This window comes from Felis catus, chromosome C2 (genome assembly GCF_018350175.1).
Source record: "Felis catus isolate Fca126 chromosome C2, F.catus_Fca126_mat1.0, whole genome shotgun sequence".
NCBI classification, from domain to species: Eukaryota; Metazoa; Chordata; class Mammalia; order Carnivora; family Felidae; genus Felis; species Felis catus.
In genome coordinates, this window is record NC_058376.1 from 1,471,236 (window position 1) to 1,754,163 (window position 282,928).

At 56.0% G+C, this 282,928-nt stretch overlaps 2 protein-coding genes across 22 annotated transcripts; both read right to left on the reverse strand.

Annotated features, from left to right (window-relative positions):
* Nucleotides 1–7,202: 7,202 nt before the first annotated feature.
* Nucleotides 7,203–141,018, reverse strand: ADARB1 (adenosine deaminase RNA specific B1). Of its 17 annotated transcripts, none has more exons than XM_045036499.1 (12): nucleotides 140,871–140,969; nucleotides 129,933–131,489; nucleotides 88,140–88,284; nucleotides 51,175–51,249; nucleotides 46,745–47,679; nucleotides 43,020–43,134; nucleotides 40,812–40,980; nucleotides 40,034–40,182; nucleotides 38,761–38,992; nucleotides 26,651–26,832; nucleotides 12,095–12,273; nucleotides 7,203–11,208 (listed from the first exon to the last, which is right to left on the reverse strand). In XM_045036499.1, the coding sequence occupies exons 4-12, from the start codon at nucleotides 51,200–51,202 to the stop codon at nucleotides 11,029–11,031; spliced, it is 2,169 nt and encodes a 722-aa protein (XP_044892434.1). In that variant the 5' UTR covers nucleotides 51,203–51,249; nucleotides 88,140–88,284; nucleotides 129,933–131,489; nucleotides 140,871–140,969; the 3' UTR covers nucleotides 7,203–11,028. The 17 variants fall into 17 exon arrangements, 14 of the variants coding, with proteins under 14 accessions (XP_044892434.1, XP_044892433.1, XP_023094400.1 ...); XM_045036498.1 differs by lacking the exon at nucleotides 140,871–140,969 and having other exon boundaries at nucleotides 129,933–130,801; nucleotides 131,350–131,742; XM_023238632.2 differs by lacking the exon at nucleotides 140,871–140,969 and having other exon boundaries at nucleotides 129,933–130,066; nucleotides 130,170–131,742.
* Nucleotides 141,019–231,856: 90,838 nt separating this feature from the next.
* Nucleotides 231,857–266,322, reverse strand: SLX9 (SLX9 ribosome biogenesis factor). 5 transcript variants are annotated; one of them, XM_006935857.5, is made up of 6 exons: nucleotides 265,843–266,035; nucleotides 259,955–260,063; nucleotides 243,340–243,408; nucleotides 237,242–237,392; nucleotides 234,301–234,372; nucleotides 231,857–233,152 (listed from the first exon to the last, which is right to left on the reverse strand). In XM_006935857.5, exons 1-6 carry the CDS (start codon nucleotides 265,978–265,980, stop codon nucleotides 233,029–233,031), a joined length of 663 nt encoding a protein of 220 aa, XP_006935919.4. In that variant the 5' UTR covers nucleotides 265,981–266,035; the 3' UTR covers nucleotides 231,857–233,028. The 5 variants fall into 5 exon arrangements, with proteins under 5 accessions (XP_006935919.4, XP_044892442.1, XP_044892441.1 ...); XM_045036507.1 differs by lacking the exon at nucleotides 265,843–266,035 and adding an exon at nucleotides 262,175–262,843; XM_045036506.1 differs by lacking the exon at nucleotides 265,843–266,035 and adding an exon at nucleotides 260,824–261,578.
* Between the last annotated feature and the right edge of the window lie 16,606 nt (nucleotides 266,323–282,928).

A 282,928-nucleotide genomic window follows, 5' to 3' on the forward strand; every position in this document is an offset into this window, starting at 1 on the left:
AGGACGTGGTAGCCAAAGCGGCTGCTGAGAGGCTGGGTTGCAGTGCAAGGCGGCTGACCTCCACGGGCAACCCTGGCCGCCAGAAACGGGGCACGGGAGGGGCCGTGCAGATGCATAAGCCCCCCTGTGGGCCCCCCCCCCCCCCCCGGGGCCACCATCTCCAGGAAGCCTGTCCCGGGAAGTCCTACGTGCTGAGGGAATGAGCTGGGTCATTGCTGGCTGGGCAAGGCTCCCTGTGTGTGGAGCACATCCCTCCATCCCCGCGTCCCCGTCCCTCACTCTCACTCTCACTGCCCTGAATTCGTACTTCCCAGTTAGCGCATCCTTGCTTCAGCCCATTTTTCAGGAAACACTGGCCAAGACAGATCCATAGCAAAGGGCCACAGGAGCCAAGAGCAGCCGCGGGAACTTCTGTTTCTCACGTGTGGCAGATCTGATGCTCTTAAGAACCCTTCTGGAGAAGATAATTAGGTGGACAAATTAAAGGAAAACTTACACATCACACATCTTTCAAGAAAACAAAGAAATTGCAAGACACCAAATGGGGGGAAATCAGGAACCCCAGCAGGCAAGCTGGGTCAAGACCAGCCTCTCCCCTGGGGTTTTTGCAGTGACCCGCAGGTCTGCAGCACCTCAGAGCACCAGGCAGGCGGGGGCGAGGGCCGAAGGCTCAGGGTCTTCCCAGGGCGGGATACGCAGACGAGAACCCTCTGTGAAGCCAGGACTTCACAGGGTGAATAAAAACCCGCAAGGGGAAGGAAACACACCAGAAATGCTCCCACCTCAGCCCTGACACTGAGGAGGGAGAAGTACTTCCCTGAGAAATCGTAAGTCGAGTCAGACCTCTGTGACGTTGATGCTCTAACCTCATGCTGGCTCTGCTCCAAATTCCAAGCTGATTGTTCACAAAAATGGTCCCATGTTGGTGGCATTTCCCAGGTGAAAGAAGCATAAATCTTTTTTGGGGAAAATTAAGTCAAGCACTCAAAAGATTTCAACCAAATACACTTCCAAATCAGACAAGAAGTTGATGATCAAAAAGCCTAAGAACGAAGGAAACAAATCACCATAAAATTCAATGTCTAAACGTCAGATTAGATGCAGCTGAAGAGAGAAACGGTGAACTGGAAAACAGACCCAACGAAGTTATCCCAGACGTCAATCCAGAGAAACAGACACAGAAAACTGTGGAGGATGGAAACAGAGGGTCAGCCCTACATCCAATAGGGTTTTCTGAAGAAATTGATGGAAAAAGAGGAGATGCAATTTCAAGAGGTAATGGCTGAGAATGTTTCAGATACATTAAAGATACCTGAAAGACCCGGTGAGCCCAATAAATCCAAAGGAGGATAAGTTAAAACAAATTTGTATCTAAATATGTAATAATAAAGCCTCAGAAACCAGGGGAAAAAGAGAAGATATTTTAAAGTACCCGAACACATAGATTATCTACAAAGGGAGGACAGGTAGATCGCTGACTTCTCGTCAGTGTGAATGGAAGCCATAAGATGCCACGATAATGTCTTCGGTGAACCTAGAGAAAATAACAACCCAGGATTCTAGAAACTACCTTGCGAGAATCAGGGGAAATTGTGTTCACACCAAAAAGAAATGCGATTAAAAGTGAAAGTACACGTTCCGCATTGTGCAATATTGTAGCATGAGCTGCACGTGGCTCTTTACACTTGAATTAAATAAAAGCTTAGAAGTTTAGTCCCGCCCCGAGGGGTGTGGTTTCAGCAGAGCTCCGGGGGCTTTGCCACAGATGAACGGGCCAGCCGCACCGTGTGTCCCACCGGGGGCTGCTGTCCTGTCCCCAACTGGGAGCCCTGGGCCGGCCGTGGCTCTGCACCCCCGTGCTCACAGTCTCTCCATCCGAGCTCCCCCCATGGTGTGGGCCGTACCTGGTGCCCCGTCCCCCAGGGACACCTGTCTCTTCTGGATCCCAGGCTGCTGGTTGCCCCATGACCACTGCCTTCTGGGGGCCCAGGAAGCCTCGGAAGTTTGGGCCATTATTTCAGGGGTGCAGTGACATTCTTTCTAGCTGTCTCTGTCCCAGGGCGCGAGTTGTCACCTCGCTGCGTTTCCCCAGCATCTGGGGGTTCAGGGCAGGGTGGTCCCCAGCTTGTCCTTGTCCACTGTCACTGGAAGTGAAACAGTAGAGTTTTGTATTCATGTGACTTGGGTTTGGACGTCACTGGTCCTGCTTCTGTGGCACCACGATCACCCGGCATTGCTGAGACGCATACTGAGCCTCCATCCTCTCCCGGTGTCGGGAGGGGTCTGGGCCACAGGGAAGCCCCACCGCCCCCACCCCACCAGCCACGCCTGGATCTGTGACTCTGGACAGCCGAGCGCGTCTGTCGTCGGCAGTGGTCTGGGCGTCACTGTAGCTCTTTCTGGCTTCTTTGCCCACCACTGTCCCCTGACCCTACATTCCCCACTTCCTGGGCTCATTCATCTCGCTCCAACACTCTTGGAAACTCCAGAGATCTATGCGGCTAACTTTCCACGTCCTTACGTTCCTGAACATGGGTTTAGGTATTTGTCCACTTTTTCCTTATTCTGTCCCATCATTAAAAACAAAACCAAAGAACTCTGTCCCCTCCACGTGCTGCTTTATTTTTCGGAGAATCTGTGAAAGGATCTCCTGCAAGGTACTCCTTTTTGAGTGGGGTCACTCCTGTTTGAGTGGGGTCGGTTCCCCTTCCGGTGTCCCCGAGAACAGTGTGAGCTGCAGGGGCCCCTGTGTGCTGGCACCGGGCTGCTGGCTGGCCTCCTCTGCCTGGGCCTCCCCGCCAGCCGGCCCTTCCCCGTCTCAGCACTCCCATCCAGGGCGGGGACCCTAAGCCAAGCGAGTGCCCGCAGGGCCCTGTGCTCCCATCTGCTGTGCTCCACAGCCCCACCTGGACGTCTGCATCCCTGCTCCTTCCCTCCCGGCCGGCGGGTCCCTCCCCTGTTTGCCCAAGAGCAGACCTAGGGGCTCCTGGGACCAGAGGTTTAAGCCTGAGTCCTCTGATCTCCACACTAGGTCCCTCCAGGTCACCTGTTTCCCCTGGAGAAATAGAGCTTGTGCCGGGTCCCTTCCCACCCCATTGTCCCATCGCTAGGGCTGAGTCACTTCTCCAGAGGCCTGAGTCCTGGTGATGTCTCCCCCCACCCACCCCCACCCCAGCTTGTCTGGGCAGAGGCTTGCCCTACAGGATGCAGGGGGTCACCTGGACCTCCAAGGGGTGGGGTGGGGGATGGTGATGAGGCAGGGAGAACGGGGCGGCCCCTGCTGGCTACAGACACATCACCCATCTCCAGACATGTGACTGCTCTGTGACCAAATCACCCTGAGTATTTTGATCTTCTGGATACAAAGAATCCCTCTGTTTTCTGAACCAAGAGAAGCCTGGCCCGGCCGGCAGCGTCTTCAGGAGGCCCCCACCTACGTTTCCTAGTTTTATTGTGGGGAGGGGTGTGCAGGCAGGGACGGCACACGGGTGACAGTAATGGATTTGGAAAGGCAGCCTCGTTCTTTTGTTGTTGGGAGCTGGGTCACCTCTCCGTCCCCAGGAGTCAGCTTTGCCCGAGTGATGTCTCCGGTTTAAGCAGACAGGTAATCCCATGGAGATGACTGTCCCCTGACGCCCCCCGCCCAGGTGCCGGCCACCGATAGGAGGCCCCCAGATGGCTCCCTGACCCCAGACGGCCAACGGGGGAGGGATGGGTGGGCGGCTCTTTGCCTGGCAGGCGACAACATTCAGCCTGCAGTCAGTGTTTCCGTCTGATGATTGTTACGAATAAAGCCATTTGACAAACTCGAGGAAAGAGACCGTGTCGGCTTTGCCCCTTTAATGACCAAGCACGAGCGGTCCACGAGAGAAGCCCCATAAACTTTAGGCTCTGGTGAGAAATGGTGTTTTTCTTTCATAAAGAGTAAACCCTGAAAGCAGCGGGTCCCTGTGTCACCGGGCACTCAGGCATCCGAGCTAAGCCGATTAGTTCTGGGCAAAAGGAGAAAGTCAAACACCACTTGGAAGGTCACCCTCCTCTTTGCTTCAAAACATTTCAGCTCCAGATAAGCCCTTCTCCTTCCTGCTCTGTTCATACGCTGTTTGCTTGCTGAGAAGAAACAGGTTCTCTCTCCCCAAAATGAGGCTCGGGACACACAGCAGGACACCCGGCTGACCCCAACCCCAGACCCAGCCCCCGCCCCTGCCCCAGGGCAGCCCAGGGAAACACCCGGGGCCTGCACATGGCTGGGGACAGAGGCCCAAGGAGTGTCAGGTGCCCTGGAATCGACCCTCGACCAACCTCCCCGCACACACAGCCTGGGCAAAGGGCGCCCGGACCAGAAGCTGGACTGGGGAGGGGCGGGCAGAGAATCCCCAAAGCTTTGGATTGGCTCCCAATCTCTGGAAACCTGCACCACGTCAAACACTTTCAGATTACAGCTAAATCTTTTCATCACATACAGGTTTTTGCAAAAACGTGGCTTCTGGACAACTGTAAGTATTAAAGTTCAAAAGTAAACCCTTCAATTCCTCCTTTACACGTAGGCACTTACAACCCAGCGACCTTGGCTCTAGAGGCAGGGACCCAGGTCACCCACCCCCTGCGCTCACCTACCTACATCCGTGCGTCCTTGCTGCACCCGAACTGCAGAGTCTCAAGAGTCCTGCTTCGGCACGTGGTTGCATCAGGCCATCGGCCGCCTGGGTCCTCCGCTCGCCTGTGGCCTTTACTGTCTGAAAACCCCAGAAAAAACAAGACCCCCAAAGGTGAAGGCCCCGCCCCAGGACCCACCTTTAATATCATCCACCCACCACATTCACCCTTCCGTCCACCTACTTTTCACATACACCTCCATCATCTACACCCGCCATCGACCTTGCACCTTCCACCGTCCACTCTTACATAATATTCCCCAAATCAGAAGATTGGGAAAAAGAAAACATTGTATGAATCTTGTAATGCTTTATCAACTGTTCACTCGGGCTTTTGTTGAACTGTTTTGAAACCACTTGGGCTGTGACTGTATTTGTTATCTCGTCATTGCGAAGTTTGGGACATTTACTGAGGAGGCTTTTCATACACGTATCAAGAAACTATCATTTAGGGGCGCCTGGGTGGCGCAGTCGGTTAAGCGTCCGACTTTAGCCAGGTCATGATCTTGCGGTCCGTGAGTTCGAGCCCCGCATCAGGCTCTGGGCTGATGGCTCGGAGCCTGTAGCCTGTTTCAGATTCTGTGTCTCCCTCTCTCTCTGCCCCTCCCCCGTTCATGCTCTGTCTCTCTCTGTCCCAAAAATAAATAAAAAACATTGAAAAAAAAATTAAAAAAAAAAAAAAAAAAGAAACTATCATTTATCCATGATTCTCTGTCACCTAAGTGGTATCTTTTTTCATCTGATATATGCTAAGGGAGGGGGGTGGGGGTTGGGGACGTTGAAGTGTTAATTTCATTGCTTTTTATCCGACTGAACATTTAAAAATAAAAGTCTTTTATCATACCATTATCTGAAATGTATTTTCAGCACAACTTGGAGCTACAGATTCAGTTCATCCTATTTATGGCCAACGTCCTCCATGCAATCTCACATTCTTGTCAAGCTGTTGAACCAAATTAGACTTGTTTTCTGTCAAGAAAGGTTTGACCCACTTTTGCAATTGAAATAAAAGTATTAGCATACTTTTCCAGGGATATTCCGAAAGAAAAACGCTGGGAAATAAAATTGCAGCACACACCCTATGAGATAAACTGCCGAAGTCAGCCAACATTTCAAACATGTACACTTAATATGGTTGGCCCACTTACTAATAGGCCGTGAAAAGAAAATGAGTTCCATATGCTGTTTTTCTTATTTGCAAAAAACTTACAAACTTAATGAAATACGTAGGTAAGTGTTCAGGTTATTTCCTAAGTGAGGGGAATGATAAAATCTTTGTGTACACGTGTATATTGAATATTACCCCCAGGAGCTAAAGATTAAATAAGAATTAAGTACGAAAATCATTTTAAAAATTCCTCCATTTTATTAAGTATCACGATCTAACTTTATGTTTAATGGGAAAAAAAGGCATATATTGCTAAAAATTAATTAGTCTGGTAGCTGGCACATTGCAGTGTGTGTTTGCAGCGAAACCCGGGGGGATTTCTCTCTAGTCCTTTCCCAGGAGGAGCTCCTTGCGGGCGGCGGTCTCTGCTGTGCCCAGGGATCTGTCCCCAACACTCGGGACGCCCCGTGACGTCTCTGCCTCACCACCAGCCTCCAGCGAGGGCCTTGAGGCTCCCTCAACATGGCATCCTCGGGGAAATGCTCTTCCGGGGATGAACCTGTGAAGGGCGCGCTGCCCCCGTCTTTTCGTGTTACGTATCTTCATCTTAACATTGCTTTTATCGTGGGAAAAGAACAGACTCAAAATTGATGCAAAAGAGAGCAAGTTTTTCATAACAGTGCTTTTTATTTGCATGGGGATTTTGACGCTTAAAAACATTTTCCTCTTTACTTTTCATGTAATTGTAGAAACATCAGACAAATGGGTAAGCTTAAAAAGGCAGAATTAAATTAAAATCACCCCAAATCCCCACTCACATAGACCAGACTCAGCCCCTTCCAGGCTGTTCCATATGTGCTGTACGTAATGCACCCGCGTTTCTTTGCAACCGTGAAATGCACGAATACCGCTCTCTGCAGCCAGCTTTCCACTTGGTTTATTATGAGCGTCTTTCAGAAAAGTCAGCCCTGGATAACAAAGTCCCGCCTTCTTAGCTGTGCTGCTTCCCTGCACCTGAGACCCCAGTCCACCTGGCCAGTGGCCTGTTGGCCAGCCCAGGTTCTTCCCATGTGTTTTCCTGTCCGTGTCGCCCTCACACAGCCCGACAGGTCACAGGGGCCACGTTGTCGTCCCTTCTCATAGGCGGGGACACGAGCAGGGGCAGCCGCCTGACTGTCCTCTACACACCTTGCATGTGGGGGTGGGCGACGCATGCTCAGGAGGACCGTGAGGGACCCGCGGGTCCAAGGGCTCGGAGGAACCGTCCCGAGCTGGGTATGAATGCGCCGAGCGCTGGGTCAGCGCACGGCTACGAGACCAGTCAGCGGGCAGCCCTCGGCAGGTGCTTATGCACCCCTGCAAATTATGCTCTTTAGGGCTGCCCTCAGGCCTGTCAGCGGACCACGGGGACAACGAGAGAAAACCCAGCCACACTGCAGTGGTATAACACTGTCTTTTATTGAGAACATGTCAAATCCTTTGTGTGTAGGACCGCGTCTCATGCTTGGTTCCGGCTGGTCTCGCTGCGAGAAGGAAGCTCATGCAGGTTGTAACGTGTGGTATATACATCAATATACATACAGAGAACACCGGGGAGTGGATCTTAGCGACAGGGTTCTTGGCTGAACTACATTCATATAAAGTGTCCAAATTCCAAAATAAAATAAAGTAAAATAAAAGCATATGACCCAATATCTGGAGAAGCAAACTGCTTCCGGGCTCACTCCACAAACGTTCCGCAGACTGACTTTAACCATTCGTGGTCGTGTCCAGAAGGACAGGCGTCGGCTCGCGATGTACCATCAGCCCACGGCGTGGCCAAGCTAAGTGTTCTCGGGGCCGGGGGCTCGTCGCCGCAAACAGTGAACAGGTGCACACAGCAGTGCCAGAGGTCAGCTAAATGCCGGGACCGAGTCAGACCCTCCCCTCCCAGCCCCGAGGCACGTGACTGGCCAGGAGGATGGAGAGGGTCACAGGACACTCCAGGGGACAAGGACACACAACACTGGACACACAAGGTCGCAAATACTCTGCCCTTTCCACTTAGGTAGTTTGGGGTTGACAAAAAGGAACCTTCTGAGAGATTCTCTGACTTCACACAGATGGGAAACCCAGCTGCTTTTATTCCTCTTGCTCGATCAAACTTACGGTCGGGGCAGACCGTATTTTTTTGGTGTGAAATATTTTAGAAGTGAAGAGCCATCCGATTTCTGCTTTTTGATAAAAGGGGACGCGGCGTGTGGCCCCGCCCCCAGCATCACTAATCCCCCTCAGCTCTGCCTGCCTTGAGGAGCCAGAGAGCCGCCCCCTCTTCGGCGTCCCTATTTGGGATGACAAGGAACGATGTCTTTACGAAGAAAGCAGTGAGTCTAGAGTGTGGGTGCCAAGGAAATCATCTGAACGAAAATACATTCCAGAGAAATCAATGCCTTGTGAGATGTCAGTCTGCACGTTTTAAGATACAGCAACTGTTTTTGATTAAATAAATCAATAAAACTCTCCAAAACAGAAAAACATGATGAAAAGTGCAATTAAGATTCAGGATCAGAACGGAGCTCTGTGGCGTGCCTGGCCCCCCACCCCCACCCCAGGCGCGAAGGGCCTTCCGCCAGAGGGACAGCTGTCCCCGAGCCTGGGGACCACATGAGGGTCCCTGTCTTCCTGGAGTTAATACTTCAGGTTTAGCAAACAAAACAGAACAGAACCCTCCCAACCCCCACTGGGCAAAACGTCTTCACAACTGATTTTTCTCAATCAGGTTCTTGGTGGTGTCAGACTTCCCAAGTCTCTGAAATCCAGGGTTAGGGCACAGTGTGCAAAATAATACCTCGGAAAACAGTCACGGGGCAGAATGCACGCTGAGCCTCAAACAGGGCAGTTTGTTTAAAGTGCAGTTTCCTGACTGGCCTCCCGCCTCCCTGAGGAGTTAACGTTTCCTTCCTCTGGTTCCCGCTCACGGGGGAGCTAATCCGGCTGCTGTCCCGTCCCGGGCACGGCTCCCTCCCTCCCGACCCCGGGCGCTGTCCTCCACAGCCCACGAGGCCCACGCGTGCCGGGGAGAGTCCCGGTGGCCGCGGAGCTGGGGTCCTTGGGGCCAGCACACAGTAGGGCCGTCCTTCTTCACTTGGGGCGGGGAGAGGACCACACTCCCCTCAGCCTTTACCCGACGGGAGGGCAGAAGCCAGACATACTGGGCAGCGTTTGTATGTACATGCAATATATTTCCCCTGGGCTTTTAGTCAAAATCCAGGTATTCTGTAAAAACTAAGTCCGTCTCCCGATCCCTGTTAGAAAAAATACCATTTGTAGAGAGAATAAAAACGCAGGGGCTACAGATGTCGTCTGAGTTGGGAGCGCCTGCTCGGGGAGGGGAGCGACACCGGCCGGCAGCTTTCCTGCTGCGGGTGGAAGGCGCAGCCCGGCCGTGGCCCCCCCCCCCCCCCGTACCCCTGCACCCGGGCTGCAGGAGAGCAGGCTGGTGTGGGCGGGGCTCGCTCCTCTGCCCCTGGTCAGTCCCTGGTCCGGACCCACAGCTGCGACCGGCCACCCGGGGACCCACAGAGGCGCCGGGAGTCTCTGCACTTCTGGTCCGAATCTCCTGCTCTGAGCACGTGGGGTCGGGACCGAGGGGACAGTAGCTGCTCTGCTCCAGTCCTAGGTCTTCTGAGTCCAGAAAGGCGGGGCGGGGTCTCCCGTCTCTGCTTGCTGCACCCACAAGGCCCACCCCCCCACTTCTGACCCAGCACCTCCTCGGGCTCCTGTCTGATCCTGAGTGGAAGAAACAAGGCAATTGGTGCAAATCTCTGAGCTCAGGTCGAGGCGCCACCCAGGACCCTAGCCCGCGCTCCTGACCATCTGCCGGCTCGGCCCGGGGCCACCCCGGGTGCTGCGGGGTGTGGAGCAGCGTCCCCGGGTCACCCCGACGCCAGCAGCACCCCTTCCCTGCCGTGACAATCAATGTGCAGACCCTGGTGGGGATGGCGTCTGTGGCCTCACCAGCTTCTGGCCTGAATACTGACTTCAAACACACCTTTGATAAAGCTTAATTTAAAAATATGCCTTAAGTGGCATTTTCTAAGAATGAGTATCTCTACTTAATTAATTCTATTTCCATTCTGTGAAGATGTCTGGAGAGTCATCCACACTCATTAGATTCAGAGGAAGGAATAAAATTGTGCAGTAGCCTCTGTGGATTCCTCCTAGTCCCTAAAAGTTAAATACTGCTGAAAAATCTCCAATGAATGGCCAGGATTACCACCCACGTTGTACCTTTGATCACTTAGAAGTGAACCAACACGTTTTCCACGATGCAACCCTAGGAGGGGCACAGAAGCTTCCGGGGGGGCTAAAGGTTAGAGGGATCCAGGCTGCACCCTCACGGACGCACGCCGACACCACACCAGGGGCCGCGTGTGTGCGCTGGGCTGGGCCTGTCGTGCGGGGTCCTCTCCCGGGCAGGCTGGGACAGTCACTGAGGGCAGCCGGGTCACGGCGGGCGGGCAGGAGACCCACCAGTAACACAGCCCTGACGCTCTCTTCAGGCTACCGCCTCCAACCTCTCCCTACGCTCTCCCCTTCTCCACACATAAAGTAATGTGGCGTAAGAGTGACCTGATATAATTACTTATTTTATAAACCACGTTCCTAACTCTGAATAAATTATTTATTCAAAAATTTCACACAAAGTAGTTTCTATTTTCCTAAACTTAAGGAAGCCCTACTCAGTAGAACTCAATTTCTAAACGTAAACGGAGATTGAAAGCAGTCACTGGATAATTCAAAGGGGTAATGCCGCTGCACAGGGGTGCCAGGTGGGGACACTGAACCCCAACACCCTCCCCACCCTCCCCGAAATGCGCGCCCGCCCCCAGTCCAGACACGTGTTCTGGAGACGGTGCTGGACGCCCAGCACCCCGCGTCCCCACACCTGCCCCCAGTCCAGACGGGACGTTCCAGAGAAAGCGCTGGATGCCCAGCACCCCGCGTCCCCACACCTGCCCCCAATCCAGACGGGACGTTCCGGAGAAAGTGCTGGACGCCCAGCACCCCGCGTCCCCACACCTGCCCCCAGTCCAGACGGGACGTTCCAGAGAAAGTGCTGGACGCCCAGCACCCCGCGTCCCCACACCTGCCCCCGGTCCAGACCGGACCTTCTGGAGACAGCGCTGGACGCCCAGCACCCCGCGTCCCCACACCTGCCCCCGGTCCAGACGGGACGTTCCGGAGACAGCGCTGGACGCAGCAGCCCCGGCCCCAGGCCCCAGGTCAGGGTGTGAGAGAGAACTGGTCCTGTTCTGTGGGCTTCTCCACCCAGGCGCCCAGCCCCGCCTTGATGAACGCTTTGAACAGACACGCCTTGGCGGCCTGGTACTCCTTTGCTACCAGTTTGGATTCATGGTACATGTTGGGCTTAGTAATCTTGGACCGTAACAAGTTGGAGGGAACCTGTAAGAAGTTAAAAAAAAAGCACGACTATTTAAGCAGAAACAGTAGAAAACAAAACTCAGTAAGACATTCAAAATCTGGTATTTCGTCCTACGCTGGCTCGTGGGGGACAGCCCCGAGGCAGCAGTGCCTTCCTCCAAGGGGCCGTGTCACACAGGGCGCAAGGGCCCACGACCGTCGCGCCCCCCGCCCCCACGCGGAGCCGGCGCCCCGTCAGACAGGCAGTTTCAGACCCCAGGTTCTAAAGAGGGGCTTCTGAGCCCACGGGCACCTGATTCCAATTTCGATTTTAATCTTTTCAGCTATTGAAACACACAGCCCGTCTGATGCTATGTGTGTTTCATTCACACCGAAGGACTGGGAGGCGCTGCCCCCCGCTGTGGCTGGCTGACTCATGCTGGTGCAGGTCTCGGGGATAAACAGGGTGGGGACCTCCAGCACAGGTGCCCCTGCTGCGGGAACAGGGACGGGAGCGCGAGCCGGCTTCGGTCCAAACCGCCACGCCAAGCCTTCTAACAAACACCCGCCACGCCCCCGACCGATAAAGGAAAACCAGCAAGACGCGCACGGACCGGAGAAGGTCTCATCTGGGGAAAGGGACCCTGCTGCTACTGCAGGAACAGGCCTAAGGCCTCCTGAGGGCCGCGAGGGGGCCTTCCCTCCTCTGGTGGAATCACCTGGCAGCACGTGCAGGTGAGAGGGCCCCCCCCCCCCACCCCAGGAAGCCAGCGGGAAGGGAAGAGCTGCCTGAGGCTGCTTTAGATGAGAGGAGCCGGGGCCACGCTTCGAGGTGAGGGGTCCCAAGGAACAAAGAGGTCTGGGAAAGGCCGTGGGGATGGTGGCGCGGGGCTTTGTGGAACAAGCTGCGGGGAGGCGGGGCCGGTACCTTGCCGTGCACACGCATCCAGCGACAGTACAAGGCGTGCTTACACAGGCGGGATGCACGGCCCAGCTCGTCCTTCCCCGTCGTGGCGTTGATGACCTCGATGGCCGAGTCACCCACCGTCCAGTTGACGCTGAAGTTGGGTGCCTTCCCTGGCTGCCGCGCTTCTGCGTTGCTGATGCCTGGAACGGAGAGACACGGGCGAGGTGACGCGGGGCTGGAGGACGCGGCCCACGGGTGCACGGGCCCGGGTGTGCTCACGCCGTCCAGGGCCACCTTGCGCTGCCCAGAACCGCGCTCGGCTGTGCCCGGGGGGTGGGCATCAGTTCCACAGAAGCCCAAAACCTTGAGGCCTCCCTCGGGGTCCAGAGCTAGATGTCCGAGCGTGAGAACCACTGCTGGGGCTAATTCAGGTCACGTGAGGTTGTGCCCTGAGGGCGGACCCTTGCACACCACACCCGGGTCTGGTGCTCACACCCTGCACACCAGGGGCCGGGCCGGCCAGGCTCCCCCGCCCTGCACGCACTACACCCCAGAGACAAGGAACCTGACTTGATGAGTGCAGGTACGTTTTCTTTCCACGCTGAAATGGTCCTAACGAACCGAGTCTCACTTGCTGGGCCCGAGAGATTCTCACAGGACACTCGGAAGGCTGGAGCTGGGTGCGCACCTCCCCCATCGGTGCCCTGAGCTCCAGCCTCCATTCCTCGGGGGGACACGGGCCACCCTGACTCGGGGTGTGTCTTCAGAACACGCCCACAACGGGAGCCCCCCGCCAGGTGCGCCGACCCGGCTCCGTGGGGCTCCCCCGCTTGGGCCACGCTCTGCTTCTGCTCCAGGGACCATGGCCGCCCTTGAACAGAATGCTATAGCCGAGGCCACAGGCTGGCCCCCAGGCTGGCTCAGAGTGTGGAAGATGCGACTTGAAGCCACATGATGGAAGAGACCCCAGTCCATGGGGCAAAGCGGCCACCGGTCTCGACGCGGGGTGAAAACCCACACACACGTGTCACCCAGGTCTGGGATATTCACTGAAAGGGACTGGAAGGTGTCTCCTGGGAAGTCCATGCCCTCGTGAGCAGGGCAGAGGCCACCGGGGGCCAGAGGCTGGGCACCTGCCGTGCCCACACTCAGGATGGGGGAGCCCCAGCCCTGTCCGTGAAGCTCCTCACCAGCAGGGCCGGCCGCGGGCGCCGGCTCATGCTCTCCGTGCTCCCCGACAGCTCCTCCTGCACGCAGTACCTGCCAACCCCCCGGTGCACGGGACAGGCGACCTGCCCCGACCCTGCTGGTCCCTGAGAGCCCCAGCGAGGGACCTCACTGTGAGGAAGAATTCAGGATTCGCCTTCTCTGTTAACCTGGTGATCACTCTTTGATTCCAAGACGTGTGCCGTGAGTCCTACTTTAGGCAAACGTTTTCACTGAGGCGTGACAAATCACAAGGATGCAGCCTTGTGAGTTTTCACAAAGCGAGCACACCCACAGCCGGCGTCCTGGCCCCGGAGCCCTCCCGCCTCCACAGCCGCCCCCTCCCCCGAGCGGGCAGCCACCGCACTGACCCCAGCACGCTGACTGGCGTTGCCCGCTGCGAGCTTTACACTCGTGGGGCCACTTACACAAACAGATTCCCCTGTGCCTGGTGCCTTACACCCGAGGTCACACCCCTTCCACGTGGCCGTGGCCCGCCCAACCTCACTGCCGCACAGGACCCTGCTGGCAACACATCACCGTGGACTCTCACTTCGTTGTTTTTCCTAGTTCTTGGCTATTCTGAAGAGTGTGTGCGTGAACGTTTCTGACCACACGCTTTGGTGAAACATGCACATATTTCTGACAGATGGACACTCGGCGCGTGATGGCTGGGCACTGCATGAGGTATTGCACGAGACCACTGGAAACGTCAGACAGACCAGATCGAGTTGGCTACAACACTTTTCTACATTAATCAATCACATGTAAATGTTACAATGAACCGCAAAACAAACACACCAGTACACATCTGCTAATAAGCAGGGAGTAATTAACCAATGAGCAAACTCACCACATAGTTCAAGAAACCACCTGAAACACAGGAAAATCAAACTAAAGTTCCAAATCAATTCAACAAAGCCGCCTTCCTAAAAAGAAGTCCCACTGGCTGGGACTGGCGCAGGAGTCTAGCACCTCGATAAACTCACAGAGAGGAATGTGCTCATGAACCAAGCGGCCCCGCAGGGAACTGGACCGTCACACAGCCCCTGATACGAATGGCTCGTGTTTCTTCCCCACCTTGTCAGGAGAAGTTTTTAAAAATGTTTTATTTTCTTGAGAGAGAGAGAGAGAGACAGAGCGGGAGCGGGGGAGGGGCAGAGAGAGAGGGAGACCCACAATCCCAAGCAGGCTCCAGGCTTCAGCTGTCAGCACAGAGCCCAACGCGGGGTTCGAACTCACGGACCGTGAGATCACGCCCTGAGCCGAAGTCAGACGCTCAACCGACGAAGCCCCCAGGTGCCTGAGATTAAACACAATTTTAAAGCATCTGGGTGAGATATCACTTAGTTTTGGTTAAAATGTGATAAAACTGTGTGTTGTCAGTAAGCAAACAGCAACAAGGAAGATCAGTTAAGCACATCAGAGACGCCACGGCTGACCAGGTTAAGGGGACCCGCAGCTTGTGGGCCACTAGGAGTGACCGCCTGTCCACAGCTCCATTTTCCAAAACAAAAAGGACAGGAAGAGAGGGCCATCATATTTTTTTTAAAGGCTTTAGATCTTCATTAATTGCTGACCTTGCTGAGACAATGATGTGTGTGTGAAGGGCTGTCTGGAGGGGGGCTGACGAGCGAGCCTGAGTGGATGTGGTGCACGAGTCCGCAGGCCGATCCCCCCGGGACCAGACGCTCAGGCCACACTCCCTCCGTCACATGGCTGAGAGTCCACACACACAAGCCCTCCGCCGGCCATCCTGGAGACACCACAGTTACGGTGTGTCACATGCCCCACAGGTGCCACGGCCAGGCCACCCACACACAGCTGAGCACAGCGACCCCCACAGCATAGGCGGGGAACCTAGAGGCTCTCGGGACAGAGCAGCCCCCTGGGACAGTTTCTCCTGCTGCTAAAGCCACCTTTCCTCTCTTCACCACCCCCCCCCACCACCACCAATCTACCCCGCTACTCTGAGTTCACACTTGCCAAGTATGCACCTTAAATTCTCCCCTTGGTCTCTGCTGTCCAGGGAACCCAGACCAAAACATGAACAAGGCAGTCGAGCTTCCAACTCAAGCCAGTCCCAAACACCCAGCTGGCTTGGCTGAGCAGGTGCACAATCAGGTCTAGATTGCAAAAGCATCTCTCTCTGAGGGTGACACAGAGAAGGGACCAGTGTTCAAGAGTGGGCTTTCTGTTTTACTGTGATTTAAAAATAAATTCAGGCTTTCACTTCTGTGTGGGCTGGAGTACAGCTGCTGGACTTACCCCCACTCCTGAAATCATAAACCAGACAAAATACATCAAACACCAGCCTCCAAGAGCCAGGACATCAAGCAAGGAAGGACAGTGGTTTCTGAGAGGCGGGAGACACATGAGGTGAGCCCATCTGTGCCCCCGGGGTCTGCCCAGGCATCCAGGCCACGGTGAGGGAAGAAGGAACCCAGGCGGAGCCTGCAGACTCCCTGAACGGAGAGCACAGGAAACAGGGCAGCCAGGGTCCGTGCGATGGCACGCAGAGGGTCCCCTGAACATCAGTGGCACACACACTGCTCAAGACTGGGTGAGAACTGCCTGGAAGGGTCAGGGAACATGCCTAATGCTCACACAAAGGCATGAAGTGTTTAGGTATACCCTTCTAGAGACTAAGGGTGCATCTGGTAGATGAACTACACTGGATGGTACCAACCGCAGAATAGAAAGATCTAGAATAGAAGAAAGATCAGTGAACTTAAAGACACAATAACAGGAACTATGCAAAATGAAACACAGAGAATGGGGGGCCTAGGTGGCTCAGTCAGTTGATTGAGTGTCTAACTCTTGATTTTAGCTCAGGTCATGAGCTCATGGTTGTGAGTTAGAGCCCCGTGTCAGGCTCCACACTCAGCGTGGAGCCCGCTTGGGATTCTTTCTCTCCTTTTCTGCCCCTCACCCCCCACCCCCTCCCCCCAAAAAGACAAAATGAAACACACACAGAGATTGGAAAAAAAGAAAACCCAGCAAATCATTGAGCTGTCAGACAAATCTGTCAGTCCGACACACATATAACTGGGTTCATGAAGGATAAGAGAGAAGGTGGTACAGAAAACGGATAAAAATGTGACAAATTTTATAAAATCTATAAACACACAGATCTAAGAATCCTGATGAAGGCCAAGCACAAGAAATGTACGGAAAACCACACCAAAGCATGGCAGTATGAAGAGAAAATGCCCACCACGGCCAGTGGAAAAGGCCTCACACATGGAGGGACAAAGATGAGACAGCAGATTACTTTTTTTTTTTAAGTTTATTTGTTCATTTTGAGAGAGAGAGAGAGAGAGCAGGCACGAGCAGGGAAGGGGCAGAGGGGGGCAGGGAGAACGAGAATCCCAAGCAGTCTCTATGCTGCCAGCATGCAGCCTGATGTGGGGCTCAATCTCCTGAACTGTCACCTGAGCTGGAACCAAGAGTCAGATACTTAACCGACTGTGCCTCCCAGGCACCCCAAGACAGCAGACTTCTTACTGGAAATAATGCAAACAGCACGACAGGGGAGCAACTCTTCAAAGTGCTAAAAAGAAAAGAAAGAAAAGAAAAGAAAAGAGAAGAGAAGAGAAGAGAAGAGAAGAGAAGAGAAGAGAAGAGAAGAGAAGAGAAGAGAAGAGAAGAGAGAAGAAAAGAAAATCCTGCCATTCCAGCAAAAATATACTTTCCCAGAAATATATATTTTAAAAAGGAATGCAAAATAAAGACTCTTCCAGACATACCAAAGCTGAAAGAATTCGTCGTCAGACTTGCACCCCAAAGAATGTGAAAGGAAGCCCTCCAGGCAGAAGGAAATGACACCAGCTGTAAAGGGGGATCTACTTCAAGGGATAAAGAACACTGGAAGTAGCAACTCTCATCTCTTTAAAAGTTAATTGGCTGTTGGGGCGCCTGGGTGGCGCAGTCGGTTAAGCGTCCGACTTCAGCCAGGTCACGATCTCACGGTCCAGGAGTTCGAGCCCCGCGTCGGGCTCTGGGCTGATGGCTCGGAGCCTGGAGCCTGTTTCCGATTCTGTGTCTCCCTCTCTCTCTGCCCCTCCCCCGTTCATGCTCTGTCTCTCTCTGTCCCAAAAATAAATAAAAAACATTGAAAAAAAAATTTTTAAAAAAAAGAAGTTTTGCATCTCTTGTCGTAGGTGATGCTGTCTGTGGGTTTCTTTTTACTTGTGCCTCTTTGTCCAGTTTTGGAATTAGGATTAGGTCAGCTGCTCTTTTCTATGACGCAGAAGGTTTATATAGAAGTGGGACGGTATGTTATTTGACAGACTGATTAAACTCTGCGATCTTGCTGGAAGGTAATTTGTTGATGATATTTTCAGTGTCTTTACTGGAAGTTTCCTTTGCCAGATTTTTCTATTTCTTTGGGGGTTAATTTTGGCAATTTACATCTTGCTTGTCCTATGTTGTTATGATTGTTGTTGGTTTAAATTTTGACGTCCGCCTCCGTATCTGCAGATACACTCCAATTCCTACTGTTAATTTTGTCTTATCTGCCATTACATTGTTAAGTAAAATACTACTCACGGCATAGGGATCTTTTGTTCTTTCAAATCAACACCTTTTAGTTTTTTAAATTTTTTTAGACTTTTTTTATTTTCGAGAGAGACAGAGACAGAGCACGACCAGGGGAGGGCGGAGAGAGAGGAAGACACAGAATCGGAAGCAGGCTCCAGACATGGAGCGTGTCTGCACAGAGCCCGACGCGGGGCTTGAACCCACAAACCGTGGGATCATGACCTGAGCCGAAGCTGGACGCTCAGCCGACTGGGCCCCCCGGGCTCCCCTCAACACCTTTTAGTTTCACTGATGGATCATGATCTTGTTCCTTGCTCCCTCCTTCCCTCCCACTTTCTCTCTGATTTTCTTCCCTCCCCCTGCACTTAGCTTCTTCTGTAGCTCGGCTGTGGCTTTCCCTCTCGATTCTGGACCAAATGCTGAGGACGCTGGTTTCCATTCATGCACTCGAGGCCAAATGTGATTCTGTCAAGTGAAACTGTGGCCCCGTTTCATCATGTTTAACATGTGAATTCTGAGAATCCAGTTCAAGGTCTGGTTTCTTCGCCAATCTAAGATTCACTGTAGAGTCTAACCTTCGAGAGGCCAAGGCTTTTGGGTTTTAACTCTTTCTAGCTAACTTTAAGGTTTGGGGCCCATGGTAAGAGGAAGTCGCCTGTACACTCAAGGAGTCTGGATTTAATCACCCGCGACAGCGACCCTGTGATACACTGCGGGGCTGAGTACTGTGACAGACCTGAGGGGACTGTCCTTAAGTCCGAACTACTTAAGGGAGACGATTTTGAGCACCGACTTCAAGTGGATTCTCTGTCTCAAACTGATTCCTCAAAATCATACCAGTATTAGGCCAAAAGCCAGCAGTCCTGTTCAGTCTGAGTCCAGAGGCCTGAGAATGAGAGGTTGTAACTCTGAGTCCAATAGCAGGAGAAGGTGGAGATAGGACGTCCCGGCTCAGGCAGTGAGGCAGGAAAAGGGGGCAAATTCCTTGTTTGTCCACTTTTTGTTCTAAGTAGACCCTCGGTAGGTTAAAAGATGCCCATCCACACGGGGAGGGCAGTTTGCTTTCCTGAGTCTCTCCTGATTCAAACGCTAATCTCATTCTGCAAAGGGCCTCGCAGACAGAAAGGTCTAAGCTCATGCCTTTAGCCACTCAAATTGACACAGAAAAGCAGCCATCATAGTACCTCAGTTTACCAATCCTTTCCTAAATGACTTCTGGGGTTTCCTGGACTTTCCTTTTTCTCTTTTCTTTTCTTTGTTATTGCTCCCAAAGAAACATTTGCTTTCACATTATCATAAAGACCATTCAGTTTCTCACGTTATTTGTTAAAATACATTCACTTTCTTCTGAAAAACTTTCTTTTTAGAGCTCTCTAATAGGATTCTCTGTTCTAACTTGCAATGGTTACTTTTTAGGCTCGTTGATAAGTTATCTTTTTCATTGTCTTCTTGGATTTACAAAGTATTATTTCTTGGATCCCATATTTTCCTCTTTCCTAGATATCTTTTTCATTTCACTAAAATATTCTCACTTTTTTTTCCCTCAAAAATATACATTAGAAAGAAATCCTCTGAATCCTGGAATATCTGCAAATTATCATTTTGTCCTAATGCTTAACATTTGGTTAAATAAGAAATCCTACAAAAAATATTTTCCCAGGGCACCCGGGGTAGCTCAGTTGGTTAAGTATCTGACTTCGGCTCAGGTCATGATCTCATGGTTCATGAATTCAAGCCCCGTGTCGGACTCTGTGCTGACAGCTCGAGCCTGGAGCCTGCTTCGGATTCTGTGTCTCCCTCTCTCTCTGCTGCTCCCCCACTCGCACTCTGTCTCTCTCTCTCTCTCTCTCTCTCTCTCTCAAAATTAAACAGACATTAAAATTTTTTTTTCTCCTCAGCACTGGCTTCCAGTGTTCCTGATAAGTGTTACATAAGTCCGATACTTACTGTAGTTAATTTAGAAGATTTTAGCATCTTGTCTCTACTGCTGGTGTCCTAAAATTCATAAGGACGTGCTGGGATGGGTTTTCAAAAATTAATTCTGCTCGGTACTCAGTGCATTCCTTCCATTGCAATACTCACGGCTTGCTTCAGTGCCCCAAATTTTCCTCTCTCTCCCTCTCTGTTTTCTATTTCTGAAATGGTGCCAGATAGACATTGGATTAACTTTCTACATCCCCAGGTCTTCCCATTTCAGACTTTTCTGCTCTGAGTTATCAGACGTGTCTTTGACACACCTGCCCCCCTTCCCAAGGATCACGCTCTACGGGGAGACGTTTCTTGTGCGCAGCACGCATCCCAACGTCCAGAACAGCCTACCATACACAGCTGAGTGGTGCTTGTTGAATGTTTTCTAGACATTCAAACTGACGTTTGCTTTCCACACTCACAAAATACATATACTAATAAGGTCTGTTATTTATATTCTTTTCTGTTTCCTGAATTATGTTTACTTTCCCTCAGTTGTTCTGTTTTTTCACGTAGATCATTCTCTTTTGACCTGTTTATTTTCTTCGAATGATAATGGTTGTTCACTCACACTTGTGAATAAAAACCTTGGTTGATTAATTCGGGTAGCTGGTTTCTTCTGTTTCCTGGCTGTGTCTTCCAGGGAGGGCCTCGAGGGAAAGCCACATCCAGCCAGGACCCACATTCCCTTCTAGACCAAGAGGCCAGAGGTCCAGCCCCATCCTTGCTTGGCTGTTGGAAAGGCCGGAGGACCCTAACCACTTATAGAGTAGCCGCACGGGGGAGACTCCCACAGAGGAAACAGCTGGCCTCTCCCTAGATGTCGAAGGCCATGGGACACCAAGGTACCATCAGGAGATACGGGGTCCTGATGTCACAATTTTCTCATCTTGCTGATTCTCTGCTGCCCGGACTTTTATCAGGGTCTTTGGGTCTCCGGTGGTGTTACCAGCACATCTGTTCTGTGTCTGCCACCTGTCTGGCATGCAGGTTCCTTCAGGTCATGGACCTGTCGCCAAGCTCATTCAAGGCCATGGCGTTCCAAGTAGACAGGTGAGGGAGGGTTTTGTGGAGGTTGGGGGGGGGGAGGTGGTGGAGGTGGGGGCCTGTTTCGGATCAATTGGTGGGCAAATCTCTGACCGTAAAGGAATTGAAACTTTCGCGAATGAATGGCTAATGCTTGGGTCATTTTCCTTTGTAGTTCCATCACTTTCGTACAACAGTCAAAATAAAGGGTTACTTTTGAATGATGCTTAAACCTTACAACATTTTGCATTAAAACTACAAATGGTTGGTTAACTGAGAAAATGAGACCCTAAAGTACAAATAGTTTTTGTACTCCATCTTTAGCAAGAATGGAGGAAATTAGGTAAAAAAGAAATAGCCTAAAGTTTCGGTGCCAGCCACATGCTCCTTTGGGGGCAGAAAGCCCCCCAAGGGTCACAAAAGCAGTAGGTCTGGGAGTCCCTGGGACCAACACTACCCTGGGGATGGACGCCAATGGGAGCTCATCTTTCTGGGGCTACAAAGTGAGAACTAGGGTAATGAGTCAGTCACAGGCCGCGGCGCAGAAACCAGTAAAAGCAGGCACAGTTGGCTGGTAATGAGACTCCCTCAGCTGCCGTAAACTAAGTGTGCTGAATCAGAACTTTTAGAGCAAAAACGCAAAGAAACTGGGTTGGCCCAGTAACTGACACAAGCAAAAAACTTACGACACTTAGCTGGTGCTGGTGGTTTTTCTTCCTTCCTTCTTAAAAGTATTTTCTGTGGTTTCTCACATATTAATGGGTAATCAAAAATTAACTATAAATGTTTATCTATTTTTAATTTGAGGGGGACAGAGAGAGGGAGAGAGGGGGGGGGAGGGGGATGGAGATGGAGGGAGAGGGAGGGAGGGAGCGGGGGAGAGGGAGAGGGAAAGGGAGGGGGAGGGAGAGGGAGGGGGAGGGAGGGAGGGAGCAGGGGAGGGAGAGGGAGAGGGAAGGGGAGGAGGGAGGAGGAGGAGGGGGGAGGGGGAGGGGGAGAGGGAGGGAGGGAGAGGGAGGGAGAGGGAGGGAGAGGGAGGGAGAGGGAGGGAGAGAGAAGGAGAGAGACGGAGAGAGATATTAAGCAGGGGAGGGGCAGAGGGACAGAGAGACAAAATCCCAAGCAGGCTCCAGGCTTATCGTGGAGCCTGACGCGGGGCTCGATCCCATGACCGTGAGACCGTGATCCGAGCGAAATCAAGAGTCGGACGTTCAACCCACTGAGCCAACCATGTACCCCAAAAAGAATTATGTACATAATGATTAATAACAGGTATCCAGGGTCGCCACGGGCTCCCATGACGGAAACTGTTAGCCATTCGATACCTGCCCAGGAAAACGTGTGCAGTTTACAACCTCGACGCAAGCGGCCTCTGTTCAGCAAACAGCCCGGGACCTGGGTAGGAGTAGGCGCCCGCAGTGTGGACGCCCGGGCCTCAGCCTCTCTGTCCGCAGACCCCTGGGGTCGAGAGAGCTGCGAAACAACTTGCCTCTGGAGCCAGGAGCAGAGAGAGCGCCCTTGCGACTTTGGTCCTGGTCTTCAGTGAAGACGCCTCCTGAGCTAAAAGGGAAGTGAATGAAGCCATCAGGGCGGCTCAGGCTCCTCCCGGCCTGGTCACTAATCCCTGATGGGCCGCCTCACACCAGGGCCTCTGGCCAAACAAGACTTCCTTCTTGGAACCCGACCTTGGGGTTTCGTGACACCGACTCTGGGGAAGGGCCTGAGTGCTCCGTGCCGGACAGGGACGTGCGTGCTGGCGGTGGCCTGGCCCCGAGGCACGCCCGTCACCCGGGCGCAGGGCTGCAGGCGGGATCCTCGCCCAGACTCCGCGTTCCTGAGGCAGCACGGGCCGAGCGCACGGAGTCCTAACGTTCCCACCCCGCCAACGGGGCAAGGGCGACAGGAGAAGGGCCTCTGAGTTGGATGGAGGAGGGAGGAGGCCGGGTGGGGTGGGGACCAAGCCCAGGCCAGCAGTCCCAGGAGGGTGCGCAGCCCCGTGTCTCTGTTTTGCGTGGGCTGGGAGCAGGGCGGTGATCTTCTGGAGCCCTGCAGGGACCGCAGCCCGTTCCACCCGTGAGGGGTGACGGGAAGTACGGACACACGCAGGACAGGGTTCGAAAACACCACCAGATCAAGTATAACAACCGTTGCTTTTGAAAAATCTTCCAATATGTCAATTAAATAAGTAACTGCTTTACCGTTAAAGACACCCACAGAGAGAATTTTTAAAAAACAAGCAAACCACATCCATAGGAACTTATGAGTTTAGAGGACGCTTTCGGGTCACCTGGGTGGCCTCCCAACAGAACCTGCCATCACCGTCACCGTGTCCACAGCCGGCAGTGGCCGGCACTCCAACGCGAGCGCTTCCTGACATCAGGGGCACGGAGCTCCCGTCAGGAAACTCTTTTCTAGGCCTTTCCAGCCCCTGGTGCCGGCTCTTGCCTGGAAAACACGGCCTCCCCCGCTGTGCCTCACACCTGCTCTCTCTCCTGCGCTTAGGGCAAGACGCGGACATGAGCCCCTCTGCCCACGGTAAGCGCGTACGCGGCTTTCCACCGGGCACGCCAACGGCACCCCTGCTTTCTCTCTGCCACGTGCTCAGCCCCTGCCTCCCTCCTGCCTTTCCAGAGGTCCCCACGCAGGCTGAACCCACAAGAATGCACTCGCTCCCTCAGCACCGCCCTGGCCCTGGCTGTCGTCATGTTCTGTGTCAACGCTGGTGACACGGCCGGCCATGAGTGACCCCAGGGCCCTGGGACCGTCCAGACCGCTGGCCTTTCTTCCCCAGTTCTCCAGGCACCTGGACAGCAGCCCCGGACGGGCCGGGCGGCTCCCTCAGGGGCCGACAGATGCGAATCAGAAGCTTGCAGGTGCTGGATGTGCAACTGATCTGGAAAGAAGATACGACAGTTCAAGAGGCTCCCGCGTCCAAAACGCCAGGGAAGGGAATCACGTGAGTGCTCGCGGCCCCGCGGTCACAGCTCGCCACCGAGAAGTTCCACGCTGACGTAGAAATGACATTCTTCCCGTCTGTCCTTGGTGGCATTAAGGAAGTCGGCCCACCACCACATCGGTGGAAGAGCCCCTGGATCCGCTGTGGTTGCCGGCAACAGTCTCGTTTAACGGGCCGCTCCCCGCGCTGCGCCGATGGCCGTCCTTGTTCCTCTCCGAGGACACCGCGGCCTAGGTCCTGCTACACCGTCATTCTCCTTCAACACGGGACGATGTGCGATACAACGTGAGGTGAAAAGGGCAGGACAGACGTCGGTGAACTGTAATAAATACACGCACACGCGCGCACACGCACACACGTACGGACAGGGCCGGAAGGAAACCCACAGTGTCCTGGCTGTTCCACTGTCCAGGCCACTTGTTAAATGTAGGACTTTCCTAGAAGGGCTTTGCTGTGGGGCCCATTTTAAAGGAGTGCGACCCTACCCCACTTCAGACCTCAGTGCTCACTGCCCTAGACCCCCCTGCCCGAGTCCTTGCGTCGTGACAATATCATCTGCTCAGATTTCCACCCAGGAGGCCGATGTGCGCTGGTCCGCTGACGGGAGTGGCGTCTGCACCTCCTCCCTGCTCGCCCCTCTGGCTTCCGCCCTGCAGACCTCACGGGAGTGCCACAGACTGAAAGCATCTTCCCCAAAGCTACTCACTGCACAGACTTCAACTCTATTCAAGGAAAACCAACCAAACATCACTGTTTCTAAAATAAAGCATTTATCCAAAGTAAAATATCTCAAATAGTTCGCATTTTTTATTTATTTTTTTTTTTAATTTCTTTTTTCAACATTTATTTATTTTTGGGACAGAGAGAGACACAGCATGAACGGGGGAGGGGCAGAGAGAGAGGGAGACACAAAATCGGAGACAGGCTCCAGGCTCTGAGCCATCAGCCCAGAGCCCGACGCGGGGCTCGAACTCACAGACCGCGAGATCGTGACCTGGCTGAAGTCGGACGCTTAACCGACTGCGCCACCCAGGCGCCCCTGCATTTTTTAAAAAATATAATTTATTGTCAAGTTAGTTAAATACGGCGCGTACAGGGTACTCTTGGTTTTGGGGGTGGATTCCCATGATTCATCGCTTACATACGACACCCAGTGCTCATCCCAACAAGTGGCCTCCTCGGTGCCCGTCACCCGTTCCCCTCCCCCGGCCCCCCTATCAACGCTCAGCTTGTTCTCTGCATTTAAGAGTCTCTTATGGTTTGCCTCCCTCTCTGTTTGAAACTATCAAATAGTTTGCATTTTGAAGCGGACTTCGATGCCAAAGTGATGCTGTCCAGTGGCCCAGCATTTGAGAAATATTCTGCTTCCTGAGACCTCAGCGCTGCCCCTGGATTTCACAGAACTCCCACACGCTTGTCCAGAAGGATCGCGTAGGGCCCCAGCCCATCCCCATCCTGGGGAGGGAAGACCAGGAAACCGGGCCATGCAAGCTGCCAGCGTGACAGAGCGACAGCAAGGTGGCCCGGCTCCGCGGGAGGCCCTCTGTGCCCGCAGGCGCTCTGCCACAACCTTGCGGCTGCGTGCTTTAGGGTCTGGGAGTGGAGGGGATGCGGGGGAGGGGAGAAAGGAGAGCAGGCCCGTCTTCGTCGCAAATACACACAGGACGACCTCAGGGTCTCTATCTTGCAAACACGATTTTCATATCTTATCACAGGTACGTACGCACTTCATATACACGTGACTCAGTTTCAGTCAACAGGGCGCAGGTTCCCAACTACCGCTGAGCGACAACTCTGTGCCACGCGTCTCCCAGTGCGGTCAGTGTCCGTGAATCCAGAGGTCAGGTGACCGCTGAACTTACAGACCACGGAGGCTACACGGAGAGAGCAGTCTCCCGAGTCCGGGAACCCGTGTGCCGACCCACAAGGAAATACTCACGCTCACCTCCTGTGTCCCAGCAGACGCTCCGTGCACGTGGACGCCACGGCTGCAATTTCCCACCAAGCGTTAGCAGAGTCAGTATTTTGTCTTTAAAGGTCGGGGTTAAAGTCAGGGGGGCTGCAGAATTTGATCAGACACAACCCCCGGTTTCCTCCATTGTGCGTTAATTCACGCGCTCTAAGAGACGTGCCTTCAAACGAAATGCCACACCGCTTTTCCCCAGGGAAAGGTGAGCTAGTGGCCAGCACCACAAACAAGGCAGCACACGCGCACACACCGGGAGAAACACATTTTAGTTTGGGGTTACGGTTTTAGTTCAGAGCTTTAAAAAAGTAAGCAGAACGATATTTTCAAAAGGGAAAAAAATACCTTAACTGCATCCTTTAAACGGGCTGAACTGAGAGATTAGGACCCTTGCATTCAAGAGCTGCTGTTCCCTCACCGGTCACCACTGAGATGCTACAGGGGACACAGCAGACAAACCGGTGACAAAGGGCACTCGGGCATGTCATCACTGACACATCCCGGACCCGTCCCGGGTACGCCCAGCTCCGTCGCCAGCCTCCCGAGAGCGAGCCGGGCTCGTCACGGAGACGACCAATCCCGGGAGGCCCAGCCCAGCTTCGTCTCGGACGCTGACGCCTGCGTCATTTCCGTGGCATCTGCGAGCCTCTCCCGCCGACACAGAAAAACACGCAGGCGCCAAGTGTGGGCTCTGCAAAATGCCAAGGCTTCCAATCGACGAGAAGATGAAGCGTATGAGGCCCCACTTACGATGGCCCAGAGGCCCCGACACACCGCCTTCCACCCTCACAGAGCGGCCCGGCCTTTCTGACCGCCAGAGCAGCGTCCCTACGGCGTCCGCACTGGCGAGACGCGGGCCCGGAGAGACGCGGTTATCTGAACAAGGAAACGACCCCACCGGAGAGGTACTTGCCGCTGAGCAGAGGCTTGTTGAGGGCGTACAGCGGGGGCAGGTCTTCTATGTTTGCGATCCGCTGGTACATGGCCCTGGAGAGGTGGTCCCCGTGGTAGAGGCTGCCCAGGATGATGCTCGAGAAGTAAATCGGCTCCACGAAGATGCTGAGCAGTGAGCCCTGGACGCCCACCACGTTCCACCTGGGGGCAGAGGGAACACACGCTTGAGTGCAAGGGGGGGGGTCCGTGTCGCACGCGCACCGAGCCAGCGCCACGCACGGCTGCCTGGTCGCACTCACGCGCCCCGATGCGTACAAACAGGAGAAGACAGCACTTAAAAATTTAAGTGACGTAGAGAAAATCCTACTTAACAATTATTCGGAGCTGTGGAAACATCTCTTGCCTTTGTGCCTCCCGTGGCACACCCTCTGAGGCTCAGTTCTAAAAGAAGGTTCAGTGAGCCAAGTTTCTTGGGAGAAAAGTCAGAAGAGAAAGTAAATCTTTATGTTATTACTTCCAATAAAAACAACTGCAAAGGAGACGCTGAAAACATCAAACCGGTTGCCTGCTCCTTGGTGACAACCCCGGGCGGGGCCTGGTCTGACACATGCAGGGAGGCTCGGCCGGGGGTGGGGGGTGAGGTCCCTGCGGCGGCCGGCCCTCCCCGGCCCGCAGCGGGGACCGACCCGAGCAGGACGGCGCAGGACGGGCGACCGTGTGCTCGGCTGACGCTGGTCAAGCTGCGTTCCCGTCACTGACAACCTAGGCTCCTGCTTGAGCCTCTGCCCTCGCACCGGCACGGCCCTGCCCCCTTCCCACGTCCTACAGACAGCAGCAGGTGCTGGGCACCAAGTCCGTGGGGCTGGGAAGGCGCGGCCCACGTGTTCTGGGGCCAGGGGGGCCGTCTGGACTGGGAGCGAGTGGAGCCAAGGCAGACACACGATCAAGAACATTAGTGGAGGGAAATCAATCCAAGGGAAGGCAAGGTCCCCAGAAAAGGAAAACCTCGGGGAAGGTCCTGAGGGCAACCCTGGGTTGCAACCTGGGTCCTGGGGGCCCAGCCAGACCTGGGAGGGGGTGCGGTGGCTGCCCCGAGAGGAAGGAGAGGAAGGTCGGGGGAAGGCAGGGCCAGGACCTACCCGGGCAGCCTGAGGCCGATGGGGAGCCACCACTCCATCTAATTTAGTGGAAGTGTTTTTAGGAGACGACTCACCTCCACGTTCCTCTGTGTGTCAGGAAGGAGCCACAGGCAGAGGCCGTGGGAAGGCCGTCTGCAGGTCACAAGCGGGTGGGGACAGGGAAGTGAGGCCCCTCTTAGAAACATCCTGGGCTTGGGTCTGGGGGGCTGCGGGGTCTGGACAGGACGTGGGGGCGGGGCTGGGGTGTCGTGCAGTGGGGCCCAGGCCACTCCGTCTAGAGCCCTCCCTCCCCCGCTCCCACTGCTCTCACCTCACGGCCACTGGACTTCAGGCCGAAGTCCAGTGCCCCCCCTCCGCCCTCATGGAAGGAGACAGAGGGCAGTGCCAGTGGGTCAATGCTGGCAACCAGTGGTGGCACAGGGTTCTCTGCCCGAACTCCTGACCCACCCAGCTCTGCGCTCTGTTTTCGGGCTCTCCTGCTGGCTCCTGTCACCGGCTGGCAGCCAGCAGTGCTGGGGACCTCCTTTCAGAACAGACCCCGGAGCCGACTCCTTGCATTGCTCCCGCAGGTCAAGTCACAGGTCCCCACCTGCTGCATCGCTGTCGCCTACCCCCCCCCCCCACCCCTGCCGTGGCCCATCCCTGGAGAGCGGCCATGTGACCCTGTGACAACAGGCCAGGCCTGGTCACTCCCGTGCACAAAACCCTCCAAGGCCCCCATCTTCTCCCTAGAAAACACCATCGTTCCAAAGGTCTGTGCAACCGGTTGCTGCCCCCCCCACCCCCCTCCCATGCTCGGGCCACCAGGGGCGAGGGGGCTCCCGGCCACTCCTCCCAGGTCCTCCAGCCTCCTGGGTACGGGGCCCCCGCCTGTTAGTCTCTGCAGCAAGTCCCTCTCAGGGGGCCCTCCCGTGTGTCCTCCTGGGCTACCTACATAATCTACGGTCTACCGGTCATAGCTGTCCCCTCCCCCCACCCCCCAACCAGCCTGCAAGCTCCACGGAGGAGAGGCTTCGGCTGTATTCGCTGAGCTCTCCCGGAGCTCAAACTACACACCCGCCACGTACAGATCAATAACGCACGCTGAAGGGGGAGCCCCCAGCCCTGCGTGTGCCTCCCACCCCCTAAAAAGGAAGGTCAAACGCAGGTCTTCCTATCCTGCAAGAAAAAGCATGAAGTGCTTACAAAAATCGCAGGGCAGCCCTCCTTATGTACATTCAAGCCTGCGTAGGGGTTTAGACCATTTTAGGGGGAACTCGGCCTCCCAGGACAACCTTTAAAACAGTGACTTTGCAGAACCCTGTACCTGGCAACGAGTCATTGATTCTGAGCACGTGCTTCGAGGCAGGACTCTAGGAGCCGTGACGGACCCGTGGAGGCCCTGGCGGGAACGCGGGGCGTGCCCCCCGCTTTGGCAGATGGGCTCCTGCCGATGCACCTTACAGAGCCCTGGGAGGGCGAGGAGAGCAGACGCCGCCGGGCTCCAGGCAAACAACGCCCCCCAGCTGCCCTCTGCCAAGACTGCAAACTGGCTCAGCCCCGCGTGAGGGTGCAGGGGTCCACGGCGTTGTGCCGGGCGATGCTAGAAAGAACCAGGCAGGTGCCCACACGCTCCGGCCTCTCTCGCTCTCCTCCCCCCGTGACTTCTTGGAGGCCAGGGCTCAGAGCACTGTCGCCCGGCCAGGTCCCTGATGAAGCTTCTCCACAGCCGCCCACGGCCTCCACGGGAGCGCGGGGGCCCTTCTCCCCACCGCACGGCTCTCCCCACTGGGCTGTCTCGGAGTGTGCCCACACAGGAAGCCCCGGCTTCCTCCCTCAGCTCCACGCAGCTGGGCGCACAGAGGCTGTGGTCATCAGAACCAAGGTCACCCCACCTGCTTCTCCACGGGACTCGCCGCGAGGCTGCCCCCACGCAGCCTTCTCGGCCAAACCGCCCACCAGACAGACGCATGGTACCTGGTGACCCTTGGCGTCAGTGCCGTGCCTCCCTCCCCGCCCCCAGCCCACGGTGGCCTCGCCCCTAAGCCTGCCCCCTGCCCCTGTCCCGTGCTCTTCCGACGGAGTGACCCTGCCTCTCTGGGAGGGACACAGGTCAGCCCTGCCTTCCAGAAGGGACTCCCAGATGCTCTCGTTCCCTTGGGGCGGAGACTGCAGCCAGCTGGTAGCCTGCAGGCCACCAGAGCATTTCCGAGGACTTTTCTAACCCTCCAGCCCCCTGGCCAGGTGTTGGTGTGACGCGGAATAACGAGCCCCTTTCAAGCCCCTTTCAAGCACTCTGGAGCTTATGCTAATGAGGTGACCCGGGAGGGTGGGGGCCGGTCCATAGGGACAAGTGGGCCGGAACCCCTCCACCCCGAGGGCGCAGGGAGCTATGGCATTGGGGGGCGGGGAGCGGTGAACAAGCAAGGAGCTGGAAGGGAGGTGCCATATGCCCGGAGACGCGGATGCTCCATACGCCCCCGAACCTTCTCCTCTTCCACCTGGCTGTTCCCAGTTGTATTCTTCATAACCAACCGGTAGGTGTTAAGTAAACTGTTTTCCCTGACTTCCGTGAGCTATATTAGCAAATTGTTCAACCCGAGGACTGAGTCCAATAGCCGAGTGGGACAGGGCGCGGGAGCCCCGGGCCCAGTTCTAGCAGATGCAACTGTCGTCTGCAGGGGGGGCACTCCCGTGAGGCCCGGCCCTTAATCTGCGGGGTCTGCATGAGCCCCAGGAGGCATCCCAGGGACCTGGAGAACTGTGCGTGTGGGCGCCCACACACCACACCCGTGGGGGGTGAGGGAGGCAGCAGGGGTGGTGGCTGTCTCCATGTTGTCCCTTCTAGAAGCATCCTGCCCCCTTTCCTCCAGGCCTGTGTGTCTGCCTTGTCTGCCGTTTGCACGGATGACGCGTAACCAGTTTACAGGCACAGGTCGTGAGGGTTCCCGTCCGTGAGTTTTGACTTTCATGCTCACGAGTGTCACCCCATCTCAACAAGACCTGGAACGTTTCCTTCTCGCCTGCAGGGACGCTTCTTCAGGCAGCGCCTCCGAATTACCGAGCTGCAGGAATTGGCTGTATCGGCTGGGTTCTCACCTCTTGCCGGTTATAGAAGTCAGAGTCTCCTTCCCCAGTGTGTGGCTTTTCTCTTCACTGTATCTAAAGGGGTTTTGGTAAATAAGTTTTAAATTTCCAAGTTAGTCAAATTTATTCATGTTTTTCTTTCTAATTTGGGCTTTCTGCGCCTTGATTGAGAAATCTGCTTAAGTGGAAGCCACAAGGATTGCCAGGACCCACTCTTCGCGTTCAGCTCCGTAATTTGCCTGGAACGTGCTTCTGTGTGCCGTGTGAAGGGGCCTGCTTTTCTCGGAGCGTAAACACGCTCCGGGACTGTTTGCCGACCGCAGATCCCACACGCAGCAGCGCCTGCACCTGCAGTCCCGTTCCCTCCCCCTCTAAGCAGCACAGCCGCCATCCCGGCTGGTGGGGGGGGGGGGGCGACGCGCGAGCCCGCTGGCCCCGGCTGCCTGCACGCGCCTGGGCCGGGTTCCAGGTGATGGGACACAGCTGCCACGTGACTGTGCCTGCGGCGGCCGGGCCGCCCCGGGCCGCCCCTCCTTCCTGCCACCGTGGCAGCTCGGACGAGGCGCCGGAGGATTCGGGGCGGGGGGGTGCCGTGGCACCCCGAGGACAGAAGATGCGTCCTGGATGCAGCAGGAAAACGGAACCCGGACGACCCACCTACTTCTGGACCTGACTTTCTGTAAGACAGAAATAAACTTCCATCTGGTTTACATTCCCCTCAAATGCGGGCAAAGCTGCCACCAGTGGTTACCAGTCTCACACTGCTGATTTCCATTTGAGTGCTGGGATTAGATTCCCGAGGGCTGGGAAAAAATTAGGGCATTTGATTAAAATTGCATTGAAGTTGTAGAAAATTCAATAGTTGATCCAACTGTTGAAAATGCACTATTGGCTCTGGTGTGGGTGGGCGGGTTTTTATGACTGAGGATGGCTTGCCACTTTTTCCTTTAACGGCCTTAATGCCATGGTAACAGAGGTGACAATAATCCCAAAAAGTGAGCTGGGGATCCTTCCCTGTCTTCTAATCTCTAGAAAAGATGACCTAAAATAGGGATCCTCGGCTCTGCAGGAATGTAGGGAGTTCACGCCAAAGCCGTCCAGGCGAGCGGGTCTGCCTTCTCTACAGCCGTCTCCTCTCTTTGGTTTTCTTCAGTTTGTTTCCTTGCTGGGATTGGCTGTGACGTGTGTATTTTTAATGGTTACATATTCCCCTCTCCACCTATGCTTGAGTCAGTTTCAGGAATGCACATTTTTCTGGAAGGCTGTTTTCATTTCATTTCAGTGTCAACACCTATTTCTGTTGAAGTCGCCTATAACCCTGCACGTAACTACCTACAGCCTGTTCTTTGTAACTGATTAGCTGTGCGACTCTTTGTGACTGACGATCGTTTTCTAATCTCCACTGTGATTTCCTCTTCTGGGTATTACTGAGGTACAGCTGACACTCACTACAGGGCACATATTAAGGCCCACGCGGTAGTGAGAGGCGACTTCTGCCCGTGCCCTTGAGACCCATCATCCCCGGAGTCCTCCTTGTCCTATGTCCCCCCGGCTGCCCCTCCCTGGGCGGCCACTGACCTGCTTTCTGCCACTGGAGGTTAGTTTGCATTCTCTAAGATTTAAATTCATGGAATCACCCGCCAAGCACTCCTGTTTGTCTGGTTTCTCTTCCTCTGCATGGTTATTTTGAGGTTTACCCACAGTGCACCGGGTGGCACTGTTCATCCCCACCCCCCCAAGTACCCGCCGCATGGACACCCACCGTGTGCCTATCCACTTCCGTACAGGTGGCGGCTGGCCTGCCTCTGCTTGCCGACTACCACAAAGGGGCTCTGAGCACTCACGTGTGACTCTGCGGACGTGCACTTCCACTTCCACCTCGCACCCACGAGCACGATGGCTGGGGCGTGCGACGGGCACATCCTTAGTCTTTTAAGAAACCGCCAACCCGTCTTCAAAAGAACACGCCCGCCCACAGAAGACAAGGGCACCAGTCTCCCTGTATCCCTGTCAACCCTTTACGTGGCCGGTCGTTTTCATCTTAGCTCACAGTAGGACTTTGCACCTCGCCTGCATTTCCTAGTGATGGTGAACGATGCTGAGCATTTTATCGTGTGCTGATCTGACACCTTTTTTGGTAAAGTGTCCATTCAGATTATTTTGCCCATTTTAAAAACTGCTTTTCCCCCTGGTTGAGTTTTGAGGGTCTAAATTTATACGTTGTATACAGGCCCTTTATCAGATACATGATTTGCGAATACTTCCTCCCAGTCGGTGATTACTTCTCATTCTCTAATGGTGTCTTTAAAGAGAAGCAATTTTAATTTGATGAAGTCCAATTTATCAGTTTTTCCTTTTATGAAGAGTGCTTTTAGTGTTATATCTAAGAAAATATCTACTACAACTGCCAAGATTTTCCTGTTTTCTTCTACAACTTTACTGGATACATTACTATCCATGATCCTTTTTAAAAAATTTTTATCTTAATTTAGAGAGAGCACACGAGCAGGGGAGACGGACAGAGGGAGAGTGACTCTTAAGCAGGCTCCACACTTATCATGGAGCCCGATGCAGGGCTCGATCCCATGACCCTGGGATCATGACCTAAGCCAAAATCAAGAGTCAGTCACTCAACCAACTAAGCTACCCAGGCGCCCCCATCTGTGGCCCATTTTAATCTCTGTATGTGGTGAAAATATGAAGTTCCCTTGTCTGTTTTCACATAGAGAGGTCCACTTGTCCAGTCACCATTTGTTAAAAAGACTTTTCCTCCATGAATCACCACTGCACCTTGGTCAAAGGTCAGTGTGACCAACAAGGAACAAGCGGAATTTGAAATTAAAAAAATAATACCATTTACATTATTAATACCTTCAAAAATTAAATATTTAGGTATAAATCTAACAGGATATGTATGAGATCTCTATGAGGAAAACTACCAAACTCCAAGAAAAGAATCAAAGAAGAACTACATAAATGCAGAGATATTCCATGTTCATGGACAGGAACACTGGGTATTGTTAAGATGTCGGCTCTTCTCGGCTTGGTCAGTCCCAGTCATGATCTCAGCAAGGTATGTTGCAGGTGTTGACAAAATGATTCTCAAGTTCACCAAAGGCTCAAGACCCAGCACCACCAACGCAGCACAGGAGGAGAACACAGTCGGAGGACTGGCACTGGGGGGCTTTTAGACTTACGATAAAACTGCAGTAACTGGGATACTGGGATTTGTAAGAAACATATCTTGGTCTTATACATATTTGGTCTTTGTTCATGTTCATGGTTCCTGGCTCAGGCTCCTATAAAACCTTAGGAATTTCCTAGGTGAGGAGAGCCTTACAGATGTCTTTTGCTATGTTAATGAGGTGGCTTTTAGAAAACACCTAAGGAGGAGGGCTGGTTTAGAGGGTTGGGAATTTCAGTCCCATCCCCCTGACCCCCAGGGAGGGGGGGAGGGGCTAGAGGTTGAGTTAATCACCAATAGCCAATGATTTGGGGCACCTGGCTGGCTCAGTTGGTAGAGCGTGCGACTCTTGATCTTTGGGTCATGAGTTTGAACTCCATGTTGGATATAGAGATTACTTAAAAAAAAAAAAAAAAAAATCAATGGCCAATGATTTAATCAAACGTGCCTATGTAATGAAGCATCCATAAAAACTGCAAAGGACAGGATTTGAAGCTTCCGGGTTGGTGGGTGTGTGGATGTGAGGAGAGCAGCACGGCTGGAGATGGCGTGGGTGCTCCCTGACCCTCCTCTCCCCATGCCTCGCCCTCCGCGTCTCTTCATCTGGCTGTTCCTGAGTTATATCCTTTTATAATAAGCCAGTGATCTAGCGGGGGAGATGTTTCTCTGAGATCTGTGAGTCACCCTAACAAGTTAACCGAATCCAAGGAGGAGGTCCTCGAGACCTCCAATTTACAGCCGGTTGGTTAGAAGCACAGGCCAACTGGAGGCCGCCCGGCTCCTGTCCTCGTTAGAATGTGAGGAACCCATCCCTCCCCGACACGTACGACAGAACTGGATTCAAAATCCAAACGGCAATCAAGACACTGTAGCACTGGCAAAACAAGAGACGAGTAGATCAAGGGGACAGAACAGAAAGCCCAGAAACAGACTCACATAGACACGGTTAACCGATCCTAGACAAAAACCAAAGGCAACGCAGGGAGCAAAGAGAGTCTCTTCAACAAGTGGTGCTGAAACAACCGAGGACCCATGTGCAAAAAAGTGAATCTGGACACAGACCCTACACCCTTCACGACAACGAACTCACAAGGATCACAGACCTAAATGCAGAAGGCAAAACCATAACCCCCTAGAAACAACACGGGAGAAAACCTAGGTGACCTCGATATGGTGATGAGTGCACATACAGCACCGAGGGGGCAATCCACGAGAGACAACGTTGATGAGTTGGCCTGCATTAAAATTTAGAACTTCGGCTTGGGCAAGACCAACGTCCACAGGACGAACAGACAAGTCACAGGCTGGGAGAAAAATCTGATAAGTGACTGTTATCTAAAACATGTGAAAAACTCTTAAAACTCAACAAGAAAACAAACTACCATGTTTTTAAAAATGGGCCAAAGATCTTAACAGACAGACACGCCATCACGTTTGGGCTCCTGTGAAGAACGCTGCAGTGAACGCGAGTGAGCGAGAATCTGCTGGAGACCCCGCTTTCAGTTGTTGGGGCGAATGGCCAGAAGTGGGATGGCTGGGTCACATGGCAGTTCTAGCTAGCACTCTGACGAGTCGCCACACTGTTCCCGTAGCGGCTGCCCCATCTACATTCCCACCAGCCGCGCTCAGGGTTCCAAGCTCTCCATGTCCTCACCAACACTTGTCATCTTCTGTCTTGTCCTGTTTTGTTGGCGGGGGCATCCCCATGGGTGTGAGGGGGTGTCTCGCTGTGGTTTTGGTCCGCGTGTCCCGGCCGATCGGGGACATCTTCCTGCACTTGTTGGCCGTCGGTGCATCTTCCCGGAGATGGGGCTTTTCAAGTCCTTCATCCATTTTTGAATCAGGTTTTCTGTTGTCGATTTTTAGTAGTTCTCTACATGTTTTCACAGTTTCTTACAAAACTGAACATATTCTTACCACATGACCCAGCGATCACACTCGTTGGTATTTACTCAAAGGAGCTCAAAATGTAGGTCCGCACCAAACCTGCACACAGATGGTTTACAGAACTGCCAGCGCTGGGAACCAGTAAGGTGTCCTTTGGGAGGTGACGGGCAAACACACGGGTGCGTCCAGGCAACGGGATGGTATTCGGCGCTAAGAAGGAGCAGGCCGTCACGCCATGAAGACACCACGAAGACGCCATGAAGACGGAGGGTCCACAAGTGCATCTCACTAAGTGACAGCAGCCAATCTGAAAAGGCTACATCCTGTATGATTCTATCTGTGTGACGTTCTGAAAAAGGCGGGACCATGGAGACAACAGAAAGCTCAGGGGTTGTCAGGGGCTGGGGAGAGGAAGGGGTGACAGGGTGGAGCACAGAGGATTTTCAAGGCAGTGAAAATACTCTTTATGACACCCTAATGACAAATACACGTGATTAAGTAACTGCCCAAACCCAGAGAACGTGCCACACGCAGAGTAAAGCCTCATGTAAACTACGGACTCTGGGTGACTATGATGTATCTGGGCAGGTTCATCATTGGAACAGATGCACATTCTGGGGGGTGTGCATGTGCGGGGACACAGAGTATATGGGAAATCTCTGTACACTCCTCTTAATTTTGTTGTGAACCCAAAACTGCTTTTTAAAGATATAAACTCTTGGGGCGCCGGGGTGGCTCAGTCGGTTAAGCGTCTGACTTCAGCTCAGGTCATGATCTCACAGTCTGTGAGTTCGGGCCCCGCACTGAGCTTTGCGCTGACAGTACAGAGCCTGCTTCAGATTCTGTCTCCCTCTCTGCCCCTCCCCTGCTCATGCTCTGTCTCTCTCAAAAACAAACATTTAAAAAAAATTTTTAAAAATTAAAAAGTATATATATAAACTCTTAAAAAATGGTTAATGTGATAGATTTTACATCACGTGTTTTTTGCCACAATAAAAATAAATCGTGTTTGTGTACATCAGCAACAATTATCCAGAATACACAATAGATAATAAGATAATTCTCACATGAATATAGGAAGTATGAAGTTCTAGGAATTAATCCGTCAAAACTGCCTGGCATATAACTGACCCAGATGACAGTTCATGTATGGAAAAATACACGAGACTCATGGAGGGACTGATTTAACTTTATGTTCATTCTTTCCCTTTCAATCCATGATTCCACAATTCCATATAAAACCTAAGCAAGACATGTATGCACCTGAGAAGCCGATTCTATAATATGTACAGAAGAACAGAGGCTCGTAAAAAGCTCCAAGTGTGACCCTTCTGGGCGCGGCAGAGACCCGTGAAGTTCTACACGTGTGCAGCAGAGACCCTGGGCGGCAAAGGTCTATGACGAGCCACGCTCACGAAAACTCCAGGCTGTGCTGTGGTGGAGAGAGCAGACCCAAGTCTCTATGGCGAGGGCACGGACACAGCACGGCCATGACTATGGCAGGGTCTCTGCAGAAACCAGCTGTTTGTCACCGCATCAGGGACAGTGTCCAAACACTGGGTTGAATGAAACTACGAGACACAGAATAGCACCTAAAGCACAATTCCGTTTCTATGAATTAACAACATACACATAAATACCCTAAAATGACACCACCATGTATTTTCCCAAGGCCACACACACACACACACAAGTGAATGGATGGTGGACAGGAAGGACACATAAAAAGCAAATTCATCAAGGTGGGCTCAGTGTGCACCTGTACTTAAGGGCAACGGACCACAGCATATGCTGATTCAAGTGCTGTGCACCTGAGGCTCTCTGACAAGGTCCTTGCAAGAAAATCAGTACAAAGACCTTACAGACAACCGAACAGGTACATGCGTGCACATACATGGACGTCAACTGTGACGGTTTTGGAAGAGTAGTCAAGAACCCGATCACGACGAGCCGCACAGCAGAGCTCTGAACAAGGAGGCGATCTTTCTCTTAATATGCTTTTGTGCATATTTTGTCCAACTTCTCGCACCTACCTACGTTACTTGCCCTTTTTTTTTCAAGTGAACGTTTGTTAAAAAAATAAACAAAAAGCTACTGGACCTAACACCAGCGTCTGACGAAATGAGGCCTTCTAAAATCTGGCCCGGACACATCTTTGTCTGAAAGAGCCTTTGTCAAGCAAATGCAAACTGGTGCGTCTCAGCCACCTCCACCTCACTGGAAGCCACCCCCCCAACACCGGATGCTAGGGACACTCTGCACTCACAGAAACCCCAAATGGTAACTGTGGGGAACAGGACCACTAAGCTGGCATCTACCAAGAATGAGAACACCCTTAGTTTTAGTTTACTCTGGGAGCAAACCGTTTTACAACTTTTTTTTCAGAGAGAGAGAGAGAGAGAAGGAGGGAGAGGGAGGGAGGGAGGGACAGGGAGCATGAGCAGGGGAGAGAGGTAGAGGGAGAGAGAAAGAGAATCCCAAGCAGGCGCAATGCTCAGTGCAGAGCCCGATGCGGGACTCGATCCCATGACCCTGGGATCATGACCTGAGCCAAAATCAAGAGTCACGCTGAACTGACTGAGCCCCCCAGGCGCCCCTGGGAGCAAACTATCTGCAGCACACAGATGCCCCAATGCCCCGGAAGTGCACGCGCAAACGCAAGGGCGAGGCAGAGACGCAGCCCGAAGGACGGCAGCCCGAGGCCCAGCTCGATCCCCTCAAGGTGGCCCCCGACACCCTGGGTGGGGCCCCGGTCCCACAGAGGGCGCAGGAGCCCGGGGCAGGACACGCAGACGACACGAGGCCCAGAGCGGTGGACGGCGCCTGCGGGAGCCCGCGGGCGGGAAGCCTTACCGGGCCATCTTGTCGCTGCAGGACATGGTGAGCAGCCTCTCGCCCTGCAGCACCCCGTCCCACGTCTGCAGGCTGGCGTTGGACCGCACCGGAATCGTGCCTTCGCCAGACTCTATTTTCGTCCGCAGCTGTCCTCTGGCTTTGCGGTTTGGATGCCTGTCCGCTGGTTCTAGGAGAGGAAGGCCAGGTGAAAGTCCTCTCCTCTCCTCACGGCAAACAAGTGCAGCAGCCCCTACACATTTAAAGTCGAGTTTATGCCTGTGTGCACGCGCTCACTACACAGTAAGTGACAACCGCACGGGGCCCTGGGGCCTGTGTGGCACGTGCTCTCTCTACCCGGTAAGTGACAACCGCACGGGGCCCTGGGCAGGAAAGGCACAATGCAAACCAAAGTCGTGGAAGTAGGTCCTAAAGAGCGCTTCCATTTTAACCAAAATGTTTACTTTCTATCATTAAAAATGAGCTGAAGCAAACAGGACAAAATGCTGACATTCGCTAATTCTAGCGGATGGATATTTGAGTGTTTGTTACGTTTTTTCCCTGCATTTTTAAATTTTCAAAAATATATTATGGGGATGCATAAATAATGCAGAGGGAAGCACATGCACAAACATCTAAAGTGACTGTCTCTGGGTTACAGGAATATGGGGGATTGACATTTTTTCTTAATATTTTAAAAATACGTAGCCACCATCCAGAGCGAGAATGTGTTACTTTTATAACCAGAGAAACTCATGCACTCAAATGTTGTCTTTGCATTAAATAATGCTTAAGCTGGGGAAAAGACATGAGGACACAAGTTACTATCAAATACAAGCACCAACCTCATGTGCAAACATGGGTGGAGGCAAATATGATGCGACAGGGCCCCCTTTGCACTGGTCTGTGCTGCTTCTGAAATTTCAGCCAAATACCCCAGGTACACACGCATCGAGTCACAGTTCATCACAAACACAGATGATGCGCACCTCCGATGTACAGATACAGACTGTCCAAATTTAAATACTAAAAGCAATGTTGTTTGATATCCTCACTCTATTCTAATTCCTCAGTATATCAGAATCAACATATTTCATTAAGATTTTCTAATTAAATTACTAGTGGAAAAGAAAAATCTCCTGCTTTTATCTATTCCTATCAGATCCCTTTCAAGGTGAAACTCTTCAAAAAAAGGGAGAAAAGGACATTCACGCAAGTTTACTCTTCCATCTGTTACTACGTAATCACCAATCTCCTCGAGACGTTGCTACTTGCTGAGCACTGGGTCTCGTACCTTCCAGAATCGGCTCGTGCGGCGAGAAAATTCTGGCGTCCCCACAGGGAGACGTGCTGATGTACAGATGGAACTGAACGCTCTCCTTCAGCCTGAACCCGCCGCGCTCTGACTTCTGAAAGATGGACCTTTTTTGATCGTCTTTGCTACTGGAAGGAAAAAAGTTGCAAAAAGGAACTTTAAAGCTGTAGACAAAGTTTAGTCTACCATAGTTGACGATGACTTTCAGAGGCCAGTGTTTTCACCAGGGTACAGATAAGATGCAACGAGAATATCTGCACGTTATGATAACGAACACAGTTCCTGTCCACTCAATAATGAACAAGTTATCGGAATGCGAGTGACCTCCCCTCCTCCTCATTTAGGACTTCAAACCAGACGACACACAGAGACAGGTGCATAAAGGTAGCTTAGACAGTTGGCCTGCTGTCTCTGTGTACGGTGACCACGATGGGTGGCCATGGTCCCAGGTGGCTTAGTTCTGCTCACACGCATGCTGCACAAGACACAAGCACACGGTCTCGAACAGACTTCAGATCTACGACTGCGTCAGCGGTCAGTGCACGTGCGTGTGTGTGGCACCTGGCCAGCTCTCGTCTGTACCTTGAGCCTCATGGGAAATTGGGACCCAACCGCACTGCTGCCAATAAAGTTACTGTTTTAATTAAAGAGTTTTTCAGAGATTATAGAAACAACGGAAGGTTTTGCAGTACATTCTGATGGGAGGGGAATATTTTTTGAAAACTGCTCCCTTTAGTGATTTACTTAGTGAACTTACTTTAAGTAAAGCTCAAGCTGTGTATAAAGAAATCTGAGCAGGGACCTCCGAGCTACTATCTCCGCGTGGCAGTCATTTAACGCAAGGCCACGATCACTCATGTACTCGCCATTAATGCACTTTGTTCCCGTAGAGACACTTATCACCTTGGCATCTTTCACATCTGTGCCTGAAAAACAAACGAGAGAGACATTATTCCTCCGAAGGCACAGGCACGCGTGCCTACCTGTGCTCCCGGGGTCTGCGTGCCTTCTCAGCGACTTCCCTTCCGGGCTGTGAGCCGACCACTCAGCCCATCTTCACGCGCACGGCCGCCCCTACTTCTTACCAGGGCAGCCCCGGGCTCCGCAAAGCACTTCCCGCTGAGGACTCGCTGTGCAACGTTTCTGGGAAGCCAACCTCCCTGCCCCTCTAGTGCACACACTCTGAACCTAAGGGACTCATTTCCTCTGGACGCGGCCCCGCTGGGTACAGGTAGGGAGCACCGGGTAAGGGTCGGCTAACCGGTCTGGCAGTTAGTTTTGAAATTAATAGCAAAGCCCTAAGGAGGGTACGAGGAATGGCTCACGGAGGGATGAGGAGGAAAAGAGAAGTAACTCACAGTGTCCTGCCTAGGAATGCCTGTCACCATCTGACTGTACCGGGAGTGAAGCCTGCTGGGGACTTCGGGCACGGGAAACGCGTCCACCCTGACAGGCGCGGGGCAAGGCCTGGAAAGCCTGACGGTAAACCGCACTTGCTATCAGCTGAGTGCAGGGCGTGCGCCCCAAGCGGTAGTTAGGTGAGGGTTTCGCTTCAGTCCTGTGGGGTCCTCTGAGGGGCACGCGACCACTGTCTCCGTCTCAAAGATGAGGGCCCTGAGGCCCAGAGGGGTCAGAGCCTGCCCAGGGTCATTCAACCACGGGGAGCCCGAGCTGAAGCAGGCCAGGTGACGTCAGGGCCACGGGCCAAGGGCTGTGTGGTGCTGCCTGCAGGCGTAAACTGTGGTGCTGAGCAAAGGCCCCGAGTGAGATGCACACACCACGATGCAAAACGCCCCGGGGGCCGGTCCGCGGCCCCTGAGCCCAGGAGGAGAGCCGCACGGAAGGGCCGCCCGCTGCTCACGCCTGCCGCTGGCGGAGGCCCAGAGCCTCGCCCCGGGAACGCTGCATGTGAGTAGCTGAAGCATTCACCCCTCGGGCATGTCGAGAGCAGCAGCAGAGAGAGAGGGAGAAACGGAGACAACACAGGCTTCAAACCCCAAATTAAACTGGGACCCCAGGTCACGTCCAGAGCCCTTCATGCTACCGCAGACACACTCTCAGCTGTGCCACGGCAAACACATCGTGCACGAAAAGCCATCATCATTAAAGCAGCAGTCACGTGTCCTAGGGCATCGAGGGCTGGATCGATGCCAAAGGTCATGGAATCACATCCTGTCCACAATCAGATAGAGGAGAGCGACCTCGGGAGAAAAGGACGGAGCAGGGACCCCACAGAGGACTGAGGCGTTCTCCCTGGCCGGCAGGTGTAGACAGGTAAACCACTGGCTTGCTCTCTGGCCCTAGGGCCGGATGTCTGCACACGGCCAGCGGGGCTGGGTGGACGACCCAGTGTAGAGGGCCCCACAAGGAGCCTCAGACTCAGCCCCAGCCTGGCGGGCTGCAGGGACCCAGCAGGGGGCACGGCTGTGGCCTCCTGCTCTTGGGGTGGTCCAGGAGCAGGAGCTGCTGAGCGTTCTCACCCCCGGGTGAGGGAAAGAACTCAGAGAGGGCGCCTTGTCCTGCTGGGACTTCCGGGTTCATTTAATAGGGTTTCATGTGTCATCCCAAAGAGTGCTTTTTACCCAAGCAATTTCTGCCCTTGCTAGAGCTGCTCGTCTGCCCGATAAAAGTCACACACAAACTATCTGGAGGCATCACCATTAGTTGGGAAGTCAGATACGTCCCACTTTCAAATGACAGAAGTGCATTTTGCTGCCCTTTTCCAGAGTAGATCAAAACCACTCATTTATGGTTACAGGAACCAGACATTAATACAGTGTGCCGTCTCCAAATAAAAAACTGAGGTTAAGAAACTGAACATTTGTAGGTGCAATTCCTACGTCTGCATATGACAAGGACTCTGAAGAATTAGGAAGATAGTTCCCGTCAGGGTCCCAAAGATGGTCACAGTCTGACCATCTTCCCCTCTTTTTTAGGCGTGAAGAAAGGCACCCCAATGTTTTACCTGTTGTCATGACGATGCCGGCAAGAACTTTCCTACGTGCGTGAGGAGAGGAGAAGTTATCCGTCAGGTCACCGAACTTATCCAGCACCAGGCGAGCCACGGCGTCCGCTAACACCTGAGGACCACAGCAGGGAGTCAGGGGCGCGGCCCGCACCCGCCCTGTGCACACCAACACAGCGGTCCCTTCAGAGTGGCCTCATAGACGGCTTCTCTTTTGGAAAACCACACAGGGAAATCTGGCAAACAAGCGCGTGTGAGTGAGCGTGTGTGTGCGTCTGTGTGCTTTCCCTTCAGAACGCTCCCCGGAAACAGAGGTCCAAGGAATTCGAGGCTCTGGATGGACTCCTTCAACGGATCTCACAGACAAGGACGGTCCAGAACCGGTGCCACCCGTCTGGTCCACCGGGATCCCCTCGGACGAGGGAAGCGAGGCCACCCCGGGCCACCTGCCCCGCACGCCCTCGGCTCTGCACCAGGCTCTCCCAGCCTCCGGGGCCACACTCCCGGGAGCATCAGGGCTTGTGAAGGAAACGAAAGTGCTTCTTTCCCTCAACACGGAAGGGCTGCCATCGGCTGGAGGGCCGGCGGGGCCAGGGAACATCAGGGCAAGGACAGGGGCGGTGTGTGGAAGCCCGGGCCCCACGGCAGTTCCCACAAGGCGCCTGGGGCCAGGCCGGGGAGCAGGGTGCGAGTGCCCACAGGGACCCCTGTCTTCCTCCCTGCCGTGGGGCGGCCAGCCAGCCAGCCTCTCGTGCCTCGGTTTCTCCAACGTGCAAACCAGCCGCCCTGCCCTGCCCAGAAACCAGCGCTCACGAGCGTCCGGCAGGGCTTTTCTCACTCGGCCCAACCGGCCGCGGGCAGCACCAGCGCTCTCCGAGGGAAGGGGTGAGGGCGCCTGGCACGTTTCCATGCCCACAGCCTGCACCGGAGGACGCTGCTCAGGAGCAGACACACCCGGCAGAGCGTGGCCACAGTCCCACTTTCACGGCTCGCAACTCATCTCGGGGATCAGGGTTTGGGGAGATGCCGCCTGACGGGGGCGTGTGTGAAGAGCCGTGTCCCCACCGAACCCACACCTGTCTCGGCAACCAAACGGCCAGATCCAGTGTCCCGGCTTGGCCCCTAGGAAAACACTCCCCAGATGAACAGACACGTCCCGCATCCCGAATGACGACTTATTCTGAAGAACAGAAGTTGCCATGAAAGCTCTCCTGCTGCTGCACCGGAAAATACCAGGGAGCCCAGGAAGACTGCGCTCCAGCCAGAGGCGTGGGCGTGGACACAAGACGCAGGGCGGGGCAGCAGGCCCCCCCCCCCCCCCCCCCCCCGCCGTCTCCTGTCCCACGCGGAGGGTCCACACCACACACGTGGCTGCAGGCCACACAGTGGTGAGGCTATCAGAGTAAGGATCAGGTGTTCCAACTTATACAAAAGAACAAATCCTAAGAGAGGCTGAGGATAAGCCAGAGAAAAGAAAAGCTTCTGATGGAAGGTTTGGCAAAGTTCTAAACCACGGAGCTCAGAGATGTGCAGGTCGGGCCCTTACGGTGACACGGACTCGTGGGAGGCAGGCACTTGGGGCACCCGGACAGTTTTTCTTCCCCTTAAAGAGACTGTGATCTCATTCCTACAAGTAAGGAAGAGACTCTCCCTCTGCACGTCGGGCGCCACACGAATCACACCCGTGTCCCCACGGCCCCAGGCAGCGCCCAGGAGCTGCGAGGCCCCGGTTCAAGGCTGGCTGTGGCGCTGGCCGCTTGGTTGTGCCGCGTTAACAAAATCCACTACCGACAGGGGCTGCGGCCGCATCTCTGGGTTTAAACCCTGGGCCACCACCAGGAACACGATGAAGGTGAAAAGTCCTACGAGCAGGGAGGGGCGGCCCAACGCCCTCAAGGGTTACTCCAGGAAAGCAGTGAGGATGCTCACCATTCCAGGATGTACGTCTGGAAACCTCCGGGCCAAAGGCAACACGGTCCAGAAATAAAAGCTGTAAGGGCTGATTCTGCGAAGGCCACCCCAGGCCCTCCCAGGAAAGCATGAGCATGTCCTGAGCTCCCGAGGGGCCTCCAGAGACACCACGGTGGGGGCGCTGTGAGCAGAGACAGGACACCTAGCTCCACGCCTGCAGGCCTCCTGGGCCCCGACCAGAGGTTCAGAGACGACCACTGGGTGCCTGCAAGAACTCCAGGCAAGTGGCATCAGGCAGGGCTGAGAGCACCCCACCCTGTCCCTCACACGGGATTCCCATAGACGCCCCTCCCCAGTGAGGCCCCCGGGGCCCCCGGTGGAGCAGAAGCATGGGGCCAGGCCGGGGAGCAGGGGTAAGTGCGCTCAGGGGCCCCCGTCTTCCTCCCTGCCGTGGGGCAGCCAGCCAGCCTGCAGCCAACCCAGGCATGTGGGGCTCACGGGGTTCGCCTCAAACACGACAGCAGGCGCCACAGGAGTCAGGTGGCCTCAGACGCTAATCTGCACCCAAGCTGGAGCGCACCGAGCCACGGAAGCCCAAAATACATCCTCTCTAGGGGGCCGGCTTGTGGAATCTTCTGAAAAATGTCAGCAAGGGGTCAAGAGGGGAAGTGATTCTTTGGTTCATAAAAGACCAGTGGAATATTCTGAATGGGTCACTTTATACTGATGTCGCATCTGGTTGCTTTAGGCAAAATAAAGTTTCTTTTTCCAAAACCTGGCACTACTGGCCATTTCGGGAGGTTACCCTGACTGTGTCCAAAGACAACTGGGGAGCTGTTGCATCCTGGATTCTTCTGAGACAGATGCAAGTTGTCCCATGTGGCAATCGGAGCCCTTCATTTTTTCCCCATCAAACCAGTTCAGATTTTATCTTTAATAGTAATACTTTGACAAAAAGGAATAGAGAAAGTCATCAGGTTTTCTCTCTGAAAGAGTAATTTTTACACTAGGCCAGAAAAAAACCTGGGTTTCCAAGAAGAGAAGCAACACGTAATCAGAGTCGTAGGATTTAGAGATGGCAGCTACAGCTGTTTCCCCCTCCTCTCTTCCCTTTTGGAGTCAGCCAGGAGCCCGCCCTGAAATCCTGTCTCCACCCTGGTCTTACGCGGGAGGGCCGTCCTAGGCCAAGCAAGTGTGGCCACCTACCTCCAGCCCAGCAGGAGGGAAGCCCGCACGGATCCCAGGTACGGACTCCCGGGCCCCTGGAGTGCCACCAAAGGGCCCCCTTCCTTCTCCCGGCTCTGAGAGGCTCACAGACCTGCTACGGTTTGCCCTCTGCCTGGCTGGCCCTTGGCCTTGGGGACCGTCAGAGTTGCGGGACACCTGCCCTGACCCGGACGTGGGCAGCCTCACTTCTGTGCTCGGGACTCTCCGGTGAGACTTTGCAGGGAGCACCGCTGAGCCGGGATGTGGTCCCCGTGCTCTGGTCACAGGCTGCTGGGGGACGCGGGTCCCCACAGAGGCGGACGGTGTGGGAAGGGAGCCACGGGCTGCCGTGCGGAGTGGGGCAGGGCTCAGCCTGGAGGGCGCGAACGGCACTGCTCCGGGGGACAGGGTTTTGTGGGTCCTGCCCGCGTGTGATGGCCCTGGACGGGCTGCCCGGCACAACCGGTGCGGGCAGGGCAGGGACACCTGGAGCCAGACTTACCGGTGACGCGCGGACGGGGCGCCAACAGCGACAAGGAGGAGCGAAGCCCTGTCTGAAAGCACTGCCAAGACACGGCCACCGTTCCGGCAGCACCACAGTTCCTCACCTGCGGTAAATGCAACTGAAGGCCCTCGCTGGGGATGGGCTGGCGAGACGGGGTTTGATCCAAGTGCAAATTAAAAATGGTCGCCAGGGCAGACTGCGCAGCCCGGGCCTTGGCGAGCTTTTTGTTCCGGCCCGAGCCCTCGAAGAACTGGCCGTCCACCACCACAGACATGACAAAGCTCTTGGCGTGGCTCTCCCCGCTCTCCGACAGGAAGTCGTACTTGAGCCCCGGCCGCAGCTCGTTCAGGATCATCACGGGGTTCTTCCCGCTCGGCGGCGGGAACGGCGGAGGGCCGGGCAGGGGAGGCTGCGCGAGGCCGGCGGGTGCCGGGGACGCGGCCAAGCTGAGGTCCCCGCTGGAACTAAAGGAGTCGTCCCCGTTGGAGCCCAGGTAGAAGGGCGCATCCGACCTGTCCGGGGTCTCGAAGCCGTTGAAGAGCGTGTCGGGGAAGTCAGCCTGGTCGGACGTGAAGTCCGTGTTGGCGGACAGGGTCCTCCCCATGGCCAGGTGGGCCTCGGAGGCGTTGGGGAACTGAACGAAAGAGCGCAGGGCCTTCTCCGCGGCGTGCAGCTTGGCCTTCTTCTTGGTGGGGCCGGAGCCCTCGAACACCTGCCCGTTCACTTCGACGGACATGACGAACAGAGGCGCGTGCACCGGCCCCGTCTGCGACAGCAGCGCGTACTGCAGGCCGGGCTTGATCTCGTTCAGCTGCATCAGGGCGTTCTTGGGCAGCGCGGGCCCCGGCGGCCGCCTCCTCTTCTTCAGGCGGAACTTGGCGTGGCCATTGCTGCCCTCCTCCAGGGGCCGCTTCCGGCCGGTGCCGCCACCGCCCCCGTTGGAGAGCGGGGCGCCCTCGCCAGGCCCGGGGGCGCTGCCGTCCGTGGGGGGCGCGCTGTCCAGACCGCAGCTTTCCTTAACATCTGTGCTGCTCGAACCTGCGGTGCCCAGAAAGAGTAACTTACAACGCCTTCGTTGCAGGATCTTGTAAATGCAAAATTTATAGATTCCTTTATCTCTCTTTGTAACTGGTTAAGTGATGTGTGCTTATTCACTCTGCCTCTGGCCGTACGTGCAAGGGCTGCACCTTCAACCCAAGAACTGCCACCTGCACCAAGATGGGCAACTGTACGTTTCGCTAACTCACGGCCAACGCCATTTGCGACTACCGTCCCCAATTGCTTTTGCATTCAAGGGTGGATTTTTAAAACAGTTGTTTTCTACAAGAATATTCTGAAGCACCTAGAGATGCTCTACTCAAGCTTATCGGGGTGTGGGGTGATAAATTAATCCTGAAAAAGCTTCCCTCAGTAAGTCCAATGTCAGTATCGACACACATCCTCCTCCTTTTCAATGTCACTTGCTCTGACTGCGCCCACACCGGGCTCCGGACCGCAGTACCTCCTGGAGCAGGGCCAGGATTTACAAGATGCACTCACAAGGAATTAGTGTTTCAGGGTTAGAATATTCGATCACTATGTGCGGTCGTTGGATTTAGTCCGTGAATCAATCTGGGAAAACTCCTCGTGTCATCACTGAGGGATACAGCCTCACTTCTAGTATTAACTTACATTTTTTCATGACATACAGGGATCGATTTATCTCTGAATCCTTAATATATTCCACGATAGGAAAAAGTACATAACAAGACATAAAACTCAAGCTGCAAACAGGCTACCACTTCCTAACTTTCCAAGTAAAGGCAGCGATTTGTCTTTTTTTAAGAAACAAATATTTGACGGATTGACAGGATAAGCTATCCCACCTTTTAAAGGTAGTTTCTATTTGCAGTTAATGAAGATAATTTTAAAACTCTCTAAGTTTGGAGAAATAAATAGGATTTTAATTTCAAAACGGGGAATTAAAAGGCATTTACTCTTCTCTGTAAGTTTATTAAGCTTTTTTTAAAAAGAGAGAAAGAAACAATTCCCTGTTTTCCCGGCTCATCTTCATAGGCCGTCTGCCGCGTGAAGCGTAGGAGTAACGACCGGGGGCCCTGTCAGTGGGACGCATTGGAAGACCTTTCATTAGCGCTCAAAGATGTAGCTAGCAACCGAAATAATTTTTACACGTGTAAGCAACTTACAAGTGCCCTGACAAGGCGGCCCTCGGGTCACGGTACATAATCCAGAAGTAGATGCTCGTGACGCTAAGCAAACAGCACTGTGGACACGGGAGGATAAATGGGACAGAAAGTCCGACTGACGGCCACCAATCCCCAAAGTGAAAGTTCTCAAACTTCCGGGGCGGCCGGCCCTCAGCTGGGATGTAAAGAATAACCCTGGCTTAAACCCAGACCCTGGGAAACGGACTCTGCACGGAGGCGGAGGTTGGGAGGCTGCTGACCTCTCTCTGCAGACGTCAAATACTCCCCAGTACTCCCGACACACACACCACTTCTCCCAGTTGACAAAGCTGACGGAATGGACACTAAATTTTCATTTATAACATCCTCCAGCAAAAGCTCGATAGGTTACTCCTTTCGGTGCTCGAAGGAAACAAAGGTTAAAAAGGGCAGAGCAAGACAGAATTTAGGTGAACGAATAGGCAAGAACGTCACACGTCAGGCGACTGCATACATCCTGACGCTGTTGCCAAACAGGATTATCGACATGGAAAATCAGGCCGTGTAGACACACGTGCAAGTGTGTTCCATCACAGACTCACTGTCTCTGAAACAAAGGCTGTCCTTTAGGAGATAAAAATGATCAGTATTGGATTGACAAACAATCTTGAGATGTAAAAGAAAAAAAAAATACGCTTCCTATAATAGAGTTCACGTAAATTCCAAGTTGTTACTTGCTTCAGAAGCACTCAGACACTGCTCGTATCCCGTCTTATCAGAGGTGCTGCTGTGTAAAGGAAACACACACTGAATTAGACAGACAGACCCTGCTATCACAGCTCTTCCTAAGCAGACGTGGGCGCGACGTTAATTCACGGACGTGAACGCCACCCAATAAAATCTTTGCTGCTTTTCAAACGGTAGGAAATGTGGGACCTCACCACAGACCTCCAGACCGGAACCCGCATTCACCCTTCAGGAAAATCACCCAGAAGAATCCTTCATCTTGGTGAGTTACCACAGGATCTGCGTGCCGTGAAGTCTCCACCCACGCCAGGCGGACAACAGCCCGCGGCCCCGAGAAAAGGAGGCTTGGGGGACACGTGCTCACACGGTCCTCACGGGGGGCTAGTGCCCGGGCAACAGTGGCCGTGGTGAGTGGAGCTGACGAGCAAAGACAGGCTGCGCCCCAAACAGGCCTTAAGAGTAGGCTCTGATGGGGACACCAGCCGGAAGACAGCACCCTGCAGGCAGCGGGGGAGGGCAGCGCCACGGTCGCGCTTTCCCACACTCGCAACCGCCAAAGAGCACGTTCTCCGTGAGGTTCGTGCAACCAAGGCCCAGAGCACTGCAGAGCTCGGCGGCCCAGGAGGCGGGAGCGCCCTGCCCGCTGAGCTTCCGGGTCCTAAGTGGCCGCAAGCCCAAGCCCAAGGCCTCAGCTGGTCGGCCCTGGGAGAAGTCACAGGGAGACGTACTGAGCGGTGTTCTGGTCACGGTGACCAGTCTCGGTACGAAGTCACCCGGCGTGCATGCCCGCCTGCTCCTCCCTGGGCACGACCAGACGCTGCAAGTAAGGATGCAGATCAGAAAATGGTGTCCTCGCTGTCACTGCCCCAACTTCTGTGGGAGCCTTTAAACCTTATCCAAATGCACTGCTCTCAGGGATTAAATGTAAAACAGAAGAGACAAGTGCATTCCGCAAACTTCTTTCGGTAGAGAGCACCCCTGTGGGGGGCCGGGGGTGGGGGGAGCTGTGTGCCCCTGAGGCTCGCCGCCCTGCTCCACAGACGGGACAGTGTGGCAGACAGAGCAGGCCCCACGGTGAGCTCCGGTCCACAGCAGCCCAAAGGCTCGCCGAAGTCTTGGAAACTTAAAATCAGCAGGCTTGCGGGAGCCCCCTTCCCTCAAAGCACAGGGAGAATTCGCTGTCTTTGCAGGGGAAAATTTAGCCACTATTCTCCCAAATGACCAAGTATTTCAATCAATCCCAAAGGGTATCTTAGATTTGCACACATGAAAATCCAGCCACTGGTAGGAGACCCACGCCGCGACATGGCACGAACCCGTGCAGCTGTGAGGCACGTGCATCTAGAGACACGTGTTCTCCCTCCTAGTACACACGTGTCGGTCCCAGAACGGTGGCAGTGGAAGGTCCAGACAGACGGCTGCGAGGAAAGTGCCCACACAAGTACCAACACCTACTGCAGGGAACACATCAGAAAGTTAAAACATGCCACCGTTAGCAGCCCATTTCGCAGGAAAGGAAATCACTTTTCCCAAATTCGTCTCATTACAACTATTTACAAGAACACTACGATGGTAACGGAGAATTAGCTACTTGACGCTACATGATGGGCCCAGGTCTTACTCATGTTTTCTTCTTCTTCTACATCCATGGCAAAGTGCTTGTGAGGGTCTCTTGACTGGCGGAGACGGTTTCTGTCTGAAAGACAGCAAGAAAATGACTTTGAGCGTGCCCGTCGCATGAGTACAGGGGGTAAGTCCGCTGTGCGGGAACCACCGCGACACAAGTGCAAGTGAGAGGAGAAGCCTTCACACGAGGAGGGCTACTCTGTCGTCCAGCACCGAACGCGGGGATGCGCCCTCCGCTCTGGCACGGTCCAGGACACCGAAGGACCGCCAGCCGGGGCCGCGCTGCCAGGAGGGACGGCGGAGGTGCAAGGAGACACGGCCAGGGAGGCGCCGTCCGAGCGGGGCGGACCGTGCCGGGGACGGGGCCCTGGAGGGCAGGGAGGACGAGGACGGCTCGGAGAGAGCCTTCCCATGGGACGCAGTGAAGACGCTCCATGTCACAACGGAAGACAACAGAGCCACACACACGCCAGCCCATGCCATTGGCCGTTGGCCATTGGCCATGCCAACGGTCACCACCACCCAGAGCACTCTGGGCTGGCCGGAGCAAGGCCACTGCAGGATTCCCCCCCACTTCTTTTCTTCGTCCTGAACAGCACCTCGTGTGGGTGCCACTAAAGGGCACACACTGCTGTTCAAGTCGGACCTCGCCCCTTAGCCACCTGTGACTTCCTTTGTTGGCAGGAGAAACCACAGGCACCCTCAAGGAACAATTACTCCGATTCTCCGACTACGAGCAAGTTCAAAGCCCCGTCTTCCTGAATACTGTGGCTGTGCTCTGCAAGGCTGTATGAACGCATTATCCATAATAAAGGACCCCATCAGACGGCGAGCGAGGAAAAGACTGCAAATGTTCTGGCCACAATCTCTTTGTATGGAATAAAACCGAAATGAAACTTACACTGTAAGTCACTAAAAGGCAAATCCAGTGCTTTCAGGATAACGGTAACGAAAATGTGCTGAAATAGGCACATGTGTCGTAAATGTCCCTCAGGTATCTAAAACGTGTGTTTTCATGACAATCGCGTGTTAATAATGGCGAATCCCAACATATAACTGGCAAATTTGTTGCCAAAAGTTACATGGGTTTCTATTTAGAACCCTTTATTTATTTTATCTATTTAAGTAATCTCTGCCCCCACGTGGGACTCGAACCCGCGACCCCAAAGTGAAGACCTGCTTGTCCCCCTGACTGAGCCGCCGGGGGCCCTCTATTTAGAGTCCTTTATTCAAGAAAGTGTTCTGCGTAGTTTCAAAAGCATTGCTATTTTGTATTGATTAATTACTTCATGATGTATTTGCTGAAAATGTATTTGGTGCAAAGCACAGGGTAGATACTATAAAACCTAAACGGATCAAATAGATTGTGCAATTGAGAAATTTAAATATAAACATCACCTGAGTAGCTGATCATATTAAGGGATTATTAATTGTTTCAGGGGTGGAAATGGTGCTTCAATTTTAGGGATATATTCTGAAGTACTTACGCACAAAATGGTAATATCTGGGGTTTATTACTATAAACTAGCACACAGTGCGAGTGCAGGGAACAGCAGACGGTGTCCGGGTGGCACAGAGGGGTCATGCTGGTATGCTGATGCCCGCTGATGGGCAGGAAGGCTTCCATTTGCAATTCTGAATTTGCATGTGCTTTAACATTCCCTTACGGAAAGTTTTAATAGAGAGGAACTTCCTCGAGGTCCAAAGTGGGAGGGAAGAGGTCGTCACGGGGTAAACCACAATTCGCCCTCGGTGGAACGCAGGTGCTCTGAGGGGTCACTCACTGGGAAGACGGGTATGTGACGGCTAACCCGAGCGAGAGGGCAGGCCGGGGGCACACCCTGAAGACGGCCGGCAGGTGGCCTGCAGGAGAGCACACAGTCACAGGGCACGTCAGAGGAACCCCAACTATTAACTCTGGACACACACTCACACCCGCGCAGGGCACTCTGTTCTTACTGGCTGAACACCGGTTTCAAAACAGCAGAAGGGATGTGCACAGTGGCCAGTGGAGCAGGGGTCATCTTTCCTTTCCTCCAGCTCAGTACAAGCAACTCTCCTGGACATGACGTCTAAAGCGAACATCGGAAAGGCTCTGGGGGGAGGGAAGAAGGCAGGCCAGGTCACAGACCAGGTCGCAGACGAGCTGGGGACCAAGGAACCGTGCAGCAGGGAGCCCCCCGGGCCTGCTTTTTGCATCGTTATCCGAGACCGGGAGCCGAAGACGCTGGCAACCTGGAAACACCGAGAGACAGACAGAGACAACACACACGAACCAAACAAGAACTGACTGTGGCCAAAGGTCCAAGACAGGCACCCGCCAGCTCGACAGGCAACTGACGGAGGAAACGCCCTCCCCGGCCGGACCCCACCCTCCCACCTGCACCGCACAGTCAGGGCTGACACTCGGGGAGCCTGCCAAGGTGCCCATCTCATCCCCACTGGCAACGTCAGTGGAGGCCACGGAAGAGCGGCAACCTGGGAACTGTCAGCGGTGGCCTGCGGGGAACCTGGACCCGCACGGCAGTGATGAGGGGGGGCCCCCCTCCCCTGACAGAGAGAGCGGCGTGAGAGAAAGTCAGCGGAAACAGGAAGCTCCAGTAGGACTCTTGGAACATAATCCGTCCAGGTTTCAAAGCAAAAATCATTCATCCTACGGAGAGCCACAAAGATCTCTAACTGAATGAAAAAACACAATCAACAGAATGCCAACCCAGAGATGTTCCAATTACTGGAAAAAGATTTTAAAGTGGCCGTCACCAAAAAGAAGGAAGCGAGGAGTAAGTCTAACTGATTTTAGCGGCTGATTGAGCAGCACCGGTCAGCAGGCCGGCGTGGAGTCGGTGAGGGACAGACGCGCAGAACAAGGGACCTAGTGAGAGGCCTGACCAACAGGTCACGCTGTGGACGACGGTGCAACCGAAGGGCCGTGGAGGAGGAACGGTGCTGTCCACAGAGGGTGCCGGAGCCCTGGGGCACCCAAGTCTGCACCCTGCATGGGACCCACTCAAAATGGACCAGGGGCTTCAATGGGAAACAACGAATTCACAGGAGAAAACCCTCAGGGTCTCGGATGAGGCAAAGAGCCTGCAGACTGGCACCCAATACACGACCCGTGACAGGAAACGCTGACAAACTGGGCTCCTCCAAAGGAAACACTCCCGCTTGAGACCCTATTGAGGAGACACAAAGACAGGCCACAGATGGGGAGAAAAGGGTTTGAAAGCCACGTATCCAAATAGAACACACATGAGTTCTCAAAACTAAACGATAAAACAAGCCGGTCAGAAAACGGACAGGAGACATGAACAGCCAGTATCATCATAGATGATATACGTGGAGAGAGAGATGGCAAGAAAGCACACGACACGGGGTCCGCGACCGTCAGCCCCGGGGAAGTGCAGCTTCAACCACGTGAGGCATCCCCACACACCCCTGAGAGCAGCTCACGTACAAAACGGTGACCACCGCACACGCGGGCACGGGCACAGACAAACCAGATCCCTCGCACGTGGCCGGCGGGACCGGAACACGGGGCGGCCGCTCTGGAGAGCGGTTGGGCAGCTTCTTAAAAACTGAACATGGGCATTTTATCCCAGAGAGATGAAGACACGGTTCACGTACAAACTGTGTCCGGGGGCACCTGGCTGGCTTGGTTGTTAAAGCGTGCAACTTTGAACTCACGAGTTCAAGCCCCACGTCAGGTGAAGAGATTACTAAAAAAAAATTTTTGTAATAAACATGACTGTTTATAGCAACTTGATTCCTAAGAGTCCCAAACTGGGGACAACCCAGACGCCCTTCAACAGGCGAATGATTAAATAAAATGTGGCCCATCCAAACCATGGAATACTATGTGGCAATGAAAAGGAGCAAACTATTGATATACACAACAGTCCGGAGGGATCGCCAGAGAATAGGGCTTACTGGAAAAAACCAATCTCGTGGCCACTGCACGGACCCATGTATATTCCATTGATACGTAACATTCTTGAAATGAGAACACTGTACAAATGGGGAACAGGTTAGCAGTCATCAAGGTTTGGGGAGGCTGTGGGTGTGGCCTCCCCAAACGGCAACAGGAGGGATCCGTGTGGTAAAAGAACGTCCTGGATCTTGACTGTATGGAGGTCAACATCCGCATCTCAGGGTGCACTGTGTAAAGCAAATATGGGCCCTCTCTCGTGTCACTTCCTTACGGCTATGTGTGGATCTACGTGATCTCAAGATAAGAAGTTAAATTAAGAGTAAGCAGAAGGCACACTACACAATGAAGCAACCCCCGGTCCATGGAGGGCTCCCCTGGAGGTCTGGGACGATGAGAGTCCCCCTTGCAACAGTAATGACGGTGAGTCCGAGCGCAATGGTGCCGGGCTCTAACGGGGCTCAGCTGACCTGTAGAACTCACCTTGCTCACCTGCTCTTACATATTAAAACCCTAAAAAAAGGACATGGGAAATGCCTCACAGTAGAAAATGATCAGGCTGTGCCCGGGGGCGTGTGGTACATGCACATTAAGAATGGCAGCCAAAAATCTCCTGCAGAGCAGAAGTCAACATTTTCAGCTTCTACAAATGCCAACTCTTACACCAAAGGTTATAAAACAAAGCAACATAATAAATGCAGGCACTTTAGGGCATTTCACATAACCATTTTTCTTTCATTCTGCAAAGCACTTCTTCTGGCCTGGACTACAAACACATTAAGAATTAAAGCTCCACAAAAATCCCATACGGAACACAATTCCAGGAACGGCCAATTAGAGAAAAGCTTTATTTGACAGCAGTGTTTAAATAATTTCCTCCTTTTTCGGAATGCCCCTGCAGCAGTAGGAACTAAGCTAGGCTTAGGGGCACCAAGGTGTGAAAAGACCACTCAAGTTGCCATCAAAGGACCTGGATTTAAGTGTAGCCGCATTCCAGTTAGAATTGCAACAGAACTAGGCCAGTTGGTTCTAAAGCTTATGTGGAGAAATGAACAAGTCCGAACAGCCACAAACACTAACTAGAGAAGCGATGAGGCAGGGCCAGACCTCCCAGACTGGACACAGTGTGGTGTCAACTCCCAAAACAGCATGCATGGTTCGCAGACGACCCATCGGTGTGATGGCGGCCAAGTCCAGGGTCACAACAAGCACACCCCAGAACTCACTGCGCAGACAACGTGGTGCCCCGAGTCAGTAACGAGTACTTCCTAACAAACGGGACTGGACATGGGGTGACCGCATGCAAGAACTGACTTCAAATGGCACGATTCAACCCGCTATGTTTTATTTCTCAGGTGGCAGGTGGCGGACAGTTATCTGCTGTATTATTGTACCTTTGTAGATGCACATGTTGTAACACGAAGTACACAACATGTGTGTAAAAAGAACGTTCCTCTTGTCTTCTGACAGTACCCTTATCTCTCCACCAGGGAGAGGGAAGCTGGGCATGTTCCTACCTCTTCATGCTCTCCCCTCCCTTTGGGAAAAAACATATTCTGGAATAAATATAAAGAACATGACTTACTTATACTAAAGATGTGCCGGAACAGGAATATTCTCTATTGTACTGCTATACTATCTTTAGGAATTCACTAAAAATGTATAGATTTAAAAAAAAATGTTTAAGACAAGCAGTAAACTTGGTTAAAATTACTAGCAATTATTACTGGATTTTACCCATTTTTATTCTCAAAACAGAATGGTTTTAAGAAAAGTTTTACATATTACTTGTGGTTGTTACGGGTTTTATTTTTAACAGCCATACACTGCAAGTTTTTAAAAAGAGAAGTGTTAAAATGGAGGTTATTGGTGTTGATTCTTTACTATAAATCAAGCAACGTGCTAAAGTCTAGATTAATTTTATAACTGTAGCAAAAATATTAAATGATGATTTGATTATGTACCAAAGGTAACCGAAATATAAAATTCTTAAATCATTTGAAGGAAAGTAACCTGAAATTCAACAACTTAATCATGTATGTTTAGAGAATAAATTTCATGATTTGTATTTTGCTTTCACTACTATACAAACAAAATACTATCACTGAAGTATCTGAAACATTCAATTGATAACATTTACAATAAAATATTTTTTTTTCTAGGCAACCATCCAAGTAATGGATGTTCAATTACCCTTCAGAGATTCTGCATGCATTGAACAAGATATGGCAGGCTGTGCATAGGAAATAAAGTTCATGCATTACTGCTACAAACGTTTTTTCTAATGAAATGCAACTTGGAATAATTATAATAAGCACAGCAATCAACAACAACAACAAAAACCCTCCTCGAACTAATAAGTAATTATAGCTAGGTTGCAGTATAACAGGTTAACATACCAAAGTCAATTGCTTTCCCAGATACCAGCAATAAATATATGGAATTTGAAATAAAAAATAAAATACTGTTTACATTAGCACCCCCCCAAAAATAAAACATTTAGGTATAAACCTAACAATATGTACAAGACCTATATGAGGAAAACTATAAAACTCTAACAAAATCAAAGACCTAAATTAACACAGAGATATTCCATGTTCATGGATAGGAAGACTCAATACTGTGAAGATGTCAGTTCTTCCCAACTTGGTCTGTCTGTAGATTGAATGTGATCCCCATCAAAACCCCAGCAAGTCATTTTGTGGCTATTGACAAACCGATTCTAAAGTTTATAGAGAGACAAAACACCCAGAATAGCCAACACAATGTTGAAAAAGAACAAAGTTGGAGGACCGACACTACTGACTTCAGGACTTGCTGTAAAGCTACAGTGATCAAGACAGTGTGGTGGTGGAGAAAGGACACACAAATCGATCCATGGGACAGAACGGAGAACCCAGAAGGAGAGCCACACGGAGACAGCCGACGGATCCCTGACAAAGGAGCAAAGGCAATCAAGAGGGCAGAGTCTCTTCCACGAGGGGTGCTCGAAGGGGAATCTGGACGCAGACCTTACACTCTTCACAACAGTTCACTCACAATGGATCGCAGACCCAAACGTAGAATGCAAAACTATCGAACGCCTAGAAGATGATACAGGAGAAATCCTTGGGGACCTTGGACAGGGGGACGACTTTTTAGATACAACACCAAAGGTACAACCTAACTGATAAGCTGGACTGCGTCAAAATGTAAAATCTCTGTTCTGCGAAAGACACTGGTAAGAGATGAGCAGACAAGCCAGAGGCTGGGAGAAATATTTGCAACACGTATATCTGATAAAAGAAGATATATCCAAAATACACAAACACTTAAAACTCAGCAATAAGAAAACGGACAACCCGATTAAAAAGTAGGCCAAAGACCCGAAGAGACACCTCACCAGAGAAGACATACAGACGTCACACGTCATCAGGGAAATGAAAATGAGGAGGGCACCTGTTGGGATGAGCACTGGGTGTTGTATGGAAACCAATTTGACAATAAATTTCATATTAAAAAAAAAAAGAAAATGAAAACGACAACGACGTCACCGTGTACCCGTGAGAACGGCCACAACCCGGAACACCGACAACACGGATCGCTGGCGGGGACGCGGAGCAGAAGGAACGCTCCCTCACTGCTGGCGGGAAAGCAGAGAGGGGCAGCCGCCGCGGAGGAAGGTTGGCCGGTTTCTTACAAAACCGAACACGCTCTGACCATACGACCCAGCGGTCGTGCTCCTTGAGGTCTACCCAGAGGAGGTGAACGTTCACGTCCACACGACAACCCGCAGGCGGATGTTTCCGGCAGCTTTATTCATAACTGCCAGACCTTGGAAGCCACCAAGGTGCCCTTCGGGAGGCGATGGGCAAACACACGGGTGCGTCCAGACGACGGGATGGTATTCGGCGCTAAGAAGGAGCGGGCCGTCACGCCACGAAGACACGGAGGGTCCGCGGGTGCATCTCACTAAGTGACAGCAGCCAATCTGAAAAGGCTGCATCCTGTACGATTCTATCTGGGCGACGTTCTGGAAAAGGCGGGACCATGGAGACAACAGCAAGGTCTGGGGTTGCCAGGGGTGGTGGGGGTGGTGTGGATAAATGGGTAGAATGCGGGGATTTTTAGGGCAGTGAAAAAAAGCTCTGTGATACTATGATGGTGGACACGTGTTATCACACATTCGTGCAAACCCACGGATAGTAGCCAACATCGTAAGATCAGGTGTGGATGTGCCAGTGCAGGCTGTCCACCGTAAAGAGGCACACCATTGAGGTGGTGGGTGTTGGTTATGCAGGAGGTGGTGTTTGGCGGGGGGGGGGGGGGGGGGCGGTAAATCTGCGCTTCTCCTCAATTCTGCTGTGAATCAAAATCTGCTCTAAAAACGCGAAGTCTTAATTTTTTTTAAAAAAGGCGCAGCGATGCATAACAGCACTCATCATGTCAGCAGGGGAACACCGAAGAGAAGGGGACTCTACCGAATCAGAAGAGCACACACGTCAGGAGGACAAACACGACAGTGACCCCCTTTGCCATCGGACAAATGACAGGAGCTGCAGCCCTGTCGCTGCGGGCAAAGTCCCCCGTCCCGTTAGTGCTGAGGGCACGGGTGGCACCTGGGGGCAGAGGGTGCAGGGGCGGTGCTGCGGGGGAGGCGGGAGGGCCCCGCGAGGCCCGGCGCACAGGAGACCTTGGCGTCTTCTGGATCGGCTGCAGGCTTGGTAGTGACTGCACCAATGCAAACGTGGGTGAATGTGTCCCCTCTGCAGTCTTACCTGCCCTGCGCACATGCAGCCGGTGTTCGAGCCTGGCACCTCCAGCCACCCGGGTTCTCTCTCCTCCCCCCCCACCCCCCGCCAGCTCTTCTCCCGAAGTAAGCACCACACATCCCAGCCTCCCCACCTCTGCCCCGTCCCGTGCACCGGGCACCTCGAGCCGGGGCCCCGCGCATCCTCCCTGTGACGCGGCCGCTGTCTGCCCCTGGAATCGGACATCGCCCCCACACCGCAGCAGGGTGTCTCATAAAGGTCACCAGGAAGTCCTGCAGCACTCGGACCCACACCCACAGGCTCCCCCACCGCCTGCTGGAGCCAGGGGGCCACCTCTCCCCGTACAGGGGGACGCCCTGGTCCCTCCTCACCACGCCCATCCCAGGGGCATCCTCAGCACCCTGCCAGCTGCTTTGCCACACGGAGCCGCATGATCTCGGGTCACCAGACCTGCCCTGCTTTTCCCCCAGATCACGGCAGGCCGCACCTCCTCACAGGCCGCCACCCGGGAGAGGATCTGCCACCGTCCTAAGCCAGAGTGTCACTCTTCACCTCCCTCCCCTCACCGAGGCCTGTGATGTGCGGCCTGCCTCCCCGCTTGCCGCCGGCCTCCCCCACTAGGCTGTGAGGCCAGGCACCTCGGCCTCCGGGCCTCTACATGCCCAGCACCCGCCTGTGAGGATGGGCCCGACGAGCGACCCCGAGCTCTCCCACGTCCAGCTCCTTCTCCAGAGCCCTGCCTTTGTGTCAGATACACGGGGCTCACCGCAGCTCAGACGACCTAGCCGAGCCCCGCAGCTGGTCAGGAGTCCCCACCTCCGGCGCCTGCCCCGTCCCAGGGGCTTAACCTGCTGCTACAGCTGTTTCCCCTAAATAGGCCGCACTTTGCTCTGAGACCACAAACACCCCAGATGGCCGGCGGCCTACTGGACGGGAGCACGATGTGCTGGCTCCTCTCGGGTTCCATCCGCTCCGTGTCTGCTGCTCTAATGAGGGCCATGTGTTGGTCTTTGCCAGAAGGAAAGACACAGGATTTTATCAATTTTTCCTAATTTATAACTTTTACTAAAACGTGCCAACTAGATGTCAACTTGTCCAAAAACAGACGAGCTACTGTTAACAACCAGGACCTTATTAGAGAACACAAAGCCCCCAGCCGCTGAGCCGGGCCGCATTCAGCACGGCGGCATGGGGAGACAGCGACCAGAGAAGTTCCCACACTGGGCACCCCGCCGAGGAGCCGGCCAGCGGCAAGCACACGGGCCCAAAGCAGAGGGCGAGCACGGAGACTGCCTTGGCAAAGACGAGAGCCCCAGATTTCCAACATGCTTCTAGTCACTTGCTTCCACCCAAGGATGCAAACCTGCTCTCTAGGGTTTTCCTGACATGGCCAACAGAGCACCCCAAACACGTGTGACTTCTCCCCCAGCACACGCTTGCACGTGAGCCCCACCATGGCAGGCTCCCAGGCTTGTGACCACTGGAGCCACAGACGCTACGTGCCCAGAAGGCCCTGGGCCACCGCTGAGGCCACCACACTGCTCCCAGAAGGCCCCAGGCCATTGCTGCAGCCTCCCCACTGCTCCCAGAAGGCCCCGGACCACCGCTGCGGCCGCCCCACTGCTCCCAGAAGGCCCTGGGCCAAGGCTGCGGCTGCCCCACTGCTCCAGAAGGCCCACGGCTCCCCCAGAACCAGTCCCAGCGCCCATTCCCCTGAGCGTTCCTCTCTGGCCGGGCCCCCCTGCCCTTCCCAGCAGGCCTCAGAGATGATCCTCTGTGCCTCCTGGTGTGCAAGATGAGGGCGTCCTGTCTGCGGTGACCCCAACTAATCACATCTTGACTCCTGCTTGTATCTCTATTAGCAGCTTTCTCGAAAACGCGTCTAAAGTTAAGTACTAACTTTCCTCTTGAGTCCTTAAATCAGAAATAGTTGTAAACAAAGCAGCTGTGATCTGGTTCCTACCAATGTGAAAGGTTATCTTCTGAGTACAACGCATGATTGAGAAATGTTTTCCCAGTATCTATGATTATTACTCTCCTCTTACATGGGTCATAAGGGCCTTGTTCAAGGTCACGCTCCACTGGAAGCCTGACGCACTTATGTGTGGCCTGCAGGACGGCTATTAGCAGGTGGAGGGGGGTGCTGGTGTGATGGTCCCAGCGAGCCCGGTTCAATTTCTAGCCAGGAGGCCTCCTGCAAGGCTCTCGGGGCTCCGGGTCTCTCTGGTCAGTAACGCTCACAGCATGTGGCCCGGTCCCCTGCACGCGGGTGTTGGCCATTCGCCACCACTGCTCCGAGCAGGCCAGCACAGATGCTTCCCCACGTCCCATCGCCTGAGGCTGTTTTTGGTAAATCGGATCTCCAGGCTCGCTTCACACAACAAGAGACAGACAGTAATTGAAGCAGAGATACTGAGACAACAGCAGACAAGTGCAGGGGATTGACTGTGTCCACACTATAAATTCCACAGCACACAGTAGAAAGGCTGCTTATTCATACTTTCCAGGGACTTAGAGTCATTCTTTTTTTTACGATTTTCTTTTTTTATTTAACTAATTTTTTTTTCAACGTTTATTTATTTTTGGGACAGAGAGAGACAGAGCATGAACGGGGGAGGGGCAGAGAGAGAGAGGGAGACACAGAATCGGAAACAGGCTCCAGGCTCTGAGCCATCAGCCCAGAGCCTGACACGGGGCTCGAACTCACGGACCGCGAGATCGTGACCTGGATGAAGTCGGACGCTTAACCGACTGTGCCACCCAGGCGCCCCTTTTAAGATTTTCAAAAAAAATTTTTTTTGGGTTTATATATTTATTTTGAGAGAGAGGGGAGAGTATGAGCAGAGGAGAGGCAGAGAGAGAGAGACGGAGAGAGAGAATCCCAAGCAGGCTCTGCACTGGCAGTGCAGAGCCCAACGTGGGGCTTGAACTCACAAACTGTGAGATCAGGACCTGAGCTGAAATCAAGAGTCAAATGCTTAACCGACTGAGCCACCCAGGAGCCCCAGCATTAAAGTAATTCTTAAAGAAATATATTTTCAAAGTCAAGTCTCAAGTTCGCCTCTAAGCAGTACCCTTGCATGTGCGATCTGTGAACTCTGCACTCGACAGCACAATGACTACATTAGAGGATAAGAAACCAGAGTCAGGTGGGGCATCGCGTGCAAACAATCAGCCAACAAAAGTGCATCTTACTTATATAAAAGCCAGTTATATTATGAGTTAAAATCCTATCCGGGAAGATTTTCAGTACACCAGTGTTCTAGACACGTGAGCCCTGGAACCGCCCTCTTACACGTAACCAGCTCACTCAGCTGAGCACTGGGCTGGCTGCACAGAACAGAGCAGCCAGGACTGAGTCACTCGCAGTCAGCACCTTGCACAGCCGGGCATGGTCACGGTCACGAAGAAATGAAGCCCAGAACCGCACGGGGCCACATGCAGCACCAAGTGGGAGCAGGAGAATGGGCCGACTGGTGTGCCCACAAACACAAAACACAAAGACAACTTGCTTTGGGGCTCACACAGCCTGAGGCCCAGTCCTCACCCAGCCCCTGATCCACACCTGGTGGGCCACGGGTGTGATGGCAGGAGCCAGAGGGAGAGCACCTCCAGGAAAGGCTGACTTCGTCCATCAGCTCTGCCGAGTCCCCTGGATAAATGGCCGTGCATCTCCCTGCACATCCAGGGGCCCTGGAGCGCCCCTGTCAGAAGGCAGCACCTTCTAGATGACCCTGAGGGAGGGAGGGGTGGGAGTAGGGGGTGGGACGGACTCAGTGACCTCCCTGTGCCAGCCCACCTGGACATAAGAGCCACGTCTCCTCAGGCGATCTTTCAATAGCCTTTATAGTCAATAATACAAACACAAACACCCAGTTTAAAAAATGGTACACAAACAGGAACAAAACTTATAAAAGAATAAATGTAAATGGGCTTTGATAAGCTTCTTAGTTGTACCTCTTTGTAAGTAAGCAAAGAAAGATGTCAGTTGTCAAACTGTCAGAGAGCATTAAAGTCACAGGTTGGCTGAGTACAGGGAAGGGTCCCTGTACGGTGAACAGAAATGAGTGGCCTCCACGAAGGCCAAAGCCATGCCTCCTGCAGGAACACCTGGCCTGACTGGCCTTCTCCATTCTGGTGTCTGGGAGGGGGTAAAACCATCCCAAGGTTCAGCAGGACCGGGTGGGAGAGAGCAGGGGGCTGTAGGAGGTGCTCCAGGCAAACCCCACCGAGCAGGAGGGCTCTGAGCAGCTAGCACCGCGGTGGGGTGGGGGTCTTGGAGTGTGCGCTCACCTCCCAGGGGGACGCTGGGAAGGCCCGAAGCATGAGTCAGCACTACTGGGCTCCCACCATAATAACACAACACGAAGACTGAACTGCCACTAACCTTCGAACTCTGATTCCAGTTCTAACAACTGGACGAAACTCTGAAGACTGCTTAGATTCAAAGGTTTTGCTAAAAGAATTATGACCTTTGCAGGGCACCTGGGTGGCTCAGTCGGTTAAGCGTCAGACTTCGGCTCAGGTCTGTGAGTTCGAGCCCCGCGTCAGGCTCTGTGCTGACAGCTCAGAGCCTGGAGCCTGCTCAGGATTCTGTGCCTCCCTCTCTCTTTGCCCCTCCCCCTGCTTGCTCTCTGTCTCTCTCAAAAATAAATAAAACGTTTTTAAAAACTAAAAAAAAAGAATGATCACTTTTCCTTTTTCATGAAGTTAATTTTGCGCCTGTATCTCCGATTTCTTACAATAAGCATTGCTTCCATAATGACAAAAATGGAGTTTTCATTCTGAGCCACCGTCCTACACATGCCTTACTTTGCAGACTCTGAAAGCGGGCTGGGAAGTCACAGACCCCCGTCTGAAGCCGGTGGGCTCGGTCTCCACAGTCCCCTGTGCTGCAGCCCCTGACAGAGCTGCACACGTCCCGCAGGTGTAACAGCGAATACCGGATGCCTTGCAGACCCGCACGACGTCGGAGCTCAGAGAGACGTTGCAAGTGGCCGAACCACACGCAGACTAAAACCTGCCAGGCAGACAACAAGCCAGCGGGATGTGACTACCCGGGGGCACAGTGAGGGAGGGCCACACGGTGACCTTGGGGCAGGCCCCCCAACTCGCCAGGAGCCTCCGTAGACGGACATCACTGGTACCAGGGGACCAAAGGAGTCTGAGCACTGAGGCGATCTGCAAATCTGAGGCATCATTCCACTCGATCGGCACCATTACACATACTATTCTAAACGTGTCTGTTTTATACCTAGCAAACACACAGAAACGAGTCTGCCTGAGATGAAATTCTGTGGTTTACGAGGTCCCCACAAACCCCTCGGATGTCCGCCGGCTCTCTCCCGCACTGTCCCACGGCCACCGTAGAAGGGGCTCCAGAGGACGAGCGAGAACCCCCGGGATGGAGCCAGCGATCCCCCCAGACTTGGGGTGTAAGAGGCCCCACACGAGGGCAGGGTGCATCCTCCGGCTGGGGGTATCCGTCACGAGGCTCCCAGGCCGCCCGCCCAGGGTGTGCCACATGACGTGGTGGGCAAAGACGCAGGGCTCTCTCCCTGGGGAGGCTCTGCGTTCTTCGTCACGCACGCTGTGCCTCCAGGCCTGGCCACGCAGCCGCCCGTGCGCCACTCTGTGTTCTCGCCCACCCTCCTCTGCTGGACCGGCACGGGGGCGACCCCCTGCGTGACTCCCGAACCTTCTGGCAAAGAACAAAAAGAAGCCTGAAGCCACGGGTGACGGACGGCAGGGGCCGGCTCTGTCTCAGAGCACTGGGGTTGCGCCTCACGCGGTCACGCCCTCTGGCCCTCTCCCCTCGCACTGCCCGCCTGTGCTCGCACGTGCACGTGCACGGACCGCCGTGCTCACTCTCCTTTGCGGCCTCCCCTGCTCCCCAGCATGGCATGCCTGAGCAAATGCACACGCGTTGTTGAAGCCTGATTCCAGAACAACAAAACGTTACCAGCTCAGAATCGACTATGGTGGAAGAAAAGCCTTCACAGAGCATTGTTGTTATAACCACACTTTGTCCTTCAAAATGGATGCACGCTAGCAACGCAGTCTCTATTTGCTCTGCTTAACACAACCTAATTAAAATCTCGCTTATCTGAAAAACACACTGTATTTTCTGGAATCAGGAAAAGAAGCCGACGTGAACGATATTTTCAATGTGAACACTAATAATTACACTAAGAACAGGCAGTGTTCAGATTTGAGCCCATTTTCATACTATTTCCAGAACAACCTCACAAACCTTACTCTACAGGTTTGCCTTACGATTTCAACTGTCGACCTGGAGCGTCTCTGACTTTCTCTAAAGCGTCCCCTCTGGCGGAAGGAGCTCTTCCCAAGCAAGCAGGGTCCCCACCTGTGCCGGGAAGCCCCTCAGCATGAAAGCCATGAAATGCACATACATCTGTCACAACAGGTTCTAGAAAACCGAGGCCTTCTATCTTCTGCTGTTGTTCACTGTTGGGGTGCAGGGCTCAGCAACTGTCTGCGTGTGGGCCCTTCTCCTGGAAGACAGGCGACGTCGATTCCTGCCAGAGACTGGGGAAGAGCCATCCCTTCCTCCCCAACACACAGAGCAGAGCAGAGTGCATCACACAAATCCACCCTCCTCGTCCGCCGAATGGTACTTGAGGTGGCTCATTCCAGAGCAAATCCCAAGCCTGAGAGTTGGGGCAGTCCTTCTGCCACTGCCACCCTATCACCTACACCTGCCTGTCCTGTGCATGCCCAAACCCCTGGTGCCAGCACACCAAAGGCTCTAATGGGTACTGTTGGATGGATGGACGGATGGATGGATGGATGGATGGATGGATGGACGGATGGGTAGATGGGTGGATGATGGACAGGCAGATGAACGATGTATAGGTAGATGGGTGGAAGGATAGATGGATTAGTAGATGGATGATGGACGGGTACATGAATGAGTGAATGGGTAGAGCTGTAGATGGGTGGGTGGTGGACAGGATGGGTGGATGGATGGATAAATAGGCAGGTGGATGGATGATGGATGGGTAGATAAGTAAGGAATGGGTAGACGGGTGGATGGAAAAGTAGATGGGTTGATGGATGGATGAGAGACGGATGGGTGGATGAATGAATGGGTAGATGGGTGGATAGACGGGTAATTTCCATCCAACCCTGTGTCTCGAGTTGTCATAGTGCTTGGCACCTCACGAGGAGGCACTCTCTTAGCAAGGTGAGACCAGGGAGAAGCCTGGTGTGACAGCCACCTGCTCTCTCGGGTGCTGCCTGCTTCACCCACAACCGGCTGCATCTCCTCACTCTACACGGAATAGATGGCCTGTTCTGCAGCAGGACTCAGAGGAAGCACACCTCTATGGGTCTGGGTCTGCATTTCTACAAACGGTCCCCACATCCTGTTCTCTTTTTGATCCTGGAAACATGGGGGATCCCAGCCTCAGACCTCAGCACAGTTCAGAGCTGCTGCCCATGTGACAGCAGTCATCACACGGGGTGCGGGAGGGCTAGGCACAGATAAGGGCGTTATCACAATTAAGACAGGTAAGTATTCAACGAGAAAGCCTTTAATGTGGAAGACAGAGGCTCTGTCACACAATGAGGGGCGGGGGGGGGCAAGAGAATGCTGCGTCACCCCCCTGCCACAATGTTTTACTCAGCAGCTGTGCCCCAAGTGGAAAGAAGGCAACAGCGGCAGCCACCTGGACTGGCTGGGGCCCCGGGAAGGCTGGTGTGCGGGGCCTGACTGTCCCAGCAGCCTCCGCTTTGTGGAGGTCCCGGGTGATGTTGAAATTGCACAGTATTCCTTTTAAACCGTAATTTTCTGATGACTCAGCCAATCTACGTGAGCCTCACACAGTCAACAGCCAGTGACCCGCGTCAGAGAAGGGAGTGACTGTGGGTCATTCGGAAGCCATGAAAGATCCCTGAGACCGTATCACTCTTGAGGCCAACACATAACCCGCTGCTACGCTGTTATAACACATAATTAAGTTTGGAAAAGCTCACATTATACCAGTCTTAGGAAAAATTCAACACACATGATTTGGAGCACCTTAAGATTGTATAATACTAAGAGACTATGTTTCATATCTTGTAAAACTTTGCCCATTTGATATAAGTGGAACACTGATCATTTTTAAAGGCCGAAGGGAAACTAACACACAACATTCTGCTGCTCGGGAACCCTCACCGTGGGCTTCCACACACGGGACCGCACAGTGAACACCACTCGCTCGATCCGGAGGCTTGACTGCTCCATCTCGCAGCACTCTGTCTCTCACGCTGTTGCCCCAAAATTACAGCCTGTTTGAAAATGGTTTTCCTAGAGAAGAAAAAGATTCTAGAATGCACGAAGAGGACATTTGGACATTCATCCCCATCGAGTGGGACTAGCACCAACCATCCGAATCACAGCAAGTTCCAAAAAAAAAAAAAAAAAAAAAAAAAACTGACCATTATTCTTGTACTTTTCAATATTTTCTTCAAATGCTTAGTGATGAGGGGCCATGGAAAAGAATAGTGGCCATCCTAAATTCAGGGTGTTTAATCAACATTTCTTAGTTTTTGCTTTTACCTGTGTCTTAAGGACACCCTTCTTTTCAATGCTTAACTGAGGGAACAAAGGGCAGCACAGCAGCCTGAGGCAGGGGTGTGCCACAGCTGCAGGCCCCAGCACCGGGTCCCCTGGGCATGCGTCCCCTGGGCACGGCGCTTTCCTCCCGGATGCACGCACCGGCATGATGTCCGCCCCTGAAGTCTACAGATGACGACGCCCTCACTGCTCCCAGACACAGCTCTGCTGGGCGAAGCATCTTTGTGGACTCAGCACGACTGCTCCTCTCAGGTGGCTCTCTTCTTCTTTTCTCTGGGAAGTCACACCGAACACGGTGGCTCGCCTTATTCCCCGCAGGGGTGACACTCTCCGGCCACAGATCATCCCAAGCATTCTGGGGTAGTGCAACGGCGTCCCGGTCCTACCAGTTGGTGGGCAAGAAGGGGACGCCCACCAAGGGAGGCTCACTGGACGGCAGGCCAGTCCCCTCGCCAGAAGCATCTTTTCACCTGACACACGTTCGATTAGTTAACTGTCGGCGGACGAGGACGGCGAACCCTCAACACCCTTCGAGCAACAACTCGCCCCACGGCCAGTGGTTTGTGACTTTTACCGCCATGGAGAGCTTTTAAACCCGGTGTTAGAAAAAGGTACGCAGAGTTTCAATGCCCTAAAACATCAAGTTGAACTAGAGACTAAAATGACCTGGTGCTGGATGCAAGGAACCTGTTCTCCGTGTTCTTAAAAGGAAACTATTCTCACAAGGGCTGCCGCAGCCTTACTTCCCACAGCGTGAAGAGGGGTTTTAAGGCTACAAAAGTTACCAACAAAGAGTGGCAGCGAAGGAGAAGTCATTATGAAGCGTCTGTCTCAGGAGGAAAAATCTTTTAGTACCCAACACTACAAACTCCTAAGCCTTCATAAATCTCTTCCTAAAAATATACCTTAAACACTGAGGCTAAAATGCCTTCTATACATGCGCTTTTTAAACCTACCTTCTAAAACAAGCCCCCTCTCAAACTGTATAGACGCCAACGTAAGGAACGAGGCACCTGGAAAGGGGAGGCGGGAGGTCCCCGGCATCGGCAGGACCCCGAAGCAGTCCGCCCCAGAAAGCATGGGATCACAGGCAAGCCCAGCGTTTACGTTTTAGGATCAGAGCCAAACAGGTTACCTCTCCTCTCGGAGCGTTTCCTGCGCCTCCTTTTCCATCGACGCCCCGCGATGCCGAAGAAGGCCCCCGTGCTCACGGGGCCGGCAAGGAGCGAGGCCATGCGGACGAGCGAGGCCAGCGCCGCCCGGCCCCGGCCACCACCACCACCGCCAGCGGGCACCCCCTGCCGCCTCGGGGAAGCGGCCCCCCTCTGCCCCCGGCTCATCCCTCAAACTGCAGAACCAGGGCTTCGCCAGCACCACAGCGCCTTCGAAGCACACCGCCCAGCAGTGACGTGTGACAGTTAACCCTTCCGTGCGGGTCCGGACACAGCAGCGCGAGCGGGAGCGAAAGGCGCCCGGGGACCCGTTCCAGGGCAGCGGGAATCTCCACTGGGACCCAAACAGTCCTGCCTGGAAAAGGCTGCTGTCGCCTTTAAAGTGGACAGAGCTCCTCAAAGGAGGAGGTGGAAGTGTCGCTACAGGAGTGCGGTTTACAAAACAAAGCTGAGAAAAGCACAGGGCAGGGGCGCCCCGCTGAGCCCCAGCAGGCGGCTGCCACACGGTGCGGGGAGGGGACCACAGCCCTGGACCCTGGATGTGGGGCACGCCCCACCTATGTTCCCACCCCCCTCCCTGCCCCCTCCCAGCCCCATTCCAGGGATCGTGTCCCCCTCCCCTCCGGAGCCACACGCAGACCTGCCGGCTCCTCTGCGGGGGGGTACAGCGGGGGGGGGGGGGCGCCTGGGCGGGCCGACACCGAGCCTTTTCACCGGCCACCAAGCCCAGGGGGCTGTCTCTGGGATCCAGCATCAAGGGCTGACGCGGGACAAGCCGCAGCCCTCAACACCCTCCTGTCCAGACGACCCTCCTGTCCAGACGAACGCCGTTCAGGCCCCAGGGAGACACGATCCCAGATCTCGGCTCTGCATCCTTGGAACAAAAGGCACCTGCACCCAAAAGCCCTGAAGACCCGGGGTGTCCTGGGAGGAGTCAGGAGGGGGAGGATGCCGTGGCAGAGCACTGGGGTAGAAGAGGAGACCGATGAACTCACCCAGCTCTCCTCTCAATGCAGAGCAATCGTATCTTGTACAACAAAGTTCCTTCCCAGTAACGCCCAGCATCCATTTCCAGCTCACTATTCTACAGGCACACAAGCTGACACGGGACTCCGCACGACTGCGCACGGTGCCTGAGGAGTGTGCCCCCATACGAAGCAGTTCCTATTACTCTCACATTGTGTGTGTGCATGCCCAGACACCCTCCAGGTAACTCATGCCCTGTGCTGGCAGCCAGATCGACGGGGGACACCACCATCGCCGAGAGTTCCACTTTTTATAAAATTATTAATGTGATGTAACTAAATTTTCAAAGTGTTAAATTAAAAATCAGCTTTCGGGGCACCTGGGTGGCTCAGTCCGTTAAGCATCGACTTCAGCTCAGGTCATGATCTCACTGTTCGTGAGTTCGAGCCCCGCGTCGGGCTCTGTGCTGACAGCTCGGAGCCTGCAGCCTGCTTCGGATTCTGTGTCTCCCTCTCTCTCTGCCCCTCCCCTGCTTGGGCTCTCTCTCTCTCTGTCTCTCAAAAATAAATAAATGTTAAAATTTTTTTTTAAATTCAGTTGTCTTTAAATAATTTGACTTAAACATTTGATATTAACTGTAATTTATATTTTGTAACTTACATTTAATAGATAATTTTTTAAAAAGTATTTTCTGGGGGCGCCTGGGTGGCGCAGTCGGTTAAGCGTCCGACTTCAGCCAGGTCACGATCTCGCGGTCCGTGAGTTCGAGCCCCGCGTCAGGCTCTGGGCTGATGGCTCGGAGCCTGGAGCCTGTTTCCGATTCTGTGTCTCCCTCTCTCTCTGCCCCTCCCCCATTCATGCTCTGTCTCTCTCTGTCCCAAAAAAAATAAATAAACGTTGAAAAAAAAAATTAAAAAAAAAAAAGTATTTTCTGAAAACATGAACAAATCACCGAATTTTGCTTAACTGAAATTCACATTTTCGACAGGCATATAGTCAAATTTTGTACTATTTTAAACTCAATTATGTATTTTATTTTTAATCGTTTGGACTAAGGACCAGGTAATAAGTATTTTAGACTTTGTGGTCCCATGTCTCTGTTGCTTACAAACTCATGGAGGATGTCATGGCCTTGGGGGTGGGACTGAGAGAGAAGCTTCTGGCAAAGGCTCTTCCCCAGGTCTGGACAGATTCCTTCGGGAAGCAGAGAGATCCTTCTTTCTTACAGCCTTCTCGGCCTGTGAGATGGGTGTGGGGCTGGGGGTGGGGGAATTATTGTGACAGTGACAGCCCACAGTGCCAGGCCAGCCCTGCAGACCATCCCTACGAAGCCTCCAGGCACCGGCGGGACAGAACCCACGGCCCATCCTCAGGGAGGAAGAGGAAAGTGCAGCGGCAGGTGGAACCACAGAACCCGGCTCTTAGGAAACACCGGAAGGAACCCAGCCTGAAAGTGGGGGCGGGGAGCAGGCTGGGGGCCGGGAACATCAGATCTGGGCACCGTCCACGTGCATAGCCAGATGGTTCCCACGGGGACCACGCAGGACCAACGCACAGGCAGGCGGAGTTCTTACGGCTCTGTGGCCACCAAGCTGGAGGTGCCCTGCTGCTGTGCCCACCAAGGCCTGGCCTAACATACCCAAGATGCCCTAGTTTGGCAGAAGCAGCACTTGGACACCAAACAACCTCCCTCTCTCCAGACAGAGATCACAGCCTTCACAACTTCACGTGACAAGTGGCCTTGGAAAAAATCGTCGCCGGCACCACACACCTGCACTGGCATTCCTGCCAGCGGCCACTCGGGACCTTGGGAGCTTGGAATCCCTGTCAAGTTCAGAAGCACACTCTATCCCCAATGAGGGAATTTAAAAGGAACCCACAGGAATGAGAACCAAGAAACCACAAAGGAAACCATGAAGGAAAACATATGCAGTCTTCAATTACTTTAAATAAGAAACGAGAACATTTCTTTGGACTTATTTTATAATACCAAGTTACTTATTGTATTTAAAGCCTGGGTACTCCCATGTTTGTTTGTTTGTTTTTTACTAATTGTTCCCTTGCTACGCATCAAAACAAGTTAGGTACCTAACCGCGAAAATGGCCGCACACTCTGACTAACCAGGCTGGAGATGCTGAGGACAAGCCAGAAGCTCAAAACCCAGAGCACAGCAAGGGACTCCTGTGAGAAGAGCACGGAGAACAGCATGGCCTCCAACCCCTCTGAGGACACAAGGGCCCAGGCGGGGAGCACACGGCCACCGGGCCTGGAGCACAGAGAACAACAGGGGCTCCAACCCCTCCGAGGACACACGGGCTCGGGAGGGGAGCACACAGCCATTGGGACTGGGCCCAAGGGTATCTTAATGGGGACTGAACCAAGGAAGCAGCAATTTGAGAAATAGAGCCAGAACTTCTGGAACTCTCTTATGCAGAAGAAAGAGCTTAATACTGTCAGAATCTTGGGCAATCCAGATATAATGCAACATAGCTTTTTTTTTTTTTTTTTTTTTTTTTTTTTTTAAAGGTAAATGGTAAAAAGCTGTCTGGGGTCTAGATTTTTTATGAGACTATTCTGAGAAAATAATGGTCAAAGAAGTTCGGTAAAAACAAGGAACATCCCCGTGCTATGAGAAGACACTCACATTTTTTATGTTTTCTCTTTCTCCATTAGGGTTTTGGTCTCTCCAGAAAGCTGAGCTCAGTGGTGGCCCCAGGCTCTAGCTCATCCCCCACTTGGAAAGGGGGGGCTAGCCACGTCAGCCCCACCCTGCCTCACCCGCAGGCACAGCACAGGCAAGGCCACCTGGAGGTCAGAACAAGCTGCTGGGTGACCCCGGGGCACCTGTTTCCTCTCTGTGCCCTCAAGATGAGAAAATTACGATTTCTCCATCTCTGTCACAACCCTGACCTGAAAGAGACAAAACGTGTTACATCAAGACATATCGCAATTTATAAAAAGTGTATTCATAAAAGAAAAACTTGCGAAGTGAAAAATTCGCATATGCGCTTACGCGTAAAATTCTTACGGCACGAATCAGATAAACCCAGAAGCAGAAAACTGCTAAATCAAGGGCTGGTACAGAGGCTGTGTGGACTGACTCAAAGGCTCCTGGCTGGTGCCTGCCACAGCTTACCCACCACACCAGCGCACACACTGACCGACGAAAACCCACTCCACGCACTGTTCCATGGGAATCTGTCAACTAAGACGCTGCCTGAAGTGGAAACACACTAAGACCACACTCCAAGAGATATGCTATCATTAAAAGTTAATTTGGAAATTATGGTTAATGCTGTGAAAGACACAGCGGTAAGTTTGTTAGCAGACCCCCGCTGGCGTCATCCTGACGTCTGCGTGTCTGCCTTGGGTTACGCGCGCCACGTTGTCAATGGAGACATTGTTCCAACTGCTTTCTTACATGCTGCATTTGTCTACCTGGCATACATTTATTGCAGGGAAAAGTCATACTAACTCCATTTTCTTTTTCCTGATGCTCTGGCATTTAGGCACCTTATAGACGCAGGGAGAGACTGCCCCTCCCAGGGCTAGCCAATTCTTTTTTTTTTTTTTAATGTTTTTATTTATTTTTGAGAGACAGAGAAACAGAGTATGAGCATGGGAGGGGCAGAGAGAGAGGGAGACACAGAATCAGAAGCAGGCTCCAGGCTCTGAGCTTTCAGCACAGAGCCCGCTGCGGGCTCAAACTTACGAACCGAACCGTGGGATCATGACCTGAGCCAAAGTCAGATGCTCAACCGACTGAGCCCCCCAGGCGTCCCCAGGGTGAGCCATCTCTTAAAGACAGCAAAGGGGTCAGCCAGGAGTGTACCTTCTTATGCAAACAACCTCCTCACTTCTCTATGCAACTCTCGCATCAAGCCAGTGTTGCCTTTGTTCTAAAGCATTCCAGGGCCCGGGACCAGGCAACTAGAAACCAAATACAGCCCAAAGCCTGCCGTGATCATTCAAACGGCCAATCTGCAACTGCTCCCCCTGCCCCCTCTTGCCCTTCCTGTGGAAACCCTAAGAAAGGCTCTGGCCTAGTCCTTCCCCTCACCCTGGACCAAGCCTGGCTCACTGTGTGGTCCGTGTGGCACGGCCCCTCCTCTAGGGAAATGGAAGTCATAAAGTCTTCTTTCGGTGGCACTGGCCTCCCCGCGATGTCATCAAGTAGAGCCCCGGGGGGACAGTGGGACAGCAGTACCATTCTCGAGACCGGCCTGGTCTACTTAGTGTTACGTAGACTTAGGTAGACTGGTCTCCCAAGTCTACTTAGTGTTGCCTCTTAACCAAAGGGCAGGTAACAGTCTATGAAACAAAAAACAAGCCGTCATATTGTGCAATCCTAGCTGACATCTGCCCTGCATTCACATAAAACACGGGGTAAAAATGGCAGTCACGTATATTTTGCCACCATCTCACGAACTGATCGTTTTTTCCTCATCGCAGGACACAACCCAGTGCACGGTCGATCTTCCGAACATAAAAAATGCCATATTTTCTGCTTCCTTCAAAGTCAGAGAAGCTGAGGGACCACGGGCGTGGCAAGGCACACGGTGCCCCGACGTGGCGGGTGGGTGCCGCGGACCCAGAACGAGCCCTCCCGGGGCGTCCGTGCTTCGGAGCCACACACACGACGCTACGGGGGCCCAAGTAAGGTCCTAACGCAGAAGTCATCTGTTTCTTTCTTCTTCCCAATTCTTCCTTCTACCTTTAGGATTATTTAATAGCAGCACAAAAGGAGAATGCCTGCATTCGTGAGCTTCAAGAGATTCACAGCAGAATGGCAGCGATTTCGTGCACCAGACGAGGTTTCTGTAATGATTAAACTGATAGTTTATGCTTTAAAGAAGTACTTTGAAGACCTCTTCTCCAACTTTGACGGTGCATCCGTTTCCGACTCCAGCTGCCACATCTTTGCAAGTTAACAGCCTACTGGAATTCCAGGACAGCGTCATAAACAGCCGTGCGCCATTCAGCACCTGACGTTCCTGCTGCCCCATTAATTTCACTTTTATCAGCGTCCTCAGAGGAAAGACTCCAAAACTTAATGTTCTTAGAATATTAATTTATGAAAAGACTCTTAAAAGTTATTTCCTCTTTTAAGAAGGAAAAAAGGAGTTTATTCCATTAGAATTCTAAACTCTGCACAACGAGTCAGTTATTACGCAGAATCAATACGTGAGAAACTGAAGCACGACTTATCAGGACAGTGCCTCAAAACTATGTGTTAATAAGAAAAACAGCAAATATGCATGCATTCACTCACTGAACTAATGGTGAGCACCTACTGGGGAAGGGCCCGGAGCCGGACACGGTCAGAGGACAAACGGACCGCAGCAGCTGCCCCCCGGAGCCTCTGTTCCGCCAAGGGCAGGGAAGACCACCGACGGGGAGCACCATAAACAATGGAACGAACGGCCTTGTACGTTGGAGGAGGCGGCCATCGGCCCAGAAGGGGACAGGGGCAGGAGGGCGGCGGCCGTGCTCCCCAGGCCTGAGGGAGGCTGCAGGGCAGCAAACACGAGGAACGGGCAGGCGGCGCCGGGGAAGAGTGTTCTGAGAATGAGGGACGAGACTCTGCGGCAGCACCTGGCGTGGCCCGGGAACAGCCAGGAGGCCGGACCGGCAGAGGTGGAGGCCGGACCGACAGAGGTGGAGATCGGGAGGCCAAGAGGGCAGCTCGAGGGGCCTCTGGGCCAGTGCACGGACCTGGCAGTCCCTCTGCCCAGGATTACCCTAGTCCTGGCCTCTGGCCTCTGGTGAAGACCAGGTATGGGGTGAGGGTTGATGCAGGGAGACCAGTCAGGAGACTGGTACAGACAGACCCAATGGCTCAGAGCACGTGACGGTAGAGAGGAGAAATAACCAACGTGGACACGTGCTAAGGAACGGCAGACGGGCTCTCCCGGTGGCCTAGAGGCAGAGCAGAAATGAGGGGACGGCCATGGCTTGTGGCCCGAGAGCCTGGAGAGATGGGCAGACTGTGGGTGGGGTCAGGAACCAGGGGTCCGGTTTGCTGTCTGTGGTCAGAGACGTCTGCAGATCCCCAGGATCCGAGGCTGACAGAGGTGCGAGGGGGTGGGACCCCAAGTCACGAGAACGGACAGAGCCCAGGATAGACTGGGACTGAGCCAGGAAGGGCACCGCTGCTGGCAGGTCATGGGATGGGAAGGATGGGCAGGGAGCTTGCAAGGGATCAGCCCCTACGGCAGAGTGTGGACTATGTTCACCAAGAGAATGTCAGCTGACAGTCACCACACGTGTGCCAGCGTGCTCACACTTCACCAAATCTCAGTAAAGGAGACTGAAATGACTGCACAAGGGCAGCTGGACACGGCCACCCTTTGTTTTACAACCATCAGAGATGTCACTCAAGTCTTTGTGAGCAGAGCTGTGCAGTGTACAACCCACACAGCTGTACAGCGTGGCCACGATTATAGCACCACGGTAACCAGCACGGAGCCCAAGCCTTCTCTGGTTGAAGGCCCACTTGACCTCCGGCTAGCCAGAGAACCTTGGGCAAGTTCTCACCGTCGTGGCTCCTCAGATTCCTCGCGTACACCCCAGGAGGCGGGATGGCCCATGCGCAGTCTCGCGCTCACCGGGGGGGCCAAGGGAAGGCAGGGTGCATGCAGGGCATGGTGCCCAGCTGGGCTCTGGCCGCTGTCACATCACGGGCGCCACCACGTTATGAAGAGGAGCCCGCCAGCTACAGGGGCTCGAGTGGCGCATCCAAGGTCACAAGCTGAGTGAGCGGCAGAATGTTGTTCAGAATCCAGGACACTTCGACCTTGGGACCCAAGCTCTTCGCTCGTTTACAGAGTTGCCCGGTTAAAGCAAAAACAAGATCGCTCAAATTTCTTTTTTTATATGTTATAATTCCTTATGGTTTTAGGTCAAAATAATACATACGCATTTCTTTAAATGAACGTCTCCGCTTCCTAAATTACAATGGGTTTAAACAGACAGAGATAAGTATAGTTTCAGTCTATTTGCAAAATTCCCCCACTCGATTAAAATCATAAATTCAATTAAGCTTTTGCCATTTTCTTTTAAGGTAACTCTACCAAGGAATTTTACATTAAAATCAAAACCTACATTTCTCAAATAAGTATAGCAGGTATTGGATTTGACAGGAAAAAAAAAAATAAGGAAAAAAAGGCACTTGAATTGAAGGCCCTATAATTAGCTCCAAAAGCCTAAAGGAACCTAAAGCTAAGGATAGTAGCCTAAAGATGCCTCAGGTGGCCCACGGATGGTGGCCCAGGTGGTCTGCAGATGGCCGAGGGGCCCTGGAGACGTCCCAGGTGGCCCACAGATGGCTCAGGTGATCTGCACATGGCCAAGGGGGGCCCAGAGATGGCTCAGGTGATCTGTAGATGGCCCCAGATGGCCTGCAGATAGTGGCCCAGGTCATCTGCAGATGGCCGAGAGGGCCCGCAGATGGCCCAGGTGAGCCCCTGAATGAGTGCTGGCAATAGGGGACAACTCAAAGCCAGTAGGCCTGGGGCTACCGGGGAGAGCTCTAACTTCTTGCTACACACCGAAGAAAGGTTTGGAAGAAATATGGTGATCAAGTGTGAACATAAATTTGAAACGAAACTGGGGTATGTATTTGACAGTCATGGTTTAAGCAGGGATTTCTTTAAAGATGAGGTTTGGAAGCATTCTTTAAAAACAATGCATATTATTACTGATTATTAAAAAAACAAATAAAGCACAAAACTTTTGAAATATAAAGTAGAACTGGTTGGTCTTTCAAAGAAGACAAAGTGATTTTGCTCAATCTAGAATAGAGACCTCTGGCTAACTTCATCTATTTATAAATGATTCAGGGCTTTTTCCAGCTGGATGTGTATAAAGGAAGGAAGCCACATAAACATAGGTATGTACAAGGAACGTACAATATAGACAAAAATTTCTGATCTGATTGAAAACTCAAACAAGACTAAGTGGAGAAGAAAACAGTGGAAAAGGGATTAGAAACATGACAGCCCGGACTCACAGAGTGCAGAGCCAAAGGCACACACTGTGTGGATCCAAAAACCAGAACATATAAACCAGGAAGATATTCCACGTCATGATGGAAGAAAACATCCCAGAAATAAAGATCTGAATCAGCCACTGGACAGACACCCATGTGCGTAGAAAAGGCGATAGAAACCAAGAAAACTCACATATTTCTCATCAGTATTACTGAAATTCACAAATAAAGAATTCTAAGGGAATCAAGACCAACAGAATCCAATTCCTGAGGAGATAAAGTCACGTCTGAGGATAGCGATGGAGTGTCACCAAATTCTCGGAAAAGGACGGTGTGACCTCTGAGCTGAGTTTCAGCCAAGCTGTTGTTCAACTGTCGGGGGGCAGGGGCTGGAGTCTTACCCGGAGGTGTCATCAGCACCTCCACCACCAAATCCGGGGTCCTGGTGCAGGCAGCCACAGTCCTCATGTCCCATCTGTACAAGCCATGTGCACGAGGCACCTGGGGACTCACTCCTGCCCCCCGTCTGCCAGAGGCCTGCGGCGGGCAGGAAGGGGGCCCATCACCCTGAGCCTGGAGAGCTGGGTGCCACCCTGAGCCAACACTAAGAGGGGTTCTGTGGCAGCACCACCTGCCCCCCCTCCCTGTGCCCAGGGGCAACTCTATGCACTGAAGCCTCCTGTCAGTCTAAAATTCTAGAATTCTGTGCCTCATAGACAGAATGTGAGCCAAGACTTTTAGCCCCCTGGATTACACCATAGACATTAGCAGTGGCCCAGCCAGGCCTGCCCCCCAGGATCCCGTCCCCACCACTGCTCAGCCACAGAAGAGAAGGCAGCCGCAGAAGGGCAGGACACCAGAGTGGGAGTATGGCTCCATTCGGCCAGGAAAGGACACGCAGAAGCCAGACAAGGGTTCACAGGAGATTTTAAAATGAAAATATTTATATTACTCCTTCACTTCATGATGGCAACTCTTCACTAAAGATCGAGAACACACACACACACACACACACACACACACACACACACTTTGGCTAACTTAATCTTATTAAAATTGGCAATTTGTTAGCACTATTAAAAACAAGACAGCAGTCTCCAAAATGGAGTCACTTCTGCTAAGCCCCACGTCACCAAACTGAGACTTCACCTGATTCTGGCTCTGACCTCTCCCAGAAATGGGATCTCAGAGTCCGTGAGGAGTCACCCGGTCAGCACGAGCGAGGTCATCGGTGGCAGATCCCCACGGTCCCCTGGAGGAGAGTGACCTCGCCCAACTAAGATGTTTTGCCCGGGGCAGCCTCCTCGCCCTGCTCCCTTCTGCACAGGATGGTCTGTCGTGCGTGCAGTGAGCTGGAGCTTTCTGTCTGCTGCACCGCCTGCTGCCTGGCTCGGGATCCCTGGAGAAAGCCCACCAGACCTCCAAAATTCACTCAGCTGGGTTTTGTTTAACACCACACATTCGAACTTGATGGTACAGGCTTTTTCTTTTTTTGTATCCTATCTTAACTATTACCTATTCACAACACTTAATAAAACAGTAGAATCACAAAATTATGTTACGCGTAAATTACGTAACAATTTTTTAAATACTGGAACAGATTATGAAATTTTACCTTCCAGTTCCACAACACAGCTAAGCCCCCTCCATAGACTCAATTATTTAAATGCACAAATTATTTGAGACAATTTAATTTGCACATCGTATCAGTCCCTGAACTAAATCACTTAGAAGTGTTTCACAGCACTGCTTCACGGGTCCTTCAAGATGGTAAAAGAAAGCCAGTGAACAGAAACTTTCCTGAAGGAAGGCGGTATCTGGGCTCACAGAGGAAACGCGCAGAGACCGCACTGGGGGTTTTCCTTTAGAAGCTGCTACTCGCCGTCCTGGACGACCCTACAGCACCACCTACTGTCCACACTGCCCGCTCGAGAGGCCCAGCGAGTGCTCTTGGCGGCCTATCACGGTCACTCTGTGGCCATGAAGGATGAAGAGTCCGAGCGGGCAGGAGGGAAGCCCTGGGAGGAAGGCGGGCTCCGCGTCTTGACGACAGCGGTGGCGGGCTAAGGACACGCTTGTCGGAACGTGGCAAAGCCCACTTGTCCCCGTGGCCACCGCTGCCACCCCTCCACGCGGAGGAGGAGCCTGGGCAGGGAGGCCCAGGAAGGTGCCCCAGGACGCAGAGCTCCTACGAGGACGGCCACGCCCCTCACGCTCTCCCCACGGCCCAGACAGCACGAGGAGTGGGAAGAGGAACAATTGCACGGAAAAGGCACGGTCCGATTAGAAATAAACTGCCGTGGCCGGGCCTTCCACAACGAGTCCGGCGCACTAAGGGAGGAGCCGTTAGCATGCTCCTTGGCGCACAGGACAGCGATGGCCCCGCGTGCTGCGTCTCGCCACCTGGTCCGAACACCGACCGGCCCGGGAATCCAGAGACCTACGGCCAGCGCCGCCTCAGTTAGAAAGGCGAAGCCTGTGGGCGACGCATTTTCATCAAAAACCTAAGTTGGGTAACTTGCCTGTGAAAGCATAGCTTGCAGAAAAGCTGAAATACAACACAGGTCTGGCCTCCCCTCCACCCCTCCACGCCCCCCAGGCTCCGCCCCTCCCTCCCCTGTCCCGCCCCCTCCCCTCCACACTGGGGCAGACTCCCGCCCTCCACTCCGCCGCCCGGCCCCCTCCACACTCCCTCCCACATGGCACACCCACACCCACCCGCCCCTGCTCAGCAGCCCCCCTGCCCCGTGCCCACCTCCCCAGGAAGACACCACCGTACTTTTCAAGACTCGGTCCCACCACACCCCTCGAAGCTCACCCTGCCCGGACAATAAGCCACCTCCCTCCTGCCCCCACTTCTGTCACAATGTCAGTGGACACCACTGCCCCACCAGTGACAGCCCCTCTCCCAGGCCTCCTGGAGCTGCTAGGCAGGAGTGAGTGCAAGACCCCCGAGCCCCTCTAGGCGCCTCAAAGGGGAACGGCCCTCTGTCCTCCCAGGCGAGGGTGCCCCGAGGCCACGCGTGTGCTCCAGCCCCAGGGCCCCAGCACCAGGAGGACAGCCGTGGCGCCCCGGCTTTCTGCACACGCTGCTCTGGGGGCAACCCGTCACCGGCCGGGATCTCCTCGCCCTCCCTGCTGCCCGCTGCACGGGGTGGCGGCTGTCCCCCAGGGTGCTGGCGTTCCTAGGGGTCCTGTCCTGGGGAAAGCCTTCACGGAAAACAGAAGGAACCGAGTGGAGAGCACCAGACTTCCCTGCCTCTACACGCAAAACCTCGCTGCTTTCTTTCACACGTCACAGGTAAGTGTGGGGATCCAGAATTTCACAGTCGGCCCTGCCCCGGGCACAAAACAGCAAGAGAATTACCAACCAACTCTAGCTACTTCGGGGATCTATGATTCTCCATCCAACAACGTACAGGCACTTGAACTATCTTTTCAAGTCATTCTTTTACGGTTAATTGGGTATTTTTTTGTCCCTTTGTAAACTTACAGCCACAACACAGAAAAACCGGGAATACCACCGCTTTTTAGACATTTTTCAAACTTGACACTGTTTAAACCAAGTTGCACTCAGATCTGTCCATGTTTTGAATGGAAAGCAAGCCCACATCACTACTCCCCGCTGCGCGCTGTCTACGAGCTGCCCCGGCCCGCGGCCACCCGCGGGCCTGCCGCTGCCCCAAGGGGTCTGGAGAAGGGAAGCCAGGGGAGGGCCGTGCCCCACCGCAGTGTGGTGACCTCTCCTGGGTCCTCACTCAAATGCCACCCCCTGGGAGAGACCGTCACCCCTCCCTCTGCTGCTGTCTCCCACCAGGAAAGGGGGCCGTTCTCTGCTCCCACCAGGTGCCATCGGGCCTGTCCCAAGGGCCCGGGCAGAGCCCGCCCGCAGGTGCCAGCGCATGTTTGCTGGATCGACGAAAGAGTGCGACCGGGATGCAGCACAGATCTTTCTGTAACGTCGCCACAGGCTCCCCAAACTAGAATTCCCAGCCTAACCACCTCCGGAGCTCTGTGACTCCCTGGTGCAAACACTGATGCTGCTTATTCGCACCATTTGACGTCACCGTCCCCAAATCTGCTGCGTCTGTGGCTCTGACCGGGCCGTCCCGCGCCTTGCCCGGGCTGCGGAAGAGAGGGGCGCCCCGTGACGCAGAACAGCAGGAGACTGGGAGGCCTGTTCGCATGTGGGAGCAAGAGCAGGAGGCCAGAGAGCTCCCGAGAGTCCGGGGGCCCTGCCGCCACAGGGGAGAGGAGAGGCGTGTGCGCCTCCCGCTCCCCCAACCTGCTGCCGGGTGAGCCGGTCTTACCGCCCCTGCCCGGCACCCGCTGTACCCGGGGCAGCCACGGGAGGAAGAGTGGCGAGGCTGCCTCGTGTGGCCCGCCGTGTGCGGGCGCAGGACCCTCGTGCCCCTCCTGCTCATACCTAGTTCCCCCGTGGCTGCCGGCCTCGGAAGCCCAAGCACCTCGGAGGGGAGCGCTCCGCTTCACCCCGTATCACCCAGGACCCCCGAGGAGCGTGAGGGGAAGGCAGCGCAGGGGGCACGTCACCCGAGGCCCTCAGATCACGCCCCCACGGCCACCTGCACGTCACCTGTGCCTTCACCCGATCCAGAGGCTCGCACCCCGCCCCGCGTGCCATTTTTCCTCCAGTCTAACAAAACGTGAGTGTAGACGGCGGTCCCTCAGCTCCAGAAAGGCCCTCTGGTGTCCACCACCACCTCGCGGCTTCGCTGGGGGCCGGGTGTCGTGAGCTTCTGCCTCCCCCAGTCCTCCGCCTCCTCGGCAGCCATGCTTCCCGGTCGGTCCCGGTTGGCCTTCTGCCCTTAAGTCACAGTTGTCACGGGTCACCTGCACTTCCTCCGCCTCTTAACGGTGCTAAGGTCCCCGTACCCGGGCGCGCCGTCAGCACGGCTCCACGTGAGCTGGAGCTGTGGGCAGAGCAGGGACCGAGGACACGTGTCCCCGCCGTCGGGCCGGGACGCTCCACTCTGAAGACCCCGTCACGGCACAGTCGTCCTGAGGCCCCACGGGGCCAGCAGAAGTGCAGCGCGGACAAGGAGCCCCAGACAGGACCCCGCGTGGCAGCCTCGGCCCTCACAGCAGGTGCACGACCGCTTCTGTGAAGGTCAGGCGGCGAGTTCCGCGGGGCCTGAGGCCGCGCACAGTCCCTGCTGCGCGTTCTGCTTTTGCCCCCTTGTCCCCAAATCCCTTGAAGATGCAAAAGCCGTTCTTCGCTTCAGACTCCGGAGGGAGGACCCACCTAGCCGCCCGCGGGGAGGTCTCTGCCAGGCCTCAGGGGTGCGCGGCCGTCGCCCAGGAGGCCGGGGCGCGGCTCTTTGGCACGTAACCTTCACCCAGGCGGGCCCCAAGAACAAAGATGCCAAGGTGCCCCTCACCTTCACGCGCCCATCCCAGCCCCTAGTAGACTCCGCGGGTTCGCCGAGCGAGCAAGTGAGCACCTTTCACGGGCCTGTTAGCTATTTCCTTAGATTCCGTCTTTTGTGAAAATGTCGTGCAAGTGTCGTGTCCCTGATGCCACCGCACCCTCTCGTCCTTCCTGACTTGCGGGAATCTTCGCGTATCGTAGACTGGAAACTCAGCCAGGCCTCGGTACCTGCCTGTCAGGTCCACACTCCTGGTGGCCCACACCCCCGTCAGGTACACATCTCTGTCAGCCACACACTCCTGGTGGTACACACGCCTGTCAGGTACACGCCCCCGTCAGGTACACACTCCTGGGGGTACACACCCATCGGGTGATTCCTCGTGCAGCGACAGAAAGCTAATCCCTAGCGCCGCAGCTCTCGACCTTCGAGGCAGAGTCGGGGCCCACACCTCTGGGCGTATGCGGCATCCCTAGACACTGTCCAGTCGTCCTGGGAGGTGAGTCGGGGCCGTGGGGGTCACACGTGCACGGCCTCTAAGGCCCTCGGCCCCACGGGCAGGCATCAGGTGAGGCGGGGAGGTGACCAGGACGCCCACGGTTGCTGTTGGTTCGGGATGCCGCGGGTGCCTCTTCATCGTCTGCTTCCTCGGGGCGCACACGGAAGCCCCTTCGCTTCCACCCCCGGCCCGTGATCTGGCCGACTCTGCCTTCGAGGCTGGAAGGCAAGGGTCTTCGACGGCACGTCCTCTCACTGAGCCTTCCGCACCCGGGAACCGACACCAGCGCTGAGGCGCGTTCGCCCCTCTGACCGTGAGCGTGGCGCACGGGCTCAGTGAGAACCGGCCCCCTCTCACCTGGCGGAGCTGGCCAAGACGGCCGTGCCCTACACCCGCGGGGTCCCCTCGGGAAACACGCCTCGCTCCCCACAGACCTTTCAGGAAGCTGGAGGGTCCGCTCCGGCTGTGGGACCACCACGTCCCCGGGGAAGCGGGTCCAGCAGGACGCGGCCTTCCTTACAAGCCATCGAGGCTATAAGGCCTCCGCTCGGGACACAGGGCTTCACCCCCACCCCCCGGCTTCCGAGATCCTGAACCGAGGGGTGGGGGGGGGGGAGCGGCTGCAGGCTCCGCAGGGCAGAGGCTGCCGGAAGGGCATCCCACTTCCCACGGAGCTCCGGGCGGGATGCATTCATGGACTTGGGTGCTGCCCTAGATCCGGGACCTCACAGCAGAGCCACAAACACGTTAACACCTCCTGGCAAAGTGATGCCAGCGACTTGGCCAGACACACAGACACCTTCTCGGCGACGATAACCGATGCCAGAAAAAACACACGAATCGCTTCTCATTCTCAGGCCAATTTTATTTCAGAAACTCTCGGGAACGCCTACAAGAGACAGTGTCATCTGTGCTCAACAGGTTACTTCAACCCTTAAACCGCTTTAAAGGGGAAAACCGTCAAGCTTTTGCCACAACATACAGGGATTCAGAACTCGGTGCCGTTGCAACTTGCAACTTGAACCCGACAGCCCGCGTTAGTATGACGAGCAGGCCTGGATCACTCTCACGCCGCTCGCTGTCCCGGAGCCCACCGCTGCCTCTGCCGTGAGCCGGAGAGGCCACGCACGACAGCCGGGCGGTGCCTGTGTCAACCTGGAGGACAGCCCTGCCACGGCGCCACGCGCTCAGGACGCCGTGCTCCCTCCCACCGCCACTGGCTCTGCTCACCCAAGGCCCCCAGAGAACTCCGTCCCCGCCGGGTGTCGCGGGGGGCAGCGGCTGCTCATCGCGGTGCCGGGGTGTTTCTGGAGCTCTGTGCACAGGGGGCCCTGCGTGGGACACCCAGGACCGTCCCAGAAACACACAGTGGGGAGGCCGCTCACGATCCACCAGCCCAGAGCCTCACCTCGTTTTATATGTGAGCATGAAGCATTTCTCTGTGTTAACACACGCCCAACGGTCCCGAAGCGTAACTACCATGTGAAGACAGGGAAGGCCGTGCCCAGCTTCTCTCAGAACCCACAGGCCGTAGCCACTTCCGAGACTGACGGAAGCCAGCCCTCGCGGCTACCTGCTCGTACGGGCACGCACCGCGTGGTTCTGCCAAGAACATCAGTGCCTGAGAACTGAGTACTGAGTACCGCGTATGTCTCGACTCAAGACGCCTTTATTATGCATTCTCAATTTCTCTTTTACTAAATTTGGGCATTCTACTGCTTTTTAAAATTATGCGGTGATAATTATATAAAGCAGTACCTGCTGTGAATTTCACTGAGAATAAAAAGGAGGAGTTCGTGAACACTTGTTAGGGAAAAAACCTTTGGGGCTGTGTGTGTGGCCATGAAAAACACAGGGGAACTTCCAAGTTCGAACAGGAGTCCACGCTTCCCCAGCCCCTCTCCCAAGGCGCGCCACTGGGGAGGGGCCGCAGGGCCTCCTCTGGGTGACCCCCGAGCCACCCCAGCCTAGACACCGTCACGCGTTAAGACACAAGAAACAGCTTCAATCTTTTCACGGAGGGCAAGAGCAGCCACCATGCCTGAAACTAAAAACAGAGCCGCGCTCGCGGTGCTCCCGCCAGGAACCGAAAGAACTCTGGGGAAACGTGGTGGCAGAGTGAGGCTAACAGTGACAAGTGCTCCCTAATAAAGACTTGTTTTAGCCAAAACCCTTCGTGTTGACTTTTCTTTTTCAAACCACTCTGAAAAAGGAAAGTTACACTACATCAGACTATCTGCTGCCAAGATTAGCTTTCATTTTGTGAAAGAAATTCAAAATTCCTACTCTGCAGCTAAAACATCTACTGAGAGCCCGAAGAAGGAGATATAGTTCACAACGCTGCTGTATTTTACAACTTCCGGGCCTTTAATTCCGCTTTCTCGGCACATGTTTTAGAGCTCTCCTGTGGGCCTGATCACTTTTTGTATGCCTTTAGAGACAATTTATTTGTGCAAAGGATTACAGATAATTCACTTCTCCAACGCGTGCTTGCATTATATAAAAAAACTTGCGTTTGGCATACATGGCAGAACTGAGGGGGCAGCTGACTGCCCTGGCACGACGTGTAGGTCACAGACTCCACTGCACTTAGCAGCACTGAAGGACGGTGTCCTTTCAGACTCGGCCAGCTCCGTGCTGCTCGGCTCCTGCCCATAAACTCTAGTCACAGACCCGCTGATTTCACATCTCTCGCCTGGCTACCAGAAGAGCCGCAGCTGAAACAGGCCCCGCCCACGGGCACAGCAAAGGGAAATGACCTTAATTTTGCCCTTTCCATACTCTCGCCACTCTTGTGCCGGAAAGCGGGGGAGGGCTGGGGGGCATCAGCTACAGACAAAGCAAACCCCGTTTTACCAGTCTCCCTGGGAGCCAGTTTCCTCACATTCCGGACATTTACAGACACAGAAAGGACCGGTGGGCCTTACCAGACACACACGTAGAGCCCAGTGGCCAGACGTGGGTGCACCTGTGCCCCCCAGAGACGGCAAGTGCCCCTCTCCCCGCCGTGGGCTCTGCGCCCACTCCTTCCCTCATTGGCCAGGACAGGCGGGCTATTGTCAGCATCTACGGAACGGCTGAATGGACACGGGTGCCCGCCAGTGCCGGGTAAGCATCCAGCAGCCCTCTGCCGACTCCCTCCTCACACTGCTTCCCCATGAAGACCTCCTTGAGTGTGCAAAACCCAACTTTCTTGAGTTAGTCACTCTGCAGGCCATAAAATAATCTTATGTGCTACTAGATTTACCCAGATTTTAATATTTGCCTCAACTTCTCTCAAAAGCAGATGGCTGAGTCATATAATAGTCGCCAAGAATTAAGTGCTAGGTAAGTCTTCTTTTAGTCCATCAACGGAAACCGTTTACAGTAAAAAGCTTTACAGCGGGTCTAGTCCAGCGCCTGGCATGGGGCACAGCCTCGCACGGCCGTGACCGGAGGCCGCACTTGGCCACACGGCCACTGGAGGGCAGCAGCGCGCCGACCTGGACCCGCAGCCGGGCGGGCAGGTTTCTGTAGGCCGCGGCGGGGTGATGAAAGAATTAACAGTAACAAATAATCTATGCTGGAAGACACTCAATAAAACACATTTGAAAAGGCAAACAGGCTTAATTAATCAGTTGACATCAAGCAAAAGGCATTTTTAATCAGTCAAATAGCAACAGATTTCTGCAGGGTTTTACCTTACCGGTAGATTAGTTTCTGCGTTTGCTGGACCCCGAGGCAAAGCTCCCTCCGGTGCAGGCAGGACGCGATGACCCGGACCGGGGCTCGCGCAGTGTTTCCTCCAATCACTGCCGCAGATCTCCACGCCCAGCCTGAGACACTTCACTCTGTGTCACGGAAAGACTCAATTACTTCCAATTAATTTAAAAGCCTTTTCACCACTTCAGAAGCGAATTCTAATAATAAATACTGTTAATTAAAAATCCTCTTCCTAAATACAAGATTCAATTATTGTGATGGTGTTAAGGTCTTTTTAAAGCACGGACACAACAACCGATCACCCTTCACCCCACCCGTCACCCTCCAGGGTCCGCGCGCCACACCCCAGCACAAACAGCAGTAGCCCACACGCAAAGGCGTGTACTTAACACCTTCTGCACAATGAAATGCCACGTGCACACGGGGGCACACGCACACGCGTAAGTACAGACACGAGCGACGCACGGATCCCGGGACCTCCCCGGCCCCTTCCAGCCCAGGCTCAGAAGCTACGACCGTCCACACATCTGGAGGCAGAGGCTGTGAAACACCTCCATGTTGCCTCCTCTCAGCCTAAAAATACTGCCAACTAGAAAGTCATTAAAGAGAAGACTTCAACGTGCTCACATACTGACGGAACCTAAATATCCAACGTTAACATTTCCTTTTGGAAAAGCAAACCGAGGGGTGCCTGGGTGGCTCAGTCGGTTGAGCGTCCGACTTTGGCTCAGGTCATGATCTCGTGGTTTGTGAGTTCGAGCCTCACGTTGGGCCCTGTACTGATGGTTCGGAGCCTGGAGCCTGCTTCAGATTCTGTGTCTCCCTCTCTCTGCCCCTCCCCCACTCATGCTCGCTCGCTCTCTCTCTCTCTCTCTCAAAAATAAACATTTTATAAAAATTAAAAAAAAAAAAAAAAAGCACAGCGATATCCACGTAAAGGGCACGACCACAGCAGGCTTCTCCGGGGCACAGCTACCGGCTGGCGTCTGAGGGGAAGAGTGTGCAGGCCCTGAGTGGGTGTCCACAAGACGCAGTGAGTGTAGACAGGTGCCTCGCTGAACCCGGAAGGGCCCTAACTCTTCAGGCTCCGCCCGGTGAGCACACACCTCCCCGGGGCCACCTGCCCCAGCTGAAGGTCCTCGGGGGTGAGCACCGCCCAGCCTCCACATCTCTCAGCTGGGACGTGTGTCTAAGACGCGGTCCCCCGTGTTCTGTGATGTTGCCACCAGGTCTAGTGGGCACTGACGACAATGGTCTATCAGCCTGGGATTACGGGCCACACGCTCACCCTGCCGGCACAGAGCCTCCAGGGCCAGGCACACAGGTCTGGGCATGCCATCCCCGACCCCATCAGTGCCCTGCTGGTCCCGTCTCCACACCCAGGTGAGGAGAAGAAAGGAAAGGGTGCCACCGTGCTCGCCCCCGCGCCCTGTTCCTCAACGCCACCCCCACCCGATCAGAACCCCGCCGGCAGCTCCTCCCCCCGCCGGAGAGTGTGCAGGAGATACAGCAGGCTCCTCGGCAAAGGACGCAGAACAGGAGGCCCCTGCAGCCCGAGGAAAGGGAAGGACGATACGTGAGCCACCAAGAGGTCAGAAGTCATTCTACCAACCTGAGTCCACAGGCAGCACAGAAGAAGGGAGACGGCAGGACGAACAGGAGCGAGACCCACAGAACCGGGTTCTGGTGGTCCCGCCGGGAGCCGCTGGGCAGAAGTCTGACCGGGTCCAGGACAGCCCACCGCCGCTCCCTGGGGAGCCGGACCCGCAGGGCCAGGGGACGTCTGCAAACCGCGAAGCTGAGATGGGAGGAACCGGAGTGGCCGAGGCTGACGCCCGACTCTGCCGCCACAAGGCCGAGTGCCTAGGTCCCAGCACAGTGACGCAGGGGACGAGCGCCGTGTGAGCCACCGTGGGGACCGAACAGACCAGCAGGTACAGAGTACCTGACCCAGTGACAGCGAAAGTCACAGCAAGAGCACGACAGAGGGTGCGCAAAGGAGGCTCTTGTCACAGAGGTAGGAGAGGACAGCAGCTGGCGGAGAGTGGAGAGCAGTGCCACGATCGCACAGCGGTCCCGCATGGGACGCCTTCCCTAGTGAGTCTGCACCACCCCCTCTGGCGCCCAGGAAGCATCGAGAGCAGCCTGAGTCCCAGTGACATCAGGCGGAGCTCATGCCCACCCACTGTGTGAGGCACCCAGAGTCTAACAACCAGGGCATATCTGGAAAGTGTCCATGTGTTTCTAAGTTAGCTGGTACTCTTTTTTTTTAATTTTTTTGAATATTTATTTATTTTTGAGAGAGAGAAAGAGACAGAGTTGGGGGGGGGGGGGCAGAGAGAGAGGGAGACACAGAATCCGAAGCAGGCTCCAGCCTCCGAACTGTCAGCACAGAGCCCAACACAGGGCTCGAACTCACGAACCGTGAGATCATGACCTGAGCCAAAGTTGGATGCTCAACTGACTGAGCCCCCAGGCACCCCTGGCTGGTACTCTTCTAAATCATCCACAGACAAAAGGAAATGATCATAGTACAAAACAGAAAACATTGAGAACAAGAAACAAAGATCACACATGGAAATGCGTGGTGTGCAGCTAAGGCAGTACCCAGAGGGAAACACGTAGCCTGATGCTCAGGCTTCTGGAAAAGGGAAAAAGCCCACGAACCCCGCCTCAGTAAGTCAGGGGGGCAAACAAGCCCCAAGCGAACGGGAGGGAAAAGGAAGAGATTAAACCTGCATTAATCACATGTAACGGCAGGCACAGGCACACAGACCGACGTTGGCAAGGCTGACGAGAATGCACACAGAAGACAGAGAGGACACTGGCTTAGCCAGCCTACACCGAAGAAAGGACAGCGAGTGAAGTGACACCTCTACCATAGAGTGAAGTGGCCCTGTAAAGGTGTCCCTGAGCGTCTCAGCAGGCCTTGGGACCAGGACCATGGGGCAGATGGACTAGGAGAGTCCCGGGGGTGCCGGGCCCTAGCTTTTGGCCCTGAGAGCACGCAGCTGTGGGTCTATACAGAGCCCCAGGCAGGTGCTCCCCACGGCCTCAAGAGGCCTCCTTGGACAAGATGTGCAGGATGTTGACAAGAACTCAGAAACCCAGCCAACAGCTAGGACCATCGCTGCAGACACACGGCCACCTCCAGCCATCTGAAGGACCACTGCCGAGGCCCCAGTGCCAGGGGCACAGACAGACCGTCCCCTGCCCTGCTTCCGGCCTGTCTGGGTCATGAACATAATCAAATGGTGGCTGTTCTAGGCCACCAAGTTGGGGTCTTGGTGGGAGGGGGGGATGTTAGGCAGCAAGAGATACCAGATACCAGATACCAGAACAGAATTATCACTCCGAATTCTCACAACATTACATATATAAGAGAGTATTAAGAACTTTATTTTGAACATTTTGTAAACTTAGGTACAATGAGCAAATTCCAAGAAAAACAGTTTATCAAAGCTGACAGGAGGAAAGAGAAAATCTGACTCGATGACAGACCAGAGTCAGGAAATAATCACGTACAGTGTCAGCCAAACTGTCTCACGAATGCAGATGTAAAAACGCCCCGAAGAAAATGCCAGCAAACTCGACCCCACCATCTTTCTAGAGCTGGCATCCCGCTGGCTGGATTTCCTGCGGGCACGGGCAAACGGGTGGGCGCACGGAACCCGGCTGCCGCAGCCGCCACACTACAGTCCAAAGGCTTCCCAGGCGCCCCAGAACGGACGTGGCTGCGGGGACCGGGCGCCGTCCAGGAGCACGAGGGGGGCCGCCCCACGCGGTGTCCGGGACCGACCTGGGCGACGGCCACGTGGGCACACCGGACTTCTCCTACCCAGGCACTCTTCTGTGGGACCGAGCCAGCCCACGACACAGATGCGCTAGGACACGACGAGGCACCGGGACCCGACAGCGCCCGGCCCCACACGGCAGCGTGGACGTGACACGGCAGCACGGACGTGGGGAGCCCCCGCCGTCACCCTGCCCTTGCTCACGTGAGGCCGCCGACGACAGCACAGCCCACCAAGCACCTGCGGCAGGAGGAAGAGAGCTGAGGGGCTGCCCGTGCCGACGGCCACAGGCCAGGGAGCCGGGCCAGGCGGCGAGACAAACCGCAGAGGAAGCAGCACAGGGAGACCGTGCTTCACGGGCGAGCAAGCGAGTGGGCCAAGCGGGGCTGAGTTCTAATCCAGCCCCTTCTCGCGCACCTGGATCGTCCCTGAGACACAGACAGGAAATTAGGTGACCGAGAGCCCGAAGGGGCTGGAGTGGGGGGTGGGGTCCACAGGGCAGCCCAGCTCAGCTGGCACCGGCGCCTTTCCGGAACTTTCTCACAGTGACTGCTCCTGGGCTCAGGACAGCATCCTCTGAAAACAGGATGACCCCGAATTAGCCACACTGGTCTCTGCAAAGGATCTGTACCCAACTACCTGCTAACAAAAGGAAACTCAAATGCCACGGCAAAGCTGATAACATAGGGCTCGTACGAGATTCGGCATGCTCGTACCGACCGCAAGTGTGGGACCAGTTGGGTCGCTCAGCACCTGATGGGTCTGCTGTGCCAATAAGAATTGCATTGGTTAAATGAAACAATTGCATTTGCTTTTAAGGTGATATTTATCATTATAATTCAATTAGACTCTGGAAATCAGGGCTAAATACTCCCATTTTCTACCTTGTAGATGCACAAAACCATCACAAGAGTAAGCAGTGAAACAGAAACGCTCAACTGAGTAGACTCTGATGTCTGCCGACACCAATTATCTCAAGATACAAAGGCTTAATTTGCTCAAGACAAGTGAAGACAATCAGATCAGATCAGCGGTCAACGGAAGGATGCTAAGACAAGGAAGCATTCTTCCTCACTTCTTTTTTTTTTTTAACGTTTTTTTTTTTTATTATTTATTTTTGGGACAGAGAGAGACAGAGCATGAACGGGGGAGGGGCAGAGAGAGAGGGAGACACAGAATCGGAAACAGGCTCCAGGCTCCGAGCCATCAGCCCAGAGCCCGACGCGGGGCTCGAACTCACGGACCGCGAGATCGTGACCTGGCTGAAGTCGGACGCTTAACCGACTGCGCCACCCAGGCGCCCACCTTCCTCACTTCTGATACGGTTTCCATTCTAAGTGCTTAACCAGTCCTAAAAATCGGTGCCCCCAGAAGTAGGACCAGAAGCCGGTGGGAAGCGAGCCCAGGGCCACCAGCGGGGCCTGAGTCGTGAGCCCGGGGGCTCCGGAAGGACACGGCGACGCCCCGTAGCTGAGATGAGCGCACAGGAGGGCCCATCACGAGGCTTCTGGTGAGGAGGAGGCTGGGAGGCCTCTCGGCAGGAGGCCCCGAACGGGCACCTCAGGAAGAAGCAGCGACCCGGCGTGTTTTCAGAAAGACGGTCCTGTTGGCTCTGTGGGCAACGGCTGGAGGGCTGAGACCCGAGGCGGGGAGGACAGCCAGGGACGGAGGGATGACCACGTGGAGAACACCACCGGTGGGTGACTCCAAGGATCCCGACTCTGTGAAAGGGGTGGATGGAGTTTTCAATGACATGAGAAAATCAAAAGAAAAGAGGAAATCTGAGAAGACAGGTGTTTTTCAATTGTCCTGAGCTGCAGAAACCTTCCAAGTAGATTAACTACAGCCATTGATGTTTCAACTTCCACAGTGACCAGACCTTCCCTGGCCACCTGAGGTTTCAGAAGGGTAAAGTCGATCCTAGTTTAATACTACGGGGAGAGGTAAAGTCTTTAGGTGGTAACATAATAATGAGCCCTTAACATGCAAGAACATTCAAATATTAGACTGTGAATCCCCAGAGCAGGGAACTGGCCATGAAGGTACCTTCAAGAAGTCAGTGCTTAACAAAGAGGCTGGGGAGGAGGGCACGAGGCTCCGTTGCACTTGCTGCTTCTGTAAAGGAAAAGAAATGCAGGAGGAGATAACGGTCTCGCCAGAGGCCGTGGTTTAATTTAAGTTTTTTTATATTATTTAAATTCAGCTGAGGAAGCAGTCTGCACAGCAGAGCCACATCTGCTTCGCTGCCCCTGAGCAGGGGCCAGTCCGGCAAGAGCAAGCGGGACAGCATCCGAGGCGCAGACGTGGGACTCGCCTCAGCCGGGAAGACCCAGGTGCCAGGCGCCGCCCCCGCGGGACCCTGGTGCCGCCGCCCAGACCGCCTTAGCCCCATTTGCCCTCCTTTCCGCTCCCCGGCATTTTGGTCTTACGAGACCAACCAAAATGGACTTGGCCATTTCCTCTACTTACTGAATTAAATATATTCCGAGGATATTCCGTGTCCTTAGCAAGTAAGAGGAAAGACCGCTTTAGAATGAACTACGACGGATGCGACACGGATGAGTCTCTAAGTAACGACAAGCGGTGAAAGAAGCCAGACCAAACGGTACCTATTGTCTGGCCCCAGTGATAGGGAGCTCTAGAAAATGCAAAGGGATCTTTAGGGACAGAAAGTAAAGGAGTGGGGGGCGGGGCGGGGGGGGGAGGGTCCCGGGGGTGCAAGTGACCTTCAGAGGCCATGGGCACACTCACCATCTTCACCGTGACAGTGGTCTCACCAGTGTCTCAACACTTACTAAATTTCACACTTTAAAATATGTGCAGTGTTTTGTTATCAATTATAGCTCAAAAAAGCCGGCTTTAAGAAAGACTACTTTGGGGGCGCCCGGGTGGCTCAGTCGGTTAAGCACCCAACTCTTGGTTTCAGCTCAGGTCATGATCTCGCAGTTCGTGGGTTCAAGCCCCACGTTGGGCCCTGTGCTGGGAGGGTGGAGCCTGCTTAGGACTCTCTCTCTCAAAAATAAACAAACATTTTCTTAAAAAGAATAGTTTGTTTTATATTTTAAAACCCTTCATCTTATTTTGTAAAGTGAATTAGTAAACGTTAGTGAAAACATTTTTACGACCTGAGGGAAAACATTATTTTTTTGAACTCTGAATAATCTAACGTTTTATGGGAAATGGAACCTCACTGCAAACATTAGAACAACTCATTAAGTAGGCCAGGGAGCTCTCCCCATCCAGCTACACTTCACGGTCGTACGACCATTCCCAGAGGGACCCAATGCTCCCAACACCAGGAATGAGCTCTGTGTCTCCAGAGAGAAGGCAACGGGGGGGCGGGGGGGGGGTTGGAGGTGGAGACAGAGACAGAGACACAGAGCGGGGACGGGGGCGAGCACTCGAGAGCATTGCTCTGCTGCACCTGCTCTCCCGCATTCGGGTCCAGCAGGGCGTGTGGCCCTGGTGTCAGGGGCAGCACCCACATCTTCCCAGCCCAGGAGACGAAAGTCTCAGTTCATGGCTCGGTGGGGGGGCGCCTGAATCACCGGGACGGCAGGCGGGGAAGGACAGATAAGCAGCGTGTGGGAGGTGCTCTGAGCCCTCCCTGGCCTGGGCACCTGCTCCCTTCAGGACGACCGCCCACCCTTTGGCCCCATACGTCAAAACAACCCAAAAAGGCCAACGGGCCAGAAGAGGCGCCTCTGCTACAGAGGAGCATGCTGGTGTGGTGGCAGGGCCTCCAGACGGGGGCTTCCGGTCCTGGTTCTCGGCACCTCTGCGGGTGGGCTTGCTTACCAGGCATCAGGAAGTGGAGGTCTTCTGAGTGGGGCTTGGGGCCTCTGTTTTCCGTGACTAACGAGGTTATGTGTTAGAGATCCCCCTACACTAAAGGAGAGGGGGCGCCTGGGGGGTTCAGGGGGTTGAGCGTCTGACTCTTGATCCCTGCTCAGCTCACGATCTCATGGTTTTGTGGGTTCGAGCCCCGCATCGGGCTCTACGCTGACAGCACGGACCTGCTTGGGATCCTCTCTCCCTCTCTCTCTGCCCCTCCCCTGCTCGCCCGTGCACATGCCCTCTCTTTTCTGCAGGGGGTAAACGACCCGCAGAGAAGAACCGGGTGAGGAGCAGCGCCCCACAGAGGCGCCTCCGCTACCTGCGTCCTGAGCGGAAAACAGCCAAGGAATTCAACAGCACTGCCGCTCCACACGGGATCATCACAGCGTGGACCGAAAACACGTGCAGCGAAATCTCTCCAGGGAAAAGCAGCACACAGACCCCTGCCCCCGGGCCGGCCATTCTTTGCTAACCTGCACCGCGTCTTGTTCCGGTGACCCGAGGAGGCCTGCGGAAATCCAGAGTGACAGCAGGCCATCCGCCATGTCGGCGGGATGAATAATACATCTGCGTATAAAAAAGACCCCAGGGAACCCCAGAAACTGTCACCAATATTTGCTACCAGGCAACGAGACTAACGGTGCCTCTTTCTTCCTGTTTTGCATCTGCGCAAAGTACGCCCAGCATACGGTGAGCGTATTTTGTTTTCAAATAAAACATAAAATCTCTTACGAGAAACTCAGAGACAAGAAGCGTCCTTCAAAGACGCTGCCAGCGAGCTCAGGCACAGGGCCTGCCCAGACCCCTCCCCTCAGACAAGGCCAATTTCCAGACGGATCCTGTGATAAAACAGCTCCAACCAGCAGCTGTCCTGCGCTGAGCCCCAGGGGCGCTGGTCCTGAGGACAGGAGGACGCGGGGACCCGCAGCCCAGGCCACCTTCCCCGGCACCCCCAGAAAGCACTTGTCCTTCCCCCCAGCACCCACCCTCGCGCCAAGGACCCAGTCTCTACCGGTAAAGCCAGCACCAGCTCCTTACACGAAGAGGCCATGTGGCAAATAGGGCTCTTCGGCTTTTGGCTCTTCAGGAAAGGATCACACAAAGCCCTCTGAAGGAGGAGTCCTCGTCCCTAACACTTAATTAGGCGGGTACCCTTGCCCCAGACCTTCGGAGAGACACTGAACCCCCCCCCGCCCCGAGCAAGGCCAGGGCCCTTGGGCTCACCGCCCCGACACCGTGGGTTAGGTAACGGCCCTGCAGGCCGTGCGGCGGGTGAAGCTGGAGGGCGAGCGCCCCCTCCTCGCACACCCCTCACACACGTCACAGCTGCGCGCAGAGTGCAGGACTCGTGCAGGAACGCTGGGGTTTCACGGCTACAAATAAAACCAGCTCTCTCTACAACTAAACTTACGTACCGACTACGCAAAGTTCAAACCCCAAGGATGCGGGAAAAGGGGTCGACTCCCGTTGAGGCCAAAGACGCATGCCCACAGGAAGTCACAACGTTAACTACACGACTCAGGTGAACGGCGCGTGGTTGCATCCGCCACCCCCGTGTGACCTCTGAGCGGGTTCCGGCTGTGCCCTGCCGGGGGGGGGGGGGGGACGCGGGCCACCCAGAGCCTCCGCGGGAGCTGCCCGCCACCCCGGCCCGAGCGCCCAGCGAGGACACCGGCGTGCCACACAGCTGCCGTACCTGCCCACCGGCCCCAACTCTGTGGCCGGCAGCCGGACATCAGGACTCAAGTGCGTCACCTCCTCCTGACCACCGCAGGAGATCAGACCTCCAAAATCATGCACTTTTGCAATTCTAGGAGGAGGGAACAGGACTAAGCTCACAATGCCGTCCATCACCAGCTGACTGGGCCCCCACAAAGCTCGCTTGTGAGCAGGTTCGGACCACGAGCTGGAGAAGCGTGCCTCCCAAAGGCCGCCCTGCTTTACGGCGGCTGCTGTTGAGAACAGCTCCGGGCCCCCCTGCCCGGCAAGCCCTGGCCTCTGTACACGACATTGGGACCCACACGCCCGCGGTTAGCAACTGAGCTGGGCTCGTCTGCTTGAAAGTCCAGGTCCCCAGCGCCCGGTGCCTCGGGCTTCCCCTCCCGGGATCCGGGGCTGCCGGCAGTGCCTCCCGCACGGGGTTATTTCAAAGGACTGAACAGAATGCTCAATATTGCTGGCTGCTAACGGGACAGTAACGGCCACCTAAACCAGTACTTGGCAACCGGACCGGAGCCGACCAGGGAGCCCAGACACCCCGTCATCATGAACAGCTAAGTGACAAACGGTCTTCAGGTTTGTTTCAGCGTGATCACACCTGTACAAGGTTCAGCTCACGCCCCACCTCCTCTGGGAAGAGCTTGCGCTCGCAAAGTTCTCCCAGTGACTGAGGAGGCCCCCGGCCCCCAGACGGTCAGATGGCCTCACCCCGGCGCCTCCAGGACCAAACCCAGCACCGTCCTGACACACGCCCTGGGGTCGCAGTGGGCTCCGTGGAAAAGGCCGTCACAGCGGATCTCCCACTCCTGCCACGGGCACGGCGACGCCCCCGCGTCCTCCCGACACGCCTGATCAACTCTGCTGCCTTCCTACTGCTGCTCCGGCCGCAGGGCTGCAGGCCTTTTAAGGGAGGAACAGAGAGCCTCCCCGCCCTCAGGCCCGAGGCGAGCGAGCGCCTGCTGTTTAGGTGCTAATGTGACTGGTACGCGGGGTATGTCTACTAATCCTAACATTCATTAAAAGGAAACTTTAAGCCGCGACCGTGTGAGATCACGTGCTTCTCGATTTACAAAAGAATTCTAGTCCTTCAGCAGCTGTTTAAAAGTACTTTTAACTAACTAAACATTCATCTTCTCATCTGTGACATGTATACATGACTAATCATAACAGTGGATCGCTTAGAAAAGTAAAAGCCAATTGCGACTTCCAACTTGAAATCTCTGAAAAATTTATAAAGTGGCTAAGCTAAACTGACCCCTGCACTTGGCAAGGAAGAGCTAACGGGCTGCAACCGTGCCGACCGTGGGCAGCTCGTTTATGCGGTGACGGATGGCGAACCTCTCAGTAGGTCAGGCACACGCCGGGCGGGCAGGAGCCTGGCAGGCGAGGCCGCGGACCACATCCCGGAGCACCGGGCAGACGGGCTCAGCCTCCCCGGGGCACCTTCCTAGGCAGGATCGAGGGCGCCAGGTTTAAGAGACCAAGTTCTACAGGCACCTCCTTTCAAGACCCTTTAAAAATAGGCAAGGAAAGAATTGAGGGCAAAATGAATAATTAACAGGTTACAAAATATTTTTAAATTTTATTAACACATTTTATTCCCCCAACTAGCCCTAGGGAAGGGACTCAAGCAAGGCAGGTAGATCCCTTTCTCATGGACAAATAAGCTAAACGGTACAAAGATGATGTTTGAAATACGTAGAGGTTCTGCCTCCAGCTGCAGACCTTCTGTTACCCCTGCAGCCCCCCGACCCGGGCTGCGGCACAGGGGACACACGGGAGGCACCTCTGGGCTGTGGCACAGGGGACGCATGGGAGCCCTGCCTCTGGGCTGTGGCACAGGGGACACACGGGAGACCCCCCTGGGCTGCGGCACAGAAGACACATGCATGGGAGGCCCCTCTGGGCTGTGGCACAGAGGATGCACGGGAGCTCCGCCCCCCCCCCCCCAACCCCGGGCTGTGGCACAGGAGACAAACAGGACCCTTTACGACTCATAGTTCATCTGTCAACCACCTGGTGACCCTCGGGGCCTCGGGGATGGCTGCTCTGGGATCACGGCCCGTCCACCCAGGACGTCCAGTTCACCGCCTCATCTTGTGGTAATTACTAACCGCAGGCCCTTTCACTCTCAAAAGTGTCCCCATTGCAGCAGTATACTGCCCGGCCACCCACTTTAATACAAGCCCGTGTCCCCAAACCAGAGGTGAGAGAGGGGCTTACGGAGGACTGCCAGCCACGCCCCTGCCCACCTCACAGCAGGCGGACGATCCTCGCGCCTCTTTCCACCCAACTGCACTTAGAACAGAAGGCGCGTCTCGCGGAGCAGCTCTGCTTGGAGGTGAACCTGAGGTAAGGGCTCCCCGGTGACCGCCCGGCCCCCGCCCAGGCGGCCCGGGAGGAAGAGGAGAGCAGCGCTGCGAGCAGCCCCAGAGCGCAGGGAAGGGAGGTGGACCTCCAGGGAAGTTGCCCCACGTGTGCTCAGGTCTCGAAGTATTTATGTCTCCTTGAAACCTGAAGGGGACAGGCAAGGCCAGAAGGCACCGAGGCAGAGCCCGGCGGAGTCACCCGGTCTCAGACACTGATTCTAGCTATATCTGTAGCCACACAGAAGCGAGCCAATTCCTTTCGCTCACGAGGGAAACAGGTTTGCTTGTTTTCGAGAAAACGTGTAGGTGTGACGCCAGCTGTGGCACAGAGCACCGTCCCCCCACCCGCCCTCCTCCCTGGTGACACAAGTTCCGGCTGGGCCCCGTGACCACACAGCACGTGGAAGAAGCGCTCGGTCTCACGGGCAACGGCAGAACGGGACGCCACGGTGCGCCCTCCAGAACAGAAGGCGGTCGATGCCGAGCAGGGGTGCGAGAGCTTGGCTCTGGGAGCACCGGCCCTTCGGCTCCGCCTACCTTCCCGCGTGTGGCACTGCTCCCGGCGGTCACAGCCCCTGCGGAGGGGTGGGAGGCGGAGAGGCCTCCGTGCCGCCTCCTGAGGCGGTGACGGGCACCCGAGCATCCCGGGGGCCGGACCAGGACAGCGGTCCCCGCGCAGCACCTGCAGGCGTCTGCCAGGAGAGCAAAAGCCGGCGCACGGCTCGTTTCTATGAAGCAGGGCGGGAATGTCTGTTTTCATAACACTTTACAGAAGATTTGATTTAATGCGTTTACGTATTACCTTTTAAAAAGAGTGGCAAAAAATAAATTATGTACTCAAAATAAAATGGATCCCGACCGCAACTGTAACTAGAAACAGGAAAGGGGCAATCCGTGGTAGCCGCGACCCAACCCGACCCTTAGAATTTCCAGAGGGATGGATGCACGGGTAAGACATTAGAGTTATTCCTCAGGCTGCCATAGGCGAGCAGTTTAACCTCCCAGGAATTAAAACAGATTCCTGTCAGGGACGAGGCCTTAGTTCGGTTCTCGAAGAAAAGCGTACAAACCAAATAATGAACAAAGTCTCCCCACTCTTGCCTCACCTGGCTCCCTGACAAAACGTGCCTCGCGCGCCCCCCCCACGTCCCCCCGCCCCACCCCCGTGCTGAGAACCTGCCAGACTGCCTGGAAACACAAAAGTTCCTTGGGATACACACGTACTACTTGCCAAAGAAGTTGGAAAAGGCATTGATAAGTATTTCATGGAATAAACAGATTAACATTTGAAAGTTTGTTTCATGAACGGAAAATGCTAGACATGCTGTCCTGGGGTAACCTTCGCCACCTTCAGAGTCAATTACTGACCGTGGCTTCTCCTCGGGGAAGAAAATGATGCGGGGAAGAGAATCTCACATTTTCCTCTCAAAATTTAGAAGCGAAAAGGTCAAGTAAAAATAAATACAAAGCAAGCTAACTAATTTGAGCTCCTCTCCTCCCTGTACTAGCCAACAGAGCAGAAAGCTAAAGTTAAAAATAAAGGAAGTGTGAGCTTTCTGGAGAAAGGGCTGTGGGGTAAAAATACACGTTCACATCTGACTTCCAGCTGAAACGGGGCCAGCTGGCCACCCTCCTCTGCTGTGTTCCGTTTCCACCAAACACCTGGAAGGACAGGAGCATAAAGAGAGAGAACTGCTCACGGCACCGGCGAGAGCCACAGACCGACAGACAGTCTCACTCCTGCGAACGTCTACTTGGAGCTCCGAAGGAGGGCGTCGGGGGAAATACGGCGTTGTTACTTACAACTAGCTCGAGTTGGCTTTGCTGTGGCGCGCGGAGCAAAGCACCCCGAGGCATGACGTCCGCAAACCTGGAAACCCCCAAAGGTGCGCCACTAGGTTGAGGACACCGCAGCCACCCACCCACCCTTCACCAACGGTCAGTGCCAGGAGGGCGCCCGGGGTCGGCGAGCGGAGCGGCGAGGCCAGACGGGGCGCGGGGGTGACCGGCACACGGCCATCCAACCGGCTCACAAAACGGGAACCTGCTCCCAAGTCAGGATGTGGCAGTCTCCACCGGCACACACACGCACACACGCGACACACACCACACACACACGCGCACACACACACACACACACACACACACACATCTGGGCCCAAGCACCCACGCGGTGTGCACGTGCACACAAAGGCACACACACACCCAGGCCCAAGAACCCACGCGGTGTATACATGCACACACACACACACACACACACGCACACACACATACACACACATCTGGGCCCAAGCACCCACGCGGTGTATACATGCACACACACACGGGCCCAAGCACGCACATGGTTGTGCACATGCACACACACCCAGATGTACACACACACACGTGTGTGTGCACGCACGCCCGCTCCCTCAGAGGCAGCGGCAAGACCGGCGGCTGACACACGAACCCCAGAGCCCAAGGGGCCGAGCGGGCCCCAGCGCGGCCGCGAGGGCTGTGCGTGTCGGGCAGCAGCTCAGCGAGTCGCCTCAGTTCGTCATCCATCACGAGCGCCGAACGTCAGCAGTGCTCACGTCCTGAGGCTGCAGAGAACAAATGAGCGAACAGATATAAAGTGACATCCGCACCCGGTGACACCCGCGTGCACGCGTGTACACACGTGAAGGCACCGCCCAAGACGGTGACACGGGGTGTCAGAATGGTGAGACGACTTCCTCCATTTCTTTTTCTCGTCTCTGGCGTCTGAATGTCCCGTGATGAAGCGTACAATCGAATAAGAGAAGGAGTCAGAGAGGCAAGGCCACGCCCGGAAAGGGCGCAAGGTGCAGAGAAGGAGGCTGCCACACCCTGCCCCGGACCTGCCCTCGGTCTCCCGCCAGCCCCGCGGCGGCGCACGGCTTCCTGCTGTCCCTGTGCTGTCCCTGCTTTGACCAGTGCAGCTGAGCTAGTGACCTCGCATTTCTGCTTAATTTAAATGTAAAAAGCCACGTGTGGCTAGTGGCACCACCTTAAATGTCAGTTTAATTGTTAAAGCGGCGCAGGGAGGTGGGTAGGGTATCAGGGCACGAGTCGGGGTCCCCAGGACCCCCTGCGCAGCGGCCACTCAGAATGAGGCCTTGATGTCCACTCGGTCCCCCAAAGTAAATGAAGTCTGAGGTCCTCAGGCCAAGAGCAGGCAGATGCCAGTCGACGAGAGCACGGCGCTTCTGCCAGCTCTGACCGGCTTGTGCCAGCACAGCCTTCAAAGGACAGGGCTCCTCTTACCGCGCAGCCCGGCCGCACAGGCCCAGGTGACCAGGCTGAGGCCGTCCAGCCAGGGCACGGCTCCCGGCAGGGCAGCTGTGGCGACAGGAGGAGTACAGAACCAGGGCAGCAAGGCCTCAGCAGTAAGAGCCACGGTGGAGGGGAGAGCGGCCAGTGCCCCGCAGGCCCCTAGTACAGCTAATGTCCTTCACACGCACGTGAAGAAAACGCACAAACACATCCTCCGGATGGTCAAAGGCCACCGATCAGGAAAGGTCAGAGTGAGCAAACCCCAAGCAGGCTATCAAAAAGGGGCCAGTGGGGGCGCCTGGGGGGCTCATGGTCTCGTGGTTCATGGGTTCGAGCCCCGTGTCGGGCTCTGTGCTGACAGCCTGGAGCCTGGAGCCTGCTTCCGATTCTGTGTCTCCCTCTCTCGCTGCCCCTCCCCCATTCACACTCTGTCTCTCTCACAAATAAATAAACATTAAAAAATAAAAAATAGGGGCGCCTGGGTGGCGCAGTCGGTTAAGCGTCCGACTTCAGCCAGGTCACGATCTCGCGGTCCGTGAGTTCAAGCCCCGCGTCGGGCTCTGGGCTGATGGCTCGGAGCCTGGAGCCTGTTTCCGATTCTGTGTCTCCCTCTCTCTCTGCCCCTCCCCTGTTCATGCTCTGTCTCTCTCTGTCCCAAAAATAAATAAACGTTGAAAAAAAAATTTTTTTTAATAAATAAATAAATAAATAAAATAAAAAATAAAAAATAAATTAATTAAAAAGGGGCCAGTAAAATATCAGGACTCGCTGTGTGGCAGGCACCGTCCCCCCTCCCTGACCGCCGAGTGTGGCTGCTGTCGTGTCTCACTGTCCCGTGGCTCACGCCAACCCGAGTGGGAAGCGGTGGCTCGGGAGCCCCCAGCAGCTGGCGGGGCCGACGCTGACCCTCCCGTCCACCCGCCGGCGAGCAGGTGAGCGCCTTCCAGCCTGTAGGGGCCTGGGCCTGGGACCCACCCCTCGTGCCCCACTGGACTCAAGAGGACTGGAGGCAGGACTCGCGCTCGCGCCGCGTCCTCGCCCCCGCGAGGCTATCTTCTCTGTGTAGAACGCACTCGAGCAGAGGAAAGGACCATGTGCTCTTAGATCCACACTGGGAGCCACACAATTAGGTTTTAAATTAAAACAATTCAGCCTTTAACAAAAACCTGGGAGCAGAGAACGCACTCTACTGTCAGCAGGGGGTGTCTGTTGTCAGCTGGGGGTGGGAGGACCAGGCCTGTGGCTCAGGAACTGGTTTCCGGCACAGCCCAGAGCAGGGGTTCTGCCCTGCTCTCCAAGTCCTCCTGTGTGTCTCTCCTCTTCTCCCTCTGACTTCCTCAGTCCAGATCCCCAAGACAGACCCCAGCTTCACGAGGCCCACATTCTCAGCACTGCCTGCACACGGCTGGCCTTGCCACCGATGGGCAGGTCCCACTAAGGTGGGTGACCCAGCCTGTGATGGTGCAGTGGGGCCACAACCGCATGGCCTGCAGACAGAGCACTGCCTTCTCACCAAGCTCTCGTCTCCCTCAGACACCTCCCCGTCAAATGGGCTGGGACATCCAAAATGCACACAGGGACACCCTGAGAAAACAGGCAGCAGGGCAGACATTCCCAGAGTGTAGGGATGAGGCGTGGTGGGGTTTGGAGGAGAGAAGAAACAGCCCAGAGGAACCACAGGCCCAGTGAGGGAGCTAAAAGGACATCTGGCAGGTTCCCCAAAACCCACTGCCTCTGCGCGGTTAGCGCCCACACCCTAAGGTGTCTAGAGGCAGAACTGTGGTTTTCTCGTCAAGTCCACTTTAAAGAATACCGCATGCGAGTAAGCTCAGAAATTAACAGCCAGAAACGTCAACACTCTCCAAGGAGCCGAAGACACCCGCCTGCTTTGTTCAACACGTCATTTCCGATTAGGCACACGCACTGGTGACGGCTTGCAAGAGGTGGCTTGTTCGCCAATGTGATGAGCGAAGACCCGTATCTCAGGGACGCTGAAGGGCCATTTTCACGTGTGTGCACGCATAAGTGTGCGCAAGTGCACACGTGCACATCTCTTCGTGCCTTTGCCTATTGTCCTACAGGATTTTGTCTTTGCTCCCCCAAGATTTTTGAACATGTGTGGCACAGCACCAAGAATTTTCTCACAACCGATTCTTTCGTCTTTTGACTTTACGTAGATCCTTCTGTTGCTGGTTTGAGCGGGTAGGGCAGTTTTTCACTGTCGCCGTATATTTTCAGTCCGTTTCGACCATCTTTTCTTTGGGTGAACCTGAATGTTCAGCTATACTTTTAAAAGCCTCGCCCAACACACAGGTCATATGCAGCCGTGTTCTTGTCAAACACTTGAATAGTTTCATCTTGCACAGTTAGCTCCCTGACCCGCCTGGCGCTCATTCCCGCACGTGGCGTGAGGCAGACACCCGACACTGTGTCTCACAAAACGGTGTTCAGCTGTCCCAAAGTCCCTTTGAAAAAGTCCCCTGTGACCCGGCAATCGGAGATACCACTTGAATCGTATGTTACGTTCCCACCGGTACTCGGGCTTGTTCCAGAGCCGCCTACCACACTGGCCGCGCCATCGAAATGCTCCTTTACGTCGAGGGGCTTTACGGTGTGTTTTAAAGTCTGGAAGGGCTATGTTCCCCCCCCCCCCCCCCCAACCAGCCTTTCTCTTCTGCGTTTCTGGGCATCCGTGCATGCTTGTTTTTCCATGTCAATTTTAGGATCCAGGGAAATAATGACTCCTGTTGCATTCATATTTTTATGGGGACCCCATTAAATGTGTGCATCAAGCTGGTGGAGAAGTGCCATTGCAATGATGCCGTGACAACCTAACCAAGAACGGGGCCCTCCCTCTGCTCAGGGCTCCTTTTGTGTCTTTCTCAAGAAGTTTCCGAACGGTCTTCACTTTTCAACAGCTCTTACTACATTCATTCGTGAGTAGTGCTTCTCTTTTGTTGCTATTGTGAATGGGGCTGCCTCCCCCAAATACCTTCTAACTGGTTATGTTTGTGAGTACGAAAGTTATGTTGATGTTTGTATGTTACATTTTTATTTATGCTGCCTTAACTAGTTTTTATTATTTGAGCTTTTTTAACCGCTGATTCTGAGGCTGTGCGGTCCCACGTGGTGGCCACTGTACGGGACAGCACACTGCTGCGGAAGGTTCCATTGGACAGGACTCTCTCTAGGGTTTCCTGAGTATCCTGCAAACAGATCATTTTACCTAGGCTATTCCACATTTTATGCCTTTGTTTCCTCTTGTCCTCTCCTCAACCTGGCTGGTAAGAACATTAGGATCCCCCTTGTAATTTTTTTTAAGTTTATTTATTTTTGAGGTGGGGGAGGGGCAGAGGGAAGGGAGAGAGAGAGTCCCAAGCAGGCTTCAAGCTGTCAGCACAAAGACCAACTACATGGGGCTTGAATTCACAAACCTCGAGATCACGACCTGAGCTGAAATCAAGAGTTGGGACACTTAACCAACTGAGCCCCCCAGGCGCCCCTAGGGTCCCATTTACAATTTTTAATGAAACTGCACATCTTCTGCCCTGCCCTGCCCTGGGGCCTCGGCGTCCAGTATCTCATCCTGCTGTGGGGAGGACAGCGTGAGGGGAGGACAAATTAGCACCAAGACGTACCACGCTGGGCTAGGTCCTCAACGTCTTCGCCCTTCCGGCCCACGTTGAAACCGTGGATAAGACTTCTTTCACAGACAAAAACAGAACTTCCATCTAAAACAAACTGAACAACTGACGTTTGTGAGTCCTGAAAAAGAGATACTTAGATGGCTAAACGTGTCTTTTTTATTGGAATTTGGAATAAATACAGAATGGACGCCTGAACCCCGTTTCATTACTTCAGTATCCCAACAGTCATGTGTCACACCCGCCCTGCCTCCAGCCACGCGCCTCCCACTTACGAGGGGCCTGTCATCGCGCACACCCCTGGCTCGGAGTGCCTCCCACCAGAAGGACCCTAATCCACCTCAGCACCAAACCGGGCTTGTAAGAGTAGAGCAGGCTAAACTCTTTTTACATTGCTGGGAAAATTCACTTTTGGCTAATTTGTCATTTTCACTAATTCCCAAGTCACTCATGTTCAGAAGGATGAGAGAAAAGAGGGACAGACGGCAAACACACCCAATGCCCTCGGCTTCCCCGGGGCTCTCCCCGACTTTACGTGGAGACGCGCGGCTGGGAAGCTCAACCCAGATACCATGGTATGCACATCCACAAACCTGTCTCTAGTGCACATGGTTAGGACGGCCTCAGAGAAACGATAATGAACGCGTTCAGAATGGTTAGTTAATTGACAGCCTATATTTAACTCAACACATTAGTCTAGGCTGCAACAATGAACATGACCACAGCCCACACTGAACACAGAGAGCTTGGTTAAATATCATAAAAGGGCTTTAAAATCAGCAGGCATCATGACCAAGTGAAAAAAGGGAACTTAAAAAAAAAAAAAGGAATTTAGTAAGCCTGTTGTTACAGGATACAATTGCAATAAAGGCAAAGGAATCAAAGGCACCGTGGAAAAGAAAAAGACGAAAGGCAACAGCGTTGAAAGCTTGAAATCCTACCGGTAACACTTGAGAATCTTAGGACAACTTCATCAAGAACTCAAGAAGCAAGGAATTCTAAAACGTGAAATGACATTAAGGTGGCTTTTTTCTCACGGAAGAGTTTCCAAGCCAGACCGTTGACCCCCCTGCACAGTCGTTTCACAGAACAGAGACAACAGTGCAAGCCAGACCGAAAAAGCAGAGGCCGATCTCAGCCAAAATTCCTAGACATGGGCGCGCTGCGGAAGGAAAACTCACCCCACAAGGTCAGAAGGCCTGCACGTGGTGGGTTTCTAGCACTTCTGAAGACCAGCAGGCCACACTACCAGGTCCTTCCTGCACCTTCCCACAGCCCCATACGTTGTCACGAAGGAGCCCAGTTCTCGAAATACACGTACGACCCACAAACGTGTACTCATACGAGGGAAGTTTAGGAGCAAGGGTAGGAACAGCACAATGTTAGGCTGCTTTTTTATCTGCACAATGTTCAAATGATTCGAGATTTCCTTACGCCTAACTCTTACAGGTGGTCTCATTTAAAATATATTCAGTTATTTATGACCTGAGAACCACTGACACTGTAAGGGGGCACCTGAAGAAAATAGAGAAACCAGGCCATCTATCTCTTTTCATCACACTGAAAAGGCCAAAATGAGACCAAATCTCTAAAACATCACAAGTGACACAGTCAAATATCAAAAATTCAAAGGACCAAAGATGCACCTAAAACATAACAGAAAATCACCGAGGACGTGAACCCGACACCCACGTCCCCTCGCTTTGTCTCTGCGCTAACCCTGGGGTCTGACTCGTGTGTACTGCATCCAGGGTTATTTCCCCCCGAGGAAAAAAATGCCACCTTTGTGTTAATGTCATAAAAACCACGACTCCCGGCAGCCAGCAGTCCCCTCAAGAAGACGCGCAGGAGCGAGTATGGGGCAGCGAGCGTGCTGAGCAAGGACCCGGGGCAGGCTCCGGGGCGCTCATGGGGACAGCCCTGCCCCCGCTCACCCCCGCCCACACTTCTCTGCTTTGAGCCCCTCACGGTGTCCCCTGCAATGCCATGTCTGTCCAACTCGGCCAGAACAGACCATCTCAACTTTGCCGCAGTTGACTGCGAGCCAGTCGGAAGGGAGTCCCATCTCGAAGCTCTCGAGAACCCCTCCTTGAGAAACCCCTCTGTTCCAGGTGCGACCCCCACTACCCGCGTCTCCCAGCAGCAGTCAGGCTGGCCCCTGCCCTGGTCCTCCCTCTTCTTCTGGACTCTGACTACCTCCCTGGGGTCCCAAGATAAACAGGTGCAGAGGGCAAGGGCCCCTCTCCTCTGGCCCTGCTCCTTCACACCCCACGCTGCATGGGACAACCACAGAATGCAAACTTCCAACACCTGGGCAGCACCTAACCTGGAAGTAACCACACCCACAGATGCGCACCCTGTTAAACCAACACGAAATGCAACCCAACACAACTTCCTCTCAGCCAGATCACAAGGGTGCCCGAGGCCTTCCAAGGCCTCCCGGGACAGGGCATGTGTGAGAGAGGAGAAGAGGAGGGGGGGGGACACGGGTGGCAGCAGGCCTGGTGACTCAAGTTAAAACACTAACAGATGCGTGAGGACACTGGCCAGGAGGGCCCTGCAAGGGAAGCCCCTGGACTTGCGGTCACTAAGACCCCAGCCTTGCCCAGGGGCCCTCACTGCTGAGTGGAGTCTGTCTGGCAAAACCAAGGGATATGCTGCTTAGAATACCCAACAAAAGTGTTCAATCTACAAGGAGAACCAAGGGGACAGTTAACACAAAAGCCAACGATACTTAGGGCAGAGGATGAGCACACAAAAGGAGCTTCTAAGGAATTATTAGCTTCTTTAAAAACACTATCTTTTAAAAGAGACTTTCTTTTTTAAAACCATCTTAGACTTAAAGAGAAACGGAGATGACATACAGCCAGCTCCCCCTTTATAAACTTCTTACGTTAACACGGTACATTGGTTACAATTAACGAGCCAATATTAACACTTTATTGTTAACTAAGCTAAGAAGCCTGAGTTTATATTCAGGTTTCCTCAGTTTTCCCTGATGTCCTTCTTTTGTCCTGGGGCCCCCGTCCAGGACACCACGTGACCTTGATCCCATCCCTCTGCTTCTCCTCTGGGCTGTGACAGTTTCTCTGATGACCCTGACAGTGTTGAGGAGGACGAGTCAGGGATCTGGGGGGATGTCCCCCAGTGGGAGCGGCATGATGGCTTCTCGTGACTGGACTGGGGTCGCGGCTCGTTGGGGGGAAGCGCCCGTCTCTTCCCACCCGGCCCGGGCGGGTGCCATCAGCACGGCCTGTCACCGCTGATGTTGGCCGTGGTCACCCGGCGGAGGTGTGTCTGCCGGCTGTCCCCATCCACGTGACTCCTTCCCTCCCCCCACAGCCCCCCGTGGAAGGGAGTCGCCGTGCAGAGCCCGCGCCCGAGGAGTGGGGAGGTGGGCTCGGCCCCCTGCGGACGGAGCAGCTGCGTAGATGATGTGGGACCCTCCTTCGGAGAAGAAATTCAGTCTGCGTATCAGGGCGTGCCTGGATCGTTTGCTGATGTCAGTCTGGACGTGTGCATGTGTATTTTACACGGTGGGCTATAATCCAACACGCCCTCCCTCTTGCTGGGACCGATCCAGCTCTGGCGGCCGGGAGCCCCTTCAGGTGGCTCCTGTGTCCCCCCTGACACGCCCATCGAGGTGGCGTTGTGTTGTTCGGGCACTTCCTTCCTGGCTGGGTCTACGCGTGCTCCAGGCTCACCTGGGGCATTTCCTGCCCAGCCCTAGAAAGGGGCCCTTGCTCTTTATTTTTTATATGCTCTTTTTTTTTTTTTTAATGTTTATTTTATTTTAGAGAGAGAGAAAGAAAAGGAGAGAATGAGCAGGGGAGGGGCAGAGAGAGAGGGAGACGGAGAATCCGAAGCAGGCTCTGCACTGCCAGCAGAGAGCCTGATGCGGGGCTCGAACTCACGAGCCCACGAACCATGAGATCATGACCCAAGCCGAAATCAGATACTCAACTGACTGAGGAAGCCAGGCGCTCCTGTGTGCTCTTTTATGGAACATGCAGTTACACATCTGAAAAATATGCTTAACAGAAGAAGCCAGTTGTACCTACGTTGAATCCAACTTCTACTTCTGACACCAGCACCCCAAGCTTGTTCCAAGTAAATAGACTTCTCCCACTGGATACTGACTGGGTGGTGTAATGGGAGGGGCTACCTGCAGTGACTGGGATGGGGGAGGAAGCCTAAACCTTTCATTTTCAACTGTTTGCACAATTATTTCCAAAGATATGCATACTTTTACAATTTAAAACACATAGAACTATTTTTTTTCAACGTTTTTTGTTTTGTTTTGTTTTGTGTTTTTTTTTGGGGGACAGAGCGAGACAGAGCATGAACGGGGGAGGGGCAGAGAGAGAGGGAGACACAGAATCGGAAACAGGCTCCAGGCTCTGAGCCATCAGCCCAGAGCCCAATGCGGGACTCAAACCCACAGACCGTGAGATCGTGACCTGGCTGAAGTCGGACGCTTAACTGACTGCGCCACCCAGGCGCCCCTAACATAGAACTATTTTAAACCCTTGTGTTGATTACAAGTAGAGGCCAAATCCAAGTAAGGAAGATACACCGACGATTCTGATGTGGAACAGAAATAAGCAAAAAGCATGCCGCGTGCGTAGAATTAATAAATAAACCACATCTGGCCAAGCCCCAGCTTTGTGTGACCCCAGCACATGTGACGACTCTCCCTGGGCTGCTTCTGGTTGCTCTTTCCCACCTAACGATCAGCAAAGACTTCGGTTCATAATGGACATTCAAAAAATTCACGTGTCTGGGGGCACCTGCCTGGCTGACTCAGCTGGTGGAGGATGCGACTCTTGACCTCAAGGTCATGAGTTCGAGCCCAACCTTGGGTGCAGAGCTTACGTATTTGAAAAACAAATACATTTTATTTAATTTAAATTAAAAATTCAAATGTCTGTATATGAAGTACATAGTTTTTGGAAATGTTCATAAGAGTTCTGCTTGGGGAGAAAAATGTACAGTTTCAAAGATGGTAGAGTGCATCCTAACGTCCAAAAGTGAGAGTCCCCGGTTTACTTAAGAAATGCTTTCCTTCCAAACTGCAGTCAAGTAAATGTCGTACATGAGTAAAACCTGGGAGAAGCATTAACAACAACAACAAAAAAATGTCACAGCTACATCACAGGCATATTTAAGAAAAAGATACCATAATCTCAAGGTTTTTAAAACAAAACCTCCGTGTGCACACCGCAGGAGGAAAGGTTTCCGATGTCCCCAGAAAGCACTGACCCCAAGGATTTGCAGAATGCTGTAACACGCCAGGGGCATCCGCGTCCCCGGAGTCCCAGCTTAGCAGCTCCGCGGCCCCGGCCAGGGGCTGCGTGGGAGGAAGCCGGGCGTGCAGGGCACAGCGCAGACGTGCACGCTCCGCCGGCTCCAGGGCGCGCGGGCGCGGGTGCTCGCGGGCAGGGCGGGATCCCGGGACCGACGGTTAACAGCTGCCAGCGGGAGTTGGCCGGGTGCGGCTGGCCAGACCAGACCCCACCAAAGAGGACCCTGAGAGGACCCTACAGAATAGACTTGCCGAGCGGCGGCCACTGCGACCAGCACCGGCAAGGAGACGCGCCCCGAGCGCACAGCCATGGCGACCCGGCCCACGCCGGCGCTGCTGCTGCTGCTGGTGGCCCTGCTCCTGCCCGCGCAGACCTGCATGGAGCCGATGGGCACCGCACCCGCCCCGACCGCGATCCCAGACGGCAACTCGTCGGCGGGCCGGCCCCTGCCGGGCATTGAGCTCAAGGCCGCAGCCCGCACCCCGCACCCCGCGCCTGGCCCTCTGGACCTGCTGGCCATGCTCATCCCGCTGGCCCTGCAGCCGGTCCTCGGGTAGGGCGCCCGTCCAGCGCGGCCAGGACCCCCGGCGTGGACGCAGAGCGCCAGGGCTCCCCTGCCTCCGCTCCTTGACTTCACTAATAGAAATGGATCCAGAAAAGGGAGAATCCCACCGCCACTGGTTTGCAGCCTGTGGCCACAAAGAAAGGTCACACCTCCTGCAATTCCATGTACAGACTGAAAGAAGTTGGCGACATCCTGCTGAGTTCAAGACGGGACTTAGGAACTTTGGGTACCTACACCTCTACCTTGGGAATTAGAAGATACTTTACCTTTGTTTTGGCTCATTAAATTTATAAAGTCAAAAAAATGATCAGGTAGTTTGCAAAGTGTTTCTCTGTACGGTGGGTGACAGGCAGAGGCTGGGCCTCCCGCCCACTGCAGCTCTGGAGAAGCTGGCAGTGCTCACGGGAGCTGGTGGCTGCATCTGACTTGGGGACAGCAGGTGACAAAGCCAGCACAATGACAGTAGGCATCCCCAAACCCACAGCATGCACACTCTGCTGCCCTTCCCATCCCAGCCCAACAAGAACCCTGGAGTATCATTTTAACCCAGTGCCAGAGAGCAGATGTATAGAACCTCACATAGTCATCAAATGCTGCTTTATTTTTGTACATGTTAAATCACCTTTACAATTTAAAGGTGACTTTTTTAAAACATCTCCTTTAAATTGTTTTAATGTTTATTTTTGAGAGACAGAGCATGAGTGGGGGAAGGGCAGAGAGAGAGGGAGACACAGAATGCGAAGCGGGCTCCAGGCTCCGAGCTGTCAGCACAGAGCCCGCCATGGGGCTCGAGCCCATAAACCACAAGAGCATGACCTGAGCTGGAGTCGGACGCTTAACCAACTGAGACACCCAGGTTCCCCTTAAAACATCTCTGTTAAATCTTGAACATGAGGTTTGGTAAAGCACGTGTTTGGAAAAGGGAAGATTAGAAGTTCGCCTGAGTTACATTCACACAAGTTTTATGCTATTTGTATACGTTTCTATCTTTATAAACCCACAACTGAACACCTCTCTACCAATGTTTTTAGGCAGTACCTGGGACAGAGCCTAAAGTAGTTTCTGGAAGTTAATCTAATACAACCATCGACACACAGACACCCTCTCTGAAGTCTCTCGTCCATCGTCACACATGGACACTCCATTATTTCGGCTATGGGGCCTTCATAACCAAAGACATGCCAGCCTTAGAGAGCATTCCAGAAACACCAAATTCAACAATCTTCAAAACAAGAACAGCATGTGTGAACAAACACTATGTTCTAGAATGCACACTGTGTTTAGTAATTATGCTTTGATTTATACAAAGTGATACAGTAGTGACTTGCCTTGAACATAAGTGGCAAATTATTTTTTAAAGGCTTAAAGGCCAATCTAAAGAAAAATCCAAATTTAACAAGTTTTACTCTCTGCATTAAAGGATGACCAATTATAGCCTTATTTGACATAAAAGGAATGATGAAAAGGCTGCTCTCCCACAGGAAATTACACTTTCTTGGTCACCAATCCCTACCACTTCTCTCTCACAGTAATGTTGAATTAACAACCCTTAACAGAAGCCATGGAAATTCCTATCGGATGATCCAAGGTTTAATTCCAATCCCAAGCATCTATCCAATTTTATCTCTACAGTTTGGAGAAGCCATTTCCAGCTCTACCTGCCCACTGGTAAAAAACAACTTGGGTATGTGTTTTTTGGGGAAAAGTATGTCCCTATACTGGAGACCAATCATTTCTGCTCTACAGGAAGATGCCCGGTCTGGCCTAAAACACTAAGAGTAACCTGGCCGTGTCTCCAACTCCAAGGCAAAGGCCGCAAGGCTCAGGGATAAGGTGACCAGCTCCTGACTTCCTGGACACTCACCCGTCTTAAAGGGCTCTGCCAGGTGCCCCGTCTAGCTCTTACCATCCAGACACTGTCTCACATGGTTCACATGATCATTCAGTCCTCACAGTAATGAGGGAGGTATTAGTATCCCCATTCTACAGATCAGGAAACCAAGGCCCAGAAGGTCAAACAACGTGTCAGGGTCACACAGTGAGAGGTGGGGTTGGCATGGCTCAGACCAACAGTCTGGTTCCAGAGTCCAGGCAGATGCCCACTTCCTTCAGCTGCCTCTCAACTGAAGACAAGAGGATACCCCTACAGATAAGCAGGTCTGGATCGTCTCAGAGGTGGGGGCCGCCATCTGATGGAGGAAGAGCAGCACAGGGAAAGCCACGAGGTGGCAACAGGCGAGGCATATACAAGAACCTGAAGACGCGAGGAGCTAGACTCAAGCAGACAGAGCGGTCAGAGGGAGGAGGCCGGGGGCCTGGACCCAAGCAGACAGAGCGGTTGGAGGGAGGAGGCCGGGGGCCTGGACCCAAGCAGACAGAGCGGTCAGAGGGAGGAGGCCGGGGGCCTGGACCCAAGCAGACAGAGCGGTCAGAGGGAGGAGGTCGGGGGCCTGAACTCAAGCAGACAGAGCGGTTGGAGGGAGGAGGCCAGGGGCCTGGAGCACGCGGGGAGAGCAGTCAGAGGGAGGAGGCTGGGAACAGGTGGGAGGCAGTCAAGCCCGGTGTCTGTGGGTAAGGAGTAAGTACAGTTTTACTGCGCCCAAGGTCAGGCCTAAGGGCCTGTAAGTGCAGGGCAAGAGAGTGGGCTCTGGCTGCTGCATGAAGGGCACCGGGAGCACAAGGCAAGACTTGGGGCCCAGGAGGGTCAGGAGGCTTCTGTTGAGGGCAAAGGACAGATGGTGGTGGCCTGGGGCCCCTGGGCCGAGGGGAGACACAGAGAAGCAGGCATCCCGGGTAGAGAATGGATGGGACAGCAGGCACAAAAGGTGCAGGGAACTAGATGTGACACCGAGGAAAAGCTGCCAGGTTTCCAGCAACTGGGGGGGGGGGGGGGGGGTCGGTGACATTCACTGTGAGAAGAAGGGGTAGGAAATTAAGGAAAATACAGTGGTTGCTTCCAGATGTTCAGGAACACCTGTGAGACACCAGACTGGAGGGGGAGTGCGATGTGCCCCCTGGCAGGCCTGGGCCCCGGAGCCCAAGGGGAACTGGAGACGGAAAAGCAGACGTGCCCGCCCCCGCAGCTACCGCCTGTCAAAGTGGGCACGTCCACGCCCCCACCCCCAAAGCTTGTTCCCTATAGGCTCTGTCCGGCCAAAGGCTCCGCCTTCCACGCGGCTACGCAGGCCAAACCCCACGCAATGGGTCTGCCGTCTACCCACCCTGTTCCTTCACCGCCGACCTGGACAGAGGCCTCCCCGCCCGCACCCGCACCCACACTCTCACCCGCACCCGCACTCACACTCACCCCCAGCCCCGCACCTATACCTGCACCCACACTCACACCTACGCCCACACCCGCACCCGCTCTCCAGCCAGCGCCGCGGAGAACCTTCCAAACGGCAGTTCTGATTTCATAGCCCATACCCCACCACGGCTGGCTCGGCTTGCTCGGAAGAAGGCTCAACCACCTGCGGCGCCCGCAGCCCCCTCTGGCCACATCTGCCTCCTACAGCTCCAGCGACACCGAGCCCTTTGGTGAGCGCCTCGCGTGGGTGGAGAAGGCTCGCAAGGAACCGCGGGGCCCGCCCTCTGTTCTTCCCGACCTACAGGCACTGCGGGGGAAAGTCCATCCTCACAGCTGGTTCCCTGCAGGAAACCCGGGGGAAAGGAGCTGGACTTGAACAGGAAGCGCCCTGGGGACGTTTGAGACGTGGGGAAGGTTCGTCCCAAGTCCCAGGCGAGCTCCCCCGGCTCTCCCCAGCCGCTCTGGGTTTGCCCTCGAGCGGGGCAGGGCTTCTCTCTCGTGTAGGCGACCTCAGAAACCACGCAAGAGGCTGCGAAACGTGGGCGAATACAAGAGCGGCTCCTCTGGAGGAGGGTCTGCCGCTTCCCGGCCCCGGGGCAGCTGTGTGAGGCTGGGCCCCGGCAGACAGCGGCGGCGCCTGCCTTCCCAAGCCGCCCAGCCTGAGGGGCTCTTCTCCAGGCATCTTCCACAGACACGGCAAAAGTCACTTCGGGGGTGGCAGGGGCCCCCCTCCTCTCGTGCCCTGCCGTGAGAACCCAGCTGGCTCCCTCCTCCCTACAGAGGGAGGCCTGGTTCCTGGCGCAGGTTGCTGCCTGGGCCCACCCGCAGCGACCGTGCCCTCAGGTCACTGCACAGAAGGGGCTTGTCCCTGCCAAGCACACCCCACACCTGCCGCCAGCCGTCCGTGTCACCAGGTAGGTTAAGTCTGTCTGGTTTGAGGTACAAGACTGGCGAGCTCGCCCAGCCCCAGACCGCCCCACTCTGCAGTTATTTTAGTATGAAACAGAGCCTGCAGCTATCTCCACGCACCTGTCTATGGTGTGGACTTGAGACATAAGAAGCGGGAAGTGTCGGCAGTCAGGTACCAGGACCCCTCCCCCACAGAGCCTGACTCTGCTGCACAAACTCTGCCCCAGATCCTAGTGGCCAAAGGCGGCTCTAGCACTCTCCCAGCCAATGAGACACACGCTGGGGGTTTCCAGAAATGCCTTCCTGTTGGAGACACCGCCCCTTCCTGCTTCCCTGCCTTTCTACAGAACATCAGGCTGGAGTCAGAATTCACCACAAGACCCGGGGAGCTGAGCATGAGAACGAAACAGCAGACTGGAGACAGAAAGGTCCAGAAACCACTGTTCCGGCCCCAGACTGTCCACTTCTTGGTACAAGGAGCCCAGGAATGGAAAACCACACCAGCCAGGTTTTCTGCTACACGCTGCCAAACCAACCCTGACCCAAACACAGGCCACGGAAACGTGGGCACAAGTCCTATGAACAGGCCTGCTACAGACCCAGATCCACAGCAGCGACCATGACTGCCTCTGGCCTCCAAAAGCTCGTGTTCCAGGGCAGAGGGAGAGTCAACACGTAGGCCAACCGGCAGACAGGGCCACGCCGAGTGTTTATAGAGCGGGGTGACGTGGACAAGGACAACACGGGGACACAGTCTCACCAAGGAGACATTTGAGCTGATGGCCCAGAGACAGGCAGGTGGCAGCCTTACAAATACCTGGGAGATAGATGACAGTCCCCCACAGGAAGAACGGGAGGGAGGGGGGCTCCATTTGTGCAGATCGGCAAACAGGAAAAATGGAGGGAAATCACCCAGGGAGAAGGCTTGTGCACTTTTTCCTAAGGGAACTTACTTTCCCCATCATGACAGGAAGTCACTGGAAGGGGTCAAGCAGGCGTTACCTGATGGGACGCGCTCCTCAAAGGATGTCTGCAAGTGACCCCATGAGGGTGGACCACACGGGAGCAAGTCTGGACCCCGGAAAGCCAATGAAGAGCTCCTGGGACTCAGAGAGGGGGATCAGCGGGGGAAGACGGGAACAGATTTGGAGGAGCTGGCAGGCCTCGTGCAGTGAGCAAGGTGGGAGAAAGGAGTGAGAATGGTCACAGGCCCCCGTGGGAGGCAGTGGGAGGCAGGGATGGGCCAGGGATCAGCTCTGAGCAGGTGCACGTGGCACCACTTCCAGAGTGGAGGGCAGGGGCTGGGGCTGCAGGGCAAGCAGGCAGGAGAGGCATCCGCACCCAGAGCAGGTGGGGAGTGTGGCCCTTGGGCCAAGGGCAGGTGGGGGCTGGGGGACGAGGCGGCTCAGGCAGTTCTGTCAGATGCTGCTGAGGGCCTGAGCAAGACAGGGACAGGACAGTGGCCACTGACCTTGACAGAGACAGGTCACTGGTGACTCAGAAGAGTCATTTCAGAGGGACAGGGAGGCCAAAACTCAACCAGAACAATCAAGTAGGTGGTGACAGTGGGGGCAGGCATCCGAGCTGGGAAGCCCCAGCATGAACACCACCGTCTGCCATCCCCCACGTGGAGGTCCTGGCTCGGTGATTCCTCAGGTCACCTTTGTGCATGTACTGCTAGATACATAGGAGTGATTCTTCCACAAAGTCACTTCCACAAGTCATTTACTTGCACCCTCTCCCCCCATCCCCATGCGAGGGGCACTCGGGAAAGACTGGCAGGGAGGAGAGAAGAGCCATGTGAACATCGCCCACCAGGACAGGGTCCTGAGGATCCACAGGTGTGGAGCTGAGACACAGCCGGACACAGCACAGCACCAAAACACCAGAGATACACTTTCCCCCAAATCCACAATTCAAAACCATCCTGGGGCGTTAATGAAAGCTTTTCAAAATTTTACTTAAAGATTTCCGAACATGGGGCGCCTGGGTGGCGCAGTTGGTTAAGCGTCCGACTTCAGCCAGGTCACGATCTCGCGGTCTGTGAGTTCCAGCCCCGCATCAGGCTCTGGGCTGATGCCTCAGAGCCTGGAGCCTGTTTCCGATTCTGTGTCTCCCTCTCTCTCTGCCCCTCCTCCGTTCATGCTCTGTCTCTCTCTGTCCCAAAAATAAATAAAAAAAAAAACGTTGAAAAAAAAAATTAAAAAAAAAAAAAAAGATTTCCGAACATAAAGGTAACTCCAGACGACAAATGAGCCCAGGTTCTATACTGGGCTCTCGGCACTTGAGAAGCTCTGCCCTGGACAAGAGTCAGGATGGGCAGCCTGAGGGAAGCTGAGACCGTGGGTCTTTACTGAGGCTCAGAATACACACTGGACACTGCACTCGAATCCAGCTGTGCGTCAAGTTGTAAAGAATGTTTCTGAATAATTTGATGTATTTTATTTCTCAAAAGAGCCTCAACTTTTAAAAAAAAATTTTGTGTTTATTTCTGAGAGAGAGAGAGAGAGGGATGCAGAGTGTGAGTGGGGAAGGGGCAAGAGAGAGGGAGACACAGAATCCAAACAGGCTCCAGGCTCTGAGCTGTCAGCACAGAGCCCGATGCAAGGCTCGAACTCACAGACAGCGAGATCATGACCTGAGCCAAAGTCGGACACTCAACTGGCTGAGCCACCCAGGTGCCCCTATCAAACATTTTTTAAGCCCCTACCATACCACGGCTGTGCAGGGACAGGAAGCGCAACCCCCAGGTGCTTATCAGGGCAGAGAAGAGGTAAGTGCCCAGAGTTACAGCCAGGAGGACACAGAATAATTAAGTTCTGGCCTATAACTTAAAAAATGCAGGTCTTGGGGCACCTGGGTGGCTCAGTTAGTTAAGCACCTGACTTCGGCTCAGGTCCTGATCTCGCGGTTCGTGGGTTCAAGTACCACCTTGGGCTCTGTGCTGACAGCTCAGAGCCTGAGCCTGCTTCGGATTCTGTGTCACCGCCTCTCTCTGCCCCTCCCCTGCTCATGCTCTGTCTCTCTCTGTCTCTCAATAATAAACATTAAAAAAATAAAAAATAAATAAAAATAAAAAATAAAAATCCAGGTCTCGGCCGGTAGCATGTACCTTCTGGGCCTCATCACCCTGCCAGACTCCTGCTGCAGCAGACCCATCCCACCACACCCCCCAGATGTGGCTGCCTGTGCGTCCTCCAGGCCCCTGGTATAGGGGCCTCTTCCTGGGGTAAGACAAGGCGAAGCGGGGTGAGGCCAGGCCAAGAGACAGGCAGGTCCGCTCAGACACCGCCGTGCACACACAATGACAGATTTCAGCCTCAGATCACGACCACCCTGACCCTCGCCACACGGGACAAGGACTAGTTCCGGAACCACAGAATAAAATGCAAGAGGTGGCAGGAAAACACTACCAGGCTGGGAGGGCTCAGCACACACAGAATGCCCACTTCTCTCTTCCACTCACAAGGGACGTCAGCAGGCACTTCTGGAGACCCGCCACGGGGATCGTAAGCAGATGGGGAACAGAGCGGCTGGTGCACCCGGGCCTAGTGCTGCGAGAGGGTCCCTGCAGCCGAAACCCGGCTCTGACGACGCTTTCCTCCTGGGACCTGGGGACCGCTAAGGACAGCCCGGCACAGCATGCCAGCCGCTCAGCACCCCAGCGCCCCCCGGCCATGGTTCACGCCAGGCTCCTCTGTGGCCTGAACCACGTGAAGGTGGGCATGTGGCCCCCACAGTGTGTCAGGAGCCATGCTCCTTCCTTCCTCTGGCAACCCTGCTTATCTCAGAGCGTGGGCTTCCTGGTTTTCATTGTTTACTGTGTAAATATTGGGATGGGGGATGATATGAGACTCATCAAAAGATTTCAATAACCTAGTAACAGATTACCCTGTCGGTGCTAGAAAACAAGATAAAGATTTCCTTGGCCCTAAAAAACTAAACATGATAGTAGTTTTGACATCTCAGGACCTGAGATCCACCTTTAAGAAAGAGAAATAAAAAATGCAAAAATGCATGACGATGAATTACTCATATTTTATAGGATTGGGAGGCTTTATTTATCAAAACGGCTTTTTAAATAATTATTCAGGTAAAGTCAGACTTAAGATATTCAGAGCTTCACTGATTCCCTCCACCTTACCTGTGTTTTAGGACGATCCCTACTGTGATCAGTACTTTGACACTTAAAGAAAGATGTTTTGTTCTTCCATTGACATCAAGAGTATCACTCTGGCTTACAAATTTAAGTACAGATAAAGAAGATGTACCCATTTGTTAAAATCTAACAAAAGCCCAACAATGGAAAAATGACTTCAGATGATGGCTCTTGAATTCTCATTCCAAGATTTAAAGGTTATCTCTAAGGGTTCAACTCTCATATTAAGACTTAGTCCCCTGGGGCGCCTGGGTGGCGCAGTCGGTTAAGCGTCCAACTTCAGCCAGGTCACGATCTCGCGGTCCGTGAGTTCGAGCCCCGCGTCGGGCTCTGGGCTGATGGCTCAGAGCCTGGAGCCTGTTTCCGATTCTGTGTCTCCCTCTCTCTCTGCCCCTCCCCCGTTCATGCTCTGTCTCTCTCTGTCCCCAAAAAAATAAACGTTGAAAAAAAAAGACTTAGCCCCCATAATTATTATTTTCAAAGACTAAATTCCAAAGTGCAACTATATTGAGAAAAAGATAATATTTATCCCCACGAAGATGCTTTTCTTTGATCTTTGATGTCCCTCTTTCCAATCCCTCTCAGCAGCCAGATGCACTATGGCAGAGGTAGGGGGGTGGGGGTAGGGGGCCAGCTCAGCCGGTCCCTTCCATGAGGTCGAAGTTGGCTGAGGAGAAAAGGAAGAGCCTCCGAGGTGTCCCTCCATCCTCGACAGACACCCGGCTAGTCAGGTGTCATTCGAGACCAGGGCAAGGAAAGGGAATGTGTTTTTGCCTCTGGATCTCGGCTGAGGGCCAGGCACACCTTCTAGGCCAACGGGCCCAGCAGGCCAAAGGTTCTTCTGTGCACCAGAGAATGCTAGGGGGCCAGGAGCCAAGACCCATCCACACTGTGCTTTTCACAGTTTCCCAATATCCTCCCCAAGGAATGAGCAAAGTTGATCTCTAAGGGCTTTTTAATCATCTGAATAAATAAAACAGAACTATTTTCTCTTATTAAAATGAGCGGACGGATTTCGGAGGTCCCCTGGCCTGCCTCCAGCCCGCCTACCCGCCATGACGGCTAAATTCACGGGGGTGGGGGTAGGGGAGAGCCTCTAGACGTTTCTCCCCCAGGCAAACCCGCCACTCTCCCTGGGCTGAGGGTCCACTGGAGAACGGGGACTCGCATCCTTGATCTCCTCCACTCCCACCTGACCACACAGCGTGGAACAAGTGCCCAACACGCCATATGGTGCTTGGGAACCGGACTCCCATCCCTCGGAGCCAGCGGGCTGCCAGAGGCACAGCCCCACGCGCCCTGAGGCCTTCAGGAGCCAGACAGAGACCACCCTGGGAGGGAATAAGCCCGCCCGGCATCCAGAGAGCTGCAGCCGAAGGTGATGAGCCACCCACGGCTCCTCCTCAGATGATGGTCCCCGCACCTGTGTTGTCTCACGAACCCTTGCAGGCACTCTACCGTCGCAGCCCTTGCAAAAATTAGCCTTTCCTGATGTAACACCACCAAAACCAGTTCCTGTGCCTTTTCATCATGAGAGTTTAATAAAAGCAGAAATAATTATATAAGTAGTTGGGCTAAACACCAACTAACACTGAAGCAGGGAATTTTGAAATCAAGCAGTGGAAGAAATCACACTGATTTAAGGGTGATTTAAGATAATACCAGGGGTAAAGACAAGCGGAGGTCTGAGTGAGGAGAAAATCGGCAAGGCCAGTCAAACTGGAAAAACATGCAGCTTAAAGGTACGTGGGAACCTGTGCTCCATGAAGAAAGACACCGAGTTATTCATTCTCTGCCGCACCTTTGGCCTCCAAAGTGCCTGACACACAGTAGGTGCTGAAAAGCTACCGGTCAAATGATTGCATACGTGACGGAAAACAGGTTCAGTTTATATGGGGGAAGACGGAGAGCTCCGTGAATATAAGATGCTAGCAACCCCTCAGATTATAAGACACTATCATGGGACCAACATTGCCCTTCTAATACAGTTAGTGCTACAGTAGCAACCATGGGCCAGATGTCACCTTTCCGATAAAAGTCACTGTGAGTCCTACGTTTTACTCCTTATAAACAGGTAGCTCCGAGAGGCAAACACAGAGTTGTAAATGCACAGAACAGAAAACAAGAATGCTGTGAAGGTCACACCAGGAGCAAGGACGGGATGGTGACCAAGGTCGCACCGGCGGCTACCCCAGGGAGGCAGGAGAGCTGACTTGGACGGGCATGAGGAAGCCTCAGGGTGGATGTCGGAGATGGTCACGTGATCGCACACAGCCGGGAGGGTCACCAGGCTGCACCGGGTTTCAGTGGTAGCTGGCACCAGCCCCTGGCAGCTAAGGAGAGAGGACTATCCCATTTTCTGGAATTTGGGGAGCCGGCTGACAGCTCACTGGTAGCTTGAAACAAGCAATGGTGAGAACATTTACGCCACAGAAACTGGCAAATGCTATCCATCAGGGCTTTTTACGTCCCCCTCCCTCCAGAAAGCCAGCTGTTCAACATTTACCAGCACAGCACTACATACACCTTACAGTATGTAAACTATACTCCAGAAAAATCAAAAGCTGGGGGGCTGAGGGGAGGAAGGATTTTGATAAAGGAAAAGGCCTTGCGATACGTAGAAAATTTAACTTTCAATGTGTTAAAAGTAAAGAACGAAATGTTTAACAGCAAGAAATCTACTAATGAAATTTACTATATTAACAGATTAGACAGGAAAAACCATACAACCATCTCAACAGATGCAGAAAAAGCATACAAAATTCTACTGCTATTCATGAGAAAGCTTATTTTAAAAAACTCTCAGCCAAGGAGGAAGGTGACCTGCTCACCTAGATAAAGGGTGTGCACAAAACAGCTACAGAAAATACCACACCTGGTGATGAAACACGAGCGTCTACACCGGGTGGAAGCCAGCGCAAGAGGGGCGCCTGGACCACCACTGCCGTGCGAGCAGTACATCTGAGGTGGCACCGGGAGCCCCAGCCAGTGCACGAGGGGAAAGTACAAAGATTAGACGGAAACAGCATCACCTGCACAACTTGATCCCCCACCTAGAAAACACGAGACACGATCGCAAGCTGTGCGCATAACCGGCATGCAAACCCAAGAGGCTCCCTGCATGGCAGCAATAAGCAATTAGAAACGTAACTGGAGAAACCACTCAGCACGTGGTAACCGTGGGCACAGGGCAGGCTGCTCGGGGAGCAGTAGGCTACCGGCTAGCCAGCTGGAGAAATGTCACACCTCACTTCCAACCATATAAAAGCAAATTTCACATAGGTTAATGAGCTAAGTGAGGAAAAGAGGCCAGAAGAAATGAAAGAGGAATGCTCCTGAGGCGGGGCAAGTGTGCTCAGACGGGACTCAAAGCCCAGGTCGTAAAGGAAATGTCCAATACATTTTAACATATAAACATTTAAAATCGCTCTCTGGAAAAAAATAATAAACTCAAAAGACGTAGGAAAAGACCCAGGAAAAGACCCGTAACCACGTGAAATCCCCGATATGGGCCTCCGGTGTCCCCATCAGCCAGGGCCCCGACCGCCTCCCGGGCACAGCGCCGCCTCCCACTGGAGCCAGGTGATCCTGACGCAACCCCCCTGCCCCTCTCCCCAGGAGTGGAAAGCACAGCTCCAGAATGCTGCACCGCGGGCTCAAGGCCACCAGAATTCCCAGTAAGATGGAAGGAGAGGGTTTCCCACTGGATACAACTCTGAATCCCCAACGGCAGCTCAGACGATGGGAGGACCGGGTGGGAGGACCAAGGAGGTGGCCCCATCCTCACCCTGAGCGCCACAGGTGTCTCGTCATGTTTTGTTATGTGCTTTTTCACCTTCCTCTGTTGAAACTATAGGCTTACAGGAAAGCCGGAAACAGCAGCAAGTGCCCACCTGTCGTTCGCTCAGCCTCTCCTAACGTTTGCGTCTTACCGCATCAGATAAATTACTCAGCTAGCAGATGATCCCGGTGCAACACTATTAGCTCAGCCACGAGCTGCATCTGAATTTCACCCGTTTTCCTACGAAGACCCCTCTGTGCCAGGAGCCCATCCACAACCCACGGTGCGCTTCACCATCATGTCCCCCCAGACTCCCCTGAGCCTCCACCACCCCTCAAGCCTTCCTTGTCCTTTGGGACCCGGACACTTGAAGAGCACAGGTCAGGTGTTCCTCCGGGGTCCACTACCTCCTCGTGAAACTGCTGTGATTACGCATCTGTGGCAAGAACACTGGACACATGATGTGCCCGTGGGGCATCTGGACTATATGATGGCGACCTGTCTTACCACAGGTGACGTTAACTTGGGTCACCTGGGTTAGCTGGTGTCTGCTGGCTTTCTCCACTCTAAAGTTACTATTTTTCCCTTTTTAATAAGTAAATAACTTGGGGAAGAGATAGAGCCCAGGCAAATATCCTGTTTCTCCTCAAACTCTCACCCACTAATCTCAGCCCCCATCCCTGAGTCTCACCTAAACCAATCGTTGCTGTACTGTCTTTTCTACGTCCTCACTCTTTCTACACTAATTAGAACCCCTCTGTCGGGAAGAGCTGCTCCTTCTCCCCCGTTTATTTGCTTCTTTATTCACTTATTTATTTATATCAGTACAGAGTAGTGGGTATTTATTCTAGTCTATGGATTATAAACCGATCCTATCATCATTTTATTTCCTCGCTCAGACTGCCTCAACTCTGGCCATCTTTGTCGCTTGGGGTGGGCCCCCGTGCCCTCTCAACACACCCCACCCCTTCTGAGCGCCTCCTTACTTTCTGCACGGCCAGGTGTCCTGGCTGCACCTGTTCCTTCCTATCGGAGGATGATATCTGGGCATGCTCGCCATTGCTGGGGCCTGTCAGGGGACGGAGACCCAGGGCACGTGCGTATAACCCTTGTGCTCACATCCATCTCTGCACGTCCCCGTACACACCTATCCCGATGTGCACACGTTAGAGACCGTGGGTTTACACTGCGACCTGGCTCTGGTCGCCCACCCAGACGGACGACCTGATCAGTCCTGGGTGCACACAGAGTAGGTTCACCCTGCGAACCTCACCCCCATGACAAGCACGGTTCTGTACAGTCCTCGGCCTCACAGAACGCAGCCAAAATGCCGTCTTCCAAGATGAGGCTGCCACCTTTCTTCCCGTCCCTTTTCCCGTGGCTCCGTTGTCGTTTGTGGGGACACTGAGGTTTGCTTCTGTGTGTATTCCACTTTAGCGCCCCCACCTCCTGGCTGAAGTTAATGTGCTTCATTTGGGGGTGTGTAAACAGCGCGGTGGCTCCCAGAGTCAGGCTGTAGCGAGCGGTGTGCTTGGAGGGGCACCGCGCCCCCACACCTGCAGCCGAGTCCACTCCCCTGTCCCTCCCACCCCCTCCCACCCACCCCCGTGGAAGCAGTCCAGCCCCTGGCTCCGGCTCGTCCGTCCCGTTCCCTTTGGCACGAACGCGCAGCCGCGCCCGTGTCTTGCCACGGCCCTTCTTCCTGGTGGACAGAGCACAGCACCGTCTGGCAGCGTGCCTCGCTCGCTCCCTGGGTCTCGGAAGTCACCTCGAATCAGTTCCCAGAGGCCGTACCGTCCTGCAGGTGGCACTTTGCGCTGTGGTCGACACGCCCGCATGGATACGGAGGTCATTTCCATATGTGTTTCCATAGAGTTGGAGGTGCGCCCTCAAGCTAGACTCCTAGAAGGGAAAATGCTGGGGCAAAGCACCGGGCACATGGGGTTCCGCAGGCCGAATGGGGTGTTTTCGTGCCCAAGTACACAGCACTGATCTCCTCAGGCGGAGGAAATAAACAGTCAAATGATGGGAAAGAGCTCATCTGCGGGGCCCGACACAGAGGGCTGTCAGCATAAGCCGCCCTAGTAGCCGATGCTCAGCATTAGGACTGTGACATCTCACCCTGGAAGTAAAAGGTTCACGCGATTCAAGAAGCTCAGCGCACGGAGACAGACCTAATGAGCAAGCCAGCTAAAATCTAGCAAATGGTCTTTACTAGCATTGTCCGTAACAGTGAAATGTTTTTACCCTAAACCCCATTTCGAAGCCCACGCCCACGCGAGCACATATCCACACAAAGCTGTGTTTGCTAATGTTCGGATCAGCTTTATTCACAGTAGTCGGAACGTGCAAACACCCCAAACGCCCAGCCCCGGCGAAGGGACAGGATCTTCACAGGCAGGACCACGCAGGCAGGACCACCGAGCAAGTAACAGGAACAAAGTATCGATCCATTCCACAACATGGGCGGACCCCAAAAACCTTGTTAAGGGAAAGAAGCCTGACCCAAAAGACTACACGTTGCAATGATTCCATTGAAGTGAAATGTCTAGAAAAGACAGATTTGTAGAGACAGATCAGGAGCTGCCAAGGCCTGCAGCTGGAACGGGAATTAACACAAACACAGGAACATTCTGGGGTGACGGAAACTTTTTTAAACTGGACTGTGGTGGGACACCTGGGTGGCACAATCGGTTAAGCGTCCGACTCTTGGTCTGGGCTCAGGTTTGTGAGTTCAAGCCCCGCATCGGGCTCTGTTTTGACACCGCGGAGCTTGCTTGGGATTCCGTCTCTCCCTCGCTCTCTCTGCCTCTCCCCGACTTGTGCGTGCGCACTCACGCTCTGTCTCCCTCTCTCTCCAAGAAAACTTGAAAAAAATTTAAAACCGAACTGTGGTACAGGCTGCACAACTCAGACATCTGTGAAAGTCACTGAATTGTCTTGTCTATAGAGGGTACATCTCATGACAGCCGCTTATACACAAAAGAAAACAAACCCTCCTCACAGAGCTTCCCCCACCTGTTATTTCCCGAGCGCATCCCCTCAGAGCACTCAGAAAGGTGCACCCCCAGACAGCTGGGTCGCACGTGCGACGGCACCGCTTCTCCCAACGATCAGCGGGACTGGGAAACACCGGTCGGCTCTCCCACATCCTGGCTCCTCCACTCACAGCCGGGCTCTGTCCCAGGAACCCAACGTACCCTGCACAGGGTGGTCCCGGCTCAGAAGTCTGGGAACTAAAGGGAAGAAAACTCCCTTTCCTACGGCAAGGGCTTGCGGTGAGAAACACCTAAGTTCATCAAACCCTCCTCTCCCTGCCCGGCCCTCCCCCCACACAGGGAGTTTAAGGGGAGCTGGGGGACACCGCACACGGCACTCTCCGCTCCCTCTAGAATACTCTGCCGGTTTGCGCAACACCCGCTCTTTCTATGAAAATATCAGGCCGCTCGCAGTTTTGTCAGAGGGAGAAAATCAAAGAATAGAAAGCTTCATAGTAGAACGATCAACGATGTCACTCGTTCATGTGCATGTGGGTGAAAGCCCTCTACTGCGTGACACAAAAAACGTTAATGAGGGAAAACCCCCAGAGTAGGAGTGACAAGAAGTGAATAGAGCACGAGCTACATTCGGGTGACACTGCACCACGTACTCAGGACACGCAGCCAGCAGTCCTGAGAGGGCGTTCCCTCGCACCACTGCCGAAACCAGCCAAAAGGTGATGGGAGTGACTTTTCCATAGGTCTTCGGTGATGGTCAAATCTAGGTTGAACTCTCTGACCCCAAATTATCACTGTTCCGAATTCCTATGATTCATTCCCATGAGTTGCACATCTTCCTGGATTAAGATTCTGCAGCCCCAACTTCCAAAGCGGCTTCCAGCTGACGCAGTTTACAGCATGTGCCGCGACAGCCCTGAAACTGTTAACCTAAAAAATGACTACACGAGGCCCTTGAAACATTTAGATACCTTTTCAGTGAAAGTAAAGTTTTACTGCATTGCCAACCACAAAAGAGGCGGCCCGCCCAAGAGCACCGTGCTACGCCAGAAACACACCGTAAGAGCCAGCGCGGATCATGGACTCCAGAGCGACCACTCTGTTGGACCTTTACTTGGGGTAGATTCCTATTCTGAAAAAGAACCAAATTCGAAACAACCCAGACTAATAAACATACAGTTTCACGTGACTGATGTCACGCATCGCCAGGACAGAGCAGACGTAACCCCTCAAATCGCTGCTCTGTAGACGGTGGCCTGAGCACGTAGGTCCCTCTTCAGATCGAGCCCAGGTCTAGACCACGTGAAGCATCTGAGTGAAGTCTCACCGTTGTCCGTCAGTCTTCGGGTAGTGAGCGCTTCACACAGGACCCTACTCCCCGTCTCTACCTGGGGACGCCCCCTGAGTGAGCCCCCCTTCCTAAGGCAGAAGCCCTGCCCTCACACAGCCCCGGCACACATCAGAGGCAGGTCGCAGCGACCGACACAAAGGCTGGCCTCAAAAGAGAGAAAGCTGGCAAAGCAGGTGCCCGGCAGAACCAACTCCCCACAAGAGAAGAAACGGAGATGGAGGAGAGCCGGGTGCCAGGTGGGGGGGTGAGCGTGGGCAGAGGGGGCCCGCGGCCCTGCAGGAAGCCTGCTCCTTGGCCTCACGCAGAGGGCAGAGAGCTACCCGTGTCCTCGAGTAAATCCCTCTCCTCAGGAGACCCAAGCACGCAAACACCCAGAGAGCCAGAGAATTCACGCACGCCGAGCCGAAACAAGAAAAAGAAGTTGGGTCTGTGTGTGCGGCCTGCACAGAAAGGCACAGAATACGAGGCAAGCTCCAAACTTACCCCGGGCCTGACCAACAGATACGTTGACAAGCTCAGTTCCTAACTCTATGATGTCACGGCAGGGGGGCTGACTCAATACCGCCTCCCATGGAATGATCTGTACGATAAGCTTTAGACTTACACACCTGAAAACAATCCTCGCTCAATTTAGTTCCAGACAACCAACAGAGTCTAGTCCCCTAAGACTAAGAAAATGGAACAAGGGAATCCCCTGGAGCCAGAACCCATTCCTCCACCCCCGAGATGCTGCCTCCTGACCCCCCCCCCTCCTCCCGCACCTCACCTCTTTCAGCAGAGCTGCCTGGTCCAGAGCGGGGGGACAGGATACTCTGTGCCAGGCGCTAGCCCCTGGCGGACCGTAGCAGCCGCGAAGGGACGGGACATTGCCCACTTTCAACACAGGACTGCGCACGGGTTCTAGGATAAACATTTATTCAACAGCTCGCTGAATGGCCCCTGAAACCCTCAGAATTTATTATTTTACTCTTGCGTACAAGAGTCTCCTAGAAATGGAACAAACCTTGGAAGTCACCAACGTGACCGCCCTTGTTTTCCACTCCAGGAGCCTGCGGCAGGGTGGGAAGCAGATGGCCCAGCAAGTTCAGAGGCAGAGCCGGGACGAAATCCCCAGCTTCCTACACTCTGGGACACTCTCACTTCCTCCTCCACCAAGCACCTTACAAGCCGCCTTCTCTCCAGGTTTTAAACCGGTTAAGCCTCCACCGCCGAGTCAGGTGTTTTTCATCGTATTTGGCTGCTTTTCTGAAACCTCCCAGAGTTACTCATATTCTCATTTCTGTCACAACGTCGCTATATCCGTTACGTCTCTGACGGTCATTACTTAAGAGAATGCTTTTCAGTTGTAGGGCTGCCCTCCGGGGTTCAAATGGCAGCAGCAGGACACAGCTGCTCTCGTAGGTTGAGGGCTCCCTGTTCGCAACAGACTAATTTACTCTACCGTACGTCATGGTTTTAGAATAATTTTGAATGTTTTGTAAATGTTTCTATTCTACGAAGAAAAGCACACAAATCTGGAGGTAACACAGACATACGGGGCATAAATAGATGACTGATTCACCGAGTACAACAGGAGCATGGGAGGGGCAGTGCGGGAGGCAGGCAAACGGCTTCGATCGGCTCGCCACTTCCTACCTGCGCAGAAAGTAAGAACACGTTAGTCGTTTGTCCACAGACACTGACAACTGCCTCCTCTCTGCCATGCACTGTTCTGAGCCCTCAGGAGGGAGACAGAGCAAGACCCCCGCCTTCCGGAGGCTTCTGCTCAGAGGGCAGCCTGATGGGAGGGAGGAATGGATACGGAGGGACAGCAGGGCACAGTGGGTGAGAGGTGAGGGTGCGGAGGGGTGAAGCCCAGACCCCACAGCCAGAGGGGTGACCAGAGGGGACAGCGGGCCCCTGGGGGGACTGAGATGGGGGAACTCGCAGGGCTCCGAGCAGGAGAGTGATGGACCCATCCTCCCCACTTAGGGCTCCGCTTTGGCTGACGGTCAGGAACAGGTGGAAGGAGGCCCGGGGCAGGAGCGTGCGGAGCAGAGAGAGGGTGAGGACAGTTCCACAGAAGGGGAGCCCCCTCAGAGCATCACGAGCAGCGGGCTGGATCAAGCTCGCTCCGACATGCCTGACACACGGGAGAGCTTCATACGCGTTAGCCAACACCACCCGGCTCTCCCAGAACTTACCGAGCCCCTTACGTCAGTTCCCCGTCAGAAACACAGAGGTGACCCACGCTCAAGGTAACACTTGTGAGGAATAACTAGGTACCCGGGACTCTCAGCTCCGGACCGTTCCGTGTCACGGCAGCTTCCACACGTGCACCTGTCTGTGTTTTACAAACAACATGGTACACAGGCTCCTGATCACACGGAAGGATGTTAACATTCTGCACGTCGCACACCAAGGGATGAGCGAACTGCAGATTCGAAGAGAACCCGCTGTGAAACGACGCCCGTAAGTGAAGACCCTTCACCTCGGGTCCTTCTGCCACCGAGCATCATGGCAAGCCAGGGAGTTCCAAGGGCACTTCTTAATCCCTCCGGTCTCCTCATCTCCTGGACTCGACCCACCGCCAGACCCTGCTGACTCCCGCTCACCCTGGCACCCCGGCACCCCACCACCCCCTCCCCCCAAAGCCTTCCCGCCATCCGGAAGGGTGCAGAGCCGGGCCCTGCACGCCTCAACCTTGCCTCCACCGCGCCCCCCCATCAACGGCTGGTCGGGGGCTACTGCCCACCCCCCAGCTGCTCCAATAAGCAGGGTTCGGGCAGGGAATGCCCTCGGCCCCTCTCTGGGCAGGAAGAAGAGCTCATCTTTCCTCCGGGCCTCAGCGCGGCACCCCTCCCGAGAGAGGCCCCTGTGCAGAGCGACGCCTCAAGAAGGCACAGCCCTGGGACGCCATCTGCCGCAGCCCTCGTGCCCTTGGTCACCGCACAGACAAAGCAGCTTCGAGGACGCCTCGGTGCCCGGTTTAGCCTCCAGCTGGAACACTGGCCCAAGGAGGCAGAGGCCTTCTCCTCCAGAGTGTGTCCTTCCACGATGACTCACACAGAACCTGTCACCGCGGGCAAGGGTGCCAGGGCGGTGGAAATCAGTTTTCCCCTTTCCCCGGCACAGACGACGGGCACACAGGGAGTCGGGGGGCTTCTATACACTTCATCCCATTGGCTGAACTACAGAGAACATTGATATTTCAAAACTCCACACCTAAAAAAAAAATCAGATAACCACAAACAACAAAAACCAACACGCGAGGAAGAGATTTTACCATTTTAACAGGTAACTTTTTTTTACATTTTTATTTACTTTTGAGAGAGAGGGGAAGCAGGGGAGGGGCAGAGAGAGGGAGACACAGAATCCAAAGCAGGCTCCAGACTGTGAGCTGTCAGCACAGAGCCCGACGTGGGGCTCGAACCCATGAACCATGAGATCATGACCTGACCTGAGTCGAAGTCAGACGCTCAACCGACTGAGCCCCCCAGGCGCCCCTTGAACAGGTAACTTTCAGCGAATGCAGCCGCCCTGATGACATTTCAGCATAACTGGGCCCAAGCAACACCTGTCCGCCTCAGGAGGTGGGGGCTGTCCTGGACGCAACACCGGCATCCTTCTAGATACTGTTAAGACAAATGAAGCACAAAGCAGCAGGCGAATCTTGCTGGTCCTGTGCTGTGGTACCAAGTTTGGTGACTAAAGGTGCCAACTTCTAGTTAAGTTAATGACACTTTTAGAGATAAGTGAATTGTAGGGGCACTCGGGTGGCTCTGTTGGTTAAGCGTCCAACTTCAGCTCCGGTCACGATCTCACAGTTTGTGGGTTCGAGCCCCACGTCGGGCTCTGTGCTGACAGCTCAGAGCCTGGAGCCTGCTTGGGATTCTGTCCCCCTCTCTCTCCGCCCCTCCCCGGCTCACGCACTTGTACGCTCTCTCTCTCTCTCTCTCAAAAACTAAACATTAAAAAAATTTATGTAAGTGAATTGTTTTAATAAAGAAAAATGCCATTTCCACATATATCTTTCTGTAAGGATGCCCCAAGGCATGTTTAAACACCGTAAGCTAATAAGAAACTGATCCTAAGTCCTAGGGCACGATTCCCCAGTTTCTTGGACTGAGCACAAAATTATCTTTTATTTTATGCCCTCCTTTCAAAAGGGCAGCATGTCTCTGAGAAATATTTTTGAAGTGAGTCAGTTCCCACGTGCAGAGGTCCTGTTCCTCCGACAACCCCTCTCACCTTCTCAAGGACTTGCCTCTTGCAATTACCCTTTTTCCAACATATTATAAATTTGTCCTTCTCTACTGGATTGCCCCTTAGCCCATAAACACACCGTAATCGTTTCCATTTAAAAACCCAAATTACATAACTCCCTCAAGCCCATGGCCCCTCCAGCTTCTGCCAACAATTCCGCCCCGTTTTAACAAAGCTCCCCTAGGGAGTCCTATACCTGTGACATCCTCTGTGACACCCCCTCACGGTCTCCTCGGCCACCATAAGGCTCACTCAGGAAGCCCTGGACTCCAGGCCAGGAGACCCTCCTGGTTTCCTCCTTCAACAGACCCCTTTACGATGGGTATTGCTAGACCCTCCCCCTCCTCCACTCCTCCCCCTCTCCTCCTCCTCTTCCCCCCCTCCTCCTCCTCTTCCCTCTCCCCTCCTCCTCCCCCCCTCCTCCTCCTTCTGGGCCCCCTCCTCCTCCTCCTGGGCCCCTTCCTCCTCCTCTCCCCTCCCCTCCTCCCTCTCCTCCCCCTCTCCCCTTCTCTTCCTCCCCCCTCTCCCCTCCTCCTCCCCCCATCTCCCTCACCTCCTCCCCCTCCCCCTCCTCCTGTGCACCCCTTGCCAGAAGCCCCCAGGTTTCATCCCTACCCTTCTGCTCATCTGTATCTATATCCACTGCAAAGCCCATGGTTTCAAATCAGCAACAGGCAAATGACTCCCAAATTCACATATTTGACCCCAATCTCTTCTTGAGCCAAACTTTGAATTTCCACTAGTATCCAAACATCTCCACTCGGATGACTGCTTATAAAAACAAGTGAGGTACTATTTTAGGCACTTTACATTGGCTCAGTTTGTAGGCCCAACAACCAGAGGGTCGAGGCTGCCACTGTTCTCCCTAATTCACGGATGAGAACACCAAGACAGAGAAAGATGAAACAGCTCGCTCAAGATCACGCTTCTGAAATGTGACGGAACAGAGATTCATCCCACCTGCTCACGGCCCAGTCCGCGGGTGTAACTGCTGAGGAACCGTCTCCCGCAGGGTCCGAGGCCTCACGGGGCCAGTCCCCAGCTCCTGATGTCAGCCTCAGACTTCTCTATCCCAAGGCCAGTGCCAGCCAACCGCTCAGGCCAACAACTTTGGGATCATTCCGGATGTTCCATCTCACGGCAAGTCTACTGGCAATCCTGACGGGCCTGCCTACAAAACACGCTACGGTTCATCAGCTCTAAGTGTGCACTTTCCCCCTCTGAACAACTGTGAAATCGGAGGTGTTCCACAATGCTGTCAGCCGGGCAGGAGGGGAGTATAGTGACTCTTGCCCGGGCACACTCCAACTCAGCTGTTACTCTTGGAGGCACGACAGGAGACAGGGCAACACAGCCCGCCGACAGGTCAGTCAACAAACCATTTAAGGACCAGAAACCTCTCCTTACTACCTGCCAGTAAGATCAAAAAAGCATCTAAACTCACAGACCAGGTCTCAGCCGCTTGGAAGACACCCCAGAGGGGGGCGCCTGGGGGGCTCAGTGGGTTGAGCGTCCGACTTCGGCTCAGGTCATGATCTTGTGGTTCATGAGTACAAGCCCCGTGTCGGGCTCTAGGCTGACAGCTCAGGGCCTGGAGCCTGCTTCCGATTCTGTGTCTCCCTCTCTCTGCCCCTCCCCCGCTCACATTCTGTGTGTGTGTGTGTGTGTGTGTGTGTGTGTGTCTAAATTTAAGTAAACATTTTTAAAAAAGGGGAAAAAAAGGAAGACACCCCAGAGACAGCAGTGGTGAGGTCTTAAGGAATGCCAGCACAGGGAACAACGTAGAAGGCAGCATGACATCACATCGATGCTTGGTCGAAGGATGACTGGGAAGAATCAGATTCTAAACGGAAAGAAATTTTAGAATTACTTATTTTATTTTACTTCACTTCTATTTTCCTTTTCGATGAAAGCGCCACAGTCTGATTTTAAAAGTCTTCGCTCAAAGTCCAAGAGCACTCTCGATGAGCATGAGGCCCAGGCGATATGAAAGGACTGCGTCACAGGGTAACCGGCAACATTTGCCCGCTAAGAGTACAAGCCTGAAATACAGCCTGCCAGATCTGAGCTCACCGCCTGTGCCCTGGCCCATCGTGCTCCCCCCACGCTCCTGCCAGCACCCCCTGGAGGTGGCAGGGGAGGCGAGAAGGGCCCCTGCAGTCACAGGGCTCAGCGCAGTCCTGCCTTTGCCACTGACGTGTGCCCTCGCTGGGCCCCGTCTTCCCCACAAGTAACACAGAAGACTAACATGCCCACCTCTTGGACGAATGCAAAGCCAGCTCATACACAGAAGGTGCTTTAACCCCCTGGCACGTCACAAGGACCTAATAAACATTAGCTGCATGAGAGCCAGAGTGATTCTTTTGTTTTTTTAAGTCTATTTATTTTGAGAGAGAGAGACACAGAGAGAAATGAGCAGGAAACGGGCAGAGAGAGAGGGAGAGAATCCCCAGCAGGCTCCGTGCTGTCAAGGCACAGCAGCTGGGGCCGGGGGGGGGGGGGGGGGGAGAGGATCCTCAAACCCACGAACTGTGAGACCACGACCTGGGCCAAGATCAAGAGTCAGATGCTTAGCTGCTTAACCGATTGAGCCACCCGGGCGCTCCCAGAGAGATTCTTTTAAAGATAGGTCATGACATCCCCTCCTTCAAAACTCTCTAAAGTCAACTAGGAAACAAAAAGGAAAGAAGGAAGGGAGGGAGGGAAGAAGGCTTCGCATCCCAGGGTGATTACAATCTAAATTCCTCGCCACAGCTCCAGACCTCCTGCCTCCCTCCTCCTCACCGGCCTCCCACGATTCCAAACCCAAACCCAGGACAAGGACGTTCCTCCAGAGCTCCCAGCTGCCTGGTAGTGCCCAGCTCCCTCCGTCCCCTGAGCCCTCTCAGGCCCCCGCCCACCCTCGATCTCATTTTGTTTGCCCTTCCTGGCACGGAGGCCTTCAGCTGGGGTGCGCCGCCCCATCATGTGAACCCCATGAAGGCAAGAGCTACCCTTTACTGCGCTCACACCCAAGTCTCCAGTGCCCAGAAGAGAATCCAGCACATGGTGAACACCTGTTGGTGACCACGTGTGAGAAACAAAACTGGCCTAAAGGCAAGCAGAATTTCTCTGCACCTGCAGTAAAAACACCAGGTACCTTCAAGCCCCTTCCACACACACTTAACCCCTCTTCATTTTAATCCATCACAAAGACGCTACACTGAACACCAAAGTCATGTTTTCTTTGTGCGCTCCTAGAACAGCAGCCAGTAATACTAATCACATCACGTTTTTAAACGTGATAACGTGATACTCGTGGTCTACGCCCAACAGCCATCAGACTATGCGGCAAGGTTATGTGAAGACCTCTCTCGGCTGCTGCATCTTCCCTGTCCACACCCCAAATAAAACTTAAAAATTCATTCAAGGAATAAAGATATTTTAATTATTTAAATACACGATTTGGGGGTTTTTTAATTTTTATTTTTTTAAGTAAGCTCTATGCCCAACACGGACGGGGCTTGAACTCATGGCCCTGAGATGAAGACTCAGCATGCTTTACTGACTGAGCCAGCCAGGTGCCCCCCAACGTACAATTTTTAAATGAAATTCTCACTATAAAACTTTTCTACCACACACGTTACGAATGTATTTTTAAAGGGTTTTTTTTTTAACACCACCATTTCCATCACACAAATTATAAATTTGGAAACTCATATTTTAGAAAATTGACACACACACACACAAAAAAAAATCAAGGGTTTTTTTTAATAATTTTTATTTTTAAAGTATTTATGTATTTATGTATGTATGTATGTATGTATTTATTTATTTTGAGAGAGAGAAAGAGAGAGAAAAAACGTGAGCATGGAGGGGCAGACAGTGAGAGAATGAGAGAGAATCCCAAGCAGGCTCTGTGCTGTCAGTGTGGAGCCTCACGTGGGGCTTGATCTCACAAACGGTGAGATTGTGACCTGAGCCAAATCAAGAGTCAGATGTTTAACCAACTGTGCCATCCAGGCGCCCCTAAGTTTTCAAATCAACTTGGAACTCTCTAAGTTTTTCAGTTTCACACTAAGATTGACACTTTTTTTTTTTTTAATGTTTATTTCTTTTTGAGAGAGAGAGGGAGGGAGGAGTGAGGGAAGGGCAGAGAGAGGGGAAGACACAGAAATCGAAGCAGGCTCCAGGCTCCGAGCTGACAACAGAGAGCCTAACACAGGGCTCAAACCCAGGAACCGTGAGATCATGACCTGAGCCAAAGTCGGACGCTTAACCGACTGAGCCACCCAGGTGCCCCAAGAGTGACACTTTTTCTTAAACAAAATTTTTATAGGCTGGTAAGTGTACAGTCTCACCTATTAATCTTCAAAGTATTCTTTCTATCTCCTATTTAAATGAGTCCTTTATCCTAAGTATTTACATAGCTCATCACAGCATTCCAGGGAATAAAACTCCATTCTTAAATAAAACTTACGCCTAAGGGATTCTGATGGCTAATAAAAATGATTAGGTTTTGCTTGCACCCATGTATAAAAAATATTCACTGCAGCACTGTTATAGCAAATATTTAACACTATATTAAAACACATACACAACTGTGTCTGTACCTTGAGTGCTGCTGGGAGATACACAATCAATGGATCACAGCAGGTGGAATGAATGGAATGAGGTGTAAATCTCGGTACTTTCTCAATGTACGTTGTGCAACCTTTCATTTTTAAATCCATATGTAAAAATTGTAATGCTATACATTTCAAAGTCTTATATTTTATTTTTAAAAATCTAGTGCTATAAAAGCGGTTACTAACACTGCCAGTGCTTGAACTTTTTGAACCCTGCCTGTCCTGTTCAGCGCTGCATTGCCCAGGCCTGTAACAGGGAGGGCCCAGCACACAACAAGCCACAGATTAAGTGTCTGTCCACTGAATTCAGTTTGCTTTATTCATTCACCAGACAAATACAAGTTCAAAGAATTTTCTTATCCCAAAAATCTGAAAGCAACTGAAATGTTTTCAGGGCGTGTCGATTCACCAAGGCGCGCATTAACCTAGGAACCAAGAAGTTGTTCTCTGGTGATGTTCTTGTTGAAGTCTCGTCTCTTTGCCTCCCAGCACTGACTTTATGAGCACAGGGCACCTCGAGATACATGTGTCATCAATTTCTCAGAGCCGGACCAATTTTCTTTTCACCACTGCCCCCTGCAGAAAGGCCTCCTTTTTTCCCTTCCAACCATAGCTTCAAATTTTGTCCACGAGGTAGCTGAACACATTCAGTCCCAGGAACCCTGAGACATCTAACAGGGCGTTACTCACCGACAAGACATGCGTTCTTTCCCAAGCCCTGGTGAGTCCCCTGCCTCCACCCCCAGCAGGGCCCGGGATCGGCATCTGCACCCAGCTCGGCGCGCGTCTCACCAAATACTTCCCAAACCCCTGTGGCGGGTGTCCACTCGGAGAGGACCCGCCCACTGGCGGAAGCACGCAGGGAAAGGCCCCTAATTCCCCGTCCAGGGTGGAGCACACACCACACACCGCCTTCTCCCCTCCCCTCCCCTCCCCTCCCCTCCCCTCCCCTCCCCTCCCCTCCCCTCCGCTCCCCTCCGGGCAGCCCTCGGCAGGCAGAGGGGAGTCTCTGCCCCCAAGAAAAGAGGGCAACCAAAGACATTTCCTAGGGACTGCTCTTGAGACAACCCGCTGTTTTAGAAAATGCAGCTCTGGTGGCACCTTTCAAAGGAGTAAAACACACAGGTGAATTTCAGAGAAAAGGAAAAGGACTACAGAAATACTTCTATTCGCAAAGCTTACTGATCTATCATTTTAATTAGGGCACTAAGAGTAAAGCAGCAAGTCTGATAATCCAGCCACTTTCTTTATACTTAACGGAACGCTAACCATTACGTTTTGTTTAATAAGGGGACAAAAACGTCCTTATCAGCAGTAACTACCAAAATCTGCTGGCTAAAAATATCAACTGCGAACCAAACACAAGAGTGCGGGACTCCGGCACGTATGGGGACCAGAGCACCCTTCTCGGGACCCCAACACTTTCAGCGTCCACAGCCCAATGTGACACATTCCCTCGGACCGTCCACAGCCCGGTAATTTTCCTACTGCAGATCTGAACACGTCAGAATTCACCTCGGGCCCCCAGTCGCCCCAGATTGTTCCGGATCGCTCCAGACGCCCGGCACACGCCGCGGGAACTTCCCCGCCCCGGGCCGCCCGCGGCGCGCAGCTTCCCACGCGGACACGGCGCCCTCGGGAGGGGACGCGGGGCCATCGGGGGTGTAGCCCTCTCCCGGGGGGCGCAGGCTCAGCCCAAGGGCGCACTCTGCCCTCCGCGCACGTAGAGCCTCTGCACGGACACGGTGCCCTCCAGAAGGGGACGCGGGGCGGTCCCGGGCGCAGCCATCCTCCCCCGGGTGAAGAGCGTCGGGGCGGACACGGCACTCCTGGGCATGGGCAGGAGCCGTCCCTGGCGCAGTTTCTCCCCCCCCCACCGGGGCTCAGCTCCATTCCGGGGTGCAACGTCCCCTCCCAGGGACGCAGTCTCCCCTTCATCCCGGGGCGCCTCTTCATCCGGGGCGCAGTGTCCCCTCCACTGGGGCGCAGCTTTATCCCGGGGCGCAGCCTCCCCTTCATCCGGGGGCGCCGCCTCATCTGGGCGCAGTGTCCCCTCCACTGGGGCGCAACCTTATCCCGGGGCGCAGTCTCTCCTTCAACCCAGGGCGCAGCCTACTCTCCCCGGGGCGCAGCCTCTCTCCTCCCAGGAACGCAGTCCGCCGCCCCCCCCCCAACACACACACATACACACACCGGCGGCAGCTTCATTCTGGGGGCGCCGCCACCCCTTCATCCTGGGGTGCAGCCCCCCCCGCACGGACGCAGCTTCAACCCGGGGCGCAGCAGCACCACCACCACCACGGGCGCATCTTCACCCCGGACACAGCCTCCCCTTCATCCCGGGCGCAGCCCCCCCCCTCCTCCCCGGCACGGGCGCAGCTTCATCGCGACGCGCAACCCCCCCTCCCCAAAACCACCACGGGCGCATCTTCACCCCGGACACAGCCTCCCCTTCATCCCGGGCGCAGTGCCCCCACCGGGCGCAGCTTCGTAGCGGGGCGCAGCCTCCCTCACCCGCGGCGCAGAGCATCCCGCGCAGACGCGGCGCCCGGGGGAAGAGACACGGGCCGTCCCGGGCGCAGCCTCCCCACCCCGGGCGGCCCGCACCCCGCCGGGCAGCCCCTCCGGACACCCCCGCCGGGCAGCCCCTCCAGCCCCCGGGCCCCGGGCCCCCGGCCGGGCTTCACGGGGTCCCGCTCGAGGCGCACGCCCGGCCCGGCCTCACCACCTGCCCGGCGGCGCTTACATAAACGCGGCCCCGGCGGCGGTGCCCGGCCGCGGGGTCCGAGCCCCCGCCCCGGCCTCGCCTCGCCGCGCCTCGCCGCGCCTCGCCTCGCCTCGCCTCGCCTCACCTCCGCCGCGGGCCGCTCCGCTCCTCACGCCGCGCGGGGCTCGCACCGCCAGGCCGCCCGGGCTCCGCTCGGCCGCCGGGGCTGCGGCGCGCTGGCCGTGGCCTGGCGCGGCCCCGAGCGCGGCCCCGAGCGCGTCTCGACCCGGCCGCCTCCGCCGCCGCCGCCGCCGCGGCCGCCTCAGCCTCCGCCTCAGCCTCCGCCCTCCGCCCTCGGCCCTCGCCGCCGGCTCCGCCCTCCCCACCGCCCCCGCCGCCGGACGCGCGCACGCCTGGAGCTGGGGGAGGGGGGCGCCGCGACGCAGGACGTGCGCGCGCCCGCACGCCGCGCCGAGCCCCCCGCTCTCTGTGAGCTGGCCGGCGGCCGGGGGGCGGCGGGGGGCGGCGGGGGGCGGCGGGGGTGGCGCACGGGCCGGGCTCCCGGTCCAGGTGCACCCGCGGGGTCCTGGCCGTGCCGAGCAGGATCCGGGCGCGTGATAGAAGGTGGGGTCCCCGTCCCCAGGCCCCGGAGGTGTCTCCCTCCCGCTCCTGCGGAGAGCTCTCGGGGAAGTCAGCAGCCGGTCCACCGTATCGCAGTGGAAGCTGTGGTTGGGTTGGTTGGTTTGTGTGATAATAAAGGCATTTTAAAGCTTTTTCATTTACAGCGTATGGAGTAAACTTACTTCTTTATATTGACCGACTTTTCTACGACTATACACATGATGATAAGCACATGGAGAAATGCAGCGTTTCCGAAGACCAGAGTGACCAAGTCAAGGCTGCACTCTGTTCAAAACAGAAAATAAACTAAAGCTTAATAAGGAAACATGTGTAGTTCTTGAAGGCAGGTGCTGACACCAGGGCAGTGACTTTCTAGGAGACAGTGGTCAGAGTCTGGCAAGCCTGCGGCTTTTCACCTGGCTCTTAACCCCTGCAGAGCACGTGGCTGTGGAGGTTAGACACCAAGGGCAAGTCGAGCTGCTGCGGCTCAGAGGTAGACTTTGGCATCTCTTAGGCCCAGCTGCCTGTTTCCCCAAGTGTAAAACAGGTCAGAGAGGACTAATGCCGGTAAAGAGCCCAGTCCAGAGCCTGGTGTGTGGAAGGCACTCCATCAGTGTTCGCTAACGCTGTCATTCCCAGAGTCCCGTGGCGGAACACAACACCACAAGGAGCTCAGTGCCCTGGAGCATAAATTAACCACAGGGGACGGTGCCGCAGCAGGCCGCGTATCTGCTTCAGTTTGCTGTCTGACGGTAAAGGAAAAGCCTACCTTTCGGGCCAGCTAGCTGACAGGCGAGCCCATCGCCCTGCCTGAGGGCCACGCGCTAGGTACAGAGTCCAAAGGAGCGCTTGGACAACCAAGTACGAATCAAGACCCCTGGAATGCCCTTCAGGGAGTCCTCCTTAATGAACGAGTATGTGCATGAGTACCTGCGATCTAGTGCTATGAAACGGACCACCCCCAAGACCAAGTGGCCCAAAGCAGTCGTGTCATGGCTCACGATCCTGTGGCCAGCAGCTCCCGCAGCTCATCTCTGCTTCATGGCGTGTGGGGCCGCACCCACTCTTGCGGGCCGCCAGCAGGGACCACGAGAGGAACCAGGCCGCCAGCAGAGCGGCCAAGGTCGCTTCTCATGGCAATGTGACTCCCGTCGGCAGCAAGAGGATAGGCCGAGCTCAGCGCCCGGGGCACTTCCAGCCTCTACGCCACATTTACTAAAGTCCCATTGGCCAAAGTAAGTGAGAGAGCCGCGCCCTGAGTGGGCACGAGGGGGGCTGCCCAGGGCACGGTGGAGAGACGTGTGACCCCCTCTGGAGGCCGCCTCCGCGCCGTCTCCTCCAAGTATCGTCTTCCACAGAAAGGCAGCATGCGGCCCTCCCGCAGGAGCTGACCTCCAGCACGGACCCGGCGAGGAGCCCGGGATCGCTGACTGCCCTACCGGCTCAGACAAGTGCTCTCCAGAGCCAGGCTTGGGGCACCGTCCCTGACGTGGAGGGATGGCACGCAGAACGCGCCTCTTTATGCTGACGTGGTGGAAAGCAACCTCCAGACGCTGGCACCAAGACCTGGTGTCGTGGAGTACCAGCACGCCCACTCGGTACCCGTGAGGTCCGCTGCCTTGATGACGGATCCCACAGCGTCCATGGGAAAGCCCTTCGGCCCCCGGCTTACAGGCAGTGTCAGACACCTGGGCGCGGGGGCTGTTCCTCCGGGCTCCACGGAGGTGCTGGCAGCTTACGGCACCGGTGCAATCACCTGGCAGGGCCTTCAGCGTGAACGGCAGCCTGCAGGCCTGGCCCTGCCCTGCCCCCCAAACAGTCTGTTGTTTACCTCACTCACGCAAATTGTGAAAATGAAATATCACTTTGATGTCCTGAAAAACAAACCTGACGCTCAAATGCTTGTGTACGGGAATCCGGCCTCCCTCCTCCATCTGCCCCGGTGACGGGGCGTTAGCGTCGATATGAGCGCAAGGACCTGTCGTCTGCCGTGGGAACAGTCTATACAACACCAAAAAACCACCGTGACCCCTTTTTCCCTCTAGCTGCCCTGCCCATGTAGCTGGATCCAACAAGGAGAATTAGAAATCACTCTGGGGCCCCCAGGCACCTATCGGACGGAACAACAGGCCTTGTGAGCCCGGGACGGTGGCCTCCGGCAGACTCCGGAGATGGCGTGGAACCTGGGCCGCAGGCAGCGGCCTGGAGAGCCCCCTCAGGAACTGTGGGGAGAAGGGAGGGGTCCAGCCTGACCACGCTGGGGCTGCTGTGCCTTCATTCCCATCCTGGGCTTCCAGAAAGACGTTCGGTTGAAGGAAATGTTCCAGGCCTACAGGTATAGAAACGACTCGTTTGTCCAGGCCCCCAGCAGAGTGTTAGCCAGAGGGCTGAACCACATGACCTGTGCATAGAGGGGCACTGTGGCTCTGAGCCATCAGGCTGGCCCGGCCTGCTTTCTGCCCCTCCCTTCTAGGCCTCGGGTCCACCGTGCCCTCTGCTCGCACAGGGTGACCATGTGACCCCAATACTGCCTCCCCGAGCTGATGACATTCCCGACATGTCCTGCTGAGTTACACCCTGGTCATAGTCACGGTTTATGCAGGTGGATGACCCACGTACCTTGGGTGTGGATTTCCATCATTCAACTCCAAGGGCACCTTTTTCTTGTTCTTTTGAAGCCTGCTCCACTGGGATCCCTGCGTCCAACCAAAAATGTATCTGACAAAATGTGTGTTTCCTTGTTTTATTTAGTTCTGTCCAGTGTGCTTGGGAGAGGACGCCCACGGTACTTTTAGATTGTAGTCTAAAAGTAGCCTATTGATTTCTTGGATTCTAAAAAAGTCAGGAAGATACAACTGCTAATAAGAGATAACCAGTACACTGTGATATGTTCATCTGAGACAAATTTTTTGTCCTATGTTTATAAAAAGTGTGACACTGGAGTGACGAGAGCCAGATGGTTCTCAGCCTTCAATCAGCTCTTCGTAGGAGCAGAAGGCCCTGCATGGAGCCTGCCCAGCTCATGACGTGCATCCTTCTCTGGGTCCCCCAGCTCCCCCCACCACCTCCGTGAGACCCCGCGGCCACAGGACCTTGTTTGTGCAGAGGAACAGGCGCACTCCTCCTACTTCCCAGCTCCAGGACCAAGGTGGAGTCCTGACTCCGTATGACTTCACTTGGGAGCTGGGGCTGGCGTCCAGACAAGCCCGAGTCTGTGCCTAGACCTGCCGCGTGGAAACCCGGCGTGGCTGGGATGGCCTCATCACCTGCCGTGCACACCGGCCAGGGGAGCGAGCCCGCGGTGAGAGTCACACAGCGGGCGGGTGGAGAACAGGCTGGCGGCTCTTCGGTGCCTCATGCTGTGTGTCACGTGTGCAGGTGAGCGCAGGCGAGGAAGACGACGAATCTGCTTCTGAGTTGTGGTGACACAGGGAAGGGTGGTGCGCAGACAGCCGGAGACAGGCCGGGGTGAGGAGCACAGCATCAGGTCGAACAGGGTCCAGACTCTGCTCCACGACACATCAGCCGTGCGACTGGACGGTTCATCTGGCCTCTCTGAGACTGTTCTTCGTCCGGGAAAGGAGGGTGTTACCCCCAGCTCACAGGCCGGCCCCACGCCCCGCGTGTAGAAAGGGTCCAGCGGCAGAGAGCGCGGTGCCATGATGGAGTGTTGTGGGAGTGTATCCTGCCCGGCTTCCCAGGGCCAGAACGAGCGTCATGAAGCCGTGGCCCTCGAGCCAAGCTTCAAGGGGGAGTGGGCTGGCGGTAAGGGTGCCAAGGCAGAGGGAACAGCATGTCCCTTTGACGTGAATTCAAAGAAGACAGGGCTTCTCCACCAATCGGGGGAGTCATCCTGATGGGGCTGGGCCACTTGGATCTTCCTCCCTGGACCACCACCAGAATGGAATGTGCCCCGTGGCTAAACCAGAGGTGTGAAGGCCAGCGGCCGGCACACTAAGGCCAAGGGTCTGTGTTTGCACAGTCTCCGTACTCAGAATGAATTGTACCTGTAGAAAGGATTGGGGGGAAGAAAGAAGAGAGACAGAGAGGTATGTGGCCCCCGAAGCCTAAAATATTCACCATCAGTCCATTTACGAAAAAAGTGTGCAGACTCCCGGTTGAAGCCAAGCCTCACCGCTGCACCGGGAGTTAGACCCCGTCCCAAGCGCAAGGACCCTCGTGGGGTCCTCGTGGGGAGGGAGAGAAATGCAAACCAAAACCAGGGTGCCATTAGTGTGGGTGCGGTGGCTTGTGAGCCTCCCAGTGCTGTCTGGCCTCACCCGGGCCGAATGCCGATTGCTTCCATCAGGCGGGAGCCGTGCGAGCGGCGAGTTCAGATGTTTTTGGAAACAGACTGGGTAACACTTGGTGATGGATTGGGTGAAAGGGTGTGGAGCGGGAAGGATCTGGCTAGTGTGTACCCGAGGGAGGGAGAAGGCGCCATGCACGGAGATGAGGGACAGCTGGGAAGAAGCCACCGGGGCCTTCTGTGCGGAGTTTGCGAGGCCTCTCAGACGTCCAAGCGGCTGGACGCAGAGGAGAGGTCCATCCGTGCTGGGACACACGTTTGAGACCATGAGAGTGGATGTGATTGCCTGGAGAGGGGCAGAGAAAAGGCGAGTCTGGGCAGACCCGACAGACAGCAGGCGCACAGTGGGGCAGGAGGGGAGCAGAGGAGACCGCAAGGAGCCTGCCGGGGAGCGTCTTTAGAAGGAAAGGAAAGTCGGTAAGATGGCGAGTCCAAATCACGTGAGGGATCCGCAGAGGTCACGGTGACTTTGAAAAGTTCAGAGGGGTGCCGGGGACAGAAGCAGCCAGAAGGAGAGGGCACTCCCCATCTTGTAGGAAGCCAACGTTGTCTGGACTCCAGAACCTAAGAGATGGACCAACCTCATTCGGAGACTAAATAAATAACCACAAGACCCTCAACAAACACCCAGCAAGCCCGAATCCAGGCATGTGATGCGTAAAATGAGAACAAGGCCACTGTGACCAAGCTGGGCTCGCCCAGGAATGCAGCTTTGACTTAACACTTAAAAATCTGTTACATGACGGGCGCCAGGGTGGCTGTCAGTTGAGCGTCGGACTCTTGATTTCGGCTCAGGTCATGACCCCAGGGTCGTGGGATTGAGCCCCACGAGCCCTGTGTCAGGCTCCTGCATGGATCCTGCTTGGGGTCCTCTCGCTCGCTCTCTCTCTCTCTCTCTCTCTCTCTGTGTCCCTCCCCAGCTCACGTTCTCATGCTCCCTCGCTCACAAAATAAATAAACATTTTATGTTTTTATTTCTTTTTGAGAGAGGAAGAGACAGTGTGTGAGCGGGGGAGGGACAGAGAGAGGGGAAGACACAGAATCCCAAGCAGACTTCAGGCTCCGAGCCATCAGCACAGAGCCCGATGCATGAACTCGTGAACCTCAAGATCATGACCCGAGCCGAAGTTGGACACTTATCTAACTGAGCTACCCAGGTGCCCCAAAATATATTTTTTAAAAATCTATTTAAAAAAGATCAGAGAACACCTGTACAATCATCTCAGCAGATGCAGGGAAGGCTTTTAGTAACACCTAGCATCTTTCACAGTTAGAAACACGAGCTCTCAGAAACTAGGAGTAACAGGGAATTTCCTTAACCTGATGAAAGGTGCCTAAAAGCACCTGAAACACTCATCAAATACACGGTGAAGTGTGAGAAACATTCTCCTCAAATCAGGAACTTTCCACTATGAGCATCGTGAGAGAGCCCAGACGAGAGAGGAAGCAACACAGGAAGATGTATAGAGACTGGAAAGGGAGAGAGAGAACAATCACAGGTGACATGATTACACATGCAAAAAATGAAAATAATCTGCAGCTAAATTATTAGATTTAATAAAACCTAGCAAGATTACTGAGTATAAAGCCAACACACACACACACACACACACACACACACACGCCAATTTCTGTGCACCAGCAACAAGCAATGTGTAATTTAGAAAAATGAGCCTGTTTACAATTGCACACAAAAGTATGAGTTAAAAATAAATCTCACAGAAGAGGTGTGTGATCTTGAGGGAGAAAAAGTATTTGTAAAAAGTTATTAAAAGAGCTAGTGAACGTCAAGACATCATTGTAATGGATGAGAAGACCCCAGGGTCATAAAGATGTCACCTCTCCCACACACTACCTGCAGACTCACGGAATTCTATAAACATTCTAACAGGGATTTTTATGCAACTTGACTGATTCTAAAATATGTAACAGGAAGTCAAAGGAGGTAGAGTAGCCAGGACACTCGTAAAGAAGATGAAGGGAGGGGATTTGTTCCAGCAAATATGACGGCCTCCTCTGAAGTTACAGTAAGTGAAGCCACGTGTTATTGGCCCAGAGATGGACAAACTGACCAGTGAAACAAAACCGTGATTCCAGGACCAGGCTCACTCGCGTTTGGATATAGGGCAGAAGAGGCAGTGCAGAGCAGTGGGGAAAGAAATGACTTCAACAGGTGATGCTGGGGCGTTTGCTCGTCAATTTGGGAAAAAATTGGATTTAGGTATAAACCTACACCCTACACAAAACTCAGTTCCAGAAAAGTCAAGGGAAAAAAACTTTTAAACTTTTAAAACATGGGCAAATATCTTATGACCTTAGGAAAGGAAGAAGGTCTCAAGCACTCACAAAAAGTGCTAGTCATAAAAGGTAGGATTGATACATTTGACCCTATGAAAATCAAGAATGTTCATCACAAGATGCAATAAAGCAGGGCGCCTGGGTGGCTCAGTCGGTTAAGCATCCGACTTCGGCTGGGGTCATGATCTCGCGGTTTGTGAGTTCGAACCCTGCGTGGGGCTCTGTGCTGACCCCTCGGAGCCTGCTTCGGATTCTGTGTCTCCCTCTCTCTCCGCCCCTCCCCCGCTCATGCTCTGTCTCTGTCTCTCAAAAAATGAATAAATGTTTAAAAAAAATTTTTTTAAAGATGCAACTCACAGGCAGATGTTCGCAGTGTGTGCGAGCTGTCAGAGGATTTGCATCCAGGACATATATACAGAACTACAGATCCAATAAGAAAACACCAACGACTTAATAAAAATGGACAAAAGGTACGAACAGAAGCAGAAACCTGTATGGCCAAAAAGCACCTGAGAAGACCTTCAGCTTCTTCACCAGTGAGGAAATGCAGATTCAGGTCACAGTAATACCATTTTACACCCGCCATATTGGCCCCCACTTGAAAGACTAAAACATCAAGTATTGGGGAGGACGCAGATCACCAGGATTCTTAAACATCCCCCGTAGGAGTATATTTGGCAACCGCTTTGGAAAACACTCATTTCATCAAAGTGAATATTCGTGCGCCCCGCTAACCAATGATCTCACTCTTGAGTACATACCCAGGACAAATCCCTCCACACGTGGTTAGGAGACAGGACACAGGACGTGCATGATGGCCATGCTCACAATGTCCAATTCCTCATTTCCTGGGAAAGATGAAATCCGTCAGGGTAAAGCCACACATTGTGCACACGTCCTGAGGGCACAACACAGCTGCTCAATGGCTCAACTGCAGTGACACCCAATATGGGTGAATCCTGCAGACAAAATGCTCCCTGAAGAACATGCTATCTTACACTGCGTGAAAACAAGGGGGGGCTAAGCACGAGACGGCTTGGCACACACACGCATGCATTTGTGTGCATACCTATTGTGCTGTGTATACATATATAACTTATGTGCACACGTATGCACAAACACATACACACACATGTACACATGACGCATCTCCCAGCAAGCCAGTGATGAGCCCCAGGTTTCCGGTGGAGACCGCCTCCAGCAGGAAGACCACAGGAGCCGCTTCTGGGCAGAGCGTGAAGGTAACAGTTACCGGACATGGTCTCGGTCTGGGGTGTGTGGTGAGGTGGGAGGGGCGAGTACGATGCCTTATAACTTACATGTATTTTACACAGAACCTTTTGGTGAGCCAAGTAGCATACTAAGTATATTTTAAAGGCAGATTTTAAAGGAAGAAGAAGGATGCTCGAGACAGGAGAATGAAGCAGGGAGAAGTCCCTCACCCAGAATCAAGAGTGATGAAGCTGTGGGCCTGGCACAAGAACTCCTAAGCAGTCTGCGGGGGGCGGGGGGGAGGGCGCAGAGGACAGAACGATGAACTAATTTGGAATTTTCACGCAAAAAGTTGCACAGCCCTCAGCATCCACAGTCCCTCTGCAGATCACGAGCCCTAAAGAAGCTCATGTTTCCCAGGAGACGTGTCCCAGCGGCGTCTATAGTATCAGAATCATGGCAAACGCTGAGTGCCCTCCACGGAGGTGGGGTTTGGTGAGGGTCCCACAGGGCAGTGCGTGGGGAACAGTTAGCAAGGAAGGGAAGTGGGTTCTCAGTGGAGAGAACACACGATCGTGAGGATTACGTAAGGCAAACTACTTTGCAGGCCATAAAAGACTATTGCTATTAGGAATTCCTATTACCAAATACCTCAAATCCTTTGTGTGATGAGATGAGTACAAATAAATACAAAACCAAACTAAACCAGCAGCTTCACCAACTTCTGTTGAATGGTGGTAGAATTTTTGTTATACATCAGGTTCAAAAGCAGTATGGCTGCTGGTAACATCCTACTCTAAAATAATGGACTAGAGCCAGGAAAGGGGGCTTTTATTTTTTCATCTTTGCCGAGTTATCTCTCAATTATCATGTTAGTAGTCTTTCTGGAGAAACGGAAAGGCAGTTAGGCACTGAAGCTGGGTGAGAGAGGGAGGACCAAGCAGAGCACCCAAGGTCCCCGGCCCCCTCCTCCCAGCTTCCAGGCACCGTTCCAGAGAGGGCTGGAGGCTGAACACGCACCTAATCAAAGTCTGGTTAATGACAAATTAGATGGCTCTGGGGTTATTTAAAGCCTTCTCTGGGGGGCGGGGGACTTCAGCTACCATACAGTCCAGCTAGAATTTAGTTTTAAACTTAGAATTGTCGAGGCTCCAGCCCACTGTCACATGAGTTACTCAGGAATGCAGCAGCTCCGAATGGCTCCTGGAAAAGGGACCCTCACACGCTAAATATTTCCGCGGAGGCATACCGTGCACACAAACAAGTACCCCGATCAGAAGCGTGTGGCCTAATGAATTAACCCACAGTGGACACACCCGTGGAATCCCCACCTGGGGCAAAAAGTAGACCGTGACCACCACCCAGAGTCCCCTTCCCAATCTCTGCTCCTTCCAAGCTCTGGAGGGTGATCTCCAGCACCGTAGATGAGTCGTTGTCTATATTTACTTGGCCCGTGAGCTCGCGCGGCCCTGGACTCTCAGGTCTTGCTTCTTTCGCTCCATGGCGGGTTTGTGAAATCCATTGTGCCGTGTCTAAGCAGCACTAATTAAGGTATTTTTGCTGCCGTATAGTGTCCAGAGTATTGACATTCTACAATATATGCGCTCATCCTACTGTTGGTGGTGATTTCGGCTGTTCCCTATTTTGTGCCGTGTGAATAATGCTTCAGTGAACATCGCCTGGCACACCTTTCAGGATATACACTTACACATTTCTGCTGGGTGTAAACCAAGTCACAGGGGACACGTATGTCCCACTTCAGCCAATTTTCCAAAGTGTTGGCCCACTTTCTGTCCCGCGGCGGTATGGGAGCATTCCGGGAGCTCCTCGTTGTTACCCTCATTTGGCGTTGGCGGTCTTTTTCATTTGGGCTCCCTGCGGTCTTCACCAATGACTGTGCGGTTGGTGTCTGTACCCATGTTTATTGCCCCCTGTGTGTCCTTTCTGACAAAGAAGCTGCCCAGGCTTTTTCCTATTTATTTGTAGAAGTTCTTTGTATATTGTGAACACAAACTTTCTAGTCAGTTGAGTGCAGATACCTTCTCCTGCTCAGCAGCTGCTCTTTCCATAATCCTAACGGTGTCTTTTAACAAACAGCTCTTAATTTCAGTGTGATCCAATTTATCAACATTTCCCTGTGGTTAGTGCTTTTTGGGTCCTGTTTAGAAAACCTTGACTAGCCCATGGTTATGAAGATATGCTCCTGTCACCTTCTCCAGGGCTTATTGTTCTGTTTCTGAATTCTTTGTCTGTGTGGTGTGAGGTAGGGGTCCAGATTCACTTGTCGTCATCATCGTGTGTATTGGAATCCAGTTGACCCTGTGCTGCTTTTGTTTTCACACTGGACTCACTATGAAGTGCTGTAACTTCTCTTACTGTCTCAATCACTGAGGTTTTATCCTAAGTCCTGTTATCTGGTAGAGTCATTTTCCAGTTTTGTTCTTCAGAACTTGCTGGCTATACTGGGCATTTTACAATTCCATATAACATTTTGAATTGGCTTATCAGTTTCCCCCAAATCCCGCTAGAATTTTTATTAGAATTGCATTGAAAAAAAATTTTTTTAATTAAAGAAAAAAACCAATTGCATTAAAGCTGTAGGTCAATTTGGTAAGAATGAATATTCTCACACTACTGAGTGCTCCGATTCACGTTTACCCTTGTGTTTATTTATTCTTAACTGCTCTCATTAACTTATAGTATTCTGTGTAGATATTTCACACATATTTCATTTGGTTTGTTCTCAAGTATTTGATGTTTTGGATGATATTTTAAAATATTCTCTATTTTTATTTTATAACCACTGGTTTCTGGCTTATTTAGAATACAGTTGGTTTTGTATATTGACTTTTTATCCAGGAATCTTTCCAGATTTACTTAATAATTTTAGTGTTTTTCCATAGGTTCTATTAGATTTTCTATATATACGGTAATTTTATCTGTGAATACTGACTTTTTAGTTTATTCTTTAAGTCTATTTATTTATTGAGGGGGTCGGGGAAGAGCTATGAAGGGGCAGAGAGAGAGGGAGAGAATCCCAAGCAGGCTCCAGCCCAGGGCTCGACCTTATGAACCTTGAGATCATGACCGGAACAGAAATCAGGAGCCAGACGCTTAACCAACTAAGCTACCCAGGTGCCCCTAATTTATTCCTTTCAATCATTTTGTCCTTTATTGCTGTGCTCTTGGCTTGCTTCACTTGCTGACGCAGACTGGAGGGTCAATAGCGAATATCCTTATCTTGTTCCTGACCTCAGAGGGAAAGAATTCCGTATTTCATGTGGTATTCGTTATGGGGACATTTTTATCGGATGCCCTCCATCAGATTAAGAGAGTTCTCTTCCATTCCTATTTTGCTAAGAGTTTCTTTTCATGAATATATGTTGAGTCTTATCAAGTGTTTCCTTCTGTGCCTATTGAGATGATAGCATGATTTTTCTGTTTTGTTCTATTAATATGATGAACTAAGTGTGTTGTCTGGTGAACTAGGGAGACCCCAGGCCCCGAGGCCTCGACCCAGCCCATCCCAAAGATGTCACTGAAGGTTCTTGGTCTCATCACTAGAAAGAATTCAAGGACAGACACACAAGACAGCAGATGAGCAGCACAAGTGGGAAAGCTTACTAAAGTGAAGGTACACTCTTGCGATGTGAGAGCAGGTGAGAGAGAGAGAGAGCTAAATAAGCTGGGGGTTGGGTTTTTATCTTTTATGGACAGTTGTTAACTAAGGGGAGGAATGCTCATTATTTGGGGCTATGATTTCTCAGCAGCAGGCTTTGGGGCCTTTTCTTCTTTATGGTCGGGAGTCAGGGGTTTCCTGTCACAGTGGCACCTGCCATCTTGGGTCTGCCTGGTGTGATCTGGCTTCTTGAGGAACGCTGCCCGATAGGTATCTGACTTCCTCGTGGCTGGTCATGACTCCTCGTGGCTGGTCTCCAGATGTCCCGTCAGAACCTAACCAATCGCCTACTCCAACAAGGTGATTGAAGTTCAGGTGTTAAACCAACCTTGCATTTCCCGAAGAAGCCCAACTAGGTCATGACATGTTGTCAACCCTTTTTGTGTAGAACTAGATTTGGTTCACTAACGTATTTGCCAGGACTCTGGTATCTGTGTTCAGAATGTTTCTTTCTTACAGTGTCCTTTTCAGGTCTCAGCGTCAAGTCATATTGAACTTCATCACATGAGTGGGGAAGGGTTCTCCTTCCTTGCTATCCTCTGGAAGAGTGTAATGTGGGACTGGTGGAAACTCTTCCGCAAAACTGTTGAATTCAGAAGCCTTCTAAGTCTGGCGCTTGCTTTGTAAGACAGTTTTGAACTGTGGATTCAAGTTTTTTTACCGGATGTAGGACTATTACGAGTTTCTATTTCTTCTTATTCAGACAAGAGTCCACTCTGGTCTTGCTCACCCCAGCCTGCGCTGGGCTGAAGAGGGCTGGCGGAGGGAGGGACGGGCAGGGGAGCCGGCTGGCTGCTTAGCAGGATGTTGCCTTCCAAAGAAATTCCAGTCTGACTCACGGAAAGAATTGAAAAGCCATGCGGATCAGGATGCCCTTGGATCAGAGCGGAGAGGGTATTTATACTCCCACACACGGCACAGCTTCCTGCAGCACTTCCTCTACGATGTCTTCCCTAAGAGCCCTCGTCACGGCGGGGCAGCTGCCCCCAGCTCTCTCCTAAAGGCCCAAACTGCCTCCTGCCCAGCCGCCTTCTACATCTATTGTCCTCTCTTCTGGGGGAACCTGTCCTGTCATCCTCGGATGCAATTAAGCCGATGTCGATCTCTGTACGGATGTCATCGTCACCATGGAGGGCAGACGCAAGGAGTGCTCACCCGTGAGTGGTGCAGGACGCCCTCAGCCCCACGTGGACCCCTCCAGGGGCATCAGAGTGGGTCCAAGAGGGGAAGAACGGGGTCTGGAGAGGGGCCCGGAGGCCGCTCCAGTGCAGGCCCGGAACAGATCCCAGACCGCCTCCTGTCCTGGCCGGTCCACAGTCTCATGGCAACGCAGGCACACATTCCAGAAAGATGAGACAGCTTCTGTAGGCTATGCGGGTGCCTTTGAATTGCATACATGTATGAGCCCACCTATTTTTGCTTTCTAGAATTCCATTTCTATTTTTGGTAAGATATAAAAGCTTTGACTATTTCCCAAAATGGAAAAACACATTTTTCCCCTGACTGTCTTATAATATCTTGGTTGCCCATTAAGTGAGAGCACTCAGTCTGTACGGGTGTTCGGGGAGCCCGTTTCCCGGTTCCCCGAGCAGTGCTGGCTGTGTGCACCACAGGCGGCTTCCCCAAGCTCTACCTTTACCTCATTTGGGTTTGTCATGCTCAGTGTTTAACACATACGGCAATAGGTGGGCTTGGGTGAGGGTGTCAGACGTGCCCACCCTCCTGTAGTGGGACCCCAGGCCTGTCGCCTGGGGGAAGGGGGGGGGCGGGGAGGCAGTCCTGCCCTCTCTCGCTGCACTGCCCTCAAGATGTGTGTGGGCGCCGCACAATCCTGCTATTTCGGGAAGCCCGCGGCCGCCATCATGCTGGTGGGTGTGGGCCAGCTTGGCTCACCCACTCCAGTACGCCAGCCTTCTTCACCACCAGTTGATTGGCAGAAGGATCTGAGCTTAGTGATTAAAAACGTTTCTAGAAAGTAACAGGAGCACCTGGGTGGCTCAGTCAGTTAAGCATCCAACTCTTGATTTCGGCTCAGGTCGTGATCTCGTGTTTCGTGAGTTCAAGCCCCACGTCGGGCTCTGCACGGACAGCACAGAGCCCGCTAGGGATGCTCTCTCGCCCTCTCTCTCTGCCCCTCCCCTGCTCAGGTTGTCTCTCTTTCTCAAAAAATAAATAAATATTTAAAAAAGAAAGAAACTTGTTAACACATCTGTTAAAACAGCAGTCACTCTGCGACCACCCAAAAGAGCCTGCGCTAAGTTTACCAGAAAATTCTAGCCCGGCTTCCATCTCTGGTCTGTTTGTCAGTAAGATCTGGTGGGCGTCCTGCCCCCGTCCCGTCAGCCTCTCATGCTAATCAACCCATTGCCTTGACAGACCACCTACATACTGCACAGCTGGGTGGCTTGTGCCAGACCCCAGTCGCGCTACAGCAGCCATGCCCCGCAGAGTCCCCTTTGGCTCAACCCGAGAGGAAACCAGTCTTGCGATTTTGGGCCTGCCGTGGGTCTATTTCTGGACTCCATTCTGTTCACTGATTTATTTGCTGTCCTCACTGCCGCCGGGCTGCCCTGATTCCTGTCCTTTATAGCAGGTGGAGCTGCCATCAACCCCCCGGGTTCTTTGTCAGAACCCTCGGCTGCTCGGAGTCCTTTGCATTTATTTCCATTACGCTTTTGGAATAAGCTCCTCAGTTTCTAGGTAAAAGCCTGCTGGGATATTGACGAGGGCAGTATCGATCAGTAGGTCATCCGGGACACGGGACGGCTTCGCCATGCTGATCTGTCACCCACGGGCATCGCCCGTATCCCCGTGTATTTGGTCGCTTTGATTTTGCTTGACCGCAGTTTGGAGTCTCCGGTGTAGAGGTCCTGCGTGTCTCTTTGTTAAATCCACTCCCAGGTGTTTTATGGTTTTTGCTACTGCTGTAAACCGTGTTTTTTCATCTAATTTTCCCGCTGTCTCTTGCGAACACATAGAGATGTAGTCGATTTTGTGTAATGAGTGTGTCCCCTGCCTGCTGTACTCATTTACTAATCCCAGTACCTTTTATAGGTTCTTTAGGGTTTTCTGTGCCTACATCTACGAGTTGCCTATGAGTAGACAGAGATTTACCTCTCGCTCTCCAATCTGCGCGGCTCCTATCTCTTTCTCGCCCAAGTGCACCGGCCAGGGCCTGTGATCCCGTGTTGCAAAGCACGCTCACTGTGTGCACACGAGTGAGTTCATGGGGCAGGGACGCAGGATGGTTCAGAGGCCCCAGGCCACCACAAGAGGAAGTGCAACACGTGATTATCCTCTGGGGGGTTTGCTGCTAAAGAGCAAACCCGGCAGGACGTCTCTTATCTGTAAAACTCTTGGGGCCGGGCTGGCTGTGGAATTTGCTGGGCCTCGTGGAAAACGAAAACTGGGGGGGGGGGGTTCAGCTCATCCAAAAGGCAGGAAAGAAGGTCTTCCCTTTCCCCCGAGGTCTGCGTCTGCCCGTCTGTCTGTGCCCCCTTCGCTCCCTCCCCCTTCCCCTGCCTCTAACTCCTCTCTCTGTACGTCTGCCTCTCCCTCCTGATCATGGTGTTTCTACCTGCCATTAAAGGCATGCTCCCTCGGGCATGGGGATACGTTCAGAGCCCACCCCCCCCCTCCGGCGCCAGGGGCCCCACCTCCCCCCCACTCAGTATTCAGGGCACATGTGCCCACATCACCCCTTCCCCAATTGTTTGTCACTAACAATAAAATTATTAAAATTTCAAAACGGCAACCACAGAGCATTAAACCGGCAAGCACCGTCCTCTTGGCAGGGCTCGCTTGAGTATGGACTCCCCACCCCACCCCCGGGCAGGGGGCCGCACGGCTGCCAGGCTGGCATGCCCACGAAGCTGCACCGGAGGGTTTATGCTTGAGACCCGTTCGCCCGCCTAACGGCAGGCGCCGCGTATCACGTAAAGGGGTTCTTTTTCTTATTTTTATTGCACTTACCCTCTTCCACGACAAACACGTAAATCTATTAAATTCACTTTGGTGCGTATTTATTGAGGGCGGCCATATGAGGAACACCATGTAAATCACTTCACTGGGGACACAGATGAATGAAACCATTCATCTACCTCCCACACACCAGACGCAGGCCACTGTGGCCTGGCGCGGTGCTCAGGGATCTAGAGCTCTCCGACCATCTGGGACCCAGCCTCCCACACTGATGGGGCACTTGCTACGGGCCAGGTGTTCTACAGGTGAAACTGAAGCCCGGGGAGCCTGTGAACTTGCCCCGGGTCACGTACCTGGGAGGAGGCGGTGCCATGGAACATAGGAATCTGAACCAGCCCCGTCTCCCCCTCCCAAATGACCGGCTTGGGATGGCAGGTCTGTGCCATGGGCACACAGGTGATCGCTTTGATACTTGTGCTTAATCGGGTCAGAGATGACTTTTTTTTATGTTCTTTATGTTTGAGGAAGAGACAGAGAGAGAGAGAGAGAGAGAGAGAGAGAACACGCATGAGCAGGGGAGAAGCAGAGCGAGGGGGACAGAGGATCCAAAGCAGGCTCTGCACTGACAGCAGAGAGCCCGATGAGGGGCTCAAACTCACCAACCACTAGATCATGACCCGAGCCAAAGTCGGATGTTTAACCGACTGAGCCATCCAGGTGCCCCAATTGGGTCAGAGATGACTTCTCGAATGAGATGACATCTGAGGTGAGTCTTAAACAACTGAAGTCATTCACCAGGTCCATGAGAGTCCCGGGGAGGAGCAAGTGCAAAGGCACTGTGGCCAGAGCACACTTCTCTTTGGGGAACTTGGAAGCAAAGGTGAGAGGGAAGTTGTGCATGTTGTGCCAAGGTCAGGAGAGCAGAGTTAGGGCTTGGGTTGCCTTCAGAGAGCCCAGGGGGTGCCCTCTGCTCCAAGGGTAGTCAAGGGCTTCCTGGAAGAGGGGTGGATATGGCAGGGACCACCAACGGCACAAGAGGGCTGAGCAGAGAAACAGAGGAGGGCAGCTGTGGCTAGACTGCAGGGTTCTGGAGGCTGCCTCTAACCTCACGTCCCTCCTACCCGCCAGCCTGCGGAATCCCCCGTTCTCTGACCGGGCTTGACGGAAAGGCTGCCCCCTGCCCCGTCTATCCTGCGCTGCTCTCCCAGTGTCCATCCTGCCCCTCCGTGCCCTCCTTCGGCCTTCTCACGGGAAGATGCTCTTCTGTAGAAAGTCTTTTCACTTGGCTCTGTTCGCACCTCACTGTGTCCCAGAATCGCTCCAGATCCGCGGCCACGGGACGTTCAGGCTTTCTCCGGCTTTTGGCAACTACACACAGGGTTGCAGTGGAACGTCCTCGTGCACAGGTATTTTCGTCTGGTTGCAGGCATCTTCAGGGCGGGTTCCGAGAGGCGGGATGCTGGGCGCAAATGCACGTGTGTGCAGCATCTGCTAGGTGTTGCCAGTTTCCCTCTGGAAGGTGCGCCAAGCTGCGTGGCCGCCAGCCCGGCCACACTCGCAGACTCACACCCGTAAGCTTTGCGAGCCTGGTAGAAGAGAAGCAGCATCTCGGCGCCGTTGAAATTTGCATCCCCCGATCACGGTGAGTGAACACTCGTGGATTTGAAGGCTCGCCGTAACATCTTTTTCTGTGAATTGGCTCTCTACGTCCTTCGTCCATGTTCCCGTCTGGTGTTTGGCCTTTTGTCTGTCAATTTATAAGAGTTCTTCCAGTATCAGGGATATTGGTCCTCATGTGTATTTTACAGCGCACACGTTTTCTCCTTCAGTTGTCTTTGACCTTGCTTATGGCGGTTTTTTGCTGTGCAAACATTTTATTTTTTCTACTCTTCCGTGCCAGTCTTTTCTTTGTGTCATAGGAGGAAGGTTTCCCTCCGTCCGGGTGATTGAGGACTTCACCTCGTCCTTCACCTCGTCCTTCACCTCGTCCTTCCGGTGCTTGAATGGCTTCCTGTTTCACACCAGGCCCACCTCTCCTGGGAGTCCGGCCCTGAGTGTGCTGGGAGGGGCGGAGCTACTTTAATCCCTCTTCTCAGGGTTGTTCTATTTATCAAAAGTCCAGTTTTGCCGCCGGAATTTGAAGTGCCTCCTTTATCACCTGCCCAATTACTTCACCCATCCCGGCTTCTCTTCCATCCCGGGTCTGGTGGTCTAGTCGTGCGCCGACCAGGATGCCGTGCCGTAAGGAGGGCTGGTCCCGACCCTGAGTCTTTCTTTTAAGAGTATGATGGCGGTGTGCCTAGGTGGCTCAGTCGATTAAGCGTCTGACTTCGGCTCAGGTCAGGATCACACGTCTCGTGGGTTTGAACCCTGTGTCGGGCTCGGTGCTGACAGCTCGGAGCCTGGAGCCCGCTTCGGTTTCTGTGCTCCCTCTCTCTCTGCCCCTCCCCTGCTCATGCTCTCTCTCTGTCTCTCAATAATAAATAAACGTTAAAAAAAATTATTTTCAAGACTAATTAACGTGAAGTTTAGCAGTCCTCGACTTCCCTCCATGTCTTTTTCTTCTGTTAAAGTTTTTTATATGTGATTTATTGTCAAATTGGTTTCCCCGCAACACCCAGTGCTCATCCCAACAGGTGCCCTCTTCCATTAAATGTAAGGAAAAGCCTTCTTCCTCTGGCCTCTGCCTATTCACCCACTGAATCAAGAGGTCAGTCTCTTGGTGGTCTGCATGTGGCCTGCCTCACTCGACATGAATGAGGGGTGTTTCTGGCCTTGGAACCGGCCAGTCGGCCTTATAATTGGAATTTCTGGTTTGTCACTGCTTTCTCTTCCGTCACTTTTGGAATTGTTTGACTCTTCACAGCGTGCATGCATTCCGAGTCATTATTCTAAAAAAAAAATTTTTTTTAATGTTTATTTATTTTTGAGACAGAGGGAGACAGAGCATGAACAGGGGAGGGGCAGGGAGAGAGGGAGACACAAAACCTGAAGCAGGCTCCAGGCTCCGAGCTGTCAGCACAGAGCCCGACGCGGGGCTCGAACTCACAGACCGTGAGATCATGACCTGAGCCGAAGTCGGACGCTCAACCAACTGAGCCTCCAGGCGCCCCTCCTAGTCATTATTCTAAAAAAGAATGTTAAAAGGAAGGAGACACTCGGGTGGCTTTGGGTGGGGGGAGGGAAGAAGCAAGCGGCAATGTGCAAACTAGTGCTTGGCTTATTAATATGTCCTAAAAATATCTCTGATTTGCATCTCCAACAAGTAAATGGTTTATGGGAAAACCATTTTTGTTTCAGGATTTTTGGAGCAGCCGATGGCCCCGCTCTGCCAAGACTGCCCATTTGTCCCGTGTTTCCTTCCATTCTGAGGCGGGCAGCTCTGGGCTCCCACGAACAGAAGCGGAAAGGTGCAGGAAGAGAGATAAACGTCGGCAAACGGAGCCAGCCCTGCCCTGCGTGTCAGCTTTGGTGTCCTGTCTTCCTCTGGGCAATAAAGAAATGGTTTTCCGTTTTGTTTCTCTCGTGGCTAATTTGAGATCCCGGCCGCCGAAGGAGCCCAGAGATAACAGCTGATGACTCAAGTCCGGGTTGGAGAGGGCTCTCTTTCACCGACCGCTGAGCCTGTGGGAGCCCAGCACGAGGGGCAGTGCACAGTGTGGGCTTCCGTGCCTGCTTGTGCTAATCCCGCCCAAGCCACCGAGGGCCTAAAAATACTCTCCCCATCACAGCAGCTCCCGTTCGGAAAACCAACAGAGCCCTGGGGTCGACGGCGTCGGGCTAAGAAGGGGCTGGCCTCTGAACCGCCGTGGAGCGGGGGCCTCCAGGCACGCCCCTGGTGTGGCAGCGCTGCTCCTGCCCTCGCAGCTCGTCCCGGGAAGCTGGGCCTCCTGGCACCGCCCTCGGCCCCCGGGACTCTCCTCCGGTGGGGTCTCAGCTCTGTGGCCAAGCGTGCCGCCTGCTGGCCTGCCTCCACGCTCACCTCCGCCGCACCTCCCAGGGGCTCAGGACACCAGGGGTCAGGAGGACGCTCTGGGACGGTCCCGACAGGTGCACTTTCCTGCCCCACTGAGGGCAGTCGGGCTGACACGGTGTGGATGGAGAAGAGAGAAGCGTGGCTTCACCCCCGCGTTGTTTCCACGGGCCTCCCTCCTCCTCACCCTCCTCGCCCTCACATGCACCCACATGCGTCCTGACGGGGGGCTCTGCTCACCCAATGTCCCCCGGCCTCTCCTACGAGTGGCCGTCTTTGCTCCTGGGAGGGGAGGACCTAGGCAGCAGGGCAGGAGTGAGGAAGATGGGCTCCAGCCCTGCCCTTGGCAGGACCCTCCCCGAGGACCCCCATGAGCACGAACACTCCGGAACCAAATTCTAAGCCGCTGCCCAGAACGCACCCTGCTAGCACGCATCGGCGGTGTTTTCCGGAGGAGACACGGGTCACACAGCTCCGAGGGCGCCATGTCTGAGGACGTCCTGCATTTCATCGTAAAGGTCTGCAGACACGTCTCAGGCCAACGTGCCCTTGGGTCTCCGCAGGTCCCCTCCCCACTCGGAGACTCGTGGACCTTCTGGAAGTCGGCTGGGGCATCTCAGAACCACCTCCTCCGTCCCCCACCTCTCGGGGACAGCTGTCCTTCCTTCTCTGGTGTTTGATGTATCTCGTCTCTCGTGGGGTTCTTGGTTGTTCCAAGCAGGAGGGTAGACCTGAGTTCTCTTGTCTGAATTATCCTATTTCCTCATTCTTTACCGTGGAGCCGTCTCCTCTGGCCCAGAAGCTTCCCGGAGCTGAGTCTATGGGTTGTCCTTGGCCCCCCTGTGTCCCGGTGGACCCTGGTAGAATATCGTTCTCCGATGTAGAGCGGGGCGTGGCCTGGGGCACTCGCCACCCGGCCCGTCATCTCCTAAAAACAGGTGCCCTGGCTCAGCCCCCTGCCCACTCCCTGCCTTTCGGCCACCGGGACGGAGCTCCGTGCTCCGAAGGGCCAGCAGCTGGCTTCTGGTTTAGACGGCTTCTTGCTAACGGCTTTCATCGGGCTGCACTCCTAAAGGGGAAGGTGGGGGCACGTTACCCTCCAGCCCAGGCGTTGCGCACGCAGGGCACCCTGACCCCTGAGCCCTCCACCCGCACCTCCCTTCAGCCCCCAGGCCGGTCCCTGAAAGTCCCCAGGAGCCGGGCACGTGGGGGCATTTCTTAGGGACCACCTGCTCCAAACATTTGGAGGGTGGGCTCATCTTATATTTTTAATTAAAAATATTAACTTAATTTTCTGAAAAGGTTATAGTTGGTTCACTCCTCAGAAAGTGCAAAGTGACGAGTGTCCCTCCACCCCTGCCCGACCTCTCCCAGGACCCCCCACCCACCACGTGTCACTGTTACCACTGCTAGAAAAGTCGCTCCCAGAGACGTTAAAGGCCGTAAAACTGGAACTGTGCGTATTTTCCTCCTCCTTTTGCAAAGTAGTAACAGTTTTTCCCTTCATCTTGCTTCTTTCAACCAATAATACATTCAACAATTACCTGTTGCGCTGGTCATGCGGGGTGTGAGGACAGCAGGAGGCTCAGCGGAGAGCGGGACCGCGGGCGGTGTGCAGACAATCTCGGCGATGAGCCTGTGCAGACAGGGAACCGGGAAGCGAGGCCCAGGGCCGGAGGAGGGTGGCCGCGTGAATCCTGTGGCCAGAGCTCCAGGGTCTGAGTTGAAAGCCTGCGGGCACCCAGAGGGAGGGCAGTCCTGGGCAGGAAGGGAGTCAGAGGTGACCGGAGCCCGCTGGTCCCCAGGACCTTGAGGATGGTGGGGGTCGCCGCTGAAGCCGAGGTGGGAAGCTCTTGGAGGGTTTGAGGGAGGACGACTTGATCTGACCCGTCTTGTCGGCTCAGGCGGCTCGGGCCGCGTCCAGTCCCCTCGGGGTCCCAGGCTGCCGGGGGGGCGGCCTCCACTAGCCGATGGCGGAGGGAAGCTCCTCGGCCGGGCCCGGAGGGGGCATCCCTCAGCTGCCCACATCCCACGGGCACCCGGGCGCAGGGGCCTGGGAAGCACATTCTCCTGCTGAAGTGGCTGTGGCCCCGCTCCGCGCCTGTGGGGTCGCTCCTTCCGCTGGGGGGCTGGGAAGGAAAGGCAGAACTTCAGTTTGGACTTGTTTGTTTCTGGTGCCTATTACCATCTGGATGAAAGTGTCTCAGGCAGCTGGGGCCTGTGACGGCTAATTCTATGTGTCAACTTGATGAGGCCACGGGGTGCCCAGGCATTTGGTCAAACGTTACTCCGCCGGGGTGTTTCTGGACAAGACTGACGTTTAAAGCAGGAGACTAAGTAAGCGGATGCCCTCTCTGTGCAGGTGGGTCTCGTCCAATCAGGCGAAGGGCTGGAGAGAGAAAGAAGACTGACCTACCCCAAGTTAGAAAGGATTCTCCCGCTCGATGGCCTTTGAACTGGGGTATCAGCCTCTCCCTGCTCCTGACTGGAACTAAACCAGCCGTCCTGCACCTCCAGCCGCCCCACTCACCCTCACCTCACTGTGTCAGCTTCCGTAATCCCATGAGCCATTGCTCACAACAAACCTTTCTCTGTTCACACCTGTTGGTTCTGAGTCTCTGGAGGGCCGTGTGAAATGCAGGTGTGCTGGCCTGGAATTCGAGGGGGAGGTGTAGACGGCACACCTGGGTGTCGGCTTGCCGTCGTGAACGGGGGGACGCCGTAAGAGGAAGTGTGCACAGACGAGTCGGGGACAGACCGAGGGGCAGCGCGTGCGGGGAGCCGCGTGGCCTCCGGGGGTGGAGGTGGGGGTGGGGGTGGGGGCACACGGCGGCGACGCTTTCCCCAGCCCTGGGAACCGGCTCCTTGCTCTGCCAACAGCACGGCGGTGTTACCTGGGAGCTTATGCCACTCGGCCTGCGCCGCCAGGCGCGGGCCTGCCCGACGCAAGGGCACGTTATTTGGAATCTGGCTCCACCAGCCCCGTAGGGGAGGTGAGCTCATCATTTTAAGATGACGAATGGAGCAAATCCTCTAGCCTAGCAACTCCTGGAGCGGCCGTGTCCTCCCCGGTCGATGAGCGGCGGCGGCATTAAGGTTCCTGGACGCGGGCCGGCGTGGTTCACGGTAGCTGCTTAAGGCTTCCGTCTGTTACCATCCAGGCTGCGGGGCCGAGCTGGCGTCTGAAGGACATTTGTCTGTTGAACGGGTAGTCTCTGGAGGGCTCCAGTTGTCCTTCTAGGTTTCTCCTTCCCGGGGACGCGTCTTTGCTGCTCATTTCCTGCCGGGTGGCAGCCGCTTCCCTGGGCTCCACTCACCTGCAGCTCAGAGCACCCCCTCCCGCTGGACCGCCAGCCCAGGGCCGGGGGCTCGCCCTGGCGAATGTGACCTCCAGCTGTGCCCTCGGGTTCCCGCCGTGCCTGTGGCGGCAGATGTGCATCTGACGACGTGGAGACATCCGAAGGAGAGCTTAGGAGACACTAATTGCGACGGTGCGCAACAAACCCACCGTGTCTCTTCGTACAGTTACGACCAGACTTTCAGCAGTGACACTTCCGCGGCGCTGACGGCTCGCCAGATGCTGATGGGTGCTTGACGTGTATTTGCGTATTTGACCTTCAGAACAACCCACGAGGTTCCCGCCCACGGTGAGAAGATCCACGTGGCCGGAGGGGGGCCGGAGGGGGCGGCACAGCCCGGGGCGTGAGGCCGGCCCCCCGGGGTCCCTCCACGGCGCCCGCTCTCCCGCGGACACGAGGGGCGGGGCGTCACCACGACCCCCAGGATGGCTCGCCCGTGCCTGCGATGGGGAATTCGCCAGGCCCCGCCCTGAAGGGGGCGCCCGACCTTTGCAAGAAAACGCACAGACCCACCAGCACAGGATGACGGGCCCTCTTACGTCAGTAACCGCGTGGAAAGGCATAAATCGCAACGGGAGGGGAAACTGGTGGACTGGAAGAAGACAGCAAAACAAAACACCAAGCGACGGAATGATGACAAACCGGGAGAAACATCCACAAGCTGTGCGGCAAGCCAGGGGCCGCTGTCTTGCTATTTAAGGAGCGTTTACGTGTCCGTCAGAGAGAGACAAAGAAAGATCCGCAGGCAGGTAACCGGAGGGACGGCGCCAGATCGACCCATCGGCAAGACAGTAAACTCAACCAGAGTGACAACATGCCACGCTCCAGTTGTCGGATTAGGAAGTACTACAAGGACTGTCACTCCCGCGCAGAGGGAACGTGGGGGACACTGGAGTTCTTGCCACCTGTTTCCGCAGGATCCTTCAACAACACCTCCCAGAAACCTCTACAAGGTGCACGATTTGCTGGAATTCATCCAGATGATACAGTGAGATATTCGCCACCAAACAGATGCACACCGGTGTTTTCATAACTTTCCTACACACCTAGGACCTGAGCAAACTGAGTGGTCAACAGCACCAGATTAGGGGCACCTCAGCCGGTTAAGCATGCGACTCTTTTTTTTTTTTAATGCTTCTTTTTGAGACAGAGACAGAGACAGAGCGCAAGGTGGGGAGGGGCAGAGAGAGAGGGAGACACAGAATCCGAAGCGGGCTCCAGGCTCCGAGCTGTCGGCACACAGCCCGACGCGGGGCTCGAACCCACGGACCCCAAGATCATGACCTGAGCCGAAGTCAGATGCTTAACCGACTGAGCCACCCGGACACCCCTAAGCATCTGACTCTTGGTTTCAGCTCAGTCATGATCCCAGGGTCTCGGGAGCGAGCCCCACATCAGGCTCTGTGCTGAGCGTGGACCCTGCTTGAGATTCTCTCTCTCTCTCTCTCTCTCTCTCTCTCTCTCCCTCTGCCCCTCTCCCCTGCTCTCTCTCTTGCAAAAATAAACTTTCAACAATACAAGATTAGCCAATAAGTTGTATCTATTCAAGTAACGTCAGTAGATGCGACTATTAAAATGACCCAGTAGGTCTGCACCTACTGACTTAACTGCTAGTGATGTGATTATCACATAAAAATTGTACACAGTAGGTCATATACTGCATACTCACATAAACCATGTGCCTGTTCTGTGTGTTGCATAGTCACAGATATGAGCCATTTTTCTCTGTGATGGGCTCATGAGTGACTTCTCCTCCTTTTTCTTATTAATTTTATATTTTTCTGCAAGGAATGTATATTCCCCATATAGTAAAAGGGATAAAAACATTTCCCCATGGTATGAGCTGAACGTGCATTCTGTTCCCGAGGTGTCTGTCCTCTGGAAAACGCGGTCTGGAACGGCCATCTGCAGTCTTGCTCCAGACCCATCACCTGCTCAAAGCTCTGCTGAAGAGTAGAGCAGAGCCTTCTGGAAGGAAAAGCTTTGTAAGCTCCCTGCACTGGAAGAATCTGCAGGTCATTAAAGGCTCTCCTCAAAGCACATCCGACTGGAGTCTGAGCCGGTTACCCAGCCCCACTGAGTGCCTGCTGTGTGCTCGGACACCCCTGGAGATGGAATGTTCTGGAACTGCAGCAGCAGGTTAGAACGGGAGCGCTGGCACAGACACCCACCGTCCAATCCCCGGGTGGATACAGACCACAGCGAGCAGTGAGCAGAGCTTCAGCGAGGCACCGTAAACCCACTGCTGCTGGGGAAACAGCGTTCAGAACAAAAACTCAGTGTCTGAGAATAACATTTCTAACGCAGTTCCAATTACAGAACAGAAGCTAATGTCATGAGGTGAGCAGAAAACACAGAAACGCCTAGCAATATTTTAGGAGGAAGGGGTGAAAGGAAATCTCACAGCTTACTGGGTGTGTTAGCAATCACACAGAACATGTGCAGTGGCTCAGACTCGGGGGACTGAGTTTACTGCTCCTGCAAAGGGTCGAAAGAGGCTCTAGCCGGCGGGGCGGGCAGGGTGGGGGGTGTCGGGGGTCCGAGCGGGAAAGAAGGTCCCTCCTCTGCTCAGCCATGAGGGAGGAGGCAACACCCCTGCCAGTGACGGCCGGGTCACCGCCAGCCGGCTCAGGAGGGCGAGAGGCCCTTCTGGGAGGGGCGTGTCGCTCCCACCCAGGGCTGTCGGCTGGAACCTGGCCGGAACCCAGCGGCCACAGGACATTGGGAGATGAGGTCAGACCGCGGGGCAGGGACAGCATGAGACGGGTCTGTGACAGCTGACAGCTTGGGGCCTGCTTGGGATTCTCTCTCCCTCTCTCTCTGCCCCTCCCCAGCTCACACGCATGCACGCTCTTTCTCTCTCTCAAAAAAATTAATAGACTTAAAAACAAGAAAGAGAAGTTTGAATGTGGCCGTGGCGTAGTCACAAGAGGCCCTCTCGCAGAGACACAGAGGGCAGCTCTAAGTCTGTCACTGAGAGCGGGAAACAGGGAATTCCTAGACCCACAAATCCGCCAGTTATGGACTATTCTTTCCCTTTAAATGAGCAACTATAGCGGGCAGAGTTATGAGCAGACAGAGAAACGCACTGGTTTTAGACTCACAAGTCACTGCAAGTATTCATCTACGTGGTTCTTTTCAAGCAAAATTAAAGCAAATACCATAAAAATGTTGAATTGAAGATTCCGTTCCTAAGAAGAACTTTTGTGGCAAACATTGCATATCTTTGAATGGCCTTTAATATTTTTAAACAAATTTTCCTGCATTCTCTCTGTTGTTTTTTTTTTTTGATCTCCGTACGACTTTGCTCTGACCACACTTATTTTTCTAAATTCTTTTGTAATCGAATACTGTATTTTCAGTTTGTACCAAAACTATGTGAAAGTTACCTCGACCAAGAAGTCCCTAGACTAATGTTCACCAGATGGGCTGCGTCTGGCAGTCTGTGCAGAAGGCGTCTGCGTCCTGCCCAGATGGTCCGATTTCCTGAAAATGGGCTGGGCGGAGGAAGATAGGTGGACAGCCTGCCTCATCGCTGCTGCCAGGGTCCAGAAATGAAGAGAATTGCCAAGGAAGGGGAAGAAACCACCCCTCGTCTCCAAATCGCCTTCAGATGGAAGGACGTCACATTGGAAATCCAACCGGAAGACGATAAATTTAGTTGTGAGCCTAGAAATGACCTTATTCATTAATAACAATCTCCACCCAATGTATTTTTAATGAGCAGAACCCAAAACAATATTTAAAGCTGGAGCTGTTGAATATGGAAATTTCCTTGAGGATTACTTCTTACCAAAGGACTAAATCGTCTAGCGCCGGGAATCTAGTTCAGGGCTCGCTTGCTTTCCGCAGTGGGAGGCCCGGGGCCCACGGCCAGATCGCGAAAGCCGGGCCACGGTCTCGGTCTCCGTGTAGCACTCAGCCAATTCTTAGGATTTTCAAAAGGACTGAACGTATTCTGCAGGAAAATCCTAAAAGTTAACCATCCAACCGTTTGTTGGCTTACGAAACGTAATCTTCAGAGAAGAGATAAAAACAGCTCTAAAATTCTATCTCATTGAGCCCCTCCGAGAATAGACTTGTACAATCACAAAGCGGAAGTGGCTTTTTTGCCACAGCATCTGGCTACCCAGTCTCGACCAGCACAGCTTTTGGATACGCAATTTAAAAGAGCAGCATAAAAGGGGTGATGTCCGTATTGGCGATGCCTCTCCCTCATCACGTTTGTGTAAAATAAATGCCTAATGTTTTAACAACGACTTTGAGTTTATTGCTTTTATTTTTTGTTTTAAGCAATTAATTTTTGTGTTTTGTAATCGTCTATTCTCCTACCTGGAAGCAGTAGGCGCCGGGCGCCCCCGTGGACGGGAGTCTCGCCCCTCCCCCGTCCCCAGCACCTTCCAGGGCGTCTCGCCGTCCGATATCCTTGCACGTCTACACTTGCTTCATCGATTTTATCGATCTTTCAGCCCCTGGCCATAAAGATGAAGAAATCAGCACACTTGTCCTGGTTCCCAAAGACAGTTGACCCTGAACAACGCAGGCGTGAGAGGCACAACCCCCTGCCCCCCCCGCAGAGTCTAAACTCCACGTGTCACTTTTGACCCCTCCAGACTTAATCCACAAGAAGACTGATAACATACACAGTCAATTAACACATATTTTGCGTGTTGTATGTCTTATATGCTGCGTTCTTACAGTAAAGTAATGCAGAGACAAGAAAATGTAATTAAGCAAATCATAAGGAAGAGAGGCGTCCCGGTGGCCCACTGGGTGGAGCATCCCACTTTGGCTCAGGTCATGATCTCATGGTTCATGAGTTTCGAGCCTCACATCGGGCTCACTGCGCTCAGTGCAGATCCTGCCTTGGACCCCCTGTCCTCCTCTCTCTTTCTGTCCTTCTGCTCACACTCTCTCTGTCTTGAAAATAAATAAGACAATAAAAAAAAGGAAGAGAACAATAAGGAAGAGAAAATACATTTACTGTACTGTATTTGTCGAGAAAAATCCACTTGTCCACGGGCCCATGGGTCAGCCAGACTTGCTTCTTCTAAACCGCTGTGAGGGCTATGACTTCTCTATAGTCAGAAATCTATTACTGAACATTCTTGCAAATTTGTTCTAGCCTTAGTCCTATAGTTAAATAGACACAAGTCTCACTGCGGGTTATTTTGATGTTTTCTAACTCATTTCTCAGTTGGCTGAGGTTTGCCCTCCAGCTCACAGGAATAACATCCCCTGAGCTTTGCTTATGGAAAGGTGTTGGCCGGTCGCCTTTCACTTATGACACCTCAGCTGGATACGAAATTGGGCTCCTGTCATCTGCCCCTGAGACTCTCCCGGGTACCGTCCTGCTACCTTCTAGCATCAGTTATGGCTGCAGAGGCGTCTCAGGCCTGACTGACGTTTCCTTTTATAACTAACCTTATGTTCTTGCTAGGCTGCTAAGAAAATATTTTTATTTCAATTAATGGAAGCTTAGTAAATTTCCAGGGTGTCTTACTGTCGACAATAGGGTGATAATTTTTCTTGAAATCCAATGTGACATTTATGACCTAAAGTGTGTTTCCCTTTATTATAAAGAGGAAGCTTAAATTATATTCTTAAATTACATGTTCTGTTCCTTAGTGTAATTTTCTTCCTCAGGGGCTCCAATTGTGCCCAGGGTGAATCTCTTTTGACTATTTTCCATTTTGCTTTCAATTGCTTTTTTAAGAAAACATCATGTTGTGGGAGATTTCCAGCACGTACACGTACACAGAATCGTGTCATGCACTTGGATGTACCCGCCCCCTCAATACCCGTCCACGTTCTTCCATTCTCGTGACGTCATCAGCACCCAGAGTCCACACTTTACATCAGGGTCCACACTGGGTGCTGTACAGGGTGTGGGTATGGAAAAATGTGTAGTGACAGGTAGCCACCATTATACTTTCATCTAGAATAGTCTCACTTCCTAAAAGTCCTCTGTGCTCACGTAACCACCCCTGCCTCCTCCCCGCCCCCTGGCAACCACTGATCCTTTGACTCTCTCCATGGTCCTGCCTTTTCCAGAATTCCAGGTAGTTAGAATCATACAGGATGCAGCCTCTTCAGACTGGCTTTTGTCACTTGATGAGATGCACTTAAGGACCCTCCGTGTCTTTTTAATAAATTTTTTTGTTATGTTTATTTATTTTGAGAGAGAGAGAGAGAGACAGAGCATGAGTGGGGGAGGGGCAGAGAGAGAGGGAGACACAGAATCCAAAGCAGGATCCAGGCTCCGAGCTGTCAGCACGGAGCCCGACGCCGGGCTTGAGCCCACGAGCGTGAGATCGTGACCTGAGCCGAAGTCAGACGCTTAACTGAGCCACCCAGGCGCCCCGGGGACCTTCCGTGTCTTTTCGTGGCGTGACGGCCCATTTCTTCTTAGCGCCGAATACCATCCCGTTGTCTGGACGCAGCCGTGTGTTTGTCCATCACCTCCCGAAGGGCACCTTGGTTGCTTCCAAGGTTTGGCAGTTATGAATAAAGCTGCCGGAAACATTCACGAGCAGGGGTTCGTGTGGGCACCTGTTTTCAGCTCCTTTGGGTAGATATCAGGGAGCACAACGGCTGGGGTGCATGCTAAGAGCGTGTTTAGCTTTGTAACACGCTGCCAATTGTCTTCAAAAGTGGCTGCACCATCGTGTGTCCCCACCAGCAGTGAGACCCCCGTTGCTCCACACCCTCCCCCGGATTTGGTGTCACCAGGGTTCCAGATTTTGGCCACGCTAGTAAACGTGCAGTGGTATCTCCTTGTTTTAACTTGGATTTCCCTGATAGCATATGGTACAAAGCCTCTTCTCATATGCTTAGTAGTTGCCATCCGTACATTTTCTTTCGTGAGGGATCTGTGGCCATCTTTGGCCTAAATTTTTTAGTTTTATTTTCCTATTGTTGAATTGTAAGAGTTCTTTGTATATTGTGGATATTCTGCTGATCTGTGGCTTGTCCTTTTGTTCCTGACAGTGTCTACTACAGAGGAAAAATTTTAATTTTGATGAAATCCAGCTTACCAGTTCTGTCCTTCATGCAGTGTGCCTTTGGTGTTGTATCTCAAAAGTTATCGCCAAACCCGTGGTTATCTAGGTTTTCTCCTATATTATCTTCTAGGGAGTTTATAGTTTTGCGTTTTATGTGTACATCTATGACCCATGGTGAGTTAATTTTTGTGAAGGGTGTAAGCTCTGTGTCTAGATTAATTTCTTTTCCGTGCGGATGTCCCATTGTTCTAGCTCCTTTTGTTGAAAAAACTACCTTGGCTCCACTGTCTTGCCTTTGCTCCTTTACTGAAGATCAGTTAAGTATATTTATGTGGTCTACTTCTGGGCTGTCTGTTCTGTGCCGTTGGCCTAATTCTCTATTCTTTCGCCAACACCACACTGCCTTGATTATTGTGGCTTGAGAGTATGTCTTGAAGTCAGGTAGGGTGAGTCCTCCAACTTTGTTCTTCTCCTCTAATACTGAACTGACTCTTCCCAGTATTTCGCCTCTCCATATAAAGTTTATTTTGGCCAGGGGCAGGGGGGCCTGGGTGGCTCAGTCAGTTAAGCGTCCAGTTTCGGCTCAGGTCACGAACTCACAGTTCATGAGTTCGAGCCCCACGTCAGGCTCTGTGCTGACAGCTCAGAGCCCGGAGCCTGCTTCGGATTCTGTGTCTCCCTCTCTCTCTGCCCCTTCCCCACTCTCTCTCTCTCTCTCTCTGTCTCTCTCTCTCAAAAATAAATAAACATAAAAAAATTAATTTTTTTTTTTTACTGTTCGTTTATTTTTGAGAGAGGGGACATGTGCATGCATGTGAGCAAAGGGAGGGGCAGAGAGAGAGAATCTCAAGCAGGCTCCATGCTGTCAGCCCAGAGCCTGATGTGGAGCTTGATCCCAGGAACCATGGGATCATGACCTGAGCCAAAATCAAGACTTGGACGTTTAACTGATTGAGCCACCCAGGCACCCCTCCCCATATAAACTTTAGAATCAGTTTGTCAATATCCAGAAAATAACTTCATGGGATTTTCATTGGGATTGTGTTGAACCTGTAGATCAAATTGGGAAGAGCTCACATCTTGACAATGCTGAGTCTTTCTATCCATGAACATGGACCATCTCTGCATTCATTTAGCTCTTTGACTTCTTTCATCAGAGATTTGTACTTTTCCTCACGCAAATCTTGTACATATTTTGTTAGATTCAAATCTAAATATTTCATTTCGGGAGAGTGCTAATGTAAATGGTATTGTGTTCTTAATTTCAAGTTCCATTTATTTATTGCTGGCAAATGGGAACACAATTGGCATTTGTATGTTATTCTTGCAGTCCTGTAACCTTCCTATAACCACCTATTTGTTCCAGGAATTGAGGTTTTTTCATCAGTCTTTTTGGATTTTCTACATAGACACTCATATCATCTGCAACATAGTTTCATCTCTTCTTTCTCAATCTCTGTGCCCTTTCCCCCCTTTTTTTATTGCTTAGGTGAGACTTCTGTATGATGTTAAAAGTCAGTGAGAGGGGAACATCCTTGACTTATACCTGATTTTAGTGGGAAAGCTTCAAGTTTCTCACCATTAAGTATGACGCCAGCTGTAGGTTTTCTGTAGATCTTCTTTGCCAAGTTGAGGAGGTTCTCTTCCATTTCTGTTTACCAAGAGTGCTTACCATGAAGAGATGTTGGATTTTGCCAAATGTCTTTATTGCATCTATTGATATGATATGTGATTTTTCTTCTTTAGCATGCTCATACAATGGATTAACCGATTTCTGAGCGTTGACTCAGTCTTGCTTACCTAAGACAAATCTCACTTGCTTGTGATGTATAGTTATTTTCATACTTTGTTGGATTCGATTTGCTAATAATTTGTTGAGGATTTTTGCGTCTGTGCTCCTGGGAGATACTGATGTATAGTTTTCTTTTCTTGCAATGTCTTTGTCTGGTTTTTGTATTAAGGTAATGCTGGTCACATCAAATGAATTAAGAAGTATTCCCTCTGCTTCTGTCTTCTGCAAGAAATTGTAAATAAATGGTAGAATTTCTTCCTTGAGTGTTTGGTGGAATTCACCACTAAACCCATCTGGGCCTGGTGCTTTCTGTTTTGAAAGGTCATTAAGTCTTGATTCAATACCTTTAATAGATATAGGCGTCTTCAGATTGTCTGTTTCCTCTTGTGTGGGTTTTGGCAGATTGTGTCTTTCAAGGAATTGATCTTTTCCACCTGGGCTATCACCTTTGTGAGCACAGAATTATTCACCATACTCGTCATTTTGACGTCCTGGGAACCCTTCGTGATGTCCTCTCTCTCATTTCTGATACTAGTAATTTGTGCACTCCTTTTTCTTAGAGGCTTATTGATTTTATCGATCTTTTCAAAGAACCATCCTTTGGCTTTGTTGACTTTATTAATTCCCTCTTTTTATTTTCATTGAGTTCTGTCCTGATTTTTATTATTTCTTTTCATCTGCCTACTTTAGATTTAATTTGCTCTTCTTTTTCTAGTCTCCCAAGATAGAAACTTAGATGATCGATCTCAAATCTTTCTTCTTTTCTAATATAGGCATTTAATGCTATAAATTCCCCTGCCAAACACTGCTTTCACCGCATCACACAAATTCTAATAAATTGTTTTTCATTTATCTCAAAATATTTTTAGATTTCTCTTGAGATTCCTTCTTTGATCCATGTGTTCTTTAGAAGTGTGTGGGTTTTTTTTTTATCTCTGTGTATTTGGGGATTTTTCAGTTATCTTTCTATTATTGATTTCTCGTTCAATTCCATTGTGGTCTGAGAGCACACATTGTATGGTTTCTATTCTTTTAAATTTGTTGAGGTGTGTTTATGGCCCAGAATGTGGTCTGCCTTCATGAAAGTTCCAAGTGAGCTTAGACGAATGGGTATCCTGCTGCTATCGAAGTGGTCCGTGGATGTCAACTGCACCCAGTTGATTGATGGTGATGTTGAGTTCAGCTATGTCCTTACTGATTTTCAGCCTAGACTCCACATTTTTATTCAATTATTTTATCGCTGTTACTGCTGTATGGTGCTCCTATGACCGCTGTCACGATTTTCTATTGATCTTTGGTTTTCAGTGCTTTGACTATGATGTACATAAGCGTGGTTTTCTTGGTATTTATTCTGCCCGGGGTTTGCTGAGCTTCTTCTTAAATCTATCAATTTATCTTTTCCAACAGAATTGGAAAATGTTCGGCTGTTATTTCTCTCCTCTCTTCCTTAGACTGTAATTAAATGTATACTCAACTTCTCAATATTACCTATGGGCTCCTGAGAGTCATTTCATTTTGAGTCTTTTTTTCCTCTCTGTCCTTCTGATTGCAAGAGCACATTAAAAAGTGATCAATAACATTATCTGTCTATTTAAAAGTGAGCTAGAGCCCGCTCTGGGGCCGAGGATTATAAAATATAGGAAATTCATCCTGTGTCCCCACCCCCGTCCTCTCCAAATCCTCCTGCTTTGGGTCACTACCCAGAGTCCTCATGGCAGTGCTGTCGTCTACCGTGGTGAGTTTCTGGTTGTCATCTGTGAAAGGGATGGTCTGATCAGGAGCTACCTGGCCGTGAATGGAAGCAGAAGCTGTTGTATTTGAGACTTTTGGTCACAAGAAGATCACAACAATATCCTCAAACATTAAGGCGACACTAGCAGAGGAGACATCAGCCATAGCCTGAAATCTCTCAGAGAAGAGTTACATTTCCTGATCAGATCTTCATAACTTCACACTAAAATTTCTTCAGATGCAAATAAGCACCACACATTTTATTTCTAACGTTGAAAATAGTTTACTGATTTATATTTAGACTGACAACCAAGTCATCTTTGTGCAAACAACAGTAAAGACCTTTCTGCCGCTCCAGCGTCGGGCGTGGGTAGGTTCCCTCGGGCTCTGCCACATCCACTCAGGGCTCACATTCCCAGGGAGGCCACAGCTGGGAACGGAATGGGCATTTGGTAATCAGCCGGCTCTGTGGCCTCATGTGCCCCATGGGATAGATGGAATCTGTCATGTTATTTTCCACTTTCCTTTGGTTGGGTGTTAAATTCACTTAAAAAAATAAGAAACAAACACAGTAACAAAACCCCAGGTTGAACATGTCCACCTTCAGCATCACTGCGTTCACCCCAGAGCCTGCTTCTCCCAGCCCCACTGTCGGCGGCTGTAGGGACCCGCCATCACGGGCAGAGCGTGTGTCACCCCCCACCATCTGGGCCCCGGTCTCAGTGACTGTCTCAGCCAAAGAGATGACGTCGACTTGAGAGAGTCCCAGCATTGCTGTTGTGCTTGGGCTGTGAGGAAGGGTTCTGGAGCTGGCTTTGGGGGGACTGGGAGCCTCGGGGAGGGAGCGGTCCTCCAAGGCTCCTCCGTCAGCGTCCCACGGGCTGCGTGCTGTGCTCCTGGCAGTGCAGCCCCGAATCTAAGCCAGGCTGAGAGAGAAGTGCCTAACAGGTAAGTTTACATTAACAGCTAAGCGAGCTTCACACATCACACAGCGATGCAGTCGCACCAACAAAATGCCTCCCAGAGACTTGTAAAGTGATGAAATGCGAAAAGGCCACGAGCCAGCTCACGCTTTCCTCTTAAGGCCAGAATGGACCCCCGGAGGATATAAGCGTGTCCGGGCGATAACGCGGCCTTGGGTCAGCCTCACCGAGACCTGCGCCCTCCCCTGCCTTCCAGTGGCCACCTATTAAACTGCTCAGATGGGGCTTCTGCTTAGTGAATGAAGTATTCCGGTTAGAGGGATTCATTTGGAAAGGTGTTTGCACACTTTTGTTTTTTTTTAGTTTTCTAATTTTTATCGTAGGGGCGCCCGGGTGGCTCAGTCAGTTAAGCATCCGACTCTTAATTTCGGCTCGGGTCAGGATCTCACGGTTCGTGGGTTCGAGCCCTGAGTCAGGCTCTGTGCTGACGGTGTGGAGCCTGCTTCTGATCCTCTCTCCCCCTCCCTCTCTTTCTCTCTCGCTCTGCCCCGCCCCTGCTCGTGCTCTCTCTCAAAAATGAGCATTAAAAAAACGTTTTATTGTAACATAAAACATAAATCGGGAAGATCGCACAAAAGAAGCACAGCTGAACGAGCTGTGAAGCGATCGTCCACAAAGGAGAAGAATGTTGCCGACGCCCAGGAGCCCTGCCACATGCTGCACGAGCTCCCCCCTTCCCTCCTCTGCAGCCTCGGCGACCTTGACTTTCATAGGAGTCACGTGCATGCATCTGTGCAGTTTTATCACCCGATGTGCACCTCTACATGCTGGTTGAGTCTTGCCCAGGCTCCTGTAAATCCGGTGTGCCATCCGGGTCTCTGAATCTATAGGGTCTCCCTCCAGCCTTGTCTTGTCCTTCTTCCTGGGCCAACTGGCCCAGAGGCTTCCGAGGTGGCCGAGTGCACCCTCACGGTGCGGTGCAGCATGTTCCTCTGTCCTCCGTCTCCCGAGGGGTGGCGGGTGGATCAGGGACAGGGGCAGACTGAGATTCTGTCCCTCCGCCAGGACCCGGGAAACATGGCAGGTGGTCTTTCTTTGGGACGTCAGCAGCCGCCACCTCTTAATACATGTATCTCTGAATTCACTGGGTCTACAACGTGGTGATGGTGTCATTTCACTGTTTATATCATCCATGTATTAGTTATAGCACTGTCATAAAGAGACACTGGTCTCTTCTGTTACCTGGGTACCCAGGGTGACAGTTTGCACAAGGAGGGCAGGACAGATGCTTGACTTTCCCTTCACTTACAGTTTTCAGGATAATAAATTGACTCCCTGTCCTCTGAAGACGAGCAACTCTTTTATTTTACATCACAACGGAGTCATGGAGCTACACACATCCCATGGGTCTGCGGCCATTGCCATGATCATGATGGACGCTTGGGTTGTCCCTGTAAGGAAGAACCCCTTCAAACGGCTTCCTGGGTCTCTGTTTTTTTAAATAAATTTTAAATTTTGGACGACTTGTAGGTGTACAGAGAAGTTGCACGGATGGCACAGAGAGTCCACGTGCCTGTGCCCAGTTGCCCCTTCGCTAAGGGATCGCCATGGTATCTCTGTCACAAATAACAAACCAATACTATTGCATTATTATTAACGTAAGTTCATGCATTTCTTAGATTTCATTAGTTTTCTCTTAACCTTTTTCTGTGCCAGGACCTCACCCAGGACACCACCGTATATCGTATCGTTGTTCGTTATTGGCCCTAACTCTTCTTTTCTTTTCCTTTCTATTTTTTTAAGATTTTGCCTGTAAGTAATCTCTGCCCCCAACGTGGGGTTCGAACCCACCACCCGAGATCAAGAGCCATAACCTTCACCAATGGAACCAGCCAGGTGCCCCTCAATCTCTTCTTCTAAAAACAACTTATTTTCTTTTTGTCATCGACGCTGCGCAATGATAAATATATGGGTAGCTATGGAAAAATCATGGTAAGATTTGACTGTACATTTGCTTATCACTGTCCATGAAAACATTACGTATATTACACAATTTTGGCGGTTTTACAAAATACCTGTGACATAGGGAAAGCCAGCGATAACGTTCCTGTTTTTCAAAACCGGAGGAGAAAGTGAGTGTCCAAGGAGGAGAAAGGCTTGTCCAGGCCCCAGAGGTCTCAGCCCTTCCCCTGGAAGATCCAGGGAGCTCAAAGGCTCTGGTCAGAACACACGGCGGCCTGAGCCCGGGGCCCGGAGGCGGCTCTGACCGCACAGGGGAGGAGAGGACTTCCCACTGACGGCCGTTCACCGGAGCTGTGGCCGAAGAAGCTTGTGGGTCAAGGATATGCTTAAGTCAGGAATGCAAAATCGTCTTTTCTTTTTTAATTAGGGGGCATTACAATCACATAAGTTGAATATTGGTTCGGTTTAGTTGAATATTTTTTCTTTTTCTTTTTTTTTAGTTGAATATTTTTTCTTACTAAATTGTTTTACTTTGAACAATTTCAAACTCGCGGAAAAGTTGAAATGATAGTGCAACGAACAGCTGTGTTCTCTGCTCCTACACGCACCCGTGTTAGACATTTTTATATTTGGTCTCTCTCCCTACACACACACACACACACACAGACCTTTTTTTTAGAGGGCACCAAACAATTTAAGAACCAATATACATAATATTTTAATGCAATATTTTACAAGTGGAATTGGATGGAAAGAACTCACGATGAGCCAAATATCAACATGGTGGACGCAGGAGAGGCACTACGCACCCCTGTCCGGATACGCACCCCCGTCCTGAAGCCCGGGTCCAGCCTCAGGCGCCGCAGCCTACCCAGCTGTCCGGGCCTCCACCGCTCATCTCTAGGTGACAGGATGTTCCCGCAGCGGCCCCTCGGGGCTGGTCGGGACAGGGGCCAGCAGCCCTGGCCAGCCCAGCATCTTGGCAGGGCCCCCAGGCCTGGCGTGTTTCTCCTCGCGTCTCTGCCCTAAAGTGGACTTTTGGGAACCGGGAACAGCCGGCATGGGGGGGGGGCTGCCGTGTCATTCTCCTCCCCCACCTGGGAGACCGCCCCGTTGGCCATGTGACCCGCCAGGAGACCACGGGGCCGCCGCAGACCTCCTCTGGCATAGACGGCTTTGAACATTGGGGAGATTCCCGACTCATCGTGGCCTAGTGATTTTCTGATTCCTTAGACTTTTGTTTTTTCTCTTTTTCTCCCCAGAATCACCTGGCTGGGGGGAGAGGGCACGCAGACTTTCAGAGAAGACCAGACAAACGGAAAATGTCAACTTTCAAGTCTAGACATTTTTATTTATCTGTGGGCAAAACTAACGAAACCCTTCAGGACACTTCTAAAGAGGCAAGAACTTCCTCACCTTACGCAGATTTTAAAAATGAATGAAAGTGATTCAATTAGACTGTAAATTGTGAATTTAGACAGAGAGCTTCGGGCTGAAAATAAACATTTGCGGAGCCTTAAAATACCAGTAGCTACAGTGAGGGTGACTTCCCCCCTTAATTACCACGTTCACGTCCAGAAATAGAGAGACCTCTGTGCCGGGCATACAGCTCGAAGCCACAAACTCACATTCTCTGTGGCTTTGACCAAAACACAAAAATCAAGGGAGTCTCCAGAGCCAAGTCCACTCGGAGAGCTGAGCACCCACTGGGTGGGCTGGGTGCACAGCGGCTTTCTACCCTTTTTATGATCAGCGGCAGGAACTCTTTCTTCACAGATAAAATCTGACCCCGTCGTATACGTCAGGTCAGGGGGAGCTGCCCCAGCCAGCCTCCCCACCCCCTGAAGGGCCGCGGCATCGCCTGTCCCCTCTGGAGTCCAGGCGGCCGTCAGCAGGACCGAGACCCCTCCCTGAGGGACACAGACACAGGGAGCGGGGGTGGGGGGGACGGGGATGTCGTCTCTGGAGCTGCAGCGTGGAGTCTGGACTGGGGGGTGGGCGCTTCGTGGAGAAGGGGGTGCTGGTGACAGCCTGGGGTCCATCCAGGCAGGCCCAGGGTTCACAGAGCAGCTGGCACCAGGGTGGCCGGAGCAGGGAGCCAGACCAGGTGGAACCCAAGACGTTCACTTCTCGTACAGGAAAAGGTGGCACCGTCTTCCCTACCGCCGACCCCCTGGGTCTCGCGGTGGCATGTGTGATGGCTTCCACCAGACCTTGGGTCTCAAGGACAGCCCAGCAGGCTGTCTGCTCCTGTCCCCCCTCACACCTTTGCCCTGAGGGCTCCTCCCAGTCTGTCATCTGGCCTGGGAGGCATGAAGGACCACCCTGGAAGTGCCCCCCAATCGCTCCAGGCACATTTGCAGGAGCACCACCCCCCAGGGAGCACCCCTTCCCAGTATCTTCCCAAGAGTTACCCCCTAGGAGCACCCCCCCAGGAGCACCTCCCAGGAGCACTCCCCAGGAGCACCCTCCTCAGGAGTGTCCCCCCACCAGGAGTTCCCCCCCAGGAATATCCCCCCAGGAACATCCAGGAACGTTCCCCCAAGAGCACCCCCCAGGATCACCCTCCCCAGGAGCACCTCCCAGGAGCACTCCCCAGGAGCACCCTCCCCAGGAGCACCTCCCAGGAGTATCCCCCAGGAGCACCCTCCCCAGGAGTGTCCCCCCACCAGGAGTTCCCCCCCCAGGAATATCCCCCCAGGAACATCCAGGAACATTCCCCCAGGAGCACCCCCCCAGGAACACCCCCAGGAGCTCCCTGCCCCACTGCCCGGGGGGGATGCCCTGTGCCACCTCATGCCCCTGGTAGCGCCCAGACACGAAACGAGAGCCGTACACCTCGGTCTCTTTGAAAATGCCGACGCTTCCGCTTGAGGACAGATAACACCTGTCAGGGGCTCGAAGTCAGGGAGCACAGGTGGCTCCTCTGCCCCGCGCCCCCGCCCTGGGCATCCTGCCGGCGACCACCGTGTCAGGGTTCTGTGGTGTCTCTGGGGATATCGCAGGAGGGCATCTCTTCCCTCCTGCCCTTGCTGTGTCTGTACTGAGGACCGGCCCTCCCTCGCTGCTCAGAAAGAGCGTCCCCTGCTCAGTCCTGCGGGGAGCAGCCCGGGGCCGGCCTCGGCCGGGCTCACCTCGGGGGGGGGGGGGGCGGCTGTCGGTTTCCCGTCTCAGGGTCCGACGGACAGAAGCCTGGCACGCTGGTGCTGGCGGACCTCCGGGAGAAAGTCCTACGAGTGGCCACCTGAGGTCCAGGGGTCTGTTCATGTAGCACCACCTCCCTGTGACGGCCCCGCTCACAGCCCACTGCACGGGGGGGACCCCCGGCCGTCCCCAGTCGCATGGGGCATCGGGCAGGGCTGATGGGCGTTTCTCTCTCGGGGCACTGGGCTCACATTTTAGAACGGGCGCATTTTACTGTGCGTGGGGTGTTGGGTGTGTGTGTGGAGTGTGCGTGAGTGTGCTATGTGTGTTGTGTGCATATGTATGTGTGTTTAATGAGTGTGTGTGTGCAGGTATGTGGTATGTGTGTGGTGTGTACGTGGGGGTGTGTGCATGTGTGTGCCGTGAGTGTGTGCATGTCCGTGTGCATGTGTGTGTGTGCGTGTGTGCGTGTGTGTGCATGTGTGTGTGCGTGTGTGTGCTGTGCGTGTGTGCATGTGTGTGTGCATGTGTGAGTGCGTGTGCATGTGCATGTGTGTGCATGTGTGTGCGTGTGCGTGTGTGTGCATGTGTGTGCGTGTGTGTGCATGTGTGTGTGCGTGCATGTGCATGTGTGCATGTATGCGTGTGCGTGTGCATGCTGTGCGTGTGTGTGCATGTGTTGTGCATGTGCGTGTGTGCGTGTGTGTGCATGTGTGAGTGTGTGTGCATGTGTATGTGTGTGCATGTGCATGTGTGTGCATGTGTGTGTGTGCGTGTGTGTGCATGTGTGTGTGCGTGTGCATGTGTGTGTGCATGTGCGTGTGTGCGTGTGTGTGCATGTGTGGGGGGGTATGCGTGCGTGTGTGTGTGTGCGTGCGTGCGTGCTTTGTCCATGGCGCGTACAGCCCCCTTTGTCCTGTACCTTTGGTTACAATGGCCTTGCTGTGCAGAAATAGCATAACTTCTACAGAGCCAAATATATCAGCCTTTCATAGCTCCCGGGTTTTGTGTCACCGTTTAAGACGCCCTTTCTTGCTGCGATGAGGCCCGGGTGTCCTATGGAAGCGATGAATCATGGGAATCCACCCCCAAGACCAAGAGCACGCTGTACACACGGTGGGTTAGCTACCTTGACAGTAAATTAGATATATAACAAATAAATAAATAAGAAGAAGGATAAATAAGTACATAAATAAAAACCCCTTTCAGCTTCAACGTTCTAAAGAAATCTCCGATTTTTAAAGCCGTCAGACCCTGCCGAATGGTGTGGCGCAAGACCCTGGCCGTTCTTTCCAGATGGCTAGCGGGCACCCACCCCTCCGCCCACCTGCCCGCCAGGTGCCGGGCGCCCATCGGTCCGCGCTGGGGTCTGCCGGGGCCCTTCTGCCCCTCCACACCTGCCCTGAGCGCGCGGCTTCATGACACGTGCTGAACACTCTTCTGTCCCCAGGCCGGCCCCGCTTCTCCTGCGCCCTTGCTTTTCCCGACAGCCTCGCTAAGAGACTGCCTCCCGCGGGTGAGCTCACGCCGCCCGCCCAGCCCGCTGCGGATCCTCCTCGGCCGCCGCCCAGGAGCGCCGTGGGACTCGCCTCGGCCGCGTGTCTCTCCCGCACGTCGCCCTTGCTCGCAGCCATTCCCCTTCCTCAGCCTCCGGGAAATGCTTTGCACGACTGTCCCCCCTCCTCGTGGCATCCGGACGATTGTGGAGGGGGGGCGAGGGCTTTATGGTGGCGGAGCTGGTCCGTGAGCGCCTCAGCGCACCTGCGCCCCCGCCCCCCGCCCGTGGGCCGAGCGGCGCTGCGTGCACATTCCCTGGGTGACACGCCTCACGTTCCCTTCTATGGCGAGAGCGGAGAGCTCTGCTTTGCGTCCGGGGCGGGGGCGGTCAGCGCGTCTGTCCTCTGTCATGTGTCGGGTCCAGGCCGGCTCCGGGGTCTGGCCCTTGCCCGCAGCCAGCGGTGTCTTTAGAGCAAGCGGGGGATCTGGCCTCGAGGGAGGGCGCACAGGCACTGTGCACAGCACCTGACGGGATTCTGAAGGCTGAGGACCCCTGCCCCGGGATCGCGGGGCGGGGGGAAGCCCGTGGCCGAGCTCGTGATGGAGAGCAGAGCTCGCGCCACATTTATTTAGACATGTCCAGATCTCCCCAGCCGGCCACCTCTGAGCCTCTCTCTGCTTCCTGGGCCAAAAGTGTTAGGTGCCTCGGCCTCTGTGATGAACACAGGAGAGGGATCCACAAGCCAGGGAAGAAGAAACCCAAGTCCGCTGTCGTTTCGTCCTAGAGCTGCCCAAGGTGAGGCCCACGCTCCCGGCGCCCAGCCTCCCCCGGCCACGGCCAGGGCCAGCTTCCTTCCACCCGGACCGTGACCCTGGGGGGCACACGGCCCCTGGGACTCAGCATGTGCCAGACGCCAGGCACCCAGGGAGGGCACACGGGTCCTGTCTTCTCTCACTTCCTCAACTGCCCTGACTCTTGCCACAGCCGGCTTGCTTCATCCTTGGACGCCGACTCACTGGGACACGTTGTGTTTTTCTTGGAATTTCTAACTGCATTTCTTTCCTCCTGATGACAGAAATACGTGTCTTCACCCCAGCCCATCCCGCTCCTGAATTACTCTGTTGTTGAAAGGGCGCCACCTGTCCTCACAGGGACCTGTGACTCCTGCCTCCCCCGGAAGGTAGCTGTGTGGACCGGGGCCACATCCGTCAACCCCACTCACTGTCTGCGCTCTTGGTGTGCGGCCACTCTCTTCCAGACCCCAGGTCTTCCTCTCTCTTTCAAATGTCGTTTCAGACGGGAAGTGCGTGTTCTGAGCTCTTGCGGGTCCGAACGCAGCTCTCTTCGCTGTCAGCCATGCTGGACTGTTTGGCTGGGTATAGAATTCTAGGTTCTGAATCACTATTATCAGAAGCCTGAAGCTCCTTCCACAGAAACCTAACACGAGCAGCACTGATGCCAATGCGATTCTGTTCTTTTGTAGACAGCTTCTTCTTTCCCCCCTGCCAAACTTCCAGAATCTTCTCTACATGCCTAATACTTGAAAACTTAAGCATGTGTATCCAGTGTGGGTGCCTTGTCCTTCACCCCGTGTAGGACACTCGGCCTTTCCATCTGTCTTTATTCAGCCCCGGGAAACTTCTTTATACTAACATTGTTAGTATTTCCTTCCCTGAATTTTAGGTTTCTCATCCTGGAACTTCCATCAGGTGGATTTTGGAGTACCTGGATTAAGCCTCCAGACTTCTTAATGTTTCCCTCATAAAACCACATCTTTGTCTATTTTCTCTGCATTTTAGAAACTTCTTCTTCTTCCTCTTCTGGCCTTTCCACTGAGTTTTGATTTTGAAAATTGCATTCCAAATTTCAAGAACTCTCATGTTCTCCAGTTCCTCCTTGTTTCCAGAGTTCTGTTGCTGCTACGGATGTGGTATCTCCAGGGGCCTCTTCCAGTAACTGCGGCTTCCAGAATCTTCCAGCTCTGACACACCAAGTATGAGGACCTGAACCCCATTTCTAACTATGGCGCCTGAGGCTGCGTGGGGACCATCAGGGGCTGTTGGGGGCATATTGGGAAGCTGTGTGAGGGCTGTGTTGGGAGGGCTGTGGGGGGGGGGGGCTGGGCAGGGGATGCTGTGGGGGAGGCTGCGGGAGAGGTGTGTTGGGGGTCTGAGCTCATCCCTGATCACTCTGCCTCTTCCTCTCAGAAACTTTCTGCCCTGTGTCCCTGTCAGCTCAGGGCCACACACCCTTGGAGCCCTGGACTTCTCTCTCACACTGCGTGTAACCTCGGCTGCTCTTCCCCTCCACCTGTAGAGTGCCCCGGACCCACAACCTCCCCTGCACCTGCTCCGTGGCTCCCCCGGAAGCTATCATCCACCTGGACCCCTGGATGTCCCCCTACCCCGCGCCTCTCCCCAGGGCCATGCTCCTCTCAGCAGAAGGACGGTTCCCAGATACTAGCAAGGTCCACCCTCTGCAGTGCCCAGTGTCCCCTCGGCCCAGCCGGTGGCCCCCACCTCCTGCACTGGCCCAGCAGAACCTGCCACCTGCCACCAGCCAGCTGATTTGAGGTATGGTTTGCTGTGCTTGTCCCTCAGACTGTAAGCCACAGAGGCCCTGGCCTCACTGCCATATCCCCAGGGACACCTAGGTGGCTGACCTGTCCAGTAGGAGCTCTACAGATAGACATCGAACAGCCCAAGTGAGCAAAGGCTGTGACCTGAGACCCAGCATCTGCAGGGTTAAGAGAGGCAGCTGAGAAACACAGTGGGGGGGGGGGGGCAGGGAAGGCCACGAGGGGGAGGAAAGAATAGATACAAGGGATGAGTGAGTGGACAAGAGATGCGGGATGCTCTTTGCCCCAGGGAGCAAGTCACAGGCTATTGGAAATCTCCTGAGTCACCTGTTGTGGATGCACCAAGCAGCCTCCACAAATGGAGAAGAGCCAGCCTCCAGGTCGCCCCCGCCCCCAGTGCCGGGTCACGGGGCCCACGCAGGCTCTGGCGTGAGGTGGCCTTTCCGGGTACTCTGCCCTGGTCCCTTCTGGGTCAGTGTTGGCCCCCACTGAGCCTCCTGCCACATTGGGTCTTAGCTGCTCAGATGAGGCCACTGGCTCCCTGTCCCTAATTCTGTCCTCTCCACCCCCCCCCCGCCCCCCGCTCATACACGTGTCAGCTGAAGGCCACTTCCCCGAAGGATGGGGACCATCCCAAAGGGCAGTGGCTCTGCTCACAGTGGACACTGGGGAGACCCCAGTAACAAGGCGAGAGGGGCCCCCAAAGAAACCCATACAAAGTCAATAAAGAGAAGTCAAAACTCCTTAATAATAAACCTGAATAAATAGCAGCAAATACTCGTGCTTTTTTTCTCTTAAAAATATGCATATTTGCAGGACGCCCGGGTGGCTCAGTCGGTTAAGCACCCAACTCTATATTTCAACTCAGGTCATGATCTCACAGTTTGTGAGTTCGAGCCCCGAATCAGGCTTTGCACTAACAGTGCAGAGCCTGCTTGGGATTCTGTCTCTCTCTCTATCTCTCTTTCTGCCCCTTCCCCCCCTCTTCTCCCAGAATAAATAAATACATATTTTCTAAACGATGCACATTTCCTAAATCTGTCCACCGACAAAGCTTAGAAACAACAGCAAACAGGTTAGCACCTCCCAAGTTGTGGTCTCTAAAGACCATTTCTCACCCCAAGAAACCAGGACTTCCTGGAGAAATGGCTGTTCCAGGTTTGGGACAGGAAATCCCCAAGATGAGTCTCGTCAGAGCAGGGGGGGGTGCCCAGGCAGACTTGGAGGGGAGCACATGGCCGTGGTATGACATATGACCCACAGTGGGGACAGGTTGCAGTTCAGACCCAGCACCCCCCAGCAGGACCCTGGAGGAGGGGATGTGTCACCAGAGTGCCATAGAGCCTTCCGGAACAAGGCCGGCAACACAGATGCCTAGTTTTCAAAATTACTCCAGACATTTAAAAATTAGTTTTCTAAATTATAAAAATGATGTAGAAACTGTGGAAACCCCAGAGAAATAGGAAGAAGAGAGAAAAACCCAGAGCTAATCCCACCCCCCAATGGACCAGCTGACTTTCAAAGCACCCGTGAGACCGAGAGGGGCCCCACCAGCTCCCCAGGATGCTCATGGCTGGACAGCTTGTTGCGAATGGAGACAAACATGTCTGGCACCTTGCAAACCACCCCGTGCCTGGGGCAGCAAGCCTGCTGTTCTCCTGCCTCCCCAAGCAGCAGCGGGGGGACCCCCTCAGTGGGGTCAGATTCTGCACCCTGTGGGCCACTTCAGGGCGACAAACGTTCACCTGCACCCTCGCTAAGCCTATCACATACGCAACTGAACCAACATTTTAGGAGCTTTCCTGTGTGTTGTGCTTGGGGTCTCAGAGAAAAATGTGGCATCCTGACAGGGACAATGGACAGGCACACTGGGTCCTGGAGAGGCCATGGTTTCTGCAGGGCGGGGGCCGGGGCCTGGGAAGCCCCTCCCTGTCCAGCCCACCGGGTCTCCTGTCCCCGGCGACCAGCAGCCGTGGCCATGTTGCTCTCCTGGGGCATCACCAAGGGTCGGCTGGCCTCCGTGAGCCCGATGTGACTGGCATACTCCCCTTAATGTTAGAGAAGCCTTTGAACTTCCCATTAAAAACAATCCCTGTGCAATGGGGGTCAGTGAAGCTGTTATAGAAGCAAATGCCCAGAGGCTCCGGGCCTCGATTCAGAACCTAGAAGAGATACGCTGGCACCAACTCCGCCGAGAGTGTTTACCCCCCGGACGTGGTGCCCCCCAACTTGAGGATCCCCCTGCCTGGGACCACGGGGCCAACTGCCACACCCCCATCGGTGCCAGGACTGGCCTGGGCCCTGCCGCAGACCCTCTGCCCCATCGCAGGCGCGTCTCTCGGTGCCTGCTGTCCTTTCAGTCCCGAACTTCAGGACCCCAGGACGTGCAATTCAGAGAGACCCCGCACATCCCGGCCATTGGGATTGGATTTTCCTGGGAGCATTTCGTGCCCTTGCAGCACCCGGGCAATGGCAGGAGGGAGACAAGGCAACCGGGACGAGAGCCGGTGCCCAGGCCAGATGGGGCGGGGCCCCGAAACAGGCTGCGAGTCAAGGGAGGCACCTTCTGTTTCCAAACACCTGTGGCCTGGGAGACACGAGCATTTCCGTGCAGACTCGGTCGTACCCTGCTGTCCAGGCAGGAGAGAGGGGCCAGGTTGGGCATCTGCCGTGTTTCCTGACACGTCATCCAGGCTTCTCCTCTCCCAGCAGGAGTTGAGCCTGGGGCATGCATGTGACTCGTCCAGGACGGTCATGGTGAACAACCAAGATTCAGACCCAGGTCTCCCTGTCGGAGGCCACGCCCTGCCACATGCTGTGCTTAGAAATGACGAACACTGAAACATGAGCTGGCGTGAATGGGGGGCGGGCTGGGCCTCTCAGACGGAGGAAGTGAGGGCAGCTGAACGCAGGGTCTGGGTGTGAAATCACGGCACCCGGTCCCAGCTCTGCAGCCATTATCGCAACAGGGACCCCTGGGACAGGTCTGGAAGGCTCCACCTGAGGCCAAGGCGGTAACACCAGCCTTCTCCTGGGCTGTAACTGTGCCACAGAGAGAAGTGCCCCCTGACATGCATACTGAAAACCCCAGGGAAACCCAGGGGCCAAAAGCAGCCTGCCTGCTGTGTGCTCAGCCGACGGCTCGTGCGGGGCGGCTTCCCTGCAGCCTGTCACCTGGGGTGGGAGCTGGTCGCCACTCACAGAGAGGCCCCTGTCCTCCAGCCCGAGAACCCGGGTCCTGCCCCAGACTGGAGAGTTGTTTGTTTTCTGGAGCCTGTGGGCCTGGGCCAGTGACATGGGGCCCCAGGCACACCAGGGACCTTCAGTAGAAATCTCCCTGTAGGGACAGAGCACAGGACGGCTTGTGTTTTCCATGTGGCACTTCGACAGGAGTGTTCTGGGATTGGCATGGGGTGAAGGGACATAGTTCTCATCTTAAAGTTGGCCCATCTTAAAAAACCCAAATAATATCAAGCATCGCATTCCTAAAGCTAAAAATAAAAGTGCAACCCAACATTTCCTAAGACACGGATGTCCTGGCCAAGAACTTTCGTGGCTGCAGATCCCACTGCAAAGCAAGGTTCAGACAGGAAAATAAATCACTGTGCTCCCAAACAGACGTGCGGGGCTGGCCCCGCGCGGCCGTGACCCCTGCTAAACCCGGCCTCTCCCGTCACACGCGTTTCCGCACCGAGTCCTCAGAGGCAGGCCCCAGCACGTCAGCAAAGGGGGCCCTCTCGGCTCGGGCGTCAGGCAGGCCAGGCCTTGACCCGACTCCCGGCCCAGGGCCTCGGCAGTCACCGCAAGCCCCAGAACTCAGATGCTCCTGCGCGCACGGTGAAGGTGCCGAGGGCGCCACGGTGGGCGTGTGGAGGTGGGCGCTCGGGCTCACCACGGGCAAGGGCAGTCTCCCACTGCCACCCCTCCCCCATCCCAGGTCTTGCTAAAATCACAAGGAACAGTCACGTGGGAGCAGGAGGCGCGTGGCCCACGGGAGAAATTGCTCGGAGTTTCTAGAATACACGCATAGCCCAGAGGGGGCTTGACCACCCCATAATTCCTCCCACTCCGGGTGCAGAGGAGTTTGGTAGAGGCCCCGGGTGTCAAACTCTGGTAAGGCAGGGGGCCAGGAGGCGGGAGGGGTCCCACCCCCAGCCCCTCCCCCAGCCCCTCCCCCAGCCCAGAGGTGCTGGAGAGAGGTCACCGGGGGGACCTTGTGTCTATAAAGCGAGTGCCCGTGGTGGGGGCAGAAGTCGCCCTGGGTGGGACAGGGTCTTGGAGAGAAATAGGGTCGTCAGCTCTGAAACAGTGAAAACAACAAAGGGCGGCCTGGCCACCCCAGAAAAACGAACCAGGAATCTGGGGAGCTCAGAAATCCCCCCAGGACTGAAACACAGATGTCAGGAGGTGCCTGTGGTCAGAGGGGCCGCGCCCTGGGATGGAGTAGGTGGCTGGCACACGGGAGAGCAAAGTCAGGAGCAGGGCCCCTCCCCAAGTTAGAGCAGGCTCGCGTCCTCAGCCTTCAGACCGGAAGGGCCCGTGGGGACAGACCCTGGCGCTGGCATAGGAGTCTGGGGTCCTCTCTTGGCTGCCGGCCACCGACCTGCTGAGCTGCGGCAAGGCCGGGCCCCGCTCTCCCGGCACAGACTCCAATGTCCCCAAGAACCGGGTGCTTTAGTCCTCTCTTTGCCCTTTACTTGTGGGTCTTGAATTTCCTCTTTGGGACTTGGGGGACGTGAGAGGCATTTCACTGGGGGAGGGGGGGTCTCGGGCATCATCTGTCACTGCCACCCCCTCCCAAGAGAGGCCATATGCTGGATGTCATTTGGAACGGAAGGGACAAGGGTGCAGGGTGGTCTTGGGGGTTGGGGGGGGAAGGGGGCAGCCTCACGAAGGGGCGGCTGTCCCAAGAGCAGCCCACTTCCTTTCGTCCCCACCACACCAGGGCCCCTGCCAGGGGTGCCCAGGCCCTCTCTCCCCCAGACAGACTCCTCCCTCCGGGCCCGGGGGACACCCGGTGACCGTGCGTGGAGGGGCGACAGCCCCTGCCCCATGTGCCCGGAAGGGGGAGTGAGGACGATTCACCCGTGACCCTGGTGCAGACGCGACGCGCCCCACGCCCTCGCCCTGGGCGGGCAGCACGGGCACCTGACCCCGACCCGCCTCCCCCAGGCCGGCGGACTCTCGGGACAGCGGCGGCCGAGTGCGCCGTGTGGGACGGGCAGCGGGAAGGCGCAGCACTGTCCTGCGTTCGGTGGCCGCCAAGACCCCGAGCAGGCAAAGGGGACAGATGGGCCGAGGCCCCCAGACGTGCGCACTCCCGACTCTCATCGGAGCCGGGCCTTGGCGCGCCTCGCTTCCGCTATAAATATCTGTGTGAGTCAGAAGAGAGAACACTGCCAGCCAGGCAGCCCGCCTCTCCCGGTGGCGGCCCCGCGCAGCCTGTGTGAGGGTCCAGGCACCCCCCACGCTCGCCGGGCCTCGGCCTACTTTCCAGGCCAAAGAGAGGTTTTGTCGGAAAATGATTAACAAAGGAAGGATCTCTGCTTCTCTGCTTCCCTGCTCTGGCTCCCGCCGGGCTGGGGGCTGGGGTGACCGTGTGCCCTGTGAGCTGGGGGCGGGGGGCCCCAGGAGGGACTGGGGAGCCCCTGCCGGCAGGAGCTGAGGACCAGGGCCCGGCCGGCCGGGCTGTCTCCCAGAGGGGGCCCCCCCGAGGAGGGCCCAGGTGTCGGCCTCCTGCTTCTGCCCCTTCCTTCCCTCCTCCCTGCAGACAGCAAGTTCTTCCAGCAAGAGCCAAGTGAGTCCCGATGCGTCTCGCTCGCCGGCCAGGAGCCCGGCAGGGGCCAGGGCCGGCCTGGGGCCAAGACCCCAGACAGGGGGGCCCGCCCCTCCTGCCCCGCTGTGACCTTTGCTTCCCATCCGCTCCCCCAACCCAGCGGCACAACAGAGCCCCCGATGTCCAGCAACAAGGACTCGGTCCAGCCCTGACCTCCAACGTGTGACCCCCGAGCTCCGAGGTGGCTGATGGAGCCAGGCCGCGGGTTCCCGCGTCCGGTGCTCCCGTGAGCTTCTTCCAGAGTTCGGGGGACACTCAAGGAGCCCCGCTCGTCAGCTGCCTTAGGGGTTCAGAGAAACAGCTCTTGTCCTGTCCCCTCCTCTCCCGGGGCCACCGATCCCGGGGGACACTCAGCTCCAGCCCTGCAGGTGCCCCCGCCGAGGCGGGACCCGGCTCCGAGACAGAAACTTAACTAAACCGGGAACGTGCGACGCGCACGTCGTGGGCTCACGACCGGGAAGGCAAGGGGCCAGAAAGAAAATGAACCTAGTGACAGGGTGTGTGATTTGCTGCATCTTCCTGGACTTCCCCGGATTTGCTGCCTGGCCCCAGCACTCGCAGCGCCGACCTCACCCCTGCTTGCCCTCCACGCCACCGGAGGCTTCTCCGACCCACACCCCGATCTCTCCCTGTAGTCTCCGCACGACCTCCCCACGCCTGCCGAGCAGGAAGGGGACCGGGACACGGACCCTGCTGCTGGCGGGGGGCGGCGGGAGGGGGGGCGGCACCGGCACCCGGAGCTGCTCAGACCTGCCCGCCCCAGACCACGCTCAGAACCTGCAGTCAACAGGCTCCCGGGGACGCGATGCTCCCCAGAGCATGAGAAGCTCCGGCGATTCAGATACCGAAACTCGAAACAGTTTTTAACTGTCCTCGGCAGCAGGAGATGCACGCCTGGGGAGAGGCGGAGACGCGCACGGCACTTTTGGGGACACTGTCTGTGCTTCCAAAGTCGCTTGGCAAGTACCCCTCGTGCTCTGGCGTCCTCGTAAGATACTACGCTTCGCGAACTGAGCCGGAGAGTGTGTTTATTTGTACGCTGAACTTTTCCCTTTGACTTTGCTCTGCACTCACTTAACTGTTTCAAATGGGGCAGAGGCTCCCAGACCCGCACGAGCCCGCCATCTGCTACCCCTTGCCGGGACGCCCTGCACGCTGCCCTCCTGCAGCCCGTCCATTAGTTCCAGGTTCTGAGAGGTCACGCCAGAGCTTCCTGCCCGCCCGAGGCCTCATGACACTCGTAGGGACAGAGGGGATGGAGAGACGGAGGCAGACTCCCCTCCTGGGGGAGGGAGGGGCCCGGGTCACTCTTGGCGTCCTGCCACGGGGACCACGCCCAGCTCAGCCCCAACGGGGGCGGGTGACAGGCTGGGGGGCCTGGACCTGGCGGTCAGTCGTGGACCCTGCTTTCAACGTGAGTCCCAACGCCGGGACATCGGCGCACACCCTATGCACAGCCTGTCTGGAGGTCGGGACCCCTCGTGTGGGGGCCCCGCGCCGCCGCTCGGTGAGGGTGAAGGCCTCTTCCCTCCCACCCTGTCCTCGGCCAGGGGACTGAACCCTCTGAGGCAGAGGGTCAGGGACGAGGTCCCAGCTGTGCTGGGCTCTGATGGAAGGTGGGAGGGGCGGCGAGGAGGCCACAGCGGCTCCCTGAGGGGGCAGTGCCCCAGGGGCTCCGGACTCATCGACCGTCACGTTCCGAGTGGGGCAGGGGCGCCCAGATGCACCCGCCAGTGGCCGCCCCCGGTCCCCCACCCTACAGAGGCACCAGCTCAACACCCCCCCAAGAGCGGGTTGAACGGTGGCCCCCGAAATACGTGCCCATGTCCTACAGCCCGGAGCCTGTGTGTGTGGAAACAGGGTCTCTGCAGATGTGACTGAATTGACAATCCTGAGACAGTCATCTCGGGTCATCTTGGGGCCTTGAGTCCACGGAGGGGCGTCCCCATAAGAGAGGACGACGTGAGGGAGGGGCCACACGGAGGGGGACGCGAAGCTGGCAGACACGAGGCCAGCAGGCAGGGGCCACCCGGCCTTGGAGGGGGCGCGAAGAGTCCCCACCCAGAGCCGCCAGAGGGACCGTGGCCCACGGTGTGCAAACACGGGACGTCCCGCCTCCGGAGGCGAGTCCCGGGTTTCTGCTGCGGCAGCCCCAGAGAACGTCGGCCCAGACTCAGCATGCACAAGGCGCACCCCAGCTCAGGGGGCTGGAGGCCACCGGGGCCCCCGCTGGCGCGGGAGGGGACACAGTCCACAGACAGGATGGAGCTGGGGGCCCGGGGCGGCCAGGGTCAGGCCCCAGAGCTGAGTGCAGGCCTGGGAGGAGGCCCCGCCTAGACCTCGGGAGGGGAGCACCCCCCCACACGCACAGCGCCCCCTCCCACCCGGGCATCACTGCTATCCGGGCAGGATAGGCAGGGGGCTCCCTTCCCCAGGAAGACATGAGGTGCTGACCTGCCCTTATGGGCAAGGACTCTAGGAAAGTCATAGCTGAGCAGGTCTTACTCACGTGGGAAAGGCTCAACCCTGGGGTCTTCAACAAAGGCCCTGTCCAGGCCCCGCCCCCTCGACCAATAGGCCCTTGGGGGGCAGGACACCCTGACCCTGAAAGGGCGCCGGGGGATTCTGGAACACATGCCTGGGGAGACCCACAGTCCCCGGGCCCTGGGCAGCCTGCTGTGGGTCCCGGTCTCCTGCACCCACACGTGCAAGGAAGGGGCTACCCCGAGCCCCCTGGGAGGCTGGCAGCCTGGCCACAGGGAGAGGCGGCGGGGGCGGGGGCGGGGGTCCGGCGCTGGCGGGCTTGCCCAGCCCTCCTGTCACGTGCCCCGCGTGACCCGACCGTCTGCACATCTGGTCTTGTTGTAACATTCTGGGCTTTGGGCCCTCGGTCCCGTATCCCGCTTACTTGTGGGGCTGGTGGTGCCCGTGACCCCTTCCAGAAGACCCAGGAGGGGCCAGCCCTGCTCGGAGGGGGCCCGCAGGGCAGTGCGCTCCCGGTCACAGGTCCCCTGAGCCGGACGCTCGCACCCCTCGCTGGCCCAGCCTGCAGAGGCCCCTCAAAGCCCGTGCGTGCAGTGGCGCTGAGGACGGTCCCATCCCCCGGCCGAGGGCACACACCCCTCCCAGCCACTCTAGTCTCCGCGATGACCTCGGTGAGGGATCTGCAAGGCTGGGGCCTTCCTGCAGGAAGTGAGTTCTAGGGAACCCTAGCTGGGGAAGCCCAGCGCCCCTCCCAGACCTCACCCCAGTCACCACCTCGGAGCCAGGCCCCGGCGGGACACCAGGGCCTCGGGGCCGCCTGTCAAGGGTCCAGGGCCCGTGCCACCCCCGCCCCCGGCCGTACGCCTCAAACAAGGCCTGGGAAGCTGCTTGCCGCCAGGGTGTCGGGCCACACTCCCAGCCCAGCCCTCCCCACCCCCAGCCGTGTCCCCACGTGGCATCTCCATGCCCCTCCGCTCTGCCGCAGCACACACACCAGGCGCCCCCCACCTCTGGGCGATGCCAGCCTCCACCTGGACGGCCGTGCCGTCGCTACAACGCTCCCGGCCCGGGGGACCCGACAGACCTTGGGTTTCGGCCTCCCTGTGGGGCCGGCAGCCGGCGCCTGGGCTCTGACAGCACCTGTCAGGCTCGGAGGCCGCACAGTCGGCTCCCGAGACCTCGAGCTAAAAATACACTCGCTGAGGTCCTAACAGAGCAGACAGCCTGCGCTGCAAGCCCTCCCGCCGGCCCACGGATCCGCGGCCGAACAGCCGCTCCGAGCGCTTTCTCTGCGGGTAACGCTGACCCGGGCAAGGTCACGGGCGACTCGCGTCCCGGGCCGCAGTCCTCCCCCACCAGCTCTGTCCCCGTCACGGCCGCCCTGGCCTCCTTTCCTGGTCTCCCCCGGGGGCTGGCGCCCGGGCAGGCTGCGGACAGTGGGGCACGGCTCCCAGCAGGGTGGACAACCTCTAGTGGCCTGGGCCCCCGGTGTGCCACCCCCCCCCCGCCTGGGCTCTCCCCTCAGTCCTGAGTGCTCGTCTCCGGTCCCTGGACCCATTCTCTATTTGTTCCGGACTCATGGCCAACCAGAATCACAGTGACGACACGCTCTGGCCAGAGGGGTGCACGTGGAAGTGGCCGATGTGCCTCTCAAGTAATGTCCAGACAGCAGACACCTTTCTCCCATCGGCTGGAATACAGATGCGGTGGCTGGCGCTCAGGCAGCCCTCTTAGACCGAGTTAGCAACCAAGTCTTGACGATGGTCTTCTGCAAGATGGCGTCCCAGTCCCAGCCCCGGCACGCCTGCTTTTCGGTGAGAAGATGAAAACTCTATCTTTAAGCCACTCATTTCTTTTCCAGCCTTTCCTATGCACCTTTCCTGGACGGCACAACGTTGCTAAGAACAGTGGCGATGGCTGTTCAAAGGAGCGCTTGCCGGAGGCCACCATTAAGACACGCCGGGGGACTTTGCAAAAGGGACAGACTCGCCAAGTCGCTGCCTACACCTGAAGCCAACGTGACACTGTGTGTCCTCTACCCTTCGGCTCAACAAAAGGTCTGATAGACGACACAGGCTTTTTAAAAAATCTTCCCGTGTACTCTGAAATAATCTCTTCTAGATTAGAATTATTTCTTAATACTTTCTTAAATGCCGGGGAAAAGCTTTGAATGGTTGTATCTCCTGATTCAATTTAACTTACGTGTATAGGATTTCTCAGGTTATTTCTTCTTGATCTGCTTTGTTACATCTTATTTTTCCACAGTCGTGTCCAGTTCACCCAAGTTTTCAAATACATGAGCATTTGACAGCCTCGTGACAGCCTCCCCACCGCAGCCCCTGGACCTCTGTCATCCTGCCTCCTGGGCTCCCCCCGGCCCTCCGGTCCCGGTCAGGGTGACAGAGCCTTGTCCCCTCTGGCCGTCACCCTCACGGTCCACTCAGGGCGTCGCCGATCCCCACTGTGCGTTTGCTTTACGCTTCTTATGCGTCTCCCTTTCCCTGGTTCCTTTCCGCCCCTTCTCGCTGTCCCCAAACATCACATGGTTCTGTCCTCTGCCACCCCGCCCCCGACAACGTCCCCTCACGCCTGAACCTCGGGTCTCGGAACCTGCTCACTTGGCTCACCCCGGTCGGAGCAGGACTCAGCCCTCCGGGTGCCCGTGTGTCCTGTTCCAGGTGGATCCTGGCTGACACGTGCGATGCCTTAGACAGTCTACTTCTTTGGGGTCCAACTATACACATCGGCCACTTTCTCTGCTCGTAACCATGGACCCTTCATGTTTTCCACGCTTTTGTTTCTGCTGAATTAGAGATCATTTCTTCAGGCCTGTCCTCACTGGTCCCCTCTTCAGCGATACCTATCGCTGAATCAATCCGTCGATTACCGAACCTATATTTTAAAAGCTGTATTTCCATTTGTTTTATTTTTCATTTTTAGAAATTCTATTTGGTTGCTTTTAGTTTGGCTCGATCACGCTTTTACAGTCACAGGCTCCTTATTTCCAAGGTGGCCTCCCCTCCAACTTACTTATCGGAGAGTCTGCTCTGAAAGTCCCATCACGGGAGGATGTGCGAGTCGGGCTGTGCTCCCCGCGGCTTCTCTGGCTCTCACGGGGTGCCTTGTTGCCCCTGTGGCTTGTGTTCATCTGCCATGGGTTCGTGTGTCTTAGACCGTGTGTGCGTGGGGGGCCCTGGAAGTCAGCCGGAGCTTGGGTTTTCCCACCGCCACTGCCCAAAACCACTCCAGTCAAAATTCTCGGCTCTGGCCCCTGCAGGGACTGTGACTGTGGGGTGAGGGCCTGGAAGGTCAGCTGGCGCTCACAGATCTCAAGGGAGAGGTGTCCTCGTCCGGCCGGGCCCATGTTAGAGACCGGCCAGGGTGGCGGGACGCGGGGCGCTGTGGCGGCTCATCCTTCCGCGGAGGGTGCGGGACCCTGCTGGGCAGGGCCCCCCACTGGGCTGCTCCTCCCCGGGGACCCCCGGGCTTCGTCCTCCTCCACGTGGGGCCCCGGCCCGGCTCGGGTTCAAGTCCTCCGCCCGGCACACACCCTCGTCCCACCTCAGCCCACCAGGCACCTGCACACACCGTGGGCTCGGCCTCCGAGTGCTCATTTCTCACCCGCCAGGCGGCCGCAGCGTCTGTGGAAACACTGTGCATGTTTTATGGAGCGTTCCTGCTGCGTGGGAGGGACGGGCAGGGGGCCAAGTCCCCGGCTGCCAGAAGTAGAAGTCCTCCGTGCGCGCAAGGGGGCTCCCCTGCCCGGACCTGGGGGGGGGGGGGGGCGGGGTGAGGGACAGCGGGGGGCGCCTCCGGCGGCGGGCAGATGACCTCTGCACGACGCCCAGGGTGGGGCCGGTGGAATCGGCGACGCTCCCGGGAGCCGCGTGAGAACAAGAGGCGTGTGCATCCCGGAAGGCCAGCTTGGCTCCACAAAATGTCTCTTCCGGTCTGCTGTGGGGTGTTCTCGTCCCCGCCCCCACCTCCCGAGTTTGGAGGCGTGGCCCTGAGTCCCACTTGGTGGGGACAGGGGCCCCCCTCGGCCGTTCTGTTCCTGAGAGGCCCAGCGAGTCAGGAGTGACCTGGTGTCATGGGCAGAGACAAGGAGACCAAAGGCCCAGCTGTTTGCTGAGAGGTGGCCGGGTGAGCAGACAGGGCTCTTGCGTCACGCCCTCTCCCCACCGCTCGGCGGGCCAGTGTCGCGGGCAGGGCCTCGCGGCCTGAGAAATCTGCAGGTGCTGTCACAGGCAAGGGGCGGCCAGGTGATCGTCGCAGCAGGACTCTCTCGGGGCTTCCTGTTGACCGGCACCTCAAAGAGCACTTACGGCCTTCGTCCCTCCCTCTGTTCCCTGAGGAGGATGCGACCCTGTCCACTCTGCAGGCCCGTGTGGCCCCAGGGCCACACGCCAAGGCGGGCAACCCCAGCCGAGGGCAGAGGGCGGAGGGCACTCTCTCCTCTGGCTTCTACTCAAGCCCCGGGAGGACGCGTGGCCAGGCTGGGCCCCGGAGGCTCCCGCGCACCGGCCCCCGCTAGTCCGGCTGGCCACTCGTCCTTCCGGCCCTTGTCCCCAGCGTCCTGTGAGTCCAGGGTCACCATGTCTAGGCTGGTGCAGGCTGAGGGCTGTGGTTTGGCGATTTTCGGGCCTCTTTCTGCTGCCCCCGGCCGTGTGTGGCTGGGCTCGGGGAGCCCAGGTGATCCCAGGGCCGGCAGGCCTAGGGAAGGGGTGCGGGGGACGGGGATTCGTGGCTCCCCTCGACACTGGCCTCCCAATGTCTCCTCAGCATGGACTCTGGCTCCCTTGCTGTGTTGGTGGGAAGTGCCTCCTGGCCCTGTCACAGCTCAACCTGGCTGTTCCTGGGCATCAGCTAGACCCCCGGGACCCGGGCACGGGGTCCTCCCCCTTTCCAAGCCTGACCTTGGCTGGGGGGCTCCTGCACCCTGCTGCCCAGAGCCTCCGTCTCCCTGCCTTTGACCTGAGGCTCCTGGGTTGGGTGGGGGGCGGGGGGCAGGCAGAGGCCAGACCACATGTGACCTGGGCCCAGGGTCCAGCACCTCGCCAGGGCTCAGCTCTGCACCTGCTGGCGGTCACCTGTCCATCCATGGAGGGCCCTCCTCACAGGCTGGGCCTGCTCAGGGCCAGCACGCAGCAGGCCCTTCCCCCAGGGTGGGACATGCAAGCCCCTCTCCTAAGTCCCAACACCCAGTGCCCACTGGGTCCCTCCCCACTCTTACCTGTGTGTTCCTTTAGGCGGACCCGCCTCCCCCCTCAAAGGGACCCAGCCTGGCCAATCACGGCACCTCGACTCCAGCCCCACCGCCGTGATTGGCTCAGGATGAGCATGTGACTCAGTCCCCACCAATGAGCACCTTCCCTGGGACTTTGTGGGACCAAGAGGAAAAAGGCACCCTGCGCCGGCCGGCCCGAGGTTAGCACCTGGGGGACAGGAGCTGGGGCTAGCCCGCCCAGAGGGTGAGGCCACATGGAAGTCACCTAAGCCAGGGCCCAGCAGAGAGATGACCCAGGGCTGAGGCGCAGTGACCCCCGGGGAGCGCGGGACACGCCTGGGCCGTTGGGAGCGGGGCGCCTTGGGGCCCCGGGCTGGGCGGTCAGAGGGTCAGAGCGGCCTCGCGGAGACACCTGTGTCTGGGCCCCACCGAGCACAGCCCCGCACTCGCCGGCCCCGAGCAGAAGGCAGCGCCGGCTCTTCCTGATAAGATAACTAGTGCGGACTTATCTCCGGAAAATGAGGAATCATAGGCAGGCAAAGAAAATAACACAACCCTCCACCACTCCCAGGTAACGGGAGCTGGAAGTGTGCTCTCTCCTTTCCCGGAGGTTTTCCTGGGCAAAACTTGCACCTGTCAGCGTCTGCCTAGTTACGGACACGGGTCCCTACCCTACATACTGCTTTGCAGTCCACTTTCTTCACTTAATAAATTGGGAACTTTATATATATATATATATATATATATATATATATATATATATATAGTATGTATTTGTGTGTGTGTGTATGTGTGTGTGTATATATAACATATACATATATACATATATATATATAGTATATATATATTATATATAATATATATTATATATATAACAGTCACCATTTTTTAAAAAATATTTCTCTATTCGGAGAGAGAGAGAATGCACGTGGGAGCAGACATGCACTGGCACGCCGGCCAGGAAGGGGCAGAGTGCAGGCCCTAAAAGGTGCAGGTGAAGCCAGGGCACGGGGTGGGGGCGTCTGACAAGGTCAGCCCACGGAAGGTACCGGTCTTTCTCTGGGTCACCTGAGTCCTCTCCTTACAGTTCACAGTGTTGCCGACACCTTCACATTACGTGTCATAAAGGCTAAAATTCCCGTCCTCCCCAAAGTCATGTGCCATTCTGTTTTGCTCATGAACCGTTTTTTTGTGTGGCGCAAAAAATTTTACTTCTTAATTTAATTCTTAATCCTTATCGTTTCTGCCTCTGAGATATGCTTAGAGAGCACTCCTTCACTTTGAGAGAAAATAAACATCGTCTTCATTTATTCCTCATATTTTAATCATTTTGTTTTAAAAATAAATCTTTTATCCATCTGGAACTCAGCTTTTTGAGTCTTTGCTGGTATTTTGGTGAGAAGCTGGGAAGGGTTGCGAGGAGGGCTGTGAGGCAGGAGGCATTTTGGACCCCAAATGGCCCCATTTTGAAGTATCTGAATCAGAAAGTGGGGGAGGACGCCCGGGTGGTCCGGTGGGTTAAGCCCGTGACTCTTGATTTCAGCTCAGATGGTGATCCCAGGGTCGTGGGATCGAGCCCCATGTCGGGCTCCTTGCTGAGCATGGTGCCTGCTTGGGATTCTCCCTCTCTCTCCCTCTCTCTCTCTTCCTCTCTCTAAAAATAAAATAAAATAAAATAAATAAAATAAAATTAAATAAATAATAAAATAATAAAATAAAATACAGTGGGGGAAAACACCCCCCAAAAGAAAGTGGGGTAAATCCAGACAAAGATCAGCCAGATAAGAAATCCCTTCCGCAAATAATAACAGCAGCGATTCGACCACAACTCCTTTCTTGGGCGGGCGTTCTTCCTCCCCAGGCCGCCTGCACGGCCACGGGGAGCAGGCGGCCCCCGGACCCGGGGAGCACGGAGGCCCGGCTCTGCCATCGACCCCCACGGCGGTGAAGGCCGAGGCGCGGCGAAGGCTGCCCACGCGGTTCCGGTCCCCGGCACAAGGCCGGGCCGTGACCGGCACCTGCCCCGACCACGCGACCCTGGAGCCACGTGAGGCGGGGTGTGCTTGCGGAAACGGCTTTAACCCCAGGTTTGGAGACTTTCCTACGAGCGCCAGAACCTCGATGTCTTGGGCTCTGTGGGCCGTGAGGTCTCTTGAAGCTTCTCGTTCAGGTGTTTGCAGCCCAAAGCAGCCGTGGGCGACGCACAGGGGAGCTCTCGGAGCCGGCGGCCAGGAAGCTTCTCGGGCACCAGTTTCCACGGTGTCCTCCTGAGCTGGCGTCTGTGGCCCGGTGCCCCGCGCGGAGCTCTTCTCCGCCCGTCCTGCTCCGGGGACAGACCCCGGGAACCGCGAGGCACCCCCAGAGACAGAACGGCAGCCGGGCCCACAGGTTACCGGATGCAGGAACAAGATTCTAAGGGGTCTGGCCCCCCTTCCGTCCTCCGCCCTACCCGGATATTCGGCAGGGGGAGTCCCTGGTGCCTGTGGGGCTGACCTCAGGGCGGGTCCCCTCCGCACAGGGTCGTGCAGGGAAGGTGAAGTGAGGGTGTGTGTGGATTCCTTGTCCCCACCCGCCTGCTGCCTCCGAACACAGCCCCACCCCTCCCTGGAGAGCTGCAACTCCAGGCCGAGCTCCCAGATTCCCGCACCTGCCAATGAGGGGCACTCACAAGCGCTCACACCCCTGGGTGCTGCACGGTCTTGGGGCGTTGCCATTTCGGCGGCGTGGGCTTAGCCACGGGGAGGGTACCTTGGGCTCAGCCTAGGTGCAGAGAGTCAGCAGAGAGACGGTCGGGGGCCCAGCCGGCCCCTGGCCCCTCCGTGGCAGGGGAGAACGCGTCCGTGTCCGCCGGAGGGGGAGGCAGAGGCCCATGTCCAGGTGGGCGAGCACCGGGGACCACGCACTCCAGCTCACCGAACTTCCTTCTGTCCCTCTGGGGCCAGGGGGGGCGGGGAGTGTATGGAGGAAGCTGCTGTGGGGTCTGTGCTATATGTGGGGGGGGAGCCCCCATGGGGTCACAGGTGAACAGACAGCTAGAGGACAGGCCGGCCCCGAACAGATCTGACCGGGGAAGGTGATGCAGGGACTTAGTGGCAGGAGTGTGGCAGGGGTGGGGTGAGGTCCCGTGGGCCCGGCCTCTCCTGGGAGGAGAAGGGCACCCAGCTGTTGTATCCAGGACGGGGCTGCCGTGGGTGCCAGGGCAGGGCAGGGAGACCAGGGCGGAGGGGAGAGCCGCTGGCCTTGGACGGGTGATGTAGCGGGGAAGGTTCCAGATTTGCATGTGGAGATGAAGCCACTGATCAATGTGCCTGTTAAGTGGTTTCCAGGGCCCGTCCTTGTCCCATCCCTGGGAACTGTGGTGTGGGACGTGGGGGCTCGGTGCGTCCTGGGTTCCCTAAGCCCATCTGCTTGTGCTCACCTGGCTGAACCGTTGGCTGGGCTTGAGGTCGAGTCCCTGCTGTGCCCTACACACCCCGTGGAGGGTTCTAGCCCGCCCACCTTTCTGGCCACACTTTGCTACCTGCTGTGTCCTCGGCCCGCGGCTCCAGAACCGCGCTGCCCCCAGGAGACCTGAGAGTTACGTTTGAGAAGCCAGGCTCCTCACTGTTGACTTCCCGACACCAAGAATCACCTGCATCGTTGACAAGCATCCAGGTGATCCCGGGGGGAGCAGGTGCAGCCTCTGGGCTCTTGTGGACGGCCCTCCCCTCACCCACCAGGCTGGGCCCTCTGTCCATGGCCAGTGCCCTCTGCCAGGTCCTAAAGCTGGCAGTCCACAGTCCCGGTGCGGTGCCGGGGCACGTGGGAGAGCCCACTGGAGGTCCCAAAGATGCCCACGTCCTGACCCCTACAACCCGTGGGCCTGTTCACTTACAGAAAAAGGTGGAGGGAGGTTGCCGACAGCCGACCTCAGAAGAGAGGTGCTCCCGGATTACCAGGCCGGGCCCAAGGCAGGCGCTGGGGTCCATGAGTGGCAGAGGGAGGCAGGAGGCGGACAGAGGGATGTGAGGTGAGCTTGCCGGCCCGGGGGACAGTGTGGGAACGGAGCCCCTGGGTGTGCTGCCCACAAAAACAGAGCGGTGACCGATGGCAGTGCCTGAGCCCCAGCAGCGGCGAGCTGGGCGCGTGGGAGCCGGCCACGGGCAGCTTCCCAGCCGGGACGCCGGATGCCAGGGGCTCGGGGGGCCCCCCGAGCATGTCTGGGAACGTTCGAGGGCGGGCGGGGCTGAGAGATTCCAGCCGCCAGGCGCTGAGGGCCTCGAGGAAGCAGATAAGGAGCGCTCTGCCTCCCCGGTCCCGCCGCTGACTGTGGCCCTGCGGTGCCCACACGGGGCGGCACAGAGACCCGGGGTGGGGTGCTGCAGCCTTCCACGTCCAGACCCATCTCCCAGGGGGACACTGCCGGGAGCGTCTGCTGACAGGCCGCCTGAGCAGCCCGCGCAGGACAGACGTCCCCAGGCCCGCCTGGCCCGGGGACCCTCGGGCAGGCCTGGGGCCGCACGCAACACCCGCCAGCTTCTGGACGGTGTGGGTCTTCGCTGGCTTTTCCTTTCCTTACATTTTTGTGTCAGAGCCACCTAGCGGGTCTCTGGCTGGCCCCAGCCTCCAGCCACCACCGTGTCGGCCACGGACAGCCTTGGCGAGGGCCCCTGCCCGCCCCCCCTGGCTGCTGTCGCCCCTGTCCAGCCGGCTGAGCCTCAGACGAGGGGCCCCGCAAACAGCCCTCCCGGCAGCACAGCCTGGGCCTGGGCTTCGCCCCCAGCCTTAGTTTGGGGCCGAGCGGCTCCTTTCCCAGCTGGCGGGGCATCTCCCGGAACAGCCCTGTCTTCTCTCTGCAGCCACAGGAGCCGGACCGGAAGGTTCTGGGAAGTGGGCAACGCACCCTCCCGCCCCGGACGAGGCGGACGGCGCGCTCCCCTGCTGCCCTTGCCCCGCCCAGGCTCGCCTGCCTCACCGCTCCCTCCAGACCCAGGTCCAGTCTCCGGTGGGTCTCCCACCACAGCAGACAAGCAGACAAGAGTCACTGGCTCATGACCCAGATGGGGACTCCAGCTAAGGAGTCCAGCTAAGCCAGGAGCCAGGGTGGGTCACCAGGCCACGGTCCCCTCATACCCAGCCTGTATCTTCATGTGGGGGCCAGAGGTGACTCTGGCTCGCAAGCCCCGGGAACAGAGCAGGACCCACCTCCCTTTCCCTGGGACGGACCTGATGGCTCGGCTTGGGCCACAGGACAGCCCCCCACCCAGTCCCTGACCAGGGGGGAGACGCCAAGCCGGAGCAGGAGCGGGGTCAGCCCCACGCAGCCACGCGAGGGAGGGGTCCCCAGTTAGGCACTGCACAGATGAAAGCATGAGGCCCCCCCAGGTGCCCATCCCTGCGTCATTCAGCGTGAAAATCGAGAAAGACCGCGTGTCTGGCCCGGGAGGCATGGGCACAGACAGAACGCGGAGCGTCCGGTCGCAACGGCGAGCCTCGGGGGGACGGGCACAGATACCCGGTCACGCAGTGAGAAAGCAGAGTGCAAAGCGACAGAAATAGTGTGGTCCCAGACATATCTGAAATGCCATCCGACACAGTAAACAGCAGCCGCGACTTCGTCCGAGCGGCTGGAATACCAGAGCCAGATCTGCTGTCTTCCTCTCGCCGATCTGTACTTTCTCAAGCCTCTGAGAGGAGCAGACGTGAACTCTGCCAGCAGTGGGGGCAACGCTATTAATAACACGTCGGGACGCATTTCCGCCCCCGCCCCCGACAGCAGAAGCAGCGGGAACGGGGCGTCCTCCTGGTGCAAAGCCCCGGCCTTGCCCCCGGCCGGCGGTGCGTGGCCTGCAGGCCCCGGGGGGCTCGCCCACTAATGGGTCATCTCCCCAGGCCTCCGGCCAAGGCCAAGGGTCTTCACAAAGGTCCCCGTCGCCACCGGTGGTGAGCCCAGGGCCTCCCCGAGTCACCTGGCCAGGCCCGTCTGTCCCACCTGAGCCTGGGGGGCTCTCTTCACGCGCCCTCCCCGTGGCCCCTCAGCTGCCGAGATGCGTCATCCCGACCCTGACGGGCCCGGCGGTGAAAAGTCCTCTTGTCCGTCACCGGAAACGTGCCCAGGGGCACACACCGCCTCTACCCAGGACCCCACCATTCAACGGGCAGTCACCCCGAAACCGGCTGCGGGCACCTGCTCTAGCCCCTCCCAGGAGCACCTCGGTGGCTCCTCGCGACTCCCGCCAGCCAGCATTTAGCGATCCTTTTAGAAAAATAGAAACTCGGTTGCCAAGGATTGATCTCTTGGGATGTTTTGCCTGTTTCCTGATGAATAATTCACTCTAAACCAGACCCATTGCTTACAGTTAAGTTTTGAATTCCTCTCATCAAATATCCATCAAGCAAATGGGTAGAAATACTTAATTCGATGGAGAACGCGTGTCGTCGCAGCAACCTGCTGACACAGCTTGTCCCCCGGCCCCCCGCCTGCCTCCGGGACAGCTTGCGGGGGACGGGCTCGTCCACCGGCTGTCATGGGGTCCAGACCCGAGTGGGGCCGTTGGGTGAAGAAGGTCAAGCCTGTGAGCCACCCCCAGGCGCCAGGCCTCAGGGCCTCCCCAGGGAGGGTGGCCGGGGGTCTGTCCGCTGAGTCCTAGGAGACATGCTGTGTCCACGCAGCCGGCCAGCACGATGGCAAAGAAAAGATGTGTTCTAGGTACAGCACTGCTGCGTGGGCAGGGGCCCAGCCTGCGGAGTTGGAGCCCCCCCCGCCCCCATAGTGCCACAATCTGCTTCCGGCCTCAGGGACCGGAAGTGGACTCCCGTGGAGTTTTCACAAACCTAACACGGCGTGTCACCCACACCCAGGTCCAGACACACAGCTCTGCCCGGCACCCCCCACCCCGCCCCCCGCCCGAGACCTCTGTGTCCACATGTGGCCTCGCCCTTCAGAGTGTCACACAGGCGGTCGTGTGGCCGGCCCGCCTGACTCCCCGGCTGTGTCGGGGGGCGGGGGGCGGGGGCAATTAGAAAACCCTCCCCCAGGTCTGCGAACCAAGGTCAGGGGTCACTTGGGCAGGGCAGGCTGGGCCACGACCCCACACACAGGACAGTGATCCCCTCCCTCCTCTCCCCCGTCCAGTAACAGAGGACTCTTCTCGGACGGCCACGCAGCCACGACGGCCAGGACCGGGAAGTTCGGGGGAGCCGGGCGGGGGCCGCCGGGGGCGGCAGGGGGGTGGGTCTTCCCCCCCTCCCCCGCACCGCTGCCCTTTGCAGGGGTCACTGGCGGTGCACGGGGCTTCGTGCTGACCGGACCACCCAGGGGAGGCTCCGCTCTCATTACCGTAGACCGTTCTGCACGAGGTCAGGGAACATCACGAGCAGATTCGTGGGCTCTTGCCTGGTCGCCGGAGGGGCCTTTCAAACCGCACGGAGGCACCGCGTCGCTAAGGGGGAGCTGACGAGCCCTCCAGTGTCACCCCCACGCCCCGGCCCCGCACACCTCTGCCCCTCCTGTCCGGAACATTCTCCCCCCGCGCGGCTCCTCACCCGGCCGGGGCTCTGCTCCCTCAGCCCCGCCGGCCACTCTCTATACCCTGCACCCATTTCCGTCTCCTTCGGTCCCGCCGTCACATTGCCCTGGTTTCCCCATTTATCACCAGGCCCGCCCGTGAGAACAGGGGTTCGGGGTCCCCGCCGGAGGACGGCAGGAGCACAGGCCGGGCCGCCCGGCGCTGGGGGCAGGAGGGGATGGCCCGAGAGCAAGGAGCCCACGGGCACAGCCGGGTCCCACAGGGGCAGCCCGGGGCTCCGCGTCCTGGGTGCGAGTTCTCCCGCCTGCTGCTGTCGCGTCCTGGCTTCGGGGGTCCGGAGGTCGCCCCACCTTGACCCTCCGCTGCCTGTCCGCACCACCGAGGATGGGGATCGCCGAAGGGTCCCGCTCGGCCTGCAGGGAGGGCGCCCCCGGACCCGAGCTGCCCCCCGCGAGGGGGACTGGGGTCCGGGTCCGGCCAGGCAGGGCAGCCTCGAGTGGGCTCTGCTTCATCTCGGCCACCGGCACCGACACCTCATGTACCGAGGGCGCGGCCCCGAAAATAAGCCGTGTACAGGTGGCCCCCGACAAGCAGGGCTGACAAAGCCCCGTGTCCTGAGGGACAGCGCAGACCCGACGATACCAAGGCTCCGGCTGTGCATCTCCCACCCCCTCGGCCGGCCGCCCGTCTGTGTCTGCATCACCGTCTCCCTCTGGCCCACTGTCACGTGAGCCGTGGGCACAGCTGTACAGACACTGGTCCCTTTTACAGACACAGGCCTGGGGACCTCAGACCCCTCTCCGTCCTTCTTGTCCACGCAGGGAAGCTTCAACCTCAGAGCAGCGCTGGGCTCAGGGTTTGGTGTCGGGTCAGCACCCAGGGTCGGGTGGGGCTGTGGACCAAGTGTCCCTCCTGGGGGGAGGCCAAGTCCCCAGTCCGGCCGCAGGTGCGGGTCGGGACCACCACTCAGCAACCCCGTTGCCGCCGAGGTTCTGGCCGGAAGCTGTGGACACGGAGAGGGGCCGGTCAGGAGGTGCCTACGTCCAAGGGAAGAGGAGTGGTGTCCAGGCTAAGCCTGGCCTAGGGAGGGGGTGACGAGGAAACGGGTGCTCACAGGCCACAGGGAGCGGAAGATGCCCTGGGAGTGCCGTCCAGGGGGCCTGACAAGGTCACGACCAGCCGGAAACCCCACACGGCCTCTGGAATCCAAGCGCCGCTCTGCTGTCTGTTGTTGTAAACAGTTAGACGGTAAACGTGACCACCTTCCCGGAGGGAGACTCGGCCGAATGCCTGAGCCTGTGATGCACACGCGCTTTGACCCAGAAATGCCACTTCTAGACCTGCTTTCAGGGGAAGGGGCTGAACACCTCCTGCTGCAACATTCATCCAAGAGACTCTGCTCCCCCAGGATCCTGTGGACCCAGGCGTGGCAGCATCCCAGCCCTGCTGGCGGCTTTTCCCAAAGTGCCGGGAGCGAGCCCAGGCTCCCCCCGGGCTCTCCGGCGCCAGGTCCTGGGCAGGATGGGGGGCTCACGGACAGCAGCAGGGGAGGGTGCACCCGCGCTGGCTGCTCAGAGTCCGCCGCAGGCCCCAGGCGCCCCTCCGCCGGATGGAGCGCGGCAGGACAAGGAAATACACTGTATTAAGAACACCAGGCATGAGATTATCTGCGACCCTTACTTTTTTCTTCATGCATCTCTGCATCTTCTAGATCTCCTACAATAAACACGCATTTCTTTCCAGCAAAAAAACCCATAGGGTAGGGGTCCCTGGGTGGTTCAATCAGTTAAGCGTCCGACTTCGGCTCAGGCCACGATCTCGCAGTTTGCGGGTTCAAGCCCCACATGAGGCTCTGTGCTGACGGCTCAGGGCCTGGAGCCCGCTTCCAATTCTGCGTCTCCCTCTTTCTCTGCCCCTCCCCCCACTGCCATGCGCGGGCTCTCTGTCTCTCTCAAAAATAAATTTAAAAAACAAGTTAAAAAAAAAAAACCCACAGGGTAGACTTCCACTTCCAGCCAAGACAGACTACAGGACCCAAATTTACCTTCCGCCAGAAACAACCCGAACACAAAACACACAAAACTGGGGTGTTCAAGGTGCTGGACGCAAGGCAACACTGAGCCGCGGTGCCCATGAAGCGGGAGGTAGACCAGGTGAGGCGACCAAGTTTCCGGGCTGTCCAGCAGCGAGGGGGCCCCAGGGCGAGCCCGGGGGACATCCTGAGCCGAGGGTGTGAGCATCCATAGGGACCGAGGTGGCCGCAGCACGCAGGGTAGACACCAGAGAGGGGAGAGCCGCAGGGAGGTGCACAGGTGCCCCGAGTACGTGGCACAGCACTGATGAGCACGTTGGGTCTGTGGTTAAAAACCTTCCCACAGAGAAAACTCAGCCTGGACAGCTTCAGTGGGGGAATTCTAGCAGACGGTTCAGGAAGAACGAATAGCAGTAAGCTCTCTCATAACAGGGAAAAGAAAAGAATTATTCCCAAGTCATTCTGCGAGGCCGGTGTTATCCTGATACAGAATCAGACAAGATATCACAAGAAAAAAAAATACACATATCTCTCACGAACACAGATGAAAAATTCTTAAAAAGTTTATTAAATTAAATCCCACGGTAAATTCAAAATACTAATGCACCATAACTGAGTGGGGTGGAGCCCACGAACTCAAGGTCGGTTTACATTCAAAGTCCGATCGATGTAATTCACCACCAAATTATCAAAGCAAAAGGAAAACTCCAGGGTTATCTCAATAGACACAGAGAAAGCACTTGGTAAGAAGCCAACATCCATTCTGATAAAAACCGGGCAAACCAAAACAGAAAAGGACTTCCTCCACTTGGTAAAGGGCGCCTACAAAAACCCACAGCTGACACTATTCTTATCGGTGAGACCGAACGCTTTCCCCCTAGGATCGCAAAGAATTATATAAAGTCCAGAAACAGACCCACGCACACAGACGACTGAGTTCTGACAAAAAATGCAAAGGCAGTTCAGCAGAGAAAATAGTCTTTTTAACAAATGGTGTAGGAAACTGGCTAGCCATGTGGGGTAGGGGGGGGACGAGCGTTGTCTGTAACCCCTGAGCCACAGACTAGCGATCAAGCTTACAAGGGATCGCCGGCGAACCAGCACCTACATGGTCCGTCCACGTGCAAAACCTAAACTACAAAACCCCTACGTAAGAAAACATAGAAGAAAATCTTTACCACTTTGGGTTAGGAAAGGATTTCTTAAATTCAAAACCAAAAGTACGGTCCGGGAAAGAACAAATCAATAACACCGGATTTCGTCAAACTTTAAAATACCTGCTTTTTAAAAGACACGATGAAGAGAATTAAAGGAGCAGCCGCAGACGGGGAGGAAACACCTGCCATCTGTGTGTCTGATATCAGAGTCGTATCCGGAATATATAAAGAACTCTCGAAACTCAATAGTAAGAAACGCACCCCTTTGAAAACAGCTGAAGGGTTTGAGCAGACAATTCAGCAAAGACAGTAGACAGAGAGTGATCCAGAACACGGAAGAAACGCTCAACACTGCTGGTCGTCAGGAAAATTAAGCCCACGGTGAGACCCCGCCGACAGAAAGGCTAACACTGAAAGGACCGACCACGTCAGGTGTTGGCGAGGCTGTGAACCGGTTCTACGCTGCTGGTGGGAACAAAACGTGGCTCGGCCACCTCTGAAAACAATTTCTTCTCAAACTGAGCGTACACCTTCCATACGATCCAGCCACGCGACTCTCCCAGAGGCAGGAGAGTACACATCCACACGAAGCCTTGTGCGTAAGCGTCCACGGCAGCTTTATTTGTAAAAAGCCCCGGCGCCATCGACAGGGCAGGCTGAAACCAGCTGTGGGCTCCTTACCGGGGAACCCCGGTCAGCAGTTAGCCGGGACGAAACCCTGCCTCGCGTGGCAACGCAGAGGAATCCGAAAACAACGCTGCCCTGGACAGACTGATCCCGCTTACGTAAGCCTGGAGAAAACGCAAACTAATCCACGGTGACAGGAAGCAGGTCAGCGGTTGCCTGGAGATGGGGGTCTGTGCAGAGGGCGGAGGGCGGGCTCGAGGGTGGGCATGGGAGACCGGGAGAACGGGGGGGGGGGGGTCACTGCCGTGGCCACCGTGGCGGTTGCGTGTGACACGCGCATCACAGCCTGTCAAGCTGTGCGTAGTTTATTGTTTGGAAACTTCATCAGGCTGTTTTGAAAATTCTGAATAATGACATCAATAAAACGGCAGAACGAGGCCATCCGAAAAGCCTCTTACCCGTAAAAGCCACGAGGACACTGGCGAAAACGGTCAGCATCAACTTTTCCAGGCCTCTGGAAATTAACCGACGACTTGCAGTGTGGGAAGTTTATTCAAGACGAACACCTGAGTCTCGGCCGGACCCGTGACCTCTGTGGCACTTTCGCCTGCCCTACGCCCGTTGCCCACCCCGTCTCCATGGTAACCTGGAAAGCCAGTGGCCTGGCGGCCCCTGGAGGGGACAGAATGCAGCCGGAGCTCCCTCAGAGCCCCCTCCCAGAGAGGTGTCGCTATCCGGCCTGTCCGGTAGCTCCCTCGAGACCCCGCTTTCGAGGCTGTCTTCATCTGACGTGACCCGGAGCTCTTCCCGTAGGAGCAGTCATCTCTCCGAGGGAATGTGTTGAAAGGCAAAAAATCGGAGGCAAATGTTTAACACCGCAGCTGCCTGAGGCAGCAGATAACGGCTGGGGCGAAAACTAGACTAACAAACAAGCCTCAAAGGAAAGCTGGGGCACGAGAGGTCCACAGGGACATCCGAAAGCTCCAACGTAGTCCGGGAATCCGTAAGGCCGTGCACGTGCCCGGGGCTACGCGTGTGCTGCCTGCAGACCTGGGGAGCCCCTGCTCGCCGGCCTCGGTGTCCACTGCCCGAGAGCGGCGGGTACGCCCAACACGCGCAGAGCCCCTTGGCCGAGACCAGGGCACGCGCTGGTTCCTAGAATTTAGGAAGACCTCACTCCCACCAGGCCAGCCGAACAGACTTCCGTGGCTACTCGCGACAGAGGACACAGGACCCCACACTCCTTCATCAGATCGCTATGCAAACAACAGCAACGAAACTTCAGAGACGGGGGGGGGGGGGGGAGAGGACGTGATTTCAAGAGCCCCCACGACGCATCATTTTAAACATCCAGCCTTAAAAGAACAGAGACACGCAGAGACAGCAGAGACGATGCCCCACACGTGGGGAGATGGCACTCAACAGGCCCGCCCCTGGGGCAGCCCACGCACACCCACGTCCACGACCGTAAACCAGCTGTTGTAAGCGTGTGCAGAGAACTGAAGGAAACCACGTCTAACAAGCTGCAAGAAAGTCTGAGAACAACGTGTCAGCAAATAGGGAAGATCGGCAAGCCGATACAAAGGGAACTGTGGAAATCCCGGGAAATTCAATACCTGCCAGGAAACACTCCCACTGTTGGCGGCCAGGAGAGAGGGCCAGGGGGCCACTGCATCTAGGGGGGACAAGCGCATGGGGGAGTATGGGGGAGGCATGGGGAGCATAGCAGAGCATGAGGAGCACAAAGGAACACGAAGGAGCACAGGGGAGCACGGAGAGCACGGAGGAGCACAGGGGACACAGGGAGCACTGGGGAGCACGGAAAGCACAGGGGAGCACGTGGGAGCACAAAGGAGCACAGGGGGCACAGAGGGCACAGGGAGCACCGGAGAGCACGGGGGAGCACGAAGAGCACGGGGGAGCACGAAGAGCACGGGGGAGCACGTGGGAGCACAGGGGGCACAGAGGGCACAGGGAGCACCGGAGAGCACGGGGGAGCACGTAGAGCATGGGGGAGCATGAAGAGCACAGGGGAGCACGTGGGAGCACAGAGGAGCACAGGGGGCACAGAGGGCACAGGGAGCACCGGAGAGCACAGGGGAGCACAGAGAGCACGGGGGAGCATGAAGAGCACAGGGGAGCATGTGGGAGACAGAGGAGCACAGGGGGCACAGAGGGCACAGGAGCACTAGAGAGCACAGGGGAGCACTGGAGAGCACGGGGGAGCACGTGGGAGCACAGGGGGAACAGGGAGCACTGGGGAGCACTGGGGAGCACGGACAGCACAGGGGAGCACATGGGAGCACAGAGGAGCACAGGGGCACAGAGGGCACAGGGAGCACTAGGGAGCACGCAGGAGCACGGACAGCACAGGGGAGCACATGGGAGCACAGAGGAGCACAGGGGGCACAGAGGGCACAGGGAGCACCGGGGAGCATGGGGGAGCATGGAGACAGGGGAGCACAGAGAGCACAGGGGAGCACTGAAGAGCATGGAGAACACAAAGTGGTGCCTCAGCCCCACAGGCACCAGTAAGCACACTGGCAGAGTGGAGTCCCAGAAACAGGGGAAGGTGAGAACAGGACACAAAATATTTGAAAAAATAATGGCCCAAAACTTGGCAAATTTGATGAACACCATTAATGTACACGCTGTAGAAGCTCAACAAACTCCAGGTCAGAAAGCCTGAAACGCTTCTCCACGGACACACCTTAAGCGAACTGCGTGGCGTGAAAGACAGAGAGGCCCCACAAGGGCTGGGGGAGAGCGGGCGTCCCGTCGGGGCCTCAGAGCCATGTCCACGGACGTTAACCGAACTCTGCACACACTCAGGCTGTCCTTCAGAAAGGAGGGTGAAATTAAGACACGTGAACAAAATAACTTTATAACAATTTACAAACACATAAAATTTTTCAATGTTAACGACACGAACAAGAACAAAATCTGAGCGCATCATCACGGGCCAGCCCGCCCGAGCCCTAGCCGGAACGGCAGAGGCAGCCCCAAAAGACCCCGGATGGTCACCGGAATCATCGTGAGGAAGGAGAGGGGCGGGAGGCAACCACGGAGGTGGATGTAAGACTGCCCACGTGCGTTTTCATCTGTGACCTCAGCCGGGTGTGAGCTGCGTGTGGACCCAGGACCGTGAAAACACACGTGCACAGGGGCGTGCGCGTGATGCTCGCTGCAGCAGTATTCACACGCTCCAAAGGTTTCAACACCCAGTCCCATCGCCTGATGAGTGTGGACGAAGGCCGTGCAGGCCGTCCGTGTGCTGGAATACTACCCAGCCGTGAAAAGGGCTGGATGAGCCTCAGGAACTTGATGCTAAGCGACATAAGCCAGACACAGACATCACGTTCTCCGTGAGTCCGTTCAAACGAAAAGTCCAGAATAGGGAAATCCACAGAGGCAGAGAGTAGATTCCTGGCTGTCAGAGCTTGCTGGAGGAGGGAGCAGGTGAGGGCTGATGGCTGTGGGCTTCCTCTGGGGTGAGGAGAAAGTTCTGGAACCAAACAGAGGTGATGGCTGCACTACAGCGCCTGTGTACTAAATGGTGCTGAACCACACTTGAAAACGGTAAATTCAAGATGTGTGAATTAGATCTCAATGTTTAAAAATTCTGTAAGGGTTTCTTCCAAAGCTGGTAATTATGACGCACTCACGGCAATGCCAGTCCACATGGACGGTGCTCCCCGGGCCCAGGGGATGGGAGTGTGCCCACCGCCGGAGATGAATCCGCTGCGCGCCCAGGCCGTGCGCTGGGGCTCGCCCGGGGGCACGAGGGGCCCCAGAGCCGCTCTCCCCGCTGCGGCTCTCGCGGAGCGCCCGGCCCTACCCTGACCCTGGAGGCCCTGTGCCAAGAGAGCCCTGCATCGAGCCGCAGCAGTGTCTGGCTTTGGCCGCCTTCCAGTCCTCTCCTGCGAGGCCGAATCTGCTCACGCGTGCCGTAATTTTAAGGATGTTGTGTTTACGGTGCGGTGTGATGGGTGAGGTGTGCCAGGGGACCTCCCGACCCTGGCGACCATGCCCGGGGCCCGCGGAGGGGCCTGGCGAGGGAGCCCCCAGATACCACCCGGGCTCTCCCTGCTGGGCAGACTCAGCCTTGAGTCCAAGCTCCAGCTCCCGCTCACGGGAAACGCGACACTGCAGATTGCTGCACTTTTTTTTTTCACGTTTATTTATTTTAGAGAGAGACAGACAGAGACAGAGTGTGAGCAGGGGAGGAGCAGAGAGAAAGTGAGACGGAATCCGGAACAGGCTTCAGGCTCTGGGCAAGCTGTCAGCCCAGAGCCCGACGCGGGGCTCGAACCCACAAACCGAGAGAGCACGACCTGAGCCGAGTCGGATGCTTAACCAACTGAGCCACCCAGGCGCCCCTCTGACTCTTAAACAGTAGGGCCACGCGGTTCCCAGTTGACATGGTTCCTCGCCACACCGAACCAACCCTGCAATGCGTGTGGCTAGAGGGACCCAAGAGGACTTTGGTCCGTGGCAATAACTTACCGCCCTGCTGCTCCCCCCAGGGCACTCCGGAGCAGGCTGGGGTCCCTGCGTGTGTCCAGAGACACCCAGGGAGCACGCCGACCAGATGGATCCAGAGACACCCAGGGAGCACGCCACCAGATGGACTCCAGACACCCAGCGAGCAGGGGACAACCTGACAGATTCCAGAGACACCCAGGGAGCACGCCGACCAGATGGATTCCAGAGACACCCGGGGAGCACGGACCGACCAGACGGATTCCAGAGACAACCAGGGAGCATGAGCCGACCCAAGAGACTCCAGAGACACCCAAGGAACACGCCGAACAGATGGATTCCAGAGACACCCAGGGAGCACAGGGCAACCAGACGGATCCAGAGACACCCAGGGAGCACACGCCCGACCAGACGGATGCGATTCCTACTTTCGTTCCTGTGCAGCGACGCTCCTAGGTTCCCACGTGCACCAGCATCCGGCTGAGCCGCCAAACCTGGGGCTGGAGACCACGGTTTGGCACAGAGCAGCGGCCTCGGGGACTGATCCGCCGACTTGCCAGGCGTCCTGCCCCTTGCACGGGCCACCACGGGGGAACCTCCACGGCACCTGCACAAGGCCAGCCTTCCCTGGATCCCCGCTTTCAGGAGAGCCGTCAACTCGACCCCCTCTTTCCCTTGGCTGCATCCGGGGCCACCGTCTTTTGCCCCCCTTTTGGGGCAGGGTGGGAACGGGGAGAGCCATGGCCTTGTGGATGGGCTGACCTTAGGGGCCCTCCCGTCTCCCTGGTGCTCTCAGCCTTGGCTCCTTCGTCTGTGCTCGCCAACACCTGCCTCGCAGACCACCTGAGTTCCCCGCTGTCACCTGTGCGTGCAGGTCACCCGGGCAGCACCACCAACACGACAGGGATGCCACGAAGGTGGCCAAGGCCCCGAGGGCAGAACGGTGGGTGGCCCCCACAGGCACCCGGGGGCCGTGACGGTGACATCGGGCACGTGCCTGGTATGCTGGCCACTCTTACACGAGTGCCAGGCCGAGTGGGAGCAGCATCCCGAGAGGAAACTCCGGGGCCCGCGCTGCAGTCCCTGGCGTGCCCGGGTTTCATCCACACGGGATTCAGGCTCAGCCGGGGTGCCGGCCGACAGCAGCGACAAGACCTCGCCATCACCGAGGTGTGCCTTTCCCCATGTCCCAGCCTTTGGGTCACGCTTCTCTTGCCGGGAACCTGCATCTAAGATCCGTCCGCGTCATGTGAATACTAGCCCGCCCCTCTTCATCCCTGTCTGACCCCGCGGGACGATGGCCCCTCGGGTCTGCTGGTCTGCTCACCTGTCCAAAGGCATCTGAGTTCTTTCTGGGTTTTGGTGACCACGTAAAGTGGCTGTCAACAGAAGCTTCCCATTCGCCTGGGTAGATGCCCGGGAGGCGACCCACATCACTGCTGAGCCCAGGGCTCCGCTGGCTGGGGGTCCGCAGGGAGGATGCGGGAGGGAGTCACAGCGGGAGCTTCTGAACAGGCCTGAGCCAAGACATTGTGGCGGCTTCGGTGGACGCGGTCACCAGATGCCCTCCTTCAGCCCTCAAGGGAGCCTCGCTGGACACCGAGGCCCCGAGCACCCACCTGCTGAGGCGGGACCCACAACCCCAGTGTGGCAGGTGCTCTGGCCCGTCCGCTCGGTCACACCTGCAGCGGGCACCCGCTGCTGTTGCCAGGTCCAGAAAGGCAGGCAAAGGCAGGAGACGAGATCTGACCTTGCCCCGACCTTGTCCTCCTCCCCGCCCCCCGCCCCCACGTTCCACCCGGAATCACCCGAGCAAAGAGCTTCCGGGAGTGAGGTTCAGGTAGGACACCTTGCCGCCCACCAGGGCCCCAAAGAAGTGGTGCTCAGGTGAGCCTGCAGCGCCCTCCCTGCATCCCTGATGGGCCCCCAGCCCATGGGAGGCACAGGAGGGGCGCCAGGCCGAGGGCTGTCCCTCCCGTGTCCCCTCCGAGTGTCAACCAGGTCTCCCGCCTCTCTACAAGGACGCCCACGGCCGCCTCAGGGCCCAGCCGGACGATCAGAACCACCTCCTTACTTTAAAATCCTTCATTTGCTCACAGCCTCGGTTGCAGAGGGGGATATTCACAGATTCCAGAAATCAGGAAGTGAACACACCTTTTGCGAACATTTTTCAGCCTAATACCCGGATTTTTGTATCTTTTAAACGGACGACTATGGTTGTACAGGAAAGAGAAAGACTTCTTGAACTTCTGTAGTGAGACACCTTCCCCGGCCTTCCTCTTCCATATTGGCCCTCAGTCTTTCCGCCAATTCCTCGGGCATCTTGCAAAAGCACCGCTAGGCCCTGAGCAGTGACTCACTCGTCCCTGCTGCTCACCGGTGCTGGGGCACAGCGCCAGAACTGGGAAGGCAGCAAGGCACCGCAGGCCCCTGGGCTTGTGTCTGGCCTCGAAGGGACGCGTGTCTGCCCTGCCGTCGGACACGATGGGAGCGGACAGCCCGGGTGGGTTTGCCTACCACCTGGGGTCTCTCAATGTCTAGCTCCCTCATTATCAGGGCAGAAGTCTCTTTGGGGAAGATCACCAGAACGAACCCTGGATGTGCACAAACATGAAACTGATGCCCAGGGTTTTCCCAGAGAAAACTGCCAAATCACCACCAGCTTGCCTGCAGACACGTTACGCCAGTGGGGCCAGAGAATTGCTTTATATTGGGAGAAACACAGCGCCTGCGGGCCTCAGTCAGCTGACGTCTGACTCTTGATCTCAACTCTTCGTTACAGTGGGATTGAGCCCCACATCAGACTCTACACTGATCGTGGAGCCTGCTTGGGATTCTCCCTCTCTCTCTGCTCCTCGTCCCCCTCCCCCAAACCCGCTCACGTGCTCTCTAATAATAATAAATAATAATAATATTTGGAGAACCACAGGGGCGCCTGGGGGTTCAGTCAGCTGAGCAACTGAGTCTTGATTTCAGCTCAGGTCGTGATCCCAGGGTCGTGAGGTCGAGCCCTCTGTTGGGCTCTGCACTGAGCATGGGCCCTCTCTCTCTCTCTCTCTCTCTCTCTCTCTCTCTCTCTCCCATCTGCTCCTGCCCACCCCCCGCCCCCCTGCTCACGTGCTCTCTGTCTAAAATAACAACAACCACATACTTAGAGAACCACAAGCTTGGAAGCCAATCGTCTCATAAGGAGACATCTCAGGGCGGCCTGGAGTCTGCACCTGAGCTCATGCGTCTGCCTCTCCCACAGTTTCCCGCAGAGAACCGGGGGGGGGGGGGGGGGGGGGGGGAGGACGGGCACGCACTCCTGGGATCAGGGCCCGTGGCATCGCGGTGGCGGTGCCAAACTGGCCTCCAGCAACCCCCCCCTCCGTGGGCCTGCCCCCCACTGCCTGCAGGACCGGTCCAGGCGAGCAGGACGCTCAGGGGTCCCTGCTTTCTCTGCAGCCTCACAAGGAAGCAGCTGTGGCTGCCTGGGGAGAATAAACGGCTTGGAGAGCATCCCAGCAAAGACCTGCTTGCTGCTGCAACGTTTGCAAACACCGCGGAATAACCGGAAAGTGGCCTGGCCTGGAAAACACTTCACGCGATGGACCCGCGAGAACGTTTGGAGAAAGAGGACACTGGACGCAGGTCCAGGCCGCATCCGTCCAAAGACCCTCAAAACCACAAGGCAGGTGCAGCTTAACTCACTGGGGTTTAGGAAGCACAGGAGGCTTGGGGCCACGGCCCCTCCCCCGCACACCCCTGCCTGCTGGGGACCTGGTGGCAGAGCAGGCCTGCCCGAGACACGGAGGCAACAGGACACAGAACCCGGCAGCCCTTACTGCCACCAGGGCTCCTGGCCCAGCCAGGAGCCGCACAGTTCGCTCCCTCATTTCACCTGCCCAGCCAGGCCCACGGCAGCACCACGGCCACCAGGAAATGCCCGGAAGGAGGGAGCGCTGGGGAGCCCTGCACAGCCCCCCCTGGCTCCTCGTGGGGACCTCCAGGACTCTGCTGCCCGGGCAGAGAGGCCAGCCCCGTGAAATCTGGACTCTGCCCCACAAGGCAGCACAGCGTGGAAGAGGTGGGGCCCCCAGGGCCGCAGGTCCCACGAGCCCGGCCCAGGAGGAGCAGTTCTGACCAGTAAGGAAACAGCATGAAATCTTTTAAAAATTTTTTTTAAGTTTTATTTTTCAGACGGGGGAGGAGGGGCAGAGAAAGAGGGAGACAGAGGATCCAGAGCAGGCTCTGCGCTGACAGGAGTTAGAGCAGAGGCTCGAACCCACGAACTGTGAGATCATGACCTGAGCTGAAGTCAGAGCCACCCAGGCGCCCCAAGATCCTACTTTTTAACACAAAAAAGCATTTGAGGTTTTCAGGGTGAAAGGGAAAGTAAACAGCATCCTCCCTTGTGTCAAAATGAACCAAGCCCAGGCACAGCCTCACAGGACACCCCCCCAGGATGCGCTGGCCAGGCGGCACGCCCTGAGGGCAGACGGGCTGCTTCCGGGACGCAAGGACCCTTCTGCGGGTGAGAGGCTGAGCAGAGAAGGCTCCCAGAAGGTGGAGGTGAGGGAGCCTTTAGGTTTTATCCTAAAGTCTGCACTCATTACACCTGCATTTCCTGGTGTGGGCTGTTCTAAGCAGCGTTCTCAGATGGGTTCATAAGACGTCGTAAGACTCGGATCCCGTGAGACTTTCCATGAAAAGTAAAACACTCACTGGCTTGGGAATTCCGCCACCCTGCCCCCTTCTGGAGGGTCAGAGTTCATGCAGCCCATCAAAGGCTCTGATAAGTCCTGCTGCAAGTCAATCTTCAACCTTGCCTATCTCCCCAGCTTCTTTGGCCAAAGAATCCCCTTCCCCTTTAGTAGCTATCATGCACCCAGAGCTCATAAGGCTGACTTCGGGTGGGGTAGCTGAAGAGTGTAACAGCACAGGGAGGGTCAGGCAGCATCTGGCCTCCTCATACGGGTTCCTTTGTCACCTTCCCACACGTAGTGCTGTGCCTTGGTGACGTCCCTCGGCTCCAGGCTGGACAGCACCCCCATTCCACCAGCGGAGGAGGGGTTAAGCGGCAGCGAACACCAAGCCCTGGAACAAAGTCTCGGGGGGGGACAATCGGAGGTGGGATTCTCCCCAGCAGCGTGGACCGGATGCAGGAGGCAGGGGCCTCCAGGCAGGCTGCCCGGTGAAGGCGACAGAGCGCCACGGCCCCACCCCAGGCCGAGGGGACCCTGATGACGTGGCAGCTGTGAGGCCCATGGGGCCGGGCAGGCCCCACAGAGGACGCGGCTCTCCCCACAGACAGGAGGGCAGAGGGAGTGGACGGGGGCCCCATGGGGGGGCCCGCTGTGCCCAGGAGGGGCCCACCGTTGAGGGTCCCCTGACCGCCCGGCCGTCCTCAGATCAGGGGCTCAGTCTCCACCCAGGCATGACCCCCGGGCACCCCTGGAGCCCAAAGATGCCAGCAGCCAGAGCACCTCAAATTCTAGGAGGCAACGCCCTGTGACGGGCTCAGCTGTGTCCCCTCGAAGCACATGATGAAGGCCCGACCCCCGAGCCCCAGAACATGACTGCATCTGGAAATAGTGCCATGAAAGAGATAAGGCAAAGCAAGGTCACTAGAGCAACCCTGGGGCAAACTGACCGGTGTCCCTGTGAGAAGAGGGGATGAGGACACACACACACACACACACACACACACGCACACACAGACGGCCACGTGAGATCACGAGGAGGACAGCGTCCACGCGCCCGGGAAAGGCCCCGGGAGGAGCCGGCCCCGCCCGCCGTGACCCGGGGGTGCAGCCTTCGGGGGGCACTGGCAGAATCGCACCTTTCCGTTGACTCGGCCGGTGGGAACCCGTTACGACGGCCCGAGCGGAGGCAGCCTGGGACCAGAACGGCAGGAGACCGGACTGTCATCATACTAAACGGGGAGAAACCCCCTGAGGTGCTGTTTCTTGCCCCATTTGGCGGCCGCCCACGTCCTCAGATGGCCCCTCGAATCCCACATTCGCGTCCCCGTTCCCTCGGGGGACAGTGTTGTGCAGGCACTAAACGCAACCCTTCTCTGAGGAGCCCCCGGCCTCTTACAACCCAGCACAGGAGCTGCACACCCCGATTCTGAGGCGGGAGCACCCCACCTCGGGCAGGAGGACCCGGCAAGGCCCTTGGGACATCGTAGATGGCAGAGCGTAGGCGCTGGGAAGCTGCAGGGGCAAGTGGTCCAGCCACAGAGATTAGGGACACTGAGGCCAGAGTGGGAGGGACGTCCCCAAACACTCCTTCCAGAGCGACCCGGCCCTCCTGAGTCCCCCTCGGCCCCTGCAGCTCCCACCCCTACAGAGGCTGAGGGGACCAGGCGAGGGGCAGCAGGAGGGGCCGGCGGCCCCCACATCCTGAGAAGGCACGAGGCTATCCAGGAGTCTTGAATGACCGGGATGAGGTCAGGCCCTGCCCTGTCACGGCCCCGTCTCGGGGGGCTGTGCAGGAACAGGGCCCACCTACACCAGCCCCGGAGCCCCGCTTCTCTCTGGAGGCCGGGCCCGCCCAGCTCGCGGGGAGATGCCCACCAGACAGGCCAGGCCCCTGCTGCCCGGCTGGAGCCGGGGCGACTGTTACCCCGGCCGCCCCTCCCGGGGGCGGCCCGGGTCCTGCAGGTGAGGACAGAGTACGGCAGGAGGGAGGGGCCCACGGCGGGCCAAGGCCAGTTCCCGACGTCCCCAGCCCTGGGCGGGCAGCTAGGGTTGCTGGTGCGTCCTGTGGGAGCACCCCCACGGCCTCCCAGGGGCCACTGCTGAGCCAGGGGAGGCCTGCGGGACCAGGGCCCCGGGTCTCTCTGCGAGGTTTCGTCCAGTTATCGTCCCACTGCCCAGCCCGGGCTCGGCCAGCGCTGCTCACGGCCCATCCCCTGCTCCTTGGTCCCTTGGGGAGCAGGTGGCCCCCTGGTTCCCGGGCCTGGGGGAGAAATGCAGGGAGGGAGGCTCCAGCAGCAGGCGCCTGGTGGGGTCCCCAACGAAGCTGAAATCGCACCCTGAAAATGACAGTGTTTCTCCAGCAGGCCCCAAGCTACATGGCAAGCCACCACCCGCGTCACAGACGGCGCCTGGCTGACAGGGCTCCAGCAAAGGCCGATGGATGAGGAAGCAGAGGGCTGACACAGGGGGTGGGAGGCACTGGCCACGGACCCCACCGCCCACGGGGGCCACCAGTACAGCCTGCCCCGGGAGCACAGCTTGGGGGCCTTTCCCTCCCCTGCACCTTGGCCAAGGTGTCTGTGACCCCCTGCATGTGAGAATCACCTGGAAGAGGGGTTCAGACCTGGATTTCTGCCCCACCCAAGCCCCAGAGGATCAGGACCTCAGGGCTGGGTGGCCTGCATGCAGCTGGGGGCTGGGGCCCCGACCGTCCCCTCCTTCCCCACGGTATGGGACGGACTCAGCTCGAGGCTGGGGCAGGAAGGAGACAGGCTGATGCCCAGGCCCCTGCCCCCAGGCCTCTGCCCCGCAGAGCTGCTACCTGACTCCATGCAGGACAGACAGAGGCCCTGAAGGTCCAGGAAGAGCTGGGACGGCAGGGGTGGAGCCGGGGCCCCTCCTCAGCTCTGGCTGTGTGCCGGCTCATCGGCCCCGCAGCTCCTGTTCCACGGCGGGGAGCGCACACTCCCAGGAGTAGCAAAGCGGGGCACGGGCACAGAACCCCCCTGCCTCCTGCAGGGCCACCGTGTCCCACGTGAGTCCTGTCAGGGTTCAGGCCAGGACACTCCTGGAGGCCACTGGCCCTTCCCTGCTGCGAGGCCAGGTCCGGGGAGGAGGCCACAGACCCGTTTCTGAGGGACAAGGCCACCTCACCCCCACACCAGGCCCCACACCGGGCCTGGGCCCGGAGGGACAATGGAGCAGTCTCTCCTCGAATGAGCTGCTTTGGGGCACAGATGCCTGAGGCAGAGGCCGAGCCTCGGGCAAGGGGAGCCCCGTCCCCACCAGAGCCTGCAGGGCCCTGGATGCGCCCCATCCCCACCTGTCCCAGGCCTGGCCAGTTAGACCCCAGGCACCCACACGACAGCCCCCAGCGCACAGGCTGCCACCCACGGGGCCTTTGCACGTGCAGAGCTGCTCCCCGAATGGCAGCTGCCGGGCTCGGGCCCCAGCACCTGGATGGCCTCAAGCAGCCTCCTGTTTCCCTTCCCTCCTGGGAGACGGGCTATTCCCGCTGCTTCCGGAAAGCCTGTTTGTCGTTTGGCTCACGGAAACACCATCTGATTAAACAGACTCCGCCCTGGGCTCCCAGTCAGAGGCTGCGGGCACCCAGGGCCCACCAGCAGGCAGGAGGCGTGGTGGCTGCCTGGGTGTAGGCACCTGACATACTCACTGGGGCTGGGACAGGTGTCAGGGATGAGACAGGTGTGGGGACGAGATGGATGGGGGGGCAGGGCGGGAGGGCGGGAGCTCACATAGCCCGCGCGGGTTCCAGGTAGGGCTAGGTTCCACGAAAACGTCCCTGAGTCCCAGGAGAGGTGCGGGGGCAGTTTGGGGTGGGGGTGGGGCAGGGGAACGAGTGAGGCCAGGATGAAGCCCCAGAGACATGGGTGAGGACCTCCGCGGGCTTGGGGAGGGAAAGAGATGGGGAGCGGCCGGCCAGGGGACAGTGGTGACCAGGAGGGGCTGGCCAGGGGCGAGGGGTAACCAGGTGCTGCCGGGCCGCAGCCTGGCAGAGCTGGGGCTCAGGACAGGGGGTGGACAGCAGGCGGACAGCAGGCCGTGGGAAGCGTCTGGCTGGCCTCCACTGGGTGGGCCCAGGGCCTGTGTCTCGGAGAACCACCGAGCCGGGTGGGAGGGGTGACACAGGGAGATGGAGGTGAGGGGGCCATCTCACGCTGGCTCTGGGGAGCCGGTGACTCGGGCCTCGGGCTCTGCTCGCGGGTGAGGAGATCCAGCCTCGCCTGCCTCAGTTTCCCCCTCTGCGGTGCAGGGCCACAATGACACCTACTTTGGGGGTTGGGAGGGCTCCGTGAGCTAACCCCTGCCCAGTCGAGCCCCGGAGCCTGGCACCCGCCCGGGGAGCGGACCGCCCTATCCCCCTTACCAACAGCCACGGCCACGGCTGGAAAGAGCGGCCGGGGATGATGGCCCCCTTCCCAGCTGACGGTAAGACCCCAAGACCCCAAGGGCGGGCGTAGCCGCGGCCTCCACTGCTCGGGGCCCAGGAGGCCTGCTTGAGAGCGGCAGCCGAGATGCTCGCAGAGGCCCGTGGAGCGCGCGGCGCGGCTGGCCCGAGGCCACGCTCACATTTTCTTAGGTGAGCACAGTGGAGACAAAACGCAAACGTTATCACGAGGCCAAGTCCTGTTTCGCGGCCGTCTTGCTATTTCCACCCACACGGCTCTGCCTTCGTTCCGAGTGGCTGCTGGTCTTTCTGCTGACGGCCTCCAGCGGGGCAGAGTGAAGGCGGGCCTTGCTCGCGTCCAGCTGGGAGAGGGGCCGCATGCACGCACGGGGGTCCCTCCGCCAGCATCCCCCCAACAACTCCACAGGGCCTCTGTTTTCTCTCCAGGAAGGGGATGTGGCTGAGCACCCCAGCTCCGGGGATCAGGCGGGAAGAGAGATGTGCTGTTTCCTTCGGCGTCGGGGGTCTTGGTCTAGGGGGCTGCTGTGTGGCCCACAGACTCCCGAGACCCCTAGAGAGCTGTGTCTGTGATCAGTTCTCCTGGACAGGACTCCCCTGGCGTGGCTGAGCTGGGTTCTCTTGGGCACCAGGCCCTGGCCTCAGACCCCCACCCAGCCGGCCCTGAACAGGGGTGCAGAGGCACCTTCCTGGTCCACAGGCCCCACTCTGGCTCCTCGAACATTCCCACGCTCGGATGTCAGGGGCTCTGGCTGTCTTCCCAGGTTGCCATGAGATCACTTAGCCATGAAAGATGATCCCTTTGGGACAGCCAGGGCCCTTGACCTCCTGTACCACCCTGGGAGCCCAGCTCCCTGTGGCTCCGTTCAGAATCCTTCTCCTTGGTAGAAAGGGCAGAGGGCAAGAAACAGGTGCCCCACTGTCTGGCCCCAGCAGCATCTCAGGGACCAGAGAGGTCCCGGCTGGTGCACCCCCAGTCTCAGCAGAAGGAGGACGGGGGAGAGGGCAGCGGGGACAGGAGGGGGAGGGGAGAGGCAGGGCAGGGATGGAGGGGAAGGAGAGGAGGGGAAGGGGGGCCGCCAGAGTTCCTGCGGCCATCACACAGAGGCCACTGAGAGCAGCGTAACCAGGAAGGACCCCTGCAGGGCCTGTCACCACGGTAGTGGAGGCCGGAGGAGGGGGGAGGAGAAGGCTGAGTGAGGCACAGGCCGGGTCACCACGGTCACTGGAGGGGCTGACCTGACAGCACAGGGGGGGCTCACTTTCCTGACGGCCACTTGGCTCACAGAGGATCCCCCAGATTCCCCTCGGGGGATGTTCTTGGACTCCGTCTCTCTGTCCTGTTGTTCCCCGTTCAGCAGACCGGCCACTCCTGTTCTCATGGTTCCCGTGTCCCTCCTGCTTCCTCCCACTCCGTCTTCCTTCCCTTCTCCACAGTCTGGAACTGAATGTTACTTCACGTATCGTTTTTACCGGTCTCTCGATTGTGTTGAACCATTCAGGGCGGTCAGCTGTCCTCCGAGTGCACCTCTGGCTGCCTTCTGGAGGCTTCACTGTGTTCTGTGCGCCTCTTTTCCAGACGGGCGCTCAGGCGGTGTTGCCTGCTCTCGGGCTCCGAGGCCCGTCACGGCACAACTGGGCCGGTTCCTGCCAGCCCCGCTGCGCCTGAGAGAGGTGGCCGCGGGAGGGCTGGCTGTGTGCGCGTCTGGCCTGTCGTACGCGGCTCGCTGCCACACACACCTGTCCTTTCCCGGCACTTGCGGCGTCGTCTCCCGACCCCAGGAGCCACCGAGCACCACTCCCCGCGTCCCTTCCTCGGTCCTCTCGGCAGGACCCAGACGGCAGGCGTACCGGCCACGGGACAGAAGAGCCAGCGCCTTCCGCCACCATCGCGGGTCGGGCCCAGGGCTCCGGTCCCTGTGGCCTGTACACGGGGACCCAGGCTGCCGGACAGGCCCCCGTCTGCAGCCACGCCCGTCATACCGGAACGGCGCACCACGCGCGGACTCTGGGAGCGTCCCCCAAAGTCGCGTGCGCTCCCGAGGCCACATTGAGTCCCCGGCTGTACCCAACTCCAGGGGCAGGGGGCGCGGGCCCACCGCCAAGCTGGGGAGAGGCGGGACCGGGTTGGGACAGGGTGCGCCCGCCACAGCGCCCCGGGCTTCGGGCTGGGCCGTGCTCTGCAGCAGGGACGTCCCTGCAGGGGGTGCTCCTGGCAGAGCCCACACGGCCAACGCGTGCGCCCAGGCTTCCTTCTGAGAGCCGGCCACCCACCTGGTCCCTGGGCCTCCCCCGGAGGAGGCCACGGGCACACCCTCCTCCGTGGGCCCCTCGGCATCCCCGTCCCGGGGCTGCCTGCCCCCCACGACTCTCCCTCCCCGGCCCTCCTCTCCCGAGCCCACCTTTTGAACACAGTTGACAGTCAAGGCTGAGGGAAGCACGAAGGATGCCAGGAGGGCTCTGAGCACATGACAGGTTCATGTCTGTCCCGGCGGGGGAGGGACACCTGGGCATCTGCCATCTGCCATAGCGGCGACACGCCCCCCATGAAGCAGGTTTGCTCACAGAGGACGAGGAGACGCTGGCAGGCTTCAAGGGCCAGGTAGGAGGGGCGGGCCTGTCCGTTAGGGGCTGTGAAGGACACACCCACATCAGGACCCCAGACAGGGGTGGCGGCCTCAGCACAGCGCCTGCTCCTTCTGGAAGGTTGGGACCAGGACATCCGAGGGGCCGAACAGGCCGGGGTCCCGCTGGGCCCGATGTGGCCTCTGGCGCAGAACCTCAGGACCCCCTCCCCAGGAGGAGGGCGGGACCGGGCCGTCACCCAGGCTGCGGGAGCCCGGCGGGGACCGCAGGGAGCTGGGCACCGCCGGTGGGAGCAGGGCAGGCAGGCGGGGTCCGGCCTCGGGGGGCCACGGGCTCAGGCCAGGGCAAAGGCAGGGGGGTGGAGAGAACACACGTGCCTCCCCCGCTGCCACCCCTGCCCGGTCCAGAGAGCTGAAGCTCGGAGACCCCGTGGAAACCTTCCTCGAGACCCGCGGGCAAACCTCACGGTTCAGAGGTCGCGCCGCCCCTCTCGGTCCCCGGCTGCTCAGTAAAACCCCAGCAACCAAAACACAGCCCGAGCCAAGCACGTGACCCCAGGAATGCAAAGCCGGCAGCATGAGGAAAATTAATCACTCTGCTCCCCCCCCCCCCCCCGCAGGAAAAATAACAACAAAATAACAAAACACATGACTTTCTCAACAGAAGCCAAGATGGAATTCAGTGAAATTCACTTCTTCTTGATAAAAGTGTTCCACAATTAGGAATGCCACGGCTCTCGAGCCCAGGAAGTTACGCACATCACAGCGAACACATACAGACGAGCTCTGAGTTTGCGCCTAAAAGCATGTAATCCGCACACACATATACATGTGCGTATACACACACGTGCACACGTGAGCACGTGTGAACAGAGGCACCAGTCCTCACACATGTGCACACACATACATGCATGTACACACGTGTGCACACAGTCCCACACACACCCCACAGCAGCTACGTTTTTCCAGACGATGGCCAGGCCCCCGAGTGGGGCTAGGGTGAGGACCTCCCCAGGTCTCGCAGGCCGATGCCCCTGCCCGGGTCGCCCACAGGACGTGTCCCTGGTCAGTAGCAGCAGCATCTCCTGGGTGGAAAGAGGTGTCCCAGTCCTGCCTGGGGTCCAAATCTGAACTCGCCTCCCCCCACCCCAGGGGAACACTGAGGAGTTTGGGGCACATGGCCCTGCAGCAGGGTCAGGGCCGTCAGGTCAGCACCGTGACTGCCCCTCAGCCCCAGCCAACGTCACGCACCAGTCAGGACCCTTGTCCGAGCGGGGCCAGAACCGCAGGGTCCTCTGACAGCTTCTGGCCCACACGCAGGAAGACAGCAGTGCCCTGACATCTAAAGCGGGAGCCTTGTAGCTGGGCAGTCCCCTAAGCAGCCCCCTGCTGGGGTCCTCCCCAAGCAGCCCTACTCTCTTCCAGAAAAGGGGATCCCACGTGCTCCCAGGGTTAGGCCTGCCCAATATGTGCGGCCCTAGCCCAGCCCTGTGTCCCAACAGAAGCCCCCACCCAGGCCTGTGCTGTCAGGAAGGACAGCCACCTCCAGGTTCCAGCCAGCTCCAGGAAGGGACAGGGGTGTGGAGAGAGGGGCTTGAGAGGACTGGACAGCTGGCCAACCACTCCTCCGGGCACTTACAACCATCCAGGGACGAGGTCTGACTGGTCCCGGCCTCCACTCCCCCCTTTCAATAGAAGTCCTCAAGTGTCCCAGGCCCGTCCCACCACCGCAGCCCAGGCCTTGGGACAGGTGAGGCAAGTGTCCCCAGGGCACAGGAGCTCCGCTCAGTGCCCAGCCCGGGTCACGGCACTTAGGAGGGCTCAGCCTCTGGCTGGTGCTGCCCTGCGGTGGCCTCGTGGGTCTAGGGGCACAGAGGGACCTGGATCTTTGGGGACAGAGGGCAGACTGTAGCAAATTCTAGAACCTCAAGACAACCAACCCCTCCCAAACACATCCCTCCCCTGCACACCCCTCCCCTTCTCCCCAGATATCCTCCAGCCTGCACACCCCTCCCCTTCCCTACACGCCTCTCCCCAAGGCACTCACACAGGAGGAAGACTCCCCCCTCCTGTCACCCTCGAGCACAGAGGGACCACCAAGCTAGTGGGCCTGGCACCTGTATCTTGACAGAGAGTGTCAGGAGGGTGTCAGCTCCCGCCAGCTGAACTCACATCCCCTCCTCACTCACACTTGCCACCGTCCCCTCCCCAAGTGTTCCCACTGCTTGGAAGGCAGCCAGCCCCTCCCCTGGAGACCTCCGGTGGCCCCAGGGACCCCACGGAGCTTACAGCGGACCGTGCCCGTCCCCAGCAGACTAAGCTTCCTGTGTGCCGGTGCGTGGAACTGCCCACAGACTCGGGCAGAAGGGCTGGCGGGGTGAATGAGAGCTGGGGGTGAACCGTGCCAGGTGGCAGGCCAGAGGACACGGGGCTCATCGGTATGTTGGGTGGCACTTGGGTCAGCAGGCCAGGGCCCGGGAGGCGTCTGCAGAAGGCAGTGGAAAGGCTGTTCACACAGGAGCCCAGAGCCCGAGAGCTGACCAGGGCAGATTCTCTAATCAAACACCGTTATGTAATTAGAGTCCGCTCCCAACCTAGGAGACCGGAGGTGGGACCAGAGGTGGGAATAATTACCGCTGTGTAAGAAACCCAGACACCAGAGCAGGGAGCAGGGCGCCGTCCCTCCCAGGGCACCCGAGCCCTGTGCTCGGGAACTGAACCCGAACTGAGGGCAGAGGTCAGAGGCAGGGGCGGGGTCCCGGGGTGGCAGGAGCTCTGCATTCTGAGGACATCTGCCTCGGCAGGACAAGCAGCAGATACCCCAGCTCCAGCCGCAGCCCCAACCACGGGGTCACTGCCCTCTCTGGGCCTCAGTTTCCCTCTGCAGAGGAGGTCCCGAGTCAGGGCTCGGCTCGCCTGTGACCAGAGGCACAAGAAGGGACAAGGCCTGGCAAGAGACCCTGCAGACTCTTGGCCCAGGAGCAACCAGAAGACACATCTGAACTCAAAGACACCAGTAATCTCTGATTTTCTCCCAAGGACCCGGCAAATGACATTTCCCGATCTCGGCAGAGCCTTGAGAAACACAAGCCAACGTCAGGAACACGTGTCTAATTGTCACTTTACCCTACGTTATTTTAGTGCTTTAGAAGAAAATGCAGTTGATGGAGTCTGACTTCAAAACAAGGACGCTGTTCACGAAGGCCGAGGGCCTGGGGTCCAGAAGCAGGAGACTCGCTGCCCCGGGGAACGCGACATCAGAGAAAGGGCCGGAAGGCTGGCGTCTTGCTATCTCCACAAGCCAGCCAGCTCTCCCGATAGCCTGGAGACACGCGGCGACGGCAGCACCCTGGAAAGCCCGGGTCACGGGGTGGCGGCCACCAACCCACGGGGGCCAAGCAGGGGCTGAGCCCCCACATCGCAGCACAGTGACATCAGCCCAGGCGGCCGTCACGGGTGCCGTGGCTGCGCCAAGAACGTTCCAAAAGCAGTTTGCTAAACACCTGACTTCCAGGCAACACAGGACCTTGACAGGCACGGCTGCCGGCGCCTGACTCACCACCCCGACAGAGGCTGCCAGCACCGACGCCCTTCTGTGCCCAAGACAAAGGCCCCGAAGCACCACCGAGGCCCGCGACTGCACGCAAGCCGGCAGAGAGGCTTCGGGGCCGGCGTCAGGCTCACGCGTCACCGTCTGCCCAGGACCGGACCCGGGCCCATCCTGGCGAGCTCCCTGCAGATGGCGCCCCACCCCATCCTGACACGCTCCCTGTAGACAGGGCCCAGCAATCTGCAGTCCAGCGATCCACGTACCCAAGAACAACCCGAGTAGGAGCCGGCCCTGGCGGCCTGCCTGCTTGCGGCGGTCTCACAGACCCTGGGGGCCACGCATTCACACCGACCCCTTCCTCCTCACCACCCCCCGCCCCGGAGCAGGCCAGCAGGGTTGCAAAGAAGGCACAGTGAGGGACACGGAGGGGATGTGCTGCGGGCACTTGTGAGTCGGGGTCCCGAGGAACCCCCCCCACCAGCTGGACACCAAGTGGAGACCCTGGGCTTAGTCACCTGGGCCCACACAGGCCCACCGCGTCCTGCCCCTCACACATCCACTCAGACATTCATTCATCCGACGTGCTGCCACCAGGCTGCGCAGCCCCGGGTGCCGCCGACCCAAGCGGTCAGAGCAAACGCTGCCCTGGAGTTTCGATCCCCGGGAAAGAAAGCACAGAGAACACGAGGGGGAAACACGGGGCAGGGCACGTGCAGGAAGGGAGAACGCGGCGTGGCGTGGAGGGGGACCCTCTCCACCACATAAGGAAGCCCAGCCCGCACACAGCCCCTGCTCAGAGCTCTGCTGTCCCCTCTCCTGTGTCAACACCCCGCCCCAGTCTCCCCACGCCCAGCGCTCCCCCGCCCCACCTCACGAGCGGTGTTGGACTCTGGACGTGCACCCTCTATTCAGCTGGGGGTTCTGAGAACCCTGGTGCCCAGACCAGCCTCCTGGCCGAGTGCACCTCCACAGATTCACGTCTTCCTGGAGCCTCAGAACATAACTGTATTTGGAAATGGAATCTGTGCAAGGAGTTAATTAAGCTGAGATCATTCTGGAGGAGGGTGGGCCCCGACCCACGGGTGCATGTGAAGGCAGAGACAAGGAGAGTCCCTGGGCGGCCACCAGCCTAGAGACGCCCGAGTCACTGGCAAACCGCAGATACTGGAAAAGGCAAAGACGTCCCCCCACGTGGAGGTCTCTGGAGCAGCATGGCCCTGCCAGCACCGACCCAGACTTCCAGCCTCCCAGGAGAGGATAGGCTTCTGGAGCTTGAAGTCACGTGTCTGGTAATCTGTTACCTAGGAAACAAATTCAGCGGGTGCCTCAGGCAAGAGTCCAGCCTGGCCCAGACTTGTGGGGAAAACACCCGGCTGTATGTGTTTGGGGAATGTTCGTTATTCGGCAATCACAGCAGTTGGTAACTGATACACATGTCCACGAAAAGAATGGGACAGCAACTGTAGCAACAAGAAGGGAAGAGAAAGGGGGGGGGGGTGTTTAATGGGGAAGGCAGATCCAGGTGGGTCACGGGAGTGCAAAAGGGGGTCTTGAAGATTTCTGGCTGGGGGCCAGGGGACGTAACGGTCCCTTGGCCTCCTCACCAGGGAAAGCTTCAGAGGTGAGCCTGGGGACAGGGCAGGCAGGGCCCATCAGGGAAAAGGGACAGTCAGGGGCTTGGAGAGGAGCCCTTGGACTCAGAGGGACAAGGCCTACAAGGGGCTCACTGCTCCAGCCTGGCACTGTGCTTCGGCGGCATGTTCTCTGTCCCCTCCCCCACTGGTTCTGGTGCTGTGCACCTGGACAATAGGCACGGGGGGTAGGGACACCGGCCAGCTCTGTGGGGCCCACGGTGCGCCTAGTTAAGGACACAGTCCCCAGCCAGCGCTCTGCGAGGGCCCTGAGGGCAGGTCCCAGAGCCATCGGCCCACGCGCCTGAAGCGCACAGGGTTTAAGATGCACAAACAGTACTGGTCTATTCCGTGTCTCCACCTAAACTCACCACCCAGTAACTCACGCCCATTGCAACACACGGCAGAGCGGTGGCTGGAAGCTTCCCGTCCAGCTCAGGCCAGGCATCCGGCCACACCCAGAGGGGCACACCCAGGGGGGCGCCTGCAGGACTGGAGCTCCTGTTTCCAACCCCACAAGCCCCAGATCATCTGAGCAGCAGCCGTCATCGGGGTCCGGTACTCTGCTCGGGACGGGGGGTTGTCCCCACACGTTTGAGGTTTCTCAGCCCATTTCCTTGGGGTGAGTCCTGAGGTCGGCGGAAGGGGCAGCGTACGGACCTCACCTCCTCGCGGGGAGCCCACCCAGCCTCCCTCCGGCCTCTCCCTTACCCACGGCTCGTGCTCTCAGAGCGGCCGAGGGGGAGGGCCTGATAAGGGCAGGAGGGGGCGAGCAGGCCCAGCCGTGGTCAGACGGGACTTGCTGCGGGACCAGGAAGGAGATTTTCTCCTCAGACAACACGTAAGAAGAGCCTTGCGGCCACTGTCACCAAACGCAGACAACACAGAAAGGCGTGATGGGGAAACGCCCAGGCATCCGCACCGTCTCCCGGGCGGCCAGTGCCCCACTCTTTTTCCCAGCAGTGATTTTATTGCAGAAACGAGTTTGTCACAAATACAGCTTTGTAAACAGCTTGTCTCACTTATGGAGAACTGGTTTCTGTGCTGAGAACAAGACCGTACCGTCCCTTAGGGCCTGGCGGTCCTGGCGACATGGCCACGCTGACCTCTGGCTGAGGGGACTCGGCTGCCACCTGCAGCCTCTGTGGTCTTATCTGTCCCTTCTGTGTCCCGTCCCTGTGATGTGTCCACACCGTGTGCTCTTGTGCAGAGAAGGGGTCCAGGATCCGATTCCATTCAGCCATCCGTTCCTGGACAGGCTCGGCGGACACTGCTGAGGTGTCTGTGTGTCGTGAGCACCGCGGCCACGCCACTAGAGGTCAGGGACAGATCAGCCACAGGGCCCAGACTGGCCTGGCGCCCGGACGCAGAGGCAGCACGCCCAGGCTGTCGCCCGCCTGTGAGGGGCGCTGGTACCCAGGCCCCGTCCTGGGCCCAGAGCTGCCGCCGCGGGGGCCCAGGCCTCTGAGCCGCACATCCACGAGCTCGGGGCCTCTGGCCAGAAAAGCAGCCCCCTCCACATCCTCGAATCAAGGGTTTAAGTCTGATTTCCCACAGTCCGGCCTCCAAACCCCAGGCTTCTCACAATAAATACCCATCCTGCTCTCGGGTCAGCTGCCGCAGGGCGGGACCAGGCCTGTGCCCCGCGTCCAGCCTGACGGACAGCAGCGGCCCTGCTCCCCTTAACCACAAGAGCAGGTGGAGGGGAGCAACCTGGGCTCGGGGCCACAGCGGGGAGAGGGCCGGGGGAGCGGCACGGAGACAAAACGGGAGAAGCAGACAGGAGATGTTCCATCCGAGCCCCCGGGAACCGGGAGGGCGGCAAGAGCCCCCGAAGCACGGAACAACGTGGCCGCGTCTCGGGATCCTGACGCCTGCCGGGCGGTAGGTCGTGCCATCCCGGTCGGCCAGCCCAGAAAAGCCCAAGAGCAGCTCGGAAGGAAGCCCGCAGGCCCACTGCCCGAGGTCACGCCACAGCTCATCCTCACGGCGGGCACCGCCGCCGGGTTCAAGGCGATGACGGCAGGGGCGGGTCCTCGGGGCTCACGGCACGCCTCCGGACCGGGTCAGAGCTGGCCGCCGCCGTGCAGCTGCATCTGCTGGGCCAGCTGCTGCCCGATGGCCAGCAGGGGGCTGGCCCTGTAGGACGGACTGGCCAGCAGCTCCTGAAACCGGGCCCTTTCTTCCTCCCTGAAAGAACGGAGATCAGAGCGGGTCAGCGAACCCCCACACACCTCGGTGTGGGGTGCTAGGGATGGGCGTCGGCACCGCCTCCCCTCAGCCACCCCATACTCAGGCACCTCGGGCGGAGCTGGACACTGGAGCGGGCGGGCCAGGCCAGGGGTTACCCCGGGACAGAGCACCTGGGGCCTAAGGGTCACCACGGGGAGGTGGCGGGGGGGGGGGGGGGGTCGGCACTAGGAGGGACTGTACGTGCCCGTGGGTCCGGGACACCGGCCCCTCCTCCAGGGAGTGGGCTCTGGGCCCCCATCCCAGCCTTCGTGGGGAGCTGCGACTCAAAGCAGGAGGAAGCTGACAAACGTGGGGAGACAGAGCCTCCCCGCGGCCTGCACAGGCGGCCTTACATAAGAGGCGCCCTCCCCCTCCCCGCAGCTCTGCTGAATCCGCAGTCACGGAAGGGCGGGAGCTCCGCACCCGCCAGCCCGAGACCGGCCCTTCTCGCAGAGGGCGCCGTGGCGACAGAGGTGCAATGGGAGACAGGACAGCTTCCTCCGGGGGTGGGGGTCCGGGGCCCCCCGAGTCCAGGTGGTGGCTGCCGCTCTCCCCCCCGCCGGTCTCTGAGCCCAGCCAGCCCCTCTCAGATGCGCCAGGGCCAGCTCGAGTCTGGTGGGCACCCCTGGGAGACGTCACCTCTGCACGGAAACTAAGGGGACCCGGTCCGAAACCTCAGGATGGCAGTTCCAGAAGCAGTCTGGGCAGGGGGGGATGTGTCGCAGCAGGGGCCGCCCGGCCTAGGGCAGGTGGGGGCAGGACAGGCAAGGCCAAACCTCAAGGTGCCTTCCTGGCTGCCGTCAGGGAGACCGCCCCCTCTGGACCGACTGCCCAAGCCAGGTGTCCGCTCCCAATGCCCGGGATGGCCGGGGGCCCTGGGCTCCAACGGGGACCCCCTAAGGGCTGGCAGCGCTGGTTCTGGTAGCTTCCGCCCCCTTTGCTGCCCACGGAAGGGGCTCCCAGCCCAGCCGGAAACAGGCTGCTGCACGCCAAGCGGTCCGCGGCGCCCGAGCGGACCCGGGCCGGACACCGGACAGCACGGGGGGCATGACGGGAGGAGAGGGGTGGGAGCAGCGGAGCCCCATTTGGGGGTGGGCCCTACTCACAGGAGCTGGAGCCTCTGCGCGGCACTCATGCGGCTCAACTCGGCGGGCCGGGGCCTCCTGCTCACCCTCACCCTGTTGGGGACACAGAGAAGCAGGTCAGCGCGGGGACCCTGGACCCCTTCTCACCGTGGGACTCCCCACAAGACCCAGCGCAGCCCATCTCCCTGGGGAGCCGGTACCAAGAGACACGTCTACATGGCGGGCGGCAAGAAGGGCGAGAAAACCGGAGCCCGGAGCCAACACCTGAATTTAGCCTCTAGACCAGAAGGCCTCATTCTTTATTCATGTTTGCTGATAAAATATGAATGAAAGACCTGTCTCCTGAGCCTAAGAGAGCACCTGCACCCGCCTCTCCTCTCACTCACGCTGACTCGAGTGCCCGCTCTCAGGCAGGGCCGCCAAGACGGCCACGTGCACCCCCAAGGGCCCGTCCCAGACTCCGAGTCTACGGCCAGGCTTTCCCGAGTCACCCTCTGCCCCAGGCCACCTCGGCTCTGCTCCTCTCGCTGCTGACCCTGCATTCACCCGGGAGCAGACCCCTCGCGGAATGGGCTGGCATCCCAGGCCTTGGGCCACCCCCCCCCCCGCCCCCCCGTCTGTAAAATGGTAAAATCCACTGATGCTTCCCACAGCCCTCCAGCTCTGCCAGCAGAGACACATCTGGGAGTCCCCTCGGTGCCCGTGGGCCAGGTGACCCCCCTAGCAAGGTGGGAGGCCAAGATGGTCACCGAGCCTCAGGGCACGGCTAGGACCCCGGTAAGCAGCTCCCGGGGGAGGCTCCCGTCCTGTGGACAAAGGCAGACAGGGTGAATCCCCAAGGCCATCGGGGTGAGCAGAGCCAACACCCCAGCACAAACCCAGCCAACCCCTCAGTCCTGTCCCCTCTGTCCAGACAGGTCCGGGCCTTGGTCTGCTTTGAAATGACCAAGGCAGAGAGCTCGTACAAGGGCAGACACTCACTCGTGGCCTCCGAGCTTGGTTCTGGCTGCAGACCGAGCACGGCAGATAGTGGCTGGACTGAGACCACCCCCCACCCCCGACGGGAATGCTGTGCGGCTCAGAGCACACAGCCTGGCTCGCTGCTCAGGTACGCACACAAGTGACCCCAGCCTCACCAGCACTGGAGGCAGTGGCTCTGGACATCGGCTGACCCAGCACAAACCTTGGGGAAACCACTGTAGCCCTGAAGCCTCAGTTTCCCTGTCAAACAGGCAAATGCTTTCCTGGCCAACTCCGGGTAGCCAGGCCCGCAGTCCCAAGGCGGGTGACCCCCGGCACGTCCACCTTCACCGCTGTCACTCCCCTGCCACGGGTGAGCCCACAGGGCACGCCCGGCCCCCAGGGGCCTCGGAAACCAAGTGTGTGGAAGAAACACCAAACAACGCCGGTGGGAACACGCAGACTCCTGCGTAAACCCACAGCCCGGCGAGCGAACCCGAGTCCACGCGGCGGGGGGGGGGGGGGGGGGGGGGCGGGGAGCGGCGGTGGCCAGTGGAGCCGTGCTGCCACCTCTAGCCAGCTCTCCAGCAGCAGCCACCAGCCGGGGGCCGCTCCGGGGTAGCAGCGGCAGCAGCCTCAAGACGTGGCCAAGGCCACCCGGACCCGACGGAGTCCCGCGGATGGGCAGCCTCGCCCCTGTGCCCGCTGGCCCGGCTGCATGGGGCTCCCCACCCGGTTCATCAGAACAGAAAAGACGACCTTCACCTGACACTCTCTTGCCCAGAACACTGATTTCTAGAGAAGCTAACCTTCCCAAGGAGCAGCAGGACTGTCGACCGTCCGCGTGCTGGCTCATGTCAGGAGCCCTCTGTGGCGCCCACGTGGATGGAGGCTGGGACACGGCTAGGGGCAGGCATGCTCCAAAAGCCCCGAGCCCCGGGCTCCCTGTCGCCATCGCCCCGGGAGGCCACATCACGGATGTGGAACAAGCTTGGAGTGGCCCGGGGCCTCGGTCAGGGTGTCCCAGTGGGTGCCTGGGGACCCCTGCGTTCAGGTCTGGGTGTCCAGGGTGCCAAGGCCATCCCCACACCACGTCCTGTCCGACCCGGACTCTGGGACTTGCCCAGAGGGTGGGGACAAGAGCAGTCACGGAGCCATCTGTGCCGTCCACACCCTCTGAAGTCACCCACCGGGGGGACCTAACCCCAGCAGCACGGCCTCCTCCCGGGCTCCGAGGAATCCGGCCGCGGAAGGCCAGGAAGAGGCCCGGACACTTCCTGTGATGAATGCTGATGGGCTGGGCCTGCTCTTGGCGAGATGGGGCTGGGGGCTCCCGGCCAGGCACAACCGGGCGGGAGGGAGTACAGGGACCCAAGGCAAAGCTTGCGGCTGCGGGGGTGATGGCCACCCGACTCCTTGCCGGACCGAATGCTCTAGATTCTTCCATCCCAGGAGGTGGCCTGGGAGCTTCCGGCTCTGCAGCCGAGCGGCCCTGAGCACACGGCCTGACGCCCCCCGCCCTCAAGCCCTGTGAGCGGGGAGGGGACGGCAGAGGGACCGGCTTCTCTAGAGCACGCACAGCAGGGCGGCAGGAAGCGCTACCGGGACGTGTGCGTCTCGGACGGGGTACCAGAGGCAGGGGGCACGGTGCCAGGCTGCGTCTCTGGGGAGCGAAGCAGAGGGCACACGGGGAATAGAGCCCAGCAGCGGTACAGGAGGGACACCCCCCACCCCATGCAGCAGCCCTCCCGGCGAAGCCGTTCTGAGGCCCAAACGGCCGGCAGGCGCCCCTCCTCGACATGCTGGCCAAGGGAGGCCCCACCACCTGCTGACCTCGCGGCTGGGTCCGTGGAAGCAAGCGTTTCTGCATCAACAACCGGGCCAGGCCCCTCTGGGGCCTTTGCCTGCCTACCCCTCCCCTCCGCCATTTCTTCTCCGGCTCTGGCCCCCGGCCCGGCCTCGCAGCCTCAAGTTCCCGAGGCAGCCGCACACAGACGCTCACCCTGCAGAACGCGGCCGCCGGCCGCCGGCCTCCAGCTCCAGCAGCTCAGGGAGGGCGTCCTTCAGGGGCTGCAGGTCCCCCACCACCACCGTGGCCCTCCGTCTCCGCTCTGCCTTGCGCTTCTGCTCGGCCAGCTTTATGGCTTCGATCTCTGGGGAAGAGGAGACGTGAGGTCAGTGAGAGAAGCAGAGAATGAAGGACGGGCAGCTTCCTTCCTGCCGGCACCCCGGGAGCCCGGGGACAGGCCGGCACCCCGTCACAGAGGCACAATTCCTAATGGCAGAATGACGAGACTGAGCTGCAGGCACGGAGGCCTTCTCCTTCTGAAAAGGGACACTAGCACGGCGGCCTGTGCCTTTTGGGGGCAGGAGCAGGGATGTGCGGTCAGAAGCGGGCAAACGGACAAGGATTTAAACAGTGAGTCACCTACGGCAGGGCCACATCTCCTGTGCTCTCCAAGTGCCTCCCGGGACCGGGAGGGAGGAAGTGCGTCCCCACGTAGGGGAGTTGATATTGTGGGGCCCCAGGAAGCCTCTGCACAGGAGTCGTTTCTAGAAACTGCAAGCACCCACCTACCAGGGACAAGCACTAAGGGAGGCTCCGTCCACAGACACAGGAGCCGGCCCCCTCCGAGCCCACGGCACCAGGGCAGCGCCTCGCACCCCAAAGTCCCTCGGCTGTCCGGGGCCAGCTCTGAAGAGCCCACCCCGCCTGCTCCAAAGTCAGAAACACGCAAGCTGCCCCCAACCAGGGTCCCAGAGAGCCCAGGGGGCCCTGGGGAGTGAGGCTGCTCTCCCTGCCCCGAAGAGCTGGGCTCCGGGGGACAAGGATGGCCGCCCCTCAACGCTCCGGACCATCAGGATCACAAGGGGACAGGTCGGTACTTCCCATCCTCCCAGGGAGAGGATAAACAATTTACTGAGGTCCCATCAAACCAGGCGCCGCTTCTCCGGGAGGCCAACATCCTAGGACGGCTGCAAAGGCCAGGGCGGGCGTGCTGACAGACCGGCGCCGGGACCGAGGGCAGCAAAGCACAGGCCCGAGGCTCCGGGGAAGACACCCACACACGGCTGCACAGACGTTAGCAAATCCAAGTGGAAGTGCTTTAAAATAGTAACACATGTTAACTAGCTGGAGCGTGTCCAAGGCGCACAAGGGTGATTCGACACAGCGACGTCTGCCAGGGGGTCTGCAGCGGTCTGCCTCAACAGAAAGGCCACCATCGCTATAAGAAATGCCAAAAGGAAGGTGCAAGAATTTACTATCCTGGGGACACCTGGGCGGCTCAGTCGGTTAAGCGTCCGACTTCAGCTCAGGTCACGATCTCGCAGTGTGTGGGTTCAAGCCCCGCGTCGGGCTCTGTGCGGGCAGCTCGGGGCCTGGAGCCCGCTTCCGATTCTGTGTCTCCCTCTCTCTCTCTGCCCCTCCCCCGCTCACTCTCTCCCTTTTTCTCAAAAATAAACATTAAAAAGTTTTTTTAAATTAAACAAAAAAGAACTCACTATCCACTCACCGTAAAAGTTATAATAGAGCCATGAATGGAAGGACATTCTCTAATTTGGCAGGAGATTATCTACCAGAAACCTCGTATTCTCTGGCAAAACATCAGAAGCCCCACACCAATCCGTCATGGGCAGTTCAGCACCTAGGGAGGGTGGGCGGCAGTGAGAACCCATAGGGCAAAGCTCGGCCGGCCCAATCAACCCACCAAACTAATTCCAAATCTTATTTAAAAAAAAAAAAAATTTTAACGTTTATTTATTTTTGAGACAGAGACAGAATGCAAGTGGGTTGGGGCAGAGAGAGAGGGAGACACAGAATCCAAAGCAGGCTCCAGGCCCCGAGCTGTCAGCACAGAGCCCAACGCGGGGCTCGAACTCACCAGCTGTGAGATCATGACCTGAGCCGAAGTCAGACGCCCAACCGACTGAGCCACTCAGGCGCCCCCTAGATTTTTTTTTTTTTTTTTTTAATTTTAAGAGAGACAAGAGAGAGCAGGTGTGCACACTCACACAAACAGTTGAGGGGCAGAGAGAGACAGACAGAAAATCCCAAGCAGGCTCAGCGTGGAGCCCAATGCAGGGCTTGATCTCAACCAGGAGATCATGACCTGAGCCAAAATCAGGAGTCGGATGCTCAACCAACTGAGCAACCCAGGCACCCCCAAATCTCGTTTTTAAAAGAACTGAATGGTAAGAGTAGCCAAAACGTTTTTTAGAAGAACAAGCAACAAGACAGTGGGCCTCCTAGACACTGAAGCAAACTGTGAAGTGACAGAAATCCCAACAGTGTGGCGTCACCGGGCAGGTGTGAAGGGCAGCCTTCCACCTGCTGTCCCAAAAACTAAGCAACAATGAAACACGACAAATAAAACAAACAGAAACGTAAAGCCAGAAAACACAGGCGCCAGGCACTGATGTGCACATGTGCACGCACATACACACACACGAACACGCACACACACCCCAGGTAAATACAAAAAGGTGTGCGACTTTAATCTTGCACCACCAGCCGGCGGTTACCCCCGTATGGAACTTGGCAGTGAATGCAGTCTTCGGCTTTGCCCGTGTTACCTAAACAGCTCTGTAACTTTTTCACGTGGGGCTGAAAACATTACCTTATCCTCAGATTTGGGTGCCCTTTCATTCCAGCCCGGGGGCTCAGGGAGCGAGAACAGTGAATTTAAGGGGGTGTCAGTTCCGTGCCAACCGGCTCAGCACAGGCGCTCCAGGCCGGCAGCTCTCGGCAGGGGCGACCTCGCCGCCGTCCCCACGGTCCCCACCCAGCCGGCTCTCCCCTGCTTCTGCGCTGAGCCCCAGGGTCGCTCTCGTCTCCCAGCCAGAGACGGGGCCGCACAGGGAGGGAGGCAGAGGTGCCCCCCCAGAGTGTCCTCTGAGGCCTGGACCCTGCCATGCCCTCTTCTGGCGTCGAAGCCACCCTTCTTCCTCCCAGGCAGGCGGGTCGGGGCCTCCCCTCCCCTCACGGGCTCCGCCATCTTCGTACCTAGGCTGGAGATAGCCCCTTGGCGGACTTCTCTCCAAGTAAACCCTTGTGGGGGTGCTGGGCCTGACAGACCACACGCTGATGCCTGTCCCCAAGGAACAGTCTCACGGCCGGCCCACTCATAAGCAAAGACGGACAGGGAAAGGTCCATCCTACCAACTACGTGGTCTAGAGCAGCAAGTTCTGAGTGTTTTGGGGGTAGATAGGAGGCTCCTCCTGCCCCTACCGCTCCCCCCTGGCTGGCTCTGGAAGGTTCCCAGAGACTGTCACTCCTTTATCCTAAACGGTTTAATTTAAAACTAGCCTGATGGGGCACCTGGGTGGCTCAGTCGGTTGAGCATCCGACTCTTGGTTTGGCTCAGATCACTCAGGGTCATGGGATCGAGCTCCGCACTGCACTCCGCGCCGAGTGGAGCCTGCTTGAGATTCCCTCTCTCTCTGCCCCTCGCATGCACGCTCTCTCTCTAAAATAAAAACTTTTAAATCATTGGGGCGCCTGGGTGGCTCAGTCGGTTAAGCGTCCGACTCGATTTTGGCTCAGGTCACGACCTCACTGTTTGGTGGGTTCGAGTAACGTGGAGCCTGCGTGGGATTCATTCTCTCTCTCTCTCTCTCTCTCTCTCTCTCTCTCTCTCTGCCCCTCCCCCACTCGCGCGGTCTGTCTCTCAAATCAATAAACTTGTCAGGAGAATGAAGAGGAAAGTCACAGTCTGGAAGAAAATCTGCAACACGTGTACATGACCCAGGGCTGGCCTCCCGGACGTAAGAACAATTCTTGGAGCTCAGGAACAGAAGGCAAAGAGCCTCACGAAACCACACACGACCGGACGTGCCGTGCAAGCGGGAGCGGCCGGTGACACGCCCGGTGGCGGTAACGAGCGCCAACGCCACGAGGAGCGGCTGACACCCTGCCTGGCACTCGGACGCCGCCGCGCCCTGGCAGAGCCGTGGCGCAGGCGGAACGCGCCTCCGCGGCCGGTGGGAGCGTAAGTGTACAGCCACTCTAGGAAACGTCTGGCAGCTGCTTATTAAACTAAACATACACCTGCCCTATGACCCCGCGTTCCATTCCCAACTACTCATCCCAGGGAAATGAAAACATATTCCACAAAAAGACCCGTGAAGAACGTTCACAGCCTTTTTCACGGTAGCTAAAAAGAGAAAAAGACCAGGTGTCCATCCGTAGGAAAGTGGGTAGCAAAGAGTACATCCAGATAAAGAAATCCTTCTCGGCGACAGAAGGGCACGGGCCATAGCTGCGCTCAGCAGAGAGGACTCTCAAAAACACCACGTGAAGCAAAGAAATCCAGACACGAAAAGAGTACGTCCTACGAGATTCCACGTACGTGACGCCTAGAGCAGTAAAATCTAGTGAGACTCAAAGAAATGAGACAGGGGTCACCTGCAGGGTAGTCGAGAATGCGGAGCGAGGGGACTGCGTGGGAAGGCACACGGGGATTCGCCGGTGACGGTGGCCTTCTGTGTCTCAAAGGGACTCTGGTTGCACACGTGTGCGCATTGGTCACAAATCGCTGCCTGGCACTTCACTGCACCCAATTTCACCTCAAAATAAAAATGAAAAACCGTCAACAGATGCTGAACCGTAGAACTATTTGGGAGAAAGTGTGCTGACGTCTGCCACTCAGGAATGTGCACAGAATGCGGGTGGTGGACAGACGGACAGAAACAGACAGACGAGCAGACGTGGGAAAGAAGAGTGTCCACATAAAACCGAGGTGGTGGTTTCAGGTTTCCCCGTAACATTCCCCCTGCTCTCGCGTGACATTTTTCATGACAGAATACTAGGTAAGACCGAGTGGGGTGACGTGGGCACCACCACAGCCCGCCGTTCCTGGACAAAACTGTAAGACAAACGAGCTAAGCAACTCAAACTCAAAGAAAGAAAGAACAGCGTGTTAAAACAACAGAAACTGAGAATTCAGACCCAGAGAAAGTAGAAGTAACAAGCGAATACAGGAACTGACTCCCGGGACGGAAGAGATCGAAGACGGGTGCAAACACAGGACAGCGAACAGGGGCTCTGATGACGAGGGGCCCGCAGCCCTTTGCTAGTGAGGGCAGAGATCGGATTAGAGAAGATGTTTTACGGGAAACTACAGGTGGCCAAGACTGACCCAAGCAGTGAGACAAAGACACCGACCAGCACGGGAAGAAAATTTTAAACATCAGCTCAACGCTGCAGCCCAGACACGTGCAGGGTCTCAGTGGCCACCGTCTATCAGTTTTCCAAATCTAGTACACAGAGGATATTCTGTACGTCTCCGTGCCAGGAACCGTGACAAAGAAAATCAATGAATGAATCACTTCCTTAAGGAACTTCCCCAAAGTGACCCAAAAGTAAAATAATTGTGGGAGAAACAGGCAAATTTCTCTAGAAAATTTAAGAAGTATATTTTCTTTAAAACCTTCAAGGAGGGGCGCCTGCGTGGCTCAGGCTGTTAAGCATCCAACTCTTGATTTCGGCTCAAGCCCTGATCCAGGGTCAAGGGTCCAAGCCCCACTTCAGGGTCCGCCCTGCTCTGCTTCTCTCTCTCTGCCCCTCCCCCGCGCACGTGTGTGTCCAGACACATGCGCTCGCTCTCTCTTAAAATAAAAGATACTTCCAACGAAAACTAACTTTAACCACGAGAGAATACACAGGGTATCACAAATTATTTTCAAAAGTCAACAGAATCATACTCAAAAGGTGCGATACGAAACAAATTGCAAAGCAATCCTCACAAGAAAACCTTCAGAAGAGCATCAGTGAGCATTCGGCATCACGAAAAATAACCCCGTCTTCCAAAAGGCGACTGGTGGGCAGAGAGGCACCGGGTGCGGCGAGGCGGCCGCTGGAGGCCCTCAGAGAGAAGGACCGCGCGGCCGCGGCCCGCAGAAAAGTCCGGAAGGTCACCACTGGCAGGAAGGTGACCTCACGGACACCCCGAGTGGCTCTGAGGTGACACACTCACGACACGCAGGATCGCTTGCGTGCTGACGAGCCGACGCCGCGAGGAGCCCAGAGCGGCAGGTGCAGGGAGGACGGGGACCGTCTGCGGGGGGGCGTCAAGCCGGGAGGAGAGGGAGGTACTTACTCTGCAGCCACCTCTCACGCCTCAGCTTCAGTTTCTCCTTCTTGGGCAAAATGGCCCGGGTGTCCGCACCTGGGGACAGAGCACATGGGGTGAGTGGAGCGCGTGTCGGGAGGGAGCCCTGCAGCAGTGTCCCTCTGAGGCCCGCAGGCGGGCCTCACCAGCGAACCCTCCCGCCCTGACTCCGGGATGGCCTCCAGGATGGGCCACCATGTGGCCGTGAGGCCCAGAGATGCCACACAGCTCACGAGCAGACACGCACTTTCTGGCCAGGCAGAAGCCTGTGCCCCCGAGCCGCACGGGCCCCGCTGTCTGGAATTTCTCTGCACAGGCGCTGCTCAAAGCCAAGGGGTCTCAGGGGAGTCCAGTCTAGGCAAGAGGTGGTCCCACATCTTGTCCCCAAATCCAGCCACCGTAGCGAGAAAAACCCACTTCTCTTCACACGGCGCCTCCTCTGGGGGCCAGCTGTCCCCTCCCCTGCACTCGCTCCTGCTCCCCCAGCTCCGGGCCTGCCGGCTGTCCCACCGCATGAAGACTTCGCCCAGCCTGGCCTCTCCTCCCTCGTCCCCCAGGAGGGCCTGCACATCCCCTTTCTGTGGGCTACACTGTGTCCCCCAAATTCACGTGTTCAAGTCTTAATCCCCAGGACCTCAGAATGCACCTGTATTTGAAGACACATCTTTAATGAGGCGACTGAGGGAGAAGGTAGGGTGACCCCAGTCCAACGTGCCTGGTGTCCTCCTAGGAGATCAGGACACAGACAAGCACAGGGACGATGACGAGAAGACTCGAGAAAGATGGCCATCTGTGCACCCAGGACAGGGGTCCCGGGGGGAGCCAGCCCTCCCAGCATCTCAACCTCCACACCGCGAGGGAGTAGATGCTCGGCGTCTGGGTGGCCTGGGTGCACTGTCTGCTCCAGCCGTCGGAGCCACCCGCGCGGCCTCCTTCTCGGGAACAACGCAAAGCACCGCGTTGCCACCACCAGCCGTGCGGGAGGCCCGCCTGCCCACGCCCCCCGGAGCTGCGGAGCCAGCCCTGGAGTTGCCAGGCGCCGAGGCGGTGGCAGGACGGCCCACGAAGGAAGGGGGCAGAGCTGTGACACTCCTTCACTAATTGCCTGAAGAAACCTGCTGCCCTTTAGGGCACATCTCTGGCAACAACCCTACAAACTGGCCCCGTTTCACAGGACAGAAAACCCAGGCTCAGAGGAACGCTCACAGAACTATGAGTGTGACCGGAAGGGAGCGTGACAGCTGAGCCCGTCGGGCCAGCACCCTGGGGACCACAGTCCTGGAGGGTCCCGGAGACACAAGACTGGAATAAACCCTGAGCCACATGGGCACAGGTGAAGCTTCGCAGAGAGCTCAGAAATCACACACGGCCCTGGCTGCAGGACACGAGGCTTCCCGGGTCCGTCTTGCTGACCCCAGGGAGGCCCTCTCCTCCTCGGCAGGTGGACGGGATGGGGGCAAGACAGAGGAGCCCTGCCCCCAAAGCTACATGCGGGGGCGGGGTGGGGGGGGCGGGTGGTGGCAGAGCTGACGCCACTGGGGCCTGTGCCACGCTGACCAGACGTGGACTCCCAGCTAGACGAAGATGGCCAGCCCGTGTCAGCGGAAGCCACGTGTAGCCCCGAGGATGTGCCTGCTGGCGCGTCAGGCGGGGCTGGGACTCCCCTTCTCCAGGCCCTTCCTTCTCTAAGGGCAGGAAATGGGCGGGGCCGGGACTTCACTGGGGCCACAAGACACCCCCCAGAGGAGGGACCTCTCACTGGGTACCAAGCCCCTCAGCCTCCGCAACCTCGAGTGAATGGTGGGGCGGAGAGCAGGTAGCTCTCGGCACGGCAGGATCCGTAGATTTATGACACAAAGCCTGAGAGATCGTTGTCACCCTTTTGAAACTCTTCCGACCAGGGAGGGGAGGGCTGCCTGACCTGGGGGCAGCAGCAAAGCGCCACTGCCAGGCTCCGGGAGCAGAGAGGACGCGGTCTGCCGGCTCTCTGCCCCACGGCAGGGCTGCGGCGTGTGGGAACGTGGGCTGGAGGGCGCCGGGCCAGGCAACGCCCCACGCTGCAGCCAGGGTCTCTGCCTCGGGCCTGCTCTAAACACAGAGCGGCCTCCAGGCTGGCTCCACTGCCTTGGCCTCAACAGGCCTCCCCAGGGACAACGCGGCGGAGCCCGGGGCCTGTTCCACACGGGGCCGGTGCTGTGGGACACGCACATCTCCCAATTTGTCTCCACTCCCCGCAGATTTGCCTGCTGTGACAGATCCCTGATGCCACTGCCACAACAGTCCAGAAACAAGCTCCGTCTGGAGGAAGGAGGTGCACCTGTCAGACAGACTTGTCACCTCAGCAACGTGCACAAACCCTGTAGCCCGAGACTCCCGGGAGAATTTAATCCCTTCTCCAAGACTAAGACCCTGCACGCCGTGGCCTTGTGTCGAAACTCCCAGACGTGCTGGAGCTGACCTACTTTTCTCTTCACCGCCCTGACCCCTTACTCCCCTGGGGAGCAGAGGCCCTGTGACTTGTCAGTCACCCTCAGCAGCTCAGAATGGGGTGGGTGAGAGAGGGTGAACAGAGGGGCTGCACGGTGTGGACGCCCAGGACCAACGCTGCTCCAACCAGCAGCCCCCACCCATGTTGCGCCCGGCACCATACCCACCATGGGGTCCAGCCGCCAGGCGCGAGCCTGACGCGAGGCAGGGAGGGCATCTGTGCAGCCTCGTGCAGGCGTCAGGGGCCTCTGAGGGGGGGGGGCTAAGAGGTCCACACGTCCCACTGCCATGTCAAGCCACAGACGAGGCAATGACGGTGCCCACTGTGGGGTCAGGGGGCATCTGTTCGGGGCAGGAGCCTGGGCAGCGGAGGCCAAGTGACCCGCACATCCAACAGGCGAAGGCAAGAGGGCGGCCTCCCAGGGAAGCATCTGACGGCGGGGCATGTAGGCAGCTCGCCCTCAAAGGCTCAGGGAGACACCTTCCCCACGCTCCTACGACTTGCTATAATTTGAAATAACTTGGAAATAAAAACAAGTCTACGACCAGGGAGGACTGACTGACTCGTGGCCACGCTGCATCGGGGCCCCCACCCTGCTCTGCCCCAGGAGCCTCCGCCCGGCAGCCCGTCCCCACGCACCGGGGAAACGGGAACCAGACGCACGGGCCCTGTGAGATGGCCGAGCGCGTGGGCAGTGAGGTCCCACAGAAGCCACCTGGAAGCACTGGCAGAGGGCCCCACGCGCCCAGGAGGGACACAGGTGCTGCCACACTGGGCACGGGCGGCAGGCACCGGGACAGGCGCCACAAGCCCTGCTCACCTCAGTGTCCCTGCCGGGCCCCCCCACCCAGGGCATCCGGAGGGTTCCGGAAGCCCAAACCCCCAAGGACCGGGCAAAGTCCGCGTTCTGCACTGAGGCTACAGCCTGGAAAGAGACCGATAAGAGGGCGGGCGCAGGGGCCGGTGGGCCAGGCGGACGGGCCCTGAGGAGAAGCCGCGAAAGCACAGGCTTCACAGAGAAGGTGGGATCTGGGGCGTCAGGGCTGCCTGCGCAGCCAGAGCCCGAGACCGGGCGAGGCAAGACGGCTGCCCAGGTGCACCTCGGGGTCCCTGGACGCGGTCGGAGCTGGAGCGGAGGCCACCTTGGAGGGTGTCTCTCGGGACTGTAGGAAGAGAGACAGGTCCTGGCAGGGGCGAGGGACCTGGCTCCGTGCCAGCCTTGTCAACGGAGATTCTCAAACACACGCAGGGGAGGGACACTGCGGAGAACCACGAGCGCTCCAGCTGCCCCCACTCCCACCCACCTCGGTCACTTACGGCAAACCCCAGACACACCCTCTCCGGCACCGGCTCTGACCCCTGCGCCCAGGTCCCTGCGGTTGGTGTCTGCCCATCAGAGTGTCCCCGGGGCCTGAGCCAACAGCTGTGAAAGGGGACGCCCCTGAACGCTGGCACCACGGTCCGTGGGGGACACACCCCAGGAGAACGGGCTGAGATGGGTCAGAGGATGCCCAGGGGGACACAGAGATGGCCTGTCCGGTCCACTAACCCCTGAAGCCCTCACCTCTCTCCAGTCCTAGCACCAAGCCCCTGCCACGGCCCCACACCGGGATCCCCTGGGCTCAACGCTGGACAGGCCGCCCTCACCCCTCTGGGTAAGGACACCTCTTCCAGGCGGACGGGAATCCCAGTCAGGCCAACGGTGGCCCCACGGCATTGCCGAACTGGGTTCTCCTTAAGGACACACTGACAAGGCCTCTGCCACAGGGGCCAGCGACCCGGGGCACCAGTTCACACCCCCTAGGAACTCCTGCTCCAGATAGAGCCCCAGAGAGCCTCCCGAGGTCTGCTCTGCTCTGGCTCACGGTTACCCCCACCTCACCTCTGTCAGCCTTACTCCTGTGCCGGCGGAGGTTAGAGGGTGAGGCCCTACGGCTGTGCTGTTTCACTGAGGGAGATGCTGAGGCCCAGGGGCAGGGCCTGCCCTGAACCATGCAAAGAGAGGCCAACGAGCACGTGCCGTACCAAGGCCAACAGGCCCGAGTGCGGCGTGGGCATGGGTGGCCCCGATTCTGATCCTTGTGACGGATTAAGCAGACCAAACCTCCAGTCGCCTTCTCCGTGCAGAAGCTGTGTGTGACCCACGACGGCAGAAACACCAGCCTCGGGAAAATGGGGCTGGGTGCGATCACGCCGGCCCCTCTGGTGTCCAGTAGGGGGGTTAAAAGTACTGTATGCAAACCTGGGCCCCAGTCCCTTCCAGAGCCACGATCCTGGGTGTGCCCTGACCTCCAGAACCACCCCCGCCAGAGTCAATGCTACAGCTGCCTCTCCAAGGGGGAGAGGTGTCCAGCAGCATTTCTGATGCGTGACAAAGGGACAGCAACCGCACACTCTGGGGCACGTCGCCCCAGCCCGAGTGCCCACCCGAGCTCACTCTGGCAGGTGCTGGGAACACCAAGGCTTGGGAGGCCTGGCTGGCCCAGGGTGTCCCCGGGACCCAGTGAGCAGTTCACACCCATCCCAAGGCTCGGAGCAATTCTCCAGAACCTAAAAACAATACTTACAACAACCAACCCACCGACCATGCTGAGCACAGGAGGCCTCCTGGCCAGGGGGGTCGCCTCCCCAGCCTCAAGGCAGCAACCTCAGGTACAGACACCATGACTGCGGGCGTCCCGGAGAGAAAGCGCGGGCACAAACACAGGGACGGGCTGCTCTGACGGGAAAGGCTGACGGTAAGACGCACCCTCCTCTGGCGAGACACGGCTCCTCGGGGGAGCGACACAGCAGTCTCCTCGTCTGTAAGAGGGGAACCACCTCTGCGGCACACCGGCCTCGTGGGGGCCAAGTACAAAGTCAACAGAGCTCAGCGAGGAACCCGTGTGGCCGGCCCAGCCACGCCCACACGCCTGCACCCCAGTGGCCCGCCTCCGACACAGCCTGCTGCCCGTGCGGGACGTGCGGAAGACGGGCCCTGGGCTCCTGGTGTTGAGTCCGGGGAGGACACGGTTGATGCGTTATCACAGGGCTTCTGCTCTCATGGAATTGGGAGGAGAGTCAATACGTAATTAGTTTTCCTGCAAATGACATCAAGAAGCTATTCTCACGGCACCAATGAACGTGCACAAACGCTCGGGCACAGGCAGCTGCAGGTGTCAGAACCGCTTCCGAGGCAGGTCGGTGAGACTAACCCCGTGGACAAGGCCATCTCGGGACACCGACACTCCCACCACACCTAAGACACAGACTTGGGGGAAATAAAGTGGGAATCGGTCCCGTCCCTCCGTACATCAAAATAAGGTCCCAACTGATTAAGTATATAAATAAAAAACAAAACCATAAAAGTACTGCAAAAAACACAAATGAGTACAAAACACAAAGAAAACACCAATTTGACTACATACAAATTAAAAACTTCTGCAACAAGTTATGTGAACTCAAAAAGCATGACTGACAGGGGACACCTATACATAACAAAACAGGCGTCTTCCTTCCTATGTAAATAGCTCTCCTGAATCAATAACAAAACAAACAGCCTAAAAAATAAGGTGCAGGAAAAGGCTGCTTATACGGAAACAAGGTTAATGGAACTTCTAAGGAAGCGCACGGTTTACAAACCTGCCCCCACTGCTCCCCCTTCACGTGAGCAGAGACTTAGGTCAGCACCAGCCGGCTCCAACCGGAGGCAGAAGCCCACTCAGGTGCCAAGCAGGAGCTCCCACGGGGCAGCGTCTTGAGAAAGCCATGAGGCGACGTCTATTGACGTTCATTGTTTTATAGGCTCCTTGTGTCCGATCCCCAGTCACCCCAGTCCGAGGCAGCACCAACACCTGGGGCCACACGCAGGGCCTTGGGATGCAGACCCGGGAGCAAAGGGGCCATCTAGCTCCCAAAACTGTTCACTGGTTTTTTAAATGTCTGTGCATCTGACTCAGCAATTCCACTGCTACATTTTTGTCTACAAAGACATTCACCGGCATCCACAAAGATGGGGGACCCGACATCCCCTCACATGACAACCCCAAAAGCCTTGCAGAGGAACGAGGTCGCCTCGTGCTGACGGGCAACCATGCCCGGCACTCAGGGAAGTGAGGGGCCAGGGCCGGCCATGCGCGCACACGGGGTGGGAACAAAGCCTGCGGTGGACGGCTGCGGGGAGTCCCCGCACTGAGTCTCCACACTAGCGTGTGCCACGCTCCCAACCCACTAGGGAGGGCAGTGGCGTGACACCTACTCTAGGAAGGGAGCCACTGGTGGGCGAGCGCCGTGGGCTCTCCCAGAGGGAGGGGACTGGCCCAGCACCAGGCGGCCAGAGATGCAGCCACGCAGGGAAGGCCCGTGCTCCGCACCACGGCGAGGCTGGGGCAGGTGGTCACCTATGGATGGTGCAGCTAGATTTCCTCCCCTTCCTTTCTCTCTCTTCTTCGTGACTTACACTGCACCCCCATAAGGAGACAGACTTTAAAAAAAAAAAACCAGCAAAGATACCAAAAAAAATTGGGGACAAATTGCTCTAATCAGAGACGACGTGTGGGGAGAAGAGTGGCAAGATTATTAACCAAAGAGGCCGCGTCAACATATTTACAAAAACACACCCACCAAGTTTTACTGCTAAAGCACCCTTTTTGTTCATGAAAAACCTCTCCAGTGATGAACTCCCAGAGGCCACAAACCGTTGTGTGCGTCAAAAGGGCAGATTCAACACCCTTAGGACCAACTTCTAACATGAAGACGCAGGATAACCCGGCTGTCCCTGCTTTCAGAACTGAAGGCCGATGGGCAGCCGCTGGTTTCGGTTCTGCAGCCGCAAAGGGGGCCCCGCCAGCCCGCCGGGCGGGACCGGGACCCAGGGGCAGAGGGGCTGGGGCTGTCTTGCCGTGCTCTCCTCGGGGCAGACCGTCCCACCCCCGGCAGGACCAGGGTACCTCCGGGCTGCTCTCCCGCAACCCCTCGCCTCTGCCGAGCTGGCCCACGTCCATCACGAACTCCAAGCCACCGGCAGGAGGAACCCGGTGGGGGAAACCCTCCAGATAACAAGGCGCCAGAGGGACAGTGAGCAGGACGGCTGGATTCCAAGTATGGAGGCAAACAGCTCACGGCCATGGGCCCCTTTCTCTCAGGGAAGGAGGCCTACAGACAGCACCCCTACAGTCCAACCTGCGCCAGGCGGTGCCTCCGCCCTGGGACGCTCAGGCCGAGGTCAGTCTCCCTCGGGCAGGGGCTGAAGAAAGGGGACATCGGGCGAGCTGCCCCGAGGGCCACCCAAGCAGCGTGCACACAACATGCTCTGGCCTCCCCTCCACGGTGTACCAGGCACCGGCATGATCCTGAAGTGGGGCAAGGACAGGCCCTGCTGGGGGCTCCCCGCCAGAGACCGCACGCGCCCTCCCTGACCGCGGCCACCACCGAGCCCGCACAGCGGTCGGGGGGAAAGTCACGGGCAGACAGACAAGCGCAGGCCACACTCAGGTTCAGCCGTCCCACGTTTATGTGACAGGGCCTCCCTCTGAGCGGTAGGGACGTGAGGACCCATCAACTGGGAAGAGGCCAGGAGGCCCCACCTCACAGATTTTGCCGAGCATCCTGCGGTGGGCCATGGAAAACAGCAGACAGGGTGCAGGTGCCCAAAGGGAGGCGGCTGCCGGGTCCGCGGGCACTGAGCCCCGATAGCGCAGGACCATGTGAAGGAATGGCCTCCTCGCAGCCACCAAGGACACGAGTGACAGCACACGGCCACGGCGGGGGCTGCTGTCGGGCTCCACGTGCAGCAGAAAGGCGCCGAGAACCTTAAATAGCTCCCTGCCACCGCGTCCAGAGGGCCGGGGTTAGAAACAGCAGCCACGTGTTCAGCTGCATCTCCCAACCCGTCCTCTCCAGCCCAACACAGCTGTACCCCAGGGGGAGCGGCACCCTTCGTGACCCAATGACCCCCACACGGCCATACAACCCCACGTGCCCAATCGGGTCCAAAGACCACCGCTGGTGGACAGCACCGTAAAGACAGCGGCCCCCCTCGGAAGGAAGGTTCTGGAGTGGCGGGAGAGGAGCGAAGGCTCTCAGGAGCACCCAAGGACCTGCCTGCAACTGGGCTCAACTCTGCTGACAAAGAGCCCCAGGACACAATTCCAGAAATGCCCAGGCCCACGGCAGACAGCCCTGAGGGGCACCATCCCTCCACACAGGCTGGCCGCCTCTCTGCATGGCCAGGAAGGCCTCCCGCTTGTGTGCGGACAACCGGACAAAGGCATCCCGCCAACCTCACAGGGGGCACCCAGGACCATCCCCAGATGGACATTCCCCCAGGAAGCCTGCCCCGCGAGGTGGGGACCCCGTCCGGGCAAAGAGCAGCGAGGCAAGCTCGGCCGAGGGGCCCGCTGGCCCCTTCCTGAAATGGGCCCGGCAACATCAGCTCTAACCAAGTCAGTCTGTGTGCATGGGGAGGTCACTCAGGGAGATCACAAATGCAACACCCCACACGGGGACAGAGGGACAGCGGTCCCTGGCGGCAGATGTAGACTTGAGTCTTTCCTGTAATACACAGTACTTTTCCGATCACGAAGCGCTACCTTTCACAAAAGCAGTTTCAGGGGGAAGCCAGCCCCTACCTTCCAACCCTCGGCCAGGGCTCGGCGCGGACACTTGGTGTGGACTCGGGGCGTCCGTTCACGCGTCGGCCCGGCCTCCGTGGAGCCAACGGCTCGAAGAACAGGACGAAGGAGCGCCATCCACAGCCCGGCCCCTCCTGCTCCCCTCAGATCCCAGAGCAGGCCCAGATCTGCTTTCTCCCCCCACCTCTCATTGCCCCCGCCTCCGGTGCGTGGAGAGGTCCGCTGCAGAAAGACGCTGGACCCCGAAACGGCTGCACCCCACCACCCGCCCACATGTCTAAGAAGTCCCAAGAAGGTTCAATCCAACAAGCTACTTCGGTCTGATGAACACTCAGACCGCCATGCTGCCAACGGGCGCCACTACCACAGGCTCCAGGAGAGAGGAGGCGGGGTCGCCATGAGCCTCCTTGTCACCTGCGGGGGCCACGCTCTGCCATCAGAGCTCTGCAAGGATGAACTCACAGGGTCCCCCAGCAGCCCCTCTTGCAGACGAGGGAGCCAGTCACAGACGGCCTCCGGCCACCAGCGAGAAAGCGGCAGGCAGGATGTGACCCGGCAGACTGGCTCCTGACCACCTGCCAAGACAGCAGAGGGAGTTTCTGAAGCACGTGCTGCCCGGGACAAATGCTCCGGCGCTACAGACGGCTCACTAGACGGAGAAAACCGCCAACACCGACCGGAGGCCGTGCGGAAACGCTCCCGGGCAGGGCCGGCCGTGGGCCACAGCAGGCCAACCCCGCAGCACGCCCACCGCACGCCCACCCACGAGAACGCCAGGCTAAGAGGACAGCAATCCACAGCTCCCCGACTGGAAGAGCTCAGCCCCCAGATCCCCCAAGACGACAAAGAGCATCCGACACGGGCGGGTCCTCACGCCAGCACTGCTCCTTCCACAGGAAGCAGCTCGGTGCCGGTCGGGGTGGGACGAGTACAGAGCTATCGAGGGTCCCAGGCAAGTGCAGGCACCGCCCCTCACCAGTGCCGTGTGCAAGTGCCCCCGGGGCTTGCGGCTGACCCAGACTAGACCTGGGCCCTCAGCCAGCAGGCACACCAAGGCCCTGCAGCGTGGCTCCTCGTGGCCTGGCTGTGGAGTGGGGTGTGGCCCCTCGGTCCTGGTCCTCTTTCCCACGGACAGGCGGGACCTCGGACCTCAGTCCTGCAGGGTGGCTGCCCGGTTCCCTGCAACGGTCCCCCTTCATTGTGCTGGGGGTGGACACAGCTGCGCGCTGACTTACCTGAGTCTACCCCGAGCCAAGCCAGAGACCGCTTATGGGAGGGTGGAGGGGCTCCTTGCTCCAAGGGGCTGTGACCATCCTCGGGGGCCCTGGACCCGGTGAGAGTCGTGACCGGCGGGGCCTATACCCTGCCGCGGCTCACGCTGACCCTTGGAGCCCAGGCATGCCGGGGGTGTCCCACGTGGGCTGGGCAGCCCTGCTGGCATTTGGATCACCAGTGCTAGGCAACATCGGGAGGAAGGGCTCGGGCTGAGGCTCTGAGAAAGGGACCCCAAGAGACGGCCTGGAGCTGGGCAGGGAGAACCCTGGCAGGAGGGACGCTCCAGCCTCCCAGGGTCTGGCCGGGGCCTGCCCGGGACCTGCCCGCTGCTCACTGAGCCCGTGCCTGGCGGGCTTCGGCGTTCAGCAGACGCTCACCACACTACGCCTACCCTGCTCTGGCCCAGCAGAGACACCTCCAAGCATCAGGCCCCCCACCTGCACAGATCTCAGCCCCCACGGTGCTCAGGGTGGGTGGGACGGGCATGGAGGCTCTCGCTGCTCGGCCTGACACAGCCGCGTTCCCCAAGCACAGGAGCTGGATGGGTGGAGGATGAGCTGCGGCCACTCTGGGGTGCTGCTGTGCCCCCCACTCCTCGGCACCTCATCCCTCTCAGCACACACTGCGCACACAAGTCCTCGCACGGCCAGGCCACGCCGCCCACGGGCATCGGCCACGTCCTCCCGTGGCTGGCCTCCCACGAAGAGCCCGTCCAGAGACGGGAAGAAGGTACCAGAAATGAAGCGGCCTTGGCTTGTCCCAAAGTGGGGAGGAAGGACAAAGTACACCCACGCTCCTCCTCCCAAATCCCTGACGACAGAGGGAGCAGGAAGCAGGCCCCGTGCCCCAAGGCCTCGCACCCAGGCCCTCTCAAGACCATCCGGGGAGGGCCCTTCCAGGCCACCTCCTTGACCTCGCCCTTCCCTGCTTCCTGTTGTTAAAAAGAACAGGCTGGAGACAGACAGAGGCGAGAACAGCCGACAGGGGGCCCCTTCCTGCCCCACCACGTGAGACTGCGGGCCAGCCACCCTCCAGCAGCCAGCAGGCCCAGAGCAGAAGACCGTGCCTCCCAGTCGTCCGCCTGCTCCGTGCACAGACCTTCGGGCCCTGCAGGTCAGGACGCCCCTGAAGGCAGTGGGCGCGCTCCCTGGGGTGGGTGGAGGCGCTCCCGCCCAGGGCCTACACCCCCAACAAGGAGCCAAAGAAAGGCCTAGGCGACAGCAAAGGGGCTCACAGCCAGCAGCCTGCAGCCACCTCCAACGGGCGGACAGCATGCACCGCCTACTGAAGAGCTCCGGGGTGCCTCCACTGTGGGCTTCAAGACGGCACGAGGGCCACGGGGGAACCAGACACCCCCTCAGCCAAAGCAGCCCCCAGGCGGCCACCAGCAAGGCCCCCACGTTCCTGGCCTGGGCCCAGGCCCAGAGAGCAAGAACCCCCTCTCCTTGCACGTTTCACATTCGAGGTGGCGCGGGGAGAAGCGATGAAACTTTCTGGGTGGGTTTTGTCACACCCTCCCTCACACTGGAGAAGGAGGGAAAAGTCTTCGGAGGGGGAGCTTTACAAACTCCCTGAAGACGGCGCCTGGAAAGCCCTGGGAATCCGTGCTGGGAGCTCCTCGCCCCGCGGAAGGACCGGCCTCTCGGAATCCAGGCTTGGCCTGAAAAGAGACGCAGCTCTGCCGCCCTCTGGTGAACAGGCTTCACGCCTGCACCTGCTCCCAACTGAAAGCCAAGGTCACAGCACTGCAGCCACGGAGCCGGAAGATGAAGAGGACGAGCACATGTGCTCCGTGTGGGCTTCCCCTGCTCCGGGGGTCCCCGCAGCAACGTCCCTCCACCGCAGCCCGGGGCCGGCCTGGTCCCAGCGCCACCTCCCTACCCTCTCCCGCCACAGCCTCATCAGCCCCCAGAGTGCCTCCTGGCAGCCTGAGCGCCGGCCCAGCGTGTCCACCGTGCTCGGCAGTGATGCTGACATTCTCCCCTCCCACAGCCCTGGCCAGGCCCATCCTCCTCCAGGCCTGCCCCAGCCTGCCTGCCTCGCTGGGCTTGAGTCCCGGGGCCGGCACTGCCCGGCTCAGGCCCCGAACCGAGTACTGGCCCGACACCCTGGGTGCTTGTGTGAGAACACACTGCACTTGTCTCCTGCGACTTTGCAGCACAGAGAACGACACAGCTAGAAACAGGAAGGGCACAGGGTGTCCCGTGCCAGGGAAGGACGCGGGAGCTGGACGCTCACCCCAGACCTGCCGTGGGCCCTCAAAGATGGATGCAGAGGAGCTTCGAAGCCACTTCACACCCAGACCCACGAGCCCACAGACCCCGACCCCCAGGGCAGAGCCGAGTTCCCCCAGGGATGGGGGATGGGGGGGGGGCTGTCTGCAGCAGGAACTAGGTGTGGCCTGTGGCTCTACACCACATCCTCCTGCCCCCACGGGGCGCCACAGGGGCCACAGGCTACCACACAGAGCCCAGGGGGTCCCCCACAGGGAGCTCAGCACCCCTGCCTGGAATGGAAGGTGGGCCCAAGGAGGGACAGACTCGGCTCCCCGGCCAGCAGGGCTCCCAAAGGCTCTACGTACAAACAGGAAAGACGCCCCCAGCAAAGCACCCACGGGGCCAAACAGGCCCCTTGTGTGTGAGCACAAGTCCGCACAAGGGGAGGAGGAGCACGGGTGTGCATGTGGGGCAAGGGGGGCCACAGGCATGCACGTGGTGGGGACGTACAACAGGCATCTGTCCGCGCCAGGGGACGGACCTACAAGCAGGCCAGGGCTCCTCCCCGAGCAGGCTCGGCCGCCTCCGGACCACACACCCCTGCACGGGGTGGCCTCATGGCCAGAGGCAGACAGCAGTTCTATTTGTGACTCAGCTCAGGGTGAGGACTCGTGGGAGAGACGCGTCCGCGCTAATCCAGGCCGACAGACACCCTCGGCCTCACGACCTAGCAGGTGACTGAGCCGCAGCTGAGTCCTCAGATGCCACCTTCCACAGGACCTGCACCTGCCCCGGGCCAGCAGCCCCAGCTCACACCAGGGGAGCCACGCGGCCCATCGTCTCCCCGTGGGACCCAGGGCACCGGCCGGTGGGGAGGCGAGGTGACCCAGGCCAAGATGGAAGAGCCGCTGGCAAAGAGGGAGGCACGGTGGGGAGAGGCTGGAACACTGCCACCTGTCACCAGAGGCGGCCGGACACCGCGGGCCAGCAGGGAGGAGCTGTGCCTTCTGCAGCGTTGAGCCGGGCACGGACTAAAACCAAGCAGGGTGTCCGGGCTGCTAACACCTCCCGCCTGCTAACCCACCTTCACCAAAACAGGCCAAACAGGACAAAAACAGTACTACATGTCCCGTCTGCAGATAAGCAACCGAGGCCCAGAGCAGACCCAGTGCCCCCACTGAGAGCTGCCAGCTCTCCAGGCTCCGGAGCCCACGCTTGCTCGGAACCCTCAGCAGCCCCGCCCCAGGCTACCTGCCCATCTCAGGGTCCCCAGGACCCCTGCCTCCCCCTGAGGCCCTCACGGCTCTGCCCAACACACCCCATGCTCTGAGCTCCACACCCACAGTCCAGGCCCTCTCCTTCTGTAAATGTTTAATTTTCTGTATATTTTTAGGACGTTTTGATATCCTAAAAAAACACCTTTCCAGCTGGGGGCTAGCCAATTCCCATCTTCAGCCTCCTAACCACACTGGCGCGTCTGCCCACGTGGCCCTGGGTGCTGTGTCCCCGTCTCCAGGACCTGAGAGTACAGCACAATCTTTCCTGAGCTGCTCTCGTCTCTTCTTGTGACCACAACTGACTGCCCAGCTCATAAAGAAAACAAAGTACTTTCCTTCCTTCTCTCCTCCCCTCCTCCTGGCCACCTCCCTTATGGTTTTCAGGTGCCCATCACCCAGACTTCTAGCGTTCCCTTTGCTGAAAGTAACATCTTGCTCTTTCTGGGTGGCCGTGCTCCCTGAGCAGCCAATGCCACCTACGGTGGCCCGGAATGTTCTACAAAGCCCTCAGACTCAGTGCAAAGGCAAGAGGTAACCGAGTTCTGTCTGCTGAGCAGAAGACTTGCTCAGTGAGTGCAAGGTCCCAGATCTGCCAGCAGGTCAGCTAACACGCCAAGGTGCTGCCGCGGCAGGGGCTCCCACGGAGGCCCCCACAGGACTGCAGTGGCTGCTAGGACCCAATCAGGAGATGGCAGACACTTGGCCATACATAGCCAGTAACCGGGAGGACCAGTCTGGGATCCAGGATCTTCAAGAGGAGACCAGAAAAGATTGGAGGGGCTTCTGAGCTACTATAAAGGCCAAGTGGGAGCCACTAGGCTACTGGCCGGTATGCACTGGAGAGTGATGAAAACCAGGTTCAACAGGGCTGGGTGGGGTCCCAGGGCCGCTGGTGCTGGCTGCAGATACCCCTAAGGTGGGAACTCAGCCTCAGCCGGTCTCCCTGTGCAGGAGAGGCGGAGAGGGGAGGGAGGAGAGAAGTGGAGAGAGAGGGGAGCAGACCGTGCCCTGCAGGGAACCGGGCCAGCAGTGCCAGAGGGAGGCCCTGCCGTCACCCCACTCCCAGGTGGGGCCACATCATCTGAGCTCAGCAAAGGGAGAGTCCACCCCCTACACTGTCACACCCCCCCACCCTGCACCATCCGTGAAGGGGACAAGGTGCGCCGGTCCCTCAGACACGGGAGCGCTGCCTGGCCAGCACGGCTAACGGAGCCCCACGCGACTCCTAGGCAGGCCGCGGGGCACACCTGCCCGGCAAATGCCACGCTCACCTGACAGACCAAGTGAACAGATGCTCCAAAATCCAGCAGCCAACGATGCGGATCATCAGGGTCCCATGCCGGTCTACACCTGCACTAACGCTCCGTCCCCACTACTCCCTCTGAACCTTCAGGGCACAGGCGTACAGACGGCTTCTCCCACTCTCTGCCCTGGGTCTCCACCTGGGGCCGGCCCCTCACAGAGACCCCGCTACAGGCAGGCCGGGAGCAGGCGCAGGACTCAGGGTCCCCGTGCCCACAGACAGCCCGGCTGACCTCTCCCCTGCAGCGCCCACCTCTCAGGGAAGTAGGAATCTGTGTGCCCTGCGCTTCAGTGGACACGGCTCCCGCTGAGATGTCGGTCAGCTGCACAGGAACAAAAGCCACACATTCCACGGCTACTTTTCGCCACGCCTCTGGGTGGAGGGGAGACGTCAAAGGGCCACGGCAAGTGGCAAGAGCCTGGCGCTCATCATCAGACAACAGATCTGTCCGGGCTCGGTCACTCCAGGCTGAGCCTCTGCTACCTTGGGCTGCACACAGCCACAGCTATGCAGCCACAAACACGACACTCACTCACAAGGACCACCGGGTGGAGCAAACGAGAAGGTGAGAGCGTGGGCCAAGCAGCCCCGTCCCCCGCCTGGCCGCCCGCCCACTCGGCAGAGCGCTCGGCCTGTGCAGGGAGAGACCCGGTGCCCCAAGAGGCAGGAGGCATGCCGGCCCAGACCAATATGACCAAACAGGCAGAGCCCATCCCAGGGCAGAAGGCCAACAGCTTCACAACCACTGGGGGAGGTGGGACAGGAAGGAGGAGAGGCCACAGGGTGGCATGCGGGGGAAGACATCTGTCAGCTCTGGAAGAGTAACTTCAATTTAAAAAAACTCCTGAAGACGGGGCACCTGGATGGCTCAGCCAGTTAAGCATCCGACGCCTGACCTTGGCTCGCATCATGATTTCACGGTTCCGGAGTTCGAGCTCCACGATGACAGTGTGGAGCCTGCTTGGGATCCTCTCTCTCTCCCTCTCTTTCTGCCCCTTCCCTGCTCGCGCTCTCTCTCTCAAAAGTAAACAAACATTAAAAAAAAATTTTAGGGGCGCCTGGGTGGCTCAGTCGGTTGAGCATCCGACTTCAGCTGGGGTCATGATTTCGCAGCTAGTGAGTTCGAGTCCCACGTCGGGCTCTGTGCTGACAGCTCAGAGCCTGGAGCCTGTTTCAGATTCTGTGTCTCCCTCTCTCTCTGTCCCAACCCACTCGCATTCTGTCTCCGTCTCTCTCAAAAACAAACATTAAAAAAAATAAAAGTTGAAAAATAAAAAAAATAAAAAAAACTTTAATAAAAAATAATAAATATATAAATAAAAAACAAGCAACGTATAGGTTAACCTGAAATTTGCCCCAGCCCACACGTGAGCACATTAAACCCAGCCTGGCACGGTGCTACAAACACCCAGACCTTAGCCGCACATTCTCACCTCTCCTGATGGAAGCAACGCTCCTTGTGTCTGGGTCCAGCTTCTGCACCAAGGCACTGGGGTCTATCTTGGTCCCAGCAAAAACATCAGTGTTCATGAAAGCCCATTCCTAAGAAGGAAAGAAGACGTGAGACTTCCCTGTGGCTCCAGAATGCAAACGTAAGGCCGGACACAAAACAGGGGGAGCCCTCGGGGGGCCTTCAGAAGAGCAAGGCTGGGCCAGCTCCTGCTCAGAGGGCCTAGGGGAGGTAACCCTTGCCCCCCCCCCCGAAGCTGAGCCCGGGGGCCAGTGGGAGCTCAGACCCTGGGGCCCTAAGGCAGCACGTCTTCCCGTCCCCCTCAAACCACCAAATGGGCTTGGCTCTTGGCGTGCAGACCGTCTCAGACTCGGGACTGGCAGCGACTAGAAACACGAGCTCCACGTTCAGAAGCACTGGGACAGGAAGCAGATTCCCTTCCGAACCTGCGCCACCTCATTCTTCCACAGCACTCTCCCCCATTTCACAGCCACTGCTCCCCCTCAATCGTCTACCCCCAGGTCAGCTTCCGACACAAGATCAGCCCCACACGGAGACTTCAAAACCCTCCCGGTCACTGCCAGTCACACTCTGCTGAGCCCACCTCCCAGGCCCACCTGACTCATTTCGGGTCCAGCTCCAGGACAGGGACCCCAGAGGGACTGGAGCACTGACCCCCAGGGGAGCCACAGACCAAGACAGGACTGGGGTGAGGCAGAAACTGGCCCAAGGTGTGGGCTTGGCCTGCAGCCCGGAGCTCGCACAGAACACCTGCGAGAGAAGCCCAGACTCGCTCCTCGGGAGTTCTCAGGGTGGGAGGGAAAGTCAGTAAATAGGAGACAGAAAACTCACAGGGGCAATGCCGCAGCCTAGGAGCGGCTGGGAGCACCAAGCAGGGAAGGCCAGCGCGGCAGAGTCCTCCCGCCAAGGAGGAGCCACAGGAGCCTAGGGGCAGGGTGCACACGGCCAATCCCGGCTTCTTTCTGCACAGCCATTCAGACCCCGTTCACAGTGGTACTCCACGTCCAACTGCTTCAAGGTTTTGGAACTCAACACGACAGGCGTCAATGCTGCGTTGTTAACCGTCTTCGGGGGACCACAGTGTCATTACGTGGCTAGGAACTAGCAGTCCGCCTACTCCGTGTGAGAGCTCAACAGCTATACCCTTCGTTCTACAAGTTCCATCAGTTGCTTCTTTCTTCTCGTCCGCCTGGTCTCAACGTTTTCTTTCCTCACTTCTCTTACTTCTACACTTTGAACGTACTTATTTCACAGTCTCCATCTGATAATTCCATTTTCTGCCCTCGCGGCCTCTAATTCTGAGGCCGACTCTCACTCACGGTGGGCTGTTTCCCTCGAACTCTGGCTGTGTCCTGAGCTCAGGAGGATTTTGCCCACCGTGAGAATCCCACCTGCCCTGGCCGGCACAGGGATTAAGAGCCAGGGCTATGTGGAACCTCTGCCAGATGGGCAGGGAGAGGGGTGTGGCAGACGGTCTCCCGACAACCATTTAACTGAAGAAAACTAAAAGTCTCATCAAGAACAGAAAGAATTTATTGGGGCGCCCGGGTGGCTCAGTGACTTAGGCACCCGGCTCTTGATTTCGGCTCAGGTCATGATCTCAGGGTCGTGGGATCGAGCCCCATGTCAGGCTCTGTGCTGAGCATAGAGTCTGCCTGTGATTCTCTCTCCCTCTCTCTACCCCGCCTCCCCCCATACCCCCCATCCTGCTCTCTCTCAAAATAAACAAACATTAAAAAAAAAAAGAACAGAATCTATGGCTTAAGAGCTATGCCCTGTTATCCACCCCCACCTTACAGAAACTCCCTTGGGAGCTCTACTCCTGGCTCCCCAGCTCCCAGCTGCCAACGATCCCCCCACCTTGTGCCACAGGCACTAGTCCAAGAAGGTGAGCCAGACGGTGGGGATCCCTTCTCCCGCCCCGCCCCCACCTGTTGGACAGAAGCACCACCTGAGGCAGGGAAGGCTGAGAACAGTGAGAATTCTCACCCCTCATCCCAGCTTCTCTAGGCCACAGGTACTAACAAGCCAAGAAGATGACGAGGGACCACCCCCCGGCGCCCACTTGTAGAGAGGGGTGTCAACAGGGAGAAGCTGAGGCTGTCCCTGCCCCCCTCCTCGTGTGGGCACAGAGGTCCTGCCAGAGGCGGGACTTTATCTGGAATGGACTGTGGGGACTCACAAGTCTAGGGCGTTGTTGAAAACACTGGAGATCCAGGCAGACGGTGGGGGTGCTCCGTAGCTCCAAAACACCAGCGGCAACAAGGTAAGCACACAGCAGAGCAAGCGGAAGTTTAGCAGAGGCCACATCAGAAAGAGAGGCAGGTGCCCCGTGGGTAACGGTCAACGCTGGAGGTCTAGGCTGCCCCTCAAGGGCAATCAGAACCGTATGGGGCACACGAGAAAGTGTTCCCCAAACCAAACACAACACGGGGCAGAGGCCGACCGGCACAGGGGCCTAGGCGCGGCCTCCGAGCAGACACTGGCTCAGCAACTAGCCGCTGTGGCCCAGGGGCAACTCCCAGCGGCAGCAGCTGGAGGCTGCATGAAGCTCAAGGCTGTGCGGGGCCAGGAGTATCACAGCGAGTCTCCAAGCTGCTGGTCCCTGCTGGGAAGCGGATCAAAAATGTAAACTCCCTGAACTGTGACCGCAGCCCGGAGCCACACTCGTACATCCAGTGGTAAGAAGCAAACACCTAATGGGACACAGGGGCTCAAGCACAATCTTGGACCAGTAAGTGGCTCAGACAAACCCACCTGGTCAGGCTAAAAGATAAAAACAAAAGAGCATAAGCAGGGAGATGAGAGGCTGCACGCAGACCTCACATAGTTCAGAGCCAGGCCAACAAACAAGTAAAACGACCAGGCAACACCCCCCTCCCCCCGCCCAGTGCTACCATACATCACTTCGAAGATTAATAAAGGGAATCAGGGGACCAGCAGGGGGAGCTGCAGCCCTACTCAAGGTCAACTTGCAGGCCCAATGGGAAGAGACAGACTTGACCTTAGACCTTGCAGGTGGATAGCCTCTCCTATCCCAGCTGGAGGAAGAAAGGCTTTCCGTACCCCCACCCCGCCCCCACCACAACTCAGCCAACAAGAAGCGGAAGGACACAGAGAAAAAGAACAGAGCCCTACGAAAGGAAATACGAAAGAAGAGGCCTTACAGAAAAATGAAGAGAAACAGCCTCGCAGGAAAACGAATGGTCTTACAGCACCATACTCATGCCTACGGGTGTCCCCAATAAGTACCAGAGAGACAGAGAGGCAGAAAAATATCCAAAGAAATAATAGCTGAAAACTTGCTGAATTTGAGGAAAACACTAAGTGATACGTGCAAGAAGCTCAAAGACTCCAAGTAGGATAAAGAAACTCCACACAGAGTAAGTACAAAGAGAACTACACTGAGACACGACAGAGTCATGTCTACAGGCAACGAGAACCACCTGAAAGGAGTAAGATGAACAAGGACCCCCGACCTACAGGGAACCCCAAGACGACGGACAGCTGACCTCACACACAACGGAGACCAGAACACGTGGGATCACATTTCAACGTGCGGAAAGACGAAAGTCAGCCAAGAATCTTACATCCAGCAAAACCACCTTTCAAAACTGAACGTAAAATAAAGAGAATCCCACATAAACTGAAGCCGAGACCATCTGTCGCTAGCGGACCTGCCTTCTGAGAAACATTAAGGAAGTGTCTTAGGCTGAAAAGGAATGTTACCAGACAATAATCCAAAACAAAACAAGAAGCCTGTTACAGGTAAACATATAGCTAATTACAAAAGACAACTGTAAGAACCTAAGGTCGGGTCGTAACACGTACAGACACAGCCTACAGAACAGGAACGGCACAGCAAGGGGATGAGAGGGAGGCAGTAACACAGCATGAAGGTCCTACCTTTCTCTGCACCGAAGAGACAGAAACACCTATATCATAAGCCCCACATCAATTGCTAAAGGACATGAAGTGACAAAGGTTCTCTTCATGACCAAACTCTGCTTAACCTCCCCCAGTCCCCATGCAGTCTTGTCTGCCGTGCTCCGCGAGCCCCTCAGTTGACTTCTCACAATACCAAAAGCGCGAGCGACAAAAGAAAAGAAGCTGGACCTTATAAAAAATGAAAACTTGTGCTTCCAAGGATGATACCAAAAAAGAAAATAAAAAAAGACACCACCTCACAGAACTAGAAAAAAAAAATATGCAAACCACATATATCTGGTAGGTGTTTAGCATCCAGAATATAGAAAGAACTCTCACAACTCAACAACAAAACACACAATTTCAAAATGGGCAAAGGACTTGAACAGACATTTCTCCAAAAAAAAGATCCACAAATAGACAACAAGCTCATGAAAAGATGATCCACATTATTGGCCCTTAGGGAAATGCAAGTCAAAGCCATGAAATACCACCTCGCGTCCATCAGAATGGCCGTAATCAAAAACATGGCCAATAACAAGTATTGGTAAGGATTCAGAGAAAGTGAAACCCTCATATGTTACTGAAGAGAATGCAAAACGGGGCAGCCACCGTGTTAAACACAAAGTCCCATACGAGCCAGCAATTCCACTCCCCATGTCCACAGCAGTATCGTCCACGATGGCCCAAAATTAGAAACCACCTTTCCACCAACTTGGGAACCATGAAGATAACCTGGTGTGGCAGAGTAGCAACCATACAATGGAGTGTTTTCACCCATAAGAAGAATGAAACATACACACGACTGCTCCAGATACAAGGATGAGCCTCAGAAAAAACTACCTGGAAGAAGCGAGACACACAAGGCCACAGCCGGTACTACACCATATCCGAAAAGTCAGCGCGGTCAAACCTGCACACAACGGATGCCACCCGCAGCGGCCGCTCAGGAGTCCAGACTCAGCCAGGGCAGCGGCCACATTCTCCTCCCGACACCGACACCGGCCCTGGGCGCCAGCATTCACGTGTCAACCCCGCCCAGGAGCCCCGTGGACACCCACGCACACAAAACGGATTTTGGACACAAACAGCTAGCCGCAGGCAAACAGGAAGTGGACTCGTGGTGGTCAGAACGATTGATAGTAAGTAAGGATTTCTAGGGGCGCCTGGGGGGCTCCGTCGGTCCAGCCTGAGACTTCGGCGCAGGTCTCGAGGTCACGGTTCCAGTTGGAGCCCCGCATGGGGCTCTGTGCTGACAATGCAGAGCCTGCTTGAGAGTCTCTCTCTGCCCCTCCCCCACTTGCGCTTTTTCTCTCTCTCTCAAAAATAAACTTAAATACACAAACATTAAAAAAATAAGTACAGGGTTTCTTTTTGGGGTGATGAAAATCTTCTGAAATGTGTAGGGACCACCGAACTACGTTGTGAACCTAACACTAAAGAACGCCCACTGAACGGGACACTTCACAGGAGCGAGTTTTAGGACACGTGAATGACACGGTGTTATTCCAACACGGTGTTCGTAAGGGCCAGACCGCGTGTTAAAACGGCAGCTCCGTCCTCAGCAGCTGAGCGTCCCTGGTCGGAACGGAGGTCAGGGCCGTAGGGAAGAGCAAACCAGGCTGTTCGCGCTCGCATTCCGCTCCCCGGGGCCCCGCCAGGCCCCCACTTCCAGGCGGCGGGCCATGCGCGTGCAAGCGCCCGCGGGCCCGCCCACGTTACAACACGTGGTCGGCCGGCCCACCACCACCGGCAGGAGGAAGCGCCGAGGCGAGCCGGCCAGAACCCGGACGAACCCCGAAAACATCACTGAGCGAGGGAGGGGGCCGCGCAGGGCCGGGTGCGATGGGCGTGCCCGCCGCAGGGTCCCCTCGGACCTCGGTGCTCAACCACACCGCCCCGGGGTCCGCGGAGGCCACTCACCTTCGCCCCGACTCCGCCGGCCGAAGCCTGCGCGGGGGCCGCCTCCCGGGCCGGGGGCGCGGGGCCGGACGCCGCCGGCCCCGCGGGCCTCACCGCCGCCTGGTGCACCCGGGCCCGCAGCCCCCTCACTTTCCCCATGCTGCCGCGACACCCCCGGCGGGCCGGAAACCGTCTGCGCGCGCCGCACCGCCGGCCGGAAGCTGGTCCCGCGCGCCCCCGACCGGGCGGAAACCGGAGCCGGGAGGCGGAGATCCGCGCTCTCCCGGCCGGCGCCGCGCATGCGCCCGGGGCAGGTGTGGGCATTCGCGGGAATCCAGGCGGCCTCGCTAGCACCTGGGAGAATGACGGGTACCGCCGGGTCGGGGACCAAGCACGTTGAAAATACACCAGTGTGTTGGGGTGCCTGACTAAGTCTCTTCAGTGTGGGACTCTTGCTTTCTGCTCAGGTCATGATCTCCCGGTTTGTGGGATCGAGCCCCAGGCTTTGTACGGACAGCTGCTTGGGATTCTCTCTCCCTCTCTCTGCCCACGCTCTCTCTCAAAAATAAATAAATAAACATTAAAAAAAAAAATACATGAGTGTGTTTGCGACACAGCCCTTGTGCCCTCCAAAAGCACCGTGGGAGCAAACCGAGAGTCAGGACAGGGCGAGGGGAGGGAGGGGGGACTAAAGTCGGGAACTGAGAGGGAATATGGTTGAATCTAAGGGCACCCCAACAACCCTTGATTGAGCTAGTCCATTTGTCTTAATTAACTTTGATTAACTTAATTAAGTTAATTAACTCTAATTGAACATTTATTTCGTGTTCACCTTTTTCTACATGGTTTCATTTACTCCCCAGAACGATTCCTTGAGACTGGTGTAACTCGACCATTTAAATGCAAAGCGATGCCAGATCGCAGGCTGGGAAGCTCCGGGACCAGGACCTGAGTGAGTCCTGCCCTTCTGACAGGCGCCTTCTGCTTTCCGAGCTCAGGGGCTCCCACGTATCCAACCTGGACGGTGCATTCAGGAAAACAACCTCTGGGTGGGCGTGACGCCCATCCTCAAGGAGCCCACTGTGCTGTTGGAGACACAAAGCCGACGAATCTAGAGCAAAGTATAGCACAAACCAGGCTATGGATGGGGCCACACAGGAGTCCAGACTCAGCCAGAGCAGCGGCCACACTCTGTCTCCCCCACTCTTCCCCCCCAACACTGAGAAGGTCCTGGGTGCTCGCACTCACCACTCAACCCTGTCCAGGAGCCCAGTGGAAATCCACCCACATGAAATGGATTTCGGAGAGGATTTTGCTGTAGGCAAAGCTAGGTGCCATTTCTCAGGAAGGACACAGAGGTACTCACCCAGCGAGGGTTGGACACATGACCACATGGGCCGCTTAAGGCCAAGATGACAGGATCTGTGATTTACTCAAGGCCACATAACCAGCTGGAATTCATATCCACTTATGTATTCCAGGCTTTACTGAGGATGTGATACTCTAGAAAAGGCAAAACCATGGCAAGTGGACACGTCCTACTGGGGTTGATAGCAGGTCCCGTTCAGGGTGGTCTCTGGCCACGCCATGCGGGAGCCAACCTATCCAGTTCCAGAACGTTCCAACAGTGAATGAGGCCATTTGTAGATGAAGAAGGCACCTCAGAGACATCAGACCAGAACACACAGGGGTGACTTCACAGCACGGACCCAGTCTGAAGCCACAGAGAAATGTGTCACTGGAAGAAACCCCAGAAGCCCTTCTCAGGCTTGGCGTTCCCCACTCTGTAAAAGCCGTCCTGCTATTACCTGCCCGGTGGCCAGCGTGGATGTCTGACCAGCATCTGTCAGACCAGGCTGGTCTAAAGGAGAACCCAGCTTCCTTTAGCTAGAACCTCTTGCCCGGCTGTGAACAGCACTGGTTGTACTTCTGCATGCAGTGGGTGTCAGTCAGCCCTGCAGATGGCTTTCTAGAATGTGGAGAAGGTGGCACCCACAACCCAGTCCATACCCATCCAGCAGCACCTACGACTTCTTTCAGAGGGTGTCACGAGAGAAGCCTTGTTCTCTGGTGCCGTGCCACAGTGCAGGTCCACAGCTGTGCCATGATATAATACGAGAGTGCGGAGGTGATTACTGAGGTCATGCGAATGCAAAGATGAGCTCATTGATAAGAGTGCATCGGCACAGATGAAACTCAGCGGGCACCCGGAGGATCGTGCCGCTTGGCAGTCCGTGCAGGGAGGGAGGGAACGTTGCAGCAGGAGCTCCGTTCTAAGGGTTCCGGCATTGATGACCTAATCACTAACCCACCGGTAACCTCTACATCCAACCCGCCTCCTCTCCTGAGCCGTTGGGAGGCAAGGAGGCCAAGGTTTGGCTCCCGGCTCCAGGGACACAGTCCCTTGTCTAACCCAGTGGTGATCTTAGCACCCGGCCAGCTCAAGGCCTGAGGGACAGCTTCAATTTTAGGGTTTGCTTTTTGCCTCTTCTGGGCAATGCAAGCTTTCTCGATAAAGGGAAAACAAAGTCCAACAAAATGAACCAGTTGGGAGTCTTTGAAAGTCCTGGGGCCCCTTCTCTCTCCACCTCTCCCATGGTCCCTCTGGATGCCCTCGTCCTATTCGTGCTTTCCACACCCTATCCTGCTATCCTGACATTGCCATCTGCAGCTGGATCTCTCCATCTCCACCTGAAAACGTAGTGAAAATCTCAAAACCGAATTCTTGCTTCTGATCCCAATCTGTCCCTGCCCCAGCAGTATGTCTGCCTTCCAACGAACGCTACCCACGCAGCTGCCCGAGCCAAAAAGCGAGGTGTCATCTTCTCCGGCTCCCCCTCTCCCTGCCACGTTCAACCCAACAGCCCCCTTCTCTCTACCCCAAGTCCCCCGCCCCCACCCCGGGGCTCCTGCCTCTAGCCCTGCTCTCCGTCTCTGCTTGCAGCACCCCTACCTCCCCAGAGGGGCCCCCGGGCCGCGACCTCCGCTCAAAGGCCACCCTGGCCCGCCCTCCCCGCCGCTCCGCCCTTCCCACGGCTCAGCCGCGTCTCCGCCCGCCCCCTCCCTGCGGGACCCGGAGTCTCTGCTTTCTCGCCGACCCGTTCTTTCGTCGCCTGAGGGCGCTCGCGGGGCGTCGGGGTTTCCGGGCGGAGCTGGGCTGGCCGCCGGGCGCAGACGCGGGGCTGCGGGGACGCGCTTCCCCAGGACCCGCCCTTGGGCAGCGGCCTCAAGACCTCGGGGCGCCGGGGCCGGTGGGGGGGGCCCTCGGGAGGTGCAGGCGGTCCCGCCGCTCCTCGGTGTCCCCCGGGCCCTCGCGGAGGGACTTCCTGGCGAAGCAGCCGGTTTCCCAGACCCCCGGAAGCTGCGCTGAGAGCGGCCCCTTGCAGCTTGGCGCGCGCAGTCACGGCCCTGGGACATGGACTCCTAACCCTGCCCTCGCCACGTGCCCAGGGTCAGGACGTCCTTCCTGGGGTGGTCACGGGGGTGGCCACCAGCCTCCCGGCGGCAGCGCCCCGCCGCGCCAACCAGGTCCTCCAGCTCCTCTCCCCGTGCACTCGTCTCCCTTCAGCCCTGCCTGGCCGGATTGGGGAGGGGGGTGTCTCAGGATGCTGGGGCCTCACTCAGGAAAGGAAGATCCGGGTCGCACGCACCCAGGGAGGTGGCCAGGCATCGGAGTGACTTAGGCAAGGTAGGCACTGATGTGGAGAACAAAGGCTAAAGAAGAAAATTAAACTTCCTTATGACTTCGAGCCATTGACAAGTACTTGGGACGAGCAGAGTGACCTCCCTCTGGGAGCTTGGATGCCTCTATGTTAATTCTTTGCTGGGGTAAAAGGCAACCTTAGTTTGACATTAGCCCAACCTCCAGGATCCTGTAAAAACCCCTTGGAAACTTCCTTTATCTCTCTCTCTCTCTCTCTCACACACACACACACACACACACACACACGCACACACACACACCTGCCAAAGGTATAGGTTAGCCATCTTCCTCCAAGCATATGGCCCCTGGTATACATCTGAAGGGTCTCCTGAGTAAGGTTTTACTAGACAGTAAATGACCTTTTCCTAACAGCAGCAAGCCCCTCAAGGTCCTGAAACCTTGCTTCCAAATCCGTAGAGACTACCCTGTCCCTGACCCCCTCCCAACTTGAAAGTATATGATCAGTCACCCCTCACAGCCCCAGTGCAGCTCTTCCTGCCCACGGGTCCTGTCCCCGTGCTTTAAAAAAAACTACCTTTTTTGCACCGAAGACACCTCAAGAATTCTTCCTTGACCCCAACATTTTCTCTTTTTTTTTAAATGTTTTATTTCTTTTTGAGAGCCCGCATGAGTGGGGGAGGGGCAGAGAGAAGGGGACAGAGGATCTGAAGCGGGCTCTGCGCTGACAGCAGGGGGCCCAATGTGGGGCTTGAACTCACGACCCATGAGATCATGACCTGCGCCGAAGTCAGACACTCAACAACTGAGCCACCCAGGTGACCCCCCCCCGACAGTTTCGCATCAGGAACGTCTGAGCCTGTTTACCCATCTCTACAATGGGGCTGCCAGCGTAGGGTTCTTGAGGAGACCGGCAGAGCCCCAGGAAGCACCTGCCCGCAGCGCACTCCGTAGAGTCCAGTGGCCCATAGAAGATAGGCGGCAAACACGTCCTGGTTCTCAGCTCAGGTTGGGGCATGGGGACTCTTGGTGTCGGGGGTGGGCTTGGCAGGGGCAAAACCCTGCGTCTGACCCCAGCCCTTCCTGCCCGACCTGGGTGCTTGGGGTGACAGGCTGAGAGGGCAGCTCCCTTTCCCCCTCCTCCATCTTCGGGACCCTTCCTAGCATCCGGGACTAGCATGGGACACCCTGCTACAGGGCGGGCGGCTGAGACGTACCCCGCTCTGCGCACAGTGGGCTGGATCCACCGGCTACAAATTGGAAGACTAAGGCAGGCTCCGAGTCCCTCCGTCCTCTGCCTGGCCTGGTTCCCCGAGAGGCCCTTCCTGGAGACCCAGGGGGCACGGCCGGAGGGTGGCTGCGTCAGGGCGATGGGGGTCACGTCGGCACTCGTGCACAGCTGCCCCTCGGTCGTACTGCCCGACAGAGGTGACTCCGTCCTGGCGACCCTGGCCCCAGGCGGGTGGGCACCTGACACGCTGGGCGGAGAGCAGAGAGCTCGGTTCCTGGTGGCCTCCACCCCGTGACCTTTGGCTTTGCTTCAGGGACCTCTGGAGTTAAAATGGCCGGTTTGAATCTCTGCGGGGCCGTTTGTCGTCTGAGCATCTCCATAACCAGACGAATTTCCGGGAGTGGGGCACTGGCGCCTCCTCTTGGCTCCTGGACGGCGCGGCAGGTCCCCGACCTGGGCGCCTGTGGGCGCAGCTTCCCGGGGTGGGAACCGCGCCCAGGAACGCCACAGGAAGCTCAAACAGGCTGGGGCCGTGGAGTTCCCAAATTTGGAAACTCTTTGGGCAAAAATGTGTCCGACTCACTGCGTGATGCCGGGGTCGAGTGCAGGAAGTGGTGACGGAGGGGGCGGGAGGAAGAGGCCCAGGGAAGGCGCGATTTCCAGGCCCGCTCTGCTCTGCTCTGCTCTGCTCTGCTCTGCTCTGCCCCGAGGGGAAGCAGTGCCGCCCAGGCCCTCCGGGGGCGGCCCCAGGGCCCCGCGCCCCAAACCCTCCAGCTCGGGTTCTGGCTTCTCCTTCCACCCTCTCTCCTTCCCCCTCCCCGGCCTAGGCAGCCGCTAGGTTCTCTGCCTTTGTTTCATGGTCTGAGTAACGTAATTTACACTTAATAGTCTTTTCTGGTTGTAAAATTAATACGTGGCTGTTGTAAACAATTTAGAAAATAGAGAAAACTATTTTAAACAGTTAAAACCCCTTTGATCCCCTTGCCCAGAGGTGCCTCCTGCCGCCTTTTCCGGCGGCTCTCTGGGTCTTGCCTTTTTTGACTTGGAATTTTCTTTTTTTTTTTTTTTTTAATTTTTTTTTTAACGTTTTATTTATTTTTTTGAGACAGAGAGAGACAGAGCATGAACGGGGGAGGGTTAGAGAGAGGGAAACACAGAATCCGAAACAGGCTCCAGGCTCTGAGCTGTCAGCACAGAGCCCGACGCGGGGCTCGAACTCATGGACCGCGAGATCATGACCTGAGCCCAAGTCAGCCGCCCAACCGACTGAGCCACCCAGGCGCCCCTGACTTGGAATTTTCATTGTTGCTCAAGTGAGGAAAGGGTTAGGTCTCCCTGGTGCCATGCAGCACACAGCCTAGGGGCTCCGCCCGGCCGGCCTGCAGCCCATGTGACCTTCAGTGGGCAATTCCCCTCGGGGATGGGGTCACACCTGGGTCAGGGCCAGTGTTCCCTCTCCCTGCTCCACCTCACTGTCACCCCACTCAGTCAGCTCCTGGGTGCCTTGCCAGAATGAGATCTCCCTCTCTCCTACTGTCTGTCATTCATCAGCCCCCAGTGGGCTGGGCACCTGGCCCTGACACCTGCCCCGCCCCCATCTTTCCAGGCTCTTCTGAGAGCTTCAGGTACTTCATCTCAGCGTCCTGAGAGGCGGAACCTTCACCCCCACTGTACAGATAGAAAAGACACCTTTCAGGAACTGGGCGACGGCCATGCAGCCACCAGACCCGCGGGGACCCGGGACTGCAGCCCAGGCTTCCCAGAGCCCAGGCATGTGGGCCACCACTGCTCCCCTGCCCGGCGGCCTCCAGAAGCAAGGCTGACCCGGGGGCCCCACGAGGGAGAGGTGCCGCTATTCCCTTGAGGGACAGAACAGGAAGGAGGAAGAAGACTGCTCCCCAGCCTGCAAGGTCTCCCCAGGTGAAGAAGGGTGAGATCTTTCCGGACAGGTCCTTCTGGGCTCTCGACTGGGGCCCACAACCAAAGGGGAGGGATGGGAAGCAGGTGGACAGAAATGGAGCACTTCATTGGAGTGCTCCCAATGGAGACTGGGAAAGAGGCTCCCAGCCCCAGCCGGATGCCCGCAAGGGTGATGTGGACCCAGGTGGGGCAGGCACACGATGGATCACCACCTCTGGGGTGTGGGGGGAGTTGGGGAGCCACTTGAGATGCCTCATTCTCCCCTGTGGAAGAGGAGGAAACTGGAAACCGGTGGGAGAGGCCAGGGGAGAAGCTTTCTTCGGAGAGAAAAAAGGCCCCTAGCGTTCACTTCAGCTTCAGGTGCTCCCGGTTCTGTCCCCACCCCCACCCCCCCCCCAGCTCTGATGTTCTCGTCAGCCTCCTCCCCAGCACCAAGTGCCTTCTGGGTGCAGGCCTGGTGGGGGCCTGAGTCTCAGAGTCCGGTCTGGGCTGTGTCCTCTGCTGATGATCAGACCACCACAGTGTGTGTTAGTGGGACACGCAGGCCCCACCCCAGGCCAGGATCTGGATCCAGCAGGCTGGGCGCGGACCAGTGGGTCTGCATTCCTGACAGGCACCCAGCCGAGCACCTAGGATTTCCAGGTCCTGGGTGTAGTCCCTCCTCTCCCACCCACTGTCCTCTGTCCCCAGAGAGTCACTGGTCTAGAGCAGGGTTCTGCCTGTTTTTGGGTGCAGCTAAGCTCATTTACATACAGATGGTCTGTGGCTGCTCGGATGCCACAGGGGTCGAGCTTCTGCTGCAGCCGTGCGACCAGCAAAGCCAAAGTCATGCAGGACCTGCTCCTCAGTCACCTTCTCGGGGCCAGGCGCTGTTCTGTGTCCCCACTGGCCTGGAACTCACCCAGGGATGTAAGGCCAGTGATCACCGTCCTCACTGGCCAGCAAGGGGCCTAGGGCCAGAAGGGGCCGCTTGTCACCCACCCACACAGCTAGGCAGCCACCGGGTCCTTGTCCCTCACCTCTACACGACTGACACGACACATTTGTGGGGGAGACGGCATTCGGGTTGGACCCTTTAGGATGGAAAATGCAGGGGCAGGTAGGGAGGGCTTCAGAACTGACCATTCAGGAGAGATAACCAGGTGGGTTCAGGGATGAGACAGGTCATTACATTTGGCTGACGCATGAAGTCCTGGTGGCGGAGGGAAATGGAAGCTTTCTGGTGTGCCGTGCCCGGGTGGCTCAGTCAGTTGAGCCTTCGTGGTTCATGAGTTCAAGCCCTGCGTTGGGTTCTGCACTGACAGTGCGGAGCCTGCTTGGGATTCTCTCTCTCTCTCTCTCTCTCTCTCTCTCTCTCTCTCTGTCTCTCCCCGAAATAAATAAATTAGCTTTTAGAAAAAAAATAAAAGAAAGTGAGCCTGCTAGAAACCTTCCCAGGGAGCCTGGGTGGAAAGAGGTGTGAGAAAGTTTCTCACATGTTCCTCCAAAATCTCAGCCTGCCCTGAAAGTCACCTTCTGGGACAGGGCGGGGGCAGGTGCTGCCATGCCCAGTGGCCCTGGAGGCCTCGGTGGCCGTGGCTTCCTCTGTATTCTTCCTTCGTGCTCTCGACATTCAGGGAAGGCAGGTTCTCATTTGCACTGCATTTCCAGGAGGAAATGGAGGAAAGAATTTAATTCCTCTCTATTACATGCAAAGAAACCAATGCAGAAAAAGCAAATTGTTTCCCCCCAGGTTCAAAAGTTAAAAGGTAGAAGCAGAAAATTCAACAAGAAAAAATTTCAGATATAGACACTCCCCTCAAAAAAAAAAAACACCAAAAACCAAAACAAAAAAAAAAAAACAACAAAAAAAACCCTGCTATGATTGTATTGGAAGCTCCATATCGCTGGGAACTTGTCTCTGTCATCTTTTTATGATTTGCTACTTTACATTTATCGGGCACCTGCTGTGTGTGCCTGGCCCTTTGTGGGATGCTTTCACATGTCTTCATTTGTCCTCACAATGAAGGGAAGGGGTGAGGGAAACTGAGACCCAGAGAAGGAAAGGGATTGAGTGTCGAGAGACTACTACCACTCCCAGTGGCTTGTCTGTTGGACCCCAAGTGAAAACTGCTCTCTTAGCTCAGCATCCATGCCCCCAAACTAGGCCCCTGGGGCAAGAGGAGCTTAGAAGGCAATCATGAAAACTGAGTCAATTAACATAGGGTCAGAAGGTGCAAAGTTGCTTTGACAAAGGCAGCACAGACTTTCGGTGGGCACACGCTACTAAAGATGTCCACAACTGGCTATACTTGGCATTGGTAGAAACCATAAACTGAACAGGAAATGGCAATTTGATAAACATCGTAAGGAGAGGAATGACCCTGCAACCTGGGTTAGGGTTTGGTGGCCCCTTTGACCTACTGGAGCCCCATAGGTCAGCCTGGTATTTATATTGAAAGGAGAAATTAGATTCTAGGGGCCTGGGAAGGCATTGTGGCCTGTTGTAGTGATGAGGATGTTAGCTCCTCACACCCCTGCCCATCCCTCACATCTCTGTAGAACAATAAACAGTTTCATTTTTCATCCAGGCTCAGTACTTTTATTATTCTAACCACGTAAATGTGCACTGCTGAGCCAAGTGGACATTCTGTAATTACATCTTCTTTATGCAACTTTCTGGTTTTCCCCCAGAGTTGATCATTGCTTAACTTTTTCTGGCTCAATTTCCTTTGAATTTAGAGCCAAACTCTTCTGCCCTCCAACAGGTTCTCAGCATCAAGCCTGTTGGTTAATCTTTCTGTTCTGATGAGTGTTGAGCAGCCCCCTCAAGCTGTCCTTCCCTTAGGTGAGTTAGGAAACCAGGAATGCTTCCCCATGGAGGGAAGCTTGACATGAAGGTAGTAGTTGGGTGGTAAGTGGGGATGAGGGTACCTAGGCCAGCATTCAGGACAGTAGGTGGCTAGAAATGACTCTAACCTCTCAAATACCTTCCCTACTTTCTATGCTCACCTGGCTGCCCCAGCACCTATGTGGCCTGGATTACAGTAAGCATCTCCATTGCCCTGGCAGAGTGACTTTTTGCCCGTTTGTAAGGATCTGTGGGAGATCCAGTGAGAAAACTATCTGGAGCACTTACGAGGGCAAACACTGTTTTCCGCTCTGTTCTGCCCACCCCCACTGGAGCGTGCTTGCCTCCAGCCTCTGCAGCTGTCTCTGTTGGCTCCTCCACCCCCTGCCTCCCCCACAAAAGGAGCAACAGCTGAATCAACATTGCAGAAGGAAGTTACTGGTGGGAAGAAATTAAAAAGAAAACAAAAGCAAGGATGGGGGAAAGGTCAGGAAAAGGCAAGAGCTGGGCCAGAAGGAAGTTGGCAAAGGAGTGCAAAATAGCGGGGTGTGAGCTGGGAAAGAGTCATCACAATCATGCTGTTGACCCGAGTGCCATCATGACACCCTCTGAGGGCCAAGCTTGCTTTCTGCCTTTTGAGTGCTGGGCAGTTCTTTCTCTGGTGCCTCCTCTGATGGGTGGGCCCCTGTTCTCACATCTTGCTCATCACACCCACACAGCATCGTGGGCTGTGGTGCCTGAGCCTCCAACCTTCTCCCAGCATCAACTAAAATGCTGCAGCCCTGCCTGGGATTCACCATAAAAGGAGCCCGGAACCCTTTGCCTCACATTCTCCATCAATAAAACGTTTCTTAATCTTCAAACTCTCACAAAGGAGCCCCCTCTGGTCCTCTTGGTGCTGTGTATCGTGGGGATGCTGCTGGGTGGGAAGTGGGGTTGGGGGTGCCCAGGCCAGTAAGGGGATGGAAACATCCTTCCTCTCATCTCTCCCTCCTTTCTACATCACTTGACTGTCCCCTGTCCCCAACCCCATGCCAGGACCACTTTGGCAGATCCCTACTCATTCTGCCTTATACCACTGTGACATCCTTGTCCCTGAACTGGACCGTGTCATTCTGGAGGGCACAGGCTGTGTGCTCAGTGTTAGGCCAGCCACCACGTCCTCAAAGAGCACCTGAGGAGATAAAGTTGACTTACTGGAAGGTTTGGTGGAAGTGACTGCAAATGGAATGTATTGGCTGACTTAGGGGAGAAGATTATTCCCAGAATTCTGTTGTCTCATCCCTGGCTTCAGCTTTCTCCGAAATACAAAGCCTCGTCTCCTCTCTTGTGCTCGCGCCCCGCAAAGGCCTCCAGGGTTTAGGTCATCAAGTCCTTGGTTTCACACTGTTATTCTTTTTTTTTTTTTTTAATGTTTATTGCTTAAAGAGAGAGAGACAGAGGGCAAGTGGGGGAGGGGCGGAGAGAGGGAGACACAGAATCCGAAACAGGCTCCGGGCTGTCGGCACAGAGCCCGATGCGGGACTTGAACTCACGACCCGAGCTGAAGTCAGACGCTTAACCGACCGAGCCACCCGGGCGCCCCTTACACTGTGATTCCTGAATGGAGAAACTCCTTCACACGAACCCCAGGACTCCCCGTCTGCCGCTTTCCTGCCGGAGTCGCTGGCACCAGGCCCTGCTCTCAAATGCTCTGCGGTGCTGGAGACTGGACGCACCATGGTTTATGTAGCCACTTCCCCGTCACCAGATGTAATTCAATTACATTTTATACCGATCGTGTCCCCATAAAGACACGAACACCTTGTAGTCCCGGTTGTGGCTGTCAGGAAAGGGTGCTTCTGAGACAAGCACGTTACATGTACGTTATACATGCAAATATGTCGTGCCATTGCCTCTCATTACCTCACCGTCTTTCATCAGTCTTTGCAAATTTGCCCTTGTGGGAAACAGTATCTCGTTATCTTCGCAGTGCCCGCTGAGTCTCTGTTTTGCTGGCTTTCTGTACCTCCCCCTGGCTTTCTTCGCTTGGCGAAATGCTTGGGATTCGTTCATGTCGTTGAATTTTTTTTTTCTTTTTTTAATTTGAAAGAGACAGAGAGAGCATGAATGGGGGAGAGGAGCAAAGAGAGAGGAAGAGAGAGGATCTTAAGCAGGCTTCACACCCAGTGCAGAGCCCAACGCAGGGCCCCATCTCACAATGCTGGGATCATGACCTGAGCCAAAATCAAGGATTGGTTGCTCAACCGACTGAGCCACCCAGGCGCCCATGTCGTTGAATTTCTAACATGTGCATCGAATACCATAAATTTCCCTCGAGGCACTGCTGTACCTACATTCTGTGGATATGATATGTGGTATTTCATTTGATTCCATTCAAAATATTTTCTAATCTTTTTGAAAAAAAATTTTTTAACGTTTATTTATTATTGAGAGACAGAGAGAGACAGAGCACGACTGGGGGAGGGGCAGAGAGAGAGGGAGACACAGAATCCGAAGCAGGCTCCAGGCTCCGAGCTGTCAGCACAGAGCCCGACGTGGGGCTCAAACTCACAAACTGCGAGACCGTGACCTGAGCCGAAGTCGGATGCTTAACCGACTGAGCCACCCGGGTGCCCCAAAATATTTTCTAATTTACCTTGAGGCTTCCATTTCACCCACAGATTACTCAGGAGTCTGTTGTTTCTGGGCACCTGGGTGGCTCAGTCGGTAAGCATCCGACTCTTGATTTCAGCTCAGGTCATGATCACAGGGTCATGGGATTGACCCCATGTTGGGCTCCATGCTGAGCGTGGAACCTACTTGGGATTCTCTCTCTCTCCCTCCGCCCCTCTCCCCAACTTGTGTTCTCTCTCTTAAAAAGAAAAGAAAAAGAAGTGTGTTATTTCTTTGGAGATTTTTCTAAATCTTTCTCTTGCTTATTTTCTGGTTTAATTCCAGTACAGCTAGAGAACATACTGGGCACGATTTCACTTCTCTTCAATGTGTTCACATCTATCTTATGGCCCAGGAGACAGCTCTCCTGGGTGAATATGACACACATACATCCGCGGCTGCTGGCTGGAATGTCTTCGGTCCTGGCTGATGGTGTTCTCAGATCTGTGTGCTCGCTGCACTTATCTGCCTTTTTTTTTTTTTTTTTTTTTTTTGTAGGCTTCACACCCATCGTGGAGCCCAATGCAGGGCTTGAACTCACAACCCTAAGATCAAGACCTGAGCTGAGGTCAAATGCTGGATGCTTCACTGACTGAGCCACCCAGGCGACCCTGTCTGCTTTTTATAACTGAGCGCTGAGAGGGGCATTGAAAGCTCCAGCTGTAAGTGGGCGTTCACCCCTTTCCTCTCAGCTCTCTAACGTTTCTTTGTGTGTTGTGAGCCCTGGTGTTAGATGTGTGCCTGTTTACAATCCTTACATCTCACTGGGTTGACCCTTTATCGTTAAGTAAAGCCCCACCGCACAACTGGTGGTTTTCACTGCTGTGACGTCTACTTTGCTTGACAGGCACATCGTCCTTCCCGTTTTCTTCCGATTCGCATTTCCATGGTACAGCTCCCCCTCCCTTCTTCTCTCCCCACCCACATCATCACACTCAGAGTGCGTTTCTTACAGCCGGCAGAGCTGGGACGTGTTTCAGAAACCCTATCTGCTGCTGTTGGCCTTGCCATCATTATATTTAGGCCATTTACGCTTAATGTAATTATTGGAATGGTTGGATTTGGATCTATTGTTTACATTTTTGTTTTCTGTTTGTTCTCTTTGTTTTCCACTTTCCTTTCCTTCTCCTGCTTTCTTTTGGATGGTAGGAGTGTTTCTAGCTTTGCATTTTAATTTATCAGCTGGCTTCCTGACTAAGTGTTCCACTGGCTGCTCTAGAACGTATAATATGTGCCTTATACACTGCATTATCTACTCAAAAATTAGTATTTTACCACATCTGGGGGAATGTGGTAGAACTTAAAAACCATGTGGATTCCTTTACTGCCCTCCTTTTGCTGGTGTGTCACATATTTTGTATCTTACATGCATGGAACCCTCACCAGACAATGTTATACGGCTGGCCACTGAATAACACAAATGTGAATGGTGTGAGTCCATCTATGTGCAGATTTTAAGAATAAATACAGTATAGCACTGTAAATGCATTTCCTCTTCCTGATGATTCTCTTAATAACATTTTATTTTCTCTGGCTTACTTTATTGTAAGAATACAGTATATGAAACATATAACCTACAAATATGTGTTAATCGACTTAATCGACCAAGTCAAAAGTCACACATGGATTTTTACTTTTGGGGTGGCAGTCAGCACCCCGAACCCCTGCATTTTTCAGGAGTCAACTGTAATTTTTTTTCTTTCTTTCTTTCTTTCTTTCTTTCTTTCTTTCTTTCTTTCTTTCTTTCTTTCTTTCTTTCCTTCTTTCTTTCGAGAGGGAGACACAGAATCCAAAGCAGGCACCAGGCTCTGAGCTATCAGCACAGAGCCTGACGTGAACCTCGAACCCATGAACTGCAAGTCAGATGCTCAACCGACTGAGCCACCCAGGCGCCCTGAGGAGCCAACTGTAATTTTTATCAACATATTTTAAAGACCTTAAGAAGAGAAAAGTAGCCTCCAAATACAAAAATTGTATTTATGCAGATATTTCCCATTTCTGTTGCTCTGTCTTTATTCCTAAATGTCCACATTTCTGGTATCATTTCCCTCTGAAGTCTTAAGATTGCTTTTAGAGCTTACCTGCTGGGGACTAATTTTCTTGCTTTGCCTCTGTATGACAATGTCCTTACCTCTCCCTCTTTCGTGGGGAATGTGCTGCCGTGGAATCCAAGGCTAACAGCCCTCTCCTTTGAGCTCTGTGCCACTGTCTTCTGCCTCTGTGGTTTCTGGTGAGAAATTTACAGCCACTCAATACTTGTTCCCCTGCGTGTAATGTGTCATTTTTCTCTGCATGGTTTTGAGAATTTTCTCTTTATCTTTGGTTTTCCGCAGTTTGAGTGTGATGTGTTTAGGCTTGATTTTCTTTGAGTTTATCCTGTTTGAGGTTTACTGGACTTCTTGAATCTGTAAACTTATATTTTTCAGCAAATTTGGGAGGTTTTCAGCCATTATTTCCTCAAATGCTCTTTCTGTCAACCTTTCACTCCTGTCGCTCTGGGACTCCAACAATGCAGATGCTGGAACCCTCGATGGCATCCTGCAGGCGTCCGGTCTCTGTCTTTGCCAATCTCTTTTTTCCTCTTTGTCATTCATACTGGTCTTCAAGTTCACTCTCCTTCTGTCTGTACCATTTTCCTAGTAAGCTCATTCGGTGAATTTTTTATATCTGTTATTGTGTTTCTAAACGTAAATACCCATTTTACTCTTCTTCATAGTTTTTAAACCTCTGCTGAAAAATTTTCACCTTTGTTTTGGTTTCCAGAGTGCTTTCCTTACTTAATGGAGCATATTTATGGTAGTTGACTTCAATGCTTTATTTGATCATTTCAACATGGTGGTCATCTCAGAGTTGGCATTGTTTACTATCTTGTACCTTACAAGTTCTTGCAGTTTTCTTTGGTGTTATAGTTGTTTGAGTACCTTCGGATTGTATTTTACACATTTTCAATATTGCTTAATTCTGGATCCTGTGACAATCTTCTCCAACGTTGCTCATTTTGCTTTTGCTGGCAGGTCAGCTTGATTAGGGCAGAGCACAAATTCAGACCCACTTCCTGTGGGCTCTGCTTCCCACATGAGTTTAGTTCTCAGGCTTTGTAGTGCTATTTGGACCCATCTCACACTTGCACGCCCCTGGGTCCAGTCTTCGACCTTGGGAGCGGTCTGCACCATGACTCAGTTCTCAAAGCCTTTCCACACATGTCCAACCGAGGGGTGAGTCTGGAACTTGATACAAAGCTTTATGGGATCTCTTTCTTGACCTCCTTCTTATCGCCCACGTGCTCTGGACTCCAGAGGCCTCCTTCCCTGCTCCTCTGGCCGTCAAGCAGGAGTTGTGACCCTCACCCCCTGCCGCGTAGGTCCTGTGCCTGCGTCACTCTGGGCCACAGTGAGGACAGCAGTAGCTTCTGCTGTTATAGCTGATGCTCCCACCTTCTTGGGAGCCCAGGTTTCGGGCAGGAGTTTGCCTCTGGGGCGAGACCGAGATGAAGAAAATGAAGCAGGACATCTTCCCCTCCTCTCTGCACCCATCAAGGCACTGCCTTCCCAGTCCAGGGGCCAGAGAGGAGGGCTTCTCTTGGCCACGCGCACCGTGTTGTTCTGGGGTGCAGAACACCTTGAGCTGAGCCAGGGGTCCTGGGCGGGGGGCAGGACGTTCCCCTCCTATCAGCCTTTCATCAGGTTTTGATTTCTCACCCCAATCTGTCGGAAAATTGCTCTATTTTACCCTGTGTGATAGCGTTAGCCGCGACGAGTGGTAGAGACGGGGTGGAGCGTGCCTGCTTTGTCTCAGCCGGGGCTGGAAGCCGCTGGTGGCTCTTTTCCCCTAAATAGTCTCCATTTTGTTTTATTTCCTACAGCTTCATTAGGGTAGAATTTACATACCAATATTCACTAATCGTAAGTGTATACTGTGATGATTTTAGCAACTTTACGGGGTTGTGAAATCATCACCACAGCTCAATTTTAGCACATTTCCATTACCCCACAGGCTCCTCTAGCTCATGGGTAACCACTCCCTGCCAGTTCCTTTTTAAGAAAATGAAATATCTCAAGACTACAGAAAAGCGTGAAGACCGGCATCACCAACACCCACGTACCCACCATCTGAGTCTGTCAGATCTTAACATTTGGCCTTACTTTGCCCAGTAGTTTTTCTTCTCAAAAATATAAAACTGGCGCACCTGGGTGGCTGAGTCGGTGAAGCGTCTGACTTTGGCTTGGGTCAGGATCTTGCGGTCTGTGGGTTCGAGCCCCGCATTGGGCTCCGTGCTGCCAGCTCGGAGCCTGGAGCCTGTTTCTAATTCTGTCTGTCTGTCTCTCTCCCTTTCTCTCTGCCCCTCCCCCCACTTGCACTCCGTCTCTCTTTCTCTCTCAAAAATAAACATTAAACAATTAAAAGCAAAAAAAAAAAAAAAAAAACTATATAAAACTGAAAGCCTCCGCACTCTGTTCCAGGACCACTGCCCCCTGGGCCCTCAGAGGGGCTGGTGAGCAGGTGTATTGCATCCCACCACACACATCCTTCTGCAACTCGTGCGTTAAAGAACCTCAGTGTCAAGGTTTGGAATGGCGTCCTGTGGATACACACAGCTCCAGATTAATAGTTACATCGCTGCTTACTCTCTCCCTGCGTGAGCCCGCCACAGCGTGCTGCCGATTCCACACCAGATTTGCCTCCAGTTTCTCAGGGGGCAGCATTTTCTATCGATGCTGTCCTCTGGTTAGCATCTTCTTATATTGTGTCCCTGAACTTGGCCCCCTGTGACTTCTGTGCTTTAGAACATGTTGAGATCTGGGGCGCCTGG

Coding starts and splice junctions, on each gene's coding strand:
- ADARB1 (XM_019839278.3), bottom strand. CDS start 69,612: ATGGAAAAGGAGGCGCAGGAAACGCTCCGAGAGGAGAG. Junction 48,905..51,174: donor AGAAGAAGAAGAAAACATGA/GTAAGACCTGGG, acceptor CCGTGTCCACAG/TGCTGTTTGCTTAGCGTCAC. Junction 40,981..43,019: donor CGGCATCGTCATGACAACAG/GTAAAACATTGG, acceptor TTTGTTTTTCAG/GCACAGATGTGAAAGATGCC.
- SLX9 (XM_006935857.5), bottom strand. CDS start 265,980: ATGGGGAAAGTGAGGGGGCTGCGGGCCCGGGTGCACCAGGCGGCGGTG. Junction 243,409..259,954: donor CGTTGCTTCCATCAGGAGAG/GTGAGAATGTGC, acceptor CTCTGTCCCCAG/GTGCGGACACCCGGGCCATT. Junction 234,373..237,241: donor CGGCGGCCGCGTTCTGCAGG/GTGAGCGTCTGT, acceptor TGTCCCCAACAG/GGTGAGGGTGAGCAGGAGGC.